This window comes from Neodiprion pinetum, chromosome 6 (genome assembly GCF_021155775.2).
Source record: "Neodiprion pinetum isolate iyNeoPine1 chromosome 6, iyNeoPine1.2, whole genome shotgun sequence".
NCBI classification, from domain to species: domain Eukaryota; kingdom Metazoa; phylum Arthropoda; class Insecta; order Hymenoptera; family Diprionidae; genus Neodiprion; species Neodiprion pinetum.
In genome coordinates, this window is record NC_060237.1 from 582,307 (window position 1) to 848,908 (window position 266,602).

General features: G+C 44.5%; 5 protein-coding genes across 12 annotated transcripts; 3 read left to right on the forward strand and 2 right to left on the reverse strand.

Moving 5' to 3' along the window:
• Window positions 1-419: 419 nt before the first annotated feature.
• On the reverse strand, window positions 420-145,186 carry LOC124220916 (protein O-mannosyl-transferase TMTC1-like). 4 transcript variants are annotated; one of them, XM_069137037.1, is made up of 16 exons: window positions 145,001-145,186; window positions 143,002-143,990; window positions 88,440-88,617; window positions 65,483-65,556; window positions 58,012-58,143; window positions 57,126-57,198; window positions 48,918-49,021; window positions 34,872-35,061; window positions 28,957-29,078; window positions 28,694-28,858; window positions 27,889-28,002; window positions 13,816-13,956; window positions 11,644-11,843; window positions 10,821-10,956; window positions 6,568-6,697; window positions 420-2,458 (listed from the first exon to the last, which is right to left on the reverse strand). In XM_069137037.1, exons 2-16 carry the CDS (start codon window positions 143,313-143,315, stop codon window positions 2,273-2,275), a joined length of 2,259 nt encoding a protein of 752 aa, XP_068993138.1. In that variant the 5' UTR covers window positions 143,316-143,990; window positions 145,001-145,186; the 3' UTR covers window positions 420-2,272. The 4 variants fall into 4 exon arrangements, with proteins under 4 accessions (XP_068993138.1, XP_068993137.1, XP_046486315.1 ...); XM_069137036.1 differs by having other exon boundaries at window positions 143,002-144,300; XM_046630359.2 differs by having other exon boundaries at window positions 144,751-145,186.
• Window positions 94,427-183,513, forward strand: LOC124220917 (trypsin-1-like). 4 transcript variants are annotated; one of them, XM_069137038.1, is made up of 11 exons: window positions 94,427-94,562; window positions 94,626-94,726; window positions 94,800-94,933; window positions 95,011-95,344; window positions 95,437-95,773; window positions 95,838-95,988; window positions 96,056-96,297; window positions 96,370-96,564; window positions 108,914-109,118; window positions 128,909-129,274; window positions 182,033-182,167. In XM_069137038.1, the coding sequence occupies exons 1-8, from the start codon at window positions 94,516-94,518 to the stop codon at window positions 96,524-96,526; spliced, it is 1,503 nt and encodes a 500-aa protein (XP_068993139.1). In that variant the 5' UTR covers window positions 94,427-94,515; the 3' UTR covers window positions 96,527-96,564; window positions 108,914-109,118; window positions 128,909-129,274; window positions 182,033-182,167. The 4 variants fall into 4 exon arrangements, with proteins under 4 accessions (XP_068993139.1, XP_046486316.1, XP_068993140.1 ...); XM_046630360.1 differs by lacking the exons at window positions 108,914-109,118; window positions 128,909-129,274; window positions 182,033-182,167 and having other exon boundaries at window positions 94,776-94,933; window positions 96,370-96,710; XM_069137039.1 differs by lacking the exons at window positions 95,838-95,988; window positions 96,056-96,297; window positions 96,370-96,564; ... (1 more) ...; window positions 128,909-129,274; window positions 182,033-182,167 and having other exon boundaries at window positions 94,776-94,933; window positions 95,011-95,348; window positions 95,437-95,725.
• Window positions 183,514-183,773: 260 nt separating this feature from the next.
• LOC124220922 (trypsin-1-like) lies at window positions 183,774-185,784 on the forward strand. The gene is made up of 7 exons (XM_046630373.2): window positions 183,774-183,900; window positions 183,978-184,030; window positions 184,108-184,196; window positions 184,272-184,410; window positions 184,470-184,583; window positions 184,688-184,834; window positions 184,929-185,784. Exons 1-7 carry the CDS (start codon window positions 183,846-183,848, stop codon window positions 185,082-185,084), a joined length of 753 nt encoding a protein of 250 aa, XP_046486329.1. The 5' UTR covers window positions 183,774-183,845; the 3' UTR covers window positions 185,085-185,784.
• A 36-nt stretch (window positions 185,785-185,820) lies between these two features.
• Window positions 185,821-193,710, reverse strand: LOC124221579 (transmembrane protease serine 9-like). The gene is made up of 13 exons (XM_046631751.2): window positions 193,519-193,710; window positions 193,226-193,308; window positions 190,493-190,581; window positions 189,728-189,869; window positions 189,543-189,656; window positions 189,321-189,470; window positions 188,902-189,046; window positions 187,518-187,616; window positions 187,310-187,374; window positions 187,027-187,115; window positions 186,813-186,951; window positions 186,389-186,652; window positions 185,821-186,186 (listed from the first exon to the last, which is right to left on the reverse strand). Exons 1-13 carry the CDS (start codon window positions 193,565-193,567, stop codon window positions 186,040-186,042), a joined length of 1,575 nt encoding a protein of 524 aa, XP_046487707.1. The 5' UTR covers window positions 193,568-193,710; the 3' UTR covers window positions 185,821-186,039.
• A 4,151-nt stretch (window positions 193,711-197,861) lies between these two features.
• LOC124220920 (trypsin-like) lies at window positions 197,862-199,934 on the forward strand. Of its 2 annotated transcripts, none has more exons than XM_046630370.2 (7): window positions 197,862-197,945; window positions 198,061-198,167; window positions 198,251-198,360; window positions 198,697-198,835; window positions 198,919-199,032; window positions 199,128-199,308; window positions 199,384-199,934. In XM_046630370.2, the coding sequence occupies exons 1-7, from the start codon at window positions 197,882-197,884 to the stop codon at window positions 199,548-199,550; spliced, it is 882 nt and encodes a 293-aa protein (XP_046486326.1). In that variant the 5' UTR covers window positions 197,862-197,881; the 3' UTR covers window positions 199,551-199,934. The 2 variants fall into 2 exon arrangements, with proteins under 2 accessions (XP_046486326.1, XP_046486327.1); XM_046630371.2 differs by having other exon boundaries at window positions 197,862-197,936.
• The last annotated feature ends 66,668 nt before the right edge of the window (window positions 199,935-266,602 follow it).

Here is a 266,602-nt window from a genome sequence, read left to right on the forward strand (position 1 = left end):
TTTTTGTTTTTTTTTTTTTCTTGGTTTGTTTCAATCATATTTATACATAATATATAGTTAATTACACGCGTTATTCCTATATGAAATAACCAGCTTTTTAATTTTAACGATACAAAATATATTTACAGACTTATATATACATAAATATATATAAATATATTTATATATGTATGAGTACTTATTTGTTACAAAGACCGTCAGGCTTATAATGTACCTACGTATAATACCGTATTTAATATTGGTTATTTGTTTACCTTTATTCTCGTTCCTTAGTACTGCAGATTAAGCTATCCTGACCCTTTTTGCACCCCGATATTCCGAGATTTTGTTAATTCATTCACAGATAATCGCATTTGCACGAATATAATATAATTTATTCGCTATTTGTTTTATTTCTTCTTTTTTCGCTTTATTGATCGTTTGTCATTTTTTTTTTTCTTCTTCTATTTATTTATAGCACGTTACACCGAGCCGCAGAAAGTTTTGCGGTGGCTATATTTGGCATTTCTTTCGTCTAAGCAAACAGTGAAAAATGAGAACGGCTAGCAGTAATTGGACTAATTACGGTCCAATTTTACAATCTACAAAGAATCTAAAGAGCTGTTTTTATAAATTGCGTATAGAATTGCGGGATATGTCATTTTATACGCGCTAAGATACTGCAAGTTGTACCCACAGGAGGAATCGTCGAAACCGGAAATAAATTAAGATAGTCTTGTGCATGAATTCAAAACCCACGATGAATGAATCGTGTAATTTCGCAATCTCATAGCGCGTACAAAGTACTACATTCACGGTATATAAATATGATATATTTACAAGTATAATTCAATTGCAAATTTTCCGTTTTGAGCTCGTGTCTAACTTACAAGCAGATGCGTATAATTTTCTACAAGACAAACTTCTGGATCAGGGTTATTATTTATCAGACAATTATTATCAATTGTTGTACGATGTGTTAGCAATAGTAATCGTATTGTATAGAGTTTAATCACAAAAATTCATTGAAATATACAAATATGTTTTCACTATAATTAATCTTATAGCGTCTTTTCCTTTGCGGTTTCCTTCGTTTCTTATTTCACACCGAGTACAATCCTTGTAGTATTTCAATCTCACAGATCGGTACAAAACATTCGATTGGTCCACATGCAAAGTACATAATTTGATACCCTTACTGCCGAAATCGATTCTTACTAATCTCAGTTCCGCTTATTTATTTACTTATTCATTTGTATCCATTTTTACATAAATTGTTTATTTTCTTATTTGCTGCTTCATCCTTCGTCTTTGTAAAATAATTTCAAACCTCGCCTTGCTGCAGCAATTTTCTCCCAGAACCGGAAAGCTGCATTGATTTCAACGATTTCGAGATCTGCTAATAATACGATTGAACAATCTTATTCGACAAATTTATCGGCAGCTCATACCTGTTTCGCATTTCCTATCCGATATCTCGTTGCCGCATACATTTTTTTTATAATAAAACCTTTTTTCTCACACGGACAAAGCTTGTGAACCCTTCGGAATCATCGATTTATCAATATCGAAGCGTTGTAAGTAGAGCATTCGGCGTTGAGAATGATTACTGAAATTTCAATAAACCTAAGCGTACGCTGACTGTACAGCTAACCGTGAAAGTTTCAGAAATCAGTATTGTGAAATTTGAAACGAAAATGAAGTCGATTAAAATAAAATTAAAAGTAACACAACCACGGTGAATATTCGAATTATAATGATCATCGAGGTTATATGTATTATAGGAAAAGTATATCATAAAATGATACAATGATACGCAATAATGATGATAGCAACAATATCTATAATAATTATAATAACAATGCGTTAAACGTCAACTATATATTATATACAATATGATGTTCTGTTGTATTAGATTGTACATTCAAGATTTCAAGCGATAGAAAATTACATCACCGTGATATCGTTACATCATATTGTTGTATAATATTGAATATTCGCGCCCTGCAGCTTCGGACCTTCAATTCAATTATACTTCACCGTATCGTCATATCATTCGTACAATAATACCGTTACACAACGTTATACCCTAGCATAAAAAATCACCATCGGCTCAATCGGTAAAATAAATTTTCCATCTCGTTTCAACGTCATCACCTCGACTTCATCTCCTTTTGCTATCCTCACATGTCTTCGTTCGTCTTTGCGTAACGCGTTGCGCAAATTTGCGGGCCTCTACACGCTACGCGAAACAATTCCAAACCTCGTTGAAACCTGAATCAGACTGTAGGTACTAAAGCGTCTCGAGTAGGTTCTGGACGAGGAGCGCCGGCGCCGTGACTCGAGCTTTCGTCTTCCTCGTCTGCCGATCCGGTCGCACTCCGCAACGCGGCGCTCTCTGAAGCTGCTCCGATTTGTTGCTGTCCTGCTCCAGCTGGACCGAAACGCTCGCGACCCTCGGAGTCGTGCATCCCGTTTCCTGAAACACCCGAAAATACCGAGCGATGATAAGAAAATGTATTAGAAAAAACTGCTTGACCGTCGATCAAACGAGGATATATTTGGAGAAAGAACGAAAAGAGACGACGGATGTAATTATAACGCAGAGAGTGGAGATTTCGTGAGAAACTTCACTGCCACGTCGACGGTGTTTAGTCTGAATTGTTCGAAAGTCGGAACAATTACGCGACAGGTACCGGTGTATAATCGTTTCAGCGCGACGGTTATTTCTGCGCTGCTGGCCGAACGGGGACACAGCGGGGAGAAATTAACTTCTTACGATAATGGCTGTACATTATATTATATATACTGCTGAAATTTTCCACGATTCGGTGGAGCAGCGTTCAACATCTCGGCATTCGATAGGAAACAGTCTTCGTCGAGAAGAAGACTCGAGCACGGAGACGAGAATAATTGCAGAGAGAGAGAGAGAGAGAGAGAGAGAACAACTAAAGGTATTTCGTATTTCTATTAAAAGCTCTAATTCCGCCTCTTCTTTGTTTTCGCCTTTTATAAATCGACGCGGTGAATGCGGAGAACTTGTCCGAAGGTTGGACGATACTTGGCGAGGCTTTCCGCGTGACGAGTAAGGAGACTAACTCGATTAGCCGTAAGTATAGCAAAACCCGAGTTCTGATCTCTGTCCTCTCATGCAGCTCGGCTGGAACTAAAACAGAACCCTATCACCGGTTCGGCTGGTTAACCGTGTGCATGTAATACACGCGACTTTTCACAACTCGGAGCTCTTCCAAAGGTGGACAAAGTTCAGATCAGCGTCGTACATCTCAGCGCTTTGAATCGTTACGGTCTAGCTGCAGTTTAATTATAGACGAGGATCGTGTGATATAATATGCAAGTTTTATCAACGCGGCGGATTTATATATTATATAAAAAAAAAAGCTCCTTCTCTTTCCCTGTCCTTTATCGCAGAGGGAAGCGAATCTGCGGTGCAGGGTCGAACGGTCTCCAATACGGCGGAAGATATCAGCCGGATGGAAAAAGAAAAACGCGTCTAATAAAAACAACGTTACGCACATGACTAGCCATGGAATAACGTATATACCTACATATGCATATAATCACCCGCAGGGGCTGACAAACGGACGTATGATAAATCGAAGCAAAAAAAAAAAAATAGATCAGGCTTCTTCTATATCGTCATGTAAATAATAATTCTACAGAAATTTTTGCACCCTATGGTGGAAGCCCTCTATATTTAACCATGAAAGGTGCATGGGCAAACATAGACCGTCGCCTTCGTGATGCACCGCTCCACACTCGACTGGCTCGAATCAGTCCTGCAACACTGCAGAAGCAGCACAATTCACAAACTCTCTCTCTCTCTCTGTGCATGCAGTGTTTATTATAAATTCTGCACCGTGTTACAAAGAGGAGATTAAACGCGGTCTCGGTCGTTTATTTACCCAGATGACGTTGACTTTACCGCGCGGAATAAATTGGCAAGAAAAAAGTTGGAGAACGATGAATAAAATATAGACGATGAACCCGAGGCGGAGATTATCACTCGAGTCGGTACGAGCGAAGAAATCTTGGGGAGCTGCTAATTAATTGATTTTAACCGATCTAGGCGAGTCTCGGATGGAAACTTCCGTCGGATCGGTAACGGAGTTGCGGAAAATTTCTCCGAAGGAGGCAAGGAGGTCAACCTCGTTCCTCGAAATGCGAGCTTTTCCCCGAGTGCACAGGGCGCGATCGTTCAGATCTCTCGGTGCAGCGGCTAACTAGAAACTTCGAATAGACAGAGACAGAGATAGAGCGAGAAGCTTGCGAAAGTTTAACCGACACGCAAGTTGAGCTTGCTTGACGATTTTCCGTTCGGAATTCGACGCGGGGCGATTACAACCCGAGCTTCGTCTCCCACTTGGGACGGACGCAAACCGGTCCGACTGATTTTACAGCTGAAGAAGCCTTTTTTAATTAAAGTCATGAGACTAGAGGAAAAATCCTAATTAAATCTCGAAGCGAGAGCGGCTCGCGTCAGGCTGTTCTGGTATGAGAAACGGCATCCTACCGTGATTCAACTGCATCTGCCGCTAACATTTGTAGGGTGTAATGAATCACGGAAGAACAAGAGCCGCCTGTGCATGCACACGGAATTCCCCGTCATCCGTCTTTCCTTGCCTTTCATCTCACTCTCTCCCGCATTCTCTCTGTATTTTACGCTTTATCTAGAAATTCTACAGGCCTCTGTTGATACGACGTAACGCATTTATCACGTGTTTCTGTATCGTGCGGTAGTATTTCCTGATGTGCTCTTCTCGGAGGCGTCTCGTTTTCCCCTATCCATTCATTTGTTGCTCCGCCGACGGTAGGTTGGTAGGTAGGTACACGGGTATAATACATTTACGGTTGACTCGCATCCTTTGAAACTCGAGGTCATGCATAAGTCAGGAACTGCGAAACGCTTCGTCTCCTCGGCTCTGTTGTTAAAACGAATCGAACGATCTTCATCGCCGTTCATTCCTGGCTCCGAAAATTTTTCATTCCCTAAAATTGACTAATCCGAGCTTTTTCTTGCCACAGGTGCCGATAATCGTGTACAATTGTCAGATGATGCCAGTCCATCGTTTTCTGTTGGCTTAGGTAGTTTCACTCAATGATCTCCGAGAAATTCAACAATTTTCTTTCAAAACTGAGTCCCATTAAAAGCATTATTTAACCTAGAAGTTACCTCAAATTCTATTTCACCGATTGCAAAATCAGAAATTATTCGGAAGCTAAAAGGCTTCTACGTTTTTGCGTATAATTTTTCATTTGTATCAAATCTCGTTCGACGAAAATTTATAACGCAATTGATTATTCGAGGATTAAATTGCGGAGGTACAATTATCGTAATAGATTTTCAGTAAAAATAACAGCTACGTAGCTTGTTTTGGCGTGCGAAAATTGAATCGGCTGTTCCAAGACCGACGCCGCTTGGTTAAAGGCTCTCAAAAGGGTGAAACGAGGGTCTTAGGAAACGCGACGTCGTTGAATGGGCGAAAGTTAGCAAGTCAGCGGGTTATTTAATTGAAAGGTATAACGATAACGGTGATTACGCGGGTATTACTAGACTACAGTCAACAACATCCCCGGAGCCGAGGCGATCACGGCAAGAGGGCACAACTATACAGGCGAGGTGAAAATCAATGGGTAATTTCCGGTTTCGTTCAGCTCGCCTCGCGCGTTCCGTTTTTTAATCTAATTTCTGATCGGCCCAAGGGCGCAAGCTTATTGCGAGTCGATACGAATCTGGACAGCCGTCCTATCGCCGGTCAATCGCGGTTATATTCGCGTCCCCCGGGAACCCGAAACTCCGATTCCATAAACCGTGCTGTAATTCCGGAGAGTTCCAACCGCGTCGATTTAAAACGCGTTGCCAATCGGCGTCAGGATCGATCGACGCGAATGAAAATTTGTCGCTCGTTTAATGACGCACGGTTTCAAAGCGATACCGATTCCAACCCGGGCCGATAACCCTTTGCCGAATTTCGGTCGGAGTCAGAGGGGGGATTTTTAATTGAACCGGGTATATAAGGCTCGCGAAACAACCTCCCTCGGGACCTTGCCGCGTGTAATGCTTTCGTTGTTCCCGAACGAACCCGGAACCACCCACCCAGAGACCGACTTCGGTCTCGCGGAAGATACCGGGGGGCGGTATCGAAGTGACGGGGGTAGAGGGGCGGAACGATAACGGGTCTCTAATTAAATCCGAGAAGTGTTATCGTCGTATTACCATCGTTTACAGTCGTCATTGTTATCTCGGATACCGCTGTACATTATTTTTCTCATGCCGTGGTGTATAATCAGCCGATCCTCGAGATTCCCTCGAGGAATAATTGGCAACGTCTCGCAGCGAATAACTCGCCAATTTTTACAGAATATTAGCAATTTCGCCGTATATTTTGTCGAAATCGTTAACTTGCGGTACATTAACATGCGGAGATTATTAACGTGGAATATTTTAAAGCGTAGAAGACGACTTTATTGATCAAATTTCTCCCGTACTTTCTCCGTTTGCTTGATCGCAGAAAAAAAGAGATAAAAAAAGAAGGAAGAAGAAAAAAAAAAGAAGAAGAAGAAACTCACCGTCAGGCAGAGATTGTGCTGATGCTGATGGGCTCGATGACGAGACTCACTCTGCAGCTGCCATGCCCGGATGTAGAGGTCCCCTCGATAAATCAGACCCCCTCGCCTCGCTCGCAGCATCAAGTGCCACCTGAAAATGGAGTGAAGAAAATTTCAATTATCCTAGCGTTATACGAGTAATCGTAAGAATTATTTCTACACGCAGAGAGAATTTTTTGAATTCACCAAATATGGCGAAAGAAATGTTGTTACATGTACAAAAAAAAGGGGGGGAGTAAAAAGATAATTTGTGTTATCAAATAAACTCACATTCATCACAATTAACAAAATATTTCTTTCGTCGTATTTGATCACCATGGTTGGTAAGTTCAGCCATTTTATTTATTTTTTTTTTTTTTTCCAGTTTATAGGGTACGGCAAACGAACGCTTTTTCAACTCGAGCTCAAACGCCGTAGTCACAGTTTACGAACACGGCTAATTTGAGTCGTGGATTGAATCACGGCCAGCTTCCAAGTCCCTCGGTTTAACCGACATTTTTTTTTTTTCTTTTATATATTCATTTGGCTCGATGTTTGCAAATTGGGAATCGTAACGGTGGATTGATACGAATCTCTTCGAAGCGCGAGATGAATTAATTGCGGACCTCGCATTGCCAGCCGAGGTCAAATACTGTTTCAGATGAACTTAACACGATGGTTTTGAAGGGGTGGCGAATGATGCGGATCAGGTTTTGTCAGTCATGGAAAAAGACTGGTTCCCTCACCCAGCGAGGTCAGCACAGTTCCTAATTAGTCGGAGTCTCTCGCAACCCAGAAAAAGAAACAGAGAGAGAGAGAGAGAGAGAGAGAGAGTGCAAATCTGAATTTCAAAAATATCTCAACCTTAGATTCTCTTCGCTGTTTTGTTTCCTTCAATTAATTATATTCGTCGCCGAAATGTAAAAATCAAGGCACTCTATTCTCACAGTGAACTGATTTTGAGACAGACTCAAGGCCTTCATGTTTTTCAAAAGCATCCAAACTTGAATCCTGCAACTTTTTGCAGGTAGATCCAAAGATCTTTACGACGATGATTTTGCCATAAAATTCATGTTGCGCTTCAGTCTGTGCAAGTGACAAATTGTACGCGTAACGGTTAGAATATTCCGTAAAATTACGTGTTGATTCAAACTCTACGCGTGGTTATTTCCACATACATAGAGAAAATTTAATGGAATGATTGATTTTCGGGAGTTCATAAAGTTCTTCGTTTTCCTCGAGATCGTCATTACGAAGAAATCCCGACGTCGCAATATCTGATAAGAAATGAAGTATTCAAATTCCCGCGTGCCGTTTATGACCACGTCCGTTTTTTGTTGCCATTCCACCTCTCCCAGTATATTTTCGAATGGTGAAAATCGGCAGACGGCAACCGCGAGTGGATTACACTAGCTATGCAGACGTCGGGCGAATTCGTTGACTGCAAATTTGTTGCAGACGCGAAGAACAAAGTCGGGGCAATGGATCGAGGATCGATGATATCGCGCGCTAGGTTCGGACGCGGATATATAATGATAGGGGAGGGTTCGTCGGTGATTTATAAAAGCGCCATTCCGCCGGCGAGATAAAGGTAATGGGCAAGCTGGCAGCAGCGCTGCGCTTTGACGGTGCTTTCGGGGCTTTCTTGATTTAACATTAGCCACGCGGCGTTTTTCGGATTTTCTGCTGCGCCAAGTTTTACGCGACACGTAGACACGCGTATCGTGCGAACTGTTATTGCAGGCTTGGCACCCGCCAAACACCGTCGCGGCCGAGTTATCATTTTTACCGACACACGGAAAGCGGGGCGAGAAGAAGGGAAACGGCCGCTCGTAAATTCCCGATTTATCAGTTCACCGGCCGCTTGCACCTCCGCGGAAAACGCCGACGACTTCGCGCCGAAATTACTATCCGAAACGATATCCGCGACACTGTTTTTCCATTTCGAAAAACCGTAAGCCGCCCCCATGCAAATCCGATTTGCGCCGCTCGAATTTTGCTAGCGTAAAATCTACCTCGATTTGGTTAAAAACTGTTCGCGGTTCGACGATATTAATTTTCCCAGATGAAAAAATCACGTTCAATGTTACAATTCGATGTGTAGGAAAACACACGCGCCAATGTGAGTTCTGCAGGGGCGACTGATCGAAGCTTTAGCGTTTATTTTGCGGTCGTTTGAAAGCGTTAGGTGCGCGGATCCGTCATGCGTGAATTTAAAACTGCACGCGTCGATTGGTAAAATACAGACGCGCTTTAAGCGGCGAAACGATTTATCGGCTGGTTGTTCAATTTGACGGATACAACGGTCAAAGGATTGATAACACGTCGGGTGGACGAGGGAAGGTTTTTCGAAAAACTGAAAGCTTATGAATAGGTAAATATTCGAATAATGATTCAAGCTGTACGTTATACGATGTTGTGCTCGTCGATTTTGGGTGACTAGTGTAAGCCTTGGAATAAGTTATTCACTGAATTCAAAAGCTCGCAGCTCTTCGCGATACTTCATACTTCAAGATAAATTACGAAATTTTACTTCAATTCAAACCCTTGGACTTAATAAAAACATTGAATGACAAAAAGTTGCAAGTAAATATCGAAAGACTGATCGTTGTTACAGTATTGATGTATAAATATACGTACACAACATACATCGAAACAAAGAAAATTGAAGAAATATAAATGTTGCTTTTTGTGGGGGATTCGTTTGATCGGGGTTATTATTCAAAGTTCGCGCAGACGCGGATCGGCATTCGACGGTAAGAGGCGTTTCAGCCTCTCCGGAAGTCGGGATGGAATTGGTATTTTGATAATTCATAGATTCGAAACGCTGCTAAAGTCCCTCGGCAATGGATGCGAGGTCGGATCGGGTACGCAGGGCGAAACAAAGCTCAAGACTTTTTGCCCGTCCGACGTTCGTTGCGCGCCTCGCGCTTGACAGCCGCGAGGGTGAAAGAGATTGGAAAAATTCTGTCTTTCGTATGTTCGCTCGATTTGCTTCCCTCCAGCAAAACAGCGGCTACGTTTCAGCTCGCGAAACAACGCCGGCAACTCCGCAATTTTCTATTTCCTCACACGTCACGCCGCCAGCAGCAGCCATCCGCTTGTCACGGACCGGCGAGATTTATACGCGAATTTGTAATCCCGGATGAAGCGAGTGGCCGAGTTTGAAGATGTATCGAACCCATCGTCCGGTCGGAGAGTTATGAAGACAGAAATATGATGTAACGAAGGGCCGAAAGTGCGATTGAAGTTAATCGAGTGTTCAATTCAGTCGAAACGATATTTCTTCAACACGGAGAAAAATTTTAAACTTAGAAATTTCACCTACAACAGCACAGTTATTCATGAACTTGAAGGGATCCCATCATCGACTAATTTCTGCAATAAAAGAATCGCATCCTTTGACCGATTTTGAATAACTAGGGCTCATTTTGTTCGCGAATAAATTCTATACGAATCTACAGAATCAGTTTTTGACTAACGGTGAAGTATTTCTCAGTAAGGTATTAGCACATTATTCGTCACAGTGACAATGATTTCGATAATCATGGTTTTTTGATCAACTGAAGAGTTAAATAAATGATAGAACCTTGATGAATTGTAGAGAATCCATTTGCAATCAAATTTAGTGTTAGCTCATCGTGATCGTTTGAACAATGAGATTTTTTCACTGTACACTGTAAGAATATTCCACGATGGAATTAAATAAAACACGATTTGCTCTTAGTTCAACACTATCAAATTTCTCCACTAACGAATTATATTCAGGAAAATATGTCTTTTTTCTGCATACGTTTATTTATAAAAATTATAAGCAATCATGGATGCACAAAAAATCCTAATCATTCCAAAGTTGAAGTACTTTTGTTACCGGAAAATACAAAGCAATTCAAGATTTTGCATGGAATATAAAAAAAAAAAAATACAAAAAGGAGAAGAAAAAAGAAACGGGTGTACACTATAGTGGCGTCTGTGACTGAACCGGTTAACCTGCGTTATTTAAACGGTGTACGTGTTTGAATTCAACCCGCGCGTTTAGCGCGACTTTCATACACGCAGGCTCCGCCGATCGAGGATAATTACAAAAGAATAAATAGCGGCGAAAATTATTCCGGCGAGGAAATAGACCGCCGGCTTTCACTCATTTCAATCCCTCCCTTTTCTACTCCATTCATTCTCTTCTTCGCCTGTAATTAATTGCGTTGCTTTAGCCCCTAAAATCGCCTTAGACGTACCTCGTGACGAGCTGGTGAACCCGAGGCCACTGTCCCCTGGCGCGAAGGATCCTCGCCGTGCCGAGAAGGGAGGCTCTGTGACAGTTCGAGACCTCCATCCCCTTCAGAAAGTACCTCAGAGCGGCGAGCCATTTACCTGAAACAACGGGATGACGTTTTCTTTTCATCAATATACAACGAGTTTCCATTTCGCACAGCGGCATAATTAATCCGGCTTATGTGCATAATTAATGTATGTATAGTCTAGAGTGGTCCTCAAAAAGGTGATTTTTTAATTTCGCCTGGCTCACCCCCCTCCCCCCCCCCCCCCCCCCTCCCCAAATCGGTTCCAAATAATTCAAATAACATCCCTTTATTTCTCAGTTTTTTATCTCAGCTATAGCCCGCGCCCTCGAGAGGTTTGGAGTTCCCCATTTAATCCTTTCGGGGGGACATTAAATCTACCGAACGGATTTCCATAAAATTTAGCACACAGGGTTTCTTGGGTCGGCGATTACGAATCTGAAGTGAAAATTACAAAATCTAAAATGGTAGATCCAATATGGCAACATCAAGTAACTTTTCGGATTTTGGTCCGGCATGTCGGATCCGTCATTTTGAATTTTGAAATTTCAATTTCAGATTCGCAATCAGCGGCCCTAAAAATCCCTTTGTATTAGATTGAAAAAATGAAGGATCTAGTTTTGAATTATTTTAAACGGTCAAAATTAAAAAATGACATTTTCAAGAACCACCCCAATGCGTATACTCCTGAAGTTAAAAACGAACGCGATTGCTCGCAATTTGCTGGAAGGTAAATTCTCAGGGGAAACTCGTCACGTACCGTTGCTGTTCAACCATGCCGCGTACTCGGCTAGGTGGTCAGGGCTTCGTGGCTGGAGACGAACGACGTGCCGAAGAAGCGCCCCCGCTGTTTGCCCGGTCGCCAATCGCGCCAGCACCAAATAGGCGGGGGTGTAAGCTGGATCCAAGGACACGCATCTCTGCAGCATCCTTATGCACTCGTCAGTTCGATTCGTTTTTCTGGAAAAACAAAAAAACCAAAAAAAAGCTGAGGTGAACGGTGGTTCAAAAAATTAAAGGAATCCCCTTTGGTCTTGAAGTGAAAAGGATATAATGGCTCAAACTCGAATGAAATGAAAATTTCTCAGAACCATTGATTACCGATACCCTACATTTTGATATTTATTATTAAATTTTTATTCAGGATGAGCTACTGCATCGTCCCGGATGTTCTTGATGGTGAAATTATTTTCTTTTATCGATCCTTCGACCGCCCGGGTGGTATAACGAAAGCGCTAGGATGGGGAAATCGTGTGTACCTACACGGATTGTGTAGCGAGGTATGTATAATGGCGCACGTATGGTATATTCCCGCGCCATAAATTCAACCTTGTAATAAATTAAACGGCAATTTAAAAGGACTTGGGGGAAGGTGAATTATGGTTCAGCTTTGACGGTTTACCGACTGGGTGGCCGTAAAAAGGGACGCGGTAATCACGTTAGAATCCCCAATGGTCAGGCTAGCAGGGGTGGTAATATGACAATCCCTTGTTCATAATTGTTTACCACATAACCAAATTCACGTTACGCGCGAGGTTATTTTTCGAGAGATGAGGGAATAAATTGGCGAAGAAAGAAATCGAAGGGAATGAAAAACATCGCAGCGAAAGTTTCAAAGAAAAGGTTGAGTGAGGCGATTTGCGATTAATTCTCTACTTTCACATCGTTTTTCCCGGTGAATCTAGCAAAACTTATGGGCTTGCGTAATTTTGAAACACCGACATTGCAGCGTGTATTCGTGAATGAATAAACACTGCAAGAAATATTCTCCCGCTTCGACCAGTGCCACGGGTTCGCATACGTTCACATTCGGTATACATTTTCATCCGGCTCTGATCTTCTCGAATCCTCGCGTTTACGGAAAATTCAGCACTCTACAAGGATTTCACGTTACACACGTTGTATATGTATAAATGTGCATACATATGTAAGAAACGTCTGAAGATTTCAAGTAAAATATTCAACGCCACAGGATGCGCCCCTGAAAAACAGCCCCGAAAAAATCGAAACGAGATAGAAAAAAACCACGCCATTCCTCGAGGTCTCGGATATATTACGTTGATCCTTCGACTTTTGTGCTTTACGAACACCCGCGCGTTCATCGTGAGTGTTATACCTTACTTTTTCAATTACCGAAATAGATTAAATTGGTAAAAGGAAACGAAACAAGATCACGTAATTTTGGGTTCCTTCTTTTAACACGGCGCAAATGAAAGACCGAATTCTACATTATCCACGATTGAAGTGAAAGAAAAACAAATCGTTGTTCAGTCCAACCGAGCGGGAGAACGACAGAAACTATAAAAAACGAAACAATTGTTACAGCGATAACTTACGGAGGGTTTAAATGACTGCGGAAAAGTGACCTACGGTTAAAACGAAAGCACACGCAGAGGTATAAGACACCTATACGCAAACGGAAGCAGAAACGGTGTGCGAAGCTTTTCCTCGTGTTAATTAAACTTTAATTTTGTCCGAAGCGGCATGAATTACCGCGGCACGCAAGATTTAACGCGTGAAATTCGCGTGAGCGCTTTTCGGCCAATAAAACGGACAATAAACCGTTGATAAAATTGTCCCTTGCCTGCAACGAAGGCGCGTATATACGTACATTATACGATCCGTTATTTCGCGCGACCATCTTCGCGGGGGTTCTAATTAATATTTTTCTGGCAAAATATAGAACCGAATCAGGGAACAACGAAATTCGAGGAAAACAATTTGAGAATCATCAATTACGATAAGATCGCGATGGATATTCGCGATATTCGTTAACACACGCAGGGCTGCAGGCCGTCGGAGCGACAATACAGGTATTGAATTGCATATCTTAATTGAATCTGCGATTCACGCGAGCAGCTTTTTCGAGGTGTTGCCTCGCTTTGCGGCGAAGCCGAAGCCGAGGGGGGAGTTATGATGCGAAATAAATTACCTGTAGAGCTGGCCAAGATTGTAATGAGCGTTGACGTGACCCGGCTGGGCGTTAATGGCTGACAGAAAGTGCTGTTCAGCCTCTTCGCCGACCGTCAGAGTTCCCAGGTTGTTGTGAGCGCTCGCGTAAGTCGGCCACAGCCTGAAACAGACGGGAATTGAACGGGGCGAATGATTGCCTATAGATTTTTGCCGATCGTGAAGCACCGACAAGCCGCAGCGATACGGCTATCGATCCCTGCAGCGATGGGAATTCAACGGCGAAAATTCTGCACGGCACAGAAATGAGCGGATCTACGGAACTCGGTTAAGTTTCCTGAGCTGTTGCAGTTCGACTGTACAAAGCGACGTGCATTGCGGCAGAGCTCCCGGTTAGCTGTCGGGGATTAATTTTACCGAATCCGAGGATGCCGGGATATTACGCTCCGATGGAATCCGCCTCCCCTGCACAGCTGAAATATTGAATCGGTCTAGAACAAACTACGATTGGCACGCCAGATTACAAGCTTTGCTGAATAGCCTGGAATACAGTCAGTTGGCGGAGTCGGGGGAACTTGAACGCGACATTACAGTTTCACTTTTCCACCGGGTAGAATGATTCGAAAAAACTTCTCCCACTCGCGGAGTATGATTGGTAGGAAAGTGGGTGGCAATCGGCGGAACCTGAATTCAAATGGACAAAGAGAAAAGGGGCCTTGAGGCTGGTCAATGAATTACGAGCATTCCCTAATCGAAATTTAACGCCTACTTTACAGATAGTAAAGTAGGTTCTGTTCTAACGCTGAGAATGTCCAAAATTTACTGATTTACCAAGTTTAGGCTCAAAATAGGGTCTGCTTAAAACCTCCTTCAACCATCCAGAGGTAGTACAGCGCTTCTAGTTAAAGGGGTTTTTGTATCCGTAAGAACGTTGGATAAATACAGCTGAAATGCAATACTTGATTTTCAAACGTTATTGAAACTGGTCAAAATTATGTCGAAATAGCTCTCGTATTATTCATTGCGAGCACTTGAATATCGCTGTAATAATGCATCTGTAGAGGAGGAGATACAGGTCCAAGGGGGAGCTGTAGATTGAACTGCGACAAACCAGATTCAATCGTCGACCAAGAGCGTCAAATTAGGGTTTGGTACCTTTGTCCTACGGAGCTGGAGGTTCGACGTACGGTTTGTTTTCAAATTCTTAGGAGTCAGAGGGTCAATGTAAGATTTCTAGGTTCAGTTTCCTTCAAAGTAGGTTTGTATGAATCTCGGTAGGGTCAAACGTAGGCGCTAAATTTGAACTCGAGTTCGACTTGAATGCCGGAAAACGTCTATCTAGTTTGAAAAACATGGTTTTCTCCGTTTAGTTTACGTAATTGTTTTTATTTATTTATTTATTTTTTCTTAACTCAAATTCACATTCAAACGGAGGGATACATCGATGCACGTAGTTCAGGGGTTAAACGATCGCCTAATTTTTTCATTCCTATAGCTTTCCATCTTCTTCTCGCGGTTTCGAAGGGGAGGTAACAATAAGTGCGGATCCTCGGCGAGGCGCCAGAGGCGTTGGGGAAGTAATCCAAGCTTCATTTCGCGGTGCACACATCGAGATATTTCGAGGCGGCGACGGGGTGGATCCGGGTCTCTGGTACGACTCGCAGGAAAAACAACGATCCTACCGCCTCGGGTGAAACGATTTTACACTCGACACCCGCCGCTAAAGCCAATTTCAAACACTTCAGACAACCGTGCACAGCAAGCGCTGCGGCAACCTTAGGTAGACAATTTTCAACCCTTAGGTATACGTATAGTCGGTGGCGCCGTGCATGCGGTCGGTTCTTATTGCCGTCAAAGGAAAGCGACAAACTGAAACTTGGAATTTTCCGCTACGCTGGAAACGTTTCGTCTCCTGACAATGGAAAACATCGGCCTTCTTTGAGCCCGGGAAAAATGTCGGACGAGAATTTTATCAATTATAGAGACTCGGCGAGAAGGGAGAGCCCTTTTTCCTCTCCTCGTAAAGGCGGGCGATAAGCTTCGGACAGCAGCGCGACTAATATCAGCCGGCGAGGGGGAGAAAAGCACGAAGCGTCACGTCCTATCGACTAGAACGGATTTTTCTACGGGACTCCGCGACTCGAACACGGCTGGGATTAAGAGCTTCCGAGTGAAACGCCGGCTGGACTCGGATGCAGCTACGGCAGCAGTCGAAGCTTAAATCCGGTGATCTGCTTGTTCGGATCTCGAGCTTCGTCCGATCACTCCTCCCGTGTCTCCTCCCTGTTACTCTTTGCGATCGAATTTGCGGTGGTGGTGTAAAAAATTTTGAACCAGCCGGTTTCTCGGTTTATTCTCCAGTCTTGCAAAGGTCAGCAGTAGCTAAACGAGGTCGAACTATTATGAAAATTTTGGAGCGAGTAACCTGTACCAATTATTGACACGTCTGGACCCCTTTCATATTTCAAAATTGTAAATTGACGGCACAAATTGTGAATTTTTCGACGACAAAATCAATCTCTAGAGGGTTAAACTGTACAAATTTATCTTCAAGTAATTTTGGAACCGATGATCAAACGGATACAACCAAAGGAGGTCAGTAACTGGTACACTCACCTTATGCAGAGAGTACAAAAAAACTTTGGTTAATATATCTAGGAACAGTGGGCGACGTTTTTGCAGAGCTCCGATCATTTCGCGTGTAATTGCAGTTGAATAGGAGGCGGGCAATATTGCGAGATGAAATTCCCCTGAAAGCTAGACTCGGACAGTTCTGCGTGGCTTTTCGGAGTAGAGCTCCTTTTATGCATGCATAATCCTTCGTGTATTGTTAGGCAGATACGTTTACAAAAGACGCGAGAGTTTCCCGGGGTGAGTCGGGTGGATACAAAGCTGGTGTAAGACGGCGGAAGACTGAAGTGGTCTTTCTTAATTACCGGTACGTGACAACAAGGCGACCACAGAGGCAGGCCACCGGAGCTCGACTTCCGGTTACGGGGCCATGGTACCAGGGTGACTCTATCTTGGAGTTCCAGGGCTTGGGAAATAAGGGTCATCCGGAAGTTCGACTTTCGCTACCCGCGGATCGGCGAAAGTCGCGAATTTTCACGACGCTGAAAAAGCCGGGTGGAAATGAACAGCACGCCGTTTATCACGGCTCTGAATTTTCCGGTGTATTCTTGCCGTGACGAGTATAATGGCGATAAGGAAGAGCGATACGAGGACCGCGCGACGGGAATCCAGATTGGCGAGGTGCTCAGGGACATTCGCTGTACGAGCCGAAACGAAGCGAACCGAGGGAAACTCGATCGAGTTAAAAGTAAATCGATCACATATAGTTTTAAAAGTTATTTAAACTTTTTCCATGTACCTACCCTTAAACCCGCCCCGCGTCCCTCGTCCCTCAAACTCTCTGGTTAAAAAGTACTTCTTCGGAGTTATACCGACGCGACGGGTCAGAGCTGGTACCTATAGCGATACGCTTCTCAACCTTATCTAACGTCATCCTATCTCGACCATCTTACTAACTCTGCAGGGAACGTGGCTCGCAATTTTATCCGCAGAATTTACTCTTCGCTAGTGGATTCTGAGGTCAGGCGGAGACTCTGAGTGAGACTTTCCAGCAGAGACAATGTTGGTTATTGGATATTTATGATGCGCTTCAAGAACTCGAAGTAAAGCACCAAGTTCAATTTGCCAAATTCACAAAACGAGAGCAAATTCTATTTCATTGAAGACACGACCAAATAGTCGTAGATTTTTTAAAGCCCGCTATATTCTTGTCGACTGAAAAACATTGGTGAAACGAATATTGATTGAATCGCACGTCGAACAAAAGTTCGGGTTAAATTTATATTGAAATCTGTTCACGGGCCAGTGATTTTTCAACTCGTGTCAACAAATTTCCAAAATCTGTTTAACCCGTATCACGTGGAACGGCGTGTGGGTGAAATGGACTTCATTTCTCACTCGAGGATTCGGGCATGCGAGCACATACGAGTACGGAAAGGTGGGTCAAGCTGCGAGAGGAGGAGAAAGAGAAAAAAAATTGCTTCTATTATTTGGAGCGCTTAAGGGAGGCTCGATGCTAGTTCATTCGGCAAAGAGGCGAATACAAAGAGGGCGGCCGGGTGGCATGGCTTCAGCCTATATACCTATTCAGAGCGCACGCCGGCTCGCTTTATCTTCTTCTTATAAATGAAACAGGTTATTTATTATCCAATAAAGAGACACTCGCTGGGCGAAGCGTCCCAGCGGGCGCCGTTCTCTCCTCGACGGCGCTGCTCCGAGCTTCTTCTCCTCCCTGCAAGAAGAAGCGCGCGAAATTCACGCGTCTACACTTGACGTATAAATATCGGCGGCAACCCCTGACCCTTCCCTCCCAAACAGCTGAAAACATAAACCGGGCGCTCTCTACCGATTCCGGAAATCTAGTCGCTGTTCCAAGGGATAGGCAGATTTTTTTACAGGAATGAAAAGCAGTCTCTTCGTGTCGGTGGTGAAAGCAGCGAGTGATTTGAGAGAGAGCCGAAAACCACTCGTTGTCAGTTTACAATGATTAGAGAAAGAGAACTCTGCGGCCCTCGCTAAGCGAGTTACACAATACCGAGTACGAAAATTGAAGATTCTTCATGCAAAGAAGACAAGTGTCTCTTCCCCTGAAAAAGGCGAACCAGTGGGGTCAAAATTCCCCTCTCTTTTGCATCTTTGTGTCCTTAACCAGGACCTGCATGCCACTTGTTTGAAAATATCCAGAGTCAGTTAGAACCAAACTAGTATCAAGTCAACATAAATTATGCAAACACATGACGAATTATATACCTTATATATTTTCTATGAAATTTCTCGTTGAATCAAGATGCTCAATCATCAAACATCGGGACATTAAGAACCCATTACGTTTATCTAAATAGTAAAATATCTTTCAGTTATAAACACTAACTAATTAGTATAACGTGGTCTTAAAATTATTAAAAACCAGTGTGCGAACCTCACGTATATCTTCACACGCGGAGACAGTAAGATCGACAAGGTGTATCTTTTATCCGTTCCCTTTTTATCGGTTCAAACGTAGTCAGCTCCATCAAGGCGGCTGAGGCAAGGTTGACAAAGTAAATCAAAGATGTAACGGAAGGGTGAACGATGAAGGGGGAAAAAGCAGCGAGTATCAATATAGCATCGCGAGACCGAACATTGATCCCTCTGTTCTGTTTTACCCAACTTTCGTCATTTTTATCGCGGTGCTGCATGCGATGCGTTATCGATATCGCCGCTTTTATGGTCCGAAAATTATGGGGCTCGTTGTCCCTGGTCGATGCAATCGGAAGCCGACTGATGGGTTACTCCTGAAACCGCGAAGCGCCCGAATTTAAATAATATTGTTTCCGCGAATCGGCCGCGCTGATCACGAACAGACGAGTCAAAAGGTCCTGCGAGACCGTGAGCATTGTATGAATTTCAAAAACGCCCCTATAAATTCCCTCGATTCCCATTGTTCGCCTTCAGTCGAGGCCCTGCCTTCTACACGCATACATATATATGTGTATATACATATATATATATATATATATATATATATATATATATACATACATATATATACACATACATTATATCTACACGCGGCAGAATTTTATTTAGTTTTATTCTCGCACTTGTTAGCACGCCTCCAGCAACCGATACGCGAGACAAATTGATACCTCGAAATGGCAATCGAAAATTCTGATATATGTATTATAATATACAGTTACCCGCGAGCTTTCGGCACTCTTGCGGAAATTCGTAAGACTTGAAACAGAATGGCTAAAAATGCAGCGTCGAATGCGTGCAGCTTGAGGAGGCATTTACACGAATTTTAGTTAATTTTTTCTCATGCAGGAAAAGTTGAAAAATTTTTAAAGGTTTTAGGCAAGCAGTTCTTACATCTTTTAGAATAAATTTACCTCATTAAAATATGTAATAAAAATTACCTCAATTGGCCGTATGCAGAGTCATACAAAGTAAAGGTTTTCGACCCCCAAAAATTTCTCCGTTCAGAGAAGGGATGTAAGAGTACAAAAATGGAAAAAACCGTAAATCGATTATTTGGCCATAAATGCCCCCATAATATTCTCCTAGGATCGAATTATACCCGTATTACCGGTCACCCGTATACCCCGGTTTTTATTTTCTCTAAGCTTTTTACGAGATGCACATACGTTGCGTCAATGTATTCAAAGGTCTCCTTGCTTTTAGCCTGATTTACTGCGGCTGATATAGACGGACGAGCCGATATCCCATCATCCCCGTTTTTATACCCCTCGGAGAATAATGCTCCCTCTCTCTCTCTTTCTCTCTCTTTCTGCTTCGGTGCGACAGCCAAGAATACCATAAAATTGCAATCAAACAATGCATTATCGTAAATATAATGTTCCTTGTAGCACATAAATTTTTCATAGCTTATTTATGTACACGGATGTACATGTATTTATGCATTTTTTCAGTGAAGCTTATGTTGTTGGTATGTATTATTGGACGTGATTTTCGTTGGTAAATGAATACAGAAGTGAATGTGTGTATAATGAAGGTATTATCCGCCATGTTATATAAAAGGAAGAAAAAAAAAATCATTTACCGTCATGTTTTAATTCCACGAAATAATTTACGCTTATTGGATTCAAAAAACGAACTGTTATTCATGCGAAGAAATACCTCGTTACTCCTGGAAAGCAGAAATTAATTTTTAACGATAAATCAGAGTTTAAGCAATTTTACAAAAATAATTTTATACACAATGTGCAGTATCTAACAACACGTATAATATGTTATACTTATTCGTCATCATTCTATAAGATAATTATGTGATTTCAGAAAGTCAAACAATCTCTCCTCAATCCGTTAAAATTGTCTTCTATTAATTCGGAGCAAACGTATAAATGGGAAAATTCTTTTGAGTCGAATAGAAGCAGATGTCACGATAGAATCCGAAGCTCAACGACCGTCAGAGGAGGTTTAAGAGAAATATTTTACTCCGCGCTTGTTTCTGTTTGGTTTTTATTTCAATGATACGAATCGATCGATATCCGGAGCTGGAAGTTCGTGGAAGAAAAAGTCATTATCCTAGTATCCAACACAATGCCGAAACGGGTTCGAAGTAATTAGCCGAGGGGCAGAGTCAGCCAGGTTTTAAAGCTCGGATGAATTCGGATGTATAAGTTTAGCATAATTATTCGGTTTAGTTCGGGATTAATTAAGTACACTAAACCGCAGAAGTTGATTCTGCCACCGGACTCGGTCCCCGAGGGGTCGACTGTATAACGCTTACATCTTTACCGATTAATTTCACGATGCCGTTCCGACCGCCTTGCCTCGCCTCGCCTCGTGAATTGATCGCTGCTTTGAAGTGCTTGAATAATTTCTCTTGCCCGGTAATCGTGCTCGCCTTAATTTGCTACTTGACCTAACCAACTTACTTAACAGCGATTTACGAGCTCACCCAATTGGTAAATCTCGAGTTATATATTTTCCACTTCACCTACCCCATAACTACCCCGTATTACTTTTTCGAGCTCAAACAAGGTGAAACGAGCTTCGTTCAGTCGACCGAAAACTTTAGTTGCATTTATTTTATGCGCGCAAACAAATCCTGCAGGCTTACGCAATCTCGTTGAATATCATCGAAAAATACACCTGAATACACAGGGTATTACCCGTCAAATCGAACGGTCGGATTTAATCTGACTGCCCTTGAACACAGTCAAAGTACGTATTGAAAGGATGAACTTTGAATATTTTCAGATTTTTTCGGCACGTGGTTTCTTCACGACAGCTCGTCCAATAGATTTATTTCAACTACGTAGCTTAAAACCTGCACGACGTATGAAAAATTTTCGTTTACAAAAATTTCAGATTTCTCTTGCGAACTTCTCGAGAGTATTTTTTCGGATTTTTCATTCCCCGTTTCAGTGTAGTATTGATAAAAAATGCGCGCAAATTATTCGAAACTGAAAAGTAGCCAGATCGAATGGGCTACAATTTATACACAGCGTGCCTTCTTCAATGCGAAAGGTTGTCTGAAAATTTCATAGTCGCCGGAGCAGTGGTTCGGAAGATATATCAACAAATATTCACACGGTCGCGAGAATTCGGTTCAAACTTCGCGGCGCGGCAAGCTAATTGCTCACCCTGCGCGTGGCGCTGCTGCGCACTCGAGCCCGATCTTCAGTTGTTGCGCGTGTTGTTTACAAAATCGGTTGTCGACTGTTTCTCGCGGAGTATACTTCGGTCTATTATTTGTTACGATTCCTGACGTGATGTGTAAGTGTCGTACTGCCGGACAACATTCTTGAAGCATACTTATCCAAGGTAAGAATTCAAAACTATGTGTTGCGTATCGTAATACCGATTGTATGACTTTCACCGTTCGTACCGCCACGTTACAGTACGTATGATGAGAAATTTCACAGTTGCATGCAAACTGTTGCTTGTAAATTTTCAACTACTTTTCCGCCCACTGCGATATATGTAGACAATCTTTGGTACTGAAAAAGATACGCTGTGTAAAAATTTCAGCCAATTCGATTAGAACGCTGTTCTGTTACGGAAGATTTTTTAAGATTTTTCATAAAAACTATACGTTGACGTGGCACGAGAAGTCACGGAAACTTACAAAGATGCGAAACTTTTGCATAGGAACTTTTTCTATATGACATCTGTCTTTCAAGCTGTGTTAACTTGAATAAATGACAAATCGGCAAACGCTGATTTCCGACTAGCTGCGGTAACAAAATGCTTGGTCAGGAAAATTTGAAAAAATTCGGGTTCCATAATGGCAATACGAACTTCAAGTGAGTAAAAGGGCGTGTAACGGGTTTTGCTTCTCCTTGAGCCTATAGCGTGGATGTACGCCTGATTGCGGTGACGCGAGTCTCTCGATCATCGATGTGTGTGTGCCGTTCCTGCGGGTGGCTGACAATCGAATGCCGTCCGAAATAAGAGAGCTGGGCACACCGACCTCAGTGCCGGATCGTTCATTCCTGGTCACTTTGTCTTATAATTTTATCTTTATTCCGGGTTGCTTGGGCTTATAATTTTACCTCTATTCCTGGTTACTATGTTTTATAATTTTATCTTCGTATACCTGTTGGTTACTGTGTTTATAATTTTATCTTCGAAGACCTGTCGGTTCCTGCTGGTTCCTGTCTTTCTCCAATTTGATTTTTATATACATGTGGATTACTGTCGTCATACAATTCGTGAATCATGTTTTTTTTTTTATATACAATCAGACAGCTTGCCAAGGCACATTCGTTATATGCATATCATAATGCATTTTGGAGTCTTATTTATTTGAACGTTTCTCCTTTGGTTATCCCGTACCTGATCAATCCGTGCTCATTCATTTAATCGTGTTTTAAACAATTAAATACCGATTCAACAAAAATATATTACAGGCGAAAACATCAAAAGTGGTCGGGGAAAAAATCTTGTATTTTCGTTCGATTTGACGTGGAATCCCCCGTTATACATATAAATAGAAAAATGAATAAAACTCGCGTGTCGATGAGTGACGCGGAATTACGCCGAAACTGAACCGAGTGAAATTGGCTTGTGGGGCTTAGGATGTTGAGCAAAAAAGCGATCCTTCGAAAATGCAATATTCGCAGAATAATTACGCCATCGCGAACAGCGATTGTAAAACGTTACGGTGACAAAAAGAGAGTATTCTGTATATGTACTCGGTCGGAAATTGCCATTTACGAAAGGCTTAAATTTTTCGCGAATTCACCCTGCAGTGCACGTATTGTACATGGGAAATTAGATCCTCGATTGGAGCGATGCGAGTGTTGGAAAGCGAGGCGGTGTCGATGAAACGTAATTTTCATCGTTGTCGGAGCCCCCTGGATTTTTACTCGTTTTCATGCACGCCTGTGTTTGTCCGGAGTGATTGCATTTTCGAAGACAAATATTGCGCCATTACGACGGCGTGATTGGCTGCTACGGTACGGAGATACCTACCCTCCTGCCGCTGCAGTTCGCACCCTGTTTATTGCCGTAATTGCACCCCCCTTAATTGCCTCCAATTCCGGTACGGAATTCGGTCCCGCAGACTTCGACGGGGCTTCAGAACCGGCGAAAACTATCGGACAAAAAATCGTTCGACGATTCGACCTCCGCGGTTCGCATCACCACCCAGAAGTCTCTCGGTTCTACCAGTCTCGTTATAAAAAGGGGGGGAACAACATCGCGACGACTTTCAGAGAATGGGTGCTAATTATTTTCGACGGGCACTCGCGTTCGGCAGCCTGCATCAATTGCAGATCCAGCTTTTGTTGGCCTTTGCTCGAAGTGCAGTAACCATTATCGAGGGGAATGTCGAGGCAACGATACTGCTGCGTCGATTAAGCGCAGTCGGTGCAGCGCGTGTCTTTGAAAAAGCTGATACTGAGAGTGTCTGATGCAATTTCTTTCGTTCCTCCATAGAATCGGGAATTTCGAACACCTCGCTGCGTGGATTAATTGTGCAATTTTGATGAATGATATTCTCGTCGTAGCTGAGCTCGAAGGCTCGATGATCAATTAATTCGTGAATTTCGGGACAATGTGTCTGCGATTCGACAGCACTCATGTTTTTATGGAATAATTACGGAGGTGGGTGTAAGATGAGGAGTAGTTCAGAGTTTTTTAACCTCCCGCACTTGTCGTGATTCTTTTACGAAGTTCGCTGAGCGACGAGTGCCTGTATTTACGGGAATTAAGCGACTCCGACCAACCGACAAGACTCTCGTATTTTTACTCGTGCAGTGCTGTGAACTTGGTGGAAAAAAAGGAAACCGATTGTGCGGCAGTTTGTACCGAGGTACAAGGGCCGCGCAGCACGCTGAAAAGACGAGAGGGCTGCGTGAATTGCGATGCGATTTTAGTGTAGGAATGATGAAATACGGGACGGAAAATAGTTGTAACGGGAACAGAAATGAGAATTAAAATTAATGAAATGTTTTCACTTTGGAGTTTTAACGAAAAAAAAAGTTGCAAGGTATAAAAATGACTCTTAGTTTTGAAAGCCGGTTCGTGAATTCTATGAATATTTGGGATTGAAAGACGCAAAGCTGGCGGGGACAGTCATTTGGTAGATTTCAAGCGAGACTTTTATTCAACCGCGCTCTCAGTTTGCCCCAAGGAACGAGGAAACAAGGGTATAAATTTATCGTTCGGAAAAATATTTTCCTGCCGGAAAATTGACTCTTGAAACTTGTACGAGCATAAGGGAGTGAGAGCTGGCATTAAAATACCCTGAAATATTAACTCAACGACGAGGGATCGTTTCTTTTGGGTTGATAAAATATTTGGAAAATATTTGATTAAAGAGCTCCGGATGAGAAAAGGCTGCTTTTATTATATGAAAATGTAAAGTTTTTTTACAGGATTGATAGTCGATATGTCGCGTCGTTTTTGGTACTTCATTCCTCAAATAACAAAAATATCTCGCGCTGACGATGACGAGGGTAATTCACTCGGTTGAGGGTATTTCTAATGAAAGCAACAAGGAAATCCCCTGCGCTTAGCATCGGTATACATAATACAGAGCTGCCGAAGATTGCATCGGATGTGCTTCAGGCGCAACTTTCAATTCCATGGAAAGTTGTTTAATGGGGTCGTTATCCCTCAGGTCGAAACTTTAAGCCGTCGAGACGCGGATAGGGTTCCAGAATCCATTGAGAATGAGCTAAGGGACACCTGCCATCCACGAGAAGTCTCTCCCTGATGTTCAAATTGAAAAGAAGTCACCAAGAGGGGCAACGCCACGTTTCTTGAAAACGGCTCACCTCAAAGAGAGAGGATGAATAAATATCAAAGAGAACAACGAGCGGCGCGTTGAAAAACTGGGCTTTGGAAACGATCGATTAGCGGAACATTCTTTTTTCTTTTTTTTTTTTTTTTTTAACTGCGCTCATCGGTTAGATTTCTGGATAACTTTGTACTCCGTGGCCTTTTTGTCTAGTGGTCAATGGGATAAGCGACAAATGAGTGAAAGCCTTTTGAGAGCAGCACGTCTTGAAGCGGTCCGACTCAACCGCGCTCGTCGATAAGAATGAGAGGAGAAAAAGAGGTGAAGTTTTCAGGATTCCGTCGTTGAGTCTCGGCCATGTTCAAAGCAACAAGAGAGTGCAACCCCGAAGTCACAGTACGTACAAACAAGACTGGAAAAAGGAAAATACGAAGTCCGGGAGATAGGGGGGCCCCTATCTAGATAGACTAGGAGAGTGGAGGAAAAATAAGGTGAATAAAAGAGGGATGAAAGAGAAGGAAAAATAAATAACACCGGCTTCCTACTTCGGTTCAGGCAGATCGAAGATCTCGGGCTTTCGAAGTCTGAGCCTCGAAGAGAATCTATAAGTTCGAGGATAGAGTGGATGGAAGCTCGACCTGCCGCTCGGTCCAGGATAGCGGAAACGGCGTGGCAGCTAGAACATCAAACGGAATCTTTAGTGATCGGTTACGGCGGCGGTTGAAGTGCGAATCTTTTTCCGCCCCGCGTGTCTGCAGCGACGTTTCCCCCATTTTCATACCCGGTAGTAACTAGCACATATACGTACGTACATCCTCGTTTCCGTCGTTCAGTCTCTACATAAACTCTCGACGTAACGCGACGTCTTTGAGACGTCTCCAGTGCTTTTACGTGTTATAGAGACCCCGTTATTCTTCCACCTCCGTCTTCTTCCCCGCTGCGATGTACTCGTTCCGTCATATTTGCCCCGATACTGCGGAGCTCGATACATATTCACCCTCGGAAATCCCCTTATGAATTTCCATCAACCCCCCCCCCCCCCCCCCCCCCCCCCCTCCTACGAGAAAATAAGAACACACCGACTCTCGCCGCTGCTACTCGTCGCACGAACGAACGAGCGAGGTAAACAAGAGTTAAAACTATCGGATTAACACTGATGATCACTTTTTTTTCTTTTCTTGTTATTCAATTATTTGAGTTCGCGCTGAAGTGAATCAGAGCCATGCACGTTGGAAAAATAATTAACAACTCTCTCTTCCCGGGGGTGGAAACCCTGTGACGTAAACAAATGGGTTGTTAGCGAGAGATGAAAATCTGCGGGTAGAAGGGAATAGAATTTTCCCAGGAGCTGCCGGCCGGCCAGCTGGAGCCGGCGGGAGGAAGGGAGATGGCCGTACAAATTGATGGATACAAAATACGCTCCAGCCCTACGTGCGCCGATGTATTATACATGTGTTCACGTAGGCAGGCACGTAGACGTATACGTATAACTGGGTTGCCTACATCATTTACCCCGCCCCGCGAGCCCCGCAGACAGAAGCAAAGCCTCGGAGTGGAAAATTGAAAATCTTGTGTATGCATAACGCGAGGAATACAACCCGGCTTCAAAGGATCATAAATAATTATTTTGCGTCCCGTTTCACGTGTTGCGTGTACCTCGTAGAGTTGCGCGGTCGGCTTTGCGCCGAGGGGTGAATATCGGTGTGGGTCCTCAAGACGGAAGGGGGAGATAGGAGTGGAAGGAGGAACGAAAAACGCGGAACGAGGAGAACCGAGGGTGAAATCTTTCCGCGGTTCAGAGATGAGACAGAGGCCAAGATCGGCGGAGGACTGCTCATCTTTTATATGGAAGTTTACTGCTTTACTCGAACCAACTCAGCCCGGCCCCTCGCCAAAACATCACGGAGCAGACGAAGCGAATTCGAGTTTCGTCTTGTGGAGAGAAGCAACAATGCGGTTAAATATACTCCCGCCCTCTTGGTTTGTCCGACGTTACTTTCGTCCATTTCGTTTACTTGGACCACTTCACGTTGAGACTTTTTCCTCCTTGCCAAAATGTGCTGCAATAACTGCTTTTCGGAATCTGCCTCTGGCAATACTCACAATCCGGAAGACGATTTAAATTGTCGTAACAAACGTTCATCAGGCCTTCTCTTAATTCACATTAGCTACAGATTTACGATTCATGATTTGCGGTTGGAGAGAAAATTTTGGTTACAGCGACCAGGATCCTGCCATTGATAATTTCACTCTCTGCAGAATTCGCCGGAAAAGAGGAAAAGGGACGAACGAACGAGAATAATCAATTAACCAGTCGTCTATACTCACCAGAGTGCCCAGTGGTAGTGGATGATGGCTCGTTCGGGCTGCGAAGAGTCCCTGAGAAAGTTTGCGAAATTGTAATGCATCTTGGCGTTGTGCGGCAGGGTCCGGAGGCCAGACCTGAAACGAGATGATCGTTACTGCGAGCAGTCGAGCTCGGTTATGCCTGCTTACTTCTCCGCAAGCCCACCGGCGCCCGTTAATTATCCGACACTCTGTTCCACCCCCGGGCAATCGGTGGCTCGGGGCCAAACCGTTGTTTAGAGGCTTGACGGGATCCGTAAAACCTTCACCTCCCCGCATACACTGTGTATATCCGCTCACTCGGGCGGATTAGAGATCGCACGAGCGAATTTCGCGAGTGTTTATGCGAGTGAGTAGAAAAAATTTGGTGTCGGCGGTTGTCGGGGGAGAATTGCAGCTGCGCCGCGCGAGGATGCGAATTGCTGAGAGAATTGCAGATGGGGGTAAATTTGTTATTCGCGCAGGATGTTGGCGAACTCTGGCTCCGGACTCCCTTGGGTCGGAGGAAAAGCAGGAAAAGATGTCGCGACGCGGCAAGGTATAAACCCAATATAACTTCTATATAAGAGTAATTCGCGGCCGAGACTTTTGAGCACCGTATACCACGGCCAAACAAAGCAAAGACAAAACGGGGTTCCGTCCTCCCGAGGGACGATTCCAATCTAACCAAACCGGCTACAGCTTCCACACCGGAACGGCGGCACTCTGCTGCACCTTCGCCCCTTGTTCCACTTTCTGCGCGCAACCGAGAGAATCGAAATCTTGGAATGTAGAAGATCTCACCCACCTGAGCAACGTCTCCCTCGACGTCCAGTCACGGTTCCGTAACACCGTCCGACAGCACCCCGATGCTAAAAGTAGCACCACTCCCGCTGTGATGAGACTTCGTCTCCGCGGAACGGCCGTCCACGTCACCTGAGCACCGTACACGGTCAGCAGGATTGAGCCAACGCTGGAATCGCATGGTTAGGTTGTTATTTTGACCACTCTGTTTGCACCCTTCCGATGAAATCTGTCAGTAGTGACATTATTGATCTTGAGACGATCTACCTGGGTATGTAGAGAATTCTTTCAGCCATGACGAAGCCGACGGTGACGAACAGGTTCGAGGCTGGTAGAAAAGGCAGCACCAGGAACATCCAGCCGAGAATCAAAGGTGGATGCCTCTGTTGCTGGAAAACGTCAAATCGCGGGGTTCTCGTTAGGCGGAAATATCCGATGAGGAACGCATGAATTCGCAGCTAGGTGCACTGGGGATGGTTACGCGTAGTCGGAATGACCTCGATACATCGCCGTTTGACGTTAATGATAGAATTTCAGGACGAAGAGCTGCGAACTAACGTTCCCGGCGGTGCAGTTTCTAATTAGAATTCCACGATCCTCGAGAGCCGGGTGAGCTTTTGTGCGTCTGAGCTACGTTCGTTTATCGCTTGCGGCACAAGCCCGAACTGTATAATATACACGTGTCGTTCGAGATAGGTGTTACGTAGTGAGCTGGTTGTATTCCGGTATTCAGTTGTGGAACAGGCGTGTTACGGGTCACTGGTTTGTGTCCAGCTCGTGCATTGTATTTCAATGCTACGCCTGATATGAGAGGGCAAACATGGAAATGATTGCCCGGGTATTTGCATATTTTAATAGAAACAACACACGCACACATGGCAATCACGCCACTGCCAAGCTACGCCTGAGGTGTAGCGTCACACGTACCAGCGTTTTATAAATACGTAACCAGGCGCGTCTGCTCGGCAGAAACGAAGTGTGTCTGTTGCACAGGCGTGCCTGCTCGTGTTAAATTTCTGTGTTCTACAACCCCCCTCCTCCTCTATCCTCCGCTAATCTCCTCGTCACCCGTGTTGCCTCCGTTGCGTGTGTATAACCTACTCCGTAGTTATTATGCATGTCGTGCTGAGATATCACGCGCTATTGATAGTGATCAGAAATTAAATGAGGTTCAGGGATGATCGACCGACAAGAAAAGTACCCGGGGTAGGTATACATCGTCGATTTTTCTCATTTTGTAACAACACGTTGTAGTACATCGAAAAACTTTAGGTAGTTACATATTTTTATTCGCGAGCTGATTCGGCAGCTTAAGCGATGAGAAGCTCTAAAGAAGTAAGAGGAGCAACCGCTGACGGTAAAAATCATTGCGCGTGTCATTTTTGTTGGTAGTGAGTAACATCCGATCGATTAGATAAAAAAGTTTTGAGTCACTATCGACAAAACCTAAGCAATCGAACCTTACGAACGGCTTTCGCCCTTTGAACGTCTGACTTGGCGTGCAAAAAAAAAAAATACGTGATTGATGTTTTTTGATCTACTATACCATATCGCAGGTACAATTCAGGTACTTTCCTCGCGAGTCGCTTTGCACGAGGCTGCGGGAAAAATTGCAAAAGTCAAAAAAACAAATTTTACTCGAGCTGTAAAGAGAAGGGTCGCAGCTCGGTTCGGTCATTCTGGAGTCTTAACACCGGTGAAATTGGGTGAAGTTTCGAGTCGTGCGCATTCGTGTGAACGGCGAAGCGGAGGCGCGGGACGCTTAACCGAAAACCAGGAACCCAGCGTCGGTCAAAGTTAATTGAAACCCTCCGATGTTTCAGCCTGACTTCGGGCCGTTGAAGGAGAAAGGAAGTTGGGTAACTCGCGAGTTTCCAGATCTTGGAACCGCGCCCTGATGTGTGCACATGCAAGCCTTGTGAGCGAACCCGCGCGGGATGATATCGCTTTGTCTAATTATAATCGACGCGGCACTATTCATCAATTAAGTAAACCGTTGTTCTAGGACGCATTCCGGAAACGCCTCCTTCGCCCCGAGGGCTGCACCCCGATGTTCCACAGCTCGACGTGCCCTCCGGCGAAACCCCGATCCTACAACCAGTTCGTGCGTCATCAGCACGCATTATTAACACGGCTCGATTGGTCGCCCGCACCCCGTACACGCGCTTCGCTATCGCACAATGGGATCGGAGGATTTGTGACCACGCGAAGTCAATAGCCATTTAGAATATCTGCAGCCTTTCTCTACGGCCAAACCCGTGGCTAAGAACCGGAGGCCCCCGGACTTCGATCGCGACTCGTCAATACAAAGGGCCGCGAATCGCTTCGGTTGCGTTGTTTTGCATCGTAGTTGAGTTGTTGTTTTTTTAGTGTGAAAATTTTCCAAGTCTCGCTTATACACTCACTTGCGAGATCGTTTTTCGTTTTTATTTTCTTCGGAGGGTGAAAAAGCCCCGGGGAGCTGTACGAGAAGAACTGAGGGTTGGGCGGACCTTCACGTCCAATTTCAAACTCGTGTAATGCAGTTTATTGCGGAAAACGAGATCGTAAAATAGTTTTGAAAGAAGTTCAAAAGCGCAGAACCGTTCACAGGGAGTTCTATGTATGTATAGGTACGTATACATGTATACCTGAGAACCTCGCAGAGAGTACAAGAAACTTGTAATTAATCTTGGAATTAAGTTACCGCGCGTGTATTGTTCCAAAGTTTTGCCAACTGTAGTACACGTCGAGAGCTACACAGCCGCAAAGCTCTCGGTTCCGAGTCGTTTTCGCCACAAGAATGAAAATGGAACGGATTTACCGCGTACACCCGGGTAGAAAAATATACGAGATATACGAGATCCGATTTCAAAGTTTTAACGTTGTTACCCACCGCTCTCTCCTCTCCAAGATGCAACGCTGTTTTCCATCGCTGCAAGGGCCGGGCTCGCGTTACTTGCTCGGCCATTTAACGACCCTTTCGAGAAGGATGAATTCCGATCGCAATTCGAATTGAAATATACATTGAGCGCAAACGATGTTCGCAGAAAGCGCGGGACAGTGATTATGATAAAAGTAATGAATGAGCGATTGAACGAATAATTGGAAAAGCTGCAGGTTGAAAAAAGAAACTGATAAAAGATGCTTCTCTATAAGTGAAATGGACTGTTCGGAAAAGATGAAGGAAAATGGAAGAGAGAAGAGAGAGAAAATTCTGCACCAGCTCATTAACTTACAAGGAAACGAGAACCTGTTATTACTCCTGCTTTCCGTTTATGAGAGTTTCATCATGGAAAGGCTGTTAGTAACTTATTGGCGTAATAATTTTCCGCTTGATGTCTTTTGATAGTAGCTTCAGGGAAAGAGAAGCGAAGCGCTCGGGATTTACCGAGGGAACTGCAGCGGCGGCGGCCACCGCGGTTTAAATATCTATAAATAACTGAACACAGGGCGTTTCGAACCTTCGATCGTTTGTAACCGTCAATTTGAAATTTAAATCAGTAATTTGACCGCACGAATTTGCAAACCGCGAGAATTTGATCGTTCGACGCATCGGGGTGCTTTTTCGCGTCTGACGAACCTGCTATGAAAGCTTGGGGATGCAAAGGAGAGAAAGAGATAATGAAAGCACGTGCTATCGGCGTCCCGGCTGAATGGGAGATCGCGGCGAGGACCTAATTGAGGATTAATTAAGATGACTCTGGTTATGTACACACGGGGGAGCTCACCTTTTGTCTCTGCTGGATTGAAATTACGACATCCAATCTGTCTTCGATCCGGACGGATCTTCTCGGCGGGGGATTAAACTCGGGATAATGGGACAACGAAGGTGTGCAGGCGATCAATTTAACCCCGGATGTTGTATCGCGGGATGAACCAATCGGGAACACGATCGCCCCACACTGACGCGAACCTTTTACCGGATACCAACCATCCTTGTCACTGCACGACTGGCCAATGAAAGTTGACGAAAAAATTTAATGAATACGAGCGGTTGATGATTGTAACTTTGATGTAAATTTTTACTTCTTTTCCTTTCTTATCCCGAGTGTAATGAAAAACTGTTTCTTCGATCATTCTCAAAGCTCTCGCCATTTTTTGTTCATTCTAACACATTAGACGATATACCCGTATGTGCGCAGTGAGGAATATAACCGAAAGATTTTTTTTCTCTTGTCATCACCGCATTTCACTCGAGGAGAGCGATTCGATCTAAAAGAAGAACGCCTATTCGTTGAGTGAGTCAACTATGTCCACGTCCCATTAACTAGACCAACGAGAAAGGGATATAAATAAAATCGAACCATCAAAATGTGGGGGTCTGGGAGAATGAAAAGAAATAAAATTTAGTGCGTTTAAGATAAGCGTTCGAGCCACACTAAAAGTTTCGGTGTATGTATGTATACATGCCATGGAGTATTATCTAGCGAGATGGAGGCGTCACGTGTCTGAAGAAGAAGATGAAACAAAAGAGAAGAAAGAAGGAGAGAGAAAAAAAAATACAGCGTAAAAAAGATAAACGGGTAGAGAATTAATGGACACTCGCTCAATGCCGCGGAAACAATTTATCCGGAAAACTCGGTAGCCGTGGGCGCTTTCACAGGATTATCTCGGTTCTGTTCTCGGAGGCACGTCTCTCGGCGTCGCGTCGGGTCGCGTCGCTTTCGTCGGCTCTTCTCCGACGGACCCCGATGAGCTAAACCCTTGCGAACCGACCCGTTGTTGCTGCAGCCCCTCCGTTCACGGTGCGTTATATCTCGCGAGAAATGTCCACCTGCGGACAGTTTTTCACCCTCGAACCTACGTCGAGTACGAAAAACAAGTCATCACCCCGTGCGAAGCGTTTACTCATTCTCGCCTGTCTGAAAACATTCTAGACGATGTGATCCCGAAACAACTTCAACAATGGGAAAATTACTTGAATTTCTGCCAAAATTTTGACAAATCTTCAAAAGCGCACAAGTTATATCGACGTGTTTTTTCTGACGAAAAAATGGTGAAACTCATGGTATTGAGTCGCTGCGGTAAATGATTCGAAAAATACGCACAACCGAAAAAAGGAAAAACCTGCTCATATTTTTGCAGCTGGTTGTCATACGTTTTTTTAGCATTTGAGGTCCAAGTTAACCGCCACGGGCTTCTATAGAAAATTTATTCCTCGCATGAAAAATTTTTCAGGTCTCAGTATCTCGATGATGAAACTTCTATTCCTTTGCAAAGGTACAAAAAAAAAAAAAAATAATACTTTGAATCCATATATTTTATTCCACAAGGATCGATTTCATTGTTCACCGCTAATCCTAATCCTATTCATTCGCCCGCAATATCGTATCGGGTATTCGGCGAACGCGGAAGATTCCGCAAATTGCGTTGATCGCGTGTATCGAGATCAGCTGCAGGTGCTCGAGTATATCCGCCGTTCGTTCTCCTGCATCATTACCCGCTTGCAGTTGATAGCTGTGGCTATGCTGGTATCGTTAAGCGGGACATTACACGATGGGTTATGGTCGATAGAGGCCGTATCCATAACATAACCGATTATCAGTCCGACCGATTTATGGGTTCGATCGCTCCCTGGTTCTGAGAGGATTTAATCGCACATTAGCCGAAAATTACTTATTGTTCAAAGATGGTTACAGGAGCGAATTTGAGGACCAGGATATCGGCACGGATATTTGTCCTAAAAAAATTTGTATCCCGAACTGCGTCAAGCTTTTGCTATTTCTTATAAAATACATTGATCTTCGATCGTCCTTGCGCGATGCGGTACAAGTTTTTTTTTTATCGGGCGAAGCGTTGAGTAAAATGAAAGTTTACCGTAGGCTGCTAGCGCAGAAGAAAACGGCGTGGTAAACTTGGCAGCTTATAATAATACGAGTATATACGAGAAAATATCTTTGAAGGGTTTTATTAACTTAATTAACGATAACGCATAAGTGCCAGGCGAATACCCGTATTAATTGAAGAGTTCTCCTTCTTTACTGCAGCAGGCTCAACTCGTCTTCGGGCCACTTTCTGGTCGGTTTTCAAGTTATATACCAGCTCCGCTCAGCGCCTACATAATCGTCGACGAATTCTTGACTTCACGAGGGTGTTCAACAGGCGCATAATGGGCGTGGTGGTGGCGGTGGCAAGTTCGGGGTAGTGATTTAATTCCCAGGACACTCGGAGATCGTTTTAAAGGCGCGAAAACCACTCACCTCGAAGTCCGTGAATGCTTTGTAAGTGAGCACCACGCAGCCGCCAAAGAAAAGACAGGTAGCCAAATTCCTCGCGTCCGCCACGGACGCCACAAGGGGTACCGAGCCCATTTGCCAGTCGTGCGATAGCGTCGCGGGGCACACCAGCAGCCAGAAATTCAGTGCAGCCAGGTAGCAAAAGGTCAGCAGCCTGCAACAGATTTCAAAATACAATTCCACACCGTGTCAATGAATCCAGATATAAAAGATACGTGGCGGGTGCGCGAGGAAAGAAAGCAGCCTGAGAAACCGCGACGTCCGTTGTCTTGTTGCGGAGACAATGGACGACGGTCTGGGCGGATGGATGATGGGAAGGTGTCGATATAGTGGAGATTATATCGAGAGGTGCTGATAGTGAGAAAATGAAAGCTCGGCGTCAGCAGCAGACGCTTCAGCGGCACGACGAGCTCGCACTCCTGAAAGCACCATCCAGAGCTTTTTCTTCCTCACCCTGTTCGATAGCCGAGCCACTCGAGGTGCCGTGAACAATGTCAACCCCGGATCGAGACCATCGCGCCTTTCATGAGTGGTCCACCCAGCAATTTTTATCGAGGCGAAATTTTTTTCGGTAAGGGTTGCAATTATCCATGCGTTGTACGCGCGCGATCCGTCGCTCTCTCCGCGTTCCGATCCGACCCTTTATTACGTCCCAAAACTCATCCTCGAGTCGAGAAAGATGAAGTGAATTCTTCTCGTCACTCGAGGTGGTTCTCGCTCATGGCGAGCGAGTGAAAAAAGCTCGCCGCCGGTCCTGAAAGTACCTACAATCCAAAAAAGGCATTCTATCGATCTTCTTCCTCGTCACTTCTTCTTCTACCGCTTCATGTTTTCTTTCCTCACCATTTTTTCACCCTGACTTCGATCGTTCTGACTCCTCCAGCGCGGGCGGTCTGAATTTATGCGATCAAGTGAGCTGTTCTTTTTTGTTGGTTATATATTATTCAGAGCTCCCGGTTCTTCGACACGGTTGTTTAGACGCGGTTTTAATATTGTACCACGAGGAAGAATGATCGTCGGAGAAAGTGCTCACCGTGGGGATTTAAATACCGAGTAAAGTCGAGCGTCTAGACTCCTTACAGCGACGGACTTTGGGCTTAAGATTCTCAACGCTGAGTCACGGGCTGTGTTTTAAACAAGTCCCATCGAGATGGTTTCGCTGAATTTGAACAATGATAATAACTGCACGGTGAAATGGCACCGCACGAAATGCTGCGAGCGGAGCGGATGAAAGAGAAAGTAGTAAAGTTGGAGGTATTTACGCCCTCTGCACGCACCTTTTCTATACTACGCAACGTTAGCATAACGAGAAGAAATAATCTGCAGGTCTGACGGAATTTCTTTACACACATACTGACACTGGGAATAAAATGTGGATCTCGTTTTTGCCTTTGATTGTTCCTTTGGAGAAATTCAACCCCCGCCGGGGAGTCGGAATTCCAAGCCTTGTACCGAGCACCGGTATATCCATGGGTCTTCATCTCTGTACAAAGGGTCGAATAACCGAGTGTACGTATCCTGGGTTACGCATCACGGGATATCGTAAACAAAATGTAACGCTGGATTAGGGTGAAAAGCGTGCATATTTGAATTAACGATTGTACCTGAGCCCCGTCTGACCGACGCCTCCTTTCGCCATATCCGTTTTTCCATACTTTTGTAGGATTAGTTCTCCGCGATACATGGAAGAAATGTCTAGCATCGAAATTCCGCGCGGTCTCTACATTAATCCTCATGGTTGGTCACCGAATAAAAGGGAGCTTCGATTCTTTATTTTTCTCACCCTCGTCATCGTCGTGACCACCGGCGACGCACGTTCACGAGTTATCAAGTTACGTGACACGCAGCGTTTCTCTTGTACGCACAACGCGGTTTCAAAGGGTGTTAATTTGTCGCCTGCAGGTAGTACGCCTACGCTCGCGGACGTCAAATATCCAACTACCATGATCGAGAGGTCTGTCACCGTTATGTAATTGATAATTACGTTTTACGGTGTGTGCGCCGTACGACGAACGGAAAACCGAAATGGACGTTGCCTTGGAAATTGGATACAAGACGGCCTACCGGGGCAACTGCTCTCCAACAAACCTGACTCCGCGAGGGGTTCGCCTTGATGACCGTGATATTCCACTCGTAATATCTGACACTTCGTAGTTGAGTAAGTCGGTAATAACCAGTCTTGAGTAGGCCTGTCAGCTGCTCGACCCACGTCAAGTATTTCTCTCTGCTGCTCAAACGTTGCGCTGTCAACACTTTCTCGCTCTCTCGGACTCCGGGTGTAATCATTGGTTCTCAGACGACATTGGCCATGGTGGAGTGTTGACGAGTAAGCTGTCGGTACGACCAAAACTGTTTTATTTTTGTCCGCGTCTTCTGCTCTGGAGAGTTTCGGATTCAACGTAATTCGAATAAGTGGATCGTGGAGAAATTTTTTTCCGTTTCAAACACATGGAAACAAATCAAATTAAAAAAAAAATAAAAATTTTTTCCATTCAGATTGCACAGCACCGCATGCTGCTTGGCTGAAAATACGGTTGAAGATATATCTCAGAATTTTTTTTCCGTAAGCTTGAATTCTTCGGGGGTTCCCAGCCTGATACTAGGAATAACAAATTTAAGGGTTGGCATGCCGAAAAAACCCCCATCATGGCCGACATTCCAGAATAGAAAAAGCACCCTATGCCAGGCTCCTTCGTCATTGTTGCTTCGCAAAATTGTCACATTAGCTTCGATCGCATTCGCAATAGCGAGTGAACAAGTTCGCCGATTTTTCTCTCTTTTTGTTGACGGATCGCACGCACACATCTCCCTGCGACTAAACATGCCGATCTCCTTTGCCTCGACGCTCTGCTAATGCACCACAACCTGGACAACGCTTCTCCCGTTAACCGACTCCGCGCGGAGCCCTCAGTCTGTCTAGCTGCAATGCGGCACGCCAGACTCCTGGCCGCTTCACCCTGGGGCACGGATGACCTCCGTGCATTCCTGCTTCCCCGGAGATCACCCGCCGGTACATTCATTCGCGTTACTCAGTTGCGCATACGCGACACTGTGGCAAAGGGGACTCGCAACCGTTATAAGCAGCACAGTCGACTGCTGAAGCGAAGTTTGAAATAGTGCTTCGACGCTGTCGAAAGTTAGGAAATTTCATTTCACTCGGGTGGTAAGGTCGTTAAGGTTTTCGCGTAAGACCATTGGAATGGTGATTTTCAGCGTTAAGCGTTGGGTGAAAGGTTACATCTCGATTCTTCTAGCGAATGGTAATGCCGGATGAACCTCGGGTGATGAAAAGCAACGTTTGTTCATATCGACCCCGTTCGACAATACAGGAATTAAAAAAGGCCAGGCAAAGATTTGGGGGGTAAAAATTTCCACGGTTAAACCGCGTAGAAGAATGTGGCAAAAACGATCAACAGCATTAGAGGAAGAATCTCGATAGGTCAATCCACGGGCGGAGATTTAACGCTTCCGCAAAAAAAAAAAAAAAAAAAACTTTGATTAGTCAAGGGCAAAAAGCGAACTCTTGCTCTCTTGACGGCAATTTTAAGGCTCGGCCCGGCCACTGCCCATCAAAGTTACATCGGAGTCCCCGGGGAGCAGTGCCCGCCAATTCGTTCGCATTTATATATGGGCCGGCTCCTTATCTCGGCAGTCCCCGACCACCCGCGTCCTCGATCCTCCAGGATGGTCCCGCCGGCCACCGCACTCACTCGAGGCAACAAGACCCGGTATTTCCGGCACTCTTCCCTGATTCACATCCTGCGGCTACCCAAACCTGCTCACCCGCCTCATGCCCGCTAATTTTCGAGGTCGGAACGATTTCGCACTTCGAATGTCCTCGCGTTATCTGTTCGCGAACAGGGAGAATCGAATACTGACGAATATGCCGTAAGGCGTACCGGCTCGCAGACTTGTTGCGAACTATTCGTGCACTCTTTTTCATCGGGATCACGCGTAGGGGAAATTCGGGCTCATATCAGTCTGGAGTCCAGCTAATTTTGCGTAGGTTCGTGGACGCTTTGACAACGCCGTGAGCCCCGATAACCGCAAATAGATGCTCCGCGCTGTTTTAGTCCGGGTAAGGTCAAGTTACGGTTTAAGTAGTCAGACCAGAGGTCAGACTTGCTGGCCAACTGTTGCCACGGTTGGAACGTTTGCTCCACGGAATAGATTTTTACGTTATTCCAGTCCATTGGCCTCTAACAGGGTCCACTTTGGCGCGGAGTCCAGAACGTGGTGTTTAGCCTCTAACCTCAAGGTCGAACCTTATAGAAATTGGTTCACTTTTTCAGTGAAGAATGTCATCGCTCCCGTTTTGGTTGAGGTAGATTGTTCAGGACCGGCAGCGCCGTCAGTTTCTAACCAAAATTTCCGTTGCCAGGCCAGATGATGTAGTCTCCGGGTGTGAAACTCTTAGCTCCTCTTCCAATATTCCACCTTCCATTCACCCGTGCAACAACCCGTGAGCAGTGAAGCCTGAACTTCACATCCAAGCACCAGATCAAAACCTTCCGTGCAGGTGGAGGTTGGAGCAAAAAAATCTCACCCCTGAAATTCTCCTCGACTCCACACCCTACCTAAATTACGCAAGGATCGTACGCGTACGCGGAGGTTTCAGGCTTCTTCGAACAATTTGAAACCGAGCAGGGTTCAAGCACATCCTGCTGGTATAATTAGCTCACAATTACCAGCTCGGATAAATTAGCTCAAGGGTGTGCCGGGGTGAGAGTTGCGGTATTAGTTGCTTACCCTCAGAAGCGTCTCGAGCGCGGATAGCTAGGTAGGCGTGATATTGTCTGACAGGACGCGTAATTATTACCCTCGACTAATCGGCACGTGGTAATTCCGTGCATGTTTGTGATCAAGAGAAAAACACGCGCGTGTTCCACGCTCTCGCTCTCTCTCTCTCTCTCTCTCTCTCTCTCTCTCTCTCTCTCTCTCTCTCTCTCTCTCCCTCTCTCTCTCTCTCTCTCTCTCTCTCTGTGCTCTGTTTATTCTCGTTTTGGTCCTGTTCGGTCGTTCTCTAATCTCTTTCCTGTCTTACTTTGAGCACCTTTTTCTTTGTCTTTGTTCTCTCCTTTTGTTTTTTTCTTTTCTCTGTTAGTTAGTCTATAAGTAGCCTTAAGTGTTCTGTGTAGCTTTCTTGTATTTGTCCAGCATTGTCATGGACATAATAAATAACTCTTCTATTCTATTCTCTACTTCTCTCACTGTCTCACTTTCCCCCGCACGCGTCAACGACTGTATGGTAGAGCACTCGTCAATGATGACTCAGCAAATGCATCGACAAGGAAACATCGAATATTCATAAACGACCCATCGCCCGTAATGCGAGTTTTCTAACTCGACTATGTATACTGTGGCTCACTAAGTGCGGGCTTGTGTACCTATTTACTTTGGCCTCTACTTCATCGGCGAAGTTTCCTCTCGTCTACTACGTGTCAGAATCGACTGGGTTAAGTGCCGCGGCATCGAGATGGAAGAATTCGATCAATTTCACGCACAGGAAATTCCCCGCCGTATGCAAACAGACCGAGAAGTGCGGCGGAGGAACATTCCGTTTGTTTGTGAGCGGATAGGAATGGAACTGGGCGTTCAGCGTTCAGAGGTCAGACGTAATTTAGGAAATATACTCGACTTCCGAGCACACGAGTTCCAACGCTTTTGTTTTACCCGATCAAAAAGATCGTACGGTCGGGTAAAAAGGGATTTGAAAAGAGGCACTGGGCCAAAAAGCTTAGCGGCTTACTTCCGGCGGGTTGCCGGTTCAGGACAGACGGGATGGAGGGATGATGATGGAAGAAAAAACCCACCAGAGTAAGGCGCATACCTATATACGCGGATACAACGGTGTAACGATATTAATCAATGCCCAAAAGAATTCTTCACAAAGTTGGAAAGAACAATGGTGGGAAAAAGTTAGCACTCGAAGAAAAAACAATGAAAATATAATGTATTCTAGCTGCCGCAGCGGAAGCTCGGGTTCCTTTTCTCCGCATAATCTTTCTTACACAGGTCCTCCAACCGCATGGGCCTGCGGACATTTTTATTTCGTTGACATGATTAACGACCCTCTCTTTCTCTCTCCGTATTGTGCAAGTCCCTCGTACAGAACATCCGAAGAATTTCGTTACCACACTGCGGATGTAATATACAGTAGACGTTATCAAAAAATTAAAGATTTTTTTTTTCAAAATTCAAGTCGAAATTGTTATTCAAAATGATGACAAACAGACGCGTCGATTTTTTGGATACAGTCAAATATACACAATATCATCATCATTTTTGCGATATGCACACGGAACGTGATTACGCAACGTTGTTCGAGTGCGGCTTCCGACTTCCTTTACATTCGGCAGATGTGTCAAAGTGGAAGGCGTCACCCCCTCGTCATTCGACAATGTATACGACCTCTTCTACTACACCCCCGGTGTACTTGAAAGAGGTTTCGCCTCCGCCCAACTCCGTTTTGCAACACAAACGTATCAAGTGTCCCCGATCTACTCTCTGACTCGATACATCGGTCGCAATCTGAATACGACCGCGCAGCCGGCAAATTTGGTTGGCCGAAGTTTGATCCGGCAAAAGTGAAGCTTGAACCGGAATTCCAGGCCTTTGAAACTCGTACTAGCTGACAAAAAGAGTGGACTCGAGACGACGACTTAACGGCGTGCGTGCTGCGATTTTTTTGCCGGAGCAGGAGCGTTGGCCTTTGGACATTGGAACGGGAAGTCGGTACCGTTCTTCGGTTCTTCGGCATCCCGTGAACCGCGTTTTTAACCCAGTGCCCTCGGAGCTAGCTCAAAGGGCTTGCATTCCGGGCCTAGGGTGTAAATATAGATCGAGGCGAGAGAGAGCTAGACGAAGGTGGGTACATGGAAATTGATTCACCATCAGAGCGTCGCGTCCGGGCTCGAGACTTGAGAGAGAATTGATTAAGGGGTACGTGCCTGGAGAATGAAATTAGATGTAAAGATAAATAAATCCAGTGAACCGACTGGCTTCCTGGCTACCGCCTCTCTCGCTCCCGGTTCTCGTGCGAAAACGGTTCTGCGCCTGCGGCCCGGAGTTCCGTGGCCCCCGAGATTGTATCGAACTTTAAAGCGGATGGATTTGAATATTTTCATTTTCCCGGTTACCGGGTCCCCCGTTTAATGTCACTCGTTCGTGGATCGATGTTCGCCATTTTCGCAGCCGCACGCCGTCCTCGAATCGATGGCTCTCTCCAACAGCTTTCGTTAATTCTAAGCATCCAAAAACGTCGCCCTCTCCTTACTCCTGTGCCTGTATCGATACCGGTCTTTAATGAAATCATCCGCCCGACTGATTGTCCGCATTGATTCCCTACATCGAATCCCCCCATCGCCGAGCTGTCCGACTAAATTAGACCCCATAACTCGTACTCGGGTTATCGTTTTCTCCCTCAAGCTCTAAGGGATTCAAATTGGTTCTATCGAATCGTTATCTGTCGCAATAATCGTCGCCATAAATTTTCCCCCGAATTTTCTGTTCCAATTTCTGTGATTTTCTTTTTTTTATTCATCCTCTCTTCGTCCTGTCGCGCCGCAGTAGTTTTGAAACGAAGTTCTTCCCACGGGGAGATGTTCTCCCTCGACGCTAACATCCACCCCGGTTTTGTTTTTCCTTCTCGATATGAACGCTGCCGAGTCGAGCTTTTAAATCTGTTCTTGGGGTGGAAAAGGGGGAGGGAAGAAGCGGCGTATTTGTATCGGGGTGTCAGATTCCATTTCGGAGGCTCTCGGTGTAAATTCAAGAGACAGCTATCCGCGGAGAACCTCTTCCCCAAAAGTGCGTCGACTTTCTCGATCTGAAATCCGAATTTTCCATCTCCTCGTCCGCCCTTCGCACCCCCTCCACGCCTCCGACGAGACGCCAAGGACGCCCCGAGGCTCGGATATATCCCTCTGAAGCCTCCCGACGGGCTAATATTTCAAATGTAATTGATACGTTCCACCGGCGGTCTCCTTTTCATCGAGTTTTGGCGGCCTGGCTATATTGGCGTAGGCCTGGATCCCCCTCGTTTCCGCCGATCTCGGTTTCCCCTCGGCGTTCTTCGCCCGAGGAAGGTGCCTGGCTGCACGGGGGGAAAACCGCGTCGCCGTACGCCGATTCGCAGTTGAGTGTTGCTTCATCATTTATGGGCCGCGTGACAGGCGGGAAGCCGGCAGGTTTTTGTCGCTGCAACTTCGCCTCGGTTAAAGCCGAGAGATTCCGCACGCGGCGTAACGTTGGCGGAACAGAAAAAGCGTCGACGGATAAGACGCGCGAGATATGAGTGACAAATTTTATCTTCGCTGAGGTGTATCTCATCCCAGCGAGTTGCGGTGCAAGGAGACGGGCCGAATTTCGACGCCGTCTCTCAGACGGGCATTACTCGCAACGTTATCTTGGCAAATAGAAATTTCGCCGGAGTGACAACGCCGCTGTTTATCCTCGGGGAAAGAAAAAACATCGATTCAGACGCTGGCGGAATTTCCAGTCAGTGATCTTCCTTCGAATCGAGTAATTCAGTAGAGGTATTCAGTTTGTTAAATTGGTGCTAGAAAATTTCCACCTCCGTCAAATTACAGATAATCTTGATAATCGGGGTGTAAGCTGGGAGAATTTTACCGCCATAAATGCCCGCGAGTGAAATCCGCGTGGGAGATTTAGATAACCGATCGAGCGGAGGGTGAAATTCATTCGCTAAACGAGCTGGTTAATCGGCAACTAATATTTCAGACCGGATGCAGAGGCATCGAGGAGGGCGTACGAAACTTTCGCTACTTCAAAATTACGCCGAGCAAGTCGAGGATGTCGATCGACTTCACCTCGGTTCTGTAACGACACCCCGCATAAATACCTGCATCTGGCCGTAGGAGGTCGAGAGTCTGAATTTACACCCTAGAATTTTCCCAAGGGGTCGCAGCAGCGCCGGCTTCCCCGAATTGGCAAACCGGCGTTACTTAAAATTAGCATCATCGTTTGAGCCCTTGAGGCTCGCCAGCCGAGGGTTGGCTGAACAAGGTGGTGAAAATTTTACTGCAAGGCGATACCACTTTTAGCCGGAGCCTTCCTTTGATCCCTGATACCGGCTCTCCTCCACCCCTGACTTTCCTCCTTCTCCCCCCTTGCGCCCCACACGCGAACATTCCGCCCCTCGAATTCCCCCGAATTTCTCGCGGGCTTGTAACTACCGATGCGCAGCCCCCGAATTTCGTTACTCGTGAATCCCTTTCTCATTTTCGCCAAAAATCCTCCCTCGTCGCTAATTGTCGGCTCGTTTTGACGGTGCGCTTGTACAATATATTCCGGAGAGCGAAGTGATCTTTGCGGGAGAACCGGGTCGCAACCCTCTCCTCACCTACCGGTCGGCGGGTATTAAGTTTTCCAGTACATTCGCCGCGCACTGATAACGGTGTAACTTATCCATTTACGTCCCGGGTCATTACGCCATAACTGGGCTAATTTATGGAGGGCAGAGTCCCACCTAAATCCGAGCACGTACTCTCGCGCCCCGCCAGTTCTGTCTCGCTGCCGCGTCCTGCAGGACGGACGGCTCCATGGGGATGGGGATGTTCGACCACCTACCTATACACCCACATAAATTCACCGAACTCGTATATAAACCCGTCATGTTGTACTCGTGAAATTGGCAAAAAATTCTACACACGGTGCAGAACGCTAGTCGCAGATTATTTCCTGTCCCGGAATTTTACCTCCCGGTTCCCTGTGTATTTTTTTTTTTTTATCTCTTTTAATAAGCTTGGCGAATCTTACGCAGCTAGCATGACTGCCTCGGATCCAGATCCACTTGACTGATCAATGATCCGTCCACTGATCTCAGGGTACAAAAGAAGTGATACTTGAAGACGAGAGACACGGTTTAATGTTCGATAACCGCGACCATCAAAGATCGAATAAAAACTACCATCTGAATCGAAGATGGATCATCCAAATCAGAGGCAAATCCGATGTACGACTCGATTAATGAGGTAGTCGGGGCCAATAACACGGTGTATCAGGGTCAATGGCGAGATGAAAACCCTGCAGAGTCTAGCCAATGGTTGTAATTCGCTGAGATAAATTCAGAGCGAGCTCGCTAGTTTCCAGCAGGATAAAGGAACGGCAGGATGAAAATGGCCGTCGATGAATTCGAGATAATGCAGTCGGCCGACGGAAAAATTCTAGTAGCTGACGGTGAATTTTTCTGGAGTTAAGCGTATGTAAATGTCCGCGGTAAGTTTTTCTACAGCTTCTGGAAGAAAAACACACCCACACACGATCAAACGATAGTCTTCCGGGTTCCCAAGAGCGCGCAGCTGGGCAGTGACCAGGTTTTTCTAAACCTGCCGAACGGTCAACCGCCTGCATCGCAATGCTCTTCGACTTTGGCGTCTGGCTCTAGCCAACGTGAAGACCCCGAGGTTGGCGGGTAACTTCCGTCGTGAGTGTTGAGTAGGCTTGTCGTGCGGTAAGGAAAGACGAAAAGCCAATGGTGCTCGGTATGCACCGAGGCCAAGACGCCGGCGGCGCTCTCTCTCTCTCTCAGGTCTGAGCCCTGTTCCCGGGCTCCTCTCACACCCTAACCTCTGGGCGATGGAGACTAATTGGACACTCTGTCGCCACGTGGGTCGCTCTTATCATTCCCTCGGCTTTATCAGCAGCCCCGTTGTTGCTGGTTTCACTAATTATTTTCGTCCGACAGAGGGTCAGACCGATGACGGCTCGGAACAACTGACTCTAAATTCTGCATGGCTGCTGAGTGGGGGGGGGGGGCTCTTGACCCTAAAAAACTCGGTTATTACCAGTGCGACATGCGCCGGTTAATTGGAAGGAATGATTATTACAATACGATTCGTCATCCGGCTCTTGCGGTCGGAGTAAATTTAGCGATGTTGTAGCGAGGATTGCCAATCTTTTACCTTTCACTGGGAATTCTTTTCTTTGAAGACCGAACGACGCAATCTCTGTAAAAGTTTAAAATAAAATTTACGCGTACTTTTAATGAGACTCGGATTTCCATCGCTGTCTTTCGGACTTCAAATGCTATTTGATACGGGGACGAAAGCTGGAAGGGTATCAGATTTAAGCGGGTCTAGCCAGCAGCACTCTTTTAAAGTTGAATTGTTCGATACCGGCAAAAATGGAATGAAAGTAGACGAGTACTGGAGGGAAGTATTTATTATTCCGGATGACATTTTTGCACCGTCGAAAAGCCCTGCTTGGTTTTATTCAAAGCTGCCGAGAGCGAACGTAGCATTCGTCTCGGTGGGATAATCCCTCGGAAGTATATCAGCCTCATCGTGCGAAAACCAGGAATAACTTGTCAGTTATTCGTCTAATTCTGGCGGCTCTCTCCACTGCGGGAGTTTTAACATTAAATTTGGAGTGAGCTTTCCGTCCGGCTTCTATGTTGGAAACGGGATGAGAATACTCGACAATTATTTCAAATTCTAGACGTTCGCTAAACGTGACCTGGATTCCGGCGTTATTTGTCGCTCCCGCGTTATTGTCAGGCGATGAAAAACTTGAAACGTAGGCTGATGAGAGGCTTCGGCTTCCATGGAGGAAACGCTTTCAATATCAGGCGCGGTGCTTTAATTTTGCTAATGAAAAACTCGGGGGCCTTGTACATTATGTACGAAACTCGGCGGGACGCACGTCACGGACAAAAATGTCCACCTTATTCCCTGTAATTTCTGATCGCGAGAATATACGAGAATGTGACATTGAAGAATCAGCTACAATAATTACGCGAGAGATGAGCTGACACGAGGCTGATTTGATCCCTGTAATTTTCACCTAGCGAGCTTTCCACGCAGTAATTTGAACCCGGTGAATTCGAAGATCTGAGCTTTTTCGTTGATTAGTCTAATGGTTTCGAAAAATCCCGCGTACACCGAAATTTGGCAAATCCGGGCAAGTCGCTCTTCGCACGAAACAGTAATTCTCCATCGCCTCGGAGAGAAAAGATAATTAGCGCGTTTTTCATCGTGCTTCGCGATTACTGTCAAATAATCATCAAAGCTCGGGGGCTTCATCAAGCTAAAAAAAACTCGCCGTTCCAACTGTGCGATATGATTTTCCCTCGAACGATTCTCAGCTCCGGGGTTTCCGTTTCCACCCCTTTGACACGCCCCACCCCTCTCATCCGGTGTTCAGGAACCGCTGAAACCCGCTTTCGGCACATCACCAACGTTTAGTGGTCTCGTAATAATTCCCAAATCAAGCGACTATATGGAGTGTTTATACCCGTTTCAGCCCGAGACGCACGTTCAAAGTTCACGTCCCCAACTCGAGCAGCTCAACCCGCTGACGTTGATTACCAAAGTAGTTCTCACCGCTGAATACAACCCTGCACCCCTCCCGAACGAAGTTGAGGAAGAGGGTAAGAAGTTGGCGGAAGAAAACATGTACAAAAAGGCTCTTCCCGTGACACCCTGCGGGTTAACTTGGCCGTTCTTTTAGCCCCCGCGGATCGATTCGATCAGCTTTAAAACCGCCCAAGCACGCTGCGAGATTTTTCGAGGCGTACGCTTAGCAGCGTCAGATTACAAAACTCTGGCAACTAACCGGCGAATTCAGTTCCAAAAAAATTTCATCTCCGTACCAAAAATCACCGGATATCCAGGCCAAAAGTGGGTGATTTCTTTAGCCCCGGGCGTCAAGCACGCGTGGTTTTCTCCGCACCGGATACACCGCGCATTTCACATTCCAATGCCGCAGCTGGGACCGGGGCCAAGTTTCAGGACGAGGGTGAAGGACTTGGGCTTGCTTCCAATTCGCCCATCGATACAAAGTGCAGGTATAACGTAAGACCTGACCGTGCCGGCGCGACGGCGTCCGCGGAGGGCGGAGAACGGGGGTGGAAACTAGTCGGGAAGTTGGTGAAGTTTGATAAAATATGTACCTACATTAAGGGTCCTCGAGGCGCGAATGTCGGACGGGGAAACATCTCCGGTCGTCGTCGTCGTCGTCGAGGGCGAAGGCGAAGGTTGTTCGGGAGAAGCGTTATCGACGTATCGACGTGTCGAGCACGCGGGGGCGACAAACGCGAGAAGGATCACACGGCTCGTCCTTGCACGCGACAGGATAGAGGCTCCCCGGGGAGGCGCGTCGCGTCGAGGGCCAAAGAACCACCACCACGCTTATCGCGAATTCCGAACGCTCGCGCCTTCGCGTCGTAGTTCGAGGTTGGAGCTGACACTTGAGCCTCCTGACATTTCGAGTATCCTCGCGTCATTTGAAGCAAATAACCGGCAGAGAAGATCCGCCGTTGAAAATTTGACGAGAATTTCTTCACCGCCGCGCGTCAAATCGACTGTCGACGAGGGAATAAACTCGTCAAATATCGAGTCGGGCCGAATATTGCGAGAGGCAATCCCCCCGGCGTTTTTCGAATCGAATTCGTTCCACTCTGTACATATACAAGCCGACACCTCGCGGCTGGAAATCGCTCGTCGAAACAGGCGCGCATCTGCCTGTATAACAGAAGCTATTCGCTTCATTCCTGCGTCGATACGCGTCCCGGCGTTTAACCGCAACTCTTGGCTTTCAGACCACGATTCCAATGTCAATCCGCCCCAAAGGTACCAATTTGCTTCCGTCGCGGCGAGGCTGGGTTAAATTCCGCCGATGCTGATCACGAACGCCGGGGAAAATAAGGCCAGCGAAACTGTTAAAAACACAAGTTCGAGGGGCGGGCTGCATGGCAGACGTTTCGTCCACGCCCGCGATTCCACCTCCCCCACCCCCAACCCCCTCGAGACTCGGTTTAAATTCGCGGCTTGTCTTCAAGGACCAAAGCCGGCCGAAACTCGCTCGGTGAAACTCGAGTTGGGGGAATGAAATGGGGGGAAATTAATGAGCCAGATGTTGTTTCCTTTTGATTTTTATTCGCAGAACTCACAGTCATACTTTCTCAGCTTGCGTCACGCGCTTTGAATGCCGATAATATCGTGCGATGATACACACGGGCATTATATTGTGAAAGTTGAAACGACTTACCTGACGTGTAGGCACGGATGAAAGGCCGCCGGGTTGTCCGGGGGTGAGAACTTTGGCAGGGAACCGTGGAGGAGGGCGAGTCTCACCACCAGGAGAACTCCGAACTGGAAATAAAAGTAGAAAAGTTAGAAAATTGCCCGAGTCCGGCGCGTGTATGTCGGCTCTCTGATGGCCCTCGACGTAACGAGACTTTGCGCATGTTTTCCCGTTTTCCGCTTCCCATTCACCCCCCTCCGAATGACCCTGGTACATCTGTACGCAATGGAAGAACCGGCCGAAGCTATTTCCCCGAAGAAACAGATGCAGTATAACAAACTTCTCGTCCCTGGGGGTGTCCGGATGAGTGGGGATGAAAGAAAATAAAAACAAAAAGCAAAATATGCTGAGATGCCTGCTCCATGAGAAGAATCGACGAAAAGAGTAAACCGCGTCTAATCCAGAACTGCTATTTCCACACAACTGCAGTCGACTTTCCTTCAATTTTTCTCCGACCATGGTATTGGCGAGGTAAATTTAATCAGGGCGGCCATAAATTTGTGGAAAAAAAAATCCCATCACATTTACAGGTTTTCCATGGCTTAAAACTTAATTTTCCCTGACATGACTCTATGTTCGGTTCACACTCAATCCGGATTGAAGACAAATATTATGTACAAAAGATCAGTTTAAACCAATTTGGTTTCTCGGTGAGAAAAGGCAAACTCTTCGCCTTAAAAAATCATTTCTAATTTCCATGATCAAAAACTAACGTTTTTAGTTTTTTCCACGACCAAATAAAAAATTCTCTGACAATTCCAGGTTTTCCAAGTGCGGGGCCATCCTGTTATCCGACGGCAAAACCAAAGCTGCGACGTCAACTCGGGTCGTATGAGACTTCGATCGGCGGTAAACACTCGTAAGCCGGCCTTGCGACAATCGACTGGACTTCCATAAAAGCTCACGGTGCACGGCGCCTATTGGATGAGGTAATTTGATTTTAACTCTACGGTACGGCGATGCGAATATGAGTCGGTAAATATCGAACGAAAGGGAACAAAGCGGGGTGAAAATAAGGGATAATAAAATGCGTTGTAAAGGTTCGGCGAAAATTCGGATGAAATAGCTTTCGTCATTTGATCCATCGCACGAGGGTAAGTAACGTTGTCGCGAAAAATTTCCCCCCGCGGTTTTCTCTCCGCCGTGACAAAGCTGCCAGCACCGATTCCCAAAGTACGAACGAGACCCGGGATTCGGACTTCGAACTAACGAAGCAACCGTATCGGGTGTAGAAAAGGCTGAAAAATGATTACCTGTAATTCGCGGAGGAGCAAAGTGAAACCCCGGGCGAAGCTCTCGCCGGAATTTTATACAAGGTCACGTCCGGCGGATGCTCGCTTTTTCCTCCCATCGAGACTAATCAGAAGTTCGCCAACGGGATTCGGTCGAGGTTTGGATCGCGGGGTTGAATTAGAGGGTCTCCTTGACGAAGCTGGCGCTTCTTCGCCGCCGTCCTGCGGGGTGTATCAAGATCCTGACCGCCGTCATATTTCCGTCACGTTCCCTCGGACCTCAGTAACCCAATAATTCGACTTCTGCGTCCGCAGCAGCGGTTCGACACCTCGAGGGTCGGCCGGACAATATCTGCGAATCCGGGCAATTCACAACTTCGGAGGATTTAAGTTGCGGTGAAACTCCGTCAGGAGAAGCTAGTCGACTTATATAGATATACACGCACACGGCCGCGAAGATCCAGGTCCCGGACTTCCAGCGGTCACCGGCTCCTGGGGTCACTCCGCATTATGCCGAGAGCCGGGCGCCCGTCCCGAAGGGTGAATAATATAGTCACCAAGCCGGAAATTCAATTTTGGTAAATATCTTATGATCTTCCGCTACCCCTCGTTCCCTGAATAGCTCGGGCAGTCTCGCGATTCAGATTCGGTTCGTGTGTGGGTGTGTGTGCGCAGCCTACAGGGTGGATCAGAGAGGAGAGAATCGAGGCACCTTCCGTTTTCGCACAACCGCGAACCGGTGATTGAAAGGAAAAATCTGCGAGTCGATAATCGGTGGTGAAAGAATATCACCGATCCGATCGAGTAGAAGCTCGGCATTTATCTGGTATCATTTTTTCACTCATGAGAGATTTTTTAAAGGCTAAAATGGAAGTGACAAATTCGTATTATCTTGCTGGCATGACAATAATAATACAATATACACCGGATTTTACCATTCTCTCCTCGCGACGAGCATTCAACAGCTTCGAGTAAATGAACGAATAAATAAATAAGCACAACGCCTGTTGGAAAATCGGAGGGGGATGTTTAGACGCGAGCGCGTTCACGGGAATCATCACGTCACCTGAAGATGCGTCTGCAAAAATATTGCCGCGATTTCCCGCATAATTTGTTAAGCACCACGTTATTCAACCCTCGCGGAGCAATATCGATGTGTTTCACGAGGCTAAACGACTACCGTTTTGCTCTGCAATATGGCTGGGGGAACCGTTTTTGCTCTATCCATAATCATAAACAGAGCGAAAGTGCCCGAAGTTTGAGCGGAATCAGTGCTGAATATTGCCCCGTAAATTGATTAAGAGTAAGTGAGCCGAGGCCCGAATTCTGAATTTTCACGACCTCGTAGCCCGATGAAAAGAAACAAAATCAACGACTTTTGACGATCCAACTCAACTCGACGATCTCTTTTTCCGCGTAGCTGATCCTCCGTCGGTATTTGATTACCTAGTCGAATCGAGACTTGACGACCGTTCCGACCGTAACTAATTCTCGCAATATCTATAATTAAGTAGCTTTCGAAAAGGTCAAGGGGAGATTTTAACACGTGGCAACTAAGGGATAAAAAACGGAGATGAGGAGATCCGTGTTGCCTTCGTTCCCGGTATAAATTGGCACGTGCCTTACACTGCTCGGCCGCGTCTCCACCACGATCATTCCCGGCCGTTTTGCGCCGACGAACCGACGCCTCGACGCTTCTTCGTCGCTATTTTACCACCGTTCGTCCATTGTGAATTCGTCTCGTGCGGTACCTGCCCCTAATTGTAAGCACGTCGCAGCTTGTACGTACCTACCTCGCTATTTCTCGTCCCCGTTAATCTCGAGCCCGAGTGTTAACAGGAGCTGCACGTAATGACCCGGATTTTTAAAGGGCTTGCAATTACCGCGGTGCAAGCCGACTTGTACACGGGCAGCCAACTCGAGAAATACCTTAATAATAATTCACCTTGTACCTTAATAATTACGCCCGGCGTATACGAATTATTTACAAACACTGTGTAGTCCTGTTTTTGCTCACCGAGACGACCCGCGGTTATCGGAAACTTTTCGACCGCAGGTCGGCGGTCAGCCGGGCAGCTTCTAGCAACTTGGTCGAGGCCATAACCTGGCGCGCGACGAGCTTAAAGCGGTCTAGGAACGAGCGCGGAAAGTTTTCTCGTAAATTTCTAGCACTCCGACCATTCGGTAGAGAATATAAGTATACGAGAGAAACGTGCTTTGAACAGCCGCGGCGCGAAGGCAACAGAAGAACCGTACGAAGGCACTTGAGAACCATCGCGTGGCTTTCACTCGTCTCTACATATTATAGGTATGTAACCAGCGGCGTGACTAGGCGTCTACGGGGCCCGGGTCTAGGGTGGAAATTCAGCTCCCTGGACGAATAATGGAACAGATTTTTTTTGAAGCCTCTTCTAATGAACTATAACCACACTTGCGGAATACATCTGAAAAAAAATAGTACGAAAACGAAGGAGCGAAATATCACGATTATCCATCCGTATGAAATATTGCGACTTTACTTTTTACCGCTTATCTTGGGGTATTTCCCAGGTTATCTCAGCCTGGTTACGCCCCTGTTAATTTTACTGTCCGGCCTCGGAGAATTTATGGAAAATTGATCAGTCGACGATTTTTGCGATTAAGCAGATGCCAGTTTTCAATCCTCGTGACCAGGCTTGATGTAACGACGGGTTACTAGCAGGGGATTTAATGAAGTCGATGGATCGTGTCGCCGTCAAAGCCCCGAGAAATACGCCCGTCACGGGGTTTTAACAAATCTCTTCATTAGTCAAGTCCGGTCTCGTGACGTGCGCCGGGTGTTTTTCGGCCAAGGTTACGAAACACACGTGACACGCGTGACGGCTTGTCGATATGATGAAAATATCAAGCCGCACGCGAATGTGCAAAATTTTGCGAAATCGTACGAATGACGGGAGCGTCAGAAATAATTGCCAAATAACCGGTCCGCAGAAATTTCCTACCCCTTTTCTATTCACTCGTTCAATTATTCGGTTTCATTCAACGCTCGCTGCCGTTCGAATGCGGTCTGATAATAATTGGCCATTAATTATATAACTGCATGCCTGCGCGTTGACTGACTGCAGGTCGCTGGACTCGTCTCAACGCCGCGGCTTTTCCGTGCCGCGTATCCATCGCGCATCGCACGTAAAACATCGAACGAGGATAATTGGGAGAAAGGCCAATTGCAGCATATGTATGTCTGGGGCGTCCGTCCTTTTCAATTATGCTTTTGCGCATTCAATTCGCGCCGCTCGGCCACGGCTCGCGGAGGGAAATTTAATCTACGTCGCGATAAACACTGCTTAGGGGCGAAGCCGTCTAAATTAATTTGTCGCCATAAACTCGATGACCGAGGCTCGCTTAATTTGCTTCCCTGGCCGACAGGTAGGCCGGTCAGAACTTGGACCGGACCCTGTCCGAGGGTCGGGCTGACACCGCGAATTAAGCAACCCTGCCACCTTGCGCGCTGCAACATTCGTCTGAGCGGGACGGAGGATTTACTTTGTCCTAGGGTGTAGAAATTAGCGGGTGCAGAAGCAGCAGCGTGACTCAGCCTGGCGCTAAGAATAATTCCGTGATTATGCATCGCTGCACCGATCCCTTGTTACAACCGGAATCCGACAGTCCGAAAGGGCTTCCCTGCAACGATGCAGTCATCCTTAACAGGATTTCGTCTTGCGAGGCACAACCGCGAACTGTGAAACCCGCGGCTTGATTCGATTCCACTATTCTCGTTTTTGTGTTAAAGCTGACTGGACTGCGAACGTTGCAAGCTTCTTCTTCCAGTCAAACATATCGGCGGAATTGCTCGTTCAGGGGCGGAGTTGAAGCTCCGAATTTGAAAAGAGTTCCGAAAGCGGCTAATTCCGAATTATTCGCTGGCGCAGCTTGAAGTAAAGGAATCAAACTTTGGAGAAACAACAATGTTTCGAATGGTCGGAAACGATCGACGGCTCAAAGTTCCGAAAATTCAAGTTACGGTAGAGCAAAATTCCGATAAGTAAAGTTTCGATGAATTAAAATTCCGAAAATTAAAATATACTCACACAGCGTAGTTCACTCCACGAGGGGGTGCAAGTAAATCAGTAAAACCGAAAATCAAAACGAATAGGATTGCAATCTCAAAATACCGAAAATTCAGAACAAAGAAAGATCAAAGTGGTGAAATTTCACCAAGCCTGAAATTCACGGAACTAAAACTCTTTGATCGCTCGGAATTTCAATGTTTCAGATTGTTGAGTGAAAGATTCGCCACCAAAAATTTTGAAATTTAGCATAATGGGAACTTTTTGAATTCAGATTTTCCACCCCGCTCCAGTATTCGCAAATTTTTCAAAGTTTACGGTTATACTAGAATTTTCCTGACAATCAAAGCTCGTTGGCGTTTGCTATTATAAGTTAATTACTTACGACTCGTGTGCAACAATAAGGATCATCGCCCGATCGACGAGGGCATAAATCGCGAGGCTAGCTAGCGTATCTGCAAGATATTTGTACAGAGTTCGCTGAATCGTAATGATTTGTCTGTGAGCGGAACTCGGTGGGTATAGTAAGGGAAGCTCCTTCTCCCACGACGGTCTTCTCCTTTTCGCATTTCTCTATTCTCGTTTTTTTCTTTTTTCTTTCACCCCCTTCCGCGAGCTTCAACCGCGTTTCCGTTTCCGTTTCCGTTTCCCTGTTACCCCCTGTGCGAGACGTGGCAATGTTCCAATATCGCAAAACACGCTTTCAAGATATTCAACCTGCGAAATTATTCCCCCGAATAAAATCCTGGCGTTGCATAAATGTGTATAGACACCCCAAAATTCTTGGTATGTTAACGCGTGAGATTCGGCCAGAAACGTTTTCTCCTCTATCCGTTTCCTGCCTCGAAATTATCCTACTTATTGTCATTATTTTCGCAAGATATTGCCTGATCAAAAAACAGCTGACCTGAAGTTTAGGTAAAGTATAATATCTCGACAATACGAATGAGTGGTTGGGCGGGAAATGTGACAAGCACAAAATAGTGACGTCGCGTTATTCTTGTTCAGCAACGATCGCCTGCACTCGACCTTTGAACCGCGTGTACATTTGATACCGATATCACAATAATTCCTACCCTCCATGTACTCACAGCATTTTTTTTTGCGAATAATGTTGCTAAAAGAGAGGAGGAAAATGTTCTTGACCAAGAAATTGAATCGAGATTAAGTCGCGCTGTTGATTCTACGTACAAACCTACCTGCTCTCGTCATTAAAAATCGTTGAAATTCGATGTTTTATATCGTTTAAAAATAAGGTCTATTCCATGAACTATCTGATCACTTCTCCCGGTAGCATTACTCAAGGTAGATATTAAACAAGGTACGTATTTCGGTGGTTCGGAACCGGAAGCGCGTGTATATACATACAAGGATGGGTACGACGAAGATCGTTAGGGTTAATTAGAGGTCGTGTTCGGGAACCCTTTCAGGTCCGCTAAAAGTTATCAGTCATGCCTGCTGTTCCTAAAGGAAATTTAAAACTGTTACACGGTCAGTGCGTAACGCGTTTTGATCCCTCGAGTGTCGTGTTGCTGTAAAAATGTTTGCGGAATCCACTAGGTGTGTGGGTACGTATAAAACCCTCGTAACTCTACGGTTATTATACCGCCACCCCTCGACTCGCACGTATTTCCGTACGTGTTTCAAACCCCCTTTTCAACCCCTGTCCCGAACCCATCGCCTCTCCCTCCCTCCTCTTCTCGTTCCACCAACTTCCAGCAAAACTCCCGAAAGGCAACCCTGTACATCCACTAGATTCAATTAAGGCCAGATACCGGCGACTATAATATGCACCACGCGAATAGCGACTGGCTTCAAGGCAAAGTGCTTTGAAGCTTGTACAGCCGCTCGGTTTCCATTTTTTCATACCGCTCTTTCATCGTCGATCGAATTTTAAGAACCTCTTTTTCTGATCGCTAAAATTTCGAGAATTCGTTGACGAATAAAAATAAAAAAAAAAAAAGAAACAACGAGACGAAATGAATTGCAACAGCGTTGAATAAAAAATTTCCAATTTGGTGACCTGATTTAGTCCAACTATCAGCGCAAGTTGCAATTGAAATACCGGTTGAATCCACTGTATTTCATGCCGGCTGCAGATTAAACTTTTTTCATCACGAGCTAAACTGAAAAAGCGCTCGTACGCTGCGCACGGTACACAAAATAACACAGGAAATTCGAAACAAACAGAATCGAGATCACACGCCATCCGAAAATCATTCGATCAACGGTGAGCTACAGTTTTCATTTATGTTTTATGGCGTATTCATCGGTGATACAGCTGTAACAAGTTTCAATATAATATACGGTATTACGCAACCTTGAATCACGCCCGTCTTCTTCGATTCGATACAATTATTATAATTATTATTTTATTATAATTGGGGAGCGGGATCCATAGCGTTCTCTAAATTATCAAGGTGAACGTCAATCGGAGGGTAATAATTCGCGGGCGAATTCCGAGCGAACGTGACGCGCGAAATGATTATTCAGGCGACACGTAGCGCTTGTCCCGGGAGCGAAAAGAGAGAAGGAGAAGGATGGAAAAGGAAGGGAAAAGAGCGATTAAGAGCTGAAGGGGAGAAAAAGCGTCTTAGGAACTCTCGGCGCCGGTTTAGAAGAGCATCCTCGCCTTCAACGAGCGTCTGTTTCTCCCCGTAAGCAAAAAACTTCGTCCCTGCAGCAGGCGTCTCCGGCGGATCGAGTGCGGTTATAAAGCCTGATCCGATAACCCCTTTCCCAAATTCTCGAGTGGCAAAAAAACCTCGAGGATTATACCGCGGGGGCGTTTCAGGGGCGTTTCGGGGGCGTCAAAAAGCCTCGGCGTCTCTTAAATTTGATTTTTATACTCGGGTATGTAGAGGCGAGGATGACGAATGCATGGATATACTCACCGATACGAGAAGAGCCGCGGCTCGCCGTGAGAAATTTCTCGATTCGTCGTTCCACCGCGCCTCGAGTAGCGACCTGTGAACGAGAAAAATTTATCAATATTTCAGATCCGGGATTTCGAATACATATTACGCACTCGCCGTTTTAGTATCAGGCGGACTTAACGTAGCGTTACTAATTCCCCCTAATAGCCTCAGGCGATATCTGCCGGATAGCTGAGAGGAATTTATTGCCGAATGGATCGTAATTCGGGACGATTGAAATTAAAATAAAATACGTCGTTCTGCAGAGCAGCGTCGAGAAAGAAGGATTCAATCGCGAGAGAGATTTATACTTTACATATACGTGTGTGTAATACGTGTACATATGTACATATACACGGGGTGTGATAAAAATTTGGAATAAAATCGTAGCCGCGATAATCATGATTGATTTCGTCAATCATCCCTGCGGATAGCGATTCAACGCCATTCATCGATACGCGCGTGCGATACCTTCGTCAAAAGGCACACCTTCGCATCTCCGCGTAACGAGAACGACGAGGCACAGGAACTCGACATGCAACGGAGGCCTTGGACCAATTTGCAAATCGGGCAAGTCGAGCGGCTCGTTTTTCTGCAGTCGCATGCCGCCTGTCACACCCACAATGACAGCGTTTGGCTACCGAGTCAAAGACTTCTTGCGGCCGGCAAGAAATCGCTCGCGAATTACCAACCGGCCCCCGTTATTCACGGTTCTCCTCGCTTTTTCTTTCTTTTTTCGCCGATGGTCGAAGCAGGATCGATAGAGGTCGAATTCGTCGGAGATAAAATCAGTAAAATCCGGGGATCCTGACAGCGGAATTTTGACGCGTGAGATGCGAAGCAAAACGGAAAAGTATCGTCTCACCTTTTTATCGAGTGCCAGGATCGACAGAGGTCGTAGAGGAGATTGAGGACAAGCACCGTGACTCCGGTCTCCTTCGCAAGCATCGACAAAGCGCCGAGTCCCACGCTGCTCCAGACGTGGGCCGTTTGTTGACTGAAACAGAAACCAATAAACGTGAAAAGTTTATTGCGGGAAAATGTTTACGCGAAACAAAATATTCACCGGTATCGATTTCCTGTTTGCCCAAGTTAGGGTTGAACCATCGAGCAACGGTATCGCGTGTCAATTTGGACGGAAAATGATAGGCTTGCGGATAAATTTTAATCTTTTACACAAAAATTATACACTGCAGGCTGTCACAAAGTGTGATATCGATTATTGGCAGCGACGCCGTCGACCAATGTTCATTTCTCCTTCAAAAACAAAGTGAAATTCCGCACCAAGCCTTAAATTCGACCCCACGTATCAATGGCGAGAAAAAGTCGTTATCGTAATTGTCAGACTCGAAAATAAGATCAAGTTCAGCGTAATTTCGTAGTCTGCTGGACGTAATCAAGACCCAATTTCAGTTCGCCACTGTCTTTAAAGTGGTACGATGATTGTATGAAAACGAGAATTAAGATTCACTCAATCGTGTTTAGTCCCGGCTGAACCTATTCCACACAAGCATTAGCATCATTTATTCGTAAGAAAGCGCGGTGCAATTAAAACTTGAAGTAGCGAGTTCGGAATAGACACCCTCGAGATGTTCAAAGGTGGGAGGGAGGGGGAGGAAATTGCAGCGATGCAAGTTTAGCCGAATATTTTAAAACTGACGATGATTATTCTTCTGACACAATCGGGACGTACATCCCGACAATAATTACCAGAATTCTTGTCCGCCTGTTTCCTCGGGGCTCTTTTCATCTCCCCCCTGCGAAAGGAGTTTGAGAGAAGCCGTAGAAAAGCGAGAGAAGAGAGGTGAAGAAATATCTGGAGAAAAGTGAGCGAACTGTTGAAATCCGCGAGACGCGGGGATAAAGTAGGTGGAGAAGCGGGGAGGGTGGTCCTTTTGTGGGGTGTTTCCGAGAAGAGATCCCGGCTACGGCGTGGCAGGAAAGCCGGGGGAATAATCTGGAAAAATGACTCGACCATCTTTTATGCGAGTATTACAGGGCTGGGGGCAATCTCATTCCCTTATCTCGAATGTAAATAAGTAATAGAGGGTAATTTCCGTGTCTCCGTGTATATCTCTTCGTTATATTCGGTCTCGTGCCGAGAATTTTCACCGGATACCATCACGCCCATATACAACCCGCTCCCGTAACAAGTTCGACGAACTTACAGTCACCAGCTGTGCCGATAGCTTTCGACCTCTTTCGAATAATTTTCGACCCGTATGTAACGCATACCTGGAAGAGTTCGCGTGTATACCTACCGCGCATAATATCGTCACCCCCCCCCCCCCCCCGTGTAATATGATTTCGGTACGGGAAATACCTGATCGATCTCTACTTGAGCTCCAAAGTTCCGAGCTTTCTCCCCGAAACTTTATTACAAGGGGTAAATTATTATCACGTAAAGAACCGACGAGAATTTCCCCGATCATACGGAATTTCGCGCGAGTGATTAATAACAATCAACCGGTAAATTGTTCGCACCAACGCACTTCGTTCAATTAAATTATTGCCTGATGCGAGCTTGCGGGGCGGGGTTATCAACCGGGGAAAAATGGGAGGGGGACTGGCCCAAGTTTCGTTAAGGTATAACCTGTTTTAGCAAATGAGGATGCCGCGCATCAATCTACGTTAGTCATCGCACCTGTCACAGGCCGTGGTTCGGGGAGGGGAGGGATTGTGTGTCCCCGGAGGATCGGGGAAAGTGTGGATGCGGCAGCTCCTCTTTCCGGAAGTTTGTTTCAAGGGTCGAATTCGCTCGCGAGTTAGGTGGCAAAGGGATAAAGGGACGCCGGCTTCGCGCCTCATCGCTAATTGTAGGATATATGATAATAACAATAATCGGGGGACCGACACACGTGCTGCCCCGTTCGTATTATCGCATAACACAACCCTTAATCAGCGATCATTTGGATTTATGGGACGCGTCGGTCCGCCCGAGGGAATCACGCCCAATGCGATCGATAACTTTTTGTCAATTTTCCCTCGAGGGTCATCGATTTCTCCATCGCTCATCGCCGCTTTCGTTAGTTATAATAATAAGAATATAAATGTAAGCCGTGGGCGAGTTACTCGGGCGCCACTTGCGCCCCGTCGCTCGTGTCGGGCTAATTACTGTTTACGACCAAAGCGCGAAGCGAGGCCTGGGCGGGGAGAAAAGCTGCCCCCATAAAGCAGCGCGGATTACCTCCAAGGCGTCATTCTCGTAGTAACAAGCTAAAATGCCGCAAGTGACGGTGGGCGATCAATTTCAACGGTCAAGTCTCCCTTTGCTCTGCGGGTACTGAACAGCCCCTAAATTGGGCCCGGATAAGATTTTAATCCAATTGGAACTCGGGGCGGGGTTGAAATCCCGAATTTGAAAACTTCCGAAAGCGCCAAATTTCTTTACTTCACGTTTCGCCACTAGATAATTCGGAATTAAGCGCTTTCGGAGCTTTTCAAATTCGGAACTTCGACCCCATCCCTTGGTATATTCTTCCACGAACTCAAGATCCATCGATTCGTTTACGAAAATTAACCAACTATCAAATTGAAATTCCCTCGGTTTCTTAACAATTTTCCGGCGGTACCGAGCAAGAAACGGCACCATGTAAACTATAACTAAGCCAGAGCAGGCGCGTGTTTCTCCATTAATTATATAGCCCAGCGGCATGGCAGTGCCGGAGTTCGAACTTTACTATGTAAATAAGTAAATTTGTAAGTAAATGTCGGTAGCTCTTCTGCAGGTCGCCCCGAGGGGAATATTAGGGAGGAAAGGCAGGTACAAAGAGGATGAAATACTAGATAGACTCGTTGAATTTCCGGCGTCGAGGCACTGAACGTCTCTTGGCACCTTCCCACCTCCGGGGGCGTCGGAGGCGGCGCGATTCATCACTCGAAAGTACGACGGTTGACACACTTCTCTTTGCTTCTGCCATTACTCAGAGCGCGCGCGTCGGCGAGGAAGGGGGGAGAAGGAGAGTGAGAGAGAGCGAGAGGGAGGGAGGTAGAGAGAGGGACAGAAGGAGCTGTTTTTCTCAACTTCCCTCATTTGCCTCGGCGACCGCTCGAGCTCCGGCTGCCTTATTCCCTGGCTCCGACCGCTTACTTATTCCTGAAAATATTCATGTGCTCTTTTCCTCCCCCCCGCTTCCTTCGCCCTTTCGCTTTTCGTACCCGTATACGCGTGAAAATAAAACGAGCGGATGGTTAATATTCCACCGTCATCCCGCACCGCGTGTCCCATTTGTTTCTCCTCATCTCGAACTGCGTGTTAAGCCTGTAAGAGGATCAAATCCGTCTGGAGGAAGCTTTTGTTTTGGCTCCACCCTTCCGGCGTGTGTTCCCGTTCGTTTTTCGACTCTCGAGTCGATCACGGAGTCAGTTACCCTCTCCGGAATCTCGGGCGCCGGAGGAGTATGAAGACTGCGGTTTGACTTGACGTTTTCCCCCCGCTCGAGTCTCGTGTTTCGCGGGAAATTCACCCCTCCGTGAAAATTACCCCGCGGTGGGCGAATGAAATTTTATCGCTTACAAAAGCTCGCCACCATTTATCGTTAAAATATTTGCTCCCGGGCGCTGTACACGCGTGCGAAAGTCGTCGACGGAATCCCCGGATCCATCGGCAACGGGGTGGAAGGAATTTTCGTAAATCTCGAGTCACCTGTCCCCGGTTTCACCCGGTTGGTAAATTAGTTTAGTTTATAATTTTCACACCGCCTTCGCACTCATGAGAATGAATGGGATCCGTTGTTTCGAGGGCTGGCAGGTGTCAGGCTTGCAGCGGCGTCGCGACGTCGCGTTTCACCTCCGACGCAACCCACCGGCTGGGTTGATGTACGCCCGAAAGCCAAGTTTACCGGGATTATACACACCCCAGAAATCCATCATCCTTATCCCCGAATTGTCTGACTAGGTACTCTGACTGCGGACGTTTGCCTCCCGTGACGAAACAAACGAGCCTATATGTATAGGTATACGAGAAGCCCGAGACGACGGATAGAAACGGCTTTACCCTTGAAAATAGTTAACGATATTTAACGAAAAATAATTATAACGACCCAAACTCGATGAATAATTTTATACCAAAATAATTAACCTAGTAAATTACTGCGCTCTATTATTCTTGAGGAGGTTGTTTGGCCGAAAATTCATAGGCGGTACTCTTCATACTCGGTCAGCTTCTTTCTCGAACTCGTACTTGTAGTTTCATTTGGAGTGAAACAGTCGTTTAATTCGAAATCTGGTATCCTATTCCTGATTCTAAAAAGTCTATTCAGAAGTGATTTCTTACTTCCATTTAATACGTATTAGGGTGAGACTCGAGAGTAAATACGAACAGGGAAATGGAAAATGGAAAGCAGAGGCTTCTTCGGAAGTGTATCAAAGAGAAGAAGAAAAGATTTTGTAGACGAAAAGAATGACCACGGAATGTTAAATACATTTCATAAAGAAATTCTTTGTTTAATTTTATAAGCAATATAAGATGGTGTTTTCTTTTCTTTTTTTTCTGTTTCATTATTGCTATAATTTTTTTTTATGCAAACGACTTATATTTTGCGAGAATACTGTACGCGATGAAGGGAAATGGAAGGAATAATTTTTGGATTCAGCAAACTCGAAAACACAATATTTGCCAAAAGCATCTCATGCAGCTGAAAAAAAAAATAAAATTTTTTCCAGGCCTGTGTTATTTACACCAACTTTTAAATTGCGCCGGGGATCGTTCATCGCGTTCTTTATACCCTGACCATTGCAGACTATCAGCCGTCAAGTGATTCGCGATTTCATGTACGGTTAGCGTGACCGAATTACGCCCACCCAACTCCCGTCATTGTTTCCCCGATGAGCGGAGTAAAATGCGGAAATATAGCCTCAACATTATGAATTACCAGGAGGGGCTTAGGTCCCCTCCCCTCCCCCCTCGTCGCTCTCCGTTGCCAGAGTCTGTTGGCAATAGCGGGAAGATATTTATGGTTTGTTGTTTGGTATGCATGAGCCGCAGCTTCGAGCTACGTACGCATACGTTATACATGTACAGGCATACACGTACGCTTTGCGCGATAAATTAACTAAGTAACTGAGAATATTAATATATACGATTTTATACCCCCCGGTTCACTCTTATGGCCTTTCAGCCTTTACTCAGAGACATTGCGTACGTAATATTTCCGCCGTATTTAACTTCCCGTTTCGCTTATACTATTCTTGTTGTTGTATCGTTGAGCTTTCGCGGTCTTGTTCGCGGAAAATAATTGAAGCGTACATTTATTGCGGTACCACGTAAAATGAAATCGGTTATTCTCACTTGCGATGATTTGAAACTTGACAACAAAACGGACGAGAAGAAACATTGGGCGTGTATTTTCGACCCGCAAGATAAACTCCAACTTTTTATTGCCTTCGGTAGAGGAGTCGTGAATTTCGTACAATATATTCAGTTTCCAATATTGTCGTTGAAAAGTGCGACTCGACTGAAATTTATAAGAACCTCCAACTTTTCGGAACGAAAACTTATTCACGTCTCTCGAGGAGAAAAAATGTGTGATTAAAAAATATCTGGCGAAAATTAATAAATTAAGTGTTTCGTTTAGTAGGCGGATTCAAACACCCTGAAGGATTAAATCTGTTGATAGAATTTTGTCGATGCGGTTAAGATCATTCTTCAATAAATCCCGGTGAAAATGTAACGAGTATCCGGAGAAAAAGGTAAATGCAAACGTCGCAGATTTACTGCACTCGACACTTGCAGCATTTTCTCGCGATGTAAGCAAGACCCGAGTCAAAGAGTCACACTTTTATTTTACGATTTTTCGTCCGTTTATTCATCGAATAAAGTAGAGAAAAAGGGTGAGTCTGCTCCTTCTGTAAAGGTAGGAGTACTACATGACCTTAAACGACTCTAAGCGATGACACTTGTCGGAGCCGCTCATGAGCACAAGTTGCGGTATAAGCTTATCGATAATAATAAGCGAGAGCCGCAGCCATCCATCTGAATGGGCGATACGCTCTGCTTTGATGCGCAACATCTGTGGTAATTCAAACAGTCTCGTTTGCTCGGCTCGCGCGGCCGCACGTCGCTTTTCTGCCCTGGCAGCTTATACATCCGTGTTTACATACACTCGGTACACGGAAGAGTCGAACGTGGAAAACGTTTCTCGGCTCAAAGCTCGAGTAGCTCATATCCCGCGTCTACGGAACCCCATCACTTTTCAAGTGCGAGTACGGATAGTCGTTCACACCCTCATCCGCTATCCGCGAGGATCCTGCAGGATAGTCACCCTGCGCGGAAGTGACTGTTTTATGGACCATCTGGCTTAATCATTTTGAGTAGAGGACCTCGGCTTACCGAGAAATCTCACTCGCGACGTGACGCGATGTAACGTTATAGGTACAGGGGCGAATATGATCGTTCTGCGGTAATTATTTCCATCGGCTAAACCAAAAGGATGATAGGGTAGAATTTGTCGGCTCGAAATAACCCCGGAAAATCGAGGATTCGACGGCCGTAAACGAGCCTGTTCCACGCTGTGAACTGCAACCATGGTACGGACTGGAAGTGTGTTATATGTATATTAAAGTGTCGCCAACAATCTTTGAGACCCCGATTTTGCGCCAGCGTGACGAGCGGTCAAAATCGACACTTTGCTCAACGCGATTGAAACAGTGTTCGAAAGTCCGTTCGAGTGGCTACATGTTACGGGAAGTTGCGGTAGAGTGTTTGGTGCCCGGCTTGCTAAAGGTCAGTTTCGTCGACCTTATTGTTTAGTCTCCAGCTTCCAAGTGACGGTGTGAAGTGTTTTTGTAAACGAAAGTGAATGTCACCTGTGTTGTGCGTCTTCTGCGTCAGGAAACTGGAGGAAAATTGACCGAGGATTCGCCGGTAAGTACATGAAACTTTTTTTTTCCGCCCTGATAACAGCAAATCATTTCCAAAATGACTTTTCTATGAATTTGAATCCTTATTTGTGCTGTGGCCTGTTTTGTCACCGCCTTGGTTTTACCGCTTTTCAAAAAATGTTGCATCGATTTGTATCGCGTGTCTTTTGTCCGGCGAAGGAAATGTAAGTAAGGATAATAGAGATAGAAGGAGAATTGAACAAAATTTCTTGGCGCTGCCCTCGAGTTTGGGTAAATAATATTTATTCAGGAACAAGGTGGATGGATATAGCCAAAACTTGGAAATCCGTTTTATTCGAAGGCTGACGGCCCTCGGGAGATAAATCCACATTGACTACGCGTTTTCCCCACAGTCGCTAGTCTCACCCCGGAAAATCCTTCGGCAGCGTACTTTCCGGTGGAAAATGGGTTATTAAATTATCTGCGTAGCTCCGGTTCGTTTCGAATTTACTCACCCGTGATAGGCCAGAAAAGACAGCAGAAAGAAAATGCAGGCGAGGACGTCCGCTCTCCCGACAATCCCGGTAACCTGGAACAGAAATAACAAAAAATTTAGCCATCGATGAGGGTGCGAGAAATGAGTTCGGTCAGATTTCACCTTGGCTAATTGCGAGGGCTGGAATTTAATGTCACAAGTCAGCCACGTCGCATGTAGAATTGGAAATACTTCCGTTGAAAATCCGTTGGATTCAGTTTGGATAGAAAGATAGAGGGGCACGGCGAGAGAGAGGGAGGGAGAGAAGGAGGGAGAGTCACTGTATACGCGAGAAGATGTATCGCGGAGGAATATATGTGTCGGAGAAATTGAAAGCAGATCTCCATTTTCAATTCCCCTGAGATGTACGCAGGTGCACACATGTACATGTACCTGTAATACACATTTCTCGAGGATACATTTTCAGGTAAATTTCCATACAAAAATAGATTTTCCTCTAAGATATACGCCGGCGTTTGTATAGGTACGCGTAAAAGGACATGCGCATGATGAAAATGTCTCGAGAGTCGTTTTTTAAGCTGGTACTTCCCGCCCCAAATTCACCTCTATTCGCCCTTCCTCCTAGCGCTTACGGCAGATGCCCGGGTGTTAACCAACCTAAACACACGTATGCGAGACACATTCCCGATCGATCGTGACATTAAATATGAACCATCTGCATGTACTTACGTACGTTATATTTGTACACCTTTGCCAATTCGACGTCTCGCGCCTCTTACGCGAATATCACTTCGACGTAGGTGGATGGCAGCGTAGTCATTCTTATTTCCGGATAAGTGCTTTTTCCCCCCTCGGCTAGATATATTTTTTCAGACTTGTATATAAAAGGGATTTTTTATCAATGTATAGCGAATCGGATTTGAGTGAAATATCTATAGTCTGACACATTTCGTCTCTATTCGGATTATTTGTGACTCGTTTGAAAGTAAAAAGAAAGTATATCAATACGAATTCGAATCAATTTTCAATCTTCAATTCTCGTTACGGCGCAACGAGATAACCGTCGGCTCAATCAAGGAAAATTTCCGATAATTTCGCACTTCCATATTTTTACGCGGCAATATTTCGCGGGTCACGGTCTTTGTCCGAGAATTTTCCGCACCGCGCATAAAGCCGACACGTACGAGTATCGACGATTCGAGTATGGGGCGCCTGTAAAGGGTTATAGGCGAGGGCGTGGGAGGACCTAAAATAACGCCACGTACGTCTGGCATTACGGGACGACAGATTGAAATTGGATCCTATTCGAAGGAAATCCCGGAAAGCCCGGCGAGCCGGATCCCGGCTTGGTGTGCTCGGCAGTCGGCAAACAAGGTGGCCGACAAGATAAGGGGTTGCCGAATTATTGATGCCGGGCCACCAGTGAGTGATAACCGAAGGACCTCTCAACCCCGGACAGCTGGGCCGAGGGTCGAATCGCGGCCGAGTCTTCTTCCGCATTCCCCAAAAACTACACCACCCCTCTGCATTCGCCTTTGGCGTATACCTACGTGTCCTGTCATTTTTCCCCCATTTTTTCAACTTCCTATGTCTCTGTTTTCAGTGAAAAAAGGAAGTTGTTGTAATCACCTTGAAAATGAGAAGTTCAGTCATCACTAGATCTCGATGTTTCAACGTATGTGATAAATTTTTTTGCTCGACGATATTTCGAGAACGAATTACCGGATTTGAATGATTTTGGTCTCAATCGACGCGGTTCTTTCAAACTCAGAACTGATTAGATTTTGGCTCTGATTGGTTCGCTACTTTTTCAATTATTTAAATAACAAAATTCTGAGAACTCATGTGAATATTATGATATTTTGATAATGGATGAATGGGTTTGGATGAAAATTGGTACCGTGAGGTTTTATGGGGCGTTAATCGCGAATCTGAATTCGTAGTTCAAAATTCGAATAAAATACGATTCTCTCTTTTCTCTATAAACTTGGCACCTGCAGTGTGAGAATGAGAAATTCGAGGGCTGTTTCATGGTCAGTCTAAAGCCGCTTGTTTCTTTCACTGCCGCATCGAAGAACCTTGGATAGATATTCGCACCGAAATTTTCCCTCCATCTTCCCCTCCCTTTTGATACATCCTTTTTTTCCTATTTCAATTGAAACACCCGTGATCCTTGATTCACGTCGCTGCAGAAGGGGAGAGATTGCCTTTCTGAATTTTCTACGACTCATGCGGGGCCGCGCGCACTCTCGAAAAAGGGTGGCGTGGTCATCCGGGGGATGCGGTCAAGCATTCGTACTCCGTCAACGTCGACGGGGTCGAAAGGGAGAAGGGGCGATGGAGGGAGGGAGTGAGGAAGAGGGAATGGGGGGAGGGGGGAGGACAGCATGCCTAGCCCCCGGGAAAAGTGCTTCTTCCCGCTTCTACTTAAGATAACAGAGATTGCTGCCTCTTCTTTGATAAATTTCCAACCGGCCGGGCAGATTTATCGCGGCAACGTCGGCCGGGGATCCAATTTCCAAAATAGCTGGTGACGTTAATTTATGATCCAGGTTTCGAAACGCGAGATCGTTCACAAGGACTTTTGACTCTTGACTTTCCGGGCCCTCTTCGCCCTAGTCGCCGAATCCTTTTCATTACCTTGCAGCACGCTCCTCGAACAGCAACGGGGTTGTTTAAACTCTTGAAGCGCCTTTGTGCCAAGTGCAATCAATTCCTCGTGCGCGGAAGTGTTTTTCCTTTTTTTTTCTCCTCTCTTCTTCTTCCTCACTTTTTCCCTTCTCTCCGGGTGATGCGAGTCTGCTAAGCCCCTCGAAATAATAACACCTCGCGGAAAACATCGTGAGAACGAGGAATATCTTTTTTCAACCAAACAAATATTTATGGCTGAGAAGGAATGCCGGATGTAGGTGTCGAAGGTGTGAGGAAATACTGAGAGCCGAGCATCCCTCAAATAAGGCACATTCGTGGAAATAATTGTTTGCACGTCTGGCATCTGCAGGGGGTTGACGTACATTGCGGAGACGTGTCGTTCACCGACGGCTTGTTTCATTGTTGCGAATACACGGATCTCTGATCTGTGGTAATATAATGCATGAATTTTTTCTGTTTTCCCGCAACGTTTCTTCGTTCAGTTGTTCCGCGTTTATAAAAACATTAGTAAGCTCTCGAAGTACTTTACGGCGGCTCTTTTGTAGTATCGTGCTCTGTTGTTTTTCGTTCTCTTCCGGTCATTATTTCTCACGATGCGAAGTACGGGAGCCCTGTATTACAGACCAATGTTCGGAGTGATTGAACGTTTGGTCGACGCAGGCCTGCCTTTGACATCCGAACCGAAGCTCGTGCTCGGGAACAAAGGGAAGGAAAAAGAAAATATATAAACTACTACTAATGTACGGTCTATTCGAAATGCAGCCATAAGTGGGTACAATTTTCAAGTCGAACTAGATTAATGCGGTGGAATATATATCGAGGAAACGATCATGAATGTAGGAAAAATGTCAACACAGCTGAATGAAAACTCAGAGCTTTTACCGCGTTTGCCCACAATCGTGGGTTTTGCTTGCCCGCGATTTAGTCGGGAAGACAAACGATCCCTTGTATCGACGAATCTGTTGATCGAGAGTTGAAGAGGCGCTTCAGGCGGCTAGAGAATCCGGGCAAAAAAGCGTCTAGTTCTAGGGTGAGATGAAATCGGGGATAGGCTCAGGTCAAGGTTCAGGATTAATCGGCTTGGGGTCAAGCCAGGATCTGGATTACTCGCCCAGGCGCAACGTCATCGAAGCCTAGAGACGGATATTCGGAAGATGAACTGACTCTGGGGTGCGAAACTCACGCGGCTGCTTCGGAACCGAACGGTTTCGTGTTCATTGATTAGCCTCGTATAGGATGTACATATTTTAAATCGATAATTTGCCGAATCGCGACGGAATATGCGTGTGTCAGTTACGTTTTGCGTTCACTTTTGTCTCCCTCGATCTGAGCAGCAGCTACGCCCTCGTGTTAATTTCTAGCACCCTCAGCGATCGAATGACAAAGGGAGAGCGAGGCGGCATTGTCCCATTTGCCTTGGTTGAGGTACCGAATATCCCGAATGAAATTTGAATAATAATATCTCGGCGCACTCGAGCTTTTGGTCATTTCATCGCGAGGTTGGAGGTCGCGTTTCGCAGATTGGGTCCTCGACTGTATACGTGTGTATACGTATAGTTACGAGGTATGGAGGATGGGGGAAGGGGGCAATCAACGGGTCGGTATTCGAAGTTTGGAAATGAAATGAAACGATACGATACGAAATGAAACAAAATGAAACAAAATAAAAGAAAAGGAAACGAAACGCAAAATGAAATTCCTCGTTCCATTAACATCCTCGAGTACCACTGCAGCGGAAAGCGGGGAAAACGGTACGAATTCGTATACCTACGGTGCGAACGGCGACGAGTTTCAAATAATTTCGTGGACCGACAAAGCTCTGTCGTACCCTGCCACCCCCCCCCCCCCCCCCCCCCCCCCTTTCACCACCTTCCCGCGACATCCGCTCCCCTCCCCGTCCTCTCCTTTCATTCTCTTCTCTTCTCTGCTCTTCTCGTCTCTTCTCTTTCCGGAATTCGTTCTCGACAACGGTTCTGGTCGAACGATCGAGGTATGTCAGCCTCCTGCGAAGTATCCTGTGCTCGAATCCTCTACTCCTACTTCTATACTCGCTAGCGATGGCCTAGATACTGTTCTGTGTCGATGGATATTGCACCTATCCTTGTACCACCCACCCCCGATCCTCGTTCGCTACGAACTACCATGTTCACCGCAATTTTCCAGGTCTTATTTCGCTTCCCTGGTATTCAGGGTTTTTCATTTGGAAAGAAATAGTGAAAGCTACTATCGTAGAAGTACGTCAAGGTTTAATGAAACGCTATTTTTGAAACTGACGAGAATTTTGGAAATACATTTGTTATGTTATATGTATATGTATGTATAATATCTTATCACTAGGTCACGACTTCCACATTGTTCAGATTGTCTTAGGATCGAGAATGTCGTCGAATCTAGTGTAATTCCATGTTAGATTTACCATCCATACTCTCAGTACTCTCTCGGGTTTTCCGTCCAATATATAATTCAGGCTCGTACCGCGAAAATGCGGTAAAAAGGTACCGTCTCAAGGCTGCTGATCATTCGAAAATGAGAAAAATTTTCATTACACCGCGACGCTCAAAGGAAGTCTCGAAATCTGATGAAAAGATCCAAAGAAGGGTGTAATAATATTTCTGGCAAGTGTATCGCGGTATTGAAAAGTGTCCCCGCGAGCGATGGGTCGGCGATATCACGGGGGTGAAGGTGGGCAGGTCGAAGCCACGTGACCCAATTCAAAGGCTCGAATGATGGCCTAACCGAGATAAGCTGGAATAGAATATGTATAGAAGGTGTATAACCCAGTAGGTTTAACAAATCCTGCTACAATATTAAGTGGCATAGCGACGGCGGGAGGGGAGAGGAGGAAGGAGGAAAATTGGCAGGGAGGGGGTGGGTGGCGGTCCGCCCGAAGGGACCGAGTCGAAATGGAAAGGGTGGCGGGTCGACGAGGGCTAACGGGTACGAGGTCGGGACGCCGGGAGGTTAGCCAACCCGCCGGCCATTTCGCGGTTACGATGTCGTTGCCGTATCGGTGTGTATATTCAGCGTATATTGCGAGAGTGCGGGATGTGCCCTCTCCCCCCCCCCCCCAGCCATCCCATCCTCCCTTCTCTTCGCCGTTACTCTCGCTCGCGACTCACTAGCGACGACGAAGGAACGGCCAGATGCCAGGCAGCGTGCGGCGGCCCGTGGTTTCAGGATAAATTAAACCGGCGCTTGCCACAGGTCGTTCACGGAATGTTTCCTTTACGGTCCTCTTGGCTTCTCGGGGCTCGGCCGAGGACACGACGATAAAGGGTTGCAGGGCCGTCCGGGCCTCAGGAAAACCCACATGCTCCGAATCACAAACCGTGAAACCTCCATCGATGCCCGGCTTCAGCGAACGCGCGTTAAGTAGATGCTGTCCGTACCCGGAACGTGCGGGACGAAGTTTATACACGAGGATGTACGTAGGGTGTTTCGGATGAAAATAATTTGCCATTTTTCACCGTGGCGCCCCTTGAAAAGTTTGCTCAGGTCAAAAGAAAGATTCTGTCAAAGGGTGAGTGATCTACCTTAGGTGGAAGATCGCGCACATTTGATTTTTCCACTTTTTCATACTTTTTTTTCTCGAACATACGTTGAACCACTTCGATTGTTATTTATTTCCTGACATTCATACTCAAGCCAAAGACCGCGATTCATAACATAACGACATCTCAACCGGGAATCTCATTCTTCTGAATCAAAAATTCCTATCAAATTATAATTATTCTATGAGATTGAATTAATAATGAAAAAGTTGTGAGATACAACGCTCAAACATCGAATGGAGACTTAATGTTACAAGTGTGGGTCTTCTTTGCGCCGTTAATTGACATTCTGACTGATGTAAGCAATGAACAAAACATTTCATTTACGATGCGTCATAAATTCGAGCAGATGTAAAAAAGTGGGAAATTAATTGGGCGCGATTTGCCTCATAACGCAAAACTCTCAATATTTGACAGAATCTCTCTTTCAACCTAAATGAAGTTTTTAAGGAGTGCTATGGTGGAAAAATGGAAATACTTATTTTTTTTTTTTTCTGGATCACCCTAATTCAAGTATACCGATACGCGATCACGTAACGTTGGTATTAAATTCATCCGGAGAGCACGAAACCATCGTGCAATGGCCTATGTTTATTAGTTATGGCATTTAGAATGTGAATCTATTAAATAGCTTAATATACCAGCATCTTCGTCAAGTTTCTTGCTAACAAAATGATCATCATCCAAATGCTTCCCTTTTATCATGTCCAATGTCTTCACTTTGCTCATCAAAGTTATTCATCTAGCGATTGAGAAGTTCACGACACGAGTTTATATAGAAGGAAAACGATTACCCCTTTAGAATGAGAAGAGATAAAAGAGGCGAGCATTATTATCACGCAATTAAACTTGTGGTAAGTGGACATATACTTCCCTGAAGCGAAGATTGAATGAAACACGAATAATACCAATTCACGTTGACTTTTTTCGAGTTGGGTTAGTGAATAAGTTGAAACGTATCGAAATCACCAAACGTGTCCGCGGTACTGACAATGCCATATAACATATGGGGAAAGATTTATCCGTCTTTGATTTGGAGAGGGCCCGTGGGATAGGAAATGACTGAGCAGGTGCGGTCGAGATTATCGTTCCCATCCCCTTCCGTAATGGCGGGATCCTTAAGGGATGCGAAAGGATATCATGTATAGTACGCGTAAATCCTGAGCTGATACACTAACGTGACCACGGGGATTTTGCCTCACCGGCCTCGCGCTATCATAGCCATAGCCTGCAGAGCGTATAGATGGATCGACGGTTCATTTCGACCGAAGCGAGAGAGAGAGAGAGAGAGAGAGAGAGAGAGAGAGAGAGAGAGAGAGAGAGAGAGAGAGAGAGAGAAATCCCCGCGCAATTACCTATGTGTGAATTTACCGCCCAGCCTGCGCCAGAGGGAATGACCAGCTGGTTCCTGGAATCGGGAAACAGGCCTTGTGAAGACACGCGAAATTATATGTACGCGACACCGCTACAGCCACTTCTCTAAAGAGGGTAAATAATACCCGAGGGTGAAACGCAACCTCCGACCTTCAGTCTCAAGGTTCTCCGGCTCTGTCTTCTCGGCCTACTCATCCCCCGCCGCGCACGAGGCTAGGCTAAGAAACTTCTCTCCGCAAGGTTTTACTGCCCTTTGTCCGGGGCGACCGCGGTCTTAGCCCCGTAACCCTGCCATGCCTCCCGGGTACCCAGCCATGGCTATAAACTAGGCGCGATGGCGACTTTAGAGTCGGGTGACGGTTTAGGCCCTACTTCTGAAACCACCCCGAAGTCTCGCTGCGCCTGTCACTCGAGATGTGTCTATCGCTTGAAAAATTTCTATTTTGTCCCGCTTCAAGTCGTGCTGAGCATTAAGGTGTTCGACTTCGGTTGAGGTCAATAAGTGTCTTCGAGGATCATTGACATTTGATCAATGCCGAATGGGCTGTTAGCACAGCTTAAAACCGGTTGAAATCTAGGACCGTGAAGCTCTGGTTGAGTCTGGCTGTGCCGAAGTGCAGAGAAGTTGAATCGGAATGGTGGTCATTGTCCGAAAGTCGGTGAGCCTTTACTATCTTAGAGATGGTTGAACGCAAAGAACAAAAAATCTGTGTCGGGGAGAAAATATAAGGTGTCTGTAACGAGGGGAAGCTCTCGTCTTGAAGGGGATTTTCTATCGTAAAGACGAAAGCTAGGGCACATTTAGCGGGGTGGCGCGCCCCAATGCTGGCAGTGAATCCTTCTCGTAAACGAAATTTAGCCACAATATCCCCTTCAGTTGTAAAAGCAGAATAATAAAAAGCAAGAAGAAAAAAGAACCGAGGGGGAGGAAGGAAGGAGGAAGAAGAAGAAGAAGAAGAAGAAGAAGAAGAAGAAGAAGACGAAAGTAATAAGCCGTCGTCAAAATGGAAATTACCTCGAAATAGGTAAGGTGCCGAGGTGAAACCGTACAGCCACATCCCACCTCATCACTGCGGAACGGTGCCGCGGTGGATCTCGATTTGCGGAAAAATGACGTGTAAAAAATGCGACAAAATCTGCCTCAAGTTTCATTTCCTCCCCCAGAATTCTCGGGCGGAATAAATCTGTTTTGGTTGAATCTCACCCCCCCTCGAAGCGGTTTCTTCCTGTACGTATGAGGTGGGTGTGTGGGGGGTTGGTAATATATACTAGGGCAATAAAAATGCGGGATATAGACGAACGAATTGGATTACGAAATGCCCAAAGCGATCGGGAAATCCCCGCACGATGCTTTATCGGGATCTGCTCCCGGGGTGGACGGCTACTCGAACGAGGACGAGTGCACCGCGTCACTGAGGAAAGAGGACGATTTTCTTGAGCGGGGACGGGTCGTCCGGTCCCTGCGGGGAAACAAGCCGGATACTTCTCCGGAGCAATATCCGTTAATGAAACGTCCAACTAGAGGTAATGGACAGCGCGACGACCACTCTGGTCAGCTATCAAACGCCTTTCTCCATTTGTTCGGGATTGACTCTCGGATACTCGGCCTGCACTTCGAGCGTGTCGCGACTCAAGAATAGCGCGCTATCAAAGGCGTTTATATCGCCCGATCAAACTGATTATTTGCCCAATTGAGCTTCACGGCGCTATTCTCATACGCTACACGGCTGTGCCGAATTGCCCGTTGTGTCGTACACCGTGTCTGGGGAAATTTTTTCACCGTTCAAATTTAAAACTCGCCCGAAATCATCGCCTGGAATTGATGCCAAAATTTAGCCACTATACTTCAGAACTCCCTTGGAAGGAAAAGTCTTATAGCTCGCTGAACCGGTGAATTGAAATTGCTCGGTATACTTGAGGGTAGAAAAATGTTACGAGGAGTATGAAAACCGGCCAGTTTGAGAGGGGTTCGAAACCACCAGGGGTTTCCTAAACTCCCCGCACCCGGTGGATCTTGGTCGGATGAACTTACCGGGACAACCCAAGGAAGGGGTAATTCTCGAGGGTTGGGCTCGGATTCTTCGAGACTTTAGAGGAACTTGAGAAAAGCGTTCCCGCACCTTTTTATTGCCAGCAGGTGTTCGTCCGAAATCTTTACAGTCCAGGGCTGATTCATCGTGCCGGCGCGAATCATAAAATTGCTGAAAACGCAATTGGATACGGAAAAGTAACTTTCACGCACGGCACCGTGACTGGGGAAAACAATCGAGGTGTCGTCCTCGTTATAAGAATTGCTCGTCAGACCGAAAGAGGCGTAAGCACCTGGTTCGGCCGAGTTAACCGCGGTTATGTGCTGCAGAAGCGGAGTGGCGTAAACCGCGTCGACTATGGCGTCTGATTACGACGCGGCCTGGCCGGCAGGCTGGAGGCTGTCTGAGTGCCGGCTGAGTCGGGGTGGTCGGGCTGCGCTGGGGGTGGAAGTGGCAGTGTAAGTGGAAGTGGAGATGGTTATCTGGAGTAAGGGCTCGCGGTGCGAAGCCTGCGGGGCTGGAACCGAAGGCCGCGGCGTTCTAACAACTCAAACATTTACATACTGCTCCGCCCGTGATAGCAAGTGAGTTATGTTGACTAATGCGCTGCTTCCTCGCCACGGTTGCCGGGCGTCGGTGTTGCGCCGACCAACCCTGCGCGCCCTGCATGCGGGACCCTTTTAGCGCCTGGACGCGCGTTACCGGAAACGACCTCCGTCCCCATCCGGCCTTGCGAAGAGTTAAGCTGGATTCAAGCTTACGAGTAGCATGTAGCATAAGCGTCACGATGAAATATGTATGTACAATTTACGTGTACCTAGCACCCTTGATTACCGCCCCCTCTATCCGTGGCGCACGCTCTCGTCACGCGGAAAAATCTCCGGAAATATAGGTTTACCGTTGGACTCGGAATTTACATTTCATACACCGTGTGGTTGAGGCGAGGCGATATAATGACCCTCCGACTTGGTCGCTGACTACTGAATTATAGATCGCAACGCTCGAACATGAGGGAAACTTCAACGAATTCGGAGTCGGAGTCACTTTTTCGATCTGCCGTCAAAAGTCCCGAGTCTCTCTACTCGAGATCTTCCATTGAAATTGACAAACAGATACAGATAAAGCCCCTGAATCTTACGTGCCTATTAGGCGATGCCTTCCGTTTTGATACCCTGGGGTATTTCAGGGGCAATGGAACGTGGCGGGTGGGAACATGAGAGTGGCACATTAGGTATACGGTTGGATCGTTAGCGAGATAGGCTACTGTACATTGTCGGGAAGCGAGGAGGCATTACCATATATGCTTACTTGGGTATGCATATTTATGGTACAACACGGATGGAATATTCGTAGACGATTAGGCTCCATCCAGGCCCGCCTAGATCGTCGGAGATGAAAGCAATCTGCCGTCGCTAAACCGATTGGCTCCGAGCGATCGATGTAACCTAAACTCCGAAGCCCTAGCCGCGCAGTTCCGGGGTTCCGTGCTCCACGGCAGCTAGGCTGTAATGCGCGTAAGAATTCGCGATGCCGCTGGATTGCTGATCGGGTATGATGAAAAGTGCAGGAGGCAATCAACCGAAGTACCTCTAACCTCGTAGGTGTATGAATAATGGGAGAGGAGATCTTTTCACAAGAAAGATTCGACCGGCGAATCGGTTAGAGGAAACTTTTCCCGGGTGCAGGCAAAAGCTCTCGTAAAAGCTCGTCGTCGGTCGGAGCCCAGAGTCGGTAGCTAGTTAGATGCGAACGGGGTGAAAGAGGTGAAAAGGGTGGGAAGTCGTCTCGAAAGGCTTGCAGGGGTATGAATGGATTCGTTACAAGCCGCGCTTGTCACCGGGCGTAAATTCCCTCCCCCGCCCCACTCTTTTTTCCTCCCTCTCTCTCTCTCTCTCTCTTTCTTTCTCTTTCTCTTGGTTCCTGTTCCCGGGTCTTCGCTCACCTCGAGCGGCAGTCAACACTCAAGCGTGGCCTTTCATCCTTCCGTAAATTCGAGATTGTCGGGTGTGACACAATGCGCCCGGCGATCCTTTACTGCGGAAACAACGCTCCTCGAGGCTCCGAGGATCCTCGCGCCGCGAACGCTCCGCGTTCCGCCCGTAAGGGCGGATATGAATCGCGTTATCAAAGTCATCGACTAATGCGCGCGACGGGGTGGTTGGGGGGATTCAACGCGGTCAGGAATCCCGCGAAGAATCTCCCCGTATGCTTGCAGCCACTCCCGGAATCGAATCTCGTCCGGGATTTAAGAGTGAATACCAAGCTGCATGAGGTTGCCGGATTATCCCACTCGCGTGTCTCAGTTCGGAGTGTGAAAAGCCACGATCTCGCAGAAATTGCGTCTAATTGTAAGTTCCGCTCAGCGCTTTACATTTCCTACGTTTATTTCATGCCTCTCTCTTCGACTCTTCACTCGTGAAATACGGGATCTCGTAATTCGTTCGGTGCAAGTTTACGATTTTTTTCACGTCTTTTCATAAGCATGTTTCCCACGATCCTTGCGAACGATAAAATCACACGTTAATCCGATTTCTTGTCGACCGCAATCACTTTTCGTTTTCCTTCAAGCTTCCCCCCACAGAATTTCGGTTTGCTAAGTTTAGTCCAATGCATGCCCGAACAATAAAAATAAACGCGCGCCTCGTTCACGTTTTGAAACGCATCCCTGAATCGAGTGCGCAGAGTTATCTTCCCCTCAATTCCGAATCGCTGTCAAATATGGGTGGAATCGCGGGTGAATACACTGCATATGTACAGATATATATACACACACATGTGTACGTGTATACGTATAGGATATTGCGAATTTATTTGCACGCAGCTGCAGTTATCGGACGGATGTATGTGAAACTTTTTGCCTTTGCAATTTTTAGTCACAGTTTTGTTTTCTTATTTGAACGAAAAAAATCCCTATTTCTCTTTTGGGTCTTGTCCAATTGCCTACCGTTTTCAAACTCTTCGATAATCGATGCTGCATATTTAATCCTTGGAATAATTCAAACGAGTGCAACTGAACTGTGTAGCTGCAGGATTGGCCGACCGGAGTGACGTGCAATCGGAATAATTCCAACTGACCGTGAGCTTAATGGGGATTTGAAAATTGAAAAAGCGTTTTGATGTTATACCTCACCGTATTGATGCGTACGCGTACTTTTTTATGCATATACACGTACGATCATTACGTCCCAAGAGGATCACCAACTCCTCGCCGAAAACCACCATATTTCCGTACAATTTTTCACGTCCGCCTGGCAGATCGTTATGATAAACATAGTATGACTTTAGCAATTTATATTCCCAGTATATCTAGCCTCGCTGCACAGGGCGAACGAGCGAACGTACGAATGGGCTTCGTGGCTTGCGAAACAATTAACTTTTCCATCATTTGTAATCCCGTTGCGTTTCGGCTTTTCACGAGTGTGCATATATTTATATATGTATGTATATATTAATATACGTATACCTTTCAAAATGACATTTCAACGTTTTTTCCTCCGTATATAAACTGTCGCAGATTGTGCAGCCATGCATTGTTCTATAACAATGGCTGACTAGTATTAACACTACCCCAAATGAAAAAAAGAAATGTGTATTACATACACGAGGGAAAGATAAAAAAAAAAAAAAACCCCAGACGACTGTGTATGATGGATCGATCTCGACGCGTCGTACACCTATAATGCATCGCACAATGCTTTACAGACCACAGGCAGGGTGGGCAAATTGATCGACCATAAAATGTATTTTCAATTAATATCAGAGCGTAGATACATTTCTCTATGTACGCGTACAAACGATTCATCAATTTGCTTTACTTTTTTATGATTACCCTCGTATACATATATTCTCTGAGGTAGCGATACATTTGCCAGAGTATAGTTATAATATATCTACCCACACTTGGTCTGTAATTCAATTTTTAAATTACCATTAATTTAATTTTGTTTTTTTCTTTTTTATTGTCTTGATCCTCTTTTTTTCAAATTCTCTTTGTGTCACGCTCACATTTTACATCGTTTATCGTGTGCTCGCTCGCTCATGATAAATGGACTCGAAATATGATTGATATCGGGAGTGGATATACATTATAAAGAATATAAAAGTCCGGCTACTGAATAAAAAATTTCCTGCCCGCCTACCGAAAACGAAGAGCGCCGCAGTGCGAGCTACACGTTTTACGAGAGAGTAAAAAGCTGCTCGCACTCTTTACGCGAAGAAGCAATAATTTTTGTCTATTATACCATTGAATAAATTTTACAAAGACGAACGGGAACTTTGTAGACTAATAGATCCGCCCCACTCTCGTTGCCTATCCGTGGCAGGCTCTGCTTTACACGCGTCTGCAGAGCTGGACGAGTATCCGTTGAACCCCTGCCTCGGTTCCTGGATGATCGGGTAAAAGTTTAAAGCATCGCGTCTCAGCGCTTCTGCAGCAGGGCTGAAGGAGTGGCACTGGCTTTAATCAACTTTTGAAAAGGATAACGAACTTTTCAACGGGGCCGTGGCTAGCGACCCTTTTGTGGTGTGTAATAACGCCCTGGTGCGATGAGGCCGATGGAGAGCTCCGCCACCCTACTCCACACTTCTGTACGCCTGGAAAGAGTCGGAGGCGAGATGCTGGTGCGAATGAGCCGGTAATTACAAGTGGCAAAAAGAAGGAGAATTCCCACTGGACTTGGGAGAGAAGTGAATGAGCTATCGTGCAAGTGCTTCCTAGATATGAAACCTCTGAAGTACCTGGAGTTGCTTTGGCCATGCTTCGCCTACGATTCACCTTCTACGTTCACGGGAATAGAGTTTCTTTCCTCCAACTTCGCGATCTGCGTCGCTTTCGCCGGTGATTTTCATACGTACTATACACGTATGTTTGTATACGCGTTGAAAGGAAGCTGTGCTCCGCGATTCATTGCGTCATTCCTTTGCGTTTATTACAGTTTTTCAAACTGTGTATTCAATTATATGTTCGAAGGCCCCGATGATTTTTCAGCGTGAATACAAGAAAAAGGTAAAATTACAATACCGAACCTGCGAACAAGACTTTAATTAACTCCTGACAGGCAAACATTCAAACCGTATACACCTGTCGTGGCAATGAGTGTAAAAATTACCCAGTGGAAATTAATTTCAAATATCTCAGCTTCTAATAAAGCTAGCGATATTTTTGTTTAAATTAAAGCTCAAACAATTCCGCATACAATGGTTGAGTTATGAAAGTAATTAAGTTGAACTGAACAAGAAACAAAAAGTGAAGGTTGAAGGAGTTTAATCCTTACAGTCTGCTCCAAGACTACAAGATGTGGGAGGGGGGGTTTTATAATTATGGAAGAAAAAGATGTCCTCACATTTTCGTTGCTCATCCAATCCATAAATCTGACAAATACCGGAAGTGCGACTATATCCGGCGATAAACGAATCAACGAAAAAGCATCGGCGGATACTCGAGTCACCAGCCTCTCTTCAATAAGTCGCGACTCGGCAACGGAGGTATAATTTATTCTCGAAGCGACGTAGGCTGGCGTATTTCAATCGAAGTTTCCCGATATCGAAAACAGCCGAAGCAGCGGTTTTCCGTATTGAAAACAATCTATAATCTCGGGCATGAATGTGCGCGCACATGCGGCGAGTTAAAGTTGGCCCGTAGCTAGCGCAGTGAGCTGCAGCGGACTTCTTTCGCGGGCGAACGCCCACGACGCCGGGGACGCCGGGAACTTTCAGCGCTCAGTTCATAAATCAGAAATAAATCACTTTAAATTCGCACTGTTAACTCCGGGAGTCTGCGGCAGTAGCATCAGCGGCAGCGGACCGACTTCGGAGCTCTTTTTCACTCTCTCTCTCTCTCTCTCTCTCCTCACTTCCACCCCCGGGAAGAGCGGAACTAGTATTTAATTATAATAAAAGTCGTAAAAAACAGCGGAGCCCGAGGCTCGTTAACCTGTTACCAAGCCGAGATCCGCGACTCCCTCCGACGAAACCGCGACCCCTTAACAATATAAGAAAGGCGAGTTAATCTTGACCCGGCGAGAGCTGAGCCGGTGGCATCGAAAAGCTGCAAGGGAAAAAACCGACTTGTGGACATCGTAAAAAGTTTTATTTTCTACCCGAGATTTATTCCGAAGACGTTCCACGGTTTGATTTTTACCACCCAACGTGGCTTGAACCTGCAGCAGCTCGTCGCGTAAACGTGACTTTATGCTACACGGTATTTAATTTTATTACAACGTCAATCGGGCTGCAAGCCCCTGTTCGTTCGATATCTTGACCTTTCTGTTTCACTCCTGTGCAAGGTTGTGTCGAAGATAAGATACACGTGCATTAATTACATCGGATAGGAACTTTCATCTATTCCGCGAGTCACAGTGATGTGTGTATGGGTCTAGTCTTCTCTTCTTTTTTGTTTTCTCTTCCTTTTCGTAAAGCTAGCTATATCCAACCGCAGCGAGGAAACCACGCGCTACTCATTTTCGAAATCCGGCGCTTCGCCACCCTCCGGGAATATTTTTTTCAGTCAGGATTGACGAGGCCGCGTGGAGGGCAATCGCAGCTCTCGGAAACTGAAATTTCATCAACGGTACACCCTCTGCAGTTGGCTCGTAAACATCACCGAGGGGTGAAAAACGAATGGCTGAGGGATACCTGTGCGACGGCAATGTGTATACATGTATGTATATTTATATAGGCTACCGATCGCGATCGGGATTGAAGAGTAAATATGAAGGAAGAATTTTTATACGAGTCTCGTGCTAGATGCGGTTTTAAAAACTTATGAGGCGACGAAAATTTTCCTCTCAAAAAATACCAACAACTTTGACGCGGAAATTGAAAAAATATATGCTTGTTATATGTTTACAGGTTTTGAGAATTCGTGGTTAAACGAACATCTCCACGGAGTTTTATCCGCTTTATTTCTCTCTCGTAGGAAAGATTATTTGACGAGGGGAAGAAATAGCCGCTCTGAGATGGCCGGTGTTTTTTAAAGGTAGCCTTTGCGCGATTAAAGCGTACGACGACGGTACGAAGGGTGTAATGAATAAAGTAGGAGCATCGTGTGAACCTGGAAACTTTTTCTACCCACTCCGAAAATAATTGCCTTTAACGGCAAAGGGCCGGGAGCGAAAATCGTGGGTTGAACAAGTGAGTGTCATCAGTCCGCAAAATAGCGGTTAGCGTGTTTTTAGCCGGCGTTTAATCTCGCAGGATCGATTTTTCCTGGGTCGAAACCCGCGCGACCTCCGTTCGGAGTTTCGGCGTTGCGGCGCGCGGCGTCTGCGCGCAATTCAAAACACATTTCAAATCGTGAATTTTCTAGCGCGGTGATTTTTCGTTTCAGTTCACCCAGGAATGCCGCTCGCACGTGTGTCGGGCTTGGTGAAATTCTAACACAAATTCCCCTCGGTAAAACCCCGATTGCCACCCTCGACAACATTTCAGTAATACACGAAAACGTGAAACGTCAAACCGCGGGGGCCATTTCTCCGTTGGACCAGCGTAAGACTCGGGCCATTGAATACGTCACGTAAAATCCAGCGGAAAAAAAACGTATTCTGTTTCAGCTTCAAATATTTTCCGCCGTCTGCGGGACCCGAAACGTTAAATTTGTTGTTTCGCTTCTTACGTTTTTCCCCCATCTATTTATCCATTTTTCTCCGTCATATGTTTTCTTAACCGTCCACTTTGTTTGTGGGAGAAAAAGAATGCCTATATTTTCCGTTTTTTCTTAGCTTCAATGTGGTTTTAGTTCCAATTTTGGAAATTCGCAGACATTCAACGAGTTTTTAAATGACACGCAAGGTACAGCATTTTTAATGCTCGAACAAGAGAGCGCAGGAAAGAAAAAAAATGTCACAAGCAAAAGAGAATAGCGGACAGAGATGTGCGGGTGAAAAAAAAATCATTTTTCACCGAAAATTTCAATGGTATGTAAAAGCTCTTTCCTTTGTTCGAGAAAAAAAAAACAATAACGCCGATGGACGCGTGACATCGAATTGTGAAGCTGTTTAGGATCAACGAACAGATGATGCTTCGTACAAATGATACTATAGCATTCTGTGGACGTGCCGGAATTTCACACAATTCAAAACATATCCCCTGCAGAGTGTGACCCATATCGTACCCCTCGGATGTATCAGCGCATGATTCATTCGTTTCGATGTATCAAAACCGGATTCTGGATTAAAACTAGTTGGACATGAGAACCACGTGCGTGAAATATGATGCGGAAATTGCGTCGCGACGCGTTTTTCACTGATCCATTCGGTCCCTTCTTTCGGTGTTGCTTTTTTTGTTTTTCCCCGACCCCCCTTCAATTTCGCCAAGGGTATCCAAATCGGAGTATACAGGGTGAAGTTCCTTCCCCAATTCAACTTATCAGGGAGTGCGAATCATCTTCGCGATACTCGCCCTGGTTTTCCGCTTCAATTTCCGACGAAGCACACATCATAATCCCAGCAAGTCTTCCGTCGGCGTCACGCTACGTCGTAGGCATCATCTCGACGCACGGGCATTTCGTCAGGATTCAAGTACGTGTAAACCATCACCCTGCTCCGCCTCTGCTCGTAAACCCACTTTCCAAAGCCCCGAGCCAGGCGTCCCGCTGGGGCTCAACGAATCTGCCACAAAACTCATTACATTTTCCGATTGATTAGCCTTTTTCACGCGCCGCTATACCGACCTCCCCAGGCATTGCCGATACACACCGCGTCAGCTACGCAACCTGAAAAGTATCTGATCACAGGCTGATCCTCCTTGAATGATGGAAATTACCAGCTGCGTCTTTTATACCTACCCCAGAATCCATTTCGAACCTCTTCGCGACGGAGGTGTCGGAAATTCGATATTTCATTTGTTTCCGAAAGGTACAAATTCTTAACTTGGTTGCCTTACAAAGTAGGTTTTGATTCCTAACATGAACATCAGGAGATTCATTTTGACCTAAAAGATGTTTTCCAAATTTACCCATATTTAGAAGCATCACTAACGATATCCACGACGTTAAAGCTTCAAACGACTTCAAAATTTGGACGGAAGCTTTACTTCACGCGTTGAACGAGCATCTAAATCTTGGCTGAACACACCGAAAAATAAATCAGTTCAAAATCAGGGCGCTTATTTTGCCTCTAACCTCAACCCGTGAAACGATTTTAAAACAGCGCGCACCGGGAACCTCGTAGCAGAACAGAGCCGGTATATCGAGCCGAAGAATAGATGACTGGGTGGGATAGTGAGGGAGGAATAGAGCCTTATACTCGACGTAGGAAGAGAGCGGAGGCGTTGTTATCGAATAACTCAAGTGTTTACACGCCAATATTGCACTGGAACGCCTCCACCCTTGAAGCCCCGTATTCCGAGATACACCAGGCGCCGAACAATATGCTTCTTCCCCTCAAAGGGCCTGCTTTACAAAGTTCCGACTCCGTCGCTGCAGCTGCCACCGCCCTCGAGGGGAGTGAGAAATGGAAAATTGAAAAGAACCGAGATAATTCGCGTCGCTCTGCGGAAACGGTTGCAAGACTATTTCCACCGACGATTAATTAAATTGTAAACGGCGTCTTCTCACTTCTTATAATTTTCAAAAATTTTCATCTGCATGAAACGAAACGTGAATGGAAAGAGAAAAAAAACCACTTATTTTCCTACAGTCGCCGCTTGGGCGGGGTGAGTTTCATAGACTTTGCGGTTACCCCGAAAGAAATCAGAATTCTTTTCGCCCCGCCCGAGGCCGTCTAACCGAACTGGGCGTTCCGCTGCGGTAAGCGAAGCGAAAGCAAAACAGAAGCGAACTCCGTTTCGTCAGGGGGAGAGAGAAAGGGGGGAAGCTCCAGGACGAGCTGGGAATTTTTCCCCTTCAAAGGTATAAGGTACGTTCCGGCTACCATCAATCAGAAATTATTCCACGTCCTGAATCCGTGGACCTCTGCGCAAGGTTAAATCGAGGAATCGCGTATAATCTCGGAAATCAAAAGGTTCCATATAATCCACCTTGACATATATGTGTAAGCAGCAGCTACCGCAACTTCCCTCTTGGTTAAACTTCACCCTCTGACTAGAAGTTACTATGTATAACACTTTTGACGACCCATAAAAGTAGCTCCGAAAGAACCTGAATTTTTTTTTTCTTCGTTTTCATCATGATCGATTCCCTCCCCCCCCCCCCCCCCCCCCCCACGGGTTGTCAGAAAAGTATTTCTCGTTATGCCGCAACGTTGACCTGCAGTCAGTCAGTTCAATATTTCATTCTATTGTTACGAGAAGGGAGAAGAAAAAAATGTCGTGTATCTGTCGAGGGAAATCTCGAAGCAAATTGCGACCCTAAGGAATTTCTAATTTCCGCAGAAATATCTCGCTGGCATGTTGCGCCGCCTTGTCCCCTTCTCCATAAACTACATTCTCTGAGCATTGGTTGTGCACGGTGATGCAAGTGGGATAGGCAAGGCACCTTCTCGAATTGGCACGCGATCACTGCACAGTAGGAAATACTCAAGAATTCCGTTCACAGTCCACTACCACAGCGCTATTCACGCCTTCGAAAGCCAGACGCCAAGGACCACGCGCCATCTACGCGGCACGTATACATCCCATCGCCAACGTTCCATGAAACATCGAGCATCGAGCATTCCAGCTATGTAATAACGTTGCTACCGCTTTACTCTCCCCATTCAAACTTGAAAATCTCTTTCAACATTATTCCCCTGCACACGGTTTTTGTTCCCTTTCGGCGAGGAGAACGCGTGTTCAACGGACCCTGTGAATAAATATCGGATCCAGACTGGACCAGGAAAAACGGCTCGATGAATACAGAGTTTTTCATAACACTCGATTGATTGAGTAGAAAGAATTGAATTTGTTGAAAAAATTTTTGTACTCTGCCTGTATAAAATTCAAATTCACTAATTCGAAACCAACACGGGATTGAAATTTATTTTACTAATGGCGAGAGGGGACGCTCATTTCCATTTCAATTCCAAATTCTTGTTCTGCGAATAACCGATCTGAATATGTTCATAAAATTCTCTTCGCGATTATCTCCGCAACAGTGCTCGCCGCAATGTATATATGTTCTGATGGTCAGGTAGTCATGATAGATAAAAGAAGTTTGAGCTTTCAGTTTATCATCATATTATCTGTACTTCGTAAGCCCGCGAACCTGTTCTATTTATTCAGTAACGCCTAGTCCGGTACAATGTGATTTTGGTCACAGAACAGACCGTATTCGGAAAATCTGGGGATCGCTCGATTGCAACACACCGAATATGCCGCGATACGGGACGAATTTCAACATAATACCAGCCCGCAGGTCTGCGTACACGCTCGAATGGTGCTCTGTGGCCGATCTATCCTCGCCTATGCTCGCACGCTCGGAAGGGGCGGGCTGGAATCGGGTGTCGCGGGTACGGCGAAACCGCGTATCTGTTATTTCAGAGAGTCGAGAGGACCGCGTGTGCCCGATTATGCGGGATTATATCGCTCGCACGTACCTGACACGGGGCACGAGGCGCGGCGCTTGACGTCGAAACCGCGACAAGCGGCCTTCCACCTCCCGACTAGGGCTGAACCTAGGCGATACCAGCATTCGCTGGCACCGCCCGGATCTACGACTTACTTTCAAATACCCTCGCACAATGGGGGAAGGAGGCCGTGATTGAGCTTGCGGCACGGTTGCGGCCGCGTGGGAAATCCGCCGATATCCTTACACTACGGGTACATCTGCCGTCGAGGTTTTCACCCCACTTCCCGCCACGCGGTGCAAATCCATCCTGCGGGTTCGACCCGCTCGCGTTTCCACCACTCACTCGGCCAATTATGGTTTGACTAGTTTAACGGAACGTCAAAGCCGTCCCGCGAACAGATTCACTCTGATAAGGGTGCGACTCCGATTCTTGTTGAATTGCCCTCGTGAGGTACTGAAACCCAAGGGCTATTCACTCGTTCATATCGAAAACCAATTTTTATTACGTTTACTACAAAATCGTAGCGAGAACCCATAACACCGTTTGAAATTACTTAGAAATTCGTTTAAGCCCGCCTGAAACCGCTTCGAATTGCTTGAAACCACTTTGAAATCGATTTAAACCCCCTTCAAATTAGTACGAAACTGTTTGCAGTCAGTTTTCAAACGCTCCAAATCCGTTAAAATCACTTCCGGTTGAATATCAGTCGAAACTCATAACTCGAATGTTAGTTTGAAACCGTTTGTAGTCATCTCGTAAGCGCCCGAAATCGCTTCGAAATATCTCGAAACTCTTTGAAATGAGTCTCGAACACCTTGTAATTATTTTTGAACTCTTTTAAATGGTTCTTAATCGCGTGTCACTTAATCTGTAAGTGAAGAGCCCCTTCGCTGTAATACTGGTTTTTGTGACAAAAAAGAACAAATTCTTTGTTAGTTAAATCCGTGAAAGCGACTGCCAAGCGAAACAAAGTTGAATGCTTTTATCTAGTGTCATTTTAGAGACGGAAACACGGGTTGTTTCGAATGCTCGTGCGAATATACACGCGCAAGAGGGTGTCATTTTGTGTAGTAAAATATGAGACAGGAATTATACATATATTTCGAGTTGGAGTAGTAATGCGATACTGTATAATCGGCTTTGGAGGATAATAGAGATGAAACTCGTATTTCTGTGAAACTACCTACCACTTTATGCGTAAATCTCATCAAATTCTCTTTTTTTTTTGAGTGGTTATATTTTTCGGAAAGATATTATTTCTTTTCTCTCGATCTTACCGGGGGCCAGTCTTGATACCACTCTGTTTTAAAACCGCTTTAAAGTACGCAATAATATTTTGGTTACGTGCGTAAAATTGCGAGGCGAGCGAAAGCGGAGTGACATAAAACAATTACGTTTTTCTTTTTTTGTTATGCATTCATAAAATTGTCTATTCTTGTTATTCTCTTTTGAATTAGATTTTTTTTTCTTTTTCTCATTCTCTTTTCTTTCTTTTTTCAAATTGAATTCCAAAGCTCGCCGCACTTCCACGGATTTGAATTGAACCGCTCTACTCGTAAGACGAGATCTTCATACGAGAAAAGAGGATGACATCCGGATTACTTCGAAATCACGTATACACGTACACTACTCGTATATTTGAATTTTCCCCTTTGAATATTTTGACGCCAGGGTTTGCACGTCTCGGTTGTACTTTGGGAAATAAAGAAAACGCCCTACAAGGAACGATGAACACGAATACAAAGTGCTGGAGGCAGAGTGAAGGATCCGGTGAAAAATTTCTGATTGCTGATCTTTGTGGGGTTTTCACGTGACATGATCCGTACCCTGCTTTTCTGCCACTTCTTCTCATATTAATATATTCACCTCCTACTGCTTCGACGCTACCCAGCAAAATTAATTCAATTTCATTAAAAAACACTTACCGCTTCCGTGTGGATCGGGTGAGCTGCGAAAAGGAGGCCAGTCAAAGCTGCAAATCCGGGTCGAAGCGAGGCAACGGCGAGACTAACTTTTGTGACGAGGACGCAGGCAGCCGCGTGTAGAGCTACATTCGTCGCGTGAAACCACATCGGCGTGAGACCAGCGGTAAGGTAGTTCAATCTGAAAAAATAGATGTAAAAATAGCGGATAAAAATTGCTCTTCAATTTGCTGGGAAAGAGAAACTGGTCAATCGAGCCGGAATGAAACCAATCGTTGCAACCGTAGGTTGAGTTGACTCGCGACCACTGATCGCTTGGCGGCCATCGGATCGAAAAAATGCACTTTCATTCTGACCGATTGCGATCGATGCTCGAAGTGCGCGAATCCAGACAAGAATTTCACCCGAAGGAAAAAGAACAAGAAAAAAAAAACGCGTATGTATACGTGTGCAATACGCACCCTGAACTGACTATAAAACACGTATACAATGCGAATGTACATTCATGAGATGAAAATGAGCCAGCGAAGAATACTAAGTAAGAATTATGAGAATAGAAATTGTAGCTGCGCGCAAACAAAATCGGCGGAAAGAAGCGCCGAGGGATGAAAGTCGAGATAAGGTATTCCGGCGAGTGGTCAGCAACCGTTTGACCATTCGAGGAACGTCGAAGCCGCTTTTCCTCCGTACCGTGAATCTGTGCAGTCGGAGACTGAATTTCCCTTTGTTAATCCGAAGGAGCGTGCGGTCCGTTGTGGTATTTCCGGTCACCTACGTCTGCGGTTTTCGATGTTTCATATCGGTGGAAGTCCAGCTCGGAGACGATGCCGAACTGCGTCGATTTTCTACGGAGAAAGGAGTCTCGAATCTCAAGCACCGCTGACACCACGGAATCGCGATTTCGGATGATAACGGCAAAAGCTCTCCCTCGGGATCCCGGACCAACTGGACTTTTGGGCACCGTTCCAGGTGCCAACGATCACGCCGAGCCACCGCCGGGACTTCCGGAATCTCGTAACTCACTTAGCCACCGGCTATAACACCCCGATATAACCCCGTTACTCTGAATCATTGGAAGCACGTTCTCCGCCACAAACTGGCCTCGGAGACGCGGAATGATACCCGATGCGCAGTGGGAAGTTTGTGGGAGAATGTCTCGCAGCTATGTGAGCTTTTGTAAATCAACCATCTTCCGATTCTAGACAAAATCCAATTTCTGAACACCTCTTCCGCGGCCTTGACCACTCGAATAGCCTGAAATTCGCCAGCCAGTGTTAAAATTATGAATTACCATAGTTCACGGCTTACGAGTAACGGCAAAAACGGTTACGAAAATATATCGAGCGTCGCTTTGGGGGTGAGAATTAGATATTGCAAACGTTGGCGAGAATGTATTCTAGTCCCGTACTTTGTGGGGGTGGTGGAGGGTTAGGAAGGACATTTATCTGGATAATGGGGTAAGGATATTATTTGAAACTCGTGAGAAGCGAATTGTTCCCCGGAGATTTGAGAAACTTCACAAACACAACTCGTGTTGTTTAAATTACTGACACTTTGAAGGCGAACTCGGGTGCGGAGCAAAGGATTTGAATAAACACGAGCTCCACGCCGGAATGGCGGCTAGCTACATATTGTGCATACGTAGATACCTACCTACGTACGGGCGGCATATGGGAAGGTGGAGGAAATACCGCGAGTTCTGGAAACCGGATGCTGAATTTTGTTGCCCGAGGTAGAACAGCGACTCTTTCCCGTGGCGTGAAATCGAGTTTTAATTTTCGTTTTCTTTTCTTCTCCTTTTTCCTTTCCTTCTTCTTTTCCATCCTCATTCTCCCCCGTGCCGAAGTGACATTAATCGACAATGGCACCTTGTTAATGTCGGCAAGGTTCAGGCCCTGCAGGTTTAATCATTTAATTTCGTTTTTTCCCACCTTCCGCCGCCCCTTGCATTTTATTCCGAGGCCTGAAGATATTCTTTATTACGAGGTAGCATTCAGCTGTTGACGAGCTGCCCCGGGATTGCGACGGGTGTTAAGTAGATGTAAAGAGTTGACTCCTCTCGCAATATATATATTTATTTTTATTTTTTTTTTTCACTCTTTCATGCGATTTTCCTCCCTCTGCCCTCTCTTTCTTCGCTGCCCCCTTGCCCATCCCCCCCCCTCCCCCTTTCTTTTTCCTCCCATTCTCTTTGGAATCCTTTGTTCGCTGACAACAATGTCTAAAAGCAGTGCTGTCAGCCCTAACGTGACCTATAAAATGTTACAACTCTAGGGAAATCTGGGTTGATTGAATTCTTATTATGCAAAAAATAAGAGGAGAAAAGGAAAGAAAAAAAAAACGAAAGAAGAAACGTGAGGAAAAGACGACTTATCTCTGCAGCAGTTGTAAATATATAACAGTTACCGCCGCTGGGAAAAAGAGAGGGAAGAAAAGTTATGTATTTGCAAAAAGTTGATGTTCACTCGCTAATTTCATCGCCACTGTGCGACGACTATCTCGAAATTAAGTGTAGTAATAAAACCTTTATAGAACGTTGACAAATGTTTTATCGTCTCTCCTTAGGCTTCATAAATTACCAACAAAAGGTTTAACGTTCTAGACTCAGTGAGCCTGTACAAGCATCTACGGTTTACAAAAAGAGCGCCGCAGTGGCATCGGGAAAAAGCAGCTCTGAAAGTTCGAGAAGGTGAAATAAAATTTTGCGATCGGCAAACGCAGCTGCCGGAAAGTCGTTGAATCAGACCAGTTTCAAATAATACCTTGACTATTTGCCAGCGACTTTCTCAAAGGCGATTCGCCAAGTACCTAAAACCTCATCTTTAAACATCACTGACTCAAGTGGCCGTCCGGTCCCTTTGACGATGTATTGGATACGCGATGATTATGTATGTACGAGTATAAGCTTGAAAATACGAGCGGATCGAGCTTTTGGTTCTCTTTATACTGGAAACTACTTTCGGTCGGTGATGAAAAGTCTTTCAACGTACAGCAGGAACACTCGAAATCCACTTTCTTGAAATAATGATAACCCTTTCGGTCACGCAATTCAATTTTTTTCGGCAGAGAAGTGAAATTATACGTTACCTATATATTTTTCGACGCTGAATGCGAATCTAATGTCATGAATTTAATAAAACTAAAAACAACTCCTAATATGGGGTGAAAATGGATGTATTTTGAGATAGTACAATTCCAAGCCGAGAATAGGTGCAAACCCTAATATTATCTATATGCACCCCTAAGGAGGGTGAAAACTAACTCTATGCATTCAATTTTGTAAATCTAATGGCCATTCTGAGACCTTTGTTTGTAAAACAATGGATTCCAAGCGTTTTTAGTACACGTTTATTATCAAATTTCTCCGCTATCGAATTACACTCGCGAAAATATGTTTTCTCGGCATATGTTTATTGATAACAATTATAAACAATTATGGATTCGAACGAAGTCCTAACCAATCCAAAGTTTGAGTACACTGAAAGAAATTTTATTGTAATATTTGCTTTTCCCCATACACAAAAGTACAATAAAATATAGCATTTTAGGGACAATCGCAGTACAGTCGTGAAAAGTACAATAGTGAGTAACGAAATGCACAACATTTATAAGAACGTTTCAAAGATCATATAGTAATTCTTGCTTGTCAAGATAATATTAATATATATATAGAAATAGTATAATGTCCCATTATTCTACGAATGCTTATGACTGTACCTCGTTTGTCACTAAAATGCTATGCGGAAAACCAAATATTGCAATAAAATTTCTTTCAGTGTATTTTTACGTGAAAATACAAAAATTTCAGAATTCTTCATGGAATATTAAAAAAATTACAAAAAAAAGAAAAAAAGGGTGCCGTTATAGTGGCTTCTGTGACTAAAAGAGTGAAAGGATGCGTGAGGAAAAGTTGAGCAGCTGAGCAAGACATTCTGACACTCGTGACATCGTGACACTCGTCTTTCACGTCGTTCTTCAAGCTCCTGTTTTTACGCACATCACTCGTTAGTGCAATATCCGGGTGATAATTAACTCCTCGAACGAGACTGCAGCAGTGCAGGTAGTTCGGTACGATTTTTCGAAATCACACCCCTTGGACGATGGCTTTAATCAACCTGGAGCATATTCACTCTCCATGCCTCCCACTTTTTGCTGCTTGTTCCTTTTTTATTACGATGTTTAAAATTTCTCCTGACAGCGCGGGGTCGCGTGACGGCGTAGATACGCATATAACTAATGGTGGGCAAAAGTTTACGCGGTACTTGTAAATTTTCTGATTTATCGGGCTGAGAGTGCCGGGATCCCCTGTTCGCCGAGTTATATCACTCGACCTGGCTCTACATCCCGTGACACGCGCGGGGAAGCAAGCTGAACCGAGTCCCTCAAACATGGTAGGGTGGAATCATCGAGTGGTGATAAATCACAGTCGTGGCCCCTAAATCGGTGGATCCTAAGCAAAGTGAGCTATCGCCGACCAATATTAATCTCAAACAAATTAAATAACAATCGAGCAGCCAGACCGAAGCCCGGCTGCCGAGCGCGAAGGGTTGTATAAGGTCGCTCTGCGGCGAGGGTCAAGAGGGCGCGACGCGCGGCGCAACGAGGGGGGTGGAGGGTGAGGGCGAGCTTCGGCGGCGCATCGGCTATTAATCATCGACCCAGGCAGGGATGCCGCCTTCGCCACCCTTCTCTGCGCCCCGGGGTCTTTGGGTCCATGAGTCCACAGCTGGCAATGAGATTACCCTCGCGATTAGTTCACCTAGCAGCAAAGCTCCGAGCCTCGTTTCCTCCTATCTACCCCGCCGGTGCGTAATAATGCCTATACACGACTATGGATTACCCGTTTCGTGAGTCGCCGTTATTCTTTGATTAAAGCCCCGCTCCATCTATGTCAAGACTTTTCTCCAAACAATTTTCCACCCTTCGTCATCATCGCTGTCTGACTTACTCAGCTTTACACTCAGCTTCTTCCAACAGGAGAAACGTGATTTGCATGAATAAATAAAAAGGTAGGCACATTCTACGTGGTTTTTAACTTGATTCAAGTTCTCTTTGTTAGCTGGACGCTGACAGTATTCATGGCCTTCCTCAGGCACGTAATTAGCAAGGATTGGCTTCCGTATTGTTAAAACTTTACCGTTAGTCCGGTCGCTGATGATGATTACGATATTTCAGGTCATGAAATCATCCAACAAATGAAAGAAGTGACGGGGGTATAGAGCAGTAACCAGACTGTATAGATTGGATTGATAACGACACCGGAATCCTATTCCAAACATGCGAAAATATTGTGACAAAAGTGCGTTATATAGATAGATAGAGCAGGTAACTTTTGCACTCTCTTCAATTGATGTCAAATGCGAGCAATCAGTCTTTATATTATAATTTAACCAGCAAATCATTCCTATAGACTTTTCTTCAGATTGGACATTGAATTGACACAATGACTATAATTTGATATCGGAATTCGATACAAGTTTGTCTTAGCTGGTTAAACCTAAGCGTGTGATAAAAGTAGATCCAATCTCACGTCGAAGAGAGTATCGATTTCGCTTCATTACATTCATTGCTAAGGGTCTATCCAGATAAGTGACGAACGTTTCGTATGGCAAGATAGCATGACATGTGTAATAAATTATCAGCGAATATCTTCGATGCGAGAAAAAAGTTCTCACAAACTTGATACTTATTTCGTATATTAAATCCAGAACCAATGCGACATTTTCAGCGTGACTTTTGATGATTCTGACAAGATGAGACCCGCTAAGCTGTTCAAGGATAAGGAACCAAATATTCCAAAAAATCTGAATCTCTCTTTGCTCACATGATCTTGTATTATCTTTGCCACCTTATCGTATCTCGGCATACGTACTCCAAATATCAAACGCGATTCAGGATCAATAAATACGTTTCATTGTGATTGTGTTGATAGTATTGCTTAGAGGTGACGCTTAGTCCATTTCTGATAAAACACTTTCAACGCCTCTTAGCTCTGCAGCGTCGAACAGAGTCAATTGATGATGATCTTAGAATTTAACACAGCAGTTGGAAGGAATCACTTTGAAGGTGTAGTGTCACGATGGATTGTTACTTTGTCGCGTTGATTATCTGCTTGGTACTTGCGACGTACGTCTATTTCAACCATCTGTAATTCGTTAACACGGTTGGTGATAATAATTTTTTCCGCAGAGTATCCTGCTGCGATATCGTCAAGCTAACTTTTCCAAGTGGATTTCGCTTTGGAGCCGCAACTGCCTCGTACCAGATCGAAGGGGCCTGGAATGTCAGCGGTATTAACAAGTTGATTATTGACACCTGAAATCACTGAACACTTTTCAGTCGATACGTTTTACCATTTTCCAGACAAGGGGGAAAATGTCTGGGACTATTGGACCCACAACTACCCAGGATACATTGCCGATGGCACCAACGGTGACATTGCCTGCGATTCTTACCACAAATACGAAGAGGATGTACAACTCTTGAAATCTGCAGGAGTCAGTTTCGATGACAAATAGTTCGAAGAAACACATTTTCAGGACGCATGATAATACGCTTACACTTGGTTTTTCAGTTAGACTTCTATCGATTTTCCATCAGCTGGTCACGCGTCCTTCCGACCGGCTTTACGAACGTAATTAGCGAGGACGGGCTCCAGTACTACAAAAACTTGACCGCGGAGTTGGTGGCGAACGGCATCGAGCCGATAGTGACGATATATCACTGGGATCATCCCCAAGTCATAGAAGATATGGGAGGATGGACGAACGAGCTGATGGTCGATTGGTTCGTCGATTATGCCAGGGTCTTGTTCGAGGCACTTGGAGATACCGTGAAAAAATGGATTACCATCAACGAACCTCGTAGCTTCTGCCTTCTCGGATACGAAGACACGCAAAAGGCCCCGGGTAGGTGAGAAATATCAGTCGGACGATGATGAACGTAGGTAGTTAATGCTGACGACTAAGTATCTCGAGTCTTCGCTGTTAATTTTTCTTAGGAAAAGTGATTTCTGGCATCGGGGCATACCTCTGCATGCACAACGTCCTGAAGGCGCACGGAAAAACTTATCGAATGTACGACGAAGAGTTTCGGGATGTCCAGCAGGGCGTTATTGGCATGGCATTTTCTCTTATTACGATACAGTCAGCGAACTCTAGTGACACCGTATCGGCCGACGTAGGCTTCCAATTCGAAGTAGGATGGAATACTCATCCCATATACATCGGAGATTATCCGGAGATCATGAAGACCAGGGTGGCCATGATCAGCGAGGCTCAAGGTTACCCAAGGTCCCGACTCCTCGAATTGACGGACGATTGGATCGCCATCATCAAGTGCGTTCACTACGAACTTCCGTAAGTGCCGGAAGATGGTTGACCCATTTTTTCTGTTTCACAGCGGAAGCTCTGATTTTTTTGGTGCGAACCTGTACACGTCGGTACTCGCCTCTCCTGACCCTGACGAGGAACTCGGTATTTACAACTCGGACAGCGGTATCATACTCGAAGCCAATTCGAGCTGGTCACGGGCAGCCTCCAGCTGGTTATACGTAAATCTATTGCGAATCTTGAGCAAGCTAGTATCAATTCCCGATTGTACATTCGTTATCCCCGTAGGTGTATCCTCCAGGATTTGGATACACGCTTCGCCAGATCAGAGACTACTACGACAACCCGCCTGTATGGATAACGGAGAACGGCTACTCGGACAAAGGCGAGTTGGAAGACTACGACAGAATCAGCTACTTCTACGACTACTTGAGGGAACTGCTGATTGCGTTAAAACGAGACGGATGCGACATCCGAGGTTACGCTATTTGGAGTCTGATGGACAATTTCGAGTGGCAAGACGGCATTGCGTGAGTAACAACTCGCTGCTTGATCGTCTTCGTGGTCAGCAACGAGTCTAACGACAATTTTATACCGCCTAGAGACAAATTCGGTATCTACAGCGTGGACTTTGACGATCCCGCCAGAACCAGGTCATCCAAACTGTCAACCGCATGGTGGGCAAGGGTTACTTCCACTCGTAAGCTTCAGGCTGTTCCAACGAACAGTAATGCCCGAATCAAGCTGCCCTGGGAGTGACAGCTTTCACTGTCTTCTTAAATGAGGATTATCAAAAGGTAGAACGGAATTGAAATAACCTTTCAAGAACAGTTCGCCCAAAGAATTTTCCTCCGTTCCTACCTTTGAAACCGTAAATCCACCTGACTTTTCTGTGTACACGTGTATTATGCCTGTGTATAAATGATCATAAACATTCCAGAGAAAGCGGTGTAACAAAATAGATTAGTTCGTCCGTCTTATAACCGTATTGTCTAAATGAAAAGCATTCTTGCATGATAGCAGGGCAGGGTGTGTCTTCCTCTTGTCAGAGACATTTCGAGAAGGCCAAGCTCTCAAAGGATGAAAGCCTGACTTTGTTTAAAGAAAAATTAGATTTCCCTGCCACGTGAATCATTTAATACTGCAGCCCCTCGCAAGCATAAGCACAATATCTTTCGCATCCCCAACCACCGAGGCAAACATAAAAATGTTTGACATAGCTGCTGAATGGTGCGTAAGTCCTCGACGTAATGGCGCGCGTGTCTGGCACTAGTCAAATAAATTAAATTCGGTCAGCCACTTGTGGACTCTCTTTCTCGGTACACACTCGAGTTTACACACTAAACTCGATGAGCTGCGAGGCTTGTGTACCTCCAATTTACCGGGCATGTGTTGGAACAAGCACCACTGGCCTAGGAAATCTCGTGAGTTGAAAAAACTGCGCTGTTTATGGCCTGTTGTTGGCGGAGGTAGAGCGAGGATCTTGGTTGTTTCATACTATGTGTTAAACATTTTTTTTTCCGCGCCAACATCGACCGCGACAGCATCGTTCACCAGATGATGATAATTGGCCCATTTTGCGCAGATTCGTTGAATTCTCTCTTCACGGTTGCCACCACATGGGGGCTCGTTTCAACCACATCGCTAACGAAGGGTTAATCCTATTGTACATTGACGCGTCGAGGTTAGTGCGTGACGAAGCCGCGTTTACCGCCGGTACCTAACTCCGAACGGAGAGGAACTCGACGAATATTGCCCATAAAGAGTAGCTCGAACCGTTCGATATACACCTACCCTAACACCGCGCGATTCAACCCCTGCAGCTTATAAATCCCATTCATTCTTATCCAAGCTCGTTTCAGCTCGGGGGCGAGAGGACTGTAAGTCGAGTAGTTGTCGGATGAAAACTTCCTGAATATGAATGACGCGAACGTAGTTCACTTCATTTTTTTCTTCACTCTTTCCGCCTGTAACATTCTACATCCGGATCGATGTGGAATAACTGAGAAAAAATTCGATTTCTCATGATTTTCATTTCTTCACCGAACTGCTTATCCACAAGCTCATTTCCCGAAAAACGTGTCCTAATAGTTGGACTCGATAAGCATGTTTGGTGAGTTTGTATCATTCGAGAAAATGGTTTCAGGTGTTTATTGAGCGGTTGAAAGTATCATTCATTTGGAACGAAGAATTAATTCGCGAGAACAAAGAGAGAGTGAGAGAACGAGAACCGTAATAAAGATTGATGGAGAATTAATCCTAGAATAAATAGAATGGAGGGAAAATGACGAAACGCACAAAACGCGGATATGCGACAAAAAGAGATCAAAAAAAAAAAAAAAAAAAAATGAATAAATAAACCAGAAAGAAAGAGAAAATACCCGTAATCGAAAAACATAAAACCGCGAAATGAGGGCTCATCTCACGTGTTCTTACAACAGCCTCTAGGCGACCCTCGATACAGGCACTAGTCCAAATATAGTCGGCACACATATATATATAAGGAGTTTTCTTGTTACGTCTGACCCTTCTATTTCCAGGGGGTATTTCTTCTCCCCTGGCTCCCTTCCTTTTCCTCTTTTCATCGCATCACGTTGTCGAGTGGAACGATCCCTGAACGGCGCTGCGACCGGGACACGAAAAGTGGGCGGTGGTTGGTAGGCTGACAAAAATGGTGGCGAGGCTATTCCGTTGACTACGAGCTTAAAGCACACACAGGACTCTCTCCCGCCCTCTCCATCTCCATAACGGGACACGCGGGCTTACAAAGCTTAAGTGATCCCCACAATAGCGAGCGGCGCGAAAACGAGTCAGCGGTTATCCCGCGGCGGCCGGCCGGCCGGCCATAACGCGGCCGTACCGGCAAATCGACCACCCTTAAGTGGGTCGCCACCCGTCCGCAAAACACGGAAACGCGGGTGAAATCCACGCGTCCCAAACGAAAAAAGGGGGGTAAATGGCGAAAAAAAGCAGCATTGCGCCTCCGGCCCCGCGAGTCCCCAGCATCGTTCTCTTGATAATGCGGTGAATTATGATAGCGGTTATACACTTTGAACGCCGCTCGTATGTCTCCGGATCAGCCGGTTATTTCTTTCGCAGATTGTGTATCGGGAAATATTGTCGGCGGGTGGGCGGGGCTGCAAGAAACCGAGCGTAGGTGCCCGTTCACGTCGGAAATGATGAAGGTGGATTTCCTCCGCCGCTGTCCGATCTCTTCTCTGCCCTCATATCCGCAACGCTTATACACGCCGAGGATATGGACCCCTGCTCCTGCCGGTCCGGCCACCATTATATATCTATATGTATGTATATGAGCATTGTGCCCCTCCGATTGAAATCTTGACAAGAGTTATCATCCGCTCGCAACTCTCCGGCGGAACACCTCAGACAACATCGAAACACCGATCGATCCGCCTTTCCTCGACTGTACAATGCTGACCCAGTATAAAAAGGGAATCGTGCTTCCGCGGCGTAATTGCACCGCGACTGATTTTATTTCCTTTTTCTTTGCTGTCGAGAAAATCTCCGACAGATTTTAAATATCATTAACGGTTAGTGTCAAGGTTTATTTTCACATAAAAACGCTGGGCTATTCGTTCGGGAATAACGGATATTCAATCGGTTGGAATCATGGTGCCAATCAGGTGGAAAACTTCAAAAAAGCAATGGATATCAGTCGTGGTAGCGCAAGCTTGGATGACCTTTTGACTATGAATTCTGTGAAATCAGTTGTAATAAAAATTTATCGACAACATGGAATGAATGGTAAAAGCCTGAAGTTGCCAATTGACAAACTCGAACGAAACGACTTGGCATGGTAGAAATCTTTTTTACAGATTTTATGGACCCTGTACCGTTGGATAAATTACATTACTACTCGGCGATGAAATTTATCCAGTGTTAAAATATGATGCGCAGAGTTCGAGGCAGAGTTTTATCCGGATGACGCACATTGCAGAATGCGTTTAATAGGTAGTGGCAGTCTGCGAATAGAGTGGATTAACAGTTTAACCAAACGGGACTAATTTCGTTAATACCGAAGCGATTGCCTGTTATTAGAGTCGCGATTATTGATATTAGCCCAAACACAATCAGAAAACAGACGGGCTTCGGCGTGAGTGGGGTTATATCAAACGTTATCGCAAAGCGCGTTGAATATCCATGATATTGTGTCCCGATAGCGAATTATCGAACGAGCCGAGCTGCTAATCCCTGGGATCGAATAGCCGGAAATAAAATCTGACGGAAAACCCTGCCGAGGTTAAACGCGGCCGTTGGATGGTCGTCGGTTTTCTTTCGACCCTCTTTCCACGAGGTCGAGAAAAAAAGTCTTGCAGGTACCTAACTAGCCAATTCCACTGCAGCTTTTGTCCGATTCGATGATTTAGAAGGTAATTTGGCACGCGGCCACCAATCAATGCCTCGCCGCGGGTTCGCGCACTTCGTATATCCGGCTTCTGCGGCCCACCGAAGCGACTTGATGTACCTACCGGATTTTCACTCCGACGCCATTAGCTCGGAGAGATGCTTATCTCTTCGACGTTGGCTGGCCAATCCGATTCCGCTCATAGGTTATATGAAGTCAGTTGAGTGTAAATCTAACCTTCGCGTATTATTGAAACATTTGGGAGCGGCCTTTTTGGGACGCTTGTATGGTTCTGAAATCTTCCAGTCGTCGTATGCCGTAACCAGCGAAGTTCCGAATTTATTTTTTGGGGCCACTGTGGCGTTTGAAGGACAGAGCAGAACAGCGTTTGAACCTTTTTTTAACGACTCGGAAAAATTCGTGAACCTTAATTTGGCTCGGCGGCAGTTGAAACGATTGAAAGAATCGCGATAACGCCCCTGCAGCGGAACAGAGGTTGAACACAAAAACTAGGAATCCGTGAGCCGTAAAGGCTGATTGGCCGATCTGATTGTTGGCTACTCCGCAGCCCGCAGGGTGTACTAAATAAACAGCGGAGAAGAACCGAACGAAACGAAACGGTGAGGATCGCGGATCGAGGCTGTCAGTAATTGGAAGGATAGTGATGAAGGTTAGCGAAAATGAAAAAAAATAAATAAAAAACAGGTACAAAATAACAACAATGCCGGTACGCGAAAGCTGCACCCCTTCGCTGAATCCCCGTTACTGCGAAGGCACCGGCATCTGTGGAGAACCGCATGCCACGCGGCTCCCCGTTATTCGAGGCATTTAAATGCGTACGATAGCGGAATGCGTAAGTGAGCGCGGAAATTTAGACTATGGCAGATTTAAATGCGGATACACGCCGTCGGCATTCATCCGGGCTTGTTTTTGAGCCTGCATGGAGCTTATAAACGTATATAATCCGACATCGATGCCTGTCTGGCATCCGCTTCCGGAATTCAACTGTCCCGGATTTTTGAACCGGACAAAACCGGGGAAGGAAAAACCCGGGCGTGTATCCGACTCATTGTCCATATTTCTCGTCGTTCCCGTCGCCATACTTTTTAACGAACGACCGAACAGAAAATAAAATTACGAGGACAGGTAGATCAGTGGAATTTCGTTCGTTTATATTTTTTCTGACATGGATGATGTAATTGCCAATTTGCTGATCTATTTTTCTCTTTTTTTCATTTACTCTTATTCATATTCCGTCGTACTAAAATTTCCCAACCTTTTTTTCTCCCTCTGTTTATCTCTCTGTTATTTGCCAGCAGCTGGAAGCAGGAGAATCGTATTTCGTTTGAATATTCGCTTTCACGATCCTCGTCAGTTAGACATTGGGTCAGAGACCAGAGGGGTGAGAAAATCCGATAGGGGCGAATGACGAGCGCTGGACAAGACGGCATTGTCTGTCTGTGCGAAACAAAGGACGCGTAGGAACCTGTATTACACCCAACCTGAACACATCTTTCGAGGAAAATCGAAATACATTCAGTTTGATTACAAGGCGTGACAATCGGGGGCGAGGATTTGGCACGAAGATCACCCTTGTGAATTGTCCAAAGTTAAAAACTCGATAGGACGAAGGTTATTTTAATCTCGCACCACGTTTATTGAAAAACCACGTTGCCCTGCCGAAATCGAATGCAATAGGGGGGGGGGGGGGGGGGGGGGGGGGGTTGAAAAGTCGAATCGACGGAAACATAGCAGCCAATGTACAAATACCTGACACAGGGAAGAATCCCACTCGGCCAGAACCTCGTACTCCGGTACCAAAAGCAAAACCAGGACGCTCGGTCACGTGGCTTGTGCCTCCAGCTTTCACCCCCATCCCTATGAATCCCTCCGACATTCTTCCAGCGACACCCGCGACGTTATATCGAGCATTTGACGTGCTCCGCATGTCCAAAAAACCCCTTTCGAACGAAGAACGTGTACATTTTGCTGACGAATAATGAAGCGATTCGTCGTTGTGAACGTTGCGAAACCCGCGAGGACAAAAAATGGCAATCGGTGGACCTGACTAAGAAAGTGGAAAAACAAGAACGGTATCGCGTTTGTCGTCGGTGGAGAAAGCTACTTCGAAAGTGTTTTAAAATTCTGTTTGAAAAGTTTTCCGAATGCGTTGGAAGGGGCGCTGCGTCAGCCGAAATGTTCGGCAGCGTCACTTCGCGTCGCCTATTTTAGTTCCCGGAGAAAATTTCCCTATTTTTCTCATATACCTACCAGTTTCAGGGAACTGCTGTCACCTTCCGTTCCGGGCCGAAAAACTCGCAACTTTCAAACGGAGGTAAAAATTCCGAGGGAACGAATTCTCTCCGAGTTTCTACCGGGGTGACAGTCTGCGGGTATCACCCGCCCACCAAACCACCCCATGCAATCCGGGCCAAACCCTAAACTGAAAAACTTTGAGAGGGTGAGATGCCCACTTGTCGCTACTAAATCTTCCATGGGTGCGAAAGGGGTTGTCGTCTAATAACAGGGAAGTCGATAAACTGTTGTACGGGGTGAGAATCAGGACGCTCTTTGAACTTTCGTCACCCGCAAGTCGAGCAGAAGCCTCGCGGAGCTTTAAACAGTACACGTGATAATTGGGGGCAGTAGTCCGTTGGATGCGATTCGCAAAATGGATGAGGAGGAAGAGGGGAAGAAATTTTGATCAGGATTAAAAATGACCCGAAAAGGCACCTTGGAATATGTTGCTAACCACCCAGCACCACGTTGAATTAGTTCCGATATTGTCACCGTGTTGCGGTAAATCACAGATCAAGGTTTCGTCGCATAAGCTAAGATAGCTTCCAGAGGAAACAATACGCCTAATAGCCGGAGTCAGGGTCCCGATTTGCGGGTGCCTCGAGCTTTGAATCGTTTCAGCTACTTCCCTCCATCACCATCTCGACCGACTCACCCCTGATCGACCAAACACGCTGGAAGCGTTGCTCGGCCTTCCTATAAACCGGAGATTCGCTGATGACAATAAGGACTCGTCGGTACCGAGGACAATGGAAGCAAACTCCGATACAACCCCAGCTCCTCGACTCGCCAGCTTCTCGTGTACTCAGTTCTACCCCTGGAGGGGAAACTTTATCCGTACTTGATTCTGGACTTGTGCAGGCTATTCTCTTCCCAAAACGTCGCCGTGTTTCGCACCTTGGAATAATCAGAGCCGTTGTAAGACTGCCGGTATTCTTCTTCGGTAAATATTGCCGCACGAGCTCGGGAGTTCAGACTGTTCCAAGTAAAAATCCTACTGTGTACTTATTCTTCTTTCCGAGTTTTTCCGAGTTCTTAAAATATTCTTCACAGCGTTATTTATATTTTTAAACGTCCGCATGAAATTTTTTCCATTTTGTGTTATCAGGGAACTTAAGTCACTAATTATTCTCGTTTATCAAAGCAGCCGTCCAATCATAAGCAATCAAAATGAATTAATCCGATTTAAATTATTACGCGAAAAGAGTTTTGGAGAAATGGAGAAAAATTCGAATTTTTACCGTCTTGTCTTTATTGCTCGTTCCCGGCCCTTTCCGAGATCGTGTATCTCACCGAAACCCGCAGTTATGTCAGACTGCCGGCGAAATATATCTGCGAGGAAGAGACTCGTGAATTCTGGATTTCGTGAAAAGTCAACTCACGTTCCTTCCCCGTGTATAAATAATAATGGTAATAAACACGCACAATGACCCGAGCCAAAGCAGCGAGTTGGATGATTGAACGTGTGTCGGGAGTTCTGCAGGTTCTAGGAGGCTATTTCGTTTCACTTTACTGCTCGTCGATTTATATTAACCGTTCAGGCAATAAAATTCTACCCTCTTCTCCATGGTTATCATTCTTCTCGCGATCGTTTCGCCGGTGTTTTATCTGTGAGCTTTTCATCTCTTGTTATTGATGTATTTTGCACAAATGTAATGTTGAGTAATGTGATAATTTGGAAAACCATCGAGTTCCGAAATGCCAAGCTTTCGCAATTGAGAGCGTCATTAAAGGATAAGCGAAAAATGTTCGTCGAAACTGATTGAGCGAGGCGACATTTCATGTCCGTGAATAAAAGCAGAGCACCCCATGATTTCCTATCTTTAAACAGACGGCGTAATCGTTTTATATACAAGTTTGTAGAAATTCCTTAACATTACTACGAAACGATGTTCATAAGTGTGATGTGCCTCGTTTGGGTCACCGTTAACGATGTCAATGTACAGTAAATGCATAATAGACGTAATATCGACCCCTCTAATGGGCAGATAATGGCAGCGATATACATCGAACGATGTCACGTTAATTTTCGTGAATGCTGAGCGTATTGATTGACGATTGAATCCAGCAATTCACCACCGACCATACGCCAAAGAAATACCAAGCTCGCTAACGTTGGTGCCTGAGGAAAAAACAGAGCCGTGTGCATACCGCACATAGTTTGCGACGCAACTTTTTTTCGGTGAAACTAATCGGGTGAAGAGGGTGTATTGTGGGTATAAGGCACATGAATACAGTTTCCGAAAAGACGCGGGAAACTTGGCAAAGGCTTATTTGTCAATATTGCGTTGTTTTCCGTGTTCCTCCCCCCCCCCCCCCCCCTCCCCCCTACCCCACCACTCCTTTCTCTCGTCAAAACTTCTATCTATATTGAAAAAGCAATCTTCTCGGGTTTGACGATAAACTTAACACGATATCTGGCTATCCAGCTGCGCGTTCAAGAATGTAGATGAGTTGATAGGTACGTCCCTATTTCTATTCTCGTTCATGACTATCTATGTACGAATCTTCATCAACCGTAGGATAGGCGAACATTATACTGTCTACCGAAGTACAGCCGTCTATCACGCACGCAGGCACGCGCTGAGTGTTTATGTCCTATAGTTTTATTGACGTTGTACTGAGAGCTGTAAACATTTAGGCTGAACATTTTACTTCATCCATATCTAAGAACAAGTTTTCTGTTTTCAATTTCTGCGAATTACCTGAGAAGCACTTTTTTTTTAAATCTTTTCACTGTCCGTATGGAGATGCTCTTTTTCTTAGTAACTTTTTTGCCGGCAATTCATTTTTATAAAGTCAAACGAAAAACATTTTAGTCTAAGAAAGAAATTACTTCAAGGCGAAAATAGCCGCACTGTTAGCGGTTCGCAAATGACGTAATATAACTTGTAGAAAAAAATAGAAGATTACACGCTCCCCCAACTCCTCTCTGCAGGTCATTCTACTCCTGGGAATGCTTCGAACAACCGAAACGTCAACCGGAAGGTCGAGCCTTTTGTATCCGTCACCTGTACGAGTACCTCAAACCTTACCGTATGAAAGACAATATTTGCACGTGCGGTGAAAGAGGAGAGAAAGAAAGAGGTCAGAGGAAAGGAGAAAAAACGAAGGAAAACGAGGCGGGCATGGAAAAGAACCCCAAGAGGACCGAAATGTAAACCCATACAACAATCGTACAATAAACCTGTATCATCCACACGCGAGATGAAGGCGGGACAGACTCTCCGCACACAACCCATCCGTCCTGGACAACGCCTCGTGAGACCCTCGTCAAGCTCTGCGTTCTGCCCTCCCCCATCCTTATCTCGTACTTTTCCTCTCACTCTCTCCATATCTATCTCTTTCCCACTCCGCATCCCGGGGTCACGAGCTGCAAAGGTTACGCGGGGCGCAGAGGGCACCCTCATTATGCCAAAGTTTGAGCCTCTTGTCTTGAGGGTTGCGTATTGTTTTAGGTCGGTCCTCCCGAAAATTGCTACCCAGACGGTGGTGCGACGCTAATATCCGCAGGCCGCCGGTCGTAGGCGTCCGATTTGGAAACACGGGGTTCGTTCGTTGCAAGGGTATTCTTTTGATTGGTAAGTGGGTGAGTGGCTGAGCCCTGACACCTTGCCGTGGAAAACAGGCACTTGATTGACAAAAGCTCGCTCACTCGAGCCTCGCACCGCAGGGACGATGCGGAAGTATGTTTTGTCCCGCTTTCGTCGTTACGCCCACGCGTACCCGCGTCGAGTCCATTGTCACATAATGTCGGTGGGAAAATTGAAAAAACGTTAATGACATCGGGTGGAGCGCGGCTCGTACTCCGTAATTGGGGGGCGGGAGGCGGCGGCTCGCTTCCTGCTCGCGTACGTATTACCGGTGAGGCTAATTTGTTTCACAAAGGAAAAGCGGCGCTCATGCTCCCCGCCCTCAAAGGGATAGCGAAAGTGAAATTTAAAGATCACAACCGCTGCCGCAGTGTACCGAGTGGTGCTTGCCCGGGGAAATCAATTGTTGTGAGGCGTCACCGCGAGCTAGTTTACCCCCCGTAATTTCTCAAGCACCACCCGCGGGCAGCTCTCGAGATCAAAGACGCTGAAAACCCGATTCCTTGAGACAGCGTTGGAGTTTTCCAGTAAAGAATTTTGATTCGTCGAGCTCAATTAACTTGCCCAAACTCTGCGATATGGAGAACATTGAAGTTTCATGAATTGGTGACAGCGTTGGGATATGGCGAAGAACGTAGGAATTTAAAAATCGTGCACCGGCGCAGTTTCGAAGTGACGGGATTGAAACTATTTTCTGGGATGGTAGGAAAGGGAGGAAAAGGAGGGAGAGGCTGGATGAGGCTAACCGCTTTAGTTGAACGACGGTACGTGCGATTTTGTTCTTTTTCACGGTGAAACTTCTTTTCTCGAGGTACAGCGAATACCCTGCACGTGATAAAGCAACCTCGGGAGGTCGTTATAGTCGCTGAGCCCGGGGACCCGGGTAAGACGAACAGATCGTCTTCGCGTGCGCCGCAGTTTCGGCTCGATACTCGCGGGACCGGAGAGGGCAGATTGATACGCGTCTCGCTTTCTTATTCGCTTCTTTATCATCGCCGCTTAAGGATCGAAAAAACGAACGCAAGCTGCACCGAAGTAAAATTTCCCCCTCCTTAAACCCCGTTTTCATCTCTGCGAGTAACGCCTCAAGCCAGCTCTGCGGCACCGAAAGAACTGTAAAAGCTCTCTTCGTGCAACGGAAGCGTCCATACGCGTTTATTCACCGCATCGAGGAGGGTTCGCAATTTCGAGCGTGAGGTCAGAAGGGTGCAGGCGGGGGCGGTGGAAGCTCGTTACCTTCCCCGATGCCTCTGGTACGGTTAACGTCTGTCGCTGGAATCTCCTGTCTCTGCGAGGCAGAAAGGTAATTTGTGTCAACCTGACAGATAGACAAGGCGGACTGACAGTCGTGAGATACGGTGATGTTGCTCAACTTATTTCCCAATCAAAATCCTACCCCGATTGAATGTCGCCATTTCGTTATAACGCGGAGCGAAATTCACCGCTCAGACGCTCAATGCTTTCCGAAAGTTGCACACGGATTCTACCTATTAATTCTCGAACATATTTATCAGGTTTTTTCTTTCTATGTTGTAACGAACGAAACTATTCCCGCGACCAAGCGATTGATGAATAGATAAACGTCAAAGGATCGCACCGTGAAATATTTGCTTAGAAATTTCTGTGAGACATTTTTATTCACTTTAAATATTCTCATCACAATAATTTGTGGCAAACTCTTGATTTGGCAATTTCTGGTTACCCCCTCCTCCTGTAAATGATATAACGTCTGTATTATTTCCGATAAAATTTTCATACCGTATTATGCGACCCTCAGCTGTCTCCCGACATGAGTATCACTGAAAATTACAAATCAGAAAATTTATTCCCGGCGTTAGAGGGAACTTTGAGGAAAATATTTCCACCAGAGTTCAGACAGTTGCTTGCTCCTGAGATACGCAATTTCCGGCAGTACCGAAATAACTGCACGATAACGAAGTAAACGACAGGGTAGAAAGTGGCGAAGTATCGGAAATCTGGACGATCCAATGTACGAATCGGCGTTATAACCAAGGATCAGGCGCACCAGTTTAGGCGGAGGTAAATGAGTTTGTTGGCCCGTTAACGGTCGACCCTGTACCGATTGGGCGACGGTATATTGGAGGGCGAAGGGACATATAGGGAACGTGTGACCGAGGGGGTGAAGGAGCGAAGGTATCGAAGCGGATATTGGCTCCAATTAGAGGAATTTCCGAATCCCTTGAGCATTTTGTCACGGATCGAGCACTCTGCACCGCCCTGCAGGACCCGCTCCGAGCAAATATTTTGAAAGCGTAGGACCTCGATGCCTCTTTTCCTCGCCCAGTTGACGAAGAGAGAGGCCTGGCAGAGGAGAGCCTAGACTGTCTCGTGGCACTCGAAGCGATCCAATTACTCGGGTGGCAATACATTCCCGTTTCGGTTGTTCCGCTTAATTAACAAGATACGTAACCCATTTGCCCTTTGTCACGTATATCTTACCGGATCTTATCTTTCACGTCTCGGAGTCGCGTTTTTCAACTCCGACACATACGCTCGCTGTCCCTTTATCTCTCTCTCTCTCTCTCTCTCTCTCTCTCTCTCTCTCTCTCTCTCTCTCTCTCTCTCTCGTTCTCTTCAGTCAACTCAGCGTCTTATATACGCCGAAGCTGTGCCGACTTTAATTAATTTACTCTTCTCTTAAGTGCACGTCTCCCTCTCTCGCTTCTTCTTATTCTTTGAATTTCTCTCACCTTTGTTTCTTCCGACTTGTTCACCTCCTTTTTTCACTCTAATTATCCTCAATTATTGGCTCGACACTTCGGCCGCGTCATCGATTAGTCGAAATTGTATTTCTAAATACGATTCCATTTTCTGACATATTCAGAGTGCTTTCTTCACCTTCTTATAGGTTCTTTTTACATATTACAGAATGCTCGAATTTGAGGGAGAAAAAACAAACGCTACATAAATTCACTCACTCCGCTTCGCTGTTGTTCGGGCTCGAGGTTTCTGAGCGCAGAAGGCGGCACGTTGGTAATTGGAAACAGGATCCAGCTCGTATTCTTGGCGTTCCTTGAACCGTGAGGATCGAAACGAGAGTACATGGAGAATGTACGTGGCGCGGAGTGAGGCGGTAAGTAAGTTTGATAGCGAAGTAAGTATTCGAATGAGGAGAAGGAGGATAAGGAGGAGAAAATCGATTGACGGCTGCACGGTCGGGTTCAAGTTGACAATTGAAGATCGCGTCGATTTTTCACCGCCTGGAAAAAGTGTGAGTGCGTTTATCTGCCTGTCTGACTGTCTGTCGGTCTATCGTAGTAGTTTCTAAGTAGGTAAATCAATTTCTGAGTTCAGCACCAGCGCCCCGACCTTTACACCCGCGGTACCGTCGACCCGCATCCCCAAGGAATCCCGGGAGGCAGCTCGACCCCACTTTTCCGGATACGGAAGCGTCAGGGTTCTCCTGCATTTCAAATCAAAGTACCGGTTTCAGGGTTCCGGGGGATGGAGAAGAAGGCCTGGATCCCATGTCGCGAAGATACAAGATCGAGGAATTTTTCATTGTCGACACAATGACTTCACATGTTTCATACAGCGCAGCGCATGTCCTATTTTGTACTGGAAAACCTCGATCCAAGGTCCTTGTCTAGCTCGCCTTCTAATCTCCGATTGGAATTCCAATTAATTTCGCATCACCGATCCACGGCTTCCACACCTGATGACTCCTTTCTTGCTGCCCGCTTTTAAATTAAACCACCCCGGAGTGAAACGAAAAAGTCGTGGAGTCGGCCTTCGGCGGGTGCCAGCCAGGCTTGCACCAAAACAACGACCAAACGCCGTCCCGCCACCGACTCTTCGTCCGCGAGGGGAATTCTAATGCACACATTCCGCACATATTGCTTTTATGCGATGCGCGGTCCGTTTTAAATATGAACGCAAACGTCCGCCGCAAATGGAATACAAATCTCCCGACACCGTGATGCGCACCTTATGTACGGGAATTTTGGTCCCGCCCTCGCCTGGGACTCCGACTTTTTCGTGGTACTTATCGTTTACCGGGCGTTATACTTCCCTCACCTCCCCCTAACCCCGGAACCCGATCGGCATCGAGCTTTTTTCGGCTACCCCGACCTCCGAGGTTCCTCGGTCTCGGACTATATACAGACGGAGTGTCGTGGAGAGACCCCTTCGTCGATGATGTCCTCTCCGTGACTGGAAATGAAAATTTCTGGGAGATAAGAGGGGGAGCAAAAACAGGAAAAACGGGGCTGCCGAGACTTTTTTTCATGGGGTGCACGCTGGCCAACAAATGGAGGTATTAGAGAGAAAATCCTGTCCTCGTTCCAGGTGAATAAGAAATGGAACGGAGAGGGAAAAAACAGAACGATGCAAAAAAGCGTGGAGAAAAATCGGGATTCTATATTACCGATGATTTTCTCTCGCCCGAATAATACTAACCTGCGAACGCGAAACGACGAGGGATTTTCACCGCTTCTCATACGCAGACGGGAATGTAGATACGTAAGAACTATTTTCTTCTTAATCCGTTCCCTTTTACCGCAGTACGTGCAGCAGGATTTTCCGCTCCATTCAATTCCTGACCAACCGGTGAAGGTATAGCACGGTGATCGTTCCCAATCTCTGCATAATCCAACTTCCGATGCAGTTTGTATTAATACGTCGTATTATTGCTATTCAGCTAGTTCGTCTATTCCATCGTTTAATCCAACCGTTCAATCACTGGAGTAAAAAGGATGCGGGGATGCGGAATTGGGTCGGGGAAACAGAGACTTTGGTAAGAAATATGTTCAAGACAATGAAAAATCAATCCCACCTTCAATAACACAAGAAAGTATGTGCATACATATATATTATATATACGTTTATATATATATATATATATATATATACATATATATATGTATATGTATACATTACATACCTACCCTGAGATGGGTTAAGTGGGGGAAAAAATATGGGGATGATCATTTAGCGGAGAAAAAAAGAGCTCTCCAGGGGGTCCCTTGATTTCGAGGAATCGTCGATATCGTTCCGACCTCTCTCTCTCTCTCTCTCTCTCTCTCTCTCTCTCTCTCTCTCTCTCTCTCTCTCTCTCGATTACTTCTTTCTTTTCCTCTCCACCAACGGCATCGTATCTTCGATCTGCCTCCCCCCCGGTTCGCCGCCGTGCTTACCGCGGCTTCCTTCTTATAAGCCCTTGAAAGTGTGGAGAAAGAAGATTGAGAAAGTTTTTAAGCAGAGGCTTATCTACTGCCAAGAATATTTCTTAGGAGCCCTCAAACGGCCCAAGAGTAGGCGTGACATGATCCATCACGTCATTTTCTCAAACTCTCGCCTTGCGCCTTCTCGCATGGATGGTGTGGGGTGTACAAGTTCACTTTTATCCTCTTTTTTTTCATTATTTACTCTCTGTTAATTTTTTCGTCTCTCTGATTTATCATTGATTTGACGTTAACATATCATGATCGTGACGAACGTGTCTCGCAAATTCATAAATATTCGAATCGATGAGATAAATCGATCGGGAGATGCGATCACAGAATGGAAAAAGCTTTGCGTAATTTCTCCTCTGTTGTTCAAAAAATGAACTTTCGCTCAGAAAGATTGTATTCGAACAATCGTAAATTATACTGCTTCGACACGCGCCGCGGACGCAGAACCGACCAGGGATCGTGACAGGGTAGCTCATTCCTTCGGGACCCATTAGTGAACAATATAGCAGCGTGACTTCGGTCTATTCACCGCTGATTCAAAGATTCTTTTTCTGATACATGTTCCTTTTTCACCTATTCAATACGGTGTGCTCATCAATTTCGTCGCCTCGTCCGTCCGGAACTCGAACACTATAAAATAACCGGCGTGAATCGATTCTCGGAACTGGCCAACGACTTTTGGTTTCCGTAATAATCCTTCGATTTCAAATGAATCATAGAACATCGGGAAATTGGGAATGTAATTCGATGAATCAAATTTGATAATCACATAAAGGGATTATCGTCTGATTGAGCTTTCTCACAATTCGTTACACGGTCCGATTACAGGCTTGTACGATACACGGCATGGAAATTTGCGGAACACGTGCAGAGCTGGCAGAGAGTATGTAATTGGTTACCGCTAATTGCGGTATTAATAGTGATATAATCGGGCCAATAGCTATAATCACAGCTACAGGAATAGTACGTCGAATTAGGACGATATAGCGAATCTAGACTAAGGGAAAGCCAGCCCGCAGCGCTGCTAACTACGGCGATAAAGTGGTTTTCCCTCTAGTGAATTCGGTTAGAATTTGCGGATTAAGCGTTTCCGAAAAGCACGCGGAAAAATTATAACAGATATCGGAGAAAAACGGATTTGCATAACCAGAAATGCGAGGATCACCGAAAATGGAGCAGATTTCGCTCACGATTTAAGGGCTGCTCGTGCAGATGTCAGGGAACATACGACTCGAAAATATTAGTCGCGAGCAATCGATCAAACAATCCAGATCCAACCCTCGTCACGATGGCGGCTTCCTTTCTTCCACGCTTCGGCCGAGGGTCGAGGAGGAGGAAGCGGCTTATCGGGACGCAGGAAGCGAAACACAAACGGATCAGGATCACCTGTGAGTACAACCATGGTGTCCAGTGAAAAATTCGTAGCAAATTCGAGGACATTTCAAGGTTATTAAAGGACATTCAGAATGAATAAAAATACGGACATATACAATACTTCTACCAAGACCTGTGAGTAGGCAAAAACAAAAAACGCGAATTGAGGTGGGAAACCATTTTTTAAAAACAGTTACTCAGTAAATGCAAATAAATATATCATTCGCAGCAAAACTTGAAAATAGAATATTTCCAGGGCACATGAGAAATTCAAGGATATTTCCAGGACTTTTTAAGCACAAGCAAATTTCAAGGATATTTCGAGGACTTCAAGGACTTCCAGGACACCATGATAATGATCCTGGCCGCAAACATTCGGTACACAGATATACGTAAGCATACCGCCGCCCAGACGTATGGGCACGGAGGGCAAAGCAGCTCTTGCACAATGTCTATAACCCTCGAGTGAGGAAACCGGTCTGTAATCAATCAACCCTCATGATCGAGCACTGTTAACGGTCGGGAAGGAGATATCCGGTTACTCGGTATACCGGAACTGGAGTATAATAATAGTCGAAAGAAGTAGAGGTACAAGTCGCGACGAGGAAGGAAATAATTGGTATAATACTGACGAGATGGAAGGAAAAAGGGAATACAGGCTAACCGTGAGGTGTCGAAAAACCCTCCCCGATTCGACAAAACCTGTCATACGTTAAACCGAATCAGAGATTTGTCGAACGTAGGTACGTAACGACGTCAATTTCTTCGCACGTGACTTGCGAGCAGGGCAATCCCAGCGGTTCCAAAGTGAAAAATAAAACATTCGCCGTTTTTATCCACCAGTATTACGGTCGCGGGTGCGGAATGAGTTTCGGAACGAAGGTGCGAAACTCGCGATCGGTAACGGCAAGTGTAACCCAACCTATCTTCACCCAAAGCCTCTAGTCCTGGCGAATGATGAATAACTAAAAGGGGTACGTCACTCGCCTGATCCACCCCAAGGCTTTGCAATATTTTACAACCAGCTGACGCAAAACTTTGCCGCTTCTCATATGAAAATTCTTATCGTTGGTGAAATTCTATTTTGCACATGCCCGTGCAGCCCACATATCCACTTATAACCTTGAATCGCTTGCCCGCTCCTGCTTTTCCTCCTCCGCGGTCTCAATATCTCTTGACACGTATCGCACGCTGCCGTCCCGATTCGATACGCATAGATACTACCCTTACCCCGCCGGCGAACAAGGAAACCGGTAACAGCTTACTCAAATTTCATACAACTTTTTCCTTCTCTTGAACCGGGGCATCCATGTTTTATAACCCAACGCCGATCGGGGAGGACTTTCATACAGTAAAAACTCTGGATCGGGAAGGAAAATCGAATATACCCAGATCAATCTTTAGGCTCCAAAATCTGTTATTCGATCAAACCAATTAGCTCCTTGATCCTGAATATTCATTTCAACTGCAGGATATCCAATTGGTTTCAAGATGTTCGAGAGGGGATCGGGCACTTTCGAAGCGTGTCTACACAAGCCCAAATGTGTTTTGCCACGTCGGTTCCACACCTCACGTGCCTTGCGGAGGCGTTAATTATTTGGCGAAGCCTCCGGCGGCGAAAACCGGGTTCACCATCAACTTCAACACAAGCCGAGCCTCTCGGTTTAATTCGCGAGTATCCAACTGGGATATGGCCAGATCCCTTGCAGCGTGAAAAACCGATGAAAGAATTCGTTGACGGATTGATTTTCACTCATATTTGTATAGAATTTACCATTTTTCGTTCTCCCTTCAGTTTCGGGACGACGAAATAAAGAACCGGCATCGATCATCGGCTGCAGGTACTCGCGGGAATACGAAGTTACACCGAATACCAAGGCGTGAGGGGAGGTTTAATAGAGAGAAGGTTTGACGTGAGCGAGATTGAGAACGATGCGAAGCTTTCGACAACCCCTCAACGGGTTTTGACTAATGACCTTCGCGATGTGTGGATTGAGGGGTGAGCAAGAAGGAGCAGGAAGAAGGGAAGCTTTGTATTAGTGCCGGAGTAGTACCAGCTCTAAGTACCGACTATTATCTCGTGTTTCCAGAAGTTTACCATGCCCGGGTCTAGAAGGGGGTGGGTGAATCCCTTTGTGGGAACATAAAGGCTGATGCGCCACCCCCGGTGGTCGGCGGATCCCAAACAGTGGGGTCGACGGGGCGCCGGTTTGTGATCACGAAAGCACGTGATCAGCCGGACTCCAAAGCCTCGCGTCGTTTCTTATTCAGCGCAACAAATGGTTCATAGGTTCATGAGCTCGGCGCTAGATGTACCTACGCATGCGGGTTCTGGACGCGTCAAAGAGCTAAGTAATAAGACACCGATGTCGGCCCGGCTGGCAGCCAGGCGGGGGCGGTTTATTAACGTGATGAATGATAACCCGGGTCCCGGGAAAACGGCGATATGAGACAGAGTTGAGGTAGGGATGTGGCGCAGTTGGTAATGCAGCGACCTCCACGTTGCTCAGCGTCTGACGAATACAAATCACTTCTGCCTCGTGTGGGTTATCCCCTGCATCCTCTCCTCACCCCGCAACCCTCCAAGCTGGCTGTCTGGCTGGCCACCGAATAAGGTGAAACAGGACGGGATAAGATGGAAGCTCCCGGAGCTTCGGCGGGACGAATGAAATTCATCCCGGATAACCGAAAGGCTCGCCTCTTCGCCGAGGAGAGCGCGGCCCTTATACCCGCCATGTTTCTGGCCGCAAAACACCGACTCAACCACGGTGCAGGATCGACCGAATTCTTGGCCGCAGTTCAAACCCATCGCGGTATACCGAGTCAGCCATGGGTTCATAACGCGGAATGAAACTGGGGACAAGTGATGTATGAAGTCCCGTAGAAATGTGGTTCCAGGCTGTATAACTCCCAGAGTCACATACATACATACATACATACATACATACATAGGTGGGCGTGTGTGTATAACCAACCCTTGTGACAGGGGATTGCATTCGTCATTTTACAAGGCTCGAGTTTGTTCACTTTCCGTCTCGGTCCCCGGCATTTTTCATCCTCACTTTCATCAACCGTCATTCCTTTGGCACTACTCTCTACTTCTAAAATTTATGATGCTGCACCCCTCGAACATCGCGCCTTGTGCGTACCGATTTTTTACCCACTTCGAAATCATGGCTTTTTCCTATAGAGCCTCGAGGTTTCGCGATCAGCTGATCGAGAAGCTGACGCTGGTTCAAATCTCAAAGTCCAAATTAATCCTGGAAGTGTTGCAGAGCCTGAACCACAGAGTATAATGCAAGTCGCAGGGGAATCGTTAGCGGTAAGCTCGTCCTCAATTAATCACTCTCCAAAATTGGTTAACTGCCTGGAGTCCTGATTCAGCCCCTATGCTATGTGTGTGTTGATGTACGACTGGTGGAGTAATCAGCTCACCAACGAAACGCTGTGAACGTGATGTTCGAATGCCAATTCGTTTGTGGATCAAAACTAGCCGAAGACTTCGTGAAAAATTTAACTCTGTGGAAAATATAACTTTTTGAAAGGGGTGCCAAAGCTGTGCGAGGATTTCGCGATGGCGCATTGCCTCGTCTGCTCCGCATCAAATATACCATATCAAATATTACAAAGTCACTCCGTAATACGCAAATCTTCCGGAAATCTGATGGGAGGAGCTACGGGGAAATGAATGGGCGACAGCGATTTGGTGAGGTTCGCGAATTTTTCACGAAGGATCAAGCAAGTATGCTGCGGTTTCGAGGGATGGATGACTTGAGGCGTGTATTTTTGCTCAGGGTAACTTCTGAACGATATCATGCTGCGCAGCGTCTTCGATGTATTCGCAATCTAATTCCACGACGAAATTTCTAAAGCCCTAAAGAACCCGTAACATTCGCGGTAAAGATATTGGCCAGCCATTGTTTCAAATTTCGTTCGACTAATTCACTCCGTTCGCGTTTCTTCTAGGATATGTGTATCAGGACGTCCGTAGTTAAATTGAGGTAGTGCTTTCGTATTATCGATCCCTGCGACAAGGCTCTGATAATTTATTAAAATAAGGTAGCTGGGTTCTTCTTAATTCCAGCATTAATTCATCAGGGTTATAAAAATGTTCTCATAATGTTGTGTTCATTATATCGCAAGCTTTTACTCGACCACACGAGTATACGATAATCATCACGGCCTGATTTGCCCGGTTAAGAGTAGGCGAGTGAATATTCACCTCGCCGGTATAATTATATGTAGACCTGGAGGGAAACTGTTAGGTAGGCTTTATTTTTTTTCCCTCGTTAACAAAACTCATTTCAATTGCCCGGCACGATCGTACAGCGTGTATGGTACAACATGGGTATCCGCATACTTTCCAACGTACATGAAACCACCCCTCAATGCTGCAGCCGCACCTCGGCTGAGGTGAAAATATTTTCCGTATGTAATGAAAGGTGGATGTGCTCAATGCGTTCTATCGATCGGTGGATTTAATTCCTGAAATGAATCCATTAATTAGAAACCGCAAACATCGTTTCCAGCAAATATCACGTACGTAAGTTTGCTTTCCGTTTTTTTTTTTTTTTTACTAACAGTCGAATAAAAACTCAAACTCGCATTCCGGATCCACGAGTAGCTTTAACAAAAACGAATAAACTACGGTCGAATTCGCACCCAGCGCATCCTTGGGAAGAAAAGTGCAAATTACTTTTGCGGAGTTGAATGCAAATGTCGGCACGCACCGCGATGCGGAGATGTGAAATTCGGGCGATTCAACCGCAGTCGGCGAGGATCCTGTTTGTTAGATGTTATCAAAATTTCATCGCATGAACTTCTGTACCTAACCCAATTTGGGGAACGGGCTGCGGGTAAGGCAAAAACACGGCATTCTCTTTTTTCTCTCGCTCTGGAAAACTGCGGTGGATCTCTTTCTTGGTTTTTTCTACTCATTTTCCCCGTTTTTGTACTCGCACCCCTGAAACGAGGGATCCTCGCGTGATCCGAGTACACGGTCGGAGTCTTGCGACGAGTGTAGCAACCGAATGAGAGTTATAGAAACATCGTCGCTTAAACTTATTTCGGCGGCAACTTTGCCCGAGAAACAACGAAGAAGACGAGACCAAGAGCACCCCAATTGCGTCTCGTCGCGACACTTAAACTGCCTGAGCATAAGCTATTTCTAAAAAATTTATACCGAGTTTAAAACAGGCAAGTTGGATGAAGCTATACCGGTGGTTCTGTACAGTGCGTGTCGTGGACTCACGGCTCGGTTGGAACACCTCCTCATTCAGGGTTGAAAGACTTTGAACGAATAAAAGCGAGACAGGATGACACGTGTTGAAATATCATTTGACCAAAGTTTTGCTTCTGAATACATTGTATTGGTTAGACTCAAGCTTGTATGGGGATACGAAATTTCCAATTTGATGCTCTTCTGGTGTACTTTGTTTGAACGGTCTTCGCACTCTTTCATTTCGGAGAGGCCTGTCGAAACCTTCATCTCATCTCACTCTGTTAGCGTCTTTCTCTAATCAAAGATCTCGATGATTGATGATTGGAGTCGCTCAAAACCAGTTTACCAACGTGATGGATTCAGCGAATTTATTGCAACGCTCACTTGGATATCTTGAGTTCAATAGCGCTGTGCTCAAAATAACGTATCCAAAAGTTTTGAAATCACGTGGCACATCGATCGTGACTTGAAAAGGGGAAAAAAGAGAAACTTCCAGAGGCCCGATAATGAATTCGAAGTGAGGGAAAAGCCTAATTGGTAATTAGCCGTTGCGCCAGAGTTCGTTCGTGATTCGAAACGGAGTTCAAGTGGAGCGACTTCTTTGTTACCGGTAAAAACAATACGGGCGTATGAATTCCTTCGCGAAGAGGGGAAAAAAATCAGCGGCAGACTTGAGGTGAAAGAGGAAATAAAGTATGAAATCGAGAAAAAAAAATAAATAAATAAAAATAAGAGAAACAAAAGTAAAGGCAAGAGTCGGTAAAGAAGCCTGCAAGTATAATAGGCAACGCTGAGGAAATCGTAAGAGCTCCCAGCTGCAGGCGACACGTGTACAATTTTCAACCTCACCAGGCTTTACTTTACAACTATATAATACTGAACGACTCGACGCGATTCCGTGCGGCAGAGACCAACGAGTTCCGTGGCCGTTTCACAGCCGGCGACTCAACGACAACGAGGACCATATCGACATCCGGGTAGCACCGAATTACAGTTACTGCAAACAACGGACCACCCCTCACCGGTTGAATTCACTTCATCCTGATGGCCGACCACATGGCCGATTGTTTCGCCGTAAAGACCAGAAGAAAAATTAATTGTATTACGGTAAACTTGGTGCAGTCACAAAGCAAACGTGACTTCCAAGCGCCTTTTTACAGTTTCATCAACATTATTACCTACTCCCGTCCACCGAGGGTGCGTATGGATTACGAATTGGAGGGTTGGATCATGTGTCAAACTGATGAAGGGTATACAGTAGGGTGGCACCCCCAAAAACTAATCGGTAATCAGAAGATCACATTTTCACTGATAACCTGATAAATATTAGGCTTACGAATATTTTACAAGACATCTTTTTTGTAGAGCATTAAATTTCCTACAGAATAGGCGAAGCAAATTTATTTTGATTTTATGATGTATGGTTTTAAAGTAACAGTTTTCTTAAAAAAAAAAAATTTCGACTACTTGGCTCGAAATTGTGTTAGAATTTTCGGTAATTTTTTTTTTGGATTTCGCCGGATTTTTTTCTATACAACATGATTACTTTTTGGGGGTGAGCGTGAATAAATTCCGACATGACCCAAATAAAATCCACCCTAGTATGCAGGAGCCGAGTGGGTATGCTCGGTTTGTTATCCTATATTAACAGGTGGAAAAATCTTACCATTACCATAAGAATCGCGGAAATTGGAGCGCTAATGCATTTTGTAGGTATAACGCGCGCTATTCACTTGCTCGTATAAATAGCTGCGGTCTCAGATTAGAACGTGTACTAATAACGCGGCCAACAATACCAAGAATAAACGTTCATCGCTGACCATTATCACGAATCCCAGTCTTCATTATAGCCGCGTTCCCTCCTCGTATTCCTCGGCCTCGGAATGCCTCGGCTCAAACTACCATTTCTTACGATTTGGTTAATGAGAATGTCGTTACATTTTTGAACACTTGTCCCAATCCCCGGGATGAACATTACCAAGTCGCTGAAACCAGATTAAAATCGGGCACATCTATTCCGCTTTAGAGTCAAAGCGTGTCTCAACTGATTGTAATGGAAATGAGGAGAGGAGACATTAATGATACATTAGAGTTCGAAATGTCTGATACACTGCGAAAACCGTCCCTTCGTAATGACCGCGAGATCACGCCACCGCTAGAAAGTGGCGGAGAACTCGGAGCACTCTTACTGAAGAATTTAATGTAATAAATGTTCTGAATAATTGAAAAGTGATTCATGTGATAAATCGTACGCAATTATGAAAGAGTTCAACGTTACGTTTATCAGGTAACTTGTCGTCTATTCTGTTGTGTGATTTGTTACAAGAGTTATCGGCTTGATACAAAGCATATCATTCGATATCTGATTTACTGTATTGTTTTTAATATTCTCGGAGAATGAGAAAACGATTCGGGTTGAAATCGAACCAGTCACTCTATCATCTGAGCCACGCACTTGTTACAACAAAGGTTCAGTTTTACAATCATAAATCTCAACCGCTTTGAGGGAACTTGGCATAGGTTCGACAAACATTGAAATATTCACACGATGAAAATAATACCGATTTTATTATGTCATAATATTGTTTGTTATAATGACAATTATTGTAAATTGATTTTTGCTATACGAGTGCAGTGGCTCGAGTGGTCAAGTGAGCGACTCGAACTTCGACAGCAGTGAGATTCGATTCGGTCACAAATCTTGTTTCCTTCCTTCGAAATCTGATAGTATGAAAAATTGTATTTCAAATCAGATATTTAATTATATACTTTACATCAAGCTGATAACTCATACAACAAATCGCACAATAAAATACATACTATTTATAAATTACTTAACGAAGGTGAAGCTGATTTGTTTAACGATTTTTCAGAACATTCGTCACATGCACTTTTTCGGTACGGGTACGACTTGAGTGATGTTTTTCACCCGCTATGAGCGCGAGCGAGGAAATTTGACGGAAACACGCGAAGCCGTAAGCCCGTCTACGGTATAGAAATCGAAACTGAAACCGCCCTTCGGAAATGGTTAGGTACGATCATTATATCTACTGTCAAGTTATCAAGTGACGTACAGACGACGAGGTAAACGCCGATCGTATCGAGGTTCGAGCCCTGCCGGCTAATTGCGCGTTCATCTCGGCTCTCCTCTCACTCTCATTCACCCCGAGCATTATCCTCGCCAGTTCTCCAGCCTTCCGTCATCTTCCGACCACCGCGCCGGCAAGAGCGGCGTGCAGCTTATCGCTTATCCCCTGGCGTTTTGCCCCTTATACACATCGCTTTCTTGTTTCAGATTCCAGTTGTTTCCACCCCAGCTGGGGGATGATACGTGCCATTCGATCTCTAGCCCTCGTTGTCTCCGCCCACCGAGTGAGCCTCTGCACTTATCCCGTTGAGCTCGCTCGTGGAGCTCAAGTAAAACTCGAAACTCACTAATTGTAAGAGCCGGCCGTTACCGGCTACTGCCGAGGAATCCCGCGACTCAAATCGCCCCCTTCCACTTCCTAATTGTTTCCCTTTATAGCGACTCGAGCTATTCTAACTACGCATTCAAATTTCGCCGAAACGTTTTTCCGCCTGGTTACACTCGATTGTCTTGATCTGGGTAAACAAATATTTTTGAATCTCAACGGACGGGGTTGAAGGGACAAATCGTACTATCGGTTTAAAGCACGTGTCAACAATTACCGGATATCCTCATTTATGATCGTGGACAGAGAAACGTATAATCTTTATCGCTGATCGAAAATAGAATTGTGGCATCGTTTCTCGAGACATGAATTTCATCAAAATGAATTCTGGTTTATAATATCAGAACTCCGAATTAACCGCGTGTACGAGTTCAATTCTACTCAACATATTATTCATATAATTTTAATTACCGTTGAAGTAGAGGGGGAGGAAAGCTACTGCACATATAACAAACTAATTATAAATCAAAAACAAACAAAAAAATTCCGTTGACGTTTTGAACAATGCTGCTCCATTCGTCGTTAAATTATTTCGCGTAGCTTTTGAATGCGAGATGTGATTAAAAAGCGGTGGAATTGAAGTATTTCACTCCAGTGTGAGAGTGGTGAATGTACGATGCTGCAGCATATCTTTCCTCATGTGAGGGATCAGATTGCGAAAAGTGATAAAAACATGGGTATGGAATTATTAAAGGCTTGTCGAGCGTGAAAGCTCGATGTGTAATGCCTGGATCGTACCCTTCTACTGTCGCGTCTGTATCTTTTCCCATTCATGTTTTTTGTTCATATCACTTTTTCGACTCTTCTTTCTCTCCTGTCTTGCCTGAATTCCCCTCAAGGTGTCTGATAATAAAGTCTATTCTATTTATTTTTTTTCGCACATTCCTAAACTTTCTTCGATTGATACGACGAAGATGATGTAAGAAAATGGAAAAACGTGCGGTAAATGAAAAGAGAAAAAAATGAATAGAAAGTAATACAATAAAAAAAAAAAAAACGTGCATGATCGACAAACCCCGTCTTCGGGCCAATTTATAAACTGTAATACATTTTCATCGTTGCTCCTTTCGTTTACTAGGCCACCGGTTCATCTTGACGCGGAATCTCGACCTGACAGTTCAATTCCCAGAGGTCCTGCAGAAGAACGGACCGACCTCTAATTCAAAGTATAGTTACTCCGCTGGCAGTTGCACGTGTATCGTTTCTTTATCCGGCATTTATCCCTCTCCTCCAGCTAGTTCTTGCAGGTTTCTTTTTTCTCGGTCATTAGGATAAAGTCCAGGAGGAGGAAGAGGATGAGGAGGAGGAATGAGAGCGAACGAAAGAAAGGGAGGGATAAAGAAAGCGAAGAAACGAACGGAGAGCTCCCTTCGCCGGTCGATTATCAACGAAGACCAAGATATTTCTTGTACATCGGTCTGCCATCAGAATTATTATACCCTCTGGGGAAAAAGAGCAGAGAAAAGATGGAACAGCGAAGCGAGGGTGAGAGTCGAGAGGAGAAAAAGAAACTCCATGCAGACCCGCGGGCAGGAGGATTGCGCCGCGTCAATTCATCAACCGTAAGACTCGATGCCGGCGAAGCCCAGCGTTACGTCTGCTCGGGAAAAGTGCAACTCCGTTCACTCCGTCGTTCGTTCTCATCCACAATGCTGCCTGCCAAGTTTCCCCGTATTCATGCGGATTACGGAGACGTTTTGTTTGCTCGCCAGAGAAGACGCAGAAGGGCTGGATGTGCATTGCGGGGTGGAACCACCCGATCTTATCGAGAAAAGAAACTCTTACCCTGCATTCGCGGGATTTTGGGAGGCGTGATTTACCACCGTCGTCTGATTTTCGGCGCACGCAAGGTCCTCTAAGGTCATAGAAAAACCCTTGTCCAGCTGTTTTCTGCAAGAATTCTTGATTGTTTCTTTCTTTCTTTCTCTCTATTTTCCTCTCTCACTCTCTCGCCCAATATATTTTTCCAACTTACTCGCACTGTGAAGAAACATTCATTACTTCCGGATTTTCATGTAGATTAGCTGCTGACGGTAATATAAATTTCATGTTATACCAAGTCTGCGTGAAAACAAAGGGGCTTAAAACTTTTCTCGCCAACGTTTTTATTCGGGAGATTTGCTGAAGACTGGGAAATATTTGCGGGTCGTCGATCCAGAGGAATAATGCGAATGAGATAAGTATATGAAAGAGAGAGAGAGAAAGTAAAAATATTCTCATCGTCAAGCGCTATTAGAGACGCCGGGCATTGCATTGTCAAGGAATGAAGGCACAGAATAAACGGAATACCTACCTAAGTGTGGTTCACGTGGCGACGCGATGATTATGAAAAGCGACGAGTTACCATGCATATACGTAGATCCGAAGTCAGAATTATTTGTGGAGTCCTCGAATTCAGCCGGGATTTTCTTTCATTTTTAGCTCTTCCTTCTTTTTTTCATTTCATTTATCCTTTTCTCCCTGCCTTTTTGCTTTTCCTTGTTCTCGCTCGGGGACACGTTGAAAATCCGAAGAGGCAAAACGGAGCTCGGTTGATTGAACCGCGGGCCGGGTGCAGCGGCAGGCGGTGGGTGACTTGCCAAAATATGCGCAGCCTCGATGAAAAATTCAAGAGAGCTCCCCTCCTCTCTTCTCTTTTCGTCCCTCGGCAAAAGCCGGCATTATTTTCCATCCAGATGAAAAATGAAGGGACGAATTCAATTTTGCAAACTGACAAAACGTCCACGAAGGTGTGCAACGCTCATCCGCTGAATTAAATCACGCCCCTACATGTGCCTGAGGTGCGTTACAATATCACGGTTCGATATTAATCGTTAAAATTGTATCTATTTTTTTCCTTCCTTGAAATCGTTTCACGCAAAACAACGTGACTCGTGAAACATTTCTCTCGAGTTCAAGCAGCCGTGAGTTCACTTTAGCCTGTGAGTTGACCACGAAACGATCAGACTGACGCAGTTTCAAATCTCATCGGGTCATCAAAATTCCATGCGGCGACTTCCGGAGTGCGAGATATATGAAATAAAAATATACAAAAATGAAATCGTTTTCGTCGATTCCGGTTCCAGTATTAGACGTCCCAGCTGAATGTATACAATATATATGCGTACGGAGGAAAAAACTTTTTTGCATATATTATAAAACGGAGGCTGATTCGCCTGGGAATTCCTAATTTTCACATTTCCAGTTACGCATATATACCTATGACCAGTTATACGTATAATATCCTGCGCACATGCCGGAATTTCATCATTTATTCATTTTTCTCTACCCATTTATATTATTTCCCCCCTTCTTCGGTTCCTCTCCATGCATACATTTTTCTTCCCCCGGCAACTTTTAACTCACTTTTAATAGTCGTCAAATGTTTGTTGTATAGCCACGCTAACGATCAACGCTGAAGGGACGTGAGACCGTTGAAAGAACTCCGCATTATAATTCATGCACACAATATCTCTATATTCAAAAGGAAGGGGGGGGGGGGGGGGGGTCGATTATCGCGTGCGATATGAAAATAAAATAATTACAGCTAAATTGTACGCCTGCGGCACGGCCGGCGACAGGTAGGCCAAATACATATACACCTACAGCATAATTGTGAGAATATTTTTGGCTTCATATTATCGCTAGGCATGATGTATAATGCGTTATTATACGATTAAACCTGCGCCCTGGCATTGTTCTGCGCCACTGATCCCATCTGCAGCGAGCTGGTTATTACCATTTCGAAATTGCAAGCTCGTTGACTTAACGTACAAGTGTGCCTGCAGGATCGAGGGAGCTGAATGAACAATAAGACCAACAGCGTTATTCGTTGAAACTTCGAATCTGAAACGTTCCGAAAGCGCCTAATTCCGTATTTTTTAACAGTGAAACTCAAAGTAAAGAAATTAAACTGCGAAGAAACATCAAGGTTTCGGATGGTGCAAAATCCGACGCTGAAAATTTAATTTTCCTTAGTGTTAGATTTTCGATATTTTTATGTTTGGCATCTGATTTTCTTACTCGTTGACTAAATATATGTGGGTATGTTTTAATTTTCGGAATTCAACCCCATCGAAACTTTACTTTTCCGAACTTTTCTCTATCGTAACTTGAACTGGGTTTAATTTCTCTACTTCAAATTTCGCCAGCAAATAATTTGGAATCATGCGCTTTCGGAACTTTTCAAATTCCGAACGTCGACCCCGCCCCGTTCTTCCGATACGCTGAACAACTCGGTGTGTGTATTTTGCAGCCTTCGCTTCGGTTCAACGGTGACGGATACCACCTGCTGATAGAAAAATCAAACAAGGACAATTATTTCCCGTTTCGTAGGCCTTGTGCTGTTGAATGAGACTCGAGCTGCTCACGATTCGGCGTAAAAGCATCGAACGTACACGTAAGCCCAAGTAGCGACGCTCTTTATCGGTGCCCTTTGAACTGAAACCATTTCCCATTCAAGCGCTCCTATATATGAAGGAGGCTCGTCGTTCTGCGGGCATTCGATCTGAACCCACCCATCTTATGGCCTCATAAATCAAGGGGACAAAGACTGGTAAAACATACAGTGACGCGACTTAACTCCGACGACGTAGGTTCGTTTTCGGGTCTATCATCGGACCCTCGTTTCCGTATTCCTTCGCCGTCTGATCCTTATTTATCCCCCACATTTTTTTATCCAAAATTTTCGAATTGAAGAAAACTATTTTGACACTGAAAAAAATTGAACGACTGTTCGATCCTGTATAATAATTATTTTTAGCACTGGTCAAATTTCAAAGCCATTTTCATCCGAATTCAGGAAATCGACACGATCGATAACTTTTGTGTAGGTCGCCTCCGCCATACGATTCAGGTTATATGATTCATTTCGTCCATCAATCGAGACTGACGATTCACTTCGGCCAACGTATGTAGAGGTGTGTATTATTAAAATAAGTTCGATTCGAAGAGGGGAACTGACACGTAACATGACAACGCGTCACGGTGATTGTGATGGATAGGAGGGCAAAAGTCGGCGATATTCGATTTCCGAAATGATTGTGTTCCATTGACCGTCGTTACAAATTCTCCACCCTGACTAGAAGTGAAAATAAACAATAGAAGAGGCATTCCTCAGCCGCACTCCCCTTTAAAGATTGTCTGAACTTAAAATTATACTCGCGGTCTACACGAAAGAAGAATTAAAAATGGAAGCTCTAGTTATTCTGCGATGGAATATACATATACATGGACTGACAACGTGACAGTTCACTTTCCAATATTCTCCTGAATTATCGCAAAGTTATAAATGACGAAAAGTTACCATGCGGCATTCGTACGAACGGAAACCTGGAAGAAATACTCGACAAGAATAAGTCGAGAGGTGTGTAAGCCAAATGACGCAAACGACCAAAACTGCGAAACGTAATTTCAACTTTATCGAGAGATAAACCTGACCCGCACCCTTCGAGAAACCCGGCGTTTTCTGCTCCGCTGGTCCACGAGGTGTTCAGAAATTTATCAAACATTGCCCAGACTGCACTGCAGGCGTGTCAGAATTCTTCGTTCTCTCTAATGAAACGAGAAATTACCCGCTAGGAGCTAAGCAGCCGAGGCTGGCATGAAACAGAATAAATACGAATAAGTACGAATCCCCGGTAATTTCCGGTCCTAGGCGGACTTTATCTCAATCTCACTCCAGTCAAATAAAGCGCTCAGCTTGTCCGTGTTAAACGCGAAGGTGATGGTGCGGTGTTTTTACCCCTGTATTTCAGTTGCTTTTTTTCTTGCCTTTTTGTCCGGCTGGTTCGGCGGTCGTGTTCGGTGGTCAACTGAAAGAGCGGACCTTTTTCCTAGTGCCGGTGCTGATTACGGCTTTGTGTCATCCCGCGGGATACAGAGAGTAGAACGAAGCCGCAGAGAAGTACACTTTGAGTTCAGCCGTGTGCCGTTGAGTGGGTGAAAGAGGAACGGGAGAAAGTGACGGAACGGAAAGGGGCGAAAGAAAGCGGGGAAAAAGGGGCCGAGATGAAGAGGGAAAAATTGCGCGGCCCTCGAGATCGAGAACTGTAAACAACTAATGAATTGTTGGTTTTTCAAAAATAACACCGGCTTGCACCAAGTTTATTGACAAGCCGGATTTCCTTAGATTGCCAATTCCTATAAGAATTCCGGTCCTTTTCAACTTCACAGATTTCTCAAGCGTGGGTACACATTAAAAATGAACCGATACAATATAACGTGATGAATAGTATAAATATAATGAATAACTTTGGGTGTAACTACTAGAACTGAAGATCAGAAGATTTGAGCATGAAAATATTTTCACTCGGTTTCAATTTTCGTTCTGAACAGTCATGGACCCTGATAATTGAAATCGCATATCAAAGATCGACTAGCTAAAGTGAGTTTACATAAAGTAATTTTGATTCCCGTTTCACAGAATCGAGCGTTTCACAAAATTATTATAACGTAAATGAACCTGCGTTTCTCAGAGTAAACTCATATTATACCTCTTCACAGACGCAATTTTATTCCTGGTTGATTAAATTTTCCATTTTCACAAGGAAGCGTATTTGTATATTTCTATTTTTAAACAGCGCCACACAAAGCGCTACGTCGCCATTTTTCGAACACGATTCGTTCGCAAATGTCTTTTTAAAATCACTACATTCAATGCCTGCGATGAAATGCCATGACGCGAAAAATACATTTCCTCTGGTTCGACGAGGCGTTTTTACGAGCCATGAAGTATCGATGCACGGCAATATAAATATATGGTTGAGTGAAAAGCATACGTGTATTTTTCTCCGTTCCATCGTTCCCAGGAAATTTTTTTCGAATCAGTCGCGGCTTCTGATTCCGTCGGATCGCAGCGCGAATCCGTTTACCCCAAATGGGGTGATTATTTATTCGTGTAACACGCGTGTAAACGCGTCCTCGAGGTTTTCCACTCGAGTTTTGAAACCATTCAACAATTCTACGTGCAACACAGCTCGAGTACCTTTGCGATTACGTTTTATCCCCACGGCTACCTCGCATCGATTTCTCATTACAGCTCGTTCAGATCCGTTTGACACTCCGTGTCCGTTCCAAATTAACGAATACGTAACGCGACTCCCTCGCTCTCTTCCTATTTCTCTCTTTTGTGGCACGAGTGTAGATTTTTCCATCAAAACTTTAGGCTGACGTATTTAACCTCGGGAAAAATGTCGACGTTCGAAAGTAGTATAATACGAAGAGTTCTGCGTACAGATCCCGACACCGAAATGGTTTCTTACCAAAAACGATGATAACGTAGAGCACCACGCGGAGGATTTTTTCTAGTGATTGATAAAGTCGACCAGCGAGAGGATAACCCCCACCGAAAAAAGTGTTTGCGTCTGAGTTAAAATGCCGGTAAAATGTGGGTATCGGGATCTGTACGCGGTATTCTCCTTATTATATTATACTAGTTTCGAATCACTCGAGTGGTCGACAAATTGTCTCAAGACAAATTGTGAGGTCTGTACGTAGATATAAGGTGTCTATTTCACTTACAAAATTTACCCCGTTCCAGTAGCTCGAAATATTCGGCGCGATCTTGAGAGGGGGTGAATTTTTATTTCATACGTCAGAACGCATGTAACGTGAAAATCGAATTTACTGTTTCGTATTTCAGCACTTTGAAGGCCTTTGACACAAGAACCCAGGACGATACGGGCACGCAACAGTTGACGAGAGTTGATTCGATTACCTACTCGAGAATTGGACAAAGGATCCTACCTAAAGCTGGAAAAATCTTGTCGGAACTACAACCGGAGGCAATTCAAACAGTCGCGTCCTTTCGCCGAACGTATCTGTGTATTTTTTCACGATTCGATTCGGCTGCTGCCGCCCGACAACAGCCCGGATTCCAAACTAGGAAATCCCGTTTCCCGGAACTCGGAAGAGCTGAATGAAAATTCCGCAGAGCTGATGAGGAGTCGGATGACGACGATGATGATAATGAGGAGACAACGAAGTCCCATTGTTCCTACCAAGCGAGGTGAGTGAGATTAAAACGATGAATAATCACGAGGAAAGTGACCAGATTACCCCGTTTTCTTTCTCTCTTTCTCCCTCTGAGTTCCGGCGGCATATTCTTTATTCCCGGAGTCTCTTAATTAATATTAATTGACCATACAGACTAGCAAGCAAGCGCGATTCTCCGCGCTCTTGTCCATTCTCGAAAAAAGCGATCCTCCTTCTTCTTCTTCTTCTTCTTCTTCTACTTTTTCTTCTTCTAATTTTTCAGCTTCATTCCGATTTTCAGCCCGGTACATTAAAATACATATACATAAATTTAACTCCCGGCTGAAGCTTTTCGCTTCGTTACATTCTCTCGTCTCACGCCGGTTCTTTTGTGCCTGAAGAAAAATCGGAAGAATGCAACAATTTAAAATATTGAACAGAGAGAGAAGGATCAGTAATTGAGAATCATTTTCCCACAATGCGACGGGAGGAACGAATCTTTCACAATGCTTTTAACTCACTTATACAGATTCTTAGTCAAAATGCAAACCGATAGCAGCGATTCTCTTTATTTCCATTCTTCTTTACTACGTTCACTTTGCCTTTTTTTGGTTCCACTGTAACTTTTTCCTCTGTTTTTTTTTTTTTTTTACTCTTCTCTTTTTTCATCTCGTACACTAGTCCGATTCAGTGGTAAACTTTTACCTCACGGACTGCAACGTAAGGGGCTATAATTTCACGAGCTAACGAAGCTGACGAGCAAAAAGTTGGAACTTCCTCTGCCAGTTTCGCGAGAGAGAAATCAGCAGGATTTTCTCTTTCGATCTCTTTCTCTGACTTCCTTCGAACGATTTTACGCGTGTACACAAGCACCGAAAGGATATTGATGTATATTTATACACGTAATTCCCTCGCTAAAGCTTGAAAAGTAAAAAACAAAAGCAGTAAGAAAACCAAGGAAATGAAACCGAAGAGTAGGACAGGAAACTTGACCCAACTACCGCAGTTTCCACTCAACCAAAACGGCTGCGTGTGACGGAAATACACGGCAGTGGAACAACGATCGTGTCGAAGGGACTTTGTTTCCGAAACAGCGTAAATAGGAGGAACAACGCGGAATTGAATAAGAAAGGGAAAAATGTATAAGTTGAGAATGGATTTATCGCTCGATGTTGAAAGGAAAACGCTTTGCGAATCGCGATATCACGCGATCTAAGCTATCATTACTATCATTGAAAGAATAACCCTCGCAGACGTTGTGCCGGAAGAGATAAAACGGGCTTAGGGGGGGTGACAGGGAGCTTAGCTAACTAAGGTAGTTGCCGGAGGTTATCTTCGCCGGCCCCTCGATTGCACCCCACGCCTCCAGACAGTGCAGATAGCCGTGAAACTGTGCCTTTGAGATTTGTGGATACCTAAGGCGTATGTATCTATATATATATATATATATATGTATGTATGTATGTATATAACGCTCCTCTGGCGATCTTCCATGATTTAAAGGTGAACCCTGCCGCTTAATCCCAGACCCGCTGTCTTCGCCCAAGTTTATTACTTAAGCCCTTGTTTACAGGGGAGAACATTCACTCAACGGTTTCTTGCGTCAGTCTCGGGAGCAATTTCAACCCCGCGATTTATTTCGCCGTTTATCTCATCTCTTGTATCGCGTCCGTACGCTTGTTTCGATGACCATGATGATTCTCTTCGAACGAGAAGCGGGATGGTTACGTAACTCCGGTTGAACCACTTTTGAGGCATGAAAATACGCGAACACTCGGATTGTTTCAGGTACGGCGCGCGAAGAACCGTCTTTGAACTATTGCAGGTTGTCTGTACGCCTATTCCTGGAGAATTCGGTTACGGCATACAAATCAAGGGGCGCTTCCTGCGTCTCGACTGATTCAAAGGAGTTCCCGGTAACGACTACAGCGTCATTTCCATCACCGTTCTCGTGTACTCTCGTCAATCGTTAACGAGGTATGCATAAACATAGGTGCACACCCTGCTGTACGTGTACGTACCGCACGAATTTGAGATTCGTAAACTAAAATCGCGTCTCCTTTCCTTCGGGGAAGAGATCGTTGCTTCGATCGGGAATAAATAGCAACAATGCTCCACAAGAGGATACCAAATTGTATCTTCAGTTCTGCAGGACCTGTTATGTATATTTTCAGGATTTTAAACTAAATTGTGCTCTTCCTAATCAACTCGAAGATCTGCTTCCAGCTCTTCATCCTCCAGGGATGTTAATTCGTGCATCTCGTAACCAACGGACATGATCGAGGGGTGGAAAAAACGGGAAAAGTTGAGCTCGCCCCGATACGTAACCTTGAGCCGTAACTCCGCAGGTAACAAGGTTTGGTGTCCCGGAGACGGCGTAATTATCTCCATTTACATCAAAAGGCTCGAAATTTGGCAAGCAGCTGTAATCCACCTATTACTTCTAAATAAATGCAAATTCTTCCTTCCCCCTCCCCCCCCCCCCTGCGCTTAACCCCTCAACGTATCTCTTTCCGACTCCCCGCCGACCCTCCGCGATGAGAGAGAAAACGGGAAGAGAATGAGAAAGCGGTTTCTCATCGAGTAACAAGCCGGAATTTACTTACGTAAATGCGACATTATTATGCGACCCGCATTACTTTATTACGTGGAACCTGCCGGAATTCCGCGAATTTTGCAATTCAACCTAATAAGGAAAAGTGCTTGGGGCCCATGTTGAGATTTCCGATTTGATATTTGAAGTCGTGGGATTTTCGGTGCCACGTGTCTGGAAATAGTGCTTGGAGAGTTGTAATTGCGGACAGAATTCTCTGGGTGACAGAAACGAAACTTGGACGTAAATTTTGGCGAGTGAACGGAAAACGGAGGAATTACGAGATAACGTGAAGCAAAATGGGAACACAAACAGGAAACGTATAACTGGCGATACAGCACGAATCGGAGATCTGGATATTTAGGCTCGAAGGTTGGAATTCCAATTCCCCGGTTTTCGCAGATAAGCAGGATATGCCGAATCGGGCAGATCTCTGTTTTTCAAATACACCAAAATCACGCGATGGGGTGAAATGTAACCTTCACATGCCCACGTATGTACGTGTCACGCAGCGTAATGTCTTTTTTTTCAGGCTGTCGCGATACGAAGCCTCCCATTTTCAATTCATCGGTCGATTATCTCAATCTGAAATGGGCAAACAGATTGCTGACAAAACTGAAACGAGGTCGAGTATTTTTCGGCTTTCCACGCCGACTCAGTAAACGGTTGACCATGACATTTTTTAATTTCACCAAGGACTTTTTCTACGTTAGTACGACCCCTGAAAAGCTTCCTAGAATTTTATTTCAAATGTTTCGAATCACTCCTCTTCACTCTATAATTTTTTAAACCTATCCCAAAAACACCCAAATCGATATTTTAACAAACAAGAAAAAAAAAACATTTGGCTCCGAAATGAAACATTTTCACGCAAGGTTCGAAGCGGGACTTCGTTTTTGTTTGTCCATTTTTAAAATTTCTTCATCGTCACCTCTACTTTTTAATCATTCATTTTTTATTCATATCTGTTAAAAATCTATTATAACACATACCGCATCTCCGATTTGATTACTGATTCAGTTCTAAAACACACTCATCACTTTTTTAGAAATTTTTCTTTCCAACGCTTTTAGAGTTATTTTTTTTCACCAAAAGTGTTCCGGAGAGCCCCTGGGTTCGTACATATTCGATGCAGTCCTAGAAGCCCGGTGAGACTTAACACCCGAAACTGTATTGGAAATTTTCCAAAACCTCGAATATGTAATTGACCACCGAGTAGCCGTAAATCCCTAACCTAATTCGCGCTTCCGCGTGTTACGCACTGTTTATCGAATGACGAATCTTCAGGGTACGTGGCGACAACAAGGCGTCCAAACCATCGATAATTGTCAAACGAAGTATTAAAATAATTACCCCACTGCGTAGTGGCGTATAACGTTCTGCGGAAAGAGGGGGAGGAGGTGCGTGCCGGGTTAAGTTAAATGTCACAAACCGAGGAGGAATTTCGTGTTTAAGGTCACCGGCACGGAAACATTGAGTTAAAATTATCTTAAACTTCCTCCACGACTTGTGAACGATGTTGTATTATACCTGGCAGTGATTCAGTGCCGCTGCTATTACATGCGAGTGTCTGCAGCACAGCGCTTGTCGGACTCTGCGCATTTCGGGTTTAATGGGCGAGTTAATACAGCCTGCCTCTCGTGTTTGTGCGTATCAATCGGAAGATCAGATTTAAACTTTTACGTACGTAGACATGCACGCTCGCGGATCGGGCACTAAATTCACCGATTGAACGGTGCGCGCGTGAATTCTTTCTCGAATTTCGTCACGACCGTTACACCGTCACGCCTGCGTACCTGCGACTGTTCCACTGTGAGATAAAAATTTATCACAGGATCATGAATATCTATTACCCCATAATACAAAATTTATTACGCCTATAATACCGGTGACAGATACTCGTTTAGTATACCAACGAGGTATAATAAAACACCGTATATGTACGGCAAAGTCCTTCAGTATTATAATCACCGATCGTAAATTCATTTTCATGCGTTACAAGAACTACCGAAATCGGACGAACGGCTGCGAATTTATTTTTCATAAATTGTAATGAAATACGACAAATTCGGGATATTCTTTGCAATCCGATCGCTTGTTCCGTGAAATAAACAGCGGTTTTCCTGTACCAATGGCCACCAAAGTTCAGCCGGTCAAAACTCCAAGCACTAAGTCCAACCCAAACAAGGATAACACGCATGATAACAGGACCTTTTTTCGTACCCGCTGTATTACGGGACGGGAATTGGTGCGGGCAAATTCCGGGCAGCGAGTTGATGAGCCGGTTGTTAGTTCTTTGAGGGAGCTTAGTTGCGGTGGCAAAAACTACGGGGCTGAGAGTTTAGAGGGAATAGAACTGACCGTGAACAGCATGAAGAGCGGTGATGAGCTGGTTAAAGTACCAATTTTGGTTTGAACAGCGCATATCTCGGCTCCGTTCAAACTCCCTGAACACCAGAACAATGTAGATACATATTGCCTCGTTATCTGCCGGGTTCAGCAGGGATGGAGGGACGGCGAAGCGAGGCGAGGGTGGAATTGAAAAGATTATTTCGCGACCGTTCGAGTACCTGCTCGATACAACGGCGCACTCTTCGCATTTGACAAATATCGATGGACTGGTGCTCGAGCTCCGTCATACTCGAACCCCATGCGTGCAATCTGCGAATGAAAGGCATCGCGTATATAATAACAGTTGGAATAAATTGATACTTCATTTTTTTTACGTCCGAGCCCCGAAACTCCACCTCTCTAACTGTCGCGTTAAATTAATGAGTGGATGATATCGAAATAATGATGATAATAATGATAATTTTTCACGGTTTCACAGTCGCTCGAGAATTGTTACACGTATTCGGGTCGTTATTTCGTCGGATCAATATTGATGTGCAGAGTTGTATTTCCTTGTAAGAGACAAGAAAAAATAAACAGAAAAAAAAAAACTTTTCAAACCTTCGCGGTACACTTTATAAGCGTTGCGCTCGCACTGGGTGAGAGTCGAGAAAACTTTCGCAAGGGTAGAAAATTTCGGACCGTGATTCTCGATGCTGAACGGTAATGGCAATTCGATCACGAGGAGCTGGCGAGTTAGGCAAATATCGGGAGGAATGATAATGCAAAAGTACGCACCCTTTCGGCGCCGGATAAATCGAGAAACTCGATTCATTCGACGCTAACAAATCAGATAAAGATTAAGCTTGACATATCCAATCTAGAAGCGGCGAGATTCACTTACCGACAAATAATGCCTGGGAATAGAGAGGAGAAAGTGAATAAGGTGGAAGAGAGAGAGAGAGAGAGAGAGGGAGAGAAAACCAGGTTACCGAAACTTTGGCAAAAGAAAAGAGAAAAAAAAAAAAAAATGTATCGCTTTTCTCACCTCTTCGAAATTGTCGCGTATATCCGCAAGCTGGTGCAGAGGCCCAGACGATAAAATACGTATAAGACGAAACAAGGAAACAGAGAGAAAAATAAAATCAAATACGGGGTAAAAATTGCGACCACATTTCGAGACCGGCAATTTATTTGGGCTCGTTTAGCGCTCGAGGAATAGAGCGAGAGAGCCGAGAACTGCCTCGGCTAAGACGCGGCTCTAATAGGGCCCCGACCCCAACTCCACTAGATGGATGGCTTATTGGCTGTCAATGCTCGCCGTTGGCTACCGAACGAACTGGAAGCCCCCGAAGGGCTGAGCAGATTGCTCTCAGCGCGACCTCAAAGGGACCACGAACCGCAGACACTATCTCGCGGGGGTTTAAGGCCGGAATTTTTCACCGGGTAATCGCCGCCACGCGGGGTTGGCAAAAGAAGAAAAAGGCGGGGAACCGACCGATGCCGAGTAAATATGCGTGTTGGCTGTGCTGTTTGTGTTTGTCAGATGGGGAAAAGCCGCCCCTGCAGACGATAACTGCCTCGGTGCCTGCCGTGTCCGCGATTTCAATGCGGCATAACGTACAGGCCCCGCAGATTATACTCGGGCTGAAATTATTCCCGGTTAATGAGGGCTTCCTGTAACGACTTTGTTACACGACACGGTTGCGGTCTCCCGACAAATGGCGTTCGCGCTTACCTTCCCTCCACCTTTTTTTTTTTTTTGTTAACTTCGTTATTCATTCTCAACCCCTGCCGTAATCCTCGCGCCGTATGATACGGCCACGTTTTTCTCTTCCACTGATCGGATTCGCGGATGGACCGCAACTTTGTAGTTGCGTTCGTCGCGTTCAACCCGCTGAGACATTGGCGTCCATGGTACCACACTACCGAATTGAAGTATCAAGAGTAGCCGACTGCTTTTTTTTAGCAGAAAGTGCAGCCGCCACAGTATCAAACGATTGTATCAAGGTACCAAACACAGCCAATTCCTTCTTTTTCTTCTTCTTCGAGCGAAAGTTGCAGGTTCCGTGGTAACAAATCATTGAATTGAGGTACTAAAGGCGGCTAACTGCTCCTTTAATGGTCTCGTCATCTCGCCGGCTGCTGTCTTGCCGCTCGCCACAAACGGTGTAATCGATCGTTCAGTCACATGATTTAATCAAGTCGGTCCTCAACGTCGTAATATCTTACGTGACGTATATATCGGAACCGGACATCCGGCAATGAATGATGAGTGTAGAGGACACGCGCCAGTTTATGATCAAAACCGATGGTCGAAGGTGTTAAACGGGTAAAAATTGACTGTCTCGTCTGACCTGAGCGCCCTGTTTTGTCCTCCTCTCGCATCTTTTACGCCCGAGCAAAGTGCTCTGCGGGACTTTGGGATACGGCCGATATGCCGCGGTCGGTGTGTACTTGAAAGAATCGCGTGCGTGTTTAACTTGAGCTCGTGTAAAAATGTCGTAAAGAAATCTGTGCGGTCAGGGAACTAAATTCAACTGAATTATTACCCGGCTTCATGCTCGGCTTGGTAACTATTTCGTACAGAGTAGAAATTACAGATCGAAATTTTTATTGTTCTTACGGCTTCTCAGCCTTTTAATCGTGTTTGCTTTTCATCGTTGTGAAAGTTTTTCCCTTCCGTATTCGATCACGCAAATTTCTTGTTCAGCCACTTCCACACCGTAATAGAATGATCGTACGAACAGAAGCAAAATTTGACAATATGCTATCGCAAGTAATAAAAATGTAGGTATAACTGAATGAAATTGAAGAAAATAGGATTTGTTGACCCGCCGGTACATTTTGGGAAAGTTCGTCCGAAGAAAGAACGCGGGGACGGAGAGTTATACGGGAAGGTGGAGAGCGTTGGTGTAACCAGGTATGGCCAAACTTTCCTCCTCTCGCATGCGAGACACGCACGCACGTACGCACTCGAGAAATCAACTAACGGAAACATGTTCCCGCAGAGTCCTTTTTCCCAGAGCACGAGGAGTATAAGATGCGGACGTAAGGGAACCGAGGTGAAGATTGGGGGAGGAGGAGAGAGAAAGAAAACAGGAAGACGCAACCTACGCAGCATCCTCAAGGTGGACCCAACAACCCCTCGCAAACAAACCGCGAGCCTGAGAAATATGGAGGTACATAAATTGGAAATTGAATAAACCAGCCCACCGTTGCGTCGTTGTCTTCGTTCGAAATACGGAAAATGAGAGCCCCGCTCATTTCGTGACCGAGACGATGTTTCTCTCTGCCTAGGCGTTATTCGGTTTCGAGCGCGACCCTCTTTGTTTCGTTTTTTCAACCCTTGTTCATTGCTTTTTTACTCCATTTTCTTTTTCATTCTCTGGTGAAAATTACATTTGTTATGGGAAAGCTTTCACGTTAATTCTATACCTTCGCCTACGCGTATTATTATTCATACGTTTTCCTGCAGTTTGGTGGCAGCGGTGGGACGCATGACGGGTAGAAGAAAAAGGAACGGAATGCTGTTTGAATTTAATACGGAGCTTCTTGCTCCCTCCCCCGGCAGAAAATATGAAGTTATTCCGTCGTGGAAGGGACTGAGGGACTGGCTTTAGTGAGGGATCAAAGTCACGAAAAATAATACATATATTCAAGATGCGGTCGCGTGACTCTGCAGGGGAATACAAATACGAAATGTTTTCTCGTTTACGATATAAAAAAAAAAAAGTAAAACATTTTTGCTGCCATTTTTTTCGTGAACTAATCGGAATAAACTTTGATTCGCAAGAGAGGAAGAATCGCGGCTACAGCGACAGGTGTGGGAACTTGACGATCTGTCAATCAACGCCTCAAGTTCACCCTCAGACTCTAGCTAATTACGTCAAGGTAATTAAGTAATTAACCGTACCTCGCCTCGTTGATAGAAGCGGTCGAAGAAGGAGCTAGTATGTCACGCGTATCGTCACGTAGTCGCAGAATATTCCTAGCTGCTTACTCTGTGCGCTCGTTGGATTACCAAGTAGCAACTTCATCCAATTAGAGGCCTTGGTGAATTCTTTGGTCATGCGGATGAAATACAGCTTCTTCATCTTGAGTGACTCGGATTTTATCGATTTTATCGACTAAGAGACCTCGATTTTCCGTCACTGAGATGAAAATATGTCGGTCACCTTTGTGGTTCAGTAATTAAAGGTTTTTTTTTTCACTTTTCCCGCTTTAAATTGGTTTTTCTATTTTTTTTTTCTTGTATTCTTCAATTTTTATTTTCTTCCATCCAACCCCTCGATAATATCTGAACGTGTAATCTTAGCGACGTACACAGGCATAATTTTCTGCGTGAAAGTTGCGGCCGGGGTGTACTTATATTTCATACGAAAATTGATCGCGTGCTTGGAAAGCGCGCATTTGTGATAATAAGAAATCGCGTACGGGATTGCACGCAATAAGCAGGAAAAAATCCCTTACGAACTTCACTTTCTAACAAATCATACTTACAATTAGCACAAAGCTAGGATTATATCACATCGTGAGGTTTGTCTTTTGGGTACAAATTGATAAAGTTCCGGGCTATGGAATTGTTCCAATAACCACGTACATCATACGCCACGTATACGTATGTATAAATTTCAAAGTATTTAATTCCTGGAAAAAGTCGACCGATTGAAAACTGCAAATATCAATGAGTTTCTATAAATAGGAATACGGTGATGAAATTTCGTGAATAAAACTGGCGAGATGGGAGCGGAGCGGACGATGCTCGAAACATACATTTTTACCTTCGGTTTGTTGAAAAAAGTTTTTTCAACTCTCCGGCAAGCATCTCCGCTTTTGAATTCGAAGGTGTCGCGAACGTGACAAAGTCTGCAAAGTCCGGAGCGAGAGAGTGACTTCCGCGCTTCTTCTGAGGATCGGCCATTGGGCATTGTGCTCACGAGTCAGTCTAGTAAAATATTGATTCGGCGAAAGAACTTGTCGATGGATGCAGCGCGAAACGCCGACTCTCTGACGCCGGGACCTGAATAAAATCCCGGATCCGGAGAACCTACCGGCAATCCGGCGATTCGGGGCGTGCATCCGGTGCCATTTCTCTACGTCCGCCTCCGGCTGCAGTCGGCTGTGTATTATACACCTCTGCATACCTTTTGTGGCCACGGTTTGATTTCTCGCCTTGCTCTTCGAACGCTGCACCCTCGACGCATCTCTTTTGTTGAACTAATGCGACTTGAAGAAAAGGGGAGGCGGGTGCGTCAAACCTAAGAGCTTTCGAAAGGTGCGACAATGTTCTCTAGGCTCGAAGCTTGAAAGGAGCCGAGCCTCTTAAATGAAATGAAGATTCGTGTTTCACCGTGACGCTACGACCCGGCATAAATTAAACTTTGTTTATTTCTGTAAATATTCCAAAGTCATATTATATTAGTCTCGGACCCTGTTTTCGAGTACGCATGAAATGGTAACAATTTTAATTGTAATTTGCCGAGTCACTTCTTGCAAAATAATTAGCCTACCTCTCTCAGTCTCTCTACCCACAGTTTTTTACCGCGTTTATAATTCCGTCGCGAAGAAACCCGCGACCCTGACTCGTCCCGGGTCGCCCAATCTTTTCCTAAATTTACCGAGGTGGTTAGGCACCCTTGGCGGCACTGGAAAGCACGATTACCCGGAGAGTCAGGAGATATACATGTACCGTATTCCCTGAAATATCGTGGATTTAAACGTGGAAGACTGCGGAGACGAGAAAATACCACTTGCAATTTTATCCTTGTTGAAGATTTTTTATCCACGATATCTGCGTATCAGAAGCGGCGTGTAAGCGTACGTTTCGAAAAAATTGTATCCAGTGCTCGGAGAACGTCTTTGTCTGGCAAAAAGCGGGCCTCCATTAATAAGACAGCGGGTAGAAACGATTCGCGTCAATTCTCAGAGGACCGTTTTGTCTTCTCGAATCTCCGAGGATTTAGCGAGCTTGGAACTCGGTGCTGCCGGGTTTCTAAAATGCCAGAACTTTCCGCATGTAGTCTGTATGTATACGTAAACCGTACGAACATATCGATATTCCAACGACTACGAAACGCCGGGTACTAAACGGAAGTAGGTGTATGTCTTAAAGAAAACTGAGGGAAGAAAGATGAGAAGAGATGCTGGGGAGGGGGTTACGGGGAAACCCAGCAAAGAGCGATGGTCTTCGCTGACTGGCTTACATCCACCGCGGGTCCGGATATACGTATAGGTAGAAAAAGAGAGGGGCCTCAGGTTAATAACGAGAGTGCTTCCTCTCGCAAAATCCTGACCTACTACAAACCACCATCCCCCTAATATTATGCCACTGAAACTGCACAACTTTCCCGAGCTGAACTTCAATGCGATTCTAGCATCCGGCTTAGGCTTTGGTTTCCCTTTTTTGTGGAGCCAAAACGCACATTTTGATAGAGGTTCAGGATATTACACCTGCGTATTCTGAGGAACAGGCGGCAAAGTGTGGAGATTTCTTCACTGAAACCGCGGCGCAGGCAGTGGTATGAACTCACGGGAAATTTTTTGCAATAATATCATCAATCAGGTATTCAGAATTACGGATGACAAATGCAACTCTCACTATAATACCATAACCTCGAAGATTTCTAAGGCTGCACGGTCAGAATTCAACCTCAAAATTTTCCAATTCAAAATGCTTCGTTCAAAGAAGAAAAAAATACTCATCATCCGATTACGTTAAAACGTTGGTTGAAAAATTTTGTTGAGGCACTAGTTACCGAAAATGAACGAGTTCATTTCAAAAAATACGTCTGGTATCAATTTAGACAATAAATTCTTCACCAGCGACTCCAAAATACTGTGGAAATTATCCTCTATGCAATTTGAGCCAATTATTAAACTTGCCAATCGAAGCGTCTCACTTTCCAGAAAAAGTACGCAACGAAGAACGCAGGCTCCATCTATCTGCAAAAGCGAAAAAGACCGAAGCGGTACGAAGTACATTGTTGGATCCCAGCACGTAAGAATGCGCATGATCCTCGCGACTTCCGTTTTGGAATTCGTAATGCAAAGGGCAACCCTGCGGGTCGACATCCGTTCGGAAGATATTTCGTATGAAAATTCGAGTCGTGTGGAGCTATGCGTCACGTCGTGAAGTTCGAATGAACGGATACTCATCTTCGGGGTCACACTACACGAGACTTATTGTCACAGGCATGTAGCTCGCGGGGTTGAATGTCTTGGGGGGATTTTTGCTGGCCTGAGCTTTCCGGAACGGGCCGCTGGCTGATGTGCCAAACATGAAAAAACCCGAACGATATTTTGGCTGCCGTAATGAGTGGTAGTAGGAACGATAAACAAGCCGTACGTCCCGTTTATGTCTAGTTTCTGTTCAACTTGGCGGATGAAACGGAGCTTCGTCTATTCGTTGACAATGCGCGAGCGGACGTGGCACGCAGTGCCTACTTATACCGAGGCATTGTATGACGCACGTCGTGTTACACCAACCGGAAGAAATGTCGAGGAGCAGATCGGAGAAAGGGAAGAAGAGATACGACGCTATTGTGTATCAGGCCGGAAGTTTCGGGGCGTCTCCAATTCAGCCGCAAGTCACGCTTCTGCTCAGGCCAATTTCTGCGAACACTCGGTACAGTGGCTGCAGTGATTCCGATTATTTTCAGCTGGAACGAGTTTGAGCTGCACGGTAAACCAGACGCTCAAGGCACGTCTACGGTGTTTCTACGCGATATTTTTCGGACATATTCGAATGACCGAAACTTCCGTCCTTTTACTCCTCCCCCTCCTCCTCCTTTGTCATAATACGCCCGAAGCTCATAAGTCTGAACCTAGCAGCGCGCTTCTGAGATGAAAGCGACGCGACATTTTCCTTCGAGTCTCTGACGTCCTGATCCCGTTGAACTTTGAGATCAGCCGATCAAGCTCGGACCAACGAAGAGAAAACTTTGAGGGCTCTCAGTGTCCTGACGAGAAATAAGAGAAAAAGAAATTACACGGACATATCTGGACTAATCTGGGTGTTTTGCTCGAGGGGGAAATATTTGGAAAGCACGTGAAACGGTTCGTAAAAATGATACCGGGGATTGAGAACAGTTTCGGCTCACCGGTGTGAAAAGCGCAAATGCCAATTACTCATCAAAGCAAAACGATCTTGATCAGCGAGCTTACCTTGCCAAACGAGCTTTATCTAATGCTGCTAATAAAAAGGCGCATGTCGCTTGACAGAGACTTTTGATCCACAAAGTAAACGCGCAAACAGTCTTTCTTTCCGTAGTAAACTCAACTAGGTGGAAGAGATCACGATGCCGGGGATCAAAAGAGGCCGAGAAGAAAGAGAGGAAAATGAGGAGTAAAAAAAGACCCCGCTGAGTAAAAAAGAAGCAAAAGAAGGAGGAAAGTCGGCTTAAGCCCAAGAGGGAACGGAATACCTCCTCCGATAGGAGAACAGTTTTGTAAAAGTGACCAGGATAATTTAACCCGCCACTTTCATACCCCGCTCTGCGCCTCGCACCGGGCACTCGTACCTGTTCAAACAAACTTACGACTATGTCACGGCCCTGTCAGTTTGCACACAAAGTCGTGATTCTCGAGGTTCTCTCTCATTCTCTGCCGCTGAGGAGAACTCGAAACCCTGATAAATAGGATTAATTAAAAACCAAGCCCAATATACTCGACGACGGAAGACCGCTTCAACGTTAATTAGGTGCTTTCCCTCTAAGAAGAGATACGCTGCAAGAACAAAGGTGTGATCTTAAACCGCGGAGGATAACGTCTCTGTGAAACTCGGGAAAAATCGCCACCTGGAAATACAAAAAAGACTCCTCGTCCCGTCGACTTACCGGAAGGTCAGAGTGGTCAGAGGTCGGTAGCTCTTGTGGCTGTTCGGGTCCTGCATCGGGGTGCCCCAGAAGTCGTCCCTCAGGATGTTGGCGACCGAGCTTGAGGCCAGCACGTCCTTGTTCCGGACGATCGCCGGTATGTCGTCGTGCACGAAGTCGCCGCCAAGCGCGTTCAGGTAGCACCCTGTCGCCACCAGAGCGACCGCGACGTAAACGCACCATCCGGGTGGCTCGGCGCTCTCGGGGTCGCCGCAAGGGGAGCGTGCCGACCTCTTCACCTGGAGGCAGCAGCACCCGTTGTTTCTGCGTCTCATCTTTCGCTCTACCGCGCGACACTCGGTTGCTCGCCGCGTTCGCCGAACACGACACTGAAACGGCAAACCGGAGAACCGTTCATGCTTCTCACGGCGCGATATTCCGCACGGTTTTCGTACGTGGGGTGGATTTTTCACCCTCGTGAATTGAACGGTGACCTTTGGACGTCGATTGAAGTCTTGATGAGAACTTGACCGTAATATTCGCACGGCGGTTCGACGGTGTCGGTTCGTTTGAATATCCCTTATCACCCCCGAGGTTTCAAACTCGTTTCATTTATTCTCACGAATTAAAGACGCCGACTGTAATTAACGGTTCGATTTACTTTACAACCCTTGCCGCGGTGTCGGCTCGAATGTTCCGTGATTTCCACTATTTTACTTTTAATTATTACTTCTCGATTATACACCCCGATACGTGTGTATCCTCTGATCCTTCAATACCCCAGCGGGAAAGCCGCGTGTACCAAGCACTTCCGAACTTAATTGAATTCGTTTCTTTTATTTCTCACACCCGCGGATCGATTCCCGCCCGATGAAACGAACCGGTTTGGCGTGTGTATCCGGGTTAGGATTCATATCGCACATATCAATCTTCTCACTTTTTAATTATACACCATCCCTGATGCACGTTGATTGAACCTAGTGAGTGGTTACGATGCGCCGCCCGGATCCCTTAGAGGAAAAAGCGTGATCCTTTTATGGTTTTTCTTTCTTTTAAACGAAATATACGTACGTGTACTTCGCTTTACATATCCAACCGTAAATCCTCTATCTTTCCTTCCCAACGACAGTATTCAACGACACCGAAAGCTTTACTTTCCTGTGGCGTATTTAATCGATTCGGAGAGCGGTTTCGAAATTTGATTATCGCTTTACGTCAAGAAGTTTGAGGAAAAATAAAGCTTCTGCATACCGGACGAACTGATCGTAGCTGCGGGTGGGTCATCAATTGTGCAACCCCCGTATCCAAACGCTGAGCGTGCTGATTGAAAATTAAGATGCATTTGAACCTAGGCCGAGAATAAACGCGCGAAACCGTAAATCAGAAACCGGTCGCACGACTACCCGGGATGGCGTAAGCTGCAGCATGACCTACATTAAGAACGGAACTTCCAGGGGGTGAAAAGCGTCTACAGTTTAACTCACTCGGGTCATAAGTCTGCCGCATATAATAGAAGAGCCTGAGAATTGGTGTACCGATTTATTTAACGAGCCGAAAAAAAAGACGTTTTCGGAAAAAATTTTCAACTACTCTTCTTCAGTAATATGCAAACAAATTTCGGGCAGGATGAAAAGAAAAACAAATTTTTATGAAAAAGTATCGACCAACTTTACAGCCGGAATTAGCTAGAACGATTCTAATCACAGTTGTGCTATACCTGTACGGTTCAAAACTTAAATTACATATTTTCTTTTTATATATATATTATACCTGGTCTGTTTTAAAATATTTTACTCGTATATCATGCGGCAAATATTTTACACAGATTAAACGCAGGTTGGTATGATTATAAAAAAATTAGTAATCACACGTTGTAGTTGTATTTTTCATTTATTTTGTCATTATTTCAGTCGCGTCACAAACTTAAGTTCACTCCGGTTGACCGAGCGATTCCACAGCCATACCGATCGGCCGCACCATATACAGATGGGGATGAATTTATCTCATGTTCTCCTCTTACCGCGCGGTTTCTTTCAACGAGAATAATTCCTCATTCCGAGCTCCACCGGTTCCAATTTCGCACCATTTGCGCGTACGAAAAGTGGACAACCAAAATAAACAAACAAATAAAATCCAACCAGCGTCACTGCAGCCAAAAAATCGCACCAAGGGGGTTCGCGGTCTTACAGCAGGGCGTCGGGACGCCAGTTAACGCGAGACTAGAGGCCGACGGCATCCGCCCGGTTATATACCCGGCGTATTGTGACCCTCACCCCCTGCGGGCGCACGCGCATCTTCTTCGTCGGCGAGGGCGCCTCGCGCTCCTCCGCAGCGTTCGCCGTTCAACGTGCCTTCCTAATGTCCCGGGCTCTTGTAGGTGCATGGCACCCATATCGGCATTCCAATGTTTACATTTGTTTTTCTCTCCGCGGAAATTGCACCCCCGGCCTTAAAGAGGGTATGGCGGTGAACGGGATGGCGGAGAAGGGGGACAGGGGGTAATTGAAGATCGGCGATTAATGTCTTATACGATAGTTTCTTCCCTGAATAGCGAAACTCGGTTTAGGTGCACGTAAAAATCGCGTGGAAATTGATCGGCAGAGGTGAATCGCTTCGAGAGGAACACAATTGAAGTCGTACTTTAGGAAGGAATTTACGCTTGGATGGAGAAAACAAATTGAAAGAACAAGCACCCAAATCGACGTCGTTTCCGTTATTTGCGAATATGAGAATTTTTTACAAGCGTCTTTATTTTTACAGATGAATATCAACTGGTTCTACTCAAATTCTGATCGGTTGTAATTCGAATGAAGCCAAACCAAGGGAGCAAATCTCATTTGATTCAATCTATCCGTTTCTAAGGTATTTTCAGACGAGAATAAATGTGCATTTTCGCAAACAATTGGGGAGCGACTCTTTAAGATAGTTTGCTTTAAATCTCCAGATTTATGAATTCATGAAAATTTCACCGATTGATTGAAACGAAGCGGGTAATAAAAAATTCATGATCCTTGAGACGTTCACTTAAAATTCATTTTCCAGGCCTGGAAACATGGACATCCAGCGAAAGCTTGACTTTTGACTTTCGTAGTGAGATTATCACAAGTTCCGCGCTTTTCTGAATACGGATAAGCGGGAAGTTGAATAGAAAAAGGGACGAATAAATGGGCTGCTGACCGCTGCTGGGACGTGGAATTTTTCGAGAACAAGTCCGATCCGTTCACGTAGCATTTGCGTCATAAACCGTGGCTTACAAGCGAAAGGCGGATTCGACCGCGTCGTAGACGCGATCCTGGCCTGGACCGACTAAGAAGCGAAAGACGCGAGCTAGGGGTGGAGGTGCGGGTTGGGTCAGACCCGCGTGCTCGATAAAATGGGTCGAGCACTACTATTTTGGTGCTTAGTCAGCAGCGATTGCGGCAGTAGGTCATGTCCGTCGGGTTCGGACGGTTCGTCGTCCCTTAGACTGTCTGAACGACCGATGAAACGTCTTTGTTCTCAACAAAGTTGCGTTCCGAAATGTCACCATTTTTTTTATTACATGTGGCTAATCTTTCATTTTCAAAATAATTGTCCACCAAAATTAAATTTTTTTCTAACCGTGCAGAGGTTCGTTGTTTTCAATGGTTCGTTCCAAAGCACCTACTTATAGCAATGATGCCTAAAGGTTGAATCTCATGCACAAGTTAACCGTGTAATTTATCTGAATATATTGTCACCTGTAAATTTGTAATAAAAAGAAGAAAAAAAAAACCCGTGAAACCGTAATGGAAACCAGTTTCAGAAAGTCTGAAACTGAATTACTTGTATCCGTGTCCGATAAATTTTTCAATACCCTGCAAAATTGGGGTATTTCGGAAAATGATAAGAAGGTTACTAACCTTGGATCAACTCTTTTCACCGCAATATCTGAAACCGGTTACTTTTTTAAGGAGAACAATTTCACGAGCGAATGAAAATCGCTCTCGATCAACGAGAAAGAAAAATGCAACAGTTATAAAAGTTTCTACAATGTTCTTCTCTACAATTCGCATGCAGCAAAGCTGCCGCATATCTCGAGTTGATACCGAGCGCGGTAGAGTAGATAACTTTTAACGAGTGCGCTTTCGAGCAGTAGCTACAAGCCCTATAAATGAGAGCAGTAAAGCAAGGTTCAACACCTGTATTATTTATTCGCCCGAGGAACCTGCGGAGGTCCCAAAACAGCGAAGATCAACCCGCCGCACTACGGAATAATACATGCGCCTCCACACGCCGGTAAGACGAGGGGGTAAAATTAACAACTCTAACCTCTCCCTTCCCTATTTATTTCCCTCGAACTCCGTTTCCCGGTTCCGCGGCTATTTGCATCCACGCGGTGTCTGAAGAACGAAAAAGCTTACACGGTACAAAAAGCGGGAGCACATAGTCGCGCCACTTTCTCCGCGATTTCCGTCTTTTCCGCGAGTAGCCGATGATTAAATAGAAATATAGGAGCCCCCGAGTCCCGGACCCTCGCCTGATAAATTCACCGTTTCTCCTCATTGCCGGGATTGACTCGCCGCCTGGTCACCGCGAGGCGCAATCTTGGATCAGAGGCTTTGGACACTTTGGCGCGTCGTTATAGCACCGACCGGAAGAAGGGGGGATGCGAAAACTGGGAACCGGGAACTGGGGAGGGGAAATGGCTAGAGCAAACGGAAACGGGGCGGGGAATGCCGGCTAAGCCAGATTAGGAACACTCTTACCCTGTCTTACCGCATTACCTCCGAAGACTGGCGGGGTGGCTGTGTTCACCGGGGGCGGGGGGGCGGGGCTGGATCCTGAGCGACGAGAATCTGCTGGAAAATTATTGTGAGATTCAGGGGACGTGCACACTGTAAAAAATTTGCGGTGTAAACAAGCTCGGAGTTGTTGTTTAGGAATATCGGTGTCACAAACAACACCAATAAAGTGTATGAAAGACTCCGGCGATGTTGTTGTAATTAAAAATGGTGTTATCTTAACTAAATCAACACCATCTGCAGTGTTTAACTCATACTGACACCTTTTGGTGCAATTTAAATGACTAAGGTGTTGATTCAGCCTCTTCAGAAGTTAGTAAGCAAGCTCGGTGTTATTGGCTGGGAATTTCGGTGTCACGAATAACACCAATAAAGTTTATGAAATACTCCGGCAATGTTGTTGGGATTAAAAATGATGTCATCTTACGTGAATCAACACCATCTGCAGTTTTTTACTCAAACAGACACATTTCGGTGCAATTTGAATGATCAAGGTGTTGATTTACCCTCTTCAGAAGTTAGTATATCTTCAAAATAAAAATTCTCATAGTCACAATGAGCCTCGTCTGTGGTACGAGGTATACTCACTGTCTAGATGTCGGAAATCTTCGTACATAACTTGAGAATTGTATTCAGTGATTATATCTCACCGTGCGCGAGATTACTCGGGAAAAAAATAGTCCGCCCTAACACGATAAAATTAAATAAAAACAAACAAATTACAATTCGTATTTGATCCAATAAGATTATATCAGATTATACGCATGTATGTATAAATTAGTATATATTATATGGGCAACATTTATTCGCTAATTCAAAATTTAGCACTATATGGTGTCGAAAATGACGAGTTGCGTGTGTTTAACAAGCTGACCGTGAGCCAGCCCTCGATCTTCCCGTTATCACACTGCAGGTTCCAAGTTGACGGAATAAAAAAATATTAATATCCAATTCGAATTTCGAACTACAAATTCAGATTCGTGATTGATGTGTCGAAAGTCCTTGGATACCATATTACATGAAGATAATATGATTTTCTTTTATTTTGAACCACTATAATGGATCCACCATTATGAATTTGGGAATTCTGACCTTGGATTTGTTATCGGTGACCCAAAAAACCTCCGACTACTAATTTCTACCAAAATCCGAATATTTTTAGATTTTATTCCACCATATTGGATTCGCCATTTTAGATTTTGCAAATCTGATCCCATATTCGTGATCAACGACCCCAGAAATCTCATGGTACCAATTTTCATTCAAATCCGTTGATCCATTCTCAGGATATTTTTATTTTATTTTTCGGAGATTTGTTGTTCGAATAATTCAAAAAGTACTGAACCGATCAAAGCAAAAATCTAATCAGTTCTAAGTTTTGAAAAGCCGCGTCGATTGGGACCAAAATCATTGAAATGCGGTGCCTCGTTTTTGAGATATCGTCGGATAAAAAAATTGATCAGATACGTATATACATACACACATACACACACACAGTCGTCCGTCCGAAAGCGGTCGGAGATGATTCTCTGGATCTTGAAACGTCAAGATTTAGTGAACACCTAACTTTTCATTTTCGGGGTGATGACAATAATTTCCTTTTTTCTCCGAAAATGGAGAAACGGGAAGTTAAAAAGCACCAAATAGTGTTGCTTCCAAACCGAAATGCAGTCTATAGAAGTTTTATAGAAGTTCACACCGTCGATTGTTTACAATGTGTTGGTTTGACGGCGATGGTGTCAACCTCAAAATCCAAGTCTGTCACAGATTTGCGTGTACACCGACACAGTGTTGCATTGACACCGATATAATGTTGAATTGACACCGATGGTGTCAATCTGATGTCGAAAGCTCTTACGCGTACAAGTTTTAACATGCCGCAAGTCCTTAGCCCGCAGTCAGAGAAGCTCAGTTTCCTCCACGCGCGCTTACAAGCAGTCGCTTCGCATTTCAGGTAAAACGTGTTGTCTGCCTCGTGTATGGTTCTAATTATGTCGGAATCAGATTTTGTTAATGTTTTTACCGTGACTTTGCTTAATATGGATGGCCCTGAAATGGAAAATGTGTTGATTGATAGTGCGCAGCAAGCAGCAAATGTGCAGGATGCACCGGATAGTGGTGACATTGTTACCGGGACATCTTTCCAGTTGCGAAAGGGACGATACAACGGGGAGACTAAATAGATAAAAGTGCTCACTCCCAATGGCAAGCCCTTGGAATAGAATGATTTTATTATTACAGGTAAGTGTTAATAAATAATATTTTCCAATAAATCGTTAAATGCTATTTTCTGTTCATCTAACACTATTTGGTGTTCTTTGAATAGTATCTAGGGTTCTTTCAACGCTCTATGGTGTTATTTTAAACCATTTGGTGCTGACTTGTATAATTGAGTACCAACCAAGCATTATCATTTCATTCCGCGTACTGAATTACCAAAACGCTCGGTGTACACTAACCTATCTCCATTTGGTGAATTTATTGGAAATAAATTATTAAATTGGAATAAAATACTGCCACATTCTAGTCGGCATTGGCTTTGAAAAAAATTTTGAATTAACATATTTTATCTATATATAAGTGAAACTTTAGCCCGATATTTTTTACAGGATCATATACAGTAGCGAATTATTTATGTGTTAATAAAACTATCTAGCATTTACTGATTTAAATTTCAGGAAATATTCTATGACCCTGAAGGCCGGTCAGGTTACATCTCCTGGAGACTGCGCACCCTCAATAGACGTCGTCAGGTGCCAAGTAAAGAAGTTAAAATTGAGCAGAAAGAAAACGTTCGACCCCCAAAAATGTGTACCCTCACAATGAGGAAAGTGCGCAAGGACAGTTGATCTTCCTCCGCAATGCCTGTCCTAAGACACAAAAGAAAGAAATTTTATTGGCACAGGCGGAGGCAAATTTGATAGGTATGACAATTTTATATCTGAATTTTTGTTAGCGAGAAGCGATTTTCAATTTAATCCATCCGATAGAATATTCGTGGTGAAAAAAGTAGTTTCTGGATTTCTTTATAAAGTCGGATTTTCAATTGCAACCCATATTGATGAACAGACGGATCTACCCGTATTTCAGGTCATCACTCATATCTTTGTACATCGCAATGTACCATTCGTTATTTGTACCAAATGTAAAACAAAATATTTTAGTGACGAGTACCATGCTTTTGTAGTCGAACCCAAAATTATAAAGACCTATAGTTTAATCGATCTCAATCTGTTGGATCATAAATATGCCTATGAATTTCATCAAAGTTATCACAAAACTACTACGTTCGTAGTGCCGAAATGTCATATTTTTTAAACGTACCTATATGCTACTATTTTCATCATTATCATAATTATAATCTATATGTATATTGTACTATTAGTTTTTACGCCGTTTCGTGTCACTCAATTCATATGTTCATATAAATGCATACGGTATTTAAAAGTTCCTATCCCGCAGAACGGAAAGTACAAACAATAATGATTAATTATTATTTAGCCAATTTGTTGTTAAAGAGAAAATAAGTTTTGTACTTTTGATATCAAATATATAATATGTAAGATTATTCTAAGGTTCATGTGGTTATATATATTATATATATATGTATAAGCAAAAATAAGTTTATATATGTATATATTTGAAAGCACATGTAAGGTGTTTACCTATGTAATAGAAATTATATATTGACTTGGATTATCTTATGAATCACTGTATTTTATTTTTAAACCCTACCTCATGTGTCATATATGCATATACCTATATTCATATAAGAAAAAATAGTCGGTTTGCCAATTCTCTGGTGTTATTACCATGGTGTCAATTTTTTGGAGTTGTTTTTTGTTGTTGTATAGTGCTATATTGCGGATGTCAATTTTCTGGTGTTATCAACTGGGTGTCAGTTTTTTGGTGTTATTGCCAGGGTGTTAATCCGCTGGTGTTCATTCGCAAGGTGCTTATTCAGCGGTGCGGATTCTTATGGTGTCCATTTCGATGTTGTTATTTCGCAGGGTTCAAATTCCTTGGTGCTGATTTTTATGGTGTCATAATTGTCTGGGCGTCAATACTCTGGTGTTATTCTGAAGGTGTCAGGTTTCGGGTGTTACTGCAATCGGTGTTACTTCGGAACACCAAACTTTTAACACCGTCTGTTAACACCAAGCATGCACACCAACGGAGTGGACTTTTCGGGACTACGCGTGGTGTTAAAATGGTGTTGATTTTGACACCAAATTTTTTACAGTGCAGGCACGATTTCTCCCCGATATTGGTGAGCGGACTTATACATAATGTACCCCGTAAGCCTCGGGAATTCTTAAATCTGACAACTCAAGGATTACGAGGGGAACGCGCTTTATCCGCTACGGTGTTATTCGAAAGGTAAATTCGGCCCAGACATGGTTCAAAATAATCATTTTTAGAAGAAATATTTCTATAGGAGCTCACTTTCTTCTTTTCCAACTCTGTTTAGTAGTGTCTCACGTATTTCAGTATGTGGGAAACATTTTTCTTTTTTTTTGTTTTTTTTTGTTTGGGCGGGAAGAAGAATTGAATTGAGGACTTTGGTTCTTGAATTTTTTGCCCTTGCTGAGCGTCTGGAATTATTTTTGTAACCCATTAAGCATCAAATTTTTGGATAATTTTATCAAGTCAAAACCACTTCACGTTGATAATCAATGATCAGAAATATAGCTATTCACTATGGCGCAGAACTCTGATAAATCAGTTGTCGGCAAAGAATTTGTCCACGAGTGTTTTCTGAATCGATAATTATAAAACTTTCCGAAAAAACTAGCAGCGCGCTCATCGTCTGTTTTGAGAATGCTACAAGACTGAGAATCCCATTCGGTGAATTCCCCAAAGATTGAAACCTCATAACGGGAGTTCGAAAAACTTCGGCCCTGAACTGAAGCGAAGGGTCGTGAAAAAGGCGGTAAATTTTACGGCAGTTTTATCACAAATGTAACTCCAATATGGCCGAACTTCATACGTATCATAAGTAAGAAAATTTACAGAGGTGGATCTTGTGTTCTCTTCGAAATACCTATGAGCATAAATTTCGGTAAATGCAATTTGCGATTCTTTTTCAACCGTACCGCGGGCCCGGATTTCATGCTTAAATTTCCGCCACAGAACATTCTCGAGATTAACCGTAGGAGACAAAGTTTGTACGAGGGTTGAGCAGCTCGCAGAGATCAGGAGGCAGTTTTCTATAACGTCGTTTATTGCGGCATCAAATCCAAGCATGATAAATCCTACAATATGCGGGGTAAGTCTGGGGCGTCGGGACGCTCGGCCAGTCTGCTATCCGCACATACAACGTACCTTATACCCACATGCATACACACATTCATACCGAGATGCTTTATTGCAGCGTAGAATATTTACCCGACATGAGAGGTGTGGGGACGTATTTTTCATGTATTTATTTTTATTAACACGACGTAACGTCGGACTTCGACTGAACCCAGAAATACGGTCGTATAGACCATAATATCAATGCCGCAGTGTAAATGTTCCACATTCAGTTCTCCCACCCGCGGTTCCTAAGTCCTCGTCGTTATCAATCATTCGAATAATACAACCATGCCAAGAAACCGTCGGTTGGATCATATTTCACCAAACTTTATATCCATTTATATATGTACGTTCATACGTATGCGTGTACGTATACGTCGGTGCATCGCTATTTTGATCACGTTATGCTTGGAAGGACGGAACGAGACTTACTGCTCAAGGTCTTTTTAACCCTAATCGGTGAATTTCACCCCGGACATTCTTCAAATTCCTCCTAGAAACCTTTAGTCCTGGAAATGGGCCTCGTCACGCCATTCTTCATGCGCAATAAAGTCCTTTTTCGACATATTTAGCACTTTCTTTAACCTTGCCGATGTTTTACAATATTTAAACAATCAATTTTGGCTGGTAAAACTGAGAGAACTTTTTCAGCGATCCTTAAACAATACCTGGATATTTTTTTCTTTTAGATTTTTAGAACTCATTTTTGACGCAAAAAATCATCACGATTCTACTAAGGTGTGACCGATTAGGGTTGAAAGCGGATGCTAGGATGTTACAACAAAAATAATGAAAGAAGTGATTCCGTTGATGATACACGCAATTGTTATAACGTCATCCCAAGCACTTGTATACTCTCATAATCATTTGAATATTGCGTTTAAATATTGTTCACCAAGTGTTTCTTGCTTTTCTTGCATTCCTGTACAACACTAACCTGCAGGCTCGAAATTGCCAAAGTTCAATTGTGGACCATTAACCCGGACACATTTAGCGAAATAAATGACTTTCTGTACTTCTCATCCCCATCATTTCGGGTGATTGCTAAAAAATCTTAGGATTCAGATTAATTAACAGACACTGATTCCAATTCGAGTAGCGAACTTGTTTGATGCTAATTGCAGTTGAAAAAATACTTCTTATTCTATTTTGAAAATTGTAAAATTGTGGCAGCATTTCGGGAACATGGTAGGGGAATTCGAGAATGCATATTTAAAGTCGGAATAATATTCTCTTTGCAATTAATTCAGTGACCGTGCACGGAAAGACTTCTCGTAACTGGTAGGCTGTTCAACATGTCGGTGTGTTTGGCAAGTCGAAACGGCCTGAAAAGACCGCCGACGAATCTAGCCAAACTTTTTCAATTTCCGTCGTTCATACACGTGTATTTATATACACAACGAGTTTAAGGGAAGTTTACGCCTTGTCAGACTGGGAATACAGCGATTCAACCCAGCCGCGTAATTATTTTTTGTGAGAAAAAGAAGAATATTTTTTTACATCGACGATATGCGAATAGAAAGGGAGACGGAATAATTATTGCAGTGAGGAGAAATTGCGAATTATGAAGAAGCTTCTGCAAGTGTTTATGAGAGATTTCAATGGCGGATAATCCAGTTGCGAGTAAGCTAGTGCTTTGAATTTTATAGTGCTTTTGGTTGAAACTTTTCGAGTGGCTTGAAACGGTGGATTAGCCTGCTGCTGTTCAAGTTTTCTCCTCGTGTATGAATTAAGGTGGAGAAACGGAGGAAGAGGATGTACCAATGGCTTCTGGATAAACCCGAGTGATTCGCACTCTTCAAACTAGCTTCCCTATTATACCCCGGACTGAGAAACGGCCGGTTTTTGCGCTGTGAGGACCAACCGACGCTCCGTAAAAAACTCCTTCCTTACACTCTGTTTCCGCACTCCAGACCGCCACAGCTTTTATATATTTCAACCTGATTCCGCAAGATCGACTTCTGTTCGCCAGAAACCGATACCTTACCACTATACCGACTAATCAGGACATCAGAGACTCAGAAGGTACCATTGAAAGAGAAACCAAACAGCCGATCCAAAGATGCAACGAAATTTTTCCAGCTTTCGGCTGTGACTTATGAAATCTCAAGTATGGGCAAGTCAGATAATGAAATCCGTTAAATGATTTGCAAACTAGATTTAAATCCCCTTTTTTTCATTTTGGGCAAATTTGTTGATTGCTTTAAATCTCAGTCACTAAAAATATAAATTTGATAGTGAGATAATTTCAGCTTATATAAACATGCATGTAATTGTCTCTGGTTCAGTTCGTAAGTTTTTGTTTAATAATTTTGCTATCGTTACAGACTACGTAGTCTAAATTTTTCATTCGTACTAAATATCGAATTAATGGAAAGAAGTATGGATTTACAAAACTTCGACAAGTGTGGAATGAGAGAACTATCAATTTTCGTGCTCGTCGGCGAGTGGCTGTTTGCCGAGTGTCCAGCGGTTCTCTTACCTCTGCTTCTCATTCGCACCTAGCGGATGACCTGGTTTGAACAAAATAAAAAATAATAAAACATTAAAGGAATAAAAATTGTACGATTGTCGGAAAAACGGTGAATGAGATACTGGATCAATACGTTGATCAAAGAGGAACAAGAGGAACAGCGATGGAGCAACAGACAAGGAAAATAAATGAAAAATTCAAGTGGAATCGGGAAAAAAACAAATGAAAAATAAACCGGTCCCAAAAGAACAGAGTGAAAAAAAAATTGAAACGAATTTTAAAAAGTATGAACCAAATCGTATCTACGGCGCAACCTTGTCACAGGCTCTTACGTAACGTACGGGGTTTAAATATTATCCGGTAGATGCCAAAATAATCGCATTACCGTCGTATCCACAAACGCAATCCTTCGATCTACCTAAATGACCATCTGTCGTTTTCATTTTCCACAAAATTCGCTGTAGTGAGACACAAACTTTGACAATAAATGAACCATTTCGTCGTTCATTTATTCCGTGAGGTGAAACTCGAAGTCTCCAGTGTGATTTTCACGTCGTCGCAACAGAAGAAAAGAAATAAAAAATTAAGAACGATTTCCAATTTTTTCAAAACCAGAAAAGACGACATTAGATGGCGAAAGCTGCCGCTCTAGAATAGGAAAAAACCTAAGAAAACACGAGTAATAAGCCTGGCAGTCGAGGTGAAGGAAATTCCGAAGAGAAGCTGGCACGGAAAATGGAATTAGCTGAATATAAAGCCGAACGGATATATTGCGGCTGCATTTCGCTCCGCCGCGACAGTGACATTGGTTTCCACTTTACAAGAAGCCTCCTCGCCCCTTCGCCACCCGGCATTTTATGCGGCAATGCACTCGCTCAAACTTTTCCGGGCTATTGCATCTCACCACGTCCCAGTTTGGCCCTCGGCCGCCGCTCATCCCGGGTCTCTCTATCCCCTCGACGCGCTTGGAGAGGAGGATCCAGCCTCTGGACCACCATGGCGGGCGCTCCCGGTACTTGGAAAACTTCACGAGGATAGGGAACATTCGGTAATTGCTAAAGTTTATGCCTTAAATTCACCATCTCTTTGGCCACGAATTCCACCGTTAAATTGCTCCGACCCGATCTCCGCGTGCCTCGCTGCCACCGATGGAACTTCCCTCCTCGTCATGTCGAGGTACTTGTTATATTCACAGATTTTTCGGGTGGTTGGAATGGCCGATTGATGGAAGGACCAAAATATCGAATTTTCAATCACGCCGAAATGTAATTCTTCGAATCATTAAAATGTTTAAAGTCCGGGTGCAAAATATTGAAAATATAGTAAGTCAAAATACAGAAAGGTCATAATATACAACGAAAAAATCTAAAATCTGTATACGATTTGGTATCATCGAGACGAATTTTTACGGTCTTGTATTCAAGCATTCTATATTCTAACCTTTACATTTTTTTACTCCACTATATTTCGATTTTCTATACTTTTGAATTCTATAAATTAGATTTTCCATTTCCGATGTTTCATTTCGGTCATTTTCGTCCGTCGTTATTCCAAATTTTTGGGCACAACCTTTAACCCTCGAAATACGTACGTCTGCATCGAGTTGGAAATCAATGGTGAATCCGCGGGGAAAACTCCTCGTTAACGTGACTGAAGTTGCCGATCAAAATCTCGGGACTTTACTTGTTCCTTTTCGCGGTGCTGAGTTGGCCAACTTTTTTTTCCCAACTCCTTTTTCTTCTTCTTCGTCTACTTTCTCTTCTTCTTTTTACCATCCTCAAGTTCTTTTTCTTTCTTTCAGCTTCCCTATTTAGTCGGTCTTCGAGGATTCATTTTGCTATCCCTCGAGAGTCGGATGTACAAGTCTTCCCTTTCGCCCGGTAATTCCTCCGTACCTTTGCATCGCGCATAAATTCCGTTACCCGTCGTTACAATATGTGGCTGTAGGTGTGATTTTCAAACGATTGTTAAAAATTGCCAACGCATCGCAACGCCAAATATTGCGCTTTCGCATCTCTTCACGAATGCTCAATTTTTGCATGAACGGTATAACTTTCGCGAGGTTGATCGAGAAACACGGTTTTACAACTTAATCGCACTGTTCCAAATCAGCAATAAATCGCTCGCTGATATATCGGAGGTATTCTGTTGAAAAACAAAAATAATAGTAAAACAAAGGAAAAAAAATACAGATCGTACTTTTAAACTGTCAGTTATTTGCGGGACTACATACGGTGAATAGAAATGCATTACTCATCGTCATATGCAGGAGAATCGGTAGCTCCTAGCCGTAGCTAGGATCTCTCGGGTGATTGATTGACGGGGGAATAACCGTGGTGTGGATGACTAATAACCACTCCTCTGAACGAGAATCTATCCATCCACCCATCCATCCATCGAGCGATCGACTAGGCATTGCACCATATCGACGCAGGATGCACACGTCGTTTGGCTCGGATCCTGCATGCTGCACGTATAATAAGTCGAATGACGGGGTGGCTGGCAGCGAATGCTGCACTCGTTGCCCGGGGGTTGGAAGGGTGGGAATCTATTACACAGATAAGTCTCTCTCTCTCTCTCTCCCTCTGTGTGTCTGCTCTGCTCTGCTCTGCTCTAGGCGTGGGTAGTAAGTTGGGTAACTGGAGCATCAGATACCAAAATGCAGCGGGATGGGACTCAGCTGGTTCCGCAAGAAGAGCCCGCGGGTATCGGCCACTCCATCGACATTCAATTCCATATTCACCGGTCCTGGATCCCGCCCGGTTACGTTATTATTAAGCGCCATGAGATCTGCGAATGGACTGCGGTACCTCGGTCTGCACTTGTGCGGGCTGCCGCCAATGTTCACTGCGGGCCTTGGATTGCTAGTCGATTCATCAGCGAAGAGATCTGAACTAGAAACCTCACATCGTGTCAACCCTTCGCTATCGTACGTCCATTTCCCTGCGTTCATCCCCGAGGGTGTCAATTCCGAAGATCGTAAGGGAGATCGGGGCTAAGAGGCTAAATCACTCGAGGAAAGAGTATCCTGATTATGGATATTCCACTGTTTAACCTGTCAAAAAACGCAATTTTGTACGTGTACACGTTTGGGCGTCAGAGTGAAGTGTCCTTTGCCAAATACCAGATAAGTCGATAGCGCATTGATATATCGTATAAAGTTGATAAAGGGAACGTGTGGTCGTATCCTCTGAGTTTAAATCACAACTTTGGACAAGGTGAAGGGTGAACCACAAGATACGTGTACACGGTATGTGGGTGGTGAGTTTCGCATAGCTGATGTTGTATATGTATACGAGCCGCTTGTAATCTCGTCTAGGACTAGAGATTACGGCGGCTGTTCTGGCATAGAAACGTTTAATTCGCGGAAATGCCCCTTTGATTAGTCCCATTAGATTATACACGAGCCCATATCATCCGACGTCAAGCACATTGAATATTTCCGGCTAACGATAAGCGTCAACATTGTGGGTAAAGCGCATCAACTGGTCAAAAAAATGGTAAAATTTTTTCCAGTACTCTCTTTTTGCGGGGTAAAAACATACGTATTCTAGGGTAATTTCATCTCGAAACCTTCGCGATCCACGCCTGTGGGTATCGCTCATCAGGTTGTTGAGAAAATTTTTACGAAATGATTACCCCTGGGAAAAGATGGAGGAATACCAAATGCCGAGTAATTTTCTACAATTTGGTTCTTTTTAGTTTTTCAAACTTTTTTCGTGTCCGCGTTTCGACGAGGCTTCGCGAATTTGAGTTTGCTCGTGTTCTCGAGCTCGTATTGTAACACAAGCTCTGTTCGATACAAGCAATGCATAAATTCTACGTGTGTCTTGGCTCGGAAAAACCTTTACTGAAACCAGCAGTGATTCCGGTAATGCAGAGGGGTTTTTCAGTAACGCAGAGTAGCAGAACTCGACGCTGCTTTCCTCTCAGCAGGGGCACGAAGTGCGAGAAAAGCGATACTTCTGGATCTGTGTAATTAATCTTAGTCCGTCCTGGACACGCACTAACATCGTTCAACCCCCGTTGGGATCGAGGAGAAGGAGCGCGATTTGGTTCGCCAATTTCTGCCAGAATAATTTGGTTATTTACCCCTTTTCCGTCCCGCTTTCATTCTCTCACTCTTCTCGGCGTGAAACAATTAATCAGCGGTCCAGTTTCGGTCAAAATATTTATCACGCAACACACCGTTCGAATCCAATAAAACTTGACAACCCTGAACAGCTCCCGGAAAGACTTTCTAACGGGATTGGCAGTACGGTATAACCGGCAGCCAAAATTACACTGATGATTTTTATGAGCTAAAATAACTTCGTACCTGAAAGCTGAGGATGTGGGTTTTTTCACTCGAAATATAAGAGTGGCGTCGAGATCGCGTAGGTTCGTTTAGTTAGTCAACGAGTGACGGATAATTACCGCCGTGACGTTCCCTAATTTTCCTGAATTATTCAACCTATCGTAATAAGTTCGCTAACTGACTGGTCGAACGAAGCGAAAGGAGCGTATCAGTTACCAGCTTTCTTACAGGCCTTGAGAGAAATTCGCTTTTTGAATAATAGCTGTCTTAGGCATGAGCAACACTCAGCCGAAGCGTAATTCAATCAATTATACGTTTCATCCGGGTGTCTGTTTATTCTAGCAGAGTAATTTAACGAAGAGGAAGAAGATAGCTTTAGAGATTCGTTTGCGGGTCGCTAAATACCTCCTGAAAATTATAAAGGTAGCAGAAAAAATTGTAAAGCAAAAAAAAAAAAATTACGAGGGTGCTGTGCGATATCTATCTCTGGGTGTTTGAAATCCAGGCGCAACGATGTGCTGAGCTTCGTTAGAATAATGCAAACAGAATTCAGCGAGGCCACTCGTGCGTGGATAAAAGTGCGAGGATGCGTCAGCTGGGCATATCTAGAATTAGCTGACTGTAGTTCCATTTTTATGTTCCACGTGATAAAAAGTTGACAAAACCATCCCTAAATTAGAAACTGCTTTGCTTAGCCGTTTTTCCTGGCTTTGTGGTTACAGTAGCGAAACATACTCGTAGGTTCCGATGTCGAGAACAACTTTTGCGGTTAACCAACTCCGACCCAACGTCACCCTCCGCTCCGCCAGACTCCATTCAGCAACTATGAATCGTATATCTGAGGATCCGAAAATAGATTGACGCAACGCAGCCCATCGATGAGTTTAGAGCGTTAATTTGGACTACGCACGTATTATAAAGGAATTACGTCAATTAGGGGGTTGAAGGTGCTGTTCGGCCTCCTGTCAAGCCGACGCAAGTAACCAGGGCGTATTCAATTCTGGCAATAAGGCTGACGGTGGTTGGAGGTATAATTCATCATACACAAGCGACGATTTCCCGCAGCAGCCAAGCCGCCGCGAAAGGGGAAGAGGGCAAGTTTGAGTGTAACTAATAGGGCTTGTCTTGGCGGGTTAGGCTGGGCAGAACAGACATAATTTGAATAAGGAACTCGAGCTGCTAATGGAGAAGGCACTTACGGGTATTATATCACGTCAAATGTCCGCTCTAATAACGCCCGAGGTACATCTTCAGTCCGCTCGGCGTTGCTCGTTCGTGGCTTCACTTTTTGCGAGGTGATTCTGTAATGTACAGTACCTGTTACCAACCGAAGAACCATGGCTGGCTTATTAGAGCAGTTCAGCCTGTCACGACATCGGCAAAACCTCGGTTCAGATTTCGACGACCAAAAAAAAAAAATAGCTACCGTCTCAGCTACCCAGCACATTGAGCACGGCTATCCCATACTTTTCAAGCTGTCTGAAATTCTCAATCCTCTTTACTTCCAGCTTTCCAAGGTCTGTACACCTACAGCTGCATCATCCAAGCTGTGTGTCAAGCCTCGCAGTAAAAAGCGATACGGTTGCATTCTGCAGCCCAGCTCCGATCGGCGAAGGTAGCAACTATATCCGAGAGGTAGAATTGTTCTCGGACCACGTTACAGCGCACGTCGCGCGTGTCACAAGAAAGTCATAAACTCAGTTTTATTCCGTTGGTGCAGTCCGTTTGTAACTCTGGTACAATGCGACAGCTTCCAGTCGCTCAACCGGGTGAGACGACTTTTGAGATGGAAGCTCTCTGGATCGGAACAAAGGGGATGAAAAGTGGTGGTGACAGCAGAACCGTCTGCGACCCAATCATCCAATAGTGCGAGTGATAAGCCAATTTTTAAATAGCCTGAAGAGTGACGGTTCGATCGTCGTCGGTGGAGTTTAAGACGACGCTAAGCTAGTGAAAAAGTTTTACAGACATTCGGAGGGAGACAAGACATAGGGCTGATAAATTGTGTAGCTACCTGTGTCTCCAGCGTCTGGTGACACTGAGAATGGGATAGGGAGAATCGAGATGGTAGATTTTCGAGGGATTCAAATCGGTTCGGATTCCCCGGGGGATAAACCCGCGTCTCTTGCGCAATGTGTAGATGTCAAATGTCGTGCTGCAGGTAATCAGCAGTCGGCGGTACGATGTTCCCTCATGCCCGCAGACAATAAGGGATATCGATAAATTCGTCGAAGCGATACTCTGCCTCTCACTTTTTCGGTGGGACGCGAATTTCGAGGGGTCGGGACAAGAGGCACTTTGCATCTGAATCGAATGGAATTTGAAAAGCAAACCTACGCGAGGCGAGTAACGGCGACACTGCACTTCGTGATATGGCGTGTAAAGTAAACGTAATATGAATGCGCCTTACACAGTGTGCCGTGGGGTCGCAGCGGTAGCAGCGGCGGCTGATGCTGAGCTCGTAAAAATGAACCATAAAAGTACTGCAATCGTCCCGGAGTGCGTCTGTGACTGACGCCAAGGGTGGTGGTTTAGGCTCGCTCCGAAATATATTGCCTCTACGAAACGTGTCCTACGAAAGGTAATGTTTGTCCAGACAGCGGAACAATTTATTTGCGTTTGTCCGGTCCAGATGCCGCGCGAGGCTTAATTGATAACGATATACTTTTTCGCTCGAACACCGTCCAACCGCATGAAATTTACTCTTTTCGTCACCTGTCGTCTACGGAATTCCCATCACCGATAGAAATAGCAGTTTTTTCCTCGGACCGCTTCGTAGAGTTTTTCACGTTATACATAATGCACTATTTGCAGACGTGACTGAGGACCGTGGACAGGTGCAGTAGCTTTCACAGCTGGCGATCGAATCTCATTTCTAGAGCGTAACATTTTACTACCAGACATAAAACAAAGACGTCTCCGCGCTCACGTTACGCTGTATTCGCGAAGGGCAAGAGAACCTAGGTACGCATCGTAAACCTAGGCGGAACGTCAAAAATATTTACAAAATCGCTGGGCGAGTGCCAGCGGACCAGCGTCGGTGCAGCAAACGTTAATTACTCTCCTGTTGTAATTTTGTACCTCGGTGCCGTTGCTACTCGCGGTTGTACAAAGGGCGAACGCATACGCGCGAAACTCTCTGGTACGTGTGTCCGTGTACTTTCGGCTATCTACGAACCTATCTCAGTGCTAAGTACATACCCGTCTACCACCACGAAGGAGCCGAGAATAGCTCCAAATCCCCTAATCTTCGTTTCAGCTTACCACGGACTAACGAATGGACGGATGAATGGAACACACGTATCAACAACCGCTGCAGATCTGGTTTTGCGAGAAAAATCCGCCACGGAAAAGAAAGGGTATTGTGAAGAACGGAAACCTCTAGCTTCGAATCTTGACTCAACGTAAAATTGGTGACAGCGATGGGACGAGTGGACACTGTCCAGAGGGTAAAATCCGAACTTTAGTGATAAGTGGGACTCTTCAGGTCGAATTTCAAATTCTCAGTTTCAAACGGCCTCCAGAGTACAGCGTCTAAAAGACTACCCTTTGTTAATTGGAGTGTAAAAGCAATTTTCCCGCAATTCAAGATCCTAGATCGTGACGCCGGCAAATGACAGCGCTTATTGCTCCACTCAAAGTCCTTTCGTCGCGGGCAACTTTCTACGCCGGTGTTAATAGTAAACAGTGCGACCGGGGCTGTGAATGTTATCGCTCCGACTGTCAACCCCCACCCCATAGTAACGTCAACCACTGCACACGGAAGCTAGCGCTTTCAGCTGTAAGCGTTGCATTCACTACTCCACCAGACACCACAGCCAAGATCTTGGGTTCGTATAAATATACATATACACCTCTTACTCTCCCTTCTCTCTGATTTCTGCCTCAGAGATTCGTCTCAGAAACAGTTACGATAGCAGCCGGCTGTTCCGACTGCCGAGTCTGCATTCAACGCTGATGTTTAGTTTCCCCATTCAGTTATCACCATCTCAGAGTTATCGTGCATTAAAGCTACCAATTAGACGATATATCCAATGACTACGTCGTTTTCATCGGAATCTACTTCTTGAGTATAACGTCTACCAATCGCTAGCGCTTGCAAGACGTATCTTCGATCAACCATCTCTGTTTGCCTTGCCAGTCAACGAGTTTGCACTTACCGAATGATTTGCAACGTAGAATTGAAACGTTCCCCGGTTAGTACCACCGCACGCGTTTATGTATGTATGTACCGGGTGTGTTCACAGCACACAATCCGCCTCGCCTATTGATTTACGTACCCACTCGTGTATATGGATGGTGTGTACCGACTGCACCCAGCGGGGAAAAAGGGAGAATGAAGAATAAGGAAAAATTCCGTAGAGGAAAGTCACCCGCTTTGGGAAACAGACCCGAACAACGGACAGACCCGGACGTAGTTGAGAATGGGATAAAAATGCAAGGGCATGGCGGGCAAGCTAAGATATGGCCACCGAAGCTGGGTGACAGACTGGAAAATTCATGCAGCTCGAAACCGTCGGGCTTACACACGTCCCGGAGTTATTCCATCGCGTGTGTCGCTCAGTTTCCATCCGACGAATGCAAAACACGTAATGAAAATTTCACACTGCAGCTCTATGCAGACGCGGTACATGCACGACAATGCGCGCATACGTTCGGACCGACGTTCTCAGTTCTGCTAAAAACTACACTAAGGTAGGGGCAATCTTCGTTCTCTGTGCCGTGGTCGTAGGGCAATAAAACTGTGAACAGTACGAATCATCGTGTGCTCAATTCCCTCGCGTGCCAGCCGTAGAAAGTCTTAACGACGGACCAACGACGTCCGCACAATCCAGGAATAAATACGCAATTGAAGCCAGACATGAACATGCAACGAAACAATTGACTGTATACGACCTCGATGGTGGCCGGTAAAAGCAACGGTCTAAGCTTTACAATTCCGAACACACAAAGGTCAATAAATCTTGGACCAATTTCAACACCACAACTTCGTTTTGATCCATCCACAGAACGCTTCAAACTCTCTTGAAAAATGTGCGGAACGTCTCGTCAATGTTACAATCATTAATGACACTGACCGGCAGTGCTACCATGAACTAAACAAAGCGTCAATTCCCCGCCGAGACAATTTACACCGAGAAAAATTAGGACCATTCTTGTCGCTTCTGATTGGGAGTCGTTGGGGTTTTTAATATGGTTTAAACTGCGGTTCCGTCGTGAAATGGAAAACCGGTGGAAAAGAACACTCGTGGTGTCTCTTAAAGGGGGTAAAAAACTTTGCTCCGTTTGTGTCTGTGTTGTGGGTCGAGCATGCGCGTACCAATGGAACGAAGCTGCAGCTGCACGTAGAAGATAGCACTGGATGTATGCCTAAGATGCCAAGAATCCGCCACACCGTGTTCTATTCTCCGCCGCGATTTATCCGGACCGTTGAGCCGTGCGACAAGGGCAACTCTCCTTCCACGTACATCCTGCAGGCATAACATTATATCAGAGTATTCCGCGGAACCCGGATTACCAAAACAGGGATTGCACCAAGTTACGCAACGTTGTACTCAACTTGACATCCGAAACGGAGTTTTCACGGTGACCAAAAAATACCTCTCCGCCGACGAACGGATCTCACCGATTTAAGGATCTGGCTAATTTAAACGAAAAGTAAAATGTTCCCAGAAGTTGAGGAGCGTCTTCATTGCATCCCCGGGCGGGCATTAGCATCTGCCGTTTACGAAGTTGAAACAAATTTCCTAAACACACCTTCAACTCTTTTGTGGAAGGGCAGCAGAGAGAAGGGAGAGTGTGAGTGAGTAAATGACTGGGTGATTAATGTGCTGCTGGTGGCTTTCGGCGGTAATCAGCATGTGCAGTCTCTTGATTGGTGCGTTTCTTTTTTCTTTTTTTTCCAATGCTTTTTTCTTTTCGCTTGCGGTAGTCTGCGCGAATTTTTCGCGAGTCGTGACGAATTTCGCCGGGTGAACCGCTAATCACGAAGACCTCGACACCGGCCGTGCCCCGCCTTCCGAGACCCCGTACCTAATTCATGGACCGGAGAAGCCACCTTCTGCTCCTGTCGGGATGCTGGATTCGAGACAGTTGCCCACGCAGCGACCCTGACGCAGTCTTGTTCACCCGGCTCGGCTCAGCTATCCGCGTGTTAGTGCGCCCGGAGCCGGCGGGCAGTCGGTAAGCCCAGCTTATGCAAATAGAGAGATCAATAGAGATTAATTACTCATTCAGTTCGTAGTTGGGCCTACCGCCCCACAGCTTATACCCTCTTGAAGCTAGGCCGCTGCAGCCCTGCGCCATCTGACATTTTCACCCTTCGACAAACCTCTGCCGAGGAGGCGAGTAGGTGTCTATAATGACCAAAAGTTCGCCTGTCGGTCGCAGGTCTTTTCTTCACTTACAAATAATTGTTTCTCTTTCCGATCAGTCTAGACGCGAAGTCCGTTTCACTGTTTTTATACTCCATCACTTTGGTGGAAAGCAACGTATTGGTTTTCGGCGAAAGATGATTTTTACTCGGTCCGATGATCACTTCGTGCCATTTCTGGGGTAACCGGAAGTCAGATAAAATCCGTTAGGAGAAATTCACAGCTTCGGTGGTAATTCGGTATACGCTGAAAAAAACAACGTCTCTATCTTCAGCTATTCGCTAAATAATTCAGCCGGACCAATGGATCGACAGACGTCTGAAACATCCGAAAGTTGAGATCATTGAGGTCGAAAACTGTATCTGACTTCAGTAATTTATCTTTCAGTAGAAAATTATTAATAACTGAATCAATGATGAATTATAGTCCCGGGTCAGTGTGACTGCCGTCTATTTTCGGTTTTTCCCTCCCTGTTTCTCTTTCTTCTCTTTTTTTCACTCGTATGGATACTCGGACTGTTCGGGATGAAAAGTGGCGCTGGCTGGTCGTGTATCGGTTGAAGTAAAGCTACGCTGGTATAAAGCGTAAATTAAACTAGCCGCACGTTATCCCTGCGGTATCAAAACTTTTTTCTTGTTTTTTTTCATCTTTTGTTTTCTTCCATTTTCCGTCCTTTTTCGCATATTTTATTCACCCGTTTTCGTTTGCGCGACCGGTTTATTCCGCATACGAGTTACTCGTAAATATTTAAACAAAAGACCACCCCGCTCCAAGTGGGATTAACCTGTTCCCCTTATATTCCCACGCAGACATGAGTGGTAAAAAATAGGTGAATAATATTTGACAATCCGGGATTATTGGCTACTCCAATTTGGTTCGCGTCCTCGACTTACTTCAGCTATTCCAATTCAAGGGTCCAAGCTTTTCTTCTCCTGCATATTTACGAGAGTAACAACAGCTTCGGTTCTTCTTTCGTGTTCTTCCTTTTCTTTCTGTCTCTTCCTCTCTCTATCGGTTTCTTTTATTTTTTTTTTTTTTTTACGGGACGCCTCAACCACTCAGATCACTTCATTTGCACAGACGATCTGCAAATCTACTTGCATTGTGAGCCAGCAGATCTCTCAGATACCATCGCTCGGATCAATGCTGATGTCAACGCAGTCCTTGGTTGGTCCAACGGTAGCTTGCTTCCGAGGACGAGCGATCTTGAGTTCTTCATTATTTTTATTTTATTTGTTTGCTATTATTATTATCACTATCATTATTATTATTTCTACTTTTGTTACTTTCTCTTTATTCAATCTATCAGTTTCGTTTGAGTTTTAACTGTATCTACACAACATTCTTTTCTTTGTATCTTACTTCAAATATTTGTACTACTGTGTTTTATTCTTCTTTATATCTTTGACCTTTGCATGCCTCACTCAACATTGCACGAGTATAAATATCGTAGAACTATCTATCTATCTCTCTATTCCTCTTTCTTATCATTGATTCCCTCTTAATATCAGGTTTGATTTCCATTCGAACTGTTACGAATTGTAGAGGCATATAAATAAATGATGCGTCGATCTCGTCTCACTTCTCTCGTTCTCGGTTCACGCGTATTTTTGTCTCTTCCCTCGCCGAGGGTGGGATCGATTTTTTCAATCCTCACCCCCGACACCAACACAAAGCGTGAATTTTTCTCCTTCCTTTTATCCTCTTGCTTTGTTTTCTTTCTCTATTTTCCCTCTCTTCCCGAAACTACCCGGCAGAATCGTATCCACGTGTACGTGGAACATCGTATACCGGTTCACACGTACTCATGCCCGGCAATTAATTTTTCCTGCAATCGGGTCAGCGGTTGGGCTTGGCCCAATAAATTAGCGCACCAACCGAGGGCGCAGAGATCTCACAGGGACGTATAAGCCCCCCCGCCCAACTTTCTATACTTGGCATGTCTCGCCACAATCTTTACACAGGAAACACAGCGGGTCCCGAGCTTTTAGAATTGCCGAGGATTAATTCCCCGCGGGATAGTCCGACCAGCTGGCTCTTATCTACGGTGTGAAATTACGATTTCACAGAACGATAAAAATACCTATGCAACATAGGCGAGTCTAATGCTTGTTTCACGGCTGTACCTTGCTAATTTCACCCGTCTTCAAGGCGATCCAACAACTCATCCGAAATTTTCCCAATGAGTTGAAATTCTTTGCTTCATTCGAATCACTATATTCAGATTAATCAGCGATCGGAATTTCGTACTCGAAAAATACATGAGCTTCACTTTCGCGCGGGTCAGAGAATTCGCGGAACGGGACTATGGAGTGACTGAAAAGGGATTGTAAGGTGCGTTCACCGCAGGGCAGGTGAAAAATGGTCGTAGCAGACTGTGGGTTCATCGTGGAGGTTAGGTGGATGAATGTGGAATTTCTTGCAGCCGCATAGGAAGCGGTGTACGATGCGCCGTAGGCGTTGAAGGTAATCGTGCGGTCTCCGGAGAATTTCAACGACAATGGTTAAGGGCGCGGCATTATGTCTCGCGGTGAAATAAACGGAATACATTATGAGGAATGGCTTCCATCAAGCTTTCTCCTCCTCCGCCTTCAGCAGTCGGTATATATCCAGGTACGGGCGCGAGTTCTCGGAGGTATAAGTTCCGTTTGCTCTCGCATTAACGGACATGAATGACCGACAATGGCATCTGCAAAGTAATAATATATTGCGTTATACGCGCTACACGTACAACCGCAGAGTCCATTCGCTATGAACATCGATCCTTTCTAGGTATAAATGAAAACGCTTCCTGGAACCGCGAGGCCGTCAGCTCCTTTGCTGAACTTGGAAAAATTAAGGATTTAGTCGCGTGCTCGGAGAAACCCGACAATTTTCAGGCCACACTTATCCTGACAAAAGCATTTGCCTTTTTCTTACCTTTTTCACTTCTCTTACTCTACGGTTTTGTACCTTTTATTTTCTGCTTCGTTCTCACCGAATATTTTCGCTAATTAGGCACGCGCCGTGACGTCGAAACTCTCGCCCCTCGTTCTCTTTGTCACGGACTCTTAAGTGCGTCGGTTATAATCCCCGAAACGTGAGAATGCCCTTGCTTAGACCCCAGGAAGCTCGTGTTTCACGCTATTGTCAATTTCATATAGGATAAAAACTTTCAGGAGAAACAGAGAAAAAAAAAAAAAAAAACTGAATACCCGGTGTCTGCTAGCGAATTTTCATGCGTAACTCTAAACCACGGTGACGTAGAAAATCAGTTCCGTGGAGAATCAGGAAAAATTCCTAGCTGTTAATTTTCTGAACTTTGCTCTATCGTAACTTGAATTTTCAGAATCTTAAATTTCGAAACTTTGAGCCGTCGGGTTTCCAACCATTGGAAACTTTGTTGTTTCTTCAAAGTTCGATTCCTTTACTTCAAGTTGCGCTAGCAAATAATTCGGAATCAGACGCTTTCGGAGCTTTTCGAATTCGAAACTTCAACCCCACCCCGTAACTTCCTGTAATGACCGCAAAAAAATGAAACGTCTTTCAAAACCATTTTTGTTTAGCTCTCTCTCCGCGATGTAATTGTTTTAAGTTTGGGGAAAACCCTCCTTGGGAGGTCCTTCGGTTTCGCGGCGCTCCACGGCCGAGTGGTTGAGGGCTGCAGCTTATCAGCCGGAACTGCTTCGGCGTTTCGAACCGCGTATTGCGTTGGTCACAACCAACTCCGGGCCGAGAGGTGCGTACGAGACAGGTAATTACAGAGGCGTGATTTATCGTTTGCCCTCCGCTGACCCAATCTAACAGGACGTGCGGGGCTCCGATCGTTTCGCCCTTTACCTCCGCTCCCCGACTCGCAGATATTTTCGCGGACTTGGTCGATAAGGTATAGATCCCCCTCTCAACGCCCCCATAAATCTCCCTTTCTCTCCACTGTTTCCTTCCCACCGCATTGGCACGAAAACAAAACGAGGCTTTCACGTCTTCGCCGAGTCTGAGACAGACCATCGCTCTGCGAGAGTCACACGCGCTTCGAGATAATGGCCAAAAACTCCTCGTTTATAAATAGCGCTTCAAAGTAGACACGCGTGTATGTATGACTCACCTTGTCGCGTGTGCATATTCTTGCTCTCCTTGGAATTGCAGAAATTCATTACTTCCTCGTAGTTGTAGAATTCGTAAAAATCCGTTCGTCAGTCCAGACATATCCGTGCAATTGTGATTTACGAAATTACTGATTAAGAATGAGAACTGAGCTTGCAATCATTCGGAAAATTAACGAAATCGTTGTACATAACTATAACTAAAGAGCGTAATATATTTTGAATTTTGTTTTTCATTTTCTCTGACCCCTGACTCGAGTTATTCTGCAGTGACAACAACATTTCTCATTCAGTTCTGTCATCTTGTATTTAAATTACGTTCGCAATATTATCGTGGAAGAAAAGCGCAAATGGGGAATAACGAATTCAATATAGGGAGAGAAGAGGTTGGGACGAATTGTAGGAGGTAATTTCCATAATTCACATAAATTTTCCCATTCGTCATTATTATTATTGTTGTTGTTGTTACTATTATTGATATTACTATTATTATTATTATTATCATTATGTACCCAGTCATACAAACTGCGTTAACCGAGGTGAACTTTCGCCCCCGCAACACCGCGACGCGAAGTATATCGCCGAGCCGAGGAAATGACATCGGCCAACGGGACAATGAGATTTTCCGTCTTCTACGCGTACCCCGTAAGTCTTGTTATAATAAAGGAAACTGTGCGATTTTACCCGATAAGAAAATCAAAGATAATAAATTCACGAGAGGAGCGAGATAATTTTAGCTACGTACGATAACGAACGAGTATTTATTCATTCGTAAAGTGAAGAGGATAATGGTAGGTAGGTACAGGATATATGTATGTGTGATCATTGGAGTAGCTGTGCTGGTTGTTGGCGGGTTAACGCAATTTCAAGTTCACTTGTACACTGATATGGAGAGTCAGATCCGATTTTGGAAGTTTCTTCAAATGCGTTTCTTTAAATCTCGGCCCTTTTGTTGATGAACCGAATATACTATTCTAACATAATTGAATGAATTGAATGAGCGAATTCTGAGACTTTATAGTACGGCAATTAGCATGCGCGAACCTGAAACATTACCATCAGTATCCCCGAAGAATTGGTAATTTGCGGTGCTGATTTTCTGTTCTTACTTTATCTCTGCGTAATGAAAAAACGACGAAAGAGAAATTAAATAAATAAAAATAACGTTAAAACGGACCTTGCATATTTTTGTTTATACGGATGAAAAATTCGAGGGTATAAATTCCGCACAGTACAACACCTCGTAATTTAGTCGAAAGATATAAAAATTTTTTTTCAAGCCTGTATATGATAATTCTACATTTAAAAAGTAAACGAAAATACGAAGCATTGCGAGAGGCGTGGGTGTGCAGGATGTAAAAACATCACTCTTTCACTTAACATTTATTTTCGCTGACGTAATATAATATTGTACAAGTACATTATATACCACAGGGAGTGAACTTATCGAGTCTGCCGTTTTGCCAATTATTCTGTAATACCTACGGCTCGAGTGTTGCTTTGCACATGGTTGTGAGCACAGCGTAACTCCATATCGTGTAAACACTAAGCTGCTTACTTCGCGTCAGCAGCGTATACCCAGCATGCATTGTCTCGTCTCACGTTTATTGTGTATTATTATCCATCACCCCACCCACAGCTCACCCACCCGCCTCTGGCACAAAACAACATTTGGCTTTGACGGGATATTCTACACCTGGTCGCCGCTCACGTTGGTATGCCTGTATTAGGTACATGCCTACCTACAGGCCGGGCGGTTTTATCCCCGCTCGCGAAATAAACTCTGCCCACCAATTAACGGATTACAATACACTGGATCGATAATCGAAACGTTGCAGGCTGTAGTTATTTCCAAGCCGTACATCGCATGAAGGGTTTAGATAATAAACATGGGTTCTAATAACAGTACCAGCCCGTTCGATTCGAAGTTCCATTGTAATCCAATACCCATCCTATCTCTCTCACTTTCTACTTAGCCCTCGCTTTAATCTTTACTGTACTTTAATTATCTTGACCTTAATTTTGTTTTAAATTTGTTAAATCTTGTTAAATTTTTCGTTATTAGTTACTTCTATCTGTAAGCCACGCTCTCTAAACTCCTGTTATTTTCTAATTTTATTTTATTTCATTATTTTGTTTGCACTCTTCCCTTTACTAGTAATAACAATAATGATAATCCCTCGTACGGGGGAAGGGGGGGATGGATCAGTAACCATCACTATGCGGTTGCAGCCAATTTTATTACTTTTTCATTGTGTTGAGTATGCCTGCTCTGATTCGACACCTTATCCAATATTGCTATGAATAAAATAAAAATATCTATCCGTCCATCCCTCCCTTCGTTCGTGTCTCGATATTTTTCTCTCCGTGACCGCGAATGAACGCAGCCCCTGTGGCGAAGCGACATTTTTGACGCAAGTACACGTAAAAATTAATTTCAATTATCAAGAGGTACAAGTTCTTCATTTCTGGGGATAAGCGAGCTTGCGGCCCTTTATATTCAGCCGGCGAAGCTCAGCTTCGAACTGTTTAATTAAGGTTAGCCTTGGGGCCAAAAGACGCCCGGTCGACGACACGACTCCTCCAGTCCGCGAGACGAGTACCTGATGAAGACGACTGGGGTCCAGGTCTCAACGAAACGGAACTTGAGTAAAGAGAAGGATTCGCCGCCACTGGACCTTGTTAGCCACGCGACCCTGAAGGGCGCCCTGTTAGTGCCACTTGATAGTTTCCAGCCTTCCGGCTGAGTCACCTGACCGTTCGAGATCGATGGTTCCAGAAAAAGCACAAAAAACTAAGGGAAGAATACTCAAAGGGGGAAACCAGGCAGATGTCTTCCTCCGATTAAATGTCAGCTCAATTTAATGCTCCTGAACGTGGTTAAACAGACTCCGTGAAGGGGAAGCTCTTGCGGAGAAGGTAAGACTTGGTAGGTATCGTAACTAAGGGAACGAGAGGCAAGACTCAGCCTATAACAACAGTTTGACCCTCTTTAACGTGGTCATCTGAATAAAGAATGAGAGGGATCCTCTTCCAGAACCTGATTCTACCCCTTCCGAACTCCGCCCTTTTCCCTCAAGCCACCCTTCTCCTCGTTTCGCTTCGTTCTGCCTCCTTCTGCTGGAAACCCCTGACGCTCTACCAACGAGGCAATAATTAGCTGATCACGCAGACTCCGGTCTGCAGCTGTGATACCGGTATCTCCAGTATTAATCGCGAGATATTAGACAAGTGTCTGAACAATGTACGCCTCGCTCCGAAGAATGCACGTGCGCAGAATGTGATGCAACCTCTGAATCTGTCTCTGTGAACGTGTTGTTTGAAAGTTCTAAATGTCCGTTATTGAGGATAAGCAATCGGGGAATCGTTGATTCGATTAGGTGAAAAACAGCGAACAACGAACTGCTACGGGCTACAAACTTGAAGAGAAGCGAACTAGTTTGCAGATATGCTTGTGTAATATGTGTTTTCACCGACCGTGACTAACGAGTGTTTCGCCGTGTTCGCATTCACCAGGATCGAGGCACCGAGCTGTTTGAAGTCTATGCAGCACGCGGTTGTATGACGGCAAACTCAAACATAATATCCAAAACAGCCCCCGACCAGCTCAGCGCGAACTCCATTTCACGGAATTTGTACTACTTGGCTTGACACGCGCTTTGTAATTGCATGGAAATGCGCCGTCATCATATCGGCTCAAACGCGCCTCACGAAGGAGTGACCACAGGCAACTCGACTGTGCCATCCACTAATTAGAAGCGAATTCGGATCATTCACTCCATGAAGCTTTCTGTAACGCGTCATTTTACCCAGCTATGCAAATCCCATACGGAGAATTTTATTCCTCCCACTTGAGGGGGAAAATACGCGGATGTAACAGAGCCTGTCTACTTTTATACACTTTGCGCATATTCCATCCGGATTATTCACGAAGCGCAGCTGATGCCCGCTGCGGTTAAAAAAAAACGCTGAACGCTCTTCCTGTCGCAACAATTCAAAGAGAAGAATCCCTGCGGAACTGTGCTCCTTCTGGACGGATGTCGAGCTATTTCATACGTTTGCATTTTTCCTTGTTCTTGTTTTCTTAAATCCTTTCTTCTCTCACTGTATCTAAAACACTATCTGCCGCTGAGCCCCGCTGCTCAATTATAATTAGCACGACTAAGATCCTGACAAGATTTAAAGCGTCGCAACTTGGTAACAACGGCGTCGGGTCTCTTTGTGTGTAATTGAGGCTTTGGCGAGGTTGCGTTAGGTTAGACACAACTCGACAGGCAAGAAACACACAATCCTCCAGCCCCTCTGCTCAACAAAGTTTCCCCCGCAACACACAACTCATAGTTGATAGTGGTTCCCCGGTCTCCGGGACCTAAGTAATGCCCTGAATCTGACGTGGATAAATAATCTGTCGCCGATGGATTTCTTACGCGGGACATCATAGACAAAAATAACAAACGAACATTTTGCAGACGAAGTAAAAGAGCGGCATGGTTGTACGTCTACAATAAATGTATACACGTACCGTGTGTAGGGGTAAAATTGATCGAACGAGTGAACCAGACTCGTTACGCGAGTGACAAGGACACGGTAAACCTTTCAATGATTTCCGTTTTTCCTTCCCTCCCTTTCTCTATTTCTCTCTCTTTCTCTCCGCACAAGAACGGAAATTCCTACGGTACGTGACGTACTTATACAGCACCCGTAACGCCCTGATATTACCAAGCGACTTGCTCCTCGTTTTTCCCTATACACGATAAATAATACAGGAGGGCATCTGAAATCCATAAAACATAATTACTCAACTCTTGGCCGATCCATCTTGTATTAGCAAAGTTTCGTAACAGACTTCTCCTCATACCTACCTGCAACCTAGCCGGCTACCTACTACATACGTTCATAAATAATACAGAGCAAGGAACTTTTCAAATTATGACGTCGTGTTCTTGAAACTAATGCGTGGTTTATGAAGATGCACGACTCCTGTTGCTGATAACGAAATAAACGAAGAGTCAAAGAGAGAAGAAGATGAAGAAGAAAAAGAAGGTGAAGAAGAGAAGCAGAAACTGGATGGGCAAGGACGAGAATCGAGAAGAACGAGGCGAACTTTTTTGCCGTTTCGTCCTCGTCACGAAAACCGTATTCCATCTTTTTTCCCCCTTCACTAGCATTCATTTATTTCTGTTTTTCCCTCATTTCTCCTACATACTTCTGTTTTTCTTCAAGTGAGTTCAAATCGTCGGCTGTCAACCTCGAGCTACATCGATATACGATATAGCCGAACTACATGCCAAAGTCGGCGAAGACGTAAACACGGAAATATTCCGCGAGACGGTCTTTCGATGTAAAAACATCCTACGTTTCCGCAAAGCAGCTTCGCGTAGCGATGAATATTCAACCGATGAACTCTGTCACTCGCGTCTTTCGGTTGGACTTTGACAGTGCACGGGAATTGTCATGGTGTAGCATTCGCTGAGCACACTGAGCTTCGCGACCTGAAGCAGATGCCATGGAGAAAAAGTTCATTCAGTCATACCCAGCAACTTCTAATTCGTAAATATCTAACGCTATCACACCTAAATCAGTTTAAAATTAATCATAAAATTTCCTCTCATCGTGAAAGCGCTCCGTTTGAACCGACGACGTAAGATTTTCCTCGCAATTAGAAACAAGTTGTACCGATCCAGCTATCACTGTGAACACATTCTCGAAACTAGTCGCTTGGCATCTGGTTCGATGGCCTGGATTGCACCGTGGCACTTAAGCCTTGTTCCAAATCCATCCGGAAACAGAAAGCCAAGAGGAGAAGAAATACGTTCGAAGCTGAGACTCCAAATTCTGACCACAAGTCGGGCGTAGCAGTCCCATCGTTCGGTTCGTATCACGTTTCGGATTGCACGATAGTTTGAACGAGCTTATCAGAACTGGCAAACAGAGTCTGGGAGATTTGCCCGCAGGCTTATAGATATGCAGGTTCATATTCCCGTTCCTCGAACTTCCCATGCCGTGATGGAGTTGTTGCTATGCACTGACTGCAGCCAGTGACTACCTGTCGGAACGGAATGTGCATTAAGGAGAGGACACGCAGAGCGAACGAGGCAGAGCTGGATGTGTTTCTAACTCACGGGTAGCTAGCAGGGTATGCATTAATAGTTGGCACTGTCACCGAAGCTGGAGCAATAGATTCGCACCCGGTATTCAACAAGAAATTTGACTATTGACTGCAGCCCGGGATCCAGATTACCGCTCGATTTTTCAAGCATAACATCTAACAATAAGCGGGTGATGATCCGTTTCGCAGCGATTGTTCACTGTTGAATTTCTGAGGATAAACGGACTGGGAAAAGCTCGACGGAGGATCGAACGGTTACATAACGTAGAAGAAAAAATGTTAATCTGGAAAGCATAACAAAGCATCGCGGCAAACAAATCTTATTTCTACTCTTCACCCAGGTTTCACCGCCGAATCTTTCCATTTGCAAGCATTATCAGGGATGAATATTTTTCCCCTCTTAAATCATTCTCTCCCGTCGCAACGCGAAAAGCTCTGGGATGAGGATTAGGACCGAAGCGCGCGCCGACTCCGAGCTTTTACATCACCTGTCTTTGGCAGGGCTGCAGAACTGCTTCCGGTTTTCGAGAGGTGAAAAAGCTGCGAGATTTTATCGGCAGGTACCCAAGTTCGATGAGGTCATTCCGATTCCGACGAAGCCGTTAGGGACTTGGGCGTAATTGCGACACGGGGATCCCACTTTCCGGGTATCTTTTTCCTACTCCACCTTCTCCGCGTTCCGGCTCTTCTTTGCGCAGTTCAGAGCCGGGAGCCACTCGGGGCGCCTCGACGCGCTGCGCCGGCCTGTCTCATCAACGAACAATGCTCAAAATGAAATATTAACGGGCACCGAACATATAATATTCATTGCTCCCGGCAGACGTTTCCCAGTGAGTAGGTAGCTATTCGCCAGAGGTACATATATATTGTCGGACAAGTGAGTAGTGGCCCGCCACCAACTCCCGAGGTGAGTCAGGGGCCGACGGTAAAATCTCTCATACTAACCGTACGCAGTGAAGTAATTTTCATTTCCCGAATTCCACTAGCTTTCCTCGTTCTCCGTTGTTTCCTCATTTACTCATCGTTTTACAGTTTGTTTGAATTTGTAATAAGACTTTCCAGCTCAGGATTTAACGCGAAGTGGAAAGTTTATCGCAATTACATGTTACTGCTTTACTTACTCGAATTTATTCAAAAAATTTCATCCCTCGGAAATCCCACAACCATTACGCACGATTGTCTTGAGATAATTGCGAAGAAAAACTTGGTGAAGCGGCAATTTTTTGAGATTCTCTTTTTTTCTGTCCCTCCAACCCGAGTGTCAAATGTAAAATCGAGTCAACCTCGCGAATAACGCCGCGGACGTTCATTATTTTATTAGTTTACGCTCGCCTCGTGGTGCTGCAGGGGTGCCGGCATAATCGCGTTAAAACTCTGAAACGATGCTTGTCCGCGCACTGCATCATGCAGAATTTGCGTAGTAGGTGTGGGGTGGATGGCATGTACGCCACGGGTGAAATATAATACATGAGCTTTGCTCGTGACGGTTATCGCAGGGCTGCTGCAGCAGCGCACCGTGGATTAAATGTTGTAATTATTAAAATTGCGCAACTAATTTGCCAATTATTATACGTGTAGGTACAAGCCCCGTTGACACGTGTGCGCGGCCTCGACGAAACTCGAAGAAAGAAAGTACTGTGCAATTGTAACATTACACATTGTCTAGCTGCTGCTGATATTTTCTTTCCCGATCGTTTTTAGCGCTGCTAATTAACTGCACCACGACCGTATACTTTTTACTTCGTTCTACTTGAATACAATCAAAGCGGGTCAAGAGGAATCTGCGAAGTAGAGAGAGTGCCAGAGAGGTGGAAACAAAAACAGTAAAAGTAAAAACTAACTCGCAGAGTTTAACGTAGCGTAAAAAACGTATAGTTTGCACGGATGCACAGTCACGCCGAAGAACAAAGGACAAAGTTGGAACGAGTGGGAGAGGTGGAAAAAGATAGTCCGACGAAGTGATAAAAATGGTATAAGAAAAAGAAAGAAATAAATAAATAAGGTAAGATCAGTGGGCACAGAACAGGCATGTATCAGGAAAAACTACCTGGGGGTACAAGAAACTTGCCCAGCAATACCCACACACCTGCGCGGATACACGGAGCAACAAAGTTGTCCCTTATCCTAAACCATGCAAACGCTATAAGGCAGAAGTTGCAGATAAACCGAACTCGAACTGCAGTTGAAGCTGCAGTTTAGGTTGCACAACGAGCCAAAGAGTCATTCTTTCCCTGGACTTATCGGCTGGAGGGGGTGAAAAATTTTACGCCGTAACTTGGATGGAGGATACAGAAGAAGTTCAACGATCGCGCCGCTCTCCAAATGATCACTGGATTCGTCTCCGGTTTCTGTGTTTCATTCGCCCTGCAATTCGACCGCGAGTGGAACTACAACCCTTCGCCCGTTGTTCGAGGGGCGCAGGAAACGCCGGAGCGAGGAGGAGAAGAGGACTCCAGTAGCCAGTTAGACTCGTAGTCCCTGCAGTCCGATCGAAGGGTCGTTAGCTTCGTCCTGCAACGTTAGACTTACGACTCACGACTTGCGACTTTAAGTTGGGCTGGTCAGACGGTCACGATTGCGAACGAGAAAAGTGACGCGCGTCGCTTTTTCCTGGAGAGGTTTTCACCGCCACGGGACGATCGTCGTACCTACATCGAAACAATAAATGCCGCGTTCCAGCGGGAATCGAGCATATGGATCGGGGAGAGCTGGCTCAAAGCTGCTCCGGAAACTGGAGGAATACGCTCCCCTCTAATTTATGGGAATATCGATGGGGTCCGACCTGTGTTTACATTGGCAGAGTTGAGTTAACTTAACCGTGCGACGGAGTTTCGGGCGGAGGGTGCTGCATGCATCCCGGATTCGAAAAGACAGCGTCGCCCAACCAGCGAAGTTGTACAGTTGTAGCTGCGGTGTGTTGGGCAGATGCTCCCTCACGGATGGGAAAACCGACGGGACCGAACGGTGTGCCGGTGGAAATTTGATTTATATGTTAATCGGCAGACAGCTGTCGTGCCGACGTTCGCAACTGCGCGGCCGATCGCCTGGCACAGAGTACTCTTCTTCTTCTGCTTCGCTCCTCCTCCACCTCAACCTTTTCTTCGTCTTCTTCCTTTTCGTATTCTATTTCGTACCACCCCAGGCTCCGTCCATTTCACATACAGCTACTCCAGACGATAACTCTGACTTCTCTTCGAACTCGCGACATGTAATACGAATAAATAGGCCACTTCCGTTAGCTATATTTTCAGGAATGACCCAGATCCTTTACTCGCCGTCACGGTTGCAGTACGTACAACGTTCCCGGGCTAAAGGGGAATCGTAGTCGATACCATGCCGGGGTGATCCTGATCGAGGTTTTCTACTTCTCCGTGACTCGCGTCCGACGATCCTTGGCAGGCGTTAATTCTCTGGTGACGCATCATTTTTTATAAGTTTTTTTCGACTTCCATTCCAGTTTTTGAAACGGACATCAGGGAATGTCATTTTAGTCTATGCGTACCGGGATCTAAATGTAAATTTCTCTCGTCCGTTCCGCAGGGAAATATTGAATCAAATTTCCATTTACGTATTAAATTTGTTTACCGTTTTCAAAATTATTATATCAGGATATGGGATATCGAACGGATTTTCGGTGAAGGCTAAATTATCGTGCCGGTTATTTACCATTCGGATTTCCATTCGGATTGAGAACCGGAGACTGCTGTTTCGACGTGTATACATTGCACATATGGCACTAGTGATGTCCGCGGTAAATAAACAGAAGTCAAGTTTAAGCCGGCGGGTAGATTCTCTCGTAAATCCCAGGCGCCGTTGTTAATTTGAATAACAAAGTATTTCGAAACAGGGAATCATCCGCGTTCGACGATTGGTTGGAGAGGAGGAAATTCGGTTAATGCTTCTGGACTCGATTTTGCCGATAATGCCCAGAATAAACGACATTCCGAAACAGCGAATCAGCTTTTTTTCCAACGTTATTTAGGCGTTGTCGAAGCTAATCTAACCGCAGCCCGTTGAAACGCAAGTGTTTGTTAACCATACTAGTTTTCGGAGCGGAGAAATAGGGTATCTAATTCAATCACCCCTGAAGGCTGAATGATTGATGCTTATAACGGACGAAGTGCTAAAGAACAGCTCGGGTAATTACGGCACGATATTCGTAGGGTATAAGGCGAGTTAAAATTTGACCAATTAAAGTGTCTATCAAAGGGGCGATAATTAATTAGTAATTAAACAATAATATTGATGAAATTCCAGCCGCTACCGCCGCGCCACCCCTCCAGACGAAACTTTCGGAAACTCGTTTAAGTTCGCCTTCTCCCCTCCCAAATTCCGTCACCGCTATCCCGGAGCCAACTTCATCCAGTGCGTAACATCGGCCATGCCCTAGCTAGACCAACGATCCTCGTCCTCCTCTTCGTAATCCTGACGGTCCAGGCCGGCTGCAAAAAAGTTCATCCGAGGCACGGGACGCTAGGTAATGGAATTAGAATTAACCGGGGAGGCAAGTAACCTATCGGATCTGGTTAAAAACTGTGTCGGCTCAAGTTCGAGCCGGTAGATACAATCCGGCCGAGTTTCAGCGAGCAGCTGCAAACTTGCCTCTTGCCGAAATCTAATGGATCGATGATCAGACGCTACTTTCAACCCACAAAAGCTCACAACTCTGTGCTAACTATTCGGTGAATTTTAATTTTCTGTACGGTCACTTTGACTGATTATTTGGCAAAGTTTAGACCGTGAATTTGAAAAATATTGACATTTCCAGCGAGAATAGCGAGAATTAATCGAAATCACGTATTATGTGGAAATCACGTAGACGCCGCGATTGAAAAGTGACCCAAATAGATAAGATAAGATGTCACAATATGCACTTTATAGAATACGGAATTTCATTATAATCTGTCGCGGTGGCTCCTTTTTACTTTATCAACAACGGAACCAGATCGCGTTACCGCGATAATATTTACCCAGCGGAATTAAAAACGCGCCGGACAAAATAACGAAGATAAATACGTCATCGTCTCAGGAAAGACATACTACTTTGACTGCCGGCTTTTTATGGTTTTCAGAAAATTGCGCAAATTGATAGATAAGTGGCACTCGAATATTGGTCACAGGCTTTAGCCTCGAGTGATTTTAGAGAGTTTGCATTCCGAATGACGAAGAAAGAGAACACGTTGCTTAAAAAAGTAGATAAAATCAAACTAGATTATCGGCTGCGTATATAAGCAAGAATTGCAACGTGACTGAACCACAAACTCCTAAAATGTTTCAACTCGCTGTCATCTGCGCGCTTCTCGTTACCTGCGGCCTGGGTAAGTGACTCGATATGAAATTCGCTGAAATAAATCGTAGGCCAAATTGTGCGCAATTTTCACCGTGAGCTGCATACAAAAAAAAAGAAATTATTCGATTCAACAAGTAGGCCGATCACACATGGCGAAACCAATGATTTATTAAATAAAATAAATTTGGTTCTATCGTAAGAACACAAATTATTGTACTTACCAGCTTTTCGTTGATTCGAAAGCCGTTTCTTCGAATTGCAGAAATACGTTTCTAAATACATCACCGCATTTGCTAAATTCAGCAAATCCTTTCTCTGTGTGACGGATCGATCGATGAACAACTGATGAAAATTACTCTGCTTCAGGATCCCCGGCATCGTGGCGGAAGCCGCGACTACTCGACGGGCGAATCGTCGGCGGTGTTGACGCGAAGATCGAGGATCATCCATACCAATTGTCGTTCCAGCAATACGGGCAGCATTTTTGCGGAGCAGCGATGATCAGTTCTAAATGGGCCATCACCGCCGCTCACTGTATCGGGTAAATTCCTGTGCTGCTGTGTTAATTAACCCCCATTTGTATCAGTAGCCTCGCGGTGTTGTTATTGTCTTGTTATTCTACTCAAGCCACGCAGCGATACATACCTACGAGTCGGTCTTCCTCGTTATCGCGTAATTACCGCCAGAACACGGGAACCAAATTACACATAACGAATACCGTCACCGATATGAATAGTCGATAATTAATGCGGGAAGTATCGATCAATTATGATCGGTGAACGAAGTCGATTTTAGAAGCACAGTTTTCGCTGATCGACCAAATCATTGACACGTGTCGAAACGACATTGTCGCCTTACTCTGAACTGCCACGACATTAATTGATCCTTAAATTTTTTTATCAGGTCATCCACCAAGTACTATCGCGTAAGCGCCGGAAGCTCGAACAAATCCAATGGCACACAGTATGCGATTGCCAGCATGATTCGTCATCCCAAGTTCGACTCTTACGCCATTGATTTCGACCTAGCTCTTCTGGAGGTTCGTTAACACAAGCTGAGATTTGTTCATTATTTTATCTCCGAAACTCATTGTGCATTCAAATGTCGGTTTATCTTTTCTACTAACCTGAATCGCTAATTAAGCTTCAATTTTTCACCGAATTATCCAGCTCGATAGCGACGTCGAATTCCACGAAACCGTCCAGCCGGTTTCCCTACCTGATTCCGAGGTCGAGGCTGGCACCATTGTCAACGTGACCGGATGGGGAGCGCTCAGGGTGCGAAAAGGACACGTTCATTTTTTGTTTACCCAGAAATCACCGATCACCCTCAAACTGACTTCAATTTTCAGCAAGGCGGAAGCGCCGCAAGATCGCTGCAGAGGGTCAGCGTGCAAATAGTCCCCCGAGACTTGTGCGCCAAGGCCTATAAGGAGTTCAACGTTATAACTCAGAGGATGATATGCGCCGGCGACATGGCGGAGGGAGGCAAGGACTCCTGTCAGGGTGATTCAGGGGGTCCCCTGGTCGCGGACGGCATCCTCTACGGCATCGTGTCCTGGGGATACGGCTGCGCAAAGCCTGGCTTTCCGGGCGTCTACACAAACGTGGCCGACTTTCGGGAATGGATCAGAGGAGAGACCGGTATCTGAGACGCGCGCGTCGAATCCAGTGCTCTTGACTGGATGAATTGCGGGATGTGACAACCTTCAGCTGTGATTTTGACGAATAGCAATATTATACAATACACAACTTAATATGTACGAAAACGAGGGTGGACGGAGATTATTTGTTGAATTTAAATAAAGCATGTAATGTAATATGAAAGCACCGGAACGTTGAAATATAATGTACGTTGCCCACACGCGATCATGACTATGAAATCCGTGTTATGCATCGGTGCGGGGAAATAATTTACGATACATCAAAAATGTCCGATAAAATACGAGCACTTACTCGGACTGGCGTGTGTGCGTCCCGTTAATGGATGTTCTTTGTAACGGTTGAGAATATCGTTCGTCATTTGCGCGGAAAAATCCTTGGATTATAATATGGCAAAATTATCTATATTCGGTTTTCCTATCGTTGATCGGATGGGCTTTATGGATTAGAAGACACCCGGCTGGGAGCAAACTGGCTTCGGACAGTCAAACCGAAAACGCCGTTAATATAGGTTCACGATGTCCAACTCATTGTCAGAGCTCGTTCTCTCCATAATTGCTGTTCTGTTTTACGGTGTGTATACAACGTGTAATAAGACTCTGTCATTTTTCGGCCTCGTTTAATCAAATGTGTAATTTTCATCCACCCAGGCATCGCCTTCGCGAATTCCGAGAGTGCGGACATATCGGAGTATCCCTATCACGTGAGTTGATTTTAATGCCAAACGAACCAAATTTTCGTTGCTAAAAAATTCTCAACTCGTTTCAAACATATTCCAAGGTTTCCGTCGAGTACAATAAGTCTCACAGCTGTAGCGGCGCTTTGATAACCGAACTCTGGGTGGTGACAGTAGCTTCTTGTGTGCACCGGTACGTCAAATGAAACCCAGTGGCTCAATTATCGTTCAAGGTCAAGAGTGAAAACACCGTCAATTCTACTTCCAGAAATGGCGCGACGAATCTCACCGTCAGATTTGCAACGACGATTGCGTCAACTGGTGGAGAACAGTTGGAAGTCAGATCCGTCATCGTTCACCCGGACTTCGATTCGATCTCTTACGACTACGATATCGCCTTGTTGAAGGTGCGTATTGCTACATCCGAGAACGATTGAAAAATTCATTATCATCGCGGTGATTCCAGCTGCGTGTCCCGCTGCAATTCGGCGATGGTAAGCTGCCGATCGTGCTGCCTTCTTCGGAATATGAAATCGCCGATGAAACAGCCGCCAACATAACGGGCTGGATCATGGACACGGTGAGGACCAGTAAGCTGTCAATTACAACCCGAGAAAGAACTAATCCATTCACGTCAGGCTTAGTTTTTTTAAATATCGCCAACACTGAACCGTCGCTTTTCAGCAAGGTAATCCAGCATCCCAGTTGACCGTAGTTTCGACTCCAACGGTCAACCAAACGATCTGCGAATCCAGCCTACCTGCTTTCAAGGATCTTCTGGATTCGATGCTTTGCGCTGGGCACATGAACGCAGACGCGGAGGTTTGTCAGGTGGGTTAAATCAGCTCGTCATTATCGTTATTTCGAATTCTTGAGTCAAGTCGTTTGCTCGATCCTCATTTTACTCTGCTTCTTGGTAACAAAGGGAGACTTGGGAGCGCCGCTGGTGCACGAGGAGATTTTAGTCGGAATTTTGTCATACGGATTGGGTTGCACAGTTCCAACATTTCCGGCAGTCTACACGAGGATCGACAGTTTTGTCACATGGATCTTTGACCACACGGGGACTATAATTTATTGAATTGAGTGAGGGTGTCTTCCGGTGAATGTCGAGAATTACGGGACGTAGCTGCGGTGAAAATAAATAATTTTTTTCTTTCCTGCTGAAATCGTCAAGCCGGTGTAAACAATGTTACTTCGCAAACCGTAGCCAATGAATCGGGGGATCAGAACAACGCAGAAAGAGTCCACCTAAACAAGCTTTTTACCCGATTTGAATTGATAGCAAAATTTATGAAATCTGTTCGGGGATTTTCGGTGCGTACGATTTACATAAATCATAGTTAAACCGGATCACAGGGATCCGAATTCACCGCTGCACGCGAACATGCAGGAATGTATAGCGCGCCGTGCAGCGATGCAGGAAGCGCAACGATTTCCACAATTACAGAGCTCATAATTTCGCGGACTAATTCATATTCATTACGACCCGGCATTGGAATGAACTAATAATCAATTATTTCGTATACCGTTGATCACTCGGCTAGCAATAACTTACACACGCCTACCCATCAGATCCGCCTTTAATTCAATTATACACCAAATAATACCTTGTTCTGATTCACAGTCAATTAGTACCGCGTTACGCTAATTGCAGAAAATGCACAGAGCGTGCAGAGTCTGCATATACCTCATACACAAACAATCCCTTGTCACTGCTGGACAAACTTACCAGTTAATTAATTAATCAAATCAGCTGCGTAAGTGGTTGAAAAATTACTTATCCATCGTGTATAAAATATCTAAAGTAACTCGATTGTTTTTTATTGATCATACAAAGCAACATACGCGATATAATGACAGATATGTACAGTTAAAATGTCCACAATGGATGATAATCCCATCCCGGGAAAGCTGCGTCCAATGATTTGGTCGAGTACTGACGTTCCAAACTGCATCAATCCTCGAGGTCTAAATAAATGAGCCAAATAAATCGATCAGCAGTGGATTATGGAGTGAGATACAGAGGCTTTTCATCACAGGTTTGTATTGTACTCGATCCAGTCGCGGAAGTATAACACTCTCGTATAAACTCCCGGATAAGACGGCAGAGCGCATCCAAATCCCCAAGACACGATACCGATCAATTTTCCATTGAGAACTATAGGACCGCCGCTGTCGCCCTGCACAGAAAAAAAAACCACGCAAAATTTCAATTACTTCGCACGGTCTTGCAAATAGCAACGTTTGCCGATATCGCCTCGATACGTAACTCGTTCCATTCTTCAGCCCCGCCTTCGAAATGCGCGCGCATTTTTCGGAGGGCGAGGAGTGGGGAAGAATGATTCGGTTAACGAGTGAGGTGCTACTGTGTTTGTCGGTCACCTGACACGCGTCTCGGCCACCAGTATCAAGATGGCCGGCGCACAACATCCGCTCGGTGATCGGGTGTTCCACGTAGCTCTTGAGGCAATCGGCCCAGGCTATCAGCGGTAAGTCGACCTTCTGCAACCGCCTCGAGAGAGTTCCGGAGGACATCGTCGTTCCCCACCCGGTTACTGTAGCCACCTGACCGACCCGAAGAACTTGTGCCCTCGTGGCGAGAGCAATCGGAAGTGTATGGCTATTGAACGCCAGCGGTCTGGTCAGCTGAACGGTCAATCAAAATGCCATTAGTCAACGATGCGAGTGTTGACGGGAATTCCGACGCTTTAGTGTATTCCTGATTCTCGATTTCAATTTCTGTGATAATATACGTAATTCACTTAGGTCTACGTTATTGATCGATTCTTCGAAACCCGTTTCGTACCTCTACTGCCGCAATGTCGTAGTCAAGGGTGATCAAATCGAAGTTCTCGTTCACCAAAATACACGCCACGGAAGTCAGCCTTCCGCCGCTGTCGTAGTAAGAGGACCCCGTCCTGACCTTGAATACGGTGTGGCTGTAGCTGGAACGGCGACAATTCGATCGTGCAGTAATTAATTAAAACAATTTTTGAAAAGTAATCATGAAAAGTACATACTTGCGGATGCAATGCGCGGCGGTCAGAATCCAAGTGTTACTGATGATTGAACCGCCACAGACGTGATGACCATTACGTTGCAAGGACGCCTAGAGATTAATCATACAATAAGGTAATTCCGGTTGAGATGGTTATAGGTAGAAGAAGGCCCACAGTATTAGCCCAATACAGCAAAGTACACGAGAAACTATACTGTGGACCATCTCGCCCGGAATTACCCTGGAAGTAATCGATCGCGCGTAGTGTGGAGTGGGTGTTGATTTTTTATTTTCAAATCTTTTACCTGGTAAGGATACTGCTCTATGGATGTGTAGCTTCCACCGACAATGCGACTGGCTTGTTCAGTGCCTGGATAAATGATACGATTAAAGTAAGCTCTGTGTGAATTTTTCAAGAGTTTCACGGTTGGCTGGTTTCAGTGGAGTCTTGAAATTATGTGAACACCCTTTACACTAATGTTAAGGTAAGTTCTTACTCATAGTTGTGCATACCTTGAAGATAGCCGGTGTAACTGACAAGAAGTATGAAGCAGCGGACGATCATCGTCAGCTCGGTGAATAAACTATTTAGATACATCGTAACGGCGTTGTCTTTTAACGATGTGGATTTTCCAAATCAAGTATAAAATGCCCGTCAACGGCTTCCAGAGAAATAGGAAATTTCCACAAAATTATCGAAGACGATAATACATTCCGATCAAATTCATATTATTGGCCTAATTTGATTAAAGCTATATTAACATAATATTAAATATTTTTCCAAACTTTCTCGAATCCTGCACACAACTGTTTCTATTTATTACAAGCAATTCATGTGCGTTTTCACTTACGGAAGAATTATTTTTTCGTCATTAGTCTCACCATGTTTATTTTGCCGTATCATTGGAAAGGTCAGTGATCGAGCACAAGGCTATCAAATACTAACTCACGACGTCCAGAAGAGACAATTCAACGTTCAAGAGGATCAAACCACTGACTACACCGCACAGTAAGTACTATACTTCAAATATATTGAGCGTACGGTGGCACAACGGCACTCTTGATCCTTATCTGAATATTTGTAGCGGTCACCGTAGGTAAGTAGAGTGAAAGTCTTCCATCGACAAGTTCAGTTACTCGACTTTATGGCTATCTTTCGGTACTGCAAACTGCAGTCTAGAGAACTCTCCGAAAAAAGATTTACAAAGTTTTTTCGTGTACCTTTTCCACCAAGTCTCATTGATACCAGGTCAATTTTTACAGTGATCTGAAAGTCAAGCGTAGTCTCAGCCACGAGCTTATCTTATGACTAAGATTTCATTATAACTGTCAGACAGTCTTATTCTTCGTGTATATTTATATATCAGGAGGCAAACACCCGCCGTTTGAATCATTTAGTATTCACAACATGCCGCAACGTTCAGCTACGCTCTCTCTCACCCAGTTTCTCAGCACTCAATTATTGTCCTAATTGTCAGTTGCTCTGTTTGACACTTTGCAATTTATAATCCTATGAACGAGAGCGAATCGCAGATATTTTCACACTTAACGGTAACGGTAAAAGTGCGCTGAATCGCAAATTAACAATCTGTGAAAGAAACTTCGGTACTGGATACTATTCTTGCATCACGAGAAGCAAAACCTTTGCTTATCTTTCGTAATTACATAGTAATGAAGCGAACTGTGCCGAGTCACTTTAATCTCATATTTTTTTCGTCTACGTTGTCTTAGACCGTTAGTTGCCAGTCGAATGATGTTGGTACGTAATCCTTAGGAGCAATTCAAAACGGAATTAAAACGGCAGAGCTGGGATAACATTGATTGGGCGATGTACCGATTGTATTCCAAATATTCGATACAGAATACACAAATGTTCCCTGATATCGATGGCAGCCCTAAATACTGGCACGCTTTGTGATCCATTCTCGGATCGCAGAGACTCGCGTGTAAACCCCGGGATAACCAACGGTCGCGCATTCCGCTCCCCAGGAAACGATCCCGACCTGGATACCGTTGTAGACAAGTGGCCCTCCGGAATCACCCTGTACAGAAACGAGGCCACGTTCATTCAACAATTACTGAAGTGGCCCGATAACATTTTAAAGAGAAGAATGACAGTACTGCCCGATAAGGCATAGCGATGACTCATGTTATCAAGTACAAAGTTATCGGTTGTTTTATCATAATTTTTTTTTTTCTATCGACTTTGAAATCAGGTTGACATCTGGAACATTCCTAACCGTTTCGGCGAAAAGCAATTGGGTGCCTGAGACCCAAACAAAGAATGCAAAATGACAACATGGTTCCTTTGGTCACCTGACAAGTATCCATGGTACCGGTAGTGTAGCCAGCGCAGATCATTTGATCCGTGACGGTGTTCCGGTAAATATAAGTGGCTGAACAGGACGTCTGGCTGACGATTGGAACGGTCAAGTAAAGCAGAGTCTCCGAAAGCGTGCCTCCGTACTGTTGCAAAAACGGTGATATAATTGCTTTCGGAGCTTGATTTCACGGTTAGAAGTGCTCTCCATTACTCACCGACGTTTTTCCCCATCCAGCCACTGTGCATTGTGTTCCAATATCTATGGTGTAGCTTGACGATGGCAGAGTGACCGTGGCTACTGTCGTGGACAATGCCAGAGCGGATGTCAACTGCAAGCAAAATACAGCGAGTAGAAAAGCGACGTTCGCGTTCACAGTTCACCTTTATCCCAAGTGCTCACCTGCATCAATCCAACGTCATAGTCGTAGCTGTCCTCGTCATAATATTCGTGGATGATCACCGAGGAGATTGAAGTGATCAAAGTCCCTCCGCTGCTTCTGTACGTGCTTCCAGCCCGGACATTCAACAGACTTGTGGTGAGTCTAAAATTTGTAACAAACACAGAATGTTTTTACCATTTTATTCAGGGTTAGATGATTTGCTAGATTTAACAGCAGTCTAGATACACAGTGTGTGGTTTGCGACATCGCTGACAAAAAGTTGACCGTGAGGTTCAATTCCGGTAAATATCGAACACGAGCATTATACATATCTGTACATTTGCGATCTGAGCAACTATCTACAGCTGCTGTCATGTTTTCTAGCAATGAAGGATCATGTTTGGTTATTCAAGTATTCATATTTGGTTAGGCAAGTCGACAATCACGTTTTATGAGGACCCATCGATTTATCAACTACATTAAACGGTAACCGAGGAGGACAGAGACCCCTGAATTACCTTCTGAATATTTTCACTAATCGATCAATTATGAATACGTGATAATTAAGAGACAGAATACAGTTTCTAAAGTTGATTGTTAAGAGATTGGAGGATTTCATCAATCACGAACATTACGTAAAACAGGAAAGCGTTTCGTTTTAGTAAAGCTGATAAAAAAGTACAGCACTGCTTAAAGACAAATACCGATTACGGTCTTATGAACGAGAACCACCGAATTACGGTAACTGAGGTTTTATATCTTCATTGAAAACTGCTGTTACAGACCCATCGATACAGTGCGCAGCAGTCAAGATCCATCGACTGCTTATCAGTGACCCACCGCAAACGTGTTCGTTGTTGTAAATAATCGACACCTACGCATATAAAGGCAGGAATATTTAATCTTCGTCGAAAATTACGACTCTTTCCGCAAATTGCGTAGGTATAGTAAGTGAGTGAAATGAATCTCCTTACCAAATACGGATGACTGGAAATGGTGGTCGAAGTTCCTCCCACGATTCTCGCTGGGCTGGAACCGACCGCGATGATAAAGGTGAATAACAACACTGCTACGCGAAACATTGTTTAACCAGAACTGACGAAGTGTGTACGATATTCACCTTCGACATTGGTTTGCGATAAACGGAAGACGCTCGATAAACCTTTCCTGATTCTCCCTTTGATTAATCGGCGATGATGTTTTACCATTGTGAACGTTTAAACGAGTGCCTTATGTTCAGTGATAATCGCGAACGATTTCGCATCAGATTTATTCGTCATTCACGCGATAAGGTGCAGCAGGTGGTTCGAGGTAGTCATTCAATAACGCCGCGACACCTTTTACACAATTACGTACAGCCCCGTTTGTTCTCAGGGATTTTTAAAACCACGGAGATAAAGCCGACTGTTATCGCGCAACTAAACGGGCAGAAAATTGAATTACCTGAAGGAGGATAATTTGAATTTTCACTCAACTTATTCGCCTCTGTGGTGATTAGCTGCCGTTGTCATGCTAAATTAAATACGTACAAGACCACCCCTCACCTCGACTCTTGAAACGCCTGAAACTCGTTAGGATTGAAACCGTACATAAAAATTCTTCATTGCCTCGTTATATCGTTTCGACGTTTCCTGATTCCGTCTTCCATGACCAAGATCCTCTTTTCGGTACTGGTCAGCATATACTCACTCAGGCAGCACCAGATTAAAAAACGATTGCGGTCATCAAATCTCGGAATGAGGCTAGTGAATAATCACTTTTCGAACTAAGTTTCCTGTTTCGAATCCCTCCGCCACACAAAAATGATCGGTAGTACCAGCTGTTCGATTTTTGATACCTGACACTTGAAATGTTTAGCCTCTATTTATTATCCACCGTAAGAACAACTTATGAAAAATTTCATATACTTCTGAAAATCTGCAGTCATGCCGGTAAAAGAATGAGGCAATGATCATTGTTTAAAAACAGCTTCTGTTGCTCGATATAAAGAATAAATTCGTGACAATCTGCGTTGCGGTTGAAGGTGGTCCGGAGGCTAGTTAAAGTCCACTCCTGTTTGGTTGACCAACCACTCGCGGAATTCGGAGACTCGGCTGTAAACGCCAGGCTGATATGCCTGTGCGCATCCGTCACCCCAGGACACGATTCCGACGAGGATATTTCCGTAGAACAACGGACCGCCAGAGTCTCCCTGAAAGTCAATCGATGAGGCGTCATTTCGGAGTACGGTTCACCATTCATCGCCAACGTTTTACCTGACAGGCGTCCTTTCCTCCTTCGTCGTAAGCGGCGCAAATCATCCTGTCGGTGACGGGATTCGTGCTAGCATAGAGCTGGGCGCAGTAGGTGTTGTTCAAGACGGGCACCTCGACGACCTGGAGAACCGTCGGTAGGCTTCCGCCGGACTAAAGAAAGTCGAAAGGGAGCGGGATTAGCGTATCACCCCCAGCATTTTGAAAACGCGTAAAGTTTCAAGGGATGCGGATACTGACGGACAATCTTCCCCACCCTGATACCCCCACGAGGGTTCCGTCGGCCAGGGTGAAGTCCGAGGTCGGGATCTCGATCGGTTGGACGGTAGAGCTGAACTCGAACGGCAGCGTCACCTTTATCACCGCTATGTCGTAATCGTAGGTTGACGAGCTGTACGAACCGTGGTATGTGAAATAGGATATTGAGTATAGGGTTCCTCCCGAGTTACGGTACGAACTTCCGACTCTGATCTGCAGGTAGCTTGTCAGCGATGTCGAAAGCGTCGCGACGCAGTGAGCCGCCGTCGCCACGAAGTACTCCGTTATTATGGAACCGCCGCATCGGTGCGAGCTGAAGTACACCAGCGATATCTGCTCAATGAAAGGAAAGCCATTTTCTAGCCGTGAGATGAAATTTGTATTTTTTTTTTCTTCGTCCTATTTGGGAAACTCGGGGAAAATTTGTAGAGTAATTTTTCTCAAAATTAACAAACATTCTTCTTATTTCTATCGAAATTTGTCAAAATTTGCCAAATTGTTTGCGTTACTTATTCATGATTTACCGTGAATTTCTTATTGTTCATTTTCCTTTAGAGGAATAAGTTAATAAAGCAATTTGCAGTGTCAAAACTGGGCGTTATACAGTTTCTTGTAAATACATGGTCGTTATCTATCTTTTTGTTAACTGGTGTCAACACTCGCAGAACGCTTGTGTATTATCTCATCAAAGATAAGTGCAAGGTTTTTTAATAATCAGTATTATAAGCTTGTCACAGTAAGCTCGTCGAACCTAATGAGAAAAAAAAATACTATGAATTTTGCTGAATATTTTTGATGATATTTTGATGGATTTTCACCCGAATAATAAGAGATATTTTTTATGCTCAGGAATGGCGATTACTTGTTTCAAAATTTTCCCGCAAAAGTTACGAGGTGTGCCTAACAGCTTTCTGTGAGGAAGCCGGAAAAAATTTTACTTGTAAAGAGTAATATAGAATAGCAACGGAAAAAGCACGAAAGAATAATTTTTTTCTGTGAAATTCGAACCTGGTAAGGATGTTCTTCGATGGTTGTCGCTTCACCACCGACAATCCTGCCCTCCGAAAAGCGAGAGATACCGCCCTCCGCGCCTGAAAACGATGGATTAGACATTATGTGATAATTAAATGAGCAACAACCGTTTCTCGCATGGATTAATCGCACGCATTCAATTTATAGTTCAAAAGAATTTTTGGGAATATGTTTTTGATTTGTTTTCGAGCCTGTTTGTATATCCACCATGAAACTTTAACTGCACACTGGTTTTATGAATGGTTATAAACGGTGTTCGATTCACTTACCGCAGGCGGCAAGCGCGAGAATTACACCCAGCAATAGTTCACGTTTCATCGCTTCCGGCGGTTGACAAATGGTAAATATCACGTATATCTATCCATACGAACCTTATCGCATCGAATTAATAGCCACATATAGCCAAACTGATAAAACCTACCGACTTGTTCGAGAAATTCTCCCGTCAGCTGGTGAGAGTCGAGTTATATCTTGATAAGGCACCAGCCGCATGTCTGGGAACACTGATGTTACTCAAGGTGCTCAATCAGCGAGTTTGATCTCGATCGTTACCTCATTACCTATCAAGAACGAAAAAACAAAACGTCGGAGCAGACCCAGTGTGGAATATTCTAGGGATGGGAGGATCGGCAGATGTTTAAGAGGGTGTCCTGGTTGATTTTGACGTTGAGGAATGTATATATCTATGTATAATTACATATAATAATAATAACGCAGAAATACAGAAATGGCACGGATTCTACGAAATCGCAATAATAAATTCCTAGAATTCATACCATTTCTTTGTTTCTGCGTCAAATAAAAACGTGCTCGTGTATATTTTTGCTGAGAATTGTGTATGGAATGAGGCTGTTGAGCCTTTTTTCGCGTTGGAAATCCGCGGACTTCGATATTCGGAGACATATACACCAACGACGAAATCGACTAGGGCACCCCTTAAGCCCGGCCGATATCCGCCTAATTGCAATACCGATCCAATATCCTATTTCGCTAGATATTTTCAGAGGCACGTATCAATATTTTGCAACATTTTATCTCGAGGGCATGTAAATAAAAACGAGCGTTGTCAGTTTGGTGAATATACCTGTACGTGCGGGGATTCGGTTTTGTGATTCCGCGACGAAGCTCTCGAGCTTCGATCGCTGAAACGGTGCTGATCCTCCATAACCTATTATAAACAACGAAGCTTGACTTTTGTGAGAAATAATATGAACCGAAACCCCAGTCAAATATTGCTTCAAGATAGATGTCAACGTTTCTTTGCCGCATTCCGAAACACGCGGGAAGCTCGGAAGACCAGCTTGTCTGTCGCGCAACCCTTCGAAATACATTTAGCAAATCGTGATTTCAGCCTCAGGTGAATGAGGGTGCCGATGGATCGAATTTGCGGTATATTCGTCATTGAATACCTCCCAAGTACAATATCAATAATCCGTGCCCTTATGGGCCTTTAAAATTTTTCCACGGCGAATTGTGTGGCCAAGAGCTAGAAGAGCCATGGATCTTCTGCACCTTAACTTGGTCCTTGATAAATGTACGTATATAGGTATATATTCTCGGTGAAGTGGCCACCAGATTTATATGCTAATGACACTTTAACCGAGGTCGCCATGCCAGCTACCCACATCCGAAATAATTCTCATTCACTTCTATTATTGGCATGTTTTACAGCACTCGGCACAATTCGATGCATAAATTGGTCAGTGGGAAAAAAAAAGTGTACGGTATAACGAATCGCCATTTCCATATTTATTGTAGAATATATCGTGTTAAAAGGTGCATGCACCGTTCACATTTTCCTCCTTTGCGACCTTCTCTTCTATGCATGGGAAATTTCGGTCTCATAGAAACAAACAGTGGCTGACTGCATACTTCGTAAATTGAACGGATGGATATGAAGAAGCATTCGGTGCTTTCGAAATTTTCGCATAATTACCTCGTAAAAAAGTGGGTGCAAACGCGAAGCCGCACTTTTGGTTGAACAAAAAAAAAAACAACAAAAGATAAAATCTGGAAGCGGATTCCAGAAAATATTTCAACAGACGGGTGTATTCGAGCTCATTGTGAAGTTGCTTCAACACTATTTCACTTCGTCACGATTTAGGAAACTTCACCAGCAACATCCAATGAAAAGTGAATTGAGAAGAGAGAAGTCTGAAGCTGAATTGATAAACACGAACAATCAACCTGTCGATGAGCCGAGCAGTGAATCAGGGAATATTCAGCGAGCGAGCAATTAACGACAATTACATTGGAGTGTTGACCACCCCAATTTCATGCTGATAATTACAGGCTTGTAAACGAATTTTTGCACCCATAGACAGATTACATGAGAAAAACTTGAAAGTTCCAATCAGTGCTAATCGCCAATTCTTTGTTGGCTGGAATATGGAAACGTTGTTCGAATCATCCAATTTGCCGGCAACACAGGCCTACTGAATTTAGGAATACGGCTGATAGGAAACTTGTCGGAGGATTCAATCCCGGCAAATATTGACCAAATATATACATGTATGCGTCTGTTCATGATCAGAACGTCTCTGTTACTCTCTGTCGGTGTGGGATATCGTGTTTTCTAAGAAACGATCATGTTCGTTTATTTATATATTTGGTTAAGGCAGTAGGCAATCGCATTTTATGGGTGGCTCATCGATTGCTCTTCTATATTCAATCGTAATCCGTAAGGATAGACACGCTTCGGACGGCGTGACTTTCAGTGGGGTGGATCAATGCGATACTATAATCATGGAGGAATTAAAGATAGTCATTAACAGGGGCTTAAACAGGTTTTCAGGTTAACTAAAAACGAACGGATACAGCATTCATCAGATACAACGCTACAAGGTAAAAAGAACTGAAATTGAACCCTTCAACGATTGAGTGAAAATTACAGAAGACGTGAAATGTTTATAAAATGAAAATTTCATAGCAAATTTTTGGCAAAACATATTATATAATATCAGGAAAAACAAGGTCCATTAGCGCGTAAAATAAGCTCTGCGAAAAATGAACTGCTCAGCTACTCTTTTTACAGAAATAAATGAATCGCTCCCCGTAGACCAAGAATCCCGCGTCAAAATCCTGATTTAGTCTCGACTTAATGAAGTAGCGGATAAACAAGAAGACAATAAAAGATTCGGAATAAAGAGCCTTGGAAGTTCCCAATCGCAGATACTTGACAACGTTAATAATCGTAATGCTTGTCGCGACGTTTTACGACTGTTGGTTGACATTGACTTTTACGTTATCGTTTATATACCGTCAAGAAGTACGATGACCATAATTGTTGTTCACCGCTTTGTTGTTCTGACAATTTTTTCGCGAATAACGGCGTTGCTCGCGCCTACCGTAAGAGGGGAGGGGGGTTCAGTTTGGACGGTCTAAAATTGCTACTTATATGCGCCGTGCCACCATCTTGTTATTAATTTCAATGAAAAAATTCTAAGACGTTCTTAAAACTATAAATAATAAAGCCCTCAAACTCAAATTGCTCCAAGTGTTCTCGCTTTCTTTAACAAAAAAAAAAGAACTCTTAAAAATAATGGACGTGATTTTAGACCGTCCAAGCCGTAGCCCCCCTCAATGTGCATCTGATCTGCGTCTGATTAAGGACGTAGGTATTCGTACAGAGCCAGACGGTGTCTATGCCTAATTCGTTGACGACGGTGGATGGAATGTTGAGTCGACGAACACGCATCACGGTCTTAACTACAGATCTTTACTGAAGTGTTGATCGATATTTACGGCTGGATTATACGTCTAGAGGCATTATTTATGTCGCACGGTCGTCTCGCCGAACGTGACCGTCGACGAGTCAAGATTTAAAGCAATAAATAAGGCAGATCTATAAGCGTGCACCAATGTTTGTTTTTCTATTCGTAAACCATTACATCCATTATTGATGCTTGATTACCGGCATTCGGGGATAACTTGCAGCTTATCGGCAAATACAACTTTTCTCAAGGCGCAATCATCCTCTCATAACTCAATTTTCCCCAAATCTCTAATTTCCTAATGGAATGTGAAATTAGATAAGTACACGGAAGCGTTCTAAGTTTCTAAATTACGCATTGGGCCAAAGCTTCTTGTTAACCCATTTCCACTTATCCTCGCTCTTCGCACACTTTATTCTTCTCAAAGACGAAATACTCTTTTCGCTAGGTTTTAGATGGAGTAGCGCATTCAGTGTTGAACTGAGAACTCGAGAGTTTCATGCTTTCATGCTTTCAATTACGTAAAATGAGGGTAAAAAAAATCGCAACGAGACGGGCGCAGACTCAAAGCAATAGTGTACCCACCCACTCTAAAACGAAACAACACCAACAAAAGATCCCGTACTTCGTAAATGTAGGACAAACTGTGAAAAAAATCGCCTTTATGAACAGATTCGCGAGTACATAAGTATAACTCACTTGCGAGAGGATCAAGATTAGATATTTCTTTAATAATTTTACAACAGGGATATCACACGTGTCCGTTGCTTAATTTTGCTCGTCTTGTATAATATACAACCCAGGTATAATCTTCTCATCATCATCGTGACGAGTAGATAAAAGTGAGGAATTTATACGTGTACGTATTTACATAAATATGTGATCCTTCATCCGGGAAAAAATTTTGACAGTAGTCAACATGCTGCGCTACTTCACGCTAGTTAGCCTCCTGGCACTGTGTCGCGGATTTGGAAGTATAACAAGTGATTCTGAATAAAAATGTTTATTAGTGACGATATACGAATGGAATTACAATGATGCTTAGATCAATCAAATGAACCGTGAGAAATTTTTAAACCTCGGTATTTGCACTTGCAGCTTTTCCGGAAGGGTCGGTCGAACCATTACCTTTGAAAACCAATGACGCGCCGAAATCGCGAATCGTTGGTGGCCAGACAACAACGATAGCAAATTATCCGTGGGCGGTGCGTTTGCAAGATTTCAAGTACCTAGTAAACGTCGAATTAATTACTTCGTTGGTTTTCAATTTCATTTTTATTCCTTTCAGGTTTCCCTGCAGCACGAATGGGAGGAATACACGTACGACACGATCCATTTTTGCACCGGCACCATAATCAATAAAGACTGGATTCTGGCCACGGGAGTATGCGCTCTCATGTAAGAAGCAAACAATCGTTCAACAATTCACGCGTTAATTTTGTTCATTCGCCCGTTACAAAAATGGAAGAAAAAAAAAGAAACCCGTTTCGTTTCAACCGAATAAATATTCTCTTTTTTCGTTTACGGGTGAAAATAATCAATAAATTCACGCGCGGGCAATTTATCTCAGTTACATCGCAGGTGAAACTCGCTCAATTCCATCCCGTTGATTACAAGTCTGTAAACGAATGTTCGTATCCATATAATGCAGATTAATCAGCGAACCCCGTAGCTGCGTTCCGAATTGGATCAAACTTGGGGCTCGAATCACTGGCGACTATCCCTTTGTTGCAGGATAGAATCTGAGAACGTGACCATCAGAGTCGGCAGCGACTACTTCCACGAGGGAGGAACAGTTCACGAAATCGAATACGCCATCTTCCATCCTGAGTTCAACGAGACCACACAGGACTACGACCTGGCTTTGCTGAGGGTTAACTACCACAATTTTTACCTCGATTCTCCATGGCTTGAAAATCTTTGCTTTCTATTCAAACGTACCTTATTCATCCTCAGTTAAACACCAGTCTGACGCTGTCCAACTCAGTTCAGGCAGTCAAGCTGCCGAGTCTGAACCAAAATTATCCAGAAGGAACAATTTTCTCGATGGCCAGTTGGGGTGCATCCGTCGTAAGTGAACCGTTCCAAACGTCATTCGTAAAAATTGCGAGGTAAGCGCGACTAACGCGTATCACAGGCTAACCAAAAACCACTTTGGCAAATAGTTTCTCGGCGACATGACTACCCAGCTACAGTACATAAGTCTTCCAACGATCACAACCGAGCTGTGCCAGACCGTGTACTTCGATCGCATAACCGATAGAATGTTCTGCTCGTACGAAGAGTACGTGGGAATGTGCATCGGGGATACAGGGGCAGCGGCGGTGGTGGACGGAGTCCTGATAGGCGAGTATTCCACCCACCCCCCTCACGACCAGCCGGCGAGAACCATAGCATGACGAGGTCGCTTTACTCCCGCAGGAATCGCGTCCTGGGACTACGCCTGTTCGTCCTACGGCTACCCTGGGGTCTATGCAAACGTCTCGGTGATGGTCGACTGGATTACGGAAGTCTCCTCATCCTCGTCGCCGGCTCCTCTCTTCTGCCTGGTGGCAGCCCTGGCGATTCTCCTGCGCTCCGAGGCGTAGTCCTCGGTCGATTTCAGGGTGAGGACGCGGCTTGTAATCCATCGCGGAGGAATGCTGCAGGACTATCCAGTCGCCTGCCAGTCTTCGTGGTCTGTTCAGACACTGGCTATAGTCGCTAATTCCCAACGGCTGAGGCGCTAATTCGTCGGACAGGTTCTCTCTGCTGCGGGTTAAGGATTCCTGCAGTATAATCCAGTTCCTGATCCTCCCGAGCGAGGACTGATTCATCGGGGGCGATGGGACTAGGAATAGGAAACCCGGCGGTGGCGGTGGCGTCTTAATCCGCAACTCGTCAGAATCCCTTTCGGTGAACTGATTCGAGACGACCGAGTCTCGAAATGATCCTGTTAAGTGTACGCGCGATCTAATAACTTCTGACACTGATACTCCGACTTATTTCTGTCTTCTTCGGCTTTCCCTTATCCTCTCTGTCTGATTCTCCCTCGTTTCGTCCGCCCGGTTCAGCTGCAGCTACCTACCCCCTTTTTTTTTGTTTTTGTCCACCTGAAGTCTTGCCGCGAAATCCCTTGTCAAGGCGTCGACGTTTGCTTCGAACGAACCCTTCTCTTCGAACCGACAATTCGGACGTTTGTCGGTGACCGACATGGAACATTTTTGTATCAAGTGAATCGGTGTTGTTTTATACCCTAATTTTATAATCTTCGTATGTGCACGTGAACAATAAATACCCACATCAAGCCCGTCAGGGTTCGTGTGATACAACCACGCACGCTTTCGTCGTGTAAAACTCGTTAAAAATCAGCAACCCATGCGAGATGATTGCACAGCGCATATTTGATTGATTAAAATCACGCTAATTTGCATCGATTTGCGCCGAGTTCCGCAGGAGCAACGGCAAAGATAATTCAGGACTGACGCAATCATCCGTAATGAAACGAATTGTCAATGAATTATTTTCAGTATCACGTGATCCGAAGTTTGGAAAATAGGCGAGGAAACTACGGGACGAGATAAGGGAGAAAGGTGCGAGTTGGAAAATGGTGTGTCGGAAGTAAGTATGAAAGGGGAACGTTTATTGCTACTATTTGGCAAAGTCGAGGCAATATCTGCGACGTTGCAACGGGTGCAGTTATTAGTTGACTTAACCGTGTTCCGCGCGATGTTCACTATCATACCTCGGGCTACGTCGGTACGTGCAAAGCAGCTTGGGTACCGTACAATTCCATGCCGAGAGCATACCATCGGCGTAAAATGGTTTGAAAATTCAGTTCCGCCGATGCAAGGGCGTGAGCTTTGGACTCGCGGAGTTTTCAGTATGGCGGAGAGGAAGAAGATGAAGAGGAGAAGGGAGAGGAACCGAACGAGGTACAGATATGAATTGTTCTTTCTTACGGGGCCGAGCCATTCTTCAAGTTTCCTTGGTGCCATAATTGAGTAATGCCTTGAAGCGTTCGGAGAGCGTGGTTCATTTTAAGAAGTGCCGTGACAAATTCCCAATTTGCTACCTTTATATATATATAATATATACATATATATGTATATTACTGCCGACATCCGTCACCGGCAGTGCTTTTCTTGAGAGTTTAACGCATAATAGATGAGGACATTAGTTAGGATTACCTGCGACAGGCTTTCATGAAAATTTGACGCCAATTTCGAGAAACGCGTGTCTCCTCATGCGTTTTTTTTCTCATTTTCGCATACCCGTTTTTTCACCCGCTTCTCAAAGATTAATATCGTCCACCTAGCCTGTTCTATTATAGTCTCCCGGTGATATTTTAGACGGAACTTTATCTCGACGTTGTAGTCGGTATGATACAAGCAGTAATTGCAATCATAAATAAGCTGTATAATCTCTTGCAAGCTTTAACTACGCTAGTCCTACGATAGCGAAGATAATATCCGGACGTTCGTCTTTCATTCGGTAAAACTTTGTCCCTTGTAAAATTCGTTGCAAGAAATTTTCACGAGACTATAATAATGCGCCGAGCATGATAAATCTGAATGGTTTTTCCCGTCTTAGGCAGTAGAAGAAGAGGAAGAAGAAGAAAATGGGAGAGAAAATAAATTTCGCCAACTTTCTTTTATCATTTTGTAAATTACCCCGCAGCTCAGCGTGGCTCTGATTGAAATCGCGCCATTTACTGGCCTGCAACAATTTCTCCAGATTATAAGAGCCGAGGCTGCCACTCACACTTTGCTCGCTCTTCATCCCCGTCAATGTTATCCCCGGTATTCCTTTTGTGAACCAATGCCGATATATTAATGCAATATGTATGCTCGGCTCTACACCGTTACATAAATCATAAGGCAGGCGGGGAGAATACCGTGGCTTTGAGTATAAGTGAAATGTGAGGTCGCTTGTCTAACCCTCTTAAAAAAATAGGAAGAGTAAGTAAGCAAATGAAAATACGTAACCTGCGAGAGGAAATATTCGATTCACTGATCTTGCTCATGCATAAATAACGATACAAGGGTGACTATACTTGTATACTTGAATAATGCAATCTTTCTCGTGGCTCGTGTAAGTAACTGTCTGGTACAAGTTCTGCTGCTTGTCGTATACATAATTCATAATCACAGGTTTGACTATGTGAGCGTACGACTGAAATACATGTCCACAAATGCAACTTTCACGTCCAATTTGGTTGACCTCTTCTTCCTAGACGATAATGAAAGGAGTAAATATTCCACAATTCTTGATCTGTATATAATCCACGGTCGTATTTGTAGAAGGCATCCTCGATGCACAGAGGATCGTTATATCTCTCATTGTAACGAATATCCCTATGTTCGGAATAATTTTTTACCCTTGTGTGGATTTGAATACAGAGATGTTTATGGAGTGGTAAATGTTACGGTTTAATAATTCAATTGAATTTTTAAAAAATTAAGATAATGTGACGGTTCTGAATTATACTCGTGGCTTTCAATTTGCGACATTTTCCATGGTTACTATTTTCCAAATAATATCAAGTTACACGCTGAATGTGTTGAGGTAAAACTTAAAGTTCACACGTTGACAGCGCAAACTTCAACCTAACACTGTGTCTGAAATCTGACGAAATGAGTATCGATTTTGACTTAAAGCCTGTTTCACAACAAAGTAAAGGGAAATTTCAGGCAGAATTACGGAATATAAGAAAAACCAGCAATGCCTGCCTCAAAATTGATTCAGCGAAGTTCGCAGAGCCGTGGGATGTAATTAAAAATGCGAAACTCAATCAACGCCGAAATCCAATCAACGTTCAATTAATTCCGTTTGCAATTTAGTCGGTTTCAATGTTGAGATGCTCTATAGGTATAAAATCTACCGACGCGTTTAGGCAGCTAGGCCTCCACCTGGACCAGGTAAATCTTCGAGTCGAACGGAAGCTGCTAATTTCCCACCACGTCTCAAAATACTCACCTTGAAATAATTCAAACGACCCAGTTGCGAAAAACAAAAGCTTCTTGCGCATCCCAGTTCTCGTTTTAGTATGGGAGTGAGAACGAAGAGTGGCAAAAATAACTTGGCGCATTGATACTGTATTTTCCTCGGAAACAAAAACGACAACCGTGAAACTATTTGCAAAAAATGAAAACTGTTCCGAACGAAATGTACACTTTGAAACTCGCCGCTGTTTCGGGGAAAACGCGCGGCGCTGAGGGGGAGATGCAGTTACAACATCCGTCGAGCAAACAGATGAAACACACTCCAGGGAAATTTTGGACGCGTGTCAACACTGCCATTCGCAAAAATGACACGCTCAACCCGGCGCTGTGTTTGGGGTCGAATCGCGTGGGCATTCGATATCGCCGATGGCTCGAAGAGTCCAAAGTGATTAACCCGATGCTCGATTGACGAGTGGAAAGAAGCAAAAAGCTGTCTGTGAATGGCAAAGGTCGGGTTAGTTTGAACCGGAAATTACGAACCGTGACCTTTTCGAACGACAGTAATATCTAGTCGGATGTCTTTAATGCGGCTTCCAACAGCTCGAAAATTTGCGTACAAGGTATGCCCACGGGAAGGACGACTGCAGCCGATGAAGCGTAGTGGAGTACAGAGCGCGGGGTCGATTTCGGGCAGGAAGTCGATACGGAAGAATCGGAGATAAGCCGAGCCTCGGCCGTCCCGAGGCATGAATGCGGAGGCGAGAGCCGTGAATTATCAATGTAGTTATTAGAGGAGTTGCCGAGCGCGAACTATAAACCCGGTCTATTTCCGCCGGGATCTGACCCCCTCGCAGCCTCCGGTCCCTGCAGTCGCTTCCCTTCCGTTTGGAGCGGTTGCGCCGGTTCCGCAGACTTCCGAGGCGCTTTTTCACCCCGAAACAACCGTCGGGCTGCGCAATCTTGTCGCTAAATGATCAGATAGCGTCACGTACGCCGGATGTGCACATACAGAAGCAATATGCAAATCAGTTCTTCCTTTATCACCAGCCGGCTTTGCTACCCTCCGCAGCCGGTGGTCCGCGAAGTACATCTGCTCAAGATATAAACCGCGTAATGATCCGCTTTGCACCTTCGTGCCAGTGCATAATGACGCGAGTTCATCGGTTTTACGGGTATTTCTCGAATCACCCTGAACCGGGCGAAACACGAAAGAAGCTCAACCTGCGCAATGCACTCTCTACGTACCCTGGGCAATCACGCCCCTCCCCCCTTCTCCGAATATCTTTCGCCCAGAACCGGTGGTTGAAGAAGCCGCGAGGGCGTCGTGAACTTCTGCTGCACTCGACAATTACGGCCGAGTGCAGGTTGGCTGGCTCTCGGGGAGGGTTATTATCAGATCCGGGGGTTAGCGTGATCCGTAATCACGCTTGGTGTATTTAACCAGACTTGTACAAATATATTTACCCGCTACTAGCAATTTGCATTTTAATTACTCATTACCATGGCGAATATTGCACCCTTCGTTACGCCCCCCTCGGCCACCTCCCTCTCCCTCACCCTCTACCTCTCCCTCTCCCTCTCCCTCTCCCTCTCCCTCTCCCTCTCCCTCTCGCTCTCTCGCACCGTCTTCGTTGCCGAAACCGTTTGTTCACCTACTCGCGAAAGAGCTCGTAATCGGGACAACAACGGTCTCGTACCCCAGCCAAGATTTACATTGTGCCAACCAGGCGACCCGCCGTCGCTGTAGTTCTGCCCCTGTACAACCAAACCGCCGAACAAACTGCTCTAATTAATTATGCACAAACAGCCGCGCCGCTAAACGCAACGCCTGCTTTCAACGAAATTCAGTGCATTTCTACGTGTTCGAACGATCCTCTTTTTCCAAGGTGCGTTTTTGCAAAATCCCCCCCCCCTGCGCACATATGCCGCAGTCTGAGTGGTGCGAATGGCTTAGAGACTGGCTGAATGCTAATCCCAAGCGCACCTGCACAACCCCCGCCCCCCTCCCTCCCTCCCTCCATCCCAGAAAGGGAAATTGGCTCTAAATTCTTGGGTCAGGGTCAACCTGAAACATTGTTCATGAAATAATATCCGGTCAGTCGGAAAATGCAACCGTGCAACCGAGTGCCGGAGCACCTTTGAACAGCCCGGTCCGAACCGTACGTGGGAAACCAGCAGTGTCTCTTCTGGGAGTGGATCAAAGTCGTGCAAACTAGAAGCAGATTGTCCGACGTGTGAGAAAAAATTTGTTGTTAAATCTCCTCACGTGGCGCAAGAGGAGGTTTACCCATGAGACTCGGTATCGGGTATACTAATTGTTGAGGAGTCAGCGGACGAGGTATTTAGAGTTAGTTGCAAGTTAATACCGGAGGTGGAGGAAACCGACGATTAACCCTGAGAAAATAGCTTGTTCAGCCCTGACGTAGGACTGCGGGATGATTTGCCAGAATCGACACGAAGTGGCGGAGCCGAGTAACTTGTTTATCTCCTCTCGGCAATAAGCCGGAAGCTTCACAGAAAGGCGGTGCCGCCGTGGCAGGAATTGATTTTGGAATATGGCCAGTTGATTAACAAAGGAGCGAAGGAATTATAATACGTCCGATCGGGAAGGCGCAGGGCGGAAAATCAGAGCACTTTATAGAAATTGCAGGGAGCATTATTCCCGGATTTGGCGGCTCCTCCTGCCACGTGATGGGTATATGTATGGGTGTGTGTGTGTGTGTGTGTGTGTCTGCCTACGCTGCTGCAGAGAAACAGCGATTTCCGCCATCCTCGACAGTCGGGTGAGCTCAAAACTTTGCCCGGAGTTCACAGTTCATGCTCACACTAATGGAATGGTATTTACAAACGGGAACAAACACTCCTATCAATTACAAGACGATTCAACCCACTTCTCGCCCTTCTTCCTTAGCCCCGTGCCTCCACTCTCGCTCTATCGCATTCTATTCTCCCTCCAAATCTCTGCGCCCTGCGCCTCATCCATCGACGCGCTTCCGATCCTCCTCCCCCCTCGGAGCGAGTGAACTTTTGATTACCCGCATCCCCGTGTAATCCCCAAGTAGTGGATTCAGGTCCAGAAACGCTGGGCGTGGCGGCTCTGTAAATATTTGAATCTTGAAATTTCAGATCGACGGGAGGATAAAGGATCGCGAACCCTTAGCTCGGGGAATTCCTTCTCTCTGGTTGCTCCCTTATGCGTATGGGGAACCCGGCACCAGTTCACTCTGACTAATCGAGGAGAAGTACAGAGGTTCGGTTAATCCCGGACAGTTTATTGATCACCTCACAACAGTCCGGTATTCACACCCAGAAAGTTTCATTCTCTTATTTTGAAAGATCGACAAACCGAGTTTCGTTATTCCTGAACGGATTATTAACATTACCATAAATTTTTCGTTAGCCAGAGAAATGATATTGTGTAAAACACAATTGCGAGTACCCAGCCGAAACTGTTATACATTATGATTCGCCCATTTGTCAAAGTCAACCGACGCGACGTTCGTGCAGTACCCCGAAGATACCTTGCAGCACGTCCCTTCAAAGCGTTCGAAATTCCAACAATACAGCATCGTTTTCCCGACCAACTTCTATGTGCCACTGAACAATTATTCATCTGACAAATCGCAGCCGCTCCAACTGCGACTAGAAGGTGTAAAAGCTCGTCCATGACTTTTAACCGTTTCAAATGAACTGTCAACGGTTAGCGTGAAACTTTTCGTTGAATGTAGTGTGATAGAATTTGCTCGACAAATTGAAACTAAGTAACTACTACACTCCTCACGGTGATGTTCAACCTGAGGGTAGATATTCAAAACGGTTCCAAGAACTTTTTAAACTAATTCTAATCCGTAGGTTGTTTCCAACTTTTTCACCCTCCTTTCCATTTTCATTTTATTATTTATTTATTTATTTTTTTCCAGAAAGTTGCACGAATTCCCGGTACGAGAGTAGAGCTTGCATCCACTCCCTCACTCAGATGGTTCTCCTCGAAAAGCAACGGCTGTGACGGGAGGAGCGATGATGACGCGGCTGGAAATCAGTGTCAGAAAGAAGCTGTAAGTGGACATGGCGGGGAAAATTGACGGTTTTGATTGTCCGAGCCGCGAAATAACGACCCGATAACCGATCTGATCGCGAATGAGAAATTAGGCTCGCTTAAAGACAAGCAAGAATGCCGATTTTAATTACTCCGGATAAAGTAGATCACTTGTCGCTGAAGTCAGTCTCACTTTCCATCTGGAAAAATCTCGACGAGGTTTTAAATAGTCCAACGAAGGCAGACAAGGACAAAGCCTTTTATTTTGCGACTCAAAAGAACACTTCATCGATTGACATTCAAAGATATTAAAGATGCCTCGCGACTGCGACGTTCGTATCCCGGCAGATCATCTGGGCCGCAACATCGGCGCTTGCAAGAACACCGATCGCTATTTCTACACGTCGACAACGTTCATCGAGGTCTTCACCTCCCTTGGAGACGTCAGGCAGCCGGCACCGATCGAGAAGGTTGAAGAGCTTTGAGAAAGCCCAGAATTATATCTTTCACCGACGTAAGCGACAGAAGGCGACTCCGATTCGACGATGGATCAAAAGACCGACAAACAAACTTTAATTTCTTCACGATCGGTGTGCGTGACCTTTCTGTGGCGACTCACCTTCATCGGCCACAGCCGAAAGGTTACCGGCTCTTTCTTCCCACGAAAATTAAATTCCCGACGACATCAAGTTCAGAGTGAAAGAAGATCAGACGAGTCGTAAAAACTGCCAAGCACAGGCGGCACTCGGCTTCGCTCCTTCATTGATCTATTGCGTTTTGTCCAGATGGTTTCTTCGACTCCCGAATCTTACCCTCTGTTCCCACTTCTTTTTTCTTGCGTCTAGAATCAGACCGATGACATTATTCCAAATATTAATCTTTGAAAAAAAAAACTCGTCCATAGGATCGGGGCGAGGAATAAGTGAAAACGAAATACCGAGAGAACGGATGAACGATATCAGAAGTTTCCGTAAGATGCTTAAAGCATTTCGTTTATGAACCGTAAGCATCTGGAAGATGTGAGTGTTATACTTTTTTTGCTCTCTTACGTGCTGGTTCAGGAGGAATAATTTTTTGAAAGATTTACCATCTACGATTGGTAGAAGGTAAAACATAAGTCACAACATAGCGTTGCGTTTTGTTTTCAGTTATTGACTTTAACGATCTGGCCAAACGCGAATGAGGCGTGCACTGTGTAAAAATTTAAACAATCGTCTGTACACGTTACCCTTCAGCGCTATAAACGTAATAAATTATATTTGCACTTTTATTCAATCACGACTGAATGTGTTTCAGTGAAAAAAGGTCGACCCACGGTTCGAATGAATCTCGACCGCATGCAAACCCGCAATTATTCGAATAAAAATGAGATGAAAAGTATTTGCTAAAAAAAAAAAAAATGAATAAACAATGATAATACAAAAAAAGAAGAAAAACGTATTCCCATCGGACTCCAGCAGGGCCAAATTAAAAGCAAAGTAAATACTTGCATACATACATGTATACGGATCGTTCAACCGTGAGCATAATAATTATACAAATATTCTCTACACCACGACGTAATAATTCTTTTCACTTGAGATCAATTTACCAACTTTCAGCATGAGAAAGAGAAGAAGAAAAAAAGTTTGAGTTTTTGTTGCGTAGTAAATGAAATTTTTCAATTATGTGGTCGGAGCGAAACTTGGAGAGAAGATGAACGCCGTACACGCAACTTTACAAATATTTTTATCACGACGCGTTCATACAACGTATTTTTACGTATAACGAGAATCACTCTTCCCCCGAGTTTCTTCGTCTCCTTCTTTCATATCTACATCGCTGCAAGTTTTATACGTTTGCTTAACTTACGTATGTGAGTGTCTGAGCCTCAAGCTCCTTACCCGTCGTTATGAACCTATTACGCGAGGATTTTTCCATACATCGAATACTTTCATGAATTCCTTTGTGGGAGCTCCAATAATGCCCGATGAAATATATCCTTGGAAAAACCCCTTATGGATCCTTTCATTCCATGCGATGCGATGTGAGAAGATGTATCGGAAAATGCGTGGTAACATCACACGTAGTTCGTAGTACGTGAGTCTTATGAATCATGGGGTGAGTGAAGATTCCGGAAAATTCAGCGAATTCAAAGCTATCGCAAAATTTATCAATTTTTCAAATCCTTGAACAAAATTCACGTTACTTTCCAACCGGTGATAACCACCAGAGTCTACTCGTATCTCACTACTCTTTTCGTTGACTCGTGTGAGAGAAAGTTAATCTTTATCGTGGGATACGTGAACCATATGATGGAAGTATGTATAACACATGGATTATTTTTCAATTTTGAAAAGTGCCTGAATCCGACAATATGTAACAATTTGATGCTTTAATCTGAGATGTGATGTTTCATTACAGATGTGTCGTCTACCCTGATCAAGAGCATCGCTTTAGTGAAAGAAGATGAAGTTTGGTCACGTGATTGCGCAGCGTTAGAAAAGTCATAAATAATTTTTGTAATACGTACGTTAGTGACTTACAGTAAATGTAAGATTCGAAAAATATATTGAAGAATCAAAAGAGAAATTGCAATGAGACAATAGTTGAGTTCGAAATACGAGCAGTATGACTCACATATTTCTAAGATATCTCAAATTCGACGCATCGTTCTGAAAATCCATTCCGAGATTGTGTAATTGGATGTTATGAGAAACGCAGATCTGCAGAGCCATGGATTGATTCAATGAAATTTCGACCATGTTTGAATAACCTTAAATTAACTTCATTTTTACCTTACATTGACGTAGTTTATCACGGAAATGTGATTGCCTCAAGCCAAGACTCGTTGCGCGACAACAGATTGTGGAAGGAAATCCAAACCAACATCATTAGGAATAACAAATAAAAAGTTCATGACAACAAAATCAGGTTTCTACCGGGAGAATGAAAAGACGGGAAAGGGGAATGACCAAGTCATAACTACGAAATTTTTGTTTCAGTTTAGTGACAGATTATTCGGTGTGTCTTGAATTTTTGAATCTAGCATAAGCAGTGTAGTGCCAGTGCGTCCTGCTTCAACTGAATGCCAAATGACATGGCATTGAAGAGCAAGTGAAGTCTTGAATAGAATAGTGCGGTACACGTTATTTTAGGGGATGTACGTAACATGTCGTGAGAGATAGTTATTTTTGTGGTTTGTGAGTATAGTTTAATTACTGGTCCGGACTAGTGAAGAATGAATTACAGCGGAATGCGATATGTATGATGATTTACGATGACTGTATCATGTAATCTTTGTTGAAATCAATGAATAAATTGCTCTTCCTGGATGACCGACGTGTTTTCTAGTTGACGAGTACAACTTCAATATTAATAAGAAGTTTTGAAGTTTTTCATTTCTCTCCTGTTGATCCCACGCTCCTTTGGCTGCGTTTTCTGAGTTCCTAGGGGTCCAATTAGTCAGGAAAGGGTCATTTAAATCGAATCAGAGACCAAAAGTTTTTTGGCCAAAAAAAAAGTGAGGCTAACCCCTTTGTGTTTTTGGCGAAAATTTTCGCGATTTTGGAAAGTGCTGGAGTCAATTAATTGTAGCACTAATCGGACGTTATATTACGAGGGAAATCGATAAGGCGCAGTCCCAATACGCTGCGATCAACGCATCTGAAGTTACAGCCGAAAAACCTGGACCTAAATTTTCGACATTTTTCAGCAGGTGCTTTTTCGCTCGCCATTTCTCTCCTGTTGGTCCTACGCTCTTTTTGCTGCGATTTCTGAGTTCCTGGGGGTCCAATTGGTCGGATGAGGGTCATTTAAATCAAATCCAAAACCAAAAGTTTTTCGCCCCAAAAAAAAGTAAGGCTAACCCCTTTCCATTTTTGGCGAAAATTTTCGCGATTTCAAACAGTGCTGGAATCAATTAGTTGTAGCACTGATCGTACGTAATTTTGCGAGAGAAATCGATTGGGCGCAGTCATAATACGCTGCGATCAACGCATCAAAAGTGACAGCCGATAAACCAGAACCTGAATTTTCGACATTTTTCAGCAGATGCATTTTCGCTCGCCATTTCTCTCCTGTTGGTCCAACGCTCTTTTTGCTGCGATTTCTGGGTTCCTGGGGGTCCAACTGGTCGGATAAGGGTCATTTGAATCGAATCCAAAACCAAAAGTTTTTTGCCCAAAAAAAACGTAAGGCTAACCCCTTTCCATTTTTGACGAAAAATTTCGCGATTTTGAAAAGTCCTGGAATCAATTACTTGTAGCACTGATCAGACGTAATTTTGCGAGAGAAATCGATTGGGCGCAGTCCCAATACGCTGCGATCAACGCATCAAAAGTTACAGCCGAAAAACCAGAACCTGAATTTTCGACATTTTTCAGCAGGTGCATTTTCGCTGGCCATTTCTCTCCTGTTGGTCCTACGCTATTTTCGCTGCGATTTCTGAGTTCCTGGGGGTCCAACTGGTCGGATAAGGATCATTTAAATCGGATCTGAAACCAATAGTTTTTTGCCCAAAAAAAAAGTAAGGCTAACCCCTTTCCATTTTTGGCGAAAAATTTCGCGATTTTGAAAAGTCCTGGAATCAATTAATTGTAGCACTGATCGGACGTAATTTTGCGAGAGAAATCGATTGGGCGCAGTCCCAATACGCTGCGATCAACGCATCAAAAGTTACAGCCGAAAAACCAGAACCTGAATTTTCGACATTTTTCAGCAGGTGCATTTTCGCTGGCCATTTCTCTCCTGTTGGTCCTACGCTATTTTCGCTGCGATTTCGGAGTTCCTGGGGATCCAATTGGTCGGATAAGGGTCTTTTAAATCGAATCTAAAACCAAAAGTTTTTTGCTCAAAAAAAACGTAAGGCTAACCCCTTTCCATTTTTGGCGAAAATTTTCGCGATTTTGGAAAGTGCTGGAATCAATTAATTGTAGCACAAATCGGACGTAATTTTGCGAGAGAAATCGATTGGGCGCAGACCCAATACGCTACGATCAACGCATCAAAAGTTACAGCCGAAAAACCAGAACCTGAATTTTCGACATTTCTCAGCAGGTGCTTTTTCGCTCGCCATTTCTCTCCTGTTGGTCCTACGCTTTTTTTGCTGCGATTTCTGAGTTCCTGGGGGTCCAATTGGTCGGATAAGGGTCATTTAAATCGAATCCAAAACCAAAAGTTTTTTGCCCAAAAAAAACGTAAGGCTAACCCCTTTCCATTTTTGGCGAAAAATTTCGCGATTTTGAAAAGTCCTGGAATCAATTAATTGTAGCACTGATCGGACGTAATTTTGCGAGAGAAATCGATTGGGTGCAGTCCCAATACGCTGCGATCAACGCATCAAAAGTTACAGCCGAAAAACCAGTACCTGAATTTTCGACATTTTTCAGCAGGTGCATTTTCGCTGGCCATTTCTCGCCTGTTGGTCCTACGCTATTTTCGCTGCGATTTCTAAGTTCCTGGGGGTCCAACTGGTCGGATAAGGGTCATTTAAATCAAATCTGGAACCAATAGTTTTTTGCCCAAAAAAAAAGTAAGGCTAACCCCTTTCCATTTTTGGCGAAAATTTTCGCGATTTTGGAAAGTGCTGGAATCAATTAATTGTAGCACTGATCGTACGTAATTTTGCGAGAGAAATCGATTGGGCGCAGTCCCAATACGCTGCGATCAACGCATCAAATGTTACAGCCGAAAAACCAGAACCTGAATTTTCGACATTTTTCAACAGGTGCATATTCGCTCGCCATTTCTCTCCTGTTGGTCCTACGCTCTTTTTGCTGCGATTTCTGAGTTCCTGGGGGTCCAATTGGTCGGATAAGGGTCATTTGAATCGAATCCAAAACCAAAAGTTTTTTGCCCAAAAAAAACGTAAGGCTAACCCCTTTCCATTTTTGGCGAAAAATTTCGCGATTTTGAAAAGTCCTGGAATCAATTAATTGTAGCACTGATCGGACGTAATTTTGCGAGAGAAATCGATTGGGCGCAGTCCCAATACGCTGCGATCAACGCATCAAAAGTTACAGCCGAAAAACCAGAACCTGAATTTTCGACATTTTTCAGCAGGTGCTTTTTCGCTCGCCATTTCTCTCCTGTTGGTCCTACGCTCTTTGTGCTGCGATTTCTGAGTTCCTGGGGGTCCAATTGGTCGGATAAGGGTCATTCAAATCGAATCCAAAACCGAAAGTTTTTTGCCCAAAAAAAACGTAAGGCTAACCCCTTTCCATTTTTGGCGAAAAATTTCGCGATTTTGGATAGTGCTGGAATCAATTAATTGTAGCACTAATCGGACGTAATTTTGCGAGAGAAATCGATTGAGCGCAGACCCAATACGCTACGATCAACGCATCAGAAGTTACAGCCGAAAAACCAGAACCTGAATTTTCGACATTTTTCAACAGGTGCATATTCGCTCGCCATTTCTCTCCTGTTGGTCCTACGCTCTTTTTGCTGCGATTTCTGAGTTCCTGGGGGTCCAATTGGTCGGATAAGGGTCATTCAAATCGAATCCAAAACCGAAAGTTTTTTGCCCAAAAAAAACGTAAGGCTAACCCCTTTCCATTTTTGGCGAAAATTTTCGCGATTTTGGAAAGTGCTGGAATCAATTAATTGTAGCACTGATCGGACGTAATTTTGCGAGAGAAATCGATTGAGCGCAGTCGCAATACGCTGCGATCAACGCATCAAAAGTTACAGCCGAAAAACCAGAACCTGAATTTTCGACATTTTTCAGCAGGTGCTTTTTCGCTCGCCATTTCTCTCCTGTTGGTCCTACGCTCTTTGTGCTGCGATTTCTGAGTTCCTGAAGGTCCAATTGGTCGGATAAGGGTCATTTAAATCGAATCCAAAACCAAAAGTTTTTTGCCCAAAAAAAACGGAAGGCTAACCCCTTTCCATTTTTGGCGAAAAATTTCGCGATTTTGAAAAGTCCTGGAATCATTTAATTGTAGCACTGATCGGACGTAATTTTGCGAGAGAAATCGATTGGGCGCAGTCCCAATACGCTGCGATCAACGCATCAAAAGTTACAGCCGAAAAACCAGAACCTGAATTTTCGACATTTTTCAGCAGGTGCATTTTCGCTGGCCATTTCTCTCCTGTTGGTCCTACGCTATTTTCGCTGCGATTTCTGAGTTCCTGGGGGTCCAACTGGTCGGATAAGGGTCATTTAAATCAAATCTGGAACCAATAGTTTTTTGCCCAAAAAAAAAGTAAGGCTAACCCCTTTCCATTTTTGGCGAAAATTTTCGCGATTTTGGAAAGTGCTGGAATCAATTAATTGTAGCACTGATCGTACGTAATTTTGCGAGAGAAATCGATTGGGCGCAGTCCCAATACGCTGCGATCAACGCATCAAATGTTACAGCCGAAAAACCAGAACCTGAATTTTCGACATTTTTCAACAGGTGCATATTCGCTCGCCATTTCTCTCCTGTTGGTCCTACGCTCTTTTTGCTGCGATTTCTGAGTTCCTGGGGGTCCAATTGGTCGGATAAGGGTCATTTGAATCGAATCCAAAACCAAAAGTTTTTTGCCCAAAAAAAACGTAAGGCTAACCCCTTTCCATTTTTGGCGAAAAATTTCGCGATTTTGAAAAGTCCTGGAATCAATTAATTGTAGCACTGATCGGACGTAATTTTGCGAGAGAAATCGATTGGGCGCAGTCCCAATACGCTGCGATCAACGCATCAAAAGTTACAGCCGAAAAACCAGAACCTGAATTTTCGACATTTTTCAGCAGGTGCTTTTTCGCTCGCCATTTCTCTCCTGTTGGTCCTACGCTCTTTGTGCTGCGATTTCTGAGTTCCTGGGGGTCCAATTGGTCGGATAAGGGTCATTCAAATCGAATCCAAAACCGAAAGTTTTTTGCCCAAAAAAAACGTAAGGCTAACCCCTTTCCATTTTTGGCGAAAAATTTCGCGATTTTGAAAAGTCCTGGAATCATTTAATTGTAGCACTGATCGGACGTAATTTTGCGAGAGAAATCGATTGGGCGCAGTGCCAATACGCTGCGATCAACGCATCAAAAGTTACAGCCGAAAAACCAGAACCTGAATTTTCGACATTTTTCAGCAGGTGCATTTTCGCTGGCCATTTCTCTCCTGTTGGTCCTACGCTATTTTCGCTGCGATTTCTGAGTTCCTGGGGGTCCAACTGGTCGGATGAGGGTCATTTAAATCGAATCTGAAACCAATAGTTTTTTGCCCAAAAAAAAAGTAAGGCTAACCCCTTTCCATTTTTGGCGAAAAATTTCGCGATTTTGGATAGTGCTGGAATCAATTAATTGTAGCACTAATCGGACGTAATTTTGCGAGAGAAATCGATTGAGCGCAGACCCAATACGCTACGATCAACGCATCAGAAGTTACAGCCGAAAAACCAGAACCTGAATTTTCGACATTTTTCAACAGGTGCATATTCGCTCGCCATTTCTCTCCTGTTGGTCCTACGCTCTTTTTGCTGCGATTTCTGAGTTCCTGGGGGTCCAATTGGTCGGATAAGGGTCATTCAAATCGAATCCAAAACCGAAAGTTTTTTGCCCAAAAAAAACGTAAGGCTGACCCCTTTCCATTTTTGGCGAAAATTTTCGCGATTTTGGAAAGTGCTGGAATCAATTAATTGTAGCACTGATCGGACGTAATTTTGCGAGAGAAATCGATTGAGCGCAGTCGCAATACGCTGCGATCAACGCATCAAAAGTTACAGCCGAAAAACCAGAACCTGAATTTTCGACATTTTTCAGCAGGTGCTTTTTCGCTCGCCATTTCTCTCCTGTTGGTCCTACGCTCTTTGTGCTGCGATTTCTGAGTTCCTGAAGGTCCAATTGGTCGGATAAGGGTCATTTAAATCGAATCCAAAACCAAAAGTTTTTTGCCCAAAAAAAACGGAAGGCTAACCCCTTTCCATTTTTGGCGAAAAATTTCGCGATTTTGAAAAGTCCTGGAATCATTTGATTGTAGCACTGATCGGACGTAATTTTGCGAGAGAAATCGATTGGGCGCAGTCCCAATACGCTGCGATCAACGCATCAAAAGTTACAGCCGAAAAACCAGAACCTGAATTTTCGACATTTTTCAGCAGGTGCATTTTCGCTGGCCATTTCTCTCCTGTTGGTCCTACGCTATTTTCGCTGCGATTTCTGAGTTCCTGGGGGTCCAACTGGTCGGATAAGGGTCATTTAAATCAAATCTGAAACCAATAGTTTTTTGCCCCAAAAAAAAGTAAGGCTAACCCCTTTCCATTTTTGGCGAAAAATTTCGCGATTTTGGAAAGTGCTGGAATCAATTAATTGTAGCACTAATCGGACGTAATTTTGCGAGAGAAATCGATTGGGCGCAGACCCAATACGCTACGATCAACGCATCAAAAGTTACAGCCGAAAAACCAGAACCTGAATTTTCGACATTTCGCAGCAGGTGCTTTTTCGCTCGCCATTTCTCTCCTGTTGGTCCTACGCTCTTTTTGCTGCGATTTCTGAGTTCCTGGGGGTCCAATTGGTCGGATAAGGGTCATTTAAATCGAATCCAAAACCGAAAGTTTTTTGCCCAAAAAAAACGTAAGGCTAACCCCTTTCCATTTTTGGCGAAAATTTTCGCGATTTTGGAAAGTGCTGGAATCAATTAATTGTAGCACTGATCGGACGTAATTTCGCGAGAGAAATCGATTGGGCGCAGTCGCAATACGCTGCGATAAACGCATCAAAAGTTACAGCCGAAAAACCAGAACCTGAATTTTCGACATTTTTCAGCAGGTGCTTTATCGCTCGCCATTTCTCTCCTGTTGGTCCTACGCTCTTTGTGCTGCGATTTCGGAGTTCCTGGGGATCCAATTGGTCGGATAAGGGTCTTTTAAATCGAATCTAGAACCAAAAGTTTTTCGCTCAAAAAAAAACGTAAGGCTAACCCCTTTCCATTTTTGGCGAAAATTTTCGCGATTTTGGAAAGTGCTGGAATCGATTAATTGTAGCACTAATCGGACGTAATTTTGCGAGAGAAATCGATTGGGCGCAGACCCAATACGCTACGATCAACGCATCAAAAGTTACAGCCGAAAAACCAGAACCTGAATTTTCGACATTTTTCAGCAGGTGCTTTTTCGCTCGCCATTTCTCTCCTGTTGGTCCTACGCTCTTTTTGCTGCGATTTCTGAGTTCCTGGGGGTCCAATTGGTCGGATGAGGGTCATTTAAATCGAATCCAAAACCGAAAGTTTTTTGCCCAAAAAAAACGGAAGGCTAACCCCTTTCCATTTTTGGCGAAAAATTTCGCGATTTTGAAAAGTCCTGGAATCAATTAATTGTAGCACTGATCGGACGTAATTTTGCGAGAGAAATCGATTGGGCGCAGTCCCAATACGCTGCGATCAACGCATCAATAGTTACAGCCGAAAAACCAGAACCTGAATTTTCGACATTTTTCAGCAGGTGCATTTTCGCTGGCCATTTCTCTCCTGTTGGTCCTACGCTATTTTCGCTGCGATTTCTGAGTTCCTGGGGGTCCAACTGGTCGGATAAGGGTCATTTAAATCAAATCTAAAACCAATAGTTTTTTGCCCAAAAAAAAAGTAAGGCTAACCCCTTTCCATTTTTGGCGAAAACTTTCGCGATTTTGAAAAGTCCTGGAATCATTTAATTGTAGCACTGATCGGACGTAATTTTGCGAGAGAAATCGATTGGGCGCAGTGCCAATACGCTGCGATCAACGCATCAAAAGTTACAGCCGAAAAACCAGAACCTGAATTTTCGACATTTTTCAGCAGGTGCATTTTCGCTGGCCATTTCTCTCCTGTTGGTCCTACGCTATTTTCGCTGCGATTTCTGAGTTCCTGGGGGTCCAACTGGTCGGATGAGGGTCATTTAAATCAAATCTGAAACCAATAGTTTTTTGCCCAAAAAAAAAGTAAGGCTAACCCCTTTCCATTTTTGGCGAAAAATTTCGCGATTTTGGATAGTGCTGGAATCAATTAATTGTAGCACTAATCGGACGTAATTTTGCGAGAGAAATCGATTGAGCGCAGACCCAATACGCTACGATCAACGCATCAGAAGTTACAGCCGAAAAACCAGAACCTGAATTTTCGACATTTTTCAACAGGTGCATATTCGCTCGCCATTTCTCTCCTGTTGGTCCTACGCTCTTTTTGCTGCGATTTCTGAGTTCCTGGGGGTCCAATTGGTCGGATAAGGGTCATTCAAATCGAATCCAAAACCGAAAGTTTTTTGCCCAAAAAAAACGTAAGGCTAACCCCTTTCCATTTTTGGCGAAAATTTTCGCGATTTTGGAAAGTGCTGGAATCAATTAATTGTAGCACTGATCGGACGTAATTTTGCGAGAGAAATCGATTGAGCGCAGTCGCAATACGCTGCGATCAACGCATCAAAAGTTACAGCCGAAAAACCAGAACCTGAATTTTCGACATTTTTCAGCAGGTGCTTTTTCGCTCGCCATTTCTCTCCTGTTGGTCCTACGCTATTTTCGCTGCGATTTCTGAGTTCCTGGGGGTCCAACTGGTCGGATAAGGGTCATTTAAATCAAATCTGAAACCAATAGTTTTTTGCCCCAAAAAAAAGTAAGGCTAACCCCTTTCCATTTTTGGCGAAAAATTTCGCGATTTTGGAAAGTGCTGGAATCAATTAATTGTAGCACTAATCGGACGTAATTTTGCGAGAGAAATCGATTGGGCGCAGACCCAATACGCTACGATCAACGCATCAAAAGTTACAGCCGAAAAACCAGAACCTGAATTTTCGACATTTCGCAGCAGGTGCTTTTTCGCTCGCCATTTCTCTCCTGTTGGTCCTACGCTCTTTTTGCTGCGATTTCTGAGTTCCTGGGGGTCCAATTGGTCGGATAAGGGTCATTTAAATCGAATCCAAAACCGAAAGTTTTTTGCCCAAAAAAAACGTAAGGCTAACCCCTTTCCATTTTTGGCGAAAATTTTCGCGATTTTGGAAAGTGCTGGAATCAATTAATTGTAGCACTGATCGGACGTAATTTCGCGAGAGAAATCGATTGGGCGCAGTCGCAATACGCTGCGATAAACGCATCAAAAGTTACAGCCGAAAAACCAGAACCTGAATTTTCGACATTTTTCAGCAGGTGCTTTATCGCTCGCCATTTCTCTCCTGTTGGTCCTACGCTCTTTGTGCTGCCAATACGGAGTTCCTGGGGATCCAATTGGTCGGATAAGGGTCTTTTAAATCGAATCTAGAACCAAAAGTTTTTCGCTCAAAAAAAAACGTAAGGCTAACCCCTTTCCATTTTTGGCGAAAATTTTCGCGATTTTGGAAAGTGCTGGAATCGATTAATTGTAGCACTAATCGGACGTAATTTTGCGAGAGAAATCGATTGGGCGCAGACTCAATACGCTACGATCAACGCATCAAAAGTTACAGCCGAAAAACCAGAACCTGAATTTTCGACATTTTTCAGCAGGTGCTTTTTCGCTCGCCATTTCTCTCCTGTTGGTCCTACGCTCTTTTTGCTGCGATTTCTGAGTTCCTGGGGGTCCAATTGGTCGGATGAGGGTCATTTAAATCGAATCCAAAACCGAAAGTTTTTTGCCCAAAAAAAACGGAAGGCTAACCCCTTTCCATTTTTGGCGAAAAATTTCGCGATTTTGAAAAGTCCTGGAATCAATTAATTGTAGCACTGATCGGACGTAATTTTGCGAGAGAAATCGATTGGGCGCAGTCCCAATACGCTGCGATCAACGCATCAATAGTTACAGCCGAAAAACCAGAACCTGAATTTTCGACATTTTTCAGCAGGTGCATTTTCGCTGGCCATTTCTCTCCTGTTGGTCCTACGCTATTTTCGCTGCGATTTCTGAGTTCCTGGGGGTCCAACTGGTCGGATAAGGGTCATTTAAATCAAATCTAAAACCAATAGTTTTTTGCCCAAAAAAAAAGTAAGGCTAACCCCTTTCCATTTTTGGCGAAAAATTTCGCGATTTTGGAAAGTGCTGGAATCAATTAATTGTAGCACTAATCGGACGTAATTTTGCGAGAGAAATCGATTGGGCGCAGACCCAATACGCTACGATCAACGCATCAAAAGTTACAGCCGAAAAACCAGAACCTGAATTTTCGACATTTTTCAGCAGGTGCTTTTTCGCTCGCCATTTCTCTCCTGTTGGTCCTACGCTCTTTTTGCTGCGATTTCTGAGTTCCTGGGGGTCCAATTGGTCGGATGAGGGTCATTTAAATCAAATCCAAAACCAAAAGTTTTTCGCCCCAAAAAAAAGTAAGGCTAACCCCTTTCCATTTTTGGCGAAAATTTTCGCGATTTCAAACAGTGCTGGAATCAATTAGTTGTAGCACTGATCGTACGTAATTTTGCGAGAGAAATCGATTGGGCGCAGTCATAATACGCTGCGATCAACGCATCAAAAGTGACAGCCGATAAACCAGAACCTGAATTTTCGACATTTTTCAGCAGATGCATTTTCGCTCGCCATTTCTCTCCTGTTGGTCCAACGCTCTTTTTGCTGCGATTTCTGGGTTCCTGGGGGTCCAACTGGTCGGATAAGGGTCATTTGAATCGAATCCAAAACCAAAAGTTTTTTGCCCAAAAAAAACGTAAGGCTAACCCCTTTCCATTTTTGACGAAAAATTTCGCGATTTTGAAAAGTCCTGGAATCAATTACTTGTAGCACTGATCAGACGTAATTTTGCGAGAGAAATCGATTGGGCGCAGTCCCAATACGCTGCGATCAACGCATCAAAAGTTACAGCCGAAAAACCAGAACCTGAATTTTCGACATTTTTCAGCAGGTGCATTTTCGCTGGCCATTTCTCTCCTGTTGGTCCTACGCTATTTTCGCTGCGATTTCTGAGTTCCTGGGGGTCCAACTGGTCGGATAAGGATCATTCAAATCGGATCTGAAACCAATAGTTTTTTGCCCAAAAAAAAAGTAAGGCTAACCCCTTTCCATTTTTGGCGAAAAATTTCGCGATTTTGAAAAGTCCTGGAATCAATTAATTGTAGCACTGATCGGACGTAATTTTGCGAGAGAAATCGATTGGGCGCAGTCCCAATACGCTGCGATCAACGCATCAAAAGTTACAGCCGAAAAACCAGAACCTGAATTTTCGACATTTTTCAGCAGGTGCATTTTCGCTGGCCATTTCTCTCCTGTTGGTCCTACGCTATTTTCGCTGCGATTTCGGAGTTCCTGGGGATCCAATTGGTCGGATAAGGGTCTTTTAAATCGAATCTAAAACCAAAAGTTTTTTGCTCAAAAAAAACGTAAGGCTAACCCCTTTCCATTTTTGGCGAAAATTTTCGCGATTTTGGAAAGTGCTGGAATCAATTAATTGTAGCACAAATCGGACGTAATTTTGCGAGAGAAATCGATTGGGCGCAGACCCAATACGCTACGATCAACGCATCAAAAGTTACAGCCGAAAAACCAGAACCTGAATTTTCGACATTTCTCAGCAGGTGCTTTTTCGCTCGCCATTTCTCTCCTGTTGGTCCTACGCTTTTTTTGCTGCGATTTCTGAGTTCCTGGGGGTCCAATTGGTCGGATAAGGGTCATTTAAATCGAATCCAAAACCAAAAGTTTTTTGCCCAAAAAAAACGTAAGGCTAACCCCTTTCCATTTTTGGCGAAAAATTTCGCGATTTTGAAAAGTCCTGGAATCAATTAATTGTAGCACTGATCGGACGTAATTTTGCGAGAGAAATCGATTGGGTGCAGTCCCAATACGCTGCGATCAACGCATCAAAAGTTACAGCCGAAAAACCAGTACCTGAATTTTCGACATTTTTCAGCAGGTGCATTTTCGCTGGCCATTTCTCGCCTGTTGGTCCTACGCTATTTTCGCTGCGATTTCTAAGTTCCTGGGGGTCCAACTGGTCGGATAAGGGTCATTTAAATCAAATCTGGAACCAATAGTTTTTTGCCCAAAAAAAAAGTAAGGCTAACCCCTTTCCATTTTTGGCGAAAATTTTCGCGATTTTGGAAAGTGCTGGAATCAATTAATTGTAGCACTGATCGTACGTAATTTTGCGAGAGAAATCGATTGGGCGCAGTCCCAATACGCTGCGATCAACGCATCAAATGTTACAGCCGAAAAACCAGAACCTGAATTTTCGACATTTTTCAACAGGTGCATATTCGCTCGCCATTTCTCTCCTGTTGGTCCTACGCTCTTTTTGCTGCGATTTCTGAGTTCCTGGGGGTCCAATTGGTCGGATAAGGGTCATTTGAATCGAATCCAAAACCAAAAGTTTTTTGCCCAAAAAAAACGTAAGGCTAACCCCTTTCCATTTTTGGCGAAAAATTTCGCGATTTTGAAAAGTCCTGGAATCAATTAATTGTAGCACTGATCGGACGTGATTTTGCGAGAGAAATCGATTGGGCGCAGTCCCAATACGCTGCGATCAACGCATCAAAAGTTACAGCCGAAAAACCAGAACCTGAATTTTCGACATTTTTCAGCAGGTGCTTTTTCGCTCGCCATTTCTCTCCTGTTGGTCCTACGCTCTTTGTGCTGCGATTTCTGAGTTCCTGGGGGTCCAATTGGTCGGATAAGGGTCATTCAAATCGAATCCAAAACCGAAAGTTTTTTGCCCAAAAAAAACGTAAGGCTAACCCCTTTCCATTTTTGGCGAAAAATTTCGCGATTTTGGATAGTGCTGGAATCAATTAATTGTAGCACTAATCGGACGTAATTTTGCGAGAGAAATCGATTGAGCGCAGACCCAATACGCTACGATCAACGCATCAGAAGTTACAGCCGAAAAACCAGAACCTGAATTTTCGACATTTTTCAACAGGTGCATATTCGCTCGCCATTTCTCTCCTGTTGGTCCTACGCTCTTTTTGCTGCGATTTCTGAGTTCCAGGGGGTCCAATTGGTCGGATAAGGGTCATTCAAATCGAATCCAAAACCGAAAGTTTTTTGCCCAAAAAAAACGTAAGGCTAACCCCTTTCCATTTTTGGCGAAAATTTTCGCGATTTTGGAAAGTGCTGGAATCAATTAATTGTAGCACTGATCGGACGTAATTTTGCGAGAGAAATCGATTGAGCGCAGTCGCAATACGCTGCGATCAACGCATCAAAAGTTACAGCCGAAAAACCAGAACCTGAATTTTCGACATTTTTCAGCAGGTGCTTTTTCGCTCGCCATTTCTCTCCTGTTGGTCCTACGCTCTTTGTGCTGCGATTTCTGAGTTGCTGAAGGTCCAATTGGTCGGATAAGGGTCATTTAAATCGAATCCAAAACCAAAAGTTTTTTGCCCAAAAAAAACGGAAGGCTAACCCCTTTCCATTTTTGGCGAAAAATTTCGCGATTTTGAAAAGTCCTGGAATCATTTAATTGTAGCACTGATCGGACGTAATTTTGCGAGAGAAATCGATTGGGCGCAGTCCCAATACGCTGCGATCAACGCATCAAAAGTTACAGCCGAAAAACCAGAACCTGAATTTTCGACATTTTTCAGCAGGTGCATTTTCGCTGGCCATTTCTCTCCTGTTGGTCCTACGCTATTTTCGCTGCGATTTCTGAGTTCCTGGGGGTCCAACTGGTCGGATAAGGGTCATTTAAATCAAATCTGGAACCAATAGTTTTTTGCCCAAAAAAAAAGTAAGGCTAACCCCTTTCCATTTTTGGCGAAAATTTTCGCGATTTTGGAAAGTGCTGGAATCAATTAATTGTAGCACTGATCGTACGTAATTTTGCGAGAGAAATCGATTGGGCGCAGTCCCAATACGCTGCGATCAACGCATCAAATGTTACAGCCGAAAAACCAGAACCTGAATTTCCGACATTTTTCAACAGGTGCATATTCGCTCGCCATTTCTCTCCTGTTGGTCCTACGCTCTTTTTGCTGCGATTTCTGAGTTCCTGGGGGTCCAATTGGTCGGATAAGGGTCATTTGAATCGAATCCAAAACCAAAAGTTTTTTGCCCAAAAAAAACGTAAGGCTAACCCCTTTCCATTTTTGGCGAAAAATTTCGCGATTTTGAAAAGTCCTGGAATCAATTGATTGTAGCACTGATCGGACGTAATTTTGCGAGAGAAATCGATTGGGCGCAGTCCCAATACGCTGCGATCAACGCATCAAAAGTTACAGCCGAAAAACCAGAACCTGAATTTTCGACATTTTTCAGCAGGTGCTTTTTCGCTCGCCATTTCTCTCCTGTTGGTCCTACGCTCTTTGTGCTGCGATTTCTGAGTTCCTGGGGGTCCAATTGGTCGGATAAGGGTCATTCAAATCGAATCCAAAACCGAAAGTTTTTTGCCCAAAAAAAACGTAAGGCTAACCCCTTTCCATTTTTGGCGAAAAATTTCGCGATTTTGAAAAGTCCTGGAATCATTTAATTGTAGCACTGATCGGACGTAATTTTGCGAGAGAAATCGATTGGGCGCAGTGCCAATACGCTGCGATCAACGCATCAAAAGTTACAGCCGAAAAACCAGAACCTGAATTTTCGACATTTTTCAGCAGGTGCATTTTCGCTGGCCATTTCTCTCCTGTTGGTCCTACGCTATTTTCGCTGCGATTTCTGAGTTCCTGGGGGTCCAACTGGTCGGATGAGGGTCATTTAAATCGAATCTGAAACCAATAGTTTTTTGCCCAAAAAAAAAGTAAGGCTAACCCCTTTCCATTTTTGGCGAAAAATTTCGCGATTTTGGATAGTGCTGGAATCAATTAATTGTAGCACTAATCGGACGTAATTTTGCGAGAGAAATCGATTGAGCGCAGACCCAATACGCTACGATCAACGCATCAGAAGTTACAGCCGAAAAACCAGAACCTGAATTTTCGACATTTTTCAACAGGTGCATATTCGCTCGCCATTTCTCTCCTGTTGGTCCTACGCTCTTTTTGCTGCGATTTCTGAGTTCCTGGGGGTCCAATTGGTCGGATAAGGGTCATTCAAATCGAATCCAAAACCGAAAGTTTTTTGCCCAAAAAAAACGTAAGGCTAACCCCTTTCCATTTTTGGCGAAAATTTTCGCGATTTTGGAAAGTGCTGGAATCAATTAATTGTAGCACTGATCGGACGTAATTTTGCGAGAGAAATCGATTGAGCGCAGTCGCAATACGCTGCGATCAACGCATCAAAAGTTACAGCCGAAAAACCAGAACCTGAATTTTCGACATTTTTCAGCAGGTGCTTTTTCGCTCGCCATTTCTCTCCTGTTGGTCCTACGCTCTTTGTGCTGCGATTTCTGAGTTCCTGAAGGTCCAATTGGTCGGATAAGGGTCATTTAAATCGAATCCAAAACCAAAAGTTTTTTGCCCAAATAAAACGGAAGGCTAACCCCTTTCCATTTTTGGCGAAAAATTTCGCGATTTTGAAAAGTCCTGGAATCATTTGATTGTAGCACTGATCGGACGTAATTTTGCGAGAGAAATCGATTGGGCGCAGTCCCAATACGCTGCGATCAACGCATCAAAAGTTACAGCCGAAAAACCAGAACCTGAATTTTCGACATTTTTCAGCAGGTGCATTTTCGCTGGCCATTTCTCTCCTGTTGGTCCTACGCTATTTTCGCTGCGATTTCTGAGTTCCTGGGGGTCCAACTGGTCGGATAAGGGTCATTTAAATCAAATCTGAAACCAATAGTTTTTTGCCCCAAAAAAAAGTAAGGCTAACCCCTTTCCATTTTTGGCGAAAAATTTCGCGATTTTGGAAAGTGCTGGAATCAATTAATTGTAGCACTAATCGGACGTAATTTTGCGAGAGAAATCGATTGGGCGCAGACCCAATACGCTACGATCAACGCATCAAAAGTTACAGCCGAAAAACCAGAACCTGAATTTTCGACATTTCGCAGCAGGTGCTTTTTCGCTCGCCATTTCTCTCCTGTTGGTCCTACGCTCTTTTTGCTGCGATTTCTGAGTTCCTGGGGGTCCAATTGGTCGGATAAGGGTCGTTTAAATCGAATCCAAAACCGAAAGTTTTTTGCCCAAAAAAAACGTAAGGCTAACCCCTTTCCATTTTTGGCGAAAATTTTCGCGATTTTGGAAAGTGCTGGAATCAATTAATTGTAGCACTGATCGGACGTAATTTCGCGAGAGAAATCGATTGGGCGCAGTCGCAATACGCTGCGATAAACGCATCAAAAGTTACAGCCGAAAAACCAGAACCTGAATTTTCGACATTTTTCAGCAGGTGCTTTATCGCTCGCCATTTCTCTCCTGTTGGTCCTACGCTCTTTGTGCTGCGATTTCGGAGTTCCTGGGGATCCAATTGGTCGGATAAGGGTCTTTTAAATCGAATCTAGAACCAAAAGTTTTTCGCTCAAAAAAAAACGTAAGGCTAACCCCTTTCCATTTTTGGCGAAAATTTTCGCGATTTTGGAAAGTGCTGGAATCGATTAATTGTAGCACTAATCGGACGTAATTTTGCGAGAGAAATCGATTGGGCGCAGACCCAATACGCTACGATCAACGCATCAAAAGTTACAGCCGAAAAACCAGAACCTGAATTTTCGACATTTTTCAGCAGGTGCTTTTTCGCTCGCCATTTCTCTCCTGTTGGTCCTACGCTCTTTTTGCTGCGATTTCTGAGTTCCTGGGGGTCCAATTGGTCGGATGAGGGTCATTTAAATCGAATCCAAAACCGAAAGTTTTTTGCCCAAAAAAAACGGAAGGCTAACCCCTTTCCATTTTTGGCGAAAAATTTCGCGATTTTGAAAAGTCCTGGAATCAATTAATTGTAGCACTGATCGGACGTAATTTTGCGAGAGAAATCGATTGGGCGCAGTCCCAATACGCTGCGATCAACGCATCAATAGTTACAGCCGAAAAACCAGAACCTGAATTTTCGACATTTTTCAGCAGGTGCATTTTCGCTGGCCATTTCTCTCCTGTTGGTCCTACGCTATTTTCGCTGCGATTTCTGAGTTCCTGGGGGTCCAACTGGTCGGATAAGGGTCATTCAAATCAAATCTAAAACCAATAGTTTTTTGCCCAAAAAAAAAGTAAGGCTAACCCCTTTCCATTTTTGGCGAAAAATTTCGCGATTTTGGAAAGTGCTGGAATCAATTAATTGTAGCACTGATCGGACGTAATTTTGCGAGAGAAATCGATTGGGCGCAGTCCCAATACGCTGCGATCAACGCATCAAAAGTTACAGCCGAAAAACCAGAACCTGAATTTTCGACATTTTTCAGCAGGTGCTTTTTCGCTCGCCATTTCTCTCCTGTTGGTCCTACGCTCTTTGTGCTGCGATTTCTGAGTTCCTGGGGGTCCAATTGGTCGGATAAGGGTCATTCAAATCGAATCCAAAACCGAAAGTTTTTTGCCCAAAAAAAACGTAAGGCTAACCCCTTTCCATTTTTGGCGAAAAATTTCGCGATTTTGAAAAGTCCTGGAATCATTTAATTGTAGCACTGATCGGACGTAATTTTGCGAGAGAAATCGATTGGGCGCAGTGCCAATACGCTGCGATCAACGCATCAAAAGTTACAGCCGAAAAACCAGAACCTGAATTTTCGACATTTTTCAGCAGGTGCATTTTCGCTGGCCATTTCTCTCCTGTTGGTCCTACGCTATTTTCGCTGCGATTTCTGAGTTCCTGGGGGTCCAACTGGTCGGATGAGGGTCATTTAAATCAAATCTGAAACCAATAGTTTTTTGCCCAAAAAAAAAGTAAGGCTAACCCCTTTCCATTTTTGGCGAAAAATTTCGCGATTTTGGATAGTGCTGGAATCAATTAATTGTAGCACTAATCGGACGTAATTTTGCGAGAGAAATCGATTGAGCGCAGACCCAATACGCTACGATCAACGCATCAGAAGTTACAGCCGAAAAACCAGAACCTGAATTTTCGACATTTTTCAACAGGTGCATATTCGCTCGCCATTTCTCTCCTGTTGGTCCTACGCTCTTTTTGCTGCGATTTCTGAGTTCCTGGGGGTCCAATTGGTCGGATAAGGGTCATTCAAATCGAATCCAAAACCGAAAGTTTTTTGCCCAAAAAAAACGTAAGGCTAACCCCTTTCCATTTTTGGCGAAAATTTTCGCGATTTTGGAAAGTGCTGGAATCAATTAATTGTAGCACTGATCGGACGTAATTTTGCGAGAGAAATCGATTGAGCGCAGTCGCAATACGCTGCGATCAACGCATCAAAAGTTACAGCCTAAAAACCAGAACCTGAATTTTCGACATTTTTCAGCAGGTGCTTTTTCGCTCGCCATTTCTCTCCTGTTGGTCCTACGCTATTTTCGCTGCGATTTCTGAGTTCCTGGGGGTCCAACTGGTCGGATAAGGGTCATTTAAATCAAATCTGAAACCAATAGTTTTTTGCCCCAAAAAAAAGTAAGGCTAACCCCTTTCCATTTTTGGCGAAAAATTTCGCGATTTTGGGAAGTGCTGGAATCAATTAATTGTAGCACTAATCGGACGTAATTTTGCGAGAGAAATCGATTGGGCGCAGACCCAATACGCTACGATCAACGCATCAAAAGTTACAGCCGAAAAACCAGAACCTGAATTTTCGACATTTCGCAGCAGGTGCTTTTTCGCTCGCCATTTCTCTCCTGTTGGTCCTACGCTCTTTTAGCTGCGATTTCTGAGTTCCTGGGGGTCCAATTGGTCGGATAAGGGTCATTTAAATCGAATCCAAAACCGAAAGTTTTTTGCCCAAAAAAAACGTAAGGCTAACCCCTTTCCATTTTTGGCGAAAATTTTCGCGATTTTGGAAAGTGCTGGAATCAATTAATTGTAGCACTGATCGGACGTAATTTCGCGAGAGAAATCGATTGGGCGCAGTCGCAATACGCTGCGATAAACGCATCAAAAGTTACAGCCGAAAAACCAGAACCTGAATTTTCGACATTTTTCAGCAGGTGCTTTATCGCTCGCCATTTCTCTCCTGTTGGTCCTACGCTCTTTGTGCTGCCAATACGGAGTTCCTGGGGATCCAATTGGTCGGTTAAGGGTCTTTTAAATCGAATCTAGAACCAAAAGTTTTTCGCTCAAAAAAAAACGTAAGGCTAACCCCTTTCCATTTTTGGCGAAAATTTTCGCGATTTTGGAAAGTGCTGGAATCGATTAATTGTAGCACTAATCGGACGTAATTTTGCGAGAGAAATCGATTGGGCGCAGACTCAATACGCTACGATCAACGCATCAAAAGTTACAGCCGAAAAACCAGAACCTGAATTTTCGACATTTTTCAGCAGGTGCTTTTTCGCTCGCCATTTCTCTCCTGTTGGTCCTACGCTCTTTTTGCTGCGATTTCTGAGTTCCTGGGGGTCCAATTGGTCGGATGAGGGTCATTTAAATCGAATCCAAAACCGAAAGTTTTTTGCCCAAAAAAAACGGAAGGCTAACCCCTTTCCATTTTTGGCGAAAAATTTCGCGATTTTGAAAAGTCCTGGAATCAATTAATTGTAGCACTGATCGGACGTAATTTTGCGAGAGAAATCGATTGGGCGCAGTCCCAATACGCTGCGATCAACGCATCAATAGTTACAGCCGAAAAACCAGAACCTGAATTTTCGACATTTTTCAGCAGGTGCATTTTCGCTGGCCATTTCTCTCCTGTTGGTCCTACGCTATTTTCGCTGCGATTTCTGAGTTCCTGGGGGTCCAACTGGTCGGATAAGGGTCATTTAAATCAAATCTAAAACCAATAGTTTTTTGCCCAAAAAAAAAGTAAGGCTAACCCCTTTCCATTTTTGGCGAAAAATTTCGCGATTTTGGAAAGTGCTGGAATCAATTAATTGTAGCACTAATCGGACGTAATTTTGCGAGAGAAATCGATTGGGCGCAGACCCAATACGCTACGATCAACGCATCAAAAGTTACAGCCGAAAAACCAGAACCTGAATTTTCGACATTTCGCAGCAGGTGCTTTTTCGCTCGCCATTTCTCTCCTGTTGGTCCTACGCTCTTTGTGCTGCGATTTCGGAGTTCCTGGGGATCCAATTGGTCGGATAAGGGTCTTTTAGATCGAATCCAAAACCAAAAGTTTTATGTTAAAAAAAAACGTAAGGCTAACCCCTTTCCATTTTTGGCGGAAAATTTCGCGATTTTGGAAAGTGCTGGAATCAATTAATTGTAGCACTGATCGGACGTTATTTTGCGAGAGAAATCGATTGGGCGCAGTCGCAATACGCTGCGATCAACGCATCAAAAGTTACAGCCGAAAAACCAGAACCTGAATTTTCGACATTTCTCAGCAGGTGCTTTTTCGCTCGCCATTTCTCTCCTGTTGGTCCTACGCTCTTTTTGCTGCGATTTCTGAGTTCCTGGGGGTCCAATTGGTCGGATAAGGGTCATTTAAATCGAATCCAAAACCAAAAGTTTTTTGCCCAAAAAAAACGGAAGGCTAACCCCTTTCCATTTTTGGCGAAAAATTTCGCGATTTTGAAACGTCCTGGAATCATTTAATTGTAGCACTGATCGGACGTAATTTTGCGAGAGAAATCGATTGGGCGCAGTCCCAATACGCTGCGATCAACGCATCAAAAGTTACAGCCGAAAAACCAGAACCTGAATTTTCGACATTTTTCAGCAGGTGCATTTTCGCTGGCCATTTCTCTCCTGTTGGTCCTACGCTATTTTCGCTGCGATTTCTGAGTTCCTGGGGGTCCAACTGGTCGGATAAGGGTCATTTAAATCGAATCTGAAACCAATAGTTTTTTGCCCAAAAAAAAAGTAAGGCTAACCCCTTTCCATTTTTGGCGAAAATTTTCGCGATTTTGGAAAGTGCTGGAATCAATTAATTGTAGCACTGATCGGACGTAATTTTGCGAGAGAAATCGATTGGGCGCAGTCGCAATACGCTGCGATCAACGCATCAAAAGTTACAGCCGAAAAACCAGAACCTGAATTTTCGACATTTCTCAGCAGGTGCTTTTTCGCTCGCCATTTCTCTCCTGTTGGTCCTACGCTCTTTTTGCTGCGATTTCTGAGTTCCTGGGGGTCCAATTGGTCGGATAAGGGTCATTTAAATCGAATCTGAAACCAATAGTTTTTTGCCCAAAAAAAAAGTAAGGCTAACCCCTTTCCATTTTTGGCGGAAAATTTCGCGATTTTGGAAAGTGCTGGAATCAATTAATTGTAGCACTAATCGGACGTAATTTTGCGAGAGAAATCGATTGGGCGCAGACCCAATACGCTACGATCAACGCATCAAAAGTTACAGCCGAAAAACCAGAACCTGAATTTTCGACATTTCTCAGCAGGTGCTTTTTCGCTGGCCATTTCTCTCCTGTTGGTCCTACGCTCTTTTTGCTGCGATTTTTGAGTTCCTGGGGGTCCAATTGGTCGGATGAGGGTCATTTGAATCGAATCCAAAACCAAAAGTTTTTTGCCCGAAAAATACGTAAGGCTAACCCCTTTCCATTTTTGGCGAAAATTTTCGCGATTTTGGAAAGTGCTGGAATCAATTAATTGTAGCACTGATCGGTCGTAATTTTGCGAGAGGAATCGATTGGGCGCAGTCCCAATACGCTGCGATAAACGCATCAAAAGTTACAGCCGAAAAACCAGAACCTGAATTTTCGACATTTTTCAGCAGGTGCTTTTTCGCTCGCCATTTCTCTTCTGTTGGTCCTACGCTCTTTGTGCTGCGATTTCGGAGTTCCTGGGGATCCAATTGGTCGGATAAGGGTCTTTTAAATCGAATCCAAAACCAAAAGTTTTTTGCTCAAAAAAAACGTAAGGCTAACCCCTTTCCATTTTTGGCGAAAAATTTCGCGATTTTGAAAAGTCCTGGAATCAATTAATTGTAGCACTAATCGGACGTAATTTTGCAAGAAAAATCGATCGGGCGCAGACCCAATACGCTACGATCAACGCATCAAAAGTTACGGCCGAAAAACCAGAACCTGAATTTTCGACATTTTTCAGCAGGTGCATTTTCGCTCGCCATTTCTCTCCTGTTGGTCCTACGCTCTTTGTGCTGCGAATTCGGAGTTCCTGGGGGTCCAATTGGTCGGATGAGGGTCATTTGAATCGAATCCAAAAACAAAATTTTTTTGCCCAAAAAAAACGTAAGGCTAACCCCTTTCCATTTTTGGCGAAAAATTTCGCGATTTTGAAAAGTCCTGGAATCAATTAATTGTAGCACTGATCGGACGTAATTTTGCGAGAGAAATCGATTGGGCGCAGTCCCAATACGCTGCGATCAACGCATCAAAAGTTACAGCCGAAAAACCAGAACCTGAATTTTCGACATTTCTCAGCAGGTGCTTTTTCGCTCGCCATTTCTCTCCTGTTGGTCCTACGCTCTTTTTGCTGCGATTTCTGAGTTCCTGGGGGTCCAATTGGTCGGATAAGGGTCATTTAAATCGAATCCAAAACCAAAAGTTTTTTGCCCAAAAAAAACGTAAGGCTAACCCCTTTCCATTTTTGGCGAAAAATTTCGCGATTTTGAAAAGTCCTGGAATCAATTAATTGTAGCACTGATCGGACGTAATTTTGCGAGAGAAATCGATTGGGCGCAGTCCCAATACGCTGCGATCAACGCATCAAAAGTTACAGCCGAAAAACCAGAACCTGAATTTTCGACATTTCTCAGCAGGTGCTTTTTCGCTCGCCATTTCTCTCCTGTTGGTCCTACGCTCTTTTTGCTGCGATTTCTGAGTTCCTGGGGGTCCAATTGGTCGGATAAGGGTCATTTAAATCGAATCCAAAACCAAAAGTTTTTTGCCCAAAAAAAACGGAAGGCTAACCCCTTTCCATTTTTGGCGAAAAATTTCGCGATTTTGAAACGTCCTGGAATCATTTAATTGTAGCACTGATCGGACGTAATTTTGCGAGAGAAATCGATTGGGCGCAGTCCCAATACGCTGCGATCAACGCATCAAAAGTTACAGCCGAAAAACCAGAACCTGAATTTTCGACATTTTTCAGCAGGTGCATTTTCGCTGGCCATTTCTCTCCTGTTGGTCCTACGCTATTTTCGCTGCGATTTCTGAGTTCCTGGGGGTCCAACTGGTCGGATAAGGGTCATTTAAATCGAATCTGAAACCAATAGTTTTTTGCCCAAAAAAAAAGTAAGGCTAACCCCTTTCCATTTTTGGCGAAAATTTTCGCGATTTTGGAAAGTGCTGGAATCAATTAATTGTAGCACTGATCGGACGTAATTTTGCGAGAGAAATCGATTGGGCGCAGTCGCAATACGCTGCGATCAACGCATCAAAAGTTACAGCCGAAAAACCAGAACCTGAATTTTCGACATTTCTCAGCAGGTGCTTTTTCGCTCGCCATTTCTCTCCTGTTGGTCCTACGCTCTTTTTGCTGCGATTTCTGAGTTCCTGGGGGTCCAATTGGTCGGATAAGGGTCATTTAAATCGAATCTGAAACCAATAGTTTTTTGCCCAAAAAAAAAGTAAGGCTAACCCCTTTCCATTTTTGGCGGAAAATTTCGCGATTTTGGAAAGTGCTGGAATCAATTAATTGTAGCACTAATCGGACGTAATTTTGCGAGAGAAATCGATTGGGCGCAGACCCAATACGCTACGATCAACGCATCAAAAGTTACAGCCGAAAAACCAGAACCTGAATTTTCGACATTTCTCAGCAGGTGCTTTTTCGCTGGCCATTTCTCTCCTGTTGGTCCTACGCTCTTTTTGCTGCGATTTTTGAGTTCCTGGGGGTCCAATTGGTCGGATGAGGGTCATTTGAATCGAATCCAAAACCAAAAGTTTTTTGCCCGAAAAATACGTAAGGCTAACCCCTTTCCATTTTTGGCGAAAATTTTCGCGATTTTGGAAAGTGCTGGAATCAATTAATTGTAGCACTGATCGGTCGTAATTTTGCGAGAGGAATCGATTGGGCGCAGTCCCAATACGCTGCGATAAACGCATCAAAAGTTACAGCCGAAAAACCAGAACCTGAATTTTCGACATTTTTCAGCAGGTGCTTTTTCGCTCGCCATTTCTCTTCTGTTGGTCCTACGCTCTTTGTGCTGCGATTTCGGAGTTCCTGGGGATCCAATTGGTCGGATAAGGGTCTTTTAAATCGAATCCAAAACCAAAAGTTTTTTGCTCAAAAAAAACGTAAGGCTAACCCCTTTCCATTTTTGGCGAAAAATTTCGCGATTTTGAAAAGTCCTGGAATCAATTAATTGTAGCACTAATCGGACGTAATTTTGCAAGAAAAATCGATCGGGCGCAGACCCAATACGCTACGATCAACGCATCAAAAGTTACGGCCGAAAAACCAGAACCTGAATTTTCGACATTTTTCAGCAGGTGCATTTTCGCTCGCCATTTCTCTCCTGTTGGTCCTACGCTCTTTGTGCTGCGAATTCGGAGTTCCTGGGGGTCCAATTGGTCGGATGAGGGTCATTTGAATCGAATCCAAAAACAAAATTTTTTTGCCCAAAAAAAACGTAAGGCTAACCCCTTTCCATTTTTGGCGAAAAATTTCGCGATTTTGAAAAGTCCTGGAATCAATTAATTGTAGCACTGATCGGACGTAATTTTGCGAGAGAAATCGATTGGGCGCAGTCCCAATACGCTGCGATCAACGCATCAAAAGTTACAGCCGAAAAACCAGAACCTGAATTTTCGACATTTCTCAGCAGGTGCTTTTTCGCTCGCCATTTCTCTCCTGTTGGTCCTACGCTCTTTTTGCTGCGATTTCTGAGTTCCTGGGGGTCTAATTGGTCGGATAAGGGTCATTTAAATCTAATCCAAAACCAAAAGTTTTTTGCCCAAAAAAAACGTAAGGCTAACCCCTTTCCATTTTTGGCGAAAAATTTCGCGATTTTGAAAAGTCCTGGAATCAATTAATTGTAGCACTGATCGGACGTAATTTTGCGAGAGAAATCGATTGGGCGCAGTCCCAATACGCTGCGATCAACGCATCAAAAGTTACAGCCGAAAAACCAGAACCTGAATTTTCGACATTTTTCAGCAGGTGCATATTCGCTCGCCATTTCTCTCCTGTTGGTCCTACGCTATTTTCGCTGCGATTTCTGAGTTCCTGGGGGTCCAACTGGTCGGATAAGGGTCATTTAAATCGGATCTGAAATCAATAGTTTTTTGCCCAAAAAAAAAGTAAGGCTAACCCCTTTCCATTTTTGGCGAAAAATTTCGCGATTTTGGATAGTGCTGGAATCAATTAATTGTAGCACTAATCGGACGTAATTTTGCGAGAGAAATCGATTGAGTTCAGACCCAATACGCTACGATCAACGCATCAAAAGTTACAGCCAAAAAACCAGAACCTGAATTTTCGACATTTTTCAACAGGTGCATATTCGCTCGCCATTTCTCTCCTGTTGGTCCTACGCTCTTTTTGCTGCGATTTCTGAGTTCCTGGGGGTCCAATTGGTCGGATGAGGGTCATTTGAATCGAATCCAAAACCAAAAGTTTTTTGCCCGAAAAAAACGTAAGGCTAACCCCTTTCCATTTTTGGCGAAAATTTTCGCGATTTTGGAAAGTGCTGAAATCAATTAATTGTCGCACTGATCGGACGTAATTTTGCGAGAGAAATCGATTGGGCGCAGTCCCAATACGCTGCGATCAACGCATCAAAAGTTACAGCCGAAAAACCAGAACCTGAATTTTCGACATTTTTCAGCAGGTGCATATTCGCTCGCCATTTCTCTCCTGTTGGTCCTACGCTATTTTCGCTGCGATTTCTGAGTTCCTGGGGGTCCAACTGGTCGGATAAGGGTCATTTAAATCGGATCTGAAATCAATAGTTTTTTGCCCAAAAAAAAAGTGAGGCTAACCCCTTTCCATTTTTGGCGAAAAATTTCGCGATTTTGGATAGTGCTGGAATCAATTAATTGTAGCACTAATCGGACGTAATTTTGCGAGAGAAATCGATTGAGCGCAGACCCAATACGCTACGATCAACGCATCAAAAGTTACAGCCAAAAAACCAGAACCTGAATTTTCGACATTTTTCAACAGGTGCATATTCGCTCGCCATTTCTCTCCTGTTGGTCCTACGCTCTTTTTGCTGCGATTTCTGAGTTCCTGGGGGTCCAATTGGTCGGATGAGGGTCATTTGAATCGAATCCAAAACCAAAAGTTTTTTGCCCAAAAAAAACGTAAGGCTAACCCCTTTCCATTTTTGGCGAAAATTTTCGCGATTTTGGAAAGTGCTGGAATCAATTAATTGTAGCACTGATCGGACGTAATTTCGCGAGAGAAATCGATTGGGCGCAGTCCCAATACGCTGCGATCAACGCATCAAAAGTTACAGCCGAAAAACCAGAACCTGAATTTTCGACATTTTTCAGCAGGTGCTTTTTCGCTCGCCATTTCTCTCCTGTTGGTCCTACGCTCTTTGTGCTGCGATTTTGGAGTTCCTGGGGATCCAATTGGTCGGATAAGGGTCTTTCAAATCGAATCCAAAACCAAAAGTTTTATGCTCAAAAAAGACGTAAGGCTAACCCCTTTCCATTTTTGGCGAAAAATTTCGCGATTTTGAAAAGTCCTGGAATCAATTAATTGTAGCACTGATCGGACGTAATTTTGCGAGAGAAATCGATTGGGCGCAGTCCCAATACGCTGCGATCAACGCATCAAAAGTTACAGCCGAAAAACCAGAACCTGAATTTTCGACATTTTTCAGCAGGTGCATATTCGCTCGCCATTTCTCTCCTGTTGGTCCTACGCTATTTTCGCTGCGATTTCTGAGTTCCTGGGGGTCCAACTGGTCGGATAAGGGTCATTTAAATCGGATCTGAAACCAATAGTTTTTTGCCCAAAAAAAAAGTAAGGCTAACCCCTTTCCATTTTTGGCGAAAAATTTCGCGATTTTGGATAGTGCTGGAATCAATTAATTGTAGCACTAATCGGACGTAATTTTGCGAGAGAAATCGATTGAGCGCAGACCCAATACGCTACGATCAACGCATCAAAAGTTACAGCCGAAAAACCAGAACCTGAATTTTCGACATTTTTCAACAGGTGCATATTCGCTCGCCATTTCTCTCCTGTTGGTCCTACGCTCTTTTTGCTGCGATTTCTGAGTTCCTGGGGGTCCAATTGGTCGGATGAGGGTCATTTGAGTCGAATCCAAAACCAAAAGTTTTTTGCCCGAAAAAAACGTAAGGCTAACCCCTTTCCATTTTTGGCGAAAATTTTCGCGATTTTGGAAAGTGCTGGAATCAATTAATTGTAGCACTGATCGGACGTAATTTTGCGAGAGGAATCGATTGGGCGCAGTCCCAATACGCTGCGATCGACGCATCAAAAGTTACAGCCGAAAAACCAGAACCTGAATTTTCGACATTTCTCAGCAGGTGCTTTTTCGCTCGCCATTTCTCTCCTGTTGGTCCTACGCTCTTTTTGCTGCGATTTCTGAGTTCCTGGGGGTCTAATTGGTCGGATAAGGGTCATTTAAATCTAATCCAAAACCGAAAGTTTTTTGCCCAAAAAAAACGTAAGGCTAACCCCTTTCCATTTTTGGCGAAAAATTTCGCGATTTTGAAAAGTCCTGGAATCAATTAATTGTAGCACTGATCGGACGTAATTTTGCGAGAGAAATCGATTGGGCGCAGTCCCAATACGCTGCGATCAACGCATCAAAAGTTACAGCCGAAAAACCAGAACCTGAATTTTCGACATTTTTCAGCAGGTGCATATTCGCTCGCCATTTCTCTCCTGTTGGTCCTACGCTATTTTCGCTGCGATTTCTGAGTTCCTGGGGGTCCAACTGGTCGGATAAGGGTCATTTAAATCGGATCTGAAATCAATAGTTTTTTGCCCAAAAAAAAAGTAAGGCTAACCCCTTTCCATTTTTGGCGAAAAATTTCGCGATTTTGGATAGTGCTGGAATCAATCAATTGTAGCACTAATCGGACGTAATTTTGCGAGAGAAATCGATTGAGCGCAGACCCAATACGCTACGATCAACGCATCAAAAGTTACAGCCAAAAAACCAGAACCTGAATTTTCGACATTTTTCAACAGGTGCATATTCGCTCGCCATTTCTCTCCTGTTGGTCCTACGCTCTTTTTGCTGCGATTTCTGAGTTCCTGGGGGTCCAATTGGTCGGATGAGGGTCATTTGAATCGAATCCAAAACCAAAAGTTTTTTGCCCGAAAAAAACGTAAGGCTAACCCCTTTCCATTTTTGGCGAAAATTTTCGCGATTTTGGAAAGTGCTGGAATCAATTAATTGTAGCACTGATCGGACGTAATTTCGCGAGAGAAATCGATTGGGCGCAGTCCCAATACGCTGCGATCAACGCATCAAAAGTTACAGCCGGAAAACCAGAACCTGAATTTTCGACATTTTTCAGCAGGTGCTTTTTCGCTCGCCATTTCTCTCCTGTTGGTCCTACGCTCTTTGTGCTGCGATTTTGGAGTTCCTGGGGATCCAATTAGTCGGATAAGGGTCTTTCAAATCGAATCCAAAACCAAAAGTTTTATGCTCAAAAAAAACGTAAGGCTAACCCCTTTCCATTTTTGGCGAAAAATTTCGCGATTTTGAAAAGTCCTGGAATCAATTAATTGTAGCACTGATCGGACGTAATTTTGCGAGAGAAATCGATTGGGCGCAGTCCCAATACGCTGCGATCAACGCATCAAAAGTTACAGCCGAAAAACCAGAACCTGAATTTTCGACATTTTTCAGCAGGTGCTTTTTCGCTCGCCATTTCTCTTCTGTTGGTCCTACGCTCTTTGTGCTGCGATTTCGGAGTTCCTGGGGATCCAATTGGTCGGATAAGGGTCTTTTAAATCGAATCCAAAACCAAAAGTTTTTTGCTCAAAAAAAACGTAAGGCTAACCCCTTTCCATTTTTGGCGAAAAATTTCGCGATTTTGAAAAGTCCTGGAATCAATTAATTGTAGCACTAATCGGACGTAATTTTGCAAGAAAAATCGATCGGGCGCAGACCCAATACGCTACGATCAACGCATCAAAAGTTACGGCCGAAAAACCAGAACCTGAATTTTCGACATTTTTCAGCAGGTGCATTTTCGCTCGCCATTTCTCACCTGTTGGTCCTACGCTATTTTCGCTGCGATTTCTGAGTTCCTGGGGGTCCAACTGGTCGGATAAGGGTCATTTAAATCGGATCTGAAATCAATAGTTTTTTGCCCAAAAAAAAAGTAAGGCTAACCCCTTTCCATTTTTGGCGAAAATTTTCGCGATTTTGTAAAGTGCTGGAATCAATTAATTGTCGCACTGATCGGACGTAATTTTGCGAGAGAAATCGATTGTGCGCAAACCCAATACGCTACGATCAACGCATCAAAAGTTACAGCCGAAAAACCAGAACCTGAATTTTCGACATTTCTCAGCAGGTGGTTTTTCGCTCGCCATTTCTCTCCTGTTGGTCCTACGCTCTTTTTGCTGCGATTTCTGAGTACCTGGGGGTCCAATTGGTCGGATAAGGGTCATTTAAATCGTATCCAAAACCAAAAGTTTTTTGCCCAAAAAAAACGTAAGGCTAACCCCTTTCCATTTTTGGCGAAAAATTTCGCGATTTTGAAAAGTCCTGGAATCAATTAATTGTAGCACTGATCGGACGTAATTTTGCGAGAGAAATCGATTGGGCGCAGTCCCAATACGCTGCGATCAACGCATCAAAAGTTACAGCCGAAAAACCAGAACCTGAATTTTCGACATTTTTCAGCAGGTGCATATTCGCTCGCCATTTCTCTCCTGTTGGTCCTACGCTATTTTCGCTGCGATTTCTGAGTTCCTGGGGGTCCAACTGGTCGGATAAGGGTCATTCAAATCGGATCTAAAATCAATAGTTTTTTGCCCAAAAAAAAAGTAAGGCTAACCCCTTTCCATTTTTGGCGAAAAATTTCGCGATTTTGGATAGTGCTGGAATCAATTAATTGTAGCACTAATCGGACGTAATTTTGCGAGAGAAATCGATTGAGCGCAGACCCAATACGCCACGATCAACGCATCAAAAGTTACAGCCAAAAAACCAGAACCTGAATTTTCGACATTTTTCAACAGGTGCATATTCGCTCGCCATTTCTCTCCTGTTGGTCCTACGCTCTTTTTGCTGCGATTTCTGAGTTCCTGGGGGTCCAATTGGTCGGATGAGGGTCATTTGAATCGAATCCAAAACCAAAAGTTTTTTGCCCGAAAAAAACGTAAGGCTAACCCCTTTCCATTTTTGGCGAAAATTTTCGCGATTTTGGAAAGTGCTGGAATCAATTAATTGTAGCACTGATCGGACGTAATTTCGCGAGAGAAATCGATTGGGCGCAGTCCCAATACGCTGCGATCAACGCATCAAAAGTTACAGCCGAAAAACCAGAACCTGAATTTTCGACATTTTTCAGCAGGTGCATTTTCGCTCGCCATTTCTCACCTGTTGGTCCTACGCTATTTTCGCTGCGATTTCTGAGTTCCTGGGGGTCCAACTGGTCGGATAAGGGTCATTTAAATCGGATCTGAAATCAATAGTTTTTTGCCCAAAAAAAAAGTAAGGCTAACCCCTTTCCATTTTTGGCGAAAATTTTCGCGATTTTGGAAAGTGCTGGAATCAATTAATTGTCGCACTGATCGGACGTAATTTTGCGAGAGAAATCGATTGTGCGCAAACCCAATACGCTACGATCAACGCATCAAAAGTTACAGCCGAAAAACCAGAACCTGAATTTTCGACATTTCTCAGCAGGTGCTTTTTCGCTCGCCATTTCTCTCCTGTTGGTCCTACGCTCTTTTTGCTGCGATTTCTGAGTACCTGGGGGTCCAATTGGTCGGATAAGGGTCATTTAAATCGTATCCAAAACCAAAAGTTTTTTGCCCAAAAAAAACGTAAGGCTAACCCCTTTCCATTTTTGGCGAAAAATTTCGCGATTTTGAAAAGTCCTGGAATCAATTAATTGTAGCACTGATCGGACGTAATTTTGCGAGAGAAATCGATTGGGCGCAGTCCCAATACGCTGCGATCAACGCATCAAAAGTTACAGCCGAAAAACCAGAACCTGAATTTTCGACATTTTTCAGCAGGTGCATATTCGCTCGCCATTTCTCTCCTGTTGGTCCTACGCTATTTTCGCTGCGATTTCTGAGTTCCTGGGGGTCCAACTGGTCGGATAAGGGTCATTTAAATCGGATCTAAAATCAATAGTTTTTTGCCCAAAAAAAAAGTAAGGCTAACCCCTTTCCATTTTTGGCGAAAAATTTCGCGATTTTGGATAGTGCTGGAATCAATTAATTGTAGCACTAATCGGACGTAATTTTGCGAGAGAAATCGATTGAGCGCAGACCCAATACGCCACGATCAACGCATCAAAAGTTACAGCCAAAAAACCAGAACCTGAGTTTTCGACATTTTTCAACAGGTGCATATTCGCTCGCCATTTCTCTCCTGTTGGTCCTACGCTCTTTTTGCTGCGATTTCTGAGTTCCTGGGGGTCCAATTGGTCGGATGAGGGTCATTTGAATCGAATCCAAAACCAAAAGTTTTTTGCCCGAAAAAAACGTAAGGCTAACCCCTTTCCATTTTTGGCGAAAATTTTCGCGATTTTGGAAAGTGCTGGAATCAATTAATTGTAGCACTGATCGGACGTAATTTCGCGAGAGAAATCGATTGGGCGCAGTCCCAATACGCTGCGATCAACGCATCAAAAGTTACAGCCGAAAAACCAGAACCTGAATTTTCGACATTTTTCAGCAGGTGCTTTTTCGCTCGCCATTTCTCTCCTGTTGGTCCTACGCTCTTTGTGCTGCGATTTTGGAGTTCCTGGGGATCCAATTGGTCGGATAAGGGTCTTTCAAATCGAATCCAAAACCAAAAGTTTTATGCTCAAAAAAAACGTAAGGCTAACCCCTTTCCATTTTTGACGAAAAATTTCGCGATTTTGAAAAGTCCTGGAATCAATTAATTGTAGCACTGATCGGACGTAATTTTGCGAGAGAAATCGATTGGGCGCAGTACCAATACGCTGCGATCAACGCATCAAAAGTTACAGCCGAAAAACCAGAACCTGAATTTTCGACATTTTTCAGCAGGTGCTTTTTCGCTCGCCATTTCTCTTCTGTTGGTCCTACGCTCTTTGTGCTGCGATTTCGGAGTTCCTGGGGATCCAATTGGTCGGATAAGGGTCTTTTAAATCGAATCAAAACCAAAAGTTTTTTGCTCAAAAAAAACGTAAGGCTAACCCCTTTCCATTTTTGGCGAAAAATTTCGCGATTTTGAAAAGTCCTGGAATCAATTAATTGTAGCACTAATCGGACGTAATTTTGCAAGAAAAATCGATCGGGCGCAGACCCAATACGCTACGATCAACGCATCAAAAGTTACGGCCGAAAAACCAGAACCTGAATTTTCGACATTTTTCAGCAGGTGCATTTTCGCTCGCCATTTCTCTCCTGTTGGTCCTACGCTATTTTCGCTGCGATTTCTAAGTTCCTGGGGATCCAACTGGTCGGATAAGGGTCATTTAAATCGGATCTGAAATCAATAGTTTTTTGCCCAAAAAAAAAGTAAGGCTAACCCCTTTCCATTTTTGGCGAAAAATTTCGCGATTTTGGATAGTGCTGGAATCAATCAATTGTAGCACTAATCGGACGTAATTTTGCGAGAGAAATCGATTGAGCGCAGACCCAATACGCTACGATCAACGCATCAAAAGTTACAGCCAAAAAACCAGAACCTGAATTTTCGACATTTTTCAACAGGTGCATATTCGCTCGCCATTTCTCTCCTGTTGGTCCTACGCTCTTTTTGCTGCGATTTCTGAGTTCCTGGGGGTCCAATTGGTCGGATGAGGGTCATTTGAATCGAATCCAAAACCAAAAGTTTTTTGCCCGAAAAAAACGTAAGGCTAACCCCTTTCCATTTTTGGCGAAAATTTTCGCGATTTTGGAAAGTGCTGGAATCAATTAATTGTAGCACTGATCGGACGTAATTTCGCGAGAGAAATCGATTGGGCGCAGTCCCAATACGCTGCGATCAACGCATCAAAAGTTACAGCCGGAAAACCAGAACCTGAATTTTCGACATTTTTCAGCAGGTGCTTTTTCGCTCGCCATTTCTCTCCTGTTGGTCCTACGCTCTTTGTGCTGCGATTTTGGAGTTCCTGGGGATCCAATTAGTCGGATAAGGGTCTTTCAAATCGAATCCAAAACCAAAAGTTTTATGCTCAAAAAAAACGTAAGGCTAACCCCTTTCCATTTTTGGCGAAAAATTTCGCGATTTTGAAAAGTCCTGGAATCAATTAATTGTAGCACTGATCGGACGTAATTTTGCGAGAGAAATCGATTGGGCGCAGTCCCAATACGCTGCGATCAACGCATCAAAAGTTACAGCCGAAAAACCAGAACCTGAATTTTCGACATTTTTCAGCAGGTGCTTTTTCGCTCGCCATTTCTCTTCTGTTGGTCCTACGCTCTTTGTGCTGCGATTTCGGAGTTCCTGGGGATCCAATTGGTCGGATAAGGGTCTTTTAAATCGAATCCAAAACCAAAAGTTTTTTGCTCAAAAAAAACGTAAGGCTAACCCCTTTCCATTTTTGGCGAAAAATTTCGCGATTTTGAAAAGTCCTGGAATCAATTAATTGTAGCACTAATCGGACGTAATTTTGCAAGAAAAATCGATCGGGCGCAGACCCAATACGCTACGATCAACGCATCAAAAGTTACGGCCGAAAAACCAGAACCTGAATTTTCGACATTTTTCAGCAGGTGCATTTTCGCTCGCCATTTCTCACCTGTTGGTCCTACGCTATTTTCGCTGCGATTTCTGAGTTCCTGGGGGTCCAACTGGTCGGATAAGGGTCATTTAAATCGGATCTGAAATCAATAGTTTTTTGCCCAAAAAAAAAGTAAGGCTAACCCCTTTCCATTTTTGGCGAAAATTTTCGCGATTTTGGAAAGTGCTGGAATCAATTAATTGTCGCACTGATCGGACGTAATTTTGCGAGAGAAATCGATTGTGCGCAAACCCAATACGCTACGATCAACGCATCAAAAGTTACAGCCGAAAAACCAGAACCTGAATTTTCGACATTTCTCAGCAGGTGCTTTTTCGCTCGCCATTTCTCTCCTGTTGGTCCTACGCTCTTTTTGCTGCGATTTCTGAGTACCTGGGGGTCCAATTGGTCGGATAAGGGTCATTTAAATCGTATCCAAAACCAAAAGTTTTTTGCCCAAAAAAAACGTAAGGCTAACCCCTTTCCATTTTTGGCGAAAAATTTCGCGATTTTGAAAAGTCCTGGAATCAATTAATTGTAGCACTGATCGGACGTAATTTTGCGAGAGAAATCGATTGGGCGCAGTCCCAATACGCTGCGATCAACGCATCAAAAGTTACAGCCGAAAAACCAGAACCTGAATTTTCGACATTTTTCAGCAGGTGCATATTCGCTCGCCATTTCTCTCCTGTTGGTCCTACGCTATTTTCGCTGCGATTTCTGAGTTCCTGGGGGTCCAACTGGTCGGATAAGGGTCATTTAAATCGGATCTAAAATCAATAGTTTTTTGCCCAAAAAAAAAGTAAGGCTAACCCCTTTCCATTTTTGGCGAAAAATTTCGCGATTTTGGATAGTGCTGGAATCAATTAATTGTAGCACTAATCGGACGTAATTTTGCGAGAGAAATCGATTGAGCGCAGACCCAATACGCCACGATCAACGCATCAAAAGTTACAGCCAAAAAACCAGAACCTGAATTTTCGACATTTTTCAACAGGTGCATATTCGCTCGCCATTTCTCTCCTGTTGGTCCTACGCTCTTTTTGCTGCGATTTCTGAGTTCCTGGGGGTCCAATTGGTCGGATGAGGGTCATTTGAATCGAATCCAAAACCAAAAGTTTTTTGCCCGAAAAAAACGTAAGGCTAACCCCTTTCCATTTTTGGCGAAAATTTTCGCGATTTTGGAAAGTGCTGGAATCAATTAATTGTAGCACTGATCGGACGTAATTTCGCGAGAGAAATCGATTGGGCGCAGTCCCAATACGCTGCGATCAACGCATCAAAAGTTACAGCCGAAAAACCAGAACCTGAATTTTCGACATTTTTCAGCAGGTGCATTTTCGCTCGCCATTTCTCACCTGTTGGTCCTACGCTATTTTCGCTGCGATTTCTGAGTTCCTGGGGGTCCAACTGGTCGGATAAGGGTCATTTAAATCGGATCTGAAATCAATAGTTTTTTGCCCAAAAAAAAAGTAAGGCTAACCCCTTTCCATTTTTGGCGAAAATTTTCGCGATTTTGGAAAGTGCTGGAATCAATTAATTGTCGCACTGATCGGACGTAATTTTGCGAGAGAAATCGATTGTGCGCAAACCCAATACGCTACGATCAACGCATCAAAAGTTACAGCCGAAAAACCAGAACCTGAATTTTCGACATTTCTCAGCAGGTGCTTTTTCGCTCGCCATTTCTCTCCTGTTGGTCCTACGCTCTTTTTGCTGCGATTTCTGAGTACCTGGGGGTCCAATTGGTCGGATAAGGGTCATTTAAATCGTATCCAAAACCAAAAGTTTTTTGCCCAAAAAAAACGTAAGGCTAACCCCTTTCCATTTTTGGCGAAAAATTTCGCGATTTTGAAAAGTCCTGGAATCAATTAATTGTAGCACTGATCGGACGTAATTTTGCGAGAGAAATCGATTGGGCGCAGTCCCAATACGCTGCGATCAACGCATCAAAAGTTACAGCCGAAAAACCAGAACCTGAATTTTCGACATTTTTCAGCAGGTGCATATTCGCTCGCCATTTCTCTCCTGTTGGTCCTACGCTATTTTCGCTGCGATTTCTGAGTTCCTGGGGGTCCAACTGGTCGGATAAGGGTCATTCAAATCGGATCTAAAATCAATAGTTTTTTGCCCAAAAAAAAAGTAAGGCTAACCCCTTTCCATTTTTGGCGAAAAATTTCGCGATTTTGGATAGTGCTGGAATCAATTAATTGTAGCACTAATCGGACGTAATTTTGCGAGAGAAATCGATTGAGCGCAGACCCAATACGCCACGATCAACGCATCAAAAGTTACAGCCAAAAAACCAGAACCTGAATTTTCGACATTTTTCAACAGGTGCATATTCGCTCGCCATTTCTCTCCTGTTGGTCCTACGCTCTTTTTGCTGCGATTTCTGAGTTCCTGGGGGTCCAATTGGTCGGATGAGGGTCATTTGAATCAAATCCAAAACCAAAAGTTTTTTGCCCGAAAAAAACGTAAGGCTAACCCCTTTCCATTTTTGGCGAAAATTTTCGCGATTTTGGAAAGTGCTGGAATCAATTAATTGTAGCACTGATCGGACGTAATTTCGCGAGAGAAATCGATTGGGCGCAGTCCCAATACGCTGCGATCAACGCATCAAAAGTTACAGCCGAAAAACCAGAACCTGAATTTTCGACATTTTTCAGCAGGTGCTTTTTCGCTCGCCATTTCTCTCCTGTTGGTCCTACGCTCTTTGTGCTGCGATTTTGGAGTTCCTGGGGATCCAATTGGTCGGATAAGGGTCTTTCAAATCGAATCCAAAACCAAAAGTTTTATGCTCAAAAAAAACGTAAGGCTAACCCCTTTCCATTTTTGGCGAAAAATTTCGCGATTTTGAAAAGTCCTGGAATCAATTAATTGTAGCACTGATCGGACGTAATTTTGCGAGAGAAATCGATTGGGCGCAGTACCAATACGCTGCGATCAACGCATCAAAAGTTACAGCCGAAAAACCAGAACCTGAATTTTCGACATTTTTCAGCAGGTGCTTTTTCGCTCGCCATTTCTCTTCTGTTGGTCCTACGCTCTTTGTGCTGCGATTTCGGAGTTCCTGGGGATCCAATTGGTCGGATAAGGGTCTTTTAAATCGAATCAAAACCAAAAGTTTTTTGCTCAAAAAAAACGTAAGGCTAACCCCTTTCCATTTTTGGCGAAAAATTTCGCGATTTTGAAAAGTCCTGGAATCAATTAATTGTAGCACTAATCGGACGTAATTTTGCAAGAAAAATCGATCGGGCGCAGACCCAATACGCTACGATCAACGCATCAAAAGTTACGGCCGAAAAACCAGAACCTGAATTTTCGACATTTTTCAGCAGGTGCATTTTCGCTCGCCATTTCTCTCCTGTTGGTCCTACGCTATTTTCGCTGCGATTTCTAAGTTCCTGGGGGTCCAACTGGTCGGATAAGGGTCATTTAAATCGGATCTGAAATCAATAGTTTTTTGCCCAAAAAAAAAGTAAGGCTAACCCCTTTCCATTTTTGGCGAAAAATTTCGCGATTTTGGATAGTGCTGGAATCAATTAATTGTAGCACTAATCGGACGTAATTTTGCGAGAGAAATCGATTGAGCGCAGACCCAATACGCTACGATCAACGCATCAAAAGTTACAGCCAAAAAACCAGAACCTGAATTTTCGACATTTTTCAACAGGTGCATATTCGCTCGCCATTTCTCTCCTGTTGGTCCTACGCTTTTTTTGCTGCAATTTCTGAGTTCCTGGGGGTCCAATTGGTCGGATGAGGGTCATTTGAATCGAATCCAAAACCAAAAGTTTTTTGCCCGAAAAAAACGTAAGGCTAACCCCTTTCCATTTTTGGCGAAAATTTTCGCGATTTTGGAAAGTGCTGGAATCAATTAATTGTCGCACTGATCGGACGTAATTTTGCGAGAGAAATCGATTGTGCGCAAACCCAATACGCTACGATCAACGCATCAAAAGTTACAGCCGAAAAACCAGAACCTGAATTTTCGACATTTCTCAGCAGGTGCTTTTTCGCTCGCCATTTCTCTCCTGTTGGTCCTACGCTCTTTTTGCTGCGATTTCTGAGTACCTGGGGGTCCAATTGGTCGGATAAGGGTCATTTAAATCGTGTCCAAAACCAAAAGTTTTTTGCCCAAAAAAAACGTAAGGCTAACCCCTTTCCATTTTTGGCGAAAAATTTCGCGATTTTGAAAAGTCCTGGAATCAATTAATTGTAGCACTGATCGGACGTAATTTTGCGAGAGAAATCGATTGGGCGCAGTCCCAATACGCTGCGATCAACGCATCAAAAGTTACAGCCGAAAAACCAGAACCTGAATTTTCGACATTTTTCAGCAGGTGCATTTTCGCTGGCCATTTCTCTCCTGTTGGTCCTACGCTCTTTGTGCTGCGATTTCGGAGTTCCTGGGGATCCAATTGGTCGGATAAGGGTCTTTTAAATCGAATCTAAAACCAATAGTTTTTTGCCCAAAAAAAAAGTAAGGCTAACCCCTTTCCATTTTTGGCGAAAAATTTCGCGATTTTGGAAAGTGCTGGAATCAATTAATTGTAGCACTAATCGGACGTAATTTTGCGAGAGAAATCGATTGGGCGCAGACCCAATACGCTACGATCAACGCATCAAAAGTTACAGCCGAAAAACCAGAACCTGAATTTTCGACATTTTTCAGCAGGTGCATTTTCGCTGGCCATTTCTCTCCTGTTGGTCCTACGCTCTTTTTGCTGCGATTTCTGAGTTCCTGGGGGTCCAATTGGTCGGATGAGGGTCATTTGAATCGAATCCAAAACCAAAAGTTTTTTGCCCAAAAAAAACGTAAGGCTAACCCCTTTCCATTTTTGGCGAAAAATTTCGCGATTTTGAAAAGTCCTGGAATCAATTAACTGTAGCACTGATCGGACGTAATTTTGCGAGAGAAATCGATTGGGCGCAGTCCCAATACGCTGCGATCAACGCATCAAAAGTTACAGCCGAAAAACCAGAACCTGAATTTTCGACATTTTTCAGCAGGTGCATTTTCGCTCGCCATTTCTCTCCAGTTAGTCCTACGCTCTTTTTGCTGCGATTTCTGAGTTCGTGGGGGTCCAATTGGTCGGATAAGGGTCATTTAAATAGAATCCGGAATCAAAAGTTTTTTGCCCAAAAAAAACGTAAAGCTAACCCCTTTCCATTTTTGGCGAAAAATTTTGCGATTTTGAAAAGTCCTGGAATCAATTAATTGTAGCACTGATCGGACGTACTTTCGCGAGAGAAATCGATTGGGCGCAGACCCAATACGCTACGATCAACGCATCAAAAGTTACAGCCGAAAAACCAGAACCTGAATTTTCGACATTTCTCAGCAGGTGCTTTTTCGCTCGCCATTTCTCTCCTGTTGGTCCTACGCTCTTTGTGCTGCGATTTCGGAGTTCCTGGGGATCCAATTGGTCGGATAAGGGTCTTTTAGATCGAATCCAAAACCAAAAGTTTTATGCTCAAAAAAAACGTAAGGCTAACCCCTTTCCATTTTTGGCGAAAAATTTCGCGATTTTGAAAAGTCCTGGAATCAATTAATTGTAGCACTGATTGGACGTAATTTTGCGAGAGAAATCGATTGGGCGCAGTCCCAATACGCTGCGATCAACGCATCAAAAGTTACAGCCGAAAAACCAGAACCTGAATTTTCGACATTTTTCAGCAGGTGCATATTCGCTCGCCATTTCTCTCCTGTTGGTCCTACGCTATTTTCGCTGCGATTTCTGAGTTCCTGGGGGTCCAACTGGTCGGATAAGGGTCATTTAAATCGGATCTGAAACCAATAGTTTTTTGCCCAAAAAAAAAGTAAGGCTAACCCCTTTCCATTTTTGGCGAAAAATTTCGCGATTTTGGATAGTGCTGGAATCAATTAATTGTAGCACTAATCGGACGTAATTTTGCGAGAGAAATCGATTGAGCGCAGACCCAATACGCTACGATCAACGCATCAAAAGTTACAGCCAAAAAACCAGAACCTGAATTTTCGACATTTTTCAACAGGTGCATATTCGCTCGCCATTTCTCTCCTGTTGGTCCTACGCTCTTTTTGCTGCGATTTCTGAGTTCCTGGGGGTCCAATTGGTCGGATGAGGGTCATTTGAATCGAATCCAAAACCAAAAGTTTCTTGCCCGAAAAAAACGTAAGGCTAACCCCTTTCCATTTTAGGCGAAAATTTTCGCGATTTTGGAAAGTGCTGGAATCAATTAATTGTAGCACTGATCGGACGTAATTTTGCGAGAGGAATCGATTGGGCGCAGTCCCAATACGCTGCGATCAACGCATCAAAAGTTACAGCCGAAAAACCAGAACCTGAATTTTCGACATTTCTCAGCAGGTGCTTTTTCGCTCGCCATTTCTCTCCTGTTGGTCCTACGCTCTTTTTGCTGCGATTTCTGAGTTCCTGGGGGTCCAATTGGTCGGATAAGGGTCATTTAAATCGAATCCAAAACCAAAAGTTTTTTGCCCAAAAAAAACGTAAGGCTAACCCCTTTCCATTTTTGGCGAAAAATTTCGCGATTTTGAAAAGTCCTGGAATCAATTAATTGTAGCACTGATCGGACGTAATTTTGCGAGAGAAATCGATTGGGCGCAGTCCCAATACGCTGCGATCAACGCATCAAAAGTTACAGCCGAAAAACCAGAACCTGAATTTTCGACATTTTTCAGCAGGTGCATTTTCGCTGGCCATTTCTCTCCTGTTGGTCCTACGCTCTTTTTGCTGCGATTTCTGAGTTCCTGGGGGTCCAATTGGTCGGATGAGGGTCATTTGAATCGAATCCAAAACCAAAAGTTTTTTGCCCAAAAAAAACGTAAGGCTAACCCCTTGCCATTTTTGGCGAAAAATTTCGCGATTTTGAAAAGTCCTGGAATCAATTAACTGTAGCACTGATCGGACGTAATTTTGCGAGAGAAATCGATTGGGCGCAGTCCCAATACGCTGCGATCAACGCATCAAAAGTTACAGCCGAAAAACCAGAACCTGAATTTTCGACATTTTTCAGCAGGTGCATTTTCGCTCGCCATTTCTCTCCAGTTAGTCCTACGCTCTTTTTGCTGCGATTTCTGAGTTCGTGGGGGTCCAATTGGTCGGATAAGGGTCATTTAAATAGAATCCGGAATCAAAAGTTTTTTGCCCAAAAAAAACGTAAAGCTAACCCCTTTCCATTTTTGGCGAAAAATTTTGCGATTTTGAAAAGTCCTGGAATCAATTAATTGTAGCACTGATCGGACGTACTTTCGCGAGAGAAATCGATTGGGCGCAGTCCCAATACGCTGCGATCAACGCATCAAAAGTTACAGCCGAAAAACCAGAACCTGAATTTTCGACATTTTTCAGCAGGTGCTTTTTCGCTTGCCATTTCTCTTCTGTTGGTCCTACGCTCTTTGTGCTGCGATTTCGGAGTTCCTGGGGATCCAATTGGTCGGATAAGGGTCTTTTGAATCGAATCCAAAACCAAAAGTTTTTTGCTCAAAAAAAACGTAAGGCTAACCCCTTTCCATTTTTGGCGAAAAATTTCGCGATTTTGAAAAGTCCTGGAATCAATTAATTGTAGCACTAATCGGACGTAATTTTGCAAGAGAAATCGATTGGGCGCAGACCCAATACGCTACGATCAACGCATCAAAAGTTACGGCCGAAAAACCAGAACCGGAATTTTCGACATTTTTCAGCAGGTGCATTTTCGCTGGCCATTTCTCTCCTGTTGGTCCTACGCTCTTTTTGCTGCGATTTCTGAGTTCCTGGGGGTCCAATTGGTCGGATGAGGGTCATTTGAATCGAATCCAAAACCAAAAGTTTTTTGCCCAAAAAAAACGTAAGGCTAACCCCTTTCCATTTTTGGCGAAAAATTTCGCGATTTTGAAAAGTCCTGGAATCAATTAACTGTAGCACTGATCGGACGTAATTTTGCGAGAGAAATCGATTGGGCGCAGTCCCAATACGCTGCGATCAACGCATCAAAAGTTACAGCCGAAAAACCAGAACCTGAATTTTCGACATTTTTCAGCAGGTGCATTTTCGCTCGCCATTTCTCTCCAGTTAGTCCTACGCTCTTTTTGCTGCGATTTCTGAGTTCGTGGGGGTCCAATTGGTCGGATAAGGGTCATTTAAATAGAATCCGGAATCAAAAGTTTTTTGCCCAAAAAAAACGTAAAGCTAACCCCTTTCCATTTTTGGCGAAAAATTTTGCGATTTTGAAAAGTCCTGGAATCAATTAATTGTAGCACTGATCGGACGTACATTCGCGAGAGAAATCGATTGGGCGCAGTCCCAATACGCTGCGATCAACGCATCAAAAGTTACAGCCGAAAAACCAGAACCTGAATTTTCGACATTTTTCAGCAGGTGCTTTTTCGCTTGCCATTTCTCTTCTGTTGGTCCTACGCTCTTTGTGCTGCGATTTCGGAGTTCCTGGGGATCCAATTGGTCGGATAAGGGTCTTTTAAATCGAATCCAAAACCAAAAGTTTTTTGCTCAAAAAAAACGTAAGGCTAACCCCTTTCCATTTTTGGCGAAAAATTTCGCGATTTTGAAAAGTCCTGGAATCAATTAATTGTAGCACTGATCGGACGTAATTTTGCGAGAGAAATCGATTGGGCGCAGTCCCAATACGCTGCGATCAACGCATCAAAAGTTACAGCCGAAAAACCAGAACCTGAATTTTCGACATTTTTCAGCAGGTGCATTTTCGCTGGCCATTTCTCTCCTGTTGGTCCTACGCTCTTTTTGCTGCGATTTCTGAGTTCCTGGGGGTCCAATTGGTCGGATGAGGGTCATTTGAATCGAATCCAAAACCAAAAGTTTTTTGCCCAAAAAAAACGTAAGGCTAACCCCTTTCCATTTTTGGCGAAAAATTTCGCGATTTTGAAAAGTCCTGGAATCAATTAACTGTAGCACTGATCGGACGTAATTTTGCGAGAGAAATCGATTGGGCGCAGTCCCAATACGCTGCGATCAACGCATCAAAAGTTACAGCCGAAAAACCAGAACCTGAATTTTCGACATTTTTCAGCAGGTGCATTTTCGCTCGCCATTTCTCTCCAGTTAGTCCTACGCTCTTTTTGCTGCGATTTCTGAGTTCGTGGGGGTCCAATTGGTCGGATAAGGGTCATTTAAATAGAATCCGGAATCAAAAGTTTTTTGCCCAAAAAAAACGTAAAGCTAACCCCTTTCCATTTTTGGCGAAAAATTTTGCGATTTTGAAAAGTCCTGGAATCAATTAATTGTAGCACTGATCGGACGTACTTTCGCGAGAGAAATCGATTGGGCGCAGTCCCAATACGCTGCGATCAACGCATCAAAAGTTACAGCCGAAAAACCAGAACCTGAATTTTCGACATTTTTCAGCAGGTGCTTTTTCGCTTGCCATTTCTCTTCTGTTGGTCCTACGCTCTTTGTGCTGCGATTTCGGAGTTCCTGGGGATCCAATTGGTCGGATAAGGGTCTTTTAAATCGAATCCAAAACCAAAAGTTTTTTGCTCAAAAAAAACGTAAGGCTAACCCCTTTCCATTTTTGGCGAAAAATTTCGCGATTTTGAAAAGTCCTGGAATCAATTAATTGTAGCACTAATCGGACGTAATTTTGCAAGAGAAATCGATTGGGCGCAGACCCAATACGCTACGATCAACGCATCAAAAGTTACGGCCGAAAAACCAGAACCTGAATTTTCGACATTTTTCAGCAGGTGCATTTTCGCTCGCCATTTCTCTCCAGTTAGTCCTACGCTCTTTTTGCTGCGATTTCTGAGTTCGTGGGGGTCCAATTGGTCGGATAAGGGTCATTTAAATAGAATCCGGAATCAAAAGTTTTTTGCCCAAAAAAAACGTAAAGCTAACCCCTTTCCATTTTTGGCGAAAAATTTTGCGATTTTGAAAAGTCCTGGAATCAATTAATTGTAGCACTGATCGGACGTACTTTCGCGAGAGAAATCGATTGGGCGCAGTCCCAATACGCTGCGATCAACGCATCAAAAGTTACAGCCGAAAAACCAGAACCTGAATTTTCGACATTTTTCAGCAGGTGCTTTTTCGCTTGCCATTTCTCTTCTGTTGGTCCTACGCTCTTTGTGCTGCGATTTCGGAGTTCCTGGGGATCCAATTGGTCGGATAAGGGTCTTTTAAATCGAATCCAAAACCAAAAGTTTTTTGCTCAAAAAAAACGTAAGGCTAACCCCTTTCCATTTTTGGCGAAAAATTTCGCGATTTTGAAAAGTCCTGGAATCAATTAATTGTAGCACTAATCGGACGTAATTTTGCAAGAGAAATCGATTGGGCGCAGACCCAATACGCTACGATCAACGCATCAAAAGTTACGGCCGAAAAACCAGAACCGGAATTTTCGACATTTTTCAGCAGGTGCATTTTCGCTCGCCATTTCTCTCCTGTTAGTCCTACGCTCTTTTTGCTGCGATTTCTGAGTTCCTGGGGGTCCAGTTGGTCGGATAAGGGTCATTTAAATAGAATCCGAAACCAAAAGTTTTTTGCCCAAAAAAAACGTAAGGCTAACCCCTTTCCATTTTTGGCGAAAAATTTCGCGATTTTGGAAATTGCTGGAATCAATTAATTGTAGCACTAATCGGACGTCATTTTGCGAGAGAAATCGATTGGGCGCAGACCCAATACGCTACGATCAACGCTTCAAAAGTTACAGCCGAAAAACCAGAACCTGAATTTTCGACATTTTTCAGCAGGTGCATATTCGCTCGCCATTTCTCTCCTGTTGGTCCTACGCTCTTTTTGCTGCGATTTCTGAGTTCCTGGGGGTCCAATTGGTCGGATAAGGGTCATTTAAATCGAATCCAAAACCAAAAGTTTTTTGCCCAAAAAAAACGTAAGGCTAACCCCTTTCCATTTTTTGCGAAAAATTTCGCGATTTTGAAAAGTCCTGGAATCAATTAATTGTAGCACTGATCGGACGTAATTTTGCGAGAGAAATCGATTGGGCGCAGTCGCAATACGCTGCGATCAACGCATCAAAAGTTACAGCCGAAAAACCGGAACCTGAATTTTCGACATTTCTCAGCAGGTGCTTTTTCGCTCGCCATTTCTCTCCTGTTGGTCCTACGCTCTTTTTGCTGCGATTTCTGAGTTCCTGGGGGTCCAATTGGTCGGATAAGGGTCATTTAAATCGAATCCAAAACCAAAAGTTTTTTGCCCAAAAAAAACGTAAGGCTAACCCCTTTCCATTTTTGGCAAAAATTTTCGCGATTTTGGAAAGTGCTGGAATCAATTAATTGTAGCACTAATCGGACGTAATTTTGCGAGAGAAATCGATTGGGCGCAGACCCAATACGCAACGATCAACGCATCAAAAGTTACAGCCGGAAAACCAGAACCTGAATTTTCGACATTTTTCAGCAGGTGCATATTCGCTCGCCATTTCTCTCCTGTTGGTCCTACGCTCTTTTTGCTGCGATCCCTGAGTTCCTGGGGGTCCAATTGGTCGGATGAGGGTCATTTAAATCGAATCCAAAACCAAAAGTTTTTTGCCCAAAATAAAACGTAAGGCTAACCCCTTTCCATTTTTGGCGAAAATTTTCGCGATTTTGGAAAGTGCTGGAATCAATTATTTGTAGCACTAATCGGACGTAATTTTGCGAGAGAAATCGATTGGGCGCAGACCCAATACGCTACGATCAACGCATCAAAAGTTACGGCCGAAAAACCAGAACCTGAATTTTCGACATTTCTCAGCAGGTGCTTTTTCGCTCGCCATTTCTCTCCTGTTGGTCCTACGCTCTTTTTGCTGCGATTTCTGAGTTCCTGGGGGTCCAATTGGTCGGATAAGGGTCATTTAAATCGAATCCAAAACCAAAAGTGTTTTGCCAAAAAAAAACGTAAGGCTAACCCCTTTTCATTTTTGGCGAAAAATTTCGCGATTTCGGAAAGTGCTGGAATCAATTAATTGTAGCACTAATCGGACGTAATTTTGCGAGAGAAATCGATTGGGCGCAGTCCCAATACGCTGCGATCAACGCATCAAAAGTTACAGCCGAAAAACCAGAACCTGAATTTTCGACATTTTTCAGCAGGTGCTTTTTCGCTCGCCATTTCTCTCCTGTTGGTCCTACGCTCTTTGTGCTGCGATTTCGGAGTTCCTGGGGATCCAATTGGTCGGATAAGGGTCTTTTAAATCGAATCTAAAACCAAAAGTTTTTTGCTCAAAAAAAACGTAAGGCTAACCCCTTTCCATTTTTGGCGAAAATTTTCGCGATTTTGGAAAGTGCTGGAATCAATTAATTGTAGCACTAATCGGACGTAATTTTGCGAGAGAAATCGATTGGGCGCAGACCCAATACGCTACGATCAACGCATCAAAAGTTACAGCCGAAGAACCAGAACCTGAATTTTCGACATTTCTCAGCAGGTGCTTTTTCGCTTGCCATTTCTCTCCTGTTGGTCCTACGCTCTTTTTGCTGCGATTTCTGAGTTCCTGGGGGTCCAATTGGTCGGATAAGGGTCATTTAAATCGTATCCAAAACCAAAAGTTTTTTGCCCAAAAAAAACGTAAGGCTAACCCCTTTCCATTTTTGGCGAAAAATTTCGCGATTTTGAAAAGTCCTGGAATCAATTAATTGTAGCACTGATCGGACGTAATTTTGCGAGAGAAATCGATTGGGCGCAGTCCCAATACGCTGCGATCAACGCATCAAAAGTTACAGCCGAAAAACCAGAACCTGAATTTTCGACATTTTTCAGCAGGTGCTTTTTCGCTCGCCATTTCTCTCCTGTTGGTCCTACGCTCTTTGTGCTGCGATTTCGGAGTTCCTGGGGATCCAATTGGTCGGATAAGGGTCTTTTAAATCGAATCTAAAACCAAAAGTTTTTTGCTCAAAAAAAACGTAAGGCTAACCCCTTTCCATTTTTGGCGAAAAATTTCGCGATTTTGAAAAGTGCTGGAATCAAATAATTGTAGCACTGATCGGACGTACTTTCGCGAGAGAAATCGATTGGGCGCAGTCCCAATACGCTGCGATCAACGCATCAAAAGTTACAGCCGAAAAACCAGAACCTGAATTTTCGACATTTTTCAGCAGGTGCATTTTCGCTGGCCATTTCTCTCCTGTTGGTCCTACGCTCTTTTTGCTGCGATTTCTGAGTTCCTGGGGGTCCAATTGGTCGGATGAGGGTCATTTGAATCGAATCCAAAACCAAAAGTTTTTTGCCCAAAAAAAACGTAAGGCTAACCCCTTTCCATTTTTGGCGAAAAATTTCGCGATTTTGAAAAGTCCTGGAATCAATTAACTGTAGCACTGATCGGACGTAATTTTGCGAGAGAAATCGATTGGGCGCAGTCCCAATACGCTGCGATCAACGCATCAAAAGTTACAGCCGAAAAACCAGAACCTGAATTTTCGACATTTTTCAGCAGGTGCATTTTCGCTCGCCATTTCTCTCCAGTTAGTCCTACGCTTTTTTGCTGCGATTTCTGAGTTCGTGGGGGTCCAATTGGTCGGATAAGGGTCATTTAAATAGAATCCGGAATCAAAAGTTTTTTGCCCAAAAAAAACGTAAAGCTAACCCCTTTCCATTTTTGGCGAAAAATTTTGCGATTTTGAAAAGTCCTGGAATCAATTAATTGTAGCACTGATCGGACGTACTTTCGCGAGAGAAATCGATTGGGCGCAGTCCCAATACGCTGCGATCAACGCATCAAAAGTTACAGCCGAAAAACCAGAACCTGAATTTTCGACATTTTTCAGCAGGTGCTTTTTCGCTTGCCATTTCTCTTCTGTTGGTCCTACGCTCTTTGTGCTGCGATTTCGGAGTTCCTGGGGATCCAATTGGTCGGATAAGGGTCTTTTAAATCGAATCCAAAACCAAAAGTTTTTTGCTCAAAAAAAACGTAAGGCTAACCCCTTTCCATTTTTGGCGAAAAATTTCGCGATTTTGAAAAGTCCTGGAATCAATTAATTGTAGCACTAATCGGACGTAATTTTGCAAGAGAAATCGATTGGGCGCAGACCCAATACGCTACGATCAACGCATCAAAAGTTACGGCCGAAAAACCAGAACCGGAATTTTCGACATTTTTCAGCAGGTGCATTTTCGCTCGCCATTTCTCTCCTGTTAGTCCTACGCTCTTTTTGCTGCGATTTCTGAGTTCCTGGGGGTCCAGTTGGTCGGATAAGGGTCATTTAAATAGAATCCGAAACCAAAAGTTTTTTGCCCAAAAAAAACGTAAGGCTAACCCCTTTCCATTTTTGGCGAAAAATTTCGCGATTTTGGAAATTGCTGGAATCAATTAATTGTAGCACTAATCGGACGTCAATTTGCGAGAGAAATCGATTGGGCGCAGACCCAATACGCTACGATCAACGCTTCAAAAGTTACAGCCGAAAAACCAGAACCTGAATTTTCGACATTTTTCAGCAGGTGCATATTCGCTCGCCATTTCTCTCCTGTTGGTCCTACGCTCTTTTTGCTGCGATTTCTGAGTTCCTGGGGGTCCAATTGGTCGGATAAGGGTCATTTAAATCGAATCCAAAACCAAAAGTTTTTTGCCCAAAAAAAACGTAAGGCTAACCCCTTTCCATTTTTTGCGAAAAATTTCGCGATTTTGAAAAGTCCTGGAATCAATTAATTGTAGCACTGATCGGACGTAATTTTGCGAGAGAAATCGATTGGGCGCAGTCGCAATACGCTGCGATCAACGCATCAAAAGTTACAGCCGAAAAACCGGAACCTGAATTTTCGACATTTCTCAGCAGGTGCTTTTTCGCTCGCCATTTCTCTCCTGTTGGTCCTACGCTCTTTTTGCTGCGATTTCTGAGTTCCTGGGGGTCCAATTGGTCGGATAAGGGTCATTTAAATCGAATCCAAAACCAAAAGTTTTTTGCCCAAAAAAAACGTAAGGCTAACCCCTTTCCATTTTTGGCAAAAATTTTCGCGATTTTGGAAAGTGCTGGAATCAATTAATTGTAGCACTAATCGGACGTAATTTTGCGAGAGAAATCGATTGGGCGCAGACCCAATACGCTACGATCAACGCATCAAAAGTTACAGCCGGAAAACCAGAACCTGAATTTTCGACATTTTTCAGCAGGTGCATATTCGCTCGCCATTTCTCTCCTGTTGGTCCTACGCTCTTTTTGCTGCGATCCCTAAGTTCCTGGGGGTCCAATTGGTCGGATGAGGGTCATTTAAATCGAATCCAAAACCAAAAGTTTTTTGCCCAAAATAAAACGTAAGGCTAACCCCTTTCCATTTTTGGCGAAAATTTTCGCGATTTTGGAAAGTGCTGGAATCAATTATTTGTAGCACTAATCGGACGTAATTTTGCGAGAGAAATCGATTGGGCGCAGACCCAATACGCTACGATCAACGCATCAAAAGTTACGGCCGAAAAACCAGAACCTGAATTTTCGACATTTCTCAGCAGGTGCTTTTTCGCTCGCCATTTCTCTCCTGTTGGTCCTACGCTCTTTTTGCTGCGATTTCTGAGTTCCTGGGGGTCCAATTGGTCGGATAAGGGTCATTTAAATCGAATCCAAAACCAAAAGTGTTTTGCCAAAAAAAAACGTAAGGCTAACCCCTTTTCATTTTTGGCGAAAAATTTCGCGATTTCGAAAAGTGCTGGAATCAATTAATTGTAGCACTAATCGGACGTAATTTTGCGAGAGAAATCGATTGGGCGCAGTCCCAATACGCTGCGATCAACGCATCAAAAGTTACAGCCGAAAAACCAGAACCTGAATTTTCGACATTTTTCAGCAGGTGCTTTTTCGCTCGCCATTTCTCTCCTGTTGGTCCTACGCTCTTTGTGCTGCGATTTCGGAGTTCCTGGGGATCCAATTGGTCGGATAAGGGTCTTTTAAATCGAATCTAAAACCAAAAGTTTTTTGCTCAAAAAAAACGTAAGGCTAACCCCTTTCCATTTTTGGCGAAAATTTTCGCGATTTTGGAAAGTGCTGGAATCAATTAATTGTAGCACTAATCGGACGTAATTTTGCGAGAGAAATCGATTGGGCGCAGACCCAATACGCTACGATCAACGCATCAAAAGTTACAGCCGAAGAACCAGAACCTGAATTTTCGACATTTCTCAGCAGGTGCTTTTTCGCTTGCCATTTCTCTCCTGTTGGTCCTACGCTCTTTTTGCTGCGATTTCTGAGTTCCTGGGGGTCCAATTGGTCGGATAAGGGTCATTTAAATCGTATCCAAAACCAAAAGTTTTTTGCCCAAAAAAAACGTAAGGCTAACCCCTTTCCATTTTTGGCGAAAAATTTCGCGATTTTGAAAAGTCCTGGAATCAATTAATTGTAGCACTGATCGGACGTAATTTTGCGAGAGAAATCGATTGGGCGCAGTCCCAATACGCTGCGATCAACGCATCAAAAGTTACAGCCGAAAAACCAGAACCTGAATTTTCGACATTTTTCAGCAGGTGCTTTTTCGCTCGCCATTTCTCTCCTGTTGGTCCTACGCTCTTTGTGCTGCGATTTCGGAGTTCCTGGGGATCCAATTGGTCGGATAAGGGTCTTTTAAATCGAATCTAAAACCAAAAGTTTTTTGCTCAAAAAAAACGTAAGGCTAACCCCTTTCCATTTTTGGCGAAAAATTTCGCGATTTTGAAAAGTGCTGGAATCAAATAATTGTAGCACCACTCGGACGTAATTTTGCGAGAGAAATCGATTGGGCGCAGTCCCAATACGCTGCGATCAACGCATCAAAAGTTACAGCCGAAAAACCAGAACCTGAATTTTCGACATTTTTCAGCAGGTGCTTTTTCCCTCGCCATTTCTCGCCTGTTTGTCCTACGCTCTTTTCGCTGCGATTTCTGAGTTCCTAGGGGTCCAATTGGTCGGATGAGGGTCATTTGAAATGAATCTAGAACCAAAAGTTTTTTGCCCAAAAGAAAAGTAAGGCTAACCTCTTTCCATTTTTGGCGAAAATTCTCGCGATTTTGGAAAGTGCTGGATTCAATTAATTGTAGCACTGATCGGACGTAATTTTGCGAGGGAAATCGATTGGGCACAGTCCCAATACGCTACGATCAACGCATCAAAAGTTACGGCCGAAAAACCAGATCCTGAATTTACGACATTTTTCAGCAGGTGCTTTTTCGCTCGCCATTTCTCTCCTGTTGGTCCTACGCTCTTTTCGCTGCGATTTCTGAGTTCCTAGGGGTCCAATTGGTCGGATGAGGGTCATTTGAATCGAATCCAAAACCAAAAGTTTTTTGCCCAAAAAAAACGTAAGGCTAACCCCTTTCCATTTTTGGCGAAAAATTTCGCGATTTTGAAAAGTCCTGGAATCAATTAACTGTAGCACTGATCGGACGTAATTTTGCGAGAGAAATCGATTGGGCGCAGTCCCAATACGCTGCGATCAACGCATCAAAAGTTACAGCCGAAAAACCAGAACCTGAATTTTCGACATTTTTCAGCAGGTGCATTTTCGCTCGCCATTTCTCTCCAGTTAGTCCTACGCTCTTTTTGCTGCGATTTCTGAGTTCGTGGGGGTCCAATTGGTCGGATAAGGGTCATTTAAATAGAATCCGGAATCAAAAGTTTTTTGCCCAAAAAAAACGTAAAGCTAACCCCTTTCCATTTTTGGCGAAAAATTTTGCGATTTTGAAAAGTCCTGGAATCAATTAATTGTAGCACTGATCGGACGTACATTCGCGAGAGAAATCGATTGGGCGCAGTCCCAATACGCTGCGATCAACGCATCAAAAGTTACAGCCGAAAAACCAGAACCTGAATTTTCGACATTTTTCAGCAGGTGCTTTTTCGCTTGCCATTTCTCTTCTGTTGGTCCTACGCTCTTTGTGCTGCGATTTCGGAGTTCCTGGGGATCCAATTGGTCGGATAAGGGTCTTTTAAATCGAATCCAAAACCAAAAGTTTTTTGCTCAAAAAAAACGTAAGGCTAACCCCTTTCCATTTTTGGCGAAAAATTTCGCGATTTTGAAAAGTCCTGGAATCAATTAATTGTAGCACTGATCGGACGTAATTTTGCGAGAGAAATCGATTGGGCGCAGTCCCAATACGCTGCGATCAACGCATCAAAAGTTACAGCCGAAAAACCAGAACCTGAATTTTCGACATTTTTCAGCAGGTGCATTTTCGCTGGCCATTTCTCTCCTGTTGGTCCTACGCTCTTTTTGCTGCGATTTCTGAGTTCCTGGGGGTCCAATTGGTCGGATGAGGGTCATTTGAATCGAATCCAAAACCAAAAGTTTTTTGCCCAAAAAAAACGTAAGGCTAACCCCTTTCCATTTTTGGCGAAAAATTTCGCGATTTTGAAAAGTCCTGGAATCAATTAACTGTAGCACTGATCGGACGTAATTTTGCGAGAGAAATCGATTGGGCGCAGTCCCAATACGCTGCGATCAACGCATCAAAAGTTACAGCCGAAAAACCAGAACCTGAATTTTCGACATTTTTCAGCAGGTGCATTTTCGCTCGCCATTTCTCTCCAGTTAGTCCTACGCTCTTTTTGCTGCGATTTCTGAGTTCGTGGGGGTCCAATTGGTCGGATAAGGGTCATTTAAATAGAATCCGGAATCAAAAGTTTTTTGCCCAAAAAAAACGTAAAGCTAACCCCTTTCCATTTTTGGCGAAAAATTTTGCGATTTTGAAAAGTCCTGGAATCAATTAATTGTAGCACTGATCGGACGTACTTTCGCGAGAGAAATCGATTGGGCGCAGTCCCAATACGCTGCGATCAACGCATCAAAAGTTACAGCCGAAAAACCAGAACCTGAATTTTCGACATTTTTCAGCAGGTGCTTTTTCGCTTGCCATTTCTCTTCTGTTGGTCCTACGCTCTTTGTGCTGCGATTTCGGAGTTCCTGGGGATCCAATTGGTCGGATAAGGGTCTTTTAAATCGAATCCAAAACCAAAAGTTTTTTGCTCAAAAAAAACGTAAGGCTAACCCCTTTCCATTTTTGGCGAAAAATTTCGCGATTTTGAAAAGTCCTGGAATCAATTAATTGTAGCACTAATCGGACGTAATTTTGCAAGAGAAATCGATTGGGCGCAGACCCAATACGCTACGATCAACGCATCAAAAGTTACGGCCGAAAAACCAGAACCGGAATTTTCGACATTTTTCAGCAGGTGCATTTTCGCTCGCCATTTCTCTCCTGTTAGTCCTACGCTCTTTTTGCTGCGATTTCTGAGTTCCTGGGGGTCCAGTTGGTCGGATAAGGGTCATTTAAATAGAATCCGAAACCAAAAGTTTTTTGCCCAAAAAAAACGTAAGGCTAACCCCTTTCCATTTTTGGCGAAAAATTTCGCGATTTTGGAAATTGCTGGAATCAATTAATTGTAGCACTAATCGGACGTCATTTTGCGAGAGAAATCGATTGGGCGCAGACCCAATACGCTACGATCAACGCTTCAAAAGTTACAGCCGAAAAACCAGAACCTGAATTTTCGACATTTTTCAGCAGGTGCATATTCGCTCGCCATTTCTCTCCTGTTGGTCCTACGCTCTTTTTGCTGCGATTTCTGAGTTCCTGGGGGTCCAATTGGTCGGATAAGGGTCATTTAAATCGAATCCAAAACCAAAAGTTTTTTGCCCAAAAAAAACGTAAGGCTAACCCCTTTCCATTTTTTGCGAAAAATTTCGCGATTTTGAAAAGTCCTGGAATCAATTAATTGTAGCACTGATCGGACGTAATTTTGCGAGAGAAATCGATTGGGCGCAGTCGCAATACGCTGCGATCAACGCATCAAAAGTTACAGCCGAAAAACCGGAACCTGAATTTTCGACATTTCTCAGCAGGTGCTTTTTCGCTCGCCATTTCTCTCCTGTTGGTCCTACGCTCTTTTTGCTGCGATTTCTGAGTTCCTGGGGGTCCAATTGGTCGGATAAGGGTCATTTAAATCGAATCCAAAACCAAAAGTTTTTTGCCCAAAAAAAACGTAAGGCTAACCCCTTTCCATTTTTGGCAAAAATTTTCGCGATTTTGGAAAGTGCTGGAATCAATTAATTGTAGCACTAATCGGACGTAATTTTGCGAGAGAAATCGATTGGGCGCAGACCCAATACGCAACGATCAACGCATCAAAAGTTACAGCCGGAAAACCAGAACCTGAATTTTCGACATTTTTCAGCAGGTGCATATTCGCTCGCCATTTCTCTCCTGTTGGTCCTACGCTCTTTTTGCTGCGATCCCTGAGTTCCTGGGGGTCCAATTGGTCGGATGAGGGTCATTTAAATCGAATCCAAAACCAAAAGTTTTTTGCCCAAAATAAAACGTAAGGCTAACCCCTTTCCATTTTTGGCGAAAATTTTCGCGATTTTGGAAAGTGCTGGAATCAATTATTTGTAGCACTAATCGGACGTAATTTTGCGAGAGAAATCGATTGGGCGCAGACCCAATACGCTACGATCAACGCATCAAAAGTTACGGCCGAAAAACCAGAACCTGAATTTTCGACATTTCTCAGCAGGTGCTTTTTCGCTCGCCATTTCTCTCCTGTTGGTCCTACGCTCTTTTTGCTGCGATTTCTGAGTTCTCGGGGGTCCAATTGGTCGGATAAGGGTCATTTAAATCGAATCCAAAACCAAAAGTGTTTTGCCAAAAAAAAACGTAAGGCTAACCCCTTTTCATTTTTGGCGAAAAATTTCGCGATTTCGGAAAGTGCTGGAATCAATTAATTGTAGCACTAATCGGACGTAATTTTGCGAGAGAAATCGATTGGGCGCAGTCCCAATACGCTGCGATCAACGCATCAAAAGTTACAGCCGAAAAACCAGAACCTGAATTTTCGACATTTTTCAGCAGGTGCTTTTTCGCTCGCCATTTCTCTCCTGTTGGTCCTACGCTCTTTGTGCTGCGATTTCGGAGTTCCTGGGGATCCAATTGGTCGGATAAGGGTCTTTTAAATCGAATCTAAAACCAAAAGTTTTTTGCTCAAAAAAAACGTAAGGCTAACCCCTTTCCATTTTTGGCGAAAATTTTCGCGATTTTGGAAAGTGCTGGAATCAATTAATTGTAGCACTAATCGGACGTAATTTTGCGAGAGAAATCGATTGGGCGCAGACCCAATACGCTACGATCAACGCATCAAAAGTTACAGCCGAAGAACCAGAACCTGAATTTTCGACATTTCTCAGCAGGTGCTTTTTCGCTTGCCATTTCTCTCCTGTTGGTCCTACGCTCTTTTTGCTGCGATTTCTGAGTTCCTGGGGGTCCAATTGGTCGGATAAGGGTCATTTAAATCGTATCCAAAACCAAAAGTTTTTTGCCCAAAAAAAACGTAAGGCTAACCCCTTTCCATTTTTGGCGAAAAATTTCGCGATTTTGAAAAGTCCTGGAATCAATTAATTGTAGCACTGATCGGACGTAATTTTGCGAGAGAAATCGATTGGGCGCAGTCCCAATACGCTGCGATCAACGCATCAAAAGTTACAGCCGAAAAACCAGAACCTGAATTTTCGACATTTTTCAGCAGGTGCTTTTTCGCTCGCCATTTCTCTCCTGTTGGTCCTACGCTCTTTGTGCTGCGATTTCGGAGTTCCTGGGGATCCAATTGGTCGGATAAGGGTCTTTTAAATCGAATCTAAAACCAAAAGTTTTTTGCTCAAAAAAAACGTAAGGCTAACCCCTTTCCATTTTTGGCGAAAAATTTCGCGATTTTGAAAAGTGCTGGAATCAAATAATTGTAGCACTGATCGGACGTACTTTCGCGAGAGAAATCGATTGGGCGCAGTCCCAATACGCTGCGATCAACGCATCAAAAGTTACAGCCGAAAAACCAGAACCTGAATTTTCGACATTTTTCAGCAGGTGCATTTTCGCTGGCCATTTCTCTCCTGTTGGTCCTACGCTCTTTTTGCTGCGATTTCTGAGTTCCTGGGGGTCCAATTGGTCGGATGAGGGTCATTTGAATCGAATCCAAAACCAAAAGTTTTTTGCCCAAAAAAAACGTAAGGCTAACCCCTTTCCATTTTTGGCGAAAAATTTCGCGATTTTGAAAAGTCCTGGAATCAATTAACTGTAGCACTGATCGGACGTAATTTTGCGAGAGAAATCGATTGGGCGCAGTCCCAATACGCTGCGATCAACGCATCAAAAGTTACAGCCGAAAAACCAGAACCTGAATTTTCGACATTTTTCAGCAGGTGCATTTTCGCTCGCCATTTCTCTCCAGTTAGTCCTACGCTTTTTTGCTGCGATTTCTGAGTTCGTGGGGGTCCAATTGGTCGGATAAGGGTCATTTAAATAGAATCCGGAATCAAAAGTTTTTTGCCCAAAAAAAACGTAAAGCTAACCCCTTTCCATTTTTGGCGAAAAATTTTGCGATTTTGAAAAGTCCTGGAATCAATTAATTGTAGCACTGATCGGACGTACTTTCGCGAGAGAAATCGATTGGGCGCAGTCCCAATACGCTGCGATCAACGCATCAAAAGTTACAGCCGAAAAACCAGAACCTGAATTTTCGACATTTTTCAGCAGGTGCTTTTTCGCTTGCCATTTCTCTTCTGTTGGTCCTACGCTCTTTGTGCTGCGATTTCGGAGTTCCTGGGGATCCAATTGGTCGGATAAGGGTCTTTTAAATCGAATCCAAAACCAAAAGTTTTTTGCTCAAAAAAAACGTAAGGCTAACCCCTTTCCATTTTTGGCGAAAAATTTCGCGATTTTGAAAAGTCCTGGAATCAATTAATTGTAGCACTAATCGGACGTAATTTTGCAAGAGAAATCGATTGGGCGCAGACCCAATACGCTACGATCAACGCATCAAAAGTTACGGCCGAAAAACCAGAACCGGAATTTTCGACATTTTTCAGCAGGTGCATTTTCGCTCGCCATTTCTCTCCTGTTAGTCCTACGCTCTTTTTGCTGCGATTTCTGAGTTCCTGGGGGTCCAGTTGGTCGGATAAGGGTCATTTAAATAGAATCCGAAACCAAAAGTTTTTTGCCCAAAAAAAACGTAAGGCTAACCCCTTTCCATTTTTGGCGAAAAATTTCGCGATTTTGGAAATTGCTGGAATCAATTAATTGTAGCACTAATCGGACGTCAATTTGCGAGAGAAATCGATTGGGCGCAGACCCAATACGCTACGATCAACGCTTCAAAAGTTACAGCCGAAAAACCAGAACCTGAATTTTCGACATTTTTCAGCAGGTGCATATTCGCTCGCCATTTCTCTCCTGTTGGTC

Excerpts from the sequence above, each read along its gene's own strand:
- LOC124220917 (XM_046630360.1), top strand. The coding sequence starts at position 94,516 with ATGGATTGTTACTTTGTCGCGTTGATTATCTGCTTGGTACTTGCGAC. Across the intron at positions 95,989-96,055 it reads CAGCCTCCAGCTGGTTATAC|GTGTATCCTCCAGGATTTGG; the intron begins GTAAATCTATTG and ends TTATCCCCGTAG. Across the intron at positions 96,298-96,369 it reads GAGTGGCAAGACGGCATTGC|AGACAAATTCGGTATCTACA; the intron begins GTGAGTAACAAC and ends TATACCGCCTAG.
- LOC124220916 (XM_069137037.1), bottom strand. The coding sequence starts at position 143,315 with ATGAGACGCAGAAACAACGGGTGCTGCTGCCTCCAGGTGAAGAGGTCG. Across the intron at positions 29,079-34,871 it reads AAGCATTCACGGACTTCGAG|CAACAGAGGCATCCACCTTT; the intron begins GTGAGTGGTTTT and ends GACGTTTTCCAG. Across the intron at positions 2,459-6,567 it reads AGCACAATCTCTGCCTGACG|GAAACGGGATGCACGACTCC; the intron begins GTGAGTTTCTTC and ends CGGGTGTTTCAG.
- LOC124220922 (XM_046630373.2), top strand. The coding sequence starts at position 183,846 with ATGTCCAACTCATTGTCAGAGCTCGTTCTCTCCATAATTGCTGTTCTG. Across the intron at positions 183,901-183,977 it reads AATTGCTGTTCTGTTTTACG|GCATCGCCTTCGCGAATTCC; the intron begins GTGTGTATACAA and ends TCATCCACCCAG. Across the intron at positions 184,411-184,469 it reads ACGATATCGCCTTGTTGAAG|CTGCGTGTCCCGCTGCAATT; the intron begins GTGCGTATTGCT and ends CGGTGATTCCAG.
- LOC124221579 (XM_046631751.2), bottom strand. The coding sequence starts at position 193,567 with ATGAAACGTGAACTATTGCTGGGTGTAATTCTCGCGCTTGCCGCCTGC. Across the intron at positions 190,582-193,225 it reads TCGAAGAACATCCTTACCAG|GTGTCGATTATTTACAACAA; the intron begins GTTCGAATTTCA and ends TTATATGCGTAG. Across the intron at positions 189,471-189,542 it reads CTGGATGGGGAAAAACGTCG|TACGGAGGCACGCTTTCGGA; the intron begins GTGAGTAATGGA and ends TTTTTGCAACAG.
- LOC124220920 (XM_046630370.2), top strand. The coding sequence starts at position 197,882 with ATGCTGCGCTACTTCACGCTAGTTAGCCTCCTGGCACTGTGTCGCGGA. Across the intron at positions 198,361-198,696 it reads ACGGGAGTATGCGCTCTCAT|GATAGAATCTGAGAACGTGA; the intron begins GTAAGAAGCAAA and ends CCTTTGTTGCAG. Across the intron at positions 198,836-198,918 it reads ACGACCTGGCTTTGCTGAGG|TTAAACACCAGTCTGACGCT; the intron begins GTTAACTACCAC and ends ATTCATCCTCAG.